Here is a 288358-nt window from a genome sequence, read left to right on the forward strand (position 1 = left end):
CAAAGTGGATTAAATTGTGGGTTTGAAGAATGAACCTTTCCTCATTTAAATATACATATCTTCTTCAAATACAGGATCTTACTGTAATATTCATGAGATGTTCTACTCAGAGCGTTTTCATGGAGTTCCACTGATAACTGACACCAGTATTCTCTTGAAACAAAGCTAAAATGATAAAAAGCTCGGGTGCCCCCACAGAGTCACGCACACGTCACAGCTATTCCTCCTGGAAAGAAGAGTTGCTGTAAACTTGTCACGCACTCAGCAGGGGACATTTGCTTGGTGGTGGAGGTCATTGTACAGGAAACCAGCCTGGGCTCCAGTACAGGAAAGAGGACGCCATTATCAAAGTCACAACATCATTATATGGGCAAGTCAATTCAATTTGTATTTATATAGCAGCAAATCCAAACACACCAAGCTCATGGGTATCATCTGACACTTTAACCGAGCTGGTGTAGAACGTAGTCTGTAATCTTCACTTTACAGAGATCTAACAATCCCTCAGCAGCGTGCAGTAGAGCACTCCCAATCCTCTCAACCCCCACTGACTTCCTTCTTTCTTTGTGTGTGTATGTGTGCGCGTCAACAAGCGTGTGCATTCTCCCCCCACGGCGCATAGCTGCTATTGGTTGGCCAGATTTGTTGGGAGGAAAAGGGGAGCGAGTAGCAGGGAGAGTGAAGCAGGCCGATAGTGCTGACTCAGCCACTCGGCCCATTGTTCTCGTCTCGTAACTCTACACCTCTACTCGCAGCCAGACGGCCACAAGTGCTGGAGCCAGTGGGACTGCGGTGTTAAACAGCACTGAAAAGTCTTATCGCTACCTCCATTAGGCCCACAATGAGAGGATTCAGCTGAGACACAGCGCCATTCAGTGGCATCGCTGCTGCGTCTGGACGAGTCCGAGGGGGATTGTGCTCATAATGAGGTCATCTTATGTGCGGTGTTGTACCTGTCTGTTGTGCTGCTTAACAGGACACACACACGTTTTAACCAGTTAACTCGGGCTGTAGGTCTGCCAGCAAGATTCTCAGTTGGCTGTTTGTTTTTTATTCTATTGGTTTTTTTATGTTTCCCAATGTTTTTGTCTGTGGAACCGAAAGCAGATTGATTTTTGATTGTGATCCTTTCTGTGCAGGTTAGCGCTCGAAACAAATTAAAAAGGCAAACACTAACATTGTATTATATTTTTCAGTTTTGCTGTCATGTTAAATTAAAGATATACTATCACAACTCAGACAGAGACCCAAACGCAGATATGAGGAATAAGCTTTAATGAAGAGGAATTCGGGCAGGCAGGGGTCAGTACACGGGGATCTCTAGAATCGACTGGAAACTACGGGGATACAACGCTGGTAAGACCTGGTGAAACACACAAGACGAACTGGCAACAAGAACAGCGAGAAGACACAGCTTATATAAGGGATAATTGACAAACAGGGAACACCTGGTGTGGGAGGAGACAGGGGAAAAACAGGTGAACACAATTAGGGCGGGACAGATACATTCAGATTTCAAATCTTCCTTTTAAGGGGTTCCTGGCAACAAAATGACAAAAGAATAAATAAAGTGATAAGTAACAAACAGCAATGTGTCTGTCTCATTGTATTGTCAGTTAAAACAGTTCATAATTATGATTTATTGGGATTTGTGCTTGCATGCTTTATCTAATTGACTTAAAAGTCATTATTGCTATTTTGACAATAACAATTGCATATTAAAATGAAGGAGGTAAATATATTGAACCAGCTGAATTATTTAGCATCCTTTGCTCTTCTGTTAAAATAAACACCAATCAAAAGGTACAGAAAAGCTTCCCTGAAGCCTTCGACCATTTCCAACCATCCCCTTTGGTACAGCGCATGAAACTGTGAACATATACCAGGAGAAACCATACGAGGGAATGTTGACAGACAGCGGAGCATTGACAGGGGGGTAAGTGAGAGTTGCAGCAGCGGCAGTAATGGGATCCCCGGTTAACTCGGCCATTTAGATCCTCCGGCTGATAAATAGCTTGTGCCTGCTGCACACGGCGGAGTTAAGTGTGCTGAAAAATGTAAGGAAGAAGCTGAATAACATGTTTGGTGTCACTCTCACTTTGCATTGTTTTCCCCGGTTGCACCAGGGCTTATTTGTATAAGATGATTTCCACAGTAAAAATTGAATTGTTAAAACTATTTTGTACTTCTGTTTCAGTTGAGCCTGTGTTGCACCCCGAAATGTTCAAATACAGATTCCAAAACACAAACAGACTTAAAGTCCCAGTGGGGGCTGGATTACGGGTTCAGAAGTGCAGTTAAAAGGGATGAGCATGAAGATCACTGCAAGGTCTGGATCATTTCCCCCCCCCAAATTTGTGTAAAGTTGTGCATTGTGAATGCATTAACATGCAAATAGTGTTCATGAAGTCGCCTGTAATGTACGGACTACATTTTTTTACATTTGACCTTTCAAATTATTTCTTTATAACAACAGTATTCAATCGATTTTAAAGTTAACATACAAAAACTTAGAGCTCCTGACCCTACACGAAGAAATCAGTCAAACTTATGGTAAAGAATCACACTCACAAAGGTAATTTAACTGTGGACAAGACAACCAGAGAGAAAGGAAGAAATGCAAAAGTTTTCATGAACCGTGAGAGCAGGGATACCTGAAGGTGTAGAAATGTTCGCCTTCGGGCCCTGCTCCGCCTACATGCGTGTTCACACGGGTACATCCACCCTCAACGACGTTCATCATCTGTGAACACATCACATACATAAAACGTCCAATTCCCAGGCTCTCATAGCTGGGACAGTGTCTGCTTGTGACACCGGACAATTAGCTGCTTTTCCCATGTGAGACAATCGTTTCCCCTGAACCCACATTTATTAGATTCCGCCCTGGTTGCATGAATATGGAGGACGGCCAGGCGCTGTGGGGGGTGGGGGGAGGGGGCGTTTGGGGGCACAATGCCCGGCTCCTGTCCGAGGAACTGCACATCGGGCTTGGTCATAATTGCAAAGTTCTACCCACTGATGCTACAGCAGACAACGGGGCCCTTTCAGGCCAGACTCGGCCCCGGCAGAGTAGTGTTGTGTATGTGTGCGTTCACCTCTCCTTAGTTTTTTTTTCCTTATTTTTTTAAGAATGCGTTCAGATGATGGTAATAGTAAAGTGACTAACCATAACAATAATAATGACGATAACAGCAGGAGTGTTAGTACCCTCATTTATAGACAGAAGATCCTTCTGGTCATCATCAGCTGTGTTCAAAGTAGCCTTTAAGTTTTAATATTGTTTATTTATTACATTATAATCAAGATAACAATTCATCTGCAACTTATTGCATTTATGGAGAAACATTTATAGCTCTATTACAGTATTATACTTTAGATCTACTTCAAGCATGCAGTAACTTATAATGTTTTGGCCCTCTTGTTGTCTGTATCTGATGGTGGTTCTATCTGAAGGTGGTTCTATCTGATGGTGGTTCTATGTGATGGTGGTTGTATGTGATGGTGGTTGTATCTGATGGTGGTTCTATGTGATGGTGGTTGTATGTGATGGTGGTTCTATCTGATGGTGGTTCTATCTGAAGGTGGTTCTATCTGATGGTGGTTCTATCTGATGGTGGTTCTATCTGATGGTGGTTCTATGTGACGGTGGTTCTATGTGATGGTGGTTCTATGTGATGGTGGTTCCTGTCCATCAGGAGACGGATCCTCCTCTGATGCCTCCCTAAGGTTTCTTCCCTTGTTTCCCTCTTGAAGGGTTTTTTCGTTTTTTGGGGAGTGTTTCCTGTGCCGATGGAGGGTTTCTGGACAGAGGATGTTGTATGTGTACAGACTGTAAAGCCCTCTGAGGCTAATTTGTAATTTGCGATTTTGGGCTCTACAAAATAAAATGAATTGAATTGTTTACAAGTCAAGTCTACAGACCACAACTTGCTTAATTCAGCCCTTCGCCCATCTGTATTTCGCCGCCGTTGCTTTAAAAACATGTATTTTTGATATGAAATGGGAAAAGGAATAATATTATGTTGGTACAGCAACAACCTAACGCAACACCAAACACACAATAAATATTCTGGGATGTTTACTTTTGGTCCAGGTCATCATGCTGAACGCTAGCATGCTCCAAGCTAGCATGCTAACTAGCAAACTGCCTGCACTAACGCTAACTAGCTTACCAAAAACGACAGTGTTTCCCATATCTTGTAAAACATCTGGTTATAGTTCCAGGTGTGCTTCATTCAAACACTCGTACTTTCTGTCAGGTGGCGGGGAAGGAAGGACTCAAACGCAGAGTTTTGAAACAAAAAAGACTTTAATAGTCAAAAGCCAAAAAATCAAAAGCCAAAGGGGCCAAAACTAAGGGACATGGACAATCAACAATGACGAGACCAGTGACAAGAGACACACATGGCTTAAATACACTGGGGAGGTGCAGGTGATTGGACACAGGTGGAAACAATCTGGGACACGGGAGACAATCACAGGGGACGACCGGACAAGGCAGGAAGTGAAGTTACCCAGGGAGTCAACAGGAAACTACAAAATAAAACAGGAAACAAACCCAAACCGGGACACTTTCCGAGTATTGGAGCCGGTAGTCGTGGTTCTATCAGCCCGTTCATGTCGCTCTGCTGCGTACAAACTTCGCTTCGTGCTGCATCCGGTCGAAGCGCTGCAATGCGCGTTACAGATGTGAGCGGTAAGTAATGTTTGAAACTGCCTGCATTATTATGTCTTAAACGCATCTTATTAACAGCGCGCAGTCTGTAGTTCCATATTTGTTTATGACTTAATGATGTTTTAAGTGAAATATTAAATACGTTTAAATCACGTCTTTGCGTAGACCAAATTTCGCCGACCAGTTTATTAATTATTATGAACATTTTAATGATAATATCGTCTCTCTTTACATTACAAATGATACAATATCAAGATTTTTTAGCATGTTGATGGTTCATCCACTTTTTAGCCGGTTGAAAAGACGTTGAAATGAGGGCTTAGACTTTGAGACCTCATTTCAACCCGATTTCAACCTTACAACGCTTAAATTACGTCTAGTGCTCACTGGGTTGGTTCAAGGGGTACAATCGGCTGACTGGCCCCCTCTTCTTTTATCCCCATGTTCCTTCAAAGAGTCAAAGCGGGCCTCTCTAAGGTATTAAATATCTTTATTAAACTGCTACTTTGGGAGCTCACCCTCAGCCCCCCCTGCCTCTTGCTTTTCTGCTGTGTACACCCCAACCATCCCCACAAACTTGTCCCTGTCGCCTCCTCTTCAAAGGCTGCAGCCATGCGGCTTCTGCTGGCTACCTGCTGCGCTGCAAGATCATGCACAATGGCCTACGTTGGTCCCCACTGCGTTAAACCAGGAAAGCTCCACCACACTCGGCTGGTCCACATCTGACGGGGGAGGGCTTTCACCAGGCGGAGTCCCCTGGATCAGGGAGTTGAGGGAGTCGGAGGAGGAGGAGAGGAGAGTGAGAATAGAGGAGATGGGTAGGAGTGAGTTTCGCAGGCCAGCTGTGTCGTGGTTTAGTGAGTGCTATCAAAAGACAAACTTTGGAGTAACCAAATTCTTCCCCACACGCACACAAACAAACGCCTGTTCTTGTGTGTCCACTCGGGCACACTCTTTGAACAGATGGTCGAATTTGTACCCTCACAGGCCTGACCCCCCCTCTCTCCTGGGTGGTGGCTACACTCTGGGGTGTTCCCGACTTCTTCTGTGATGGGGAGCAAGTCATCTGTCATCGCAGTGACATCACAGGAAAGGAAATGGTGAGCTGCCACGAAATATCACAATCCAGTGGCTTAGCGCCGACCCAACTTTTAATGTAACAAATGTTCTTACCTGTAAAAAGCACAACCTGCACCCGCCCGACACGGGCTCACACAAGGTTTATATATTAAGATTTTATCACTTTTTTATAATCATGTTTTAACTGTAACAAAACCATTCATTGTCTCGTCTTAGACATCCTGGACTAACCATGCACAGGTAACTGCTACAGACAGACAGAGCTAACAGGCGAGTGAGAGATATCAATCAAATCAGGTCAGGCCCTGAGGTGAAAACACCTGTGTGGGTGAGTCAGTGAGCAGCAGAGGGTTTGTGGAGCTACACTTTGAGAGACAAGTCTCTTCAAGTCACTGATAAATTGGCACACTCACAGACAGTAATGCCTGGAATGGCACACAATTCATAGTAGTCCAGGAGAAGCTCCCTCTCTCCCTCCTCTCTGGCCTCCTCTGTTCTATTGGCTTCAACTGACTCCTTCTCACTCTAATGGCGCGTTCACACCAAAAGCTTTAATCCACCAGTTCTAAGCATCACGTACCGTGCTGTGAATGGATGGGGTCCAGCTTCCATCCAGGACCTGGTCCAACCCGACATCCCGACCTCTGACCTCTCTGCTCTGCATGTGATAAACTGCTTGTTCCTCCTCACTGAGAGCAAAACACTCCACTAGATCTCCACTCTTTGCTGTCCTGCTCCTAAATGTGGAAGGAGGTCTCTGAAGACATCAGGACCACAGAGAGCCTTCACATCTTCAGACTAAAGACACACCTCTTCACACTCTACCTCCACTAAAAAGACAAATTGTAGCACTTAAGTGGCGTTATAAGTACAATGCAATTTGCTACAGATCGAAAAGAGAAAATGGCACATTCTTGTTTCTTGCTCCTCTGAGTTTGTATCCTGAGTTCACCTCCCTTTGAGTATTTGCGCTCATTAAATTGCTTGAACTGATTGATTTGATAAAACATTTCTTTTTGGCATTGAAGCTTTTTTGACCAAAACTAGTAACACGATGGTTTGAAATGACCCTCTTGTGAGGAAACAGTTTGGAAGATGTTCTTATCAGGGAGTAAAAAAAATGTGAAAAACACTACCACAATTTCACACATAGATTTGACGTTGTGGTAAGCTGCTACGTGTCAGTCAAGTGCCGTCTGGCCCTCGTATCCACGCCACTCGAAGCCCTTACAGACTCTCGAAGGTAACGTCAGTGAGTCCCTGAGGGTTCTGAGTCATGCAGAAATCCTTACACAGACGTTTAGTTTCCGTCACAATGTGAAAGCTGAAGTGGCTTTTCATCATACATATAGAATATTCTTGGTGAATTCATGTTCATAGTTTGATGTATTACAAAAGGTCAACAGAGCCGATAAATAACGAAAATATCAGCATCAATGAAATTGACTAGATGGGTCACAGATTTTTATCTGCTTCTTTACAGAACATACAGGAATACCTGGCTTACATTACCTCAAACATAAACATTTTCAAATAGTCAAATCTAATAGAAATACATTTTTTGCAGCTCAGTTTGTAACGTTTGAACAAACGCTTCCAAGATAGACAAGAACATGGACAAATTTGAGATATTTGATTCTTTTTTTGCTGTTTTGTATAAACTCAGTCAAAGCCACCACAGCCTTCTAACAACTCCGCCATCTTCACCACATCTCACCGTTTAATCGTTTCACGTTTTTCTCTTGTGTACTGAATTCTTCCAATGTGAAGTGGCTGCTTGTAAAACTACACTTTCAAAGTCGTCTCCCCCCACACGGCCAGTCGCAGCACACTCTTTGTCCAGCACAATGTGAGCTGAGGACACAAAGGCACCACTGCAAACCCTGAGGTTTTTTGGGAGCCGTCTGTCACTCAAACCCATTGTTGACTTGTGCAGGGCTCAGAGGACAAAGGCACTTTGTGTGAGGAGAAGGCTGGGACACGCCCTGCTTCTCCCATATCTCCACCTCTTATCTGTCGCACCGTCACATTTCTCTACAGTTTTTTTCTCTTTTACATTTGTTTTTGTGGAATCTAGTCTTTTAGACTATATTTTAGTGCTTTTTAGTGACAACAGATTTTTAAAATATTCAAAATATTTGTTATTAGCTCAGTGTGTCTTTTATTGTGTATCTCTAGTCAGTTACAAATAAGTTATTTGAGCATCTTTCTATTCATGTTCTAAAGACTGGAATTCCACATTTCATTCAATGTATGAAAAAGGTATCTTGGCCAACAAGCCAATTCTAACTTGTTAGCTCGGTCGCTAATGGGACATTATTAAATGGGAGATTTGGTGGGGGTTGCAATGATCTGATCAGCAAGACAGTCATTTTATACAGAGAACAGACTAAAACTGTCTCTTACACTACCAGCTAACCCTGTTCTGTTTTTTGGACTTTACAGGTGCGCTGTCGAATAGTCAAAAAACAGTATCTTTTTAGTACTTGACCCCTATGGAAATGAGGCTTAAAAAAATCTGTGCAAATTAACAAGGACTTAAGAAACGAAACTGGCACAACTCTTAACTTTGTTTATCAAAAGTAGCAAACTCAATGGCGTACCATTTATTCATGAAATCCTGTCCAAAAAAAAAAAAACTTAGGAATGACATTTTCAATTCATGATATACAATTAAACAGCGTCAGCCAAATGGCAAGTGTCTACAAATGTTGCTGCTGCAAGGACTTGTGGGTCAGCCATATCAGCTGGCCGACTGTGGGTGAGTGGGGAGCAGGTCGTCCTCCAGAGGGTTGTCGGTTCGATCCCAGGCTCTGCTAACCTGCATGTCCATGTGTCCTTGGGCAAGACACTTAACCCAACATTGCTCCTGTAGCTGTGACTACAGTGTGTGGATGTTAGTTACTGATGGGCAGGTGTCACTGTGTGTGGTTCTCCTGTCATCAGTGGGTGAATGGGTGATTGTGTCATCAGGGTGTGAATGGGTGAATGATGTCATCAGTGTGTGAATGGGTGAATGATGTCATGTAGTGTTAAAGCGCTTTGAGTGGTCAGAAGACTAGAAAAACGCTGTACGAGTACAGTCCATTTACCATATTGTTTCACCTAATGACGGTCCTCTATTGTTTATGCTAAAAGACATATCGAAGGACTCTTCCTTAGCATTTAGAGAACAGCAAACCGCTCTTATTGTGGCAACCACTAAATACTTGAGGGTCTGGACCCCAGTTTGAAATTCTAACTCTAGGCTTTAAGGGGAGGGTGGAGTTGTGGTTAGCACAGTCTCCGCACAGCAACGAGGACCTGGGTTCGATTCCCGCAAAGGCTGTTGTGTGTTGAGTTATCCCTATGCTGGCTGGTTGTGAGAAGTATGTATCTGTACGACACAGAACATTTTAAAAGGTTCAGTGTGTGAAAACAAACCAAAACAAATCACAAAATAATTTACAAAAAGAAGTCATGAAATTCATATTATAGTCATTTGAGGGGACACGGTGGTGTGGGTTAGGGTTCGGGTTCTGAATACTTCTCCATACATTTGAGAAGTATTCAGAATATTTTCAAAAAGTCATAATACATTTTAACTACGGCCTTTTGAGGGGACACGGTTGTGTAGTGTCGAGTTGTTTTGCTTCACTCTATCATCGCTCTAACAAAGAAAAACTTTCCAGAAACATGTCACGGTGTGGTTCATTTCCTGTCTTATTTTGTAGTTTCTGCTCCTTGTCTCTCTGGGTAACTTCACTTCCTGCCTTTACCTGTCATCGTCTGTGATTGTCTGATTGTTTCCACCTGTGTCCAATCACCTGCACCTCCCTATTTAAGCCGTGTGTGTCTCCTGTCTCTTGTTGCGTCACTGTCTATTGTCGTGGACGGCTCGTGGACAAAACACTGTCCAGATGTGTGTTTTTCTGACTTTTTGTGATTTTTTTTTTTTTAAATGCAATTCTGGAAATTTGTTTTAGTTTGCTGCTTCTGATTTCCAGGAACAAACATTTGCAACTAAAAGCTGAGGCTTCCACCCAAAACAATACAGTCCAAACGGTTCTTTTTCAATCCATTCAAATTCATTTTAATGGCAAAAGATGTTACGAAAGGAAATATCAAAATCTGTTTTTACATGTGAAAAATGGCAATTGACGTTGATGTGTGTGTCGGTTAAACTCCGTATCCAAACTTTTCTTGATAGTTTCTGAGTTTGTGGCTTCAGCTTCTTTGTTTCTCTACAAGCCTATAACGAGACCAGCAGGTCAAAACCAATAATGTTTGGGATTGTTCAAAATCACAGGCAGTCTGGCTGTGTAGGCATCGCAATCCTGCCCTCTGACCCCGATGACATCATATGACTGGCTCTTGTGCGTCTTTTGTGAACCGAGGAGGTCAAGATTATTCAGTGGACTTTCAAATAGGCAAAGAGTAAGTGTCTGGCAGCCCGAGGCTCTGGATGATTATGTGCTTTTGCTGTGGGAGGTTCTTTCTGCATGTATGTGTGGTCAATGCTATTGACATGGTGTGAGTCAGTGAGCGTGCGAGTGAAGGACACACATGCATGTTGCTGTGTGTGTGTGTGTGTGTGTGTGTGTGTGTGTGTGTGTGTGTGTGTGTGTGTGTGTGTGTGTGTGTGTGTGTGTGTGTGTGTGTGTGTGTGTGTGTGTGTATTATCCGTCTGGTATCGCTTTTCAATTGCAAGTTTGCATCTGATACACAATCCTAAAACCCCTTTTTGTCTCTTTTCTTTGTATCCATGACAATGACATCATTTAGTTGTATTATGGTCATTTACATCAGTTGATGGTCCTAGGTAACTTATAGTGCTGCAACTTGTAAAAAGTTACACTTGACACAAGTTGATATGGTGGTTTACTTAGTTTACGACTTTAAAATAGAAATGAATGAATGAAACCAGAATAAATCAACAACAAGACCGTTCTATTGTGCAATATATCTAATACAAAGGGCTACATAATCATACAATTTACAATAAAACAGGGTTAAATACAATGAAACAGCAAGTTTAAGAAGCTATAAGACATGGACCAGAATTGTCTGTCCTTTGACACATGTCTTTACACAAAAAAAACAAGAGTTGATATGACCTCAAAATGACTTAATATTTGTGGCAATCAACCTCTCCCACTAAACCGTCTCCTCTGCTGGTTTATGTTCCTGAGATGAGAAGTAAGTGTTGGAGACGTGATGCTGCTGTTAAACTTGAGACTTTATGGAGTCAATCAAGTGCAGATTAAAATGACACAAAATAGGACGGTGAGTCCATGATGCAATAATATAGTGCCCCTTCCTTGTCTTCTCCTTTTACTTCATCTCATTGCTCACATGTTTTTTTTTCGGGGGGAATCTTACCACACCTGCAGCTCACGTATATTTGAGCAAGTCCATTCATCTGCAGAAGAATAACTGATACACTTGATTGATTCTTTACACAGACTCACACATGCACACGGAGCCTTGAAACTGCATTCATGGCCACAGGCATGAGGAGCTTCTCCTGGTCTTTTGAGTCAACAGGGGCAGGAGGTCAAAGGTCAAACCTGCTTGAATGATGTCCAAAGAGAGAAGGGGAGGGTGGCAGGCCGACGGGGCTGAGTGTAGGAGGGGGAGTTCAGGACAAACAGAGGAGGAGATATTTTGGCGGGAAAATGGAGACTGACTTGGTCAGACACCTCCTGCAGACAGACAGTGAGTCAGTGTCTCCCCCCCCCCCCCCCCCCGGCCTGCAGGCTCTGAATCACACTCACATGCTCATACGCAACCACGGATCTATAAAGGTGTGCATATAGACATACGCACAAGCACACAGACACACACACAAACCACACCTTGAAAGCTCATGCACTCAAACAATGGCTGCACCCCTTGCAGTTGCCCCCCTCATGCAGACACACTTCGAAATGATGTCATCAGTTTTGGCCCCTATGGCATTTGGTGCAGGCATGACTCAACATCTTGTGTGTGTGTGTGTGTGTGTGTGTGTGTGTGTTAAGTTGACCTATAAGCTCAAGGTCCACATGAGCCATGATGTCACTTATCACTGACTAATCCTCTCGGAACCTTTTGAACAAAATAGGACATAGAGCGGGAAGGAGGGGAAACTGGAGGGAAATCTTGACTTTAGCTTTGTTTTGTGTCCCTGTGTGTTTGTGTTTGGGCAGCAAAAAAAACATTGTCCTCTGCCAACCATATACTTACACGTGCACAGTATAGTGTCTTTAGTTACACACACACCGGGTACTTACAGTGAGAACTTGTAAGAAACGCAAGTATGCCTCTTCTGCACACAAAAAAAACAGAACTAGTAATGGCTTCCACCACAGGTACAGACATGAAAGTGGGCATTAGCTAACAGGGCAAATACGCACGCATTTATAGTTTAAATACTTCCACTAAATGAGCAGTGTATAAACACATCACCATCACTCCACTTCAGTGAAGTGATCAGAGTCCGGGGCCGGATTCAACATCCCCTGGACCCCAGTCTGGGAAATGAACTCATAGCTTAATCCATGACATGACCCACCAAGCATGAAAGCCCAGCGAAAAGGGGGCCAATGAGTGGCACCGGGCCCATGCGGATGTGGCAGGGGGGCGGGATGTCAGCGTGGCACGTACGTGCCAGGCAGCGTGGCAGCGTGGCAGCAGAGCAGATCAGCCACTTGGTCCCGTGCCAACGCAGGTGCGCTGAAGACAGTGACAGCGTGGCAGGAATCCGCGGGGACATGGAGAGACCAGCTGCTTATATTTCACACTCGCACAAGCGGTGTGGGCATCTGCGTGGTAGGATTCAAAATAGTCTGTTTTTAAATGATTTGCTTGTGTGTTTTTGTAACAATTGTGAGATTTTCAAGATACTAAGAGGTCAGGGTAAAAAGAGAAGATCCACTAATTGTGTCTTCACATTGTGTCACTAAATGAACATACGCTGCCTGGCCCCAAAAAAAGTCACCACCTAAAACAAAAATATATGTCACAAGATCATTTCATAGCAAAACGCCTCCTCCAGCACATCCCAAAGATTCCCAATGGGGTTGAGGTTCCAGACCTGAAATGATGTCTCATGCCCCCTGAACCACGCTTTCACTATTGGAGCCCAATGAGTCCTGGCATTGTCATCTTGGAATATGCCCGTGCCATCAAGGAAGAAAAAATCCATTGATGGAATAACCGTCATTCAGTATATTCAGGTAGTCAGCTGACCTCCTTCTTATCCAATAGGAGGCTGGTACCTATTTGCTTAGTGAAATCCAGGCCAGGCAGTGTATGGACGCCCATATGAGCCCTTGGATCACATCGGTTAATAAGAACACAAACACTTACATTTAATGTCACTTTATCTTGAGTATGAAGGAGCGCGCAATCATTCACTTTAGCACTGCTGAATTCAGTAAATGTGGGTTTTCTACAACAGTTGGTCTGTAAGTAAAGCCAAGTTATGACTGAGAAATGTGACACGCTTCATGCAGAATACAATCACTCACTGTAGCCGCGTGAAGACGTCTTTCTCCCACCGTCACATGAGCTGCAGTTAAAACGAGACGGTTTGTAAATCCCACAGAGACTGGAAACAAGGACATGTTGTATGGACTTAAATGGCTACTATGCTAAAAGGTTAAGAAGTTGTGTGGATGAAGGTACGATTCTGCTTGATGCTTAAAAATATAACAACAGTATATTTCAGGCTGTTCTACTCTGATGTTGCCCAGTTGTTGTTTTTCCAAGTCCCAAAACTTGATGTTTTTCATAGAGGCGTCACTCAAATATTAAATCCGACACCCACTTTGATACAAAGGTCATGACTTATTATTTTTAGCGAGTTTTGCACAAGGAAGTAAAAGTAATGAGCATTGAGGAAAATCACATTGCCCCGGACATAAAATGTTGTTTGACAGATGCACACAATGACAACAAAAAATAATCTGCGTATCTCGTCTCTTTAGTACGAGCAGTTCTTCCAAAAGAATTTCAACAGACTGTGTGTGTGTGTGTGTGTGTGTGTGTGTGTGTGTGTGTGTGTGTCTTTTTCGTTGGGGGGCTCAGGTCTCATCCATCAGCAGCAGGCCACGCCCCCTGCAATGTATTTATCATCCTCTCAAGTAATGGCTGCCTCGGGTTGCTTTAACTCAGCTTTCTGGTGAATCCCTCCATCGTCTGGTCCACTGGCTGTGGTTCACACTCACTTTCATTGAAGGGCGGTGAGGAAAATCTGGAGCTGTTTCCTTTTTCTTCTTCCGTGTCGGGGCAGAACTATCTTCCCACTTCACAAATATTTGAGGGTATTGGTAAATTCTTTAGGTCGGTTCAAGGTGACCTCCGAGTTGTTGATACGGTAGTTTGCAGTATTTCTTCCATCTGGCTCAGTAACACCTTGTTCTAACTTCTGACCTCACAATAGTGCTTGGTGCTCTTTGCAATCACGTACAAGACTACACCTTGAATGTGAAGGGATCTCTCACACACACACACACACACACACACACGCGCACGCACACGCACACGCTTCAGGAAATGAACCCCATTACCTCTACATCAAGTATGAAAAGTGCTACCAAAACAGCACAGTCACTATTTTACACAGAGTAAGCCTTTCACTGATACCATCCACACACAATCAATGCATGCACATACACACACACACACACACACACACACACACACACCGCCACCCAAACAAAGAGGCAGTTCTCTCCAACAAGGGTGTGACTGACCAGAGGTGGGCCGCTAGAGTGAGGTTGGGCTGTAGACTGTGTGTGTGTGTGTGTGTGTGTGTGTGTTCTGCTCACACATGCAGAGACACACTAAGTGGTGCAGTAATTGAAGCAGTAGACCAGATCTCTCTCTCTCAAACAGCAGCAGCATCACCCTTTGGTTCCTGTCACCTTCTTCTCCATCTGCAGCAGCATATTTGGGCCTTCAAGCATCAGCTTATATTTTAGTTTTAGGGTGAAATGTGATCCAGACATCTTTGAGTGAAGCAATAACTCTAATAAAGGGAGGGAGGGAGGGAGGGAGGGAAAGGGGGACATTCAGCAGGCAAACATCGCCCCCAGTTGGTGAGAGGCGTCGGTACATGAGCATCCACTGGATTCATGATCATCTGGGATTTGATGTGAAAGGGGGGCAGTGATCGAAATACCCTCAATCAAAAGTGAAGCTGGATTTTAAAACAATTTTACTTGTATGACCGAGACGTAATTCGGAACTTTATTGATCCTGGTGAAAAAGATCAAACTTTTATGGGAATACAAAAATGTTAAACAAACTTTACAATGCTAATACACATGAAAATGTCAGTTCCCACTATAATAAAAGCACTTATGTATATTTTCATCATCCGTGTGATACGGGTGAAAACGAAAAGATGTTACACAACGGTAGAGAAGAATGAGTGTCTTATACATCCATTTACTGTCCACATTGTAGAGATTTAGAAGCTCCGTAATTCAATGTCATGTGATGAATTCTGCTACCTTTAGTTTTAATAATCTGTGATCAATAACTGATAATAGATGAGAGAAAACCTTTTTCTGTTAGTCAACCAGCAAAGCAAAGAGCCGTTCTTCATATCAATTATTATCAGTCAACAAAATGAACTGAGAAGAGAATTCCAGAACATTACAACGTGTTTGAATTAAAAATCCAAAATAACACCCACAAAATAATTCAAAGATGTTGACTTTCTTTAGCTGTTGTTTGCAGTTTAGAGGAATTTAGATTATTTATCCAAACATCGGAAACAGTGACAAACTATTACACACAGACTTCATCCTGCTGTTGTCAGGAGAAAACACACAATCTTTCTCTCTCATGCAAACACACACCTTCTGGCTCAGAGGGCAAATAGGGAACAAACACAAAATGATCTATAGTGTTACACCTGATAACTAATGTTACAACTTTGCATTGATTCTCTCTATTGTTCATTGTACACACAGTGGAATGCAAACACACTCAAGTTGTTCTGTTATGAACGAAGTCTCATAAATGATGTGATCTCTGTTGATCTTTTCTTTTATGTTTTTAAGAAATCAGAAAATAAACAATTCTTTAAATGTGTATTTCATGTGTGTGTTTTGAAGACAATGACCTCACAAGAGCACAAGTATGTTGTTATTATCAAAGACAGGCGATTATTCCCACGTTGACACAGTTTCATACTCAGATGTTGAAATGTCCTGTTTTGCCTTTGGGGTGTCCGACAAATAGGGCCACATCCCTGTGATATGAAGAGTTATTAACTTTACAGCTTTTCAGTCTTTGTTCTGTGACGAGGTTGACCTCACAAAAATAACAAGAAATGATTCAATATGTTTCCGTTGCTGTCTGGAATAAATGATGACAATATGGTGAGTTCATTGAGGCTTTTAACACAATAAGCTCATTATGTTATTATGATGCAAACATCAGCACAGCTTTCCAAAGCCACTCAGTTCTGTCAGTCATCTGTCATCCATTGTTGGGCTCTTAATCCCACCATTGACCGTGAGGTCCATTTCCACCATCGGGGACCCAGAATTAATCAGCAGACTTAAATTAGCCCTGGGCAATTAAAACACCCAGCAAATGGTTAATTAATTGACCTCGGTGGTCATTAAACAATTCATGAAATCAATAAGGGATCAATGATCAACAGCGACCTTTCCTGCTCGGGCCAGATGGGCTGTGGGGATGAAATGAGCTTTATTTCCCAGACAGATGGATACGTATAACCCTCATCCTGCGCCTCCTCCCCCCTCCGCATCCTCAACTCTCCCCCCTGAAGCAAAGCTTTTATTTTCTAACCCTGAGGACACAGTGACGTCGGCCTAAGCTCTGTGTTTTCTCCTCCGTCTCAAGCCAAGAAGAAAAATAAAGGACTCATGAAGGATTTTGACTAAACCGATATTCTGATGTAATTCAATTTGTCTTTGAGAGCAAAGAAAAGCACAATAAAAAATAACTTTTCACTAAAAGTGTTATGTAACATGTTTGGCATTGTAGCTTTAAAGGTTACTCAAAGATTATGAAAGTTAGTGAGTGACTCCATTTTTTGTCCATCCATTAATCAGTTCCTGCACATAATTCCAGCTCTATTTAATCAACAACATCTCTATCTAGATATCATCTGTTTTCCGCTGGAAGCAGATTGTCTGTGACCTGAAAAATAAAAAGAGGATTAATGTTTGATTACAATAAAACACAATTGAGCTGTTTCCCTGCACCTGCTCATAGCGGCCACGTTACAGTCTCAAGAGATTCGTCTCTTATCCGCCAAATATGTGTAAAAAGGACATTTCTAAACGTGTCCTCCTGCAGGGACAAATGCTCTCAGAGACATCGGGCTCTTCTTTTCCTCGGCCATCTCTGGAAACGAGGTTTATTCCTGACCAGTGTGGCCAGTAAGGACAAAGGAGCAGCGCTTTCTACCACCTCCATCTCCCCCTCCTCCCCCTCCCTCGGACCCCCACAGACTCCCCCATCCCCCAAAACACTCACAGCCACAGAGCCCCCCCCTGTCAGCTGGCGATGAGTCGTGTTACGTAGTGTGTAAATAGATGAGGATGACGGACTTCGATCTGCACACTGAGGAGGTTTGTGAATGTTTTAACACGATCTACATCAAGAAAGTAACATCCATTTTAAACGACTTAATAATAGTAACAGATTAGACAAAAAAGGAGGTGACATTTTGTTGTGTAAAAGCTGAAATCTTCCTTGAAATAAAGAACAAGGCTGGTGTTTTACTTCCTGTTGCAGTCGTTAATAAATCCCACGGAAGATGCGACGCATCTGTGGTGAAGAAGAGGAAAGTATTTGCTACTTTTAGTGGTGCGTTCACTCACCAGGAGACACTGTGTCGGCCTTCGTGTAGCGGCCTCCCAGCACTACTTTGTGTGGATGACACAAGAACCCAGCCGGTTCTTTGCGACCCACAAGTCGGCCTTCAGCATTCGGATCCATTCATTGTCACTTTGGTGGTGATGTCATCGCTGTTTGGTCCAACCCACACACACACACACACACACACACACACACACACACATCGCCAGCCTCCCCCCTCCCCTCGCAGCACCGGCCAGCTGTCTCTCCTGCTGCTCTCAGCTGACGGAGTAGGGTGGGGGGGGTTGGAGTGGGTGGGTTGACAGCTGAGCAGATGCAGAAGCCCTTTCTGGTTTCGCCGGGGACGGGGTCTTTCCCAGCCACCCCCCAGCCGAGCAGCTGCCCAGGCACCAGCTGTCCCGATGGTCGCGCCCCGAGCAGAGCAGGGACGGGACAGGGACGGGGCTGGGACGGGGCAGGGAGGCAGGGACGGGGCAGGGACGGGGCTGGGACGGGGCAGGGACGGAGCAGGGACGGGGCAGGGAGGCAGGGACGGAGCAGGGACGGGGCAGGGACGGAGCAGGGACGGAGCAGGGACGGAGCAGGGAGGCAGGGACGGAGCAGGGACGGGGCAGGGAGGCAGGGACGGGGCAGGGACGGAGCAGGGACGGGGCAGGGAGGCAGGGACGGAGCACGGACGGGGCAGGGACGGAGCACGGACGGGGCAGGGGCGGGGCAGGGAGGCAGGGACGGGGCAGGGACGGAGCAGGGACGGGGCAGGGAGGCAGGGACGGAGCACGGACGGGGCAGGGACGTAGCACGGACGGGGCAGGGGCGGGGCAGGGAGGCAGGGACGGGGCAGGGACGGGGCAGGGAGGGGGCAGGGAGGCAGGGACGGGGCAGGGACGGGGCAGGGAGGCAGGGACGGGGCAGGGAGGGGGCAGGGAGGCAGGGACGGGGCAGGGACGTCCTCACTCTGGCGGTTGGCTGAGGAAGGGGTGGAGGTGGTGCAGTGAAGTCCCACCGTGTGGACCAGCTGACACTCTAAACGCCCCCCTGCCTCCTTTCCAACCCCCAGTCACGACCACTGGAAACACACAATGTCTCCTCTTTGACCTCTGAGCAAAATTGACATTTATATGCAAACTAAAAATAGTGTAAACTGATGATGGGATCACGTCTTAAATGCGTTTGCTGTCCTGAATGGAAACACAACGTGCAAAGTGCAGTTTCTCCTGAAGATAATGAACTTATTCTAACCAACATTCACCAGACCTTTTCTTTGGTAACACTTGTCCCCCCCCACGGCTTCAAGCGTCAGGTTGACATCTGTACATCATGTTTTCAGTCCTCACTCACAGACCCTCCTCAGCGTCAAGGGTCTTGTTCAGGACACATCAGCTTCATATGAATGTACTTGTGCTCACGTGTCTCTCTACCCAAAACACATTTAGGGCAAACATTTGGGTGGACAGAGACGTGGTGTCTGGCAGGTTCATTCACCGTTTGTATTATTTTATCATATCTAGTGTAACAAGCATCACAAACATTTCTCTGGCTGTCTTGTTAGTGAATAACCATCTAATTTACGTTATACTTATATGTTGTATTATATGTTATCCTCATTTATTTGAATAGAGGGATGTTGATCCCTTTTTCTAAAGTTTATTGTTTAATAATCACCTTCATTTTTCAAATGATTTCCATCCAGCATTAATCAATAAAGTCTGTCCATTGCTTTGCTGATGTCTTAATGTGCCAATGATGATGTGACGTGTTGTTCCTGTGGCATTCATCATACAATATAAACGTGTATATATATTTATGTAAAACGCTTTCTGTTACATAAATATGACAAACAAATAAAGAATAGGTGTCAAAGTGGGACAGAATTAGCAGCTTAGGTGATGACAGCGATAAAGACTCTCTGTAGTGGGGACGGGGGGGACGGGGGGGCGGGTTCACGGCTGACCAAGCAGAGAGGAGTGTGTGTATGTGTGTGTGTGTGTGTGTGTGTGGGGGGGTGGGGTGGAGGGAGTCGGGGGCCCCAGATGGATGATGGATGGGAAGTGTGTTTGTGGGCCTGGAGCCGGCGGAGACGCAGCAACGTGCCACCGGTGGGAGACCGAGGGGTCAAACACGTCCGTCCAGCCAGCTGACACTGAATTAAATCCTCATGTGAAATGAAATGAAAGTTACATCGGAGCCACCGTGCAGTTAATCTCCCCTCTAACGTCCATCGGGACGGGAAATGCTTTGCATCATTGTCGCTTTGCAAATTCACATCTCAAGAAGAGAAAATAAAAGCCCGAGTGGACAGCGCAGACACAGGTGGGCTGCTGCCCCCCTCCCTCACACACCTGTAGCTGCTGGTGTCTGAGCCCCCTCTACTGTAGATGAAGGTTCTTCAGGAACAAAGACTCAAAGGTTCGAGTGGCACTTTGTCATCGAAGGGCGAAACAAGTTTGTAGACCTGAAAGCCGAACGGAAAACGGCAGAAACTTGACTCTTTGTTTGCTGCAGCGCTTCATGCTCACAACTTAGAACTATTAACTCAACTCATCTTTGATCTCCGCAGCATGCTTAACGTTTTCTTGTTTCTTTGTGAAATATTTTATGGATCGAGCAAACTAGTTGCACAATAACCATTTAACATGGTGTCTAGTTGTATATTTGATTTCTGTATCACGTTGATAGTTTATTAAAAGAGAAAAGGGGGGAAATGACACCGAATGAAATAAGTGAATAAGGAGAAGCCAAAACATTTTATTAAACTAAGAAGAAGAAGTCGATCATAATCGATGTTTGAATGTGTACGGATTCCAAAGAAGATGTGGTATCGATCAAAGCGATCAGCAGCTGGTTGGCAGATGCTGGACCCCCGTCCCTTTTCTTCTTTGAACCATAATACAGATTATTTGTCTCTGTTTCTCGCCGTCGTTCCTGTCGCCTCACAACAGGCCGGCGTCACCCTGACGCTGGTGTTTCAGGCCTCACACGTCACGACAAAGTGACAAATTCATCACGCATCGCAGGAGCTGAATCCTCCCTGGAAGTCATCTGAAAAAAGCCTCGTTGGTGTGAGTTTCAGAATGACAAAGTTTAGTTCTTTTTATGCTTTTCTGATATTTTCCTTTTTGCTCTTGATGTACTCGTAAACCACTTTGCATCCATGAGCTTCAAATACATTCTATCCAACTAAAGCATTGAAGGTTATCAATCTGTTGGCAGAGAAAGTCTTTGGACTATTGAATGTGCTACATGTACACAACAAAAGGGCCGACACCACGACAACAAACCCCAGAATTAAGTGGAAAAACGCATGCAGGCAACTGTGAGAGTGTTGTGAGGACCTCACACACACACAAGGCCCTCCAACACCTTGGCTGCCTGTCGACATGCAGGTGGAAGAGTCCAGGTGGTCACGATATGCAGAGGTGTGCAGACCACACACAGGAAATGGAATCCACTCGCTATGACAAAGTGACAAAGGGAGGAAGAGCGAGTGTCCTCCGTTTTATTTGCACTTCTCTCGTCTGCAGAGAACAACGACATGTGCCACCTGGTTTACAAAAGAAGGGAGGAAAAAGGCCCCAGCAGTGAAAGTACTTGTTCCCACTGTTCGCTGAGCGGGCAGAAGCCAGATGTGGCTGCTTTGGGAAGGAGAATCTTCTCTGAACCATCGAATTTCGAGTCTTTTGTCCTTTGACTTGACGTGCAAATCTTCAATCTTGCCACGCAAGGTGTTAATGTTCTCTTTCTGCCCCTCGTGATGATCATCCTGAAGAACCTTTCATGCTTTTTGTAGACAATCGGCCATGACGTGCTCCCATCAACAGACAATGCTTTATTGTTTGACTTATAGGGGAGCTGATCATTTCTTTATTGCTTTTTAGAAAAGCTCTATCAGACCCTCTTTGTCTGGTCTTAGGTGTCATATTTTAATGGATACTGTTAACAAGGACAATACTTTACTCAAATCAGTGTTAAAGACCTTAAAGCATCACACACCAACTCCCGGGTTGATCTGAAACGCTTTCCTTCTAATTGATTTGCATTATTTTATTCTAAATCAGCATGTTTTGATCTGTCTTGTGTCTTTCTCAGGACACCAAAGATTAAAATGTACGTTTGTGTTGTTCTTTCTGATTTCTTTGTGAAGAAATTTGACGTAAGTAAGGTTTTTGTATTTGAGGTTTTGCAGGACTTGTAGGTGTGAACCAATAACTGGTCACTGAAAACACTTGTCCTAGTAGGCGATCAAGACTATTCAATTCAATTTTTTTATTTCATTCAATCCATTTTATCTTGTAGAGCCCAAAATCGCAGATTACAAATCTGCCTCAGAGGGCTTTACTGTCTGCACATATGCGACATCCTCTGTGCCGAAACGCTCACATCAAATGCATAAATAACATTTCAGGGGATCCTCTAACACAGTGGTCCCCAACCCCCGGGCCGCGGACCGGTACCGGTCCGTGGGCCGTTTGGTACCGGGCCGCACCACAGAAAGCTTATATTTTTTTTTTCAGAAAAATGTTTAATTTTGAAAATTGACCAGATTTTCTCCTAATTATATGCACTCGTCCCTCTGACAGATTCCCCACGCGTCACCAGGCGTTTGGCACCAGCGAACACAGAGCCCCCCCCCCCGTCGGACCTTCTCGACCGGTCCGCATGAAAACGGTCCGTGAGGTAAAACAGGTTGGGGGCCGCTGCTCTAACACACTTGTTGTCGTCACTTGTTGGTTTTGGGTTGGGTGTGAGGATGTTGGTTTCTTAGTGATCCGTTTCCTAATCTACAAACAAAGTACAACAAATAGGAATGAAAACAAAGTTGATGCATGTATCAGAAAATGATGCAATATTCCAGGAATCCAATATTCATGTCTTCGGTTCAGTACTAAAAAACATCACGGCATTGTGGTTTGGGGTTAGCACGATAAACAGCAATCCTGAACCCCAGCGAGGGACACGGCCCGTAGAGAGACGTCTGCATTCCGGTGCAGTTGGACAGAAGAGGACAGCAGATGCTTTGCTCTCATTTCTACGTGTTCACTCGATCATTTGGAGGTGTGGCAGCCCGAGCAGGACAAAGAGCCAAGGCCAAATATCTTGGCTTTGTGGGGACAACAGCTGGGAGGAACAAACCAGGAAGTCTCTCCACTTCATTAAAGACCCAGCAGGAGAGCAGCAGAGCTTTTCTCGCTCTCCGACCCACAAAACACACGCCTCCCTTCACCTGCGCTGCTGAGTGACTTCAAAAACCAGATCAACCAAACTCATCACGAGACCATCTGATGACATTCAGTCTTCTCCATGTTGAAGCGTGTGACAGCGCTAAAATGTGATGGATGATAACATTATATTGTGTCTGTTTTCCTTGTGTGTGTGAGCTAAAGAGGGTAACGTGGAGCTCCTCAAACCGTGTGTCCCTGTAGAACTTCTTTATAACCTTTCCCTGCCTGATATCACTAGTTTCCTGCACATTTGTCTCTGCTTTATACCCAAAGCAGCCTCTGGTTTCTACAAGTCAAGAACCAACACGGATCCTCACACACGCCGTGCCGTTCGCTGTCTTCCCTCCATCAGCCGCTCACTTCATCATTTGCTTGTTTAGTGAGTGATGGACCCCCCCCCCAGCACCACAAAGGAAACCACCGAATCAGAATCTGCTTAATCCTAGACAGCGGCCCTGCTCTTGGGGGCCACGTCTAATCCGCGCAAGGGCACCGAGCCAAGGCCATCTATCCATCCATGCACACACACACACACCGAGTCCACCCCATGAAGAGTGATTGAATCGGCCTCTTAATCCTTGGACTCGGGCGGAGCCCTCCAACCAGTACCCCCCCCCCCCCCCTTCAAGAGCAGACCTAATCTCCCTTCATAAGCGCTTGCAGACCTGGCCTGGACGAGCACTCATTTAGCCCCCCCCCCCGGCGGGGCTGAAAGCCCATTGATTTGTTGATTTCTCTGCTTTTGTTTGCGGCCGGCCGAGTGTTAACGAGACATCCAGGGTCCGGGGCCCGGTGCCAGGACTTTTGGCATGGGAGATTAGGGTTCTGATCTGGGCATCTGTCACTGGCCAGTGCCCCGGGTCCCTCGTGGCCCCGAGAGAGGCCGCTGCTTCAGCTTAACTGATTTTAACAAGGTAGATCAAACATGTATGCAGCGCACTCAGAAAAACATAATACTGAATATTTGTATTGCTTTTTACTTTGTATGTGACGTCATGTTAGATGAAATGTTTACGTGACTATGTGCCCAGATCGAGTATTACATTAATTAAACATTAGTTGTTCTCATCTTAAACGATGTGGGGAACATTAATGCTATAAAATATATTTGGTCATTATTCAATTTGAACAACATCACAAAATCAACAGAACATGTTTTATATAAAGAAGTTGCTGCTTAAATAAAGCAAGCCAACAACAATAGCAACATCACACAATATGAACAATGTGTAAATGAATTCATGAGTGAACAGCAGCAGTTTACTGTGAAACCCTGTGGTTCCACCTAGTGGTGAGAAGTCAGACCCTTCATGGGAGTGTTGAATTCAACATGAAAGCGCATGCAAATACAGTAGCACTCAACTACATCATTTACTCATCATTATCTGCACGCCAGCACTCGGATTGTGCCAAAGTTACTACCTGATGTTTGGGACACTACGACGTTAAAAGATTCTCTTTCTCAGACATCAAAAAATCTAAATGGGTGAGCACATTTATGTTCACTTTTCAATAAAACCCCTAAATAATATCAATAGTTTTGCAAGGCAAAGTAAACATGTAAATGCAAGCATTAAAAAACATCACCAATAAGATTAAAAGCATGTTGGTTTATTAGGCTTCCATTGAAATAAGGCACATTCAAATGGTGTTTTAAAGATAACCTTTGAGTCAAAAGGAGATTTGAACTTTAAAAACCAAACAGTCTCATGATGATTTAAAAAAAAAAAAAAAAATCTTTGTGTGCATTATAACTGTAATAATTAATAAGAACAAACTCAAACCACTTTAGCTTAGCACCTGTCTTTGTTAACCTGCTCCCAGCTGGTCATTACACATTTTGCTATTTGAAGTCATATCAATATAAACATTTGGTTCCAGTATCTTCAGACTGAAAAAAACACGTTGCGAGGAGTCCCTTAAGAAAAGAAAACGCTGTGGTATTTTCCTCCTCATGTTATAAATGTCGCTTTAATTAAAACCTTTATGAACTTGAACAACGAATAAAATGAGATTGTCAAGTTAAAGATGAGCAGAAGTTGGGGATCTGGGCTGGACGGACTAATTGGAGATGACCTTGTCACACGGCAGCAGAGGGCGGACGCCGACTCTCTTGGCACATTCGTTCTGGGGAAGTAGAACGCACAAACGGGAGTCAATGCAGCTGAATCGCAAAGGCTTTTTTCTGAAATGAGCAGTTGGATTTTGGGAAATGGGCCTTATTTAAAAAAGGTTTAGTTGCACTCATAATTAGTGTTATTAGGTGTATTTGTAAAAAGGTACAAACTCTCAGCTCTTTTAAATGAGCAATAAATAAAACGCCACGGTGAACATTCCAGGCAGTTCCTTTTGCACCTCCTACCATGTAGTTGATGACATTGATGTGGTAGGGGATCCCTCCCATCTCCTCACACTTCTTCATGTTAATCCTCTCTGGATCTCCGGCGGTCAGAACCGGGGAGGCGGAGTCCGCCTGAGACAAACAACCAGTTGCATATTCTTTTATATAAAACAATCACACTTGCGATAATCCTCTCAACATTTTTCTCCTTATCAGCCTTTATTGACACACAGCAGCAGTGGGATCTACTCACAGGTTCCATCCCTCTATGGATGGACAGAAGGTCCGACATCCTATCGCTGAACCCGGGGGCAAAGTTCTCCGGGTTGATCGCCACGAAACATTGACCCTGAAAGTACAAAAGCAACGGAGCAAACAGGCAAAGAGTAAATAAAGGGCCCCGTCAGACTCATTGATCGGACGTATTGTTCAGATAAAAGATAAAACCTTTTCCCAAAAGAATGTGTGTTGTGTCAGCTTGGTGTGACAGAAAATGTATTCTGTCCGTTATCTAGTCAATCGTTTGATTTAATCAACACTGTGGGGCCTCCACACGCTTTGACCAGAGGAACACGGCCCCTCACAACATTATTATTTCCCACCTTAGAGATACTAATGTGCGTTACAGGGGAAATCCTTTTCAACCCTTTTCTCATTTCACAAATAACAAGACATGAGGACCTATTCTTTTTTTAATATGCTCAGGAGTCCCAAATAAATAAATAACATACCAGGTTTGCAACACGATCTGTTACTTTCCACGTGCGGACGTGTTTGCTGTACTGGGCACCGGCCAAGATACCACAGAACACCTCCACCATCATCCCCAGCCCGAAGCCTTTGTACCCTCCTGAGGACAACAGCACACACAGACAAAGGCATTGTAGCATACGTGATGCTAAACAGCGCATCATCCTAAAAGAAGATGGAGATAATCCTTCTGAGAAATCGTCCCCCGTGAATCGCATCTTTCTACCCCACATGTTACAGGTGAGCAGACTGGGTTCAGCTGGGTTCCGACCTGTGGCTTCGCTTCCGCCGATGGGCACCAGGCCTCCTCCGCTCAGGACCTCCTTGGGGTTGGTGGTCAGCTTGCCCTGAGCGTCACAGCCCCAGCCCTCAGGGATGGTGTCTCCACGTCGTTCGTGGAGCTCCACCTGTGCACAAAACATTGAGACGCTGAATGAGGTCCAAGGATTTTGCTTCTGCAACTCAAACCAGTTTTCAGGAGAGTCGACGATGCATTTATGTCACAATCAGTGACAGTCAGTCTCCTAATATTATTTTCTGCATGAAAGGCCTTCCAGATGTGTCATCAGTATACAGCTTGTCTCACCTTTCCAAGTGCTACTGCAGATGTGGCCATATCCAGAACGAAGCTGTCTCCGTCCTTAGCAGGAGCCGCCACGCTGATGGGGTTGGTGCCCAGAGTGCACTACAAAGAGCAGAGAGTGAGGCCGAGAGGCTCTTTGTGCAATGAGGTACAGTTTATTCTGTGCAACAGATCATCTTTTCACCTCTTTGCCGCGTGTGGGAACCACCAGCGGGGACGTGTTGGTGAACGACATGCCCTGTAAAGGACACACTATTAGACACTGCCATTAAAACCATTTGGGGGAAGAAGGACAGCACATTGACCTTAATTACTTAGGAAATGACCTTTTGTATGAAATAAAAAAGCAGAGTAAACGTCACTCACGATCATGTTTTCCTTCAGAGCTTGCATTGCGTAGTATCCGGCGATACCGTAATGGTTGGACCCTGATATAGCAAACATTTACAGTTTACTTCATTTGATTTGTAGTCATCTTTCATCAGCATTTAATCGCTTGTTATATGAGCTTAATGCAAAACCCACGAACATATTTATCAGGCAGGTGAATCCAAATGCGTCGCATATTGCTGTGCAGCAGTTATTAACAGCCGCTGTTAGCAGCATGCTAACGTGCTCACCGTGTGCCACCACCCAGCCAATGCCGGCTTCTTTTGCCTTCTTAATGGCCAGATTCATGCAGAAGTTTCCCACCACAGGACCCAGGAGGTTCTTCCCATCTACCAACGCCGTGGCTGCACTCTCCTTCTCCACCACCGGCTCACCGTCCTTGGCACAGATTCCGGTCTGGACGTCCTTCACATACATGTCTGGCAAAGAGTACAAAGAACCAATGATCATCTTATTCAATCGATGTGTGTACCGAGTCAGACGGGGAACGTTCAGCGCCCCACTGACCCATCCGGTTGAGTCCATGGCTGTAGTGACCCCGGTGGTCCCCCTCCACCAGCACCTCTGCCAGGCTGCGGGCATGATGCGGCTGGGTGCCCACGCTGGTCATGCACCTCTCGACAAAGCCTTGCACCTCCGACTTGCTAATCAGGCATCTGCAGAGAGGAAGAATGTACGATCGATCGATCAAATATGCATTTCTTTCAAGCTGATCCTTCTTCAGATTCTGGTGGTGAAACTGAAAATGTTCAAATGAAAGGAGTACTTTTAATGCTGCAAATCCAAAATGATGCAAAATCATTCAGAGCCAGAAGAAACAACAACTACTAAATCAACAGTAAGCTGTCACAATGCTGTCCAATCAGGTCTAAAGTCTGTTTTTTGCTCCACATTTTGTAGGAGAACTCGACTATCATTCCAAAGTCCACGGTTGCAACAGTGATTTCACAATGTGAAAACAAATCGATGTTGTCAGTCATCACAGGATCACATTGTGTTGTTGCTGCACACAGGACGCCCCCCACAGAGGTACACAGGCCGTAAACAGCCGGCTACTCACTGTTGACTTTACGAGGACATTTTGAGCCGTGTGATAATAAGAAACGGCAGGACTTCATGGATCACATGTTTTGTCGTGCACGGTCACATGCACAGACCCCTCAGGCCACTGCAATAACCGCACAGTGTGTTTAACAGGGCGGACGCCGACTACGACATGGTGATAACGGATGTGCTCAGTGAAACAAAAAAGATTTGATTTCATGTCTTTAACTCTGAGATCAAACCTTTGGAAAACGTCACAGAGGCGTCAGAAATGAATGTCACAAGCTTCACTTCAAACCAACTAAATAAAAAGCACACGCTTCCTTATTCAGCACCGGATTCAAAGAGTTAACGAGTCCTGTGGCGCAGTGACGGCGACGCGCTGCAGTGTAGAAAGATTCGCCCTCATTTCAAAAGGTCATCAAACAGACGGCGCCATTGTGTTGTTCATCTGAAGATTGTCATGGTGTAAAGTTCAGATGTTCTTTTCTTCAAGGGGTTTGGAAGTATGTGTGAACACCAGGGCTTTCTTTTACTTGTATTCTCTGTAGATGTACAGCTAAAAAACTACCGTCCAAACAAGCGGGTTAACTGCTAAAAGCTCCTCAAAAACCCTTTTCCAGATGTTGAACAACAGATATTACGACACACTGTGTTGAAACATGTTTGGATGACTAATAAAGAAGAGATTCGTCTTCAAATCCCATTTAATGAAAACATCAATAAGGCTAACGTTTCCGAAGGGTTGTGTTCCCTTCCTTCCTTCTCTTCTCCTTCCCTGGCTTCCTTCATTGTGCTTTGGGGTATTCAGTTGTTTTAGACCGGAAGTTTTGGAATGCCTGGTAAGTGAATCCATATTTGGTCTTCAGGGAATCTGGATGGGCCTCATGTTTATTGGATTCTCAGTTCCTCCGCAGAAGAACGGTATGTCCTGCACAAAAGGCTCTGCTCAAAAACCAATAACTGTTCTTCTGCACCTCGGAGAGCTGCTGGGCGTATGGGTGGGAGTGAGTCTGGGTGTATTCACTTGTTGCAGAACGGAAAGTTTTGGAATGCTTGGTAAGTGAGTCCAGATTTGGTCTGTGGGGAACTTGGACGGGCCTCATTTCCTTTCCAGAAGAACAGAGTGTTCTGCACAAAAGACAACTGATACCTCAGAGCGTTGGGTCGGGCTCTTTATTAATGGATTAATCCCCTTTTTACTTAACGCCAAGTAGGATGGACTATCCAACCTTTTGTTATATTATCCGGTTGAGGTTACAGTCACGTCACCCTGAGAGGAGACAAACAACACACAACTTAACTAACTAACAACTTAAGAGGATCGATCACGCTCGGATTGTTGTAAACTTGTTTTCTGACCGTATTGTGAACTAAAAACATCTCACTTCTCTGCTGGTAACTCCAGCTGCATATTTAGCCCCTCATACAGATGTGAGAGTGGAATCAACTTCACATCTAACAAGCGAAAGGGTAATTACATGTCAGATGTAATTCCCTCAAACTATTCACCATAGTTAAGGTGTAAGGAGCTGCAAATGAACACAAACTAATATGTCATGAAGGGATACCAATGCTATTCACCTGCTTTTTTGTTTTTATGTCAACAAAGTTAGTGCAGAAACTAAAACTCGTTGTGCAGGATAAGCAGCGTGCACTTTTATTGTAACACCACTAGCCAATCGGAACTATTTCATGGACAAATCTCTCCACTGACCTTCTCCTGCAGGCCCTCCTCCTCGCGTGGACAAATACGAACCGTTACCGGGCCGTTTATATCCTCTGTACATGCCCGAGGGGGAGTGGAAATCAGAGCTGCCACGATTAGAGGATTGTGGGTTTGATCTAACCTGCACGTTGGTGTGTCCTTGGGAAGGACACTTGTCCCCTAGCTCCTGCCACCACTGCATGAATGGGTGAAGTACAAACCCTTCATACATTTCCAGACGAATGAGGGGTCAGGAACAAGAGAAAAACCTTCACCAGGGAAGTTTGACTTCCTCGGGCCGACTGGTAACAATCGGTCAGAATGTCTCAAGGTCACATCGGGGGGCCGCGGTGTTTGTTCACAGTCAGGGATGTTACCAGCCGGCTGTGGTCCACATTAGATCATAGAAGAATCATAATCTGGCTTGACTGCATTATCTTTGGACCGTATGAAGGTGAAAGAGGCCGGTGCTCCTGTCACTGGCTCATGTTACAAGTGTACTGGGACGTGCACGTGTCTGAGGGCTGAGCGCTCTCCATTACATCACAAATACAATGGAAGAAGAGTGTAACTCTTTCATCAACTGCACCAAGATCAAATGTGGAATGTGTGGAAGCTCCAACACGACGGAATTCAGCACAAGTTACAAGCGAAGCCACTTGTCTACAGGCTGTCAAATAGAAAGTGAAATCTCCGATTCAAAAGTGCACACGAATCAAACTAAAACGGTGAAATGTATTTCAGGGCTTTTTTGAAAGTCGAAATTCTGCATAGGAAGCGAAAAAAAACGAAACGTTCCCCTTTTCTTCAGATGAGGAAATGCACACAGGAGGCGTTAATGAACTGAAACACGGGCACAAACAATGCAAATGATTACCACAAGTAAGTGAACTATGCTCCCTCAACTTTTTCTTAACTTTGTAAAAGTCACGTTTCTCTTCTGCAAACCGCGTCTCTGCACTGCGCCCATCGCATGGAGCGTTTCCTGTCAGTCATGCGCTCGGTCTCCTTGGAGACCAGAGCCCTCACCTGGTCATGTTGGCGCTTCTTCTGCTGCTTCTGCTGCTTCTTCTTCTGCTGCTTCTGCTGCTTCTTCTGCTGCTTCTGCTTCTGCTTTCACACCAACGCACGCAGTAGAGAAAGTCGGCGGATGGAAGCGGCTGAGTCCATCGGGCGGCTGTGGGCGTGTTGCACGAGAGGCGTTGTGGAGGGAGTTGCTCGAGCGGGTGTTCGACATGACTGGTGGCGCACGTGCAGGCCTGCGGAGCGCACGTGTTCGCGCGCTGATAATAAGGCCGTAAACACGTCACGTACCAACTACACGACCACACGGGAAAGTGTACAGAAGCGCCACGTGGTGGATTCTAACCGTAGCCCTGAAACAAGGTGTGGCCCTCGCGTGGCCCACGTTACAGAAGGTGATTCAGGCATGAAACGGGACCAGTTGAATGAGTCCTTTTCACCAGCTTTTACCTTTCAGGTTTCTTGGGCTTCGCTTGTACTAAATCCTGCTGCTCGCATAGCGACTGAGCAGCAGTGGAAGAAGTGCTGAGATAGTTGAGTTAAGAACACGTAGCAATATTATGCATTAGAATTAGATCAGCTCACTGTAAGAATACTGCATGTTATTGACAGTTTTTGCTATATGTTCTTTAAAGTGAGCAGGTACGTGTTGGTTCAGCTGTGTGAACGGATGGGGTCCAGCTTACATCCAGGACCTGGTCCAACCCGACATCCCAACCCGCACTCTCCGCTCTGCATGTGATAAACTGCTTGTTCCTCCTCACTGAGAGCAAAACACTCGACTAGATCTCCACTCTTTGCTGTCCTGCTCCTAAATGGTGGAAGGAGGTCTCTGAAGACATCAGGACCACAGAGAGCCTTCACATCTTCAGACTAAAGACACACCTCTTCACACTCTACCTCCACTAACACACTAACTACCTGCAGCACTTACATTGGACTTGTAACGTCACTCATCTATAGCAAATTGTAAACTGGCTTATTTGAGGAAATCACACTTTCTTGTTTCTTGTTCTCCTGAGTTTGTGTCCTTATGGTTGAATGCACTTATTGTACGTCGCTTTGGATAAAAGCATCGTACAAATGACATGTAATGTAATGTAACACATGGACGTTCTCTCCACTTGGCAGGAACAACATGGTGCAAACACAATCACATTTTAGTCATTTGGCACCGTAGCAGTTCAGCATAGTTCAGTTTGGTTTTGGATGATGTTTTGCTCGAACTTGCCTCTGGAGGAGGGACAAAGGACTTGGAAACCCAACTCTGGAAACCGGTTTAACTACTACGCAGCAATTATCAAAATCTGAGAAGGCATCGAACTATAAAGAAAAACATGCTTTTCCTTTGTTGTTTAGTGGACTTGGGTTTGCTTTTTCAATGTGAGCAACACTGTATTTCCCGTTTTATGAATTGTTACTTACTTATCACACTAATAACATCTGCAGAGCTCCAAGGAGTTTTATGTTCCCAGGTTGCTGAGCTAGAAGCTGATTTGTCTCCACTTTTGTGTTTAAATCTGTTACAAATGATATAAACTACTTGCATCTCTCCTCCTGCACCATCGTGTGTGCCGTGTCCTGAACTAACAAGTCAGCAGTCAGTTCCGTTCAGGTTTGTTCTGTGTGGTGAAATCCAGTTTGAAGCCTCCGGAGGGGGGAGGAGGGATGGGGGGGGGGGTGTTATTATGTAGCATTTAGGAGGATCTTCTGGCAGATTGACTCAAACATTATTTGTTTTGTATCGTGAAGTCAACTGAAATGAAGAAGTATTGTGTTTTATTCAACGGAGTATTGTGTTTTATTCGTAAATAATGACTTTATTTGGTAGTTAGTGTTTTCTCGTTGACACCAAACAGCTGCAGTTTGTTTCTTTCTGCAACCCCACCACCAGAGGGCACCACATCCCACACACACCTCAAGGGATTCCCTTTGAATGTGCGTTCAGTGTTCAGTTATACATTAATACCCCGCTGCCCAGAGATGTGTCATTAAGCTCAATAAGCTTTGTTTCATTTGATCAAAATGGAACAAACAATCCCAACTCATCTGATAAAAGTCCTTTTCCTGTTTAACTTTACCTTTGGGTGCAACACGTGGCGTCACATTACAGGTCATTTGTCCAAAGCGGCTTTCATTACATGTTTAACCCGTGGCTTTTTACATTTTAGTCCAGGGAGCAATTAGGGGTTAGGTGTCTTGCTCAGGGACACTTTGACTTGGGACATGAGGGCTTTACAGTCTGTACACCTGCGACAACATCTGTCCTGAAACCTTCACAACAGGAAGAACACTTGATTTATGTGTGTTCTTCCTGCATGTCCTCCTCCCCGGGCCTCAGCAGCGAGAAGTGGGCGGCCCCTCCCTGTGCTGCGCCAGCTCCTAGTCTGTAATTCTCCACGGCTCAAACATCTGGGAGCCTTTAGCTCGGACCGCAGGAGGAAAATAGCAAGTGGGAAGCTAGAGGCTGTCATTTGGGTGCTTATATATATAACGTTGCGAGCAAAGGAGGGGCTGCTAATATGATGGGAGGTCTGAAGACGTGGGCCGCGGTGCATGACGCAGCAGATTCAGTCTCTGCATCGCTCAATGCACCTCAGCAGGCGTTCTAGACTTCAGTACAACATGTGTCTGTGTGGATGAACCTGTAGGTTTCCTGTGGCACTAATCCTCCGACAGAACGCCGATATAAAATGTGCAGTAAGTCGTCATACTGAAAGGCGATTGGGTGGAAATGATGTGGTGGGGCTGCAGGCCTCCTCTGTACTGGTCAGCCTGGGCGGCCCTGCCTTACGCACGAGGCCACACTTAAACTCCCTAAATCGGGATGTCCTGTACATAATTGGTGCGGCCGCAGGCTCACAGCTGGGATGAAAAAAACGATGCCTTGCCCAAGGCCTCAGACCTGCCCCAGAATCCAACCTACGCCCAAAAGGATTTATTATAAACTGCTGTAGGTGAAGCAGTGAAACTAAAACCGCCATTTCAAAGAACCTCCCTTCATCCTCGTGCTCATTAGTGGAGGATGGATCTGAGAAAGAAGCCGACCCGAAGCAATTGTATCATGTGAAAGAGAAACATATAAAGCCTGTTTGTTATATGTAAGGCAATACTGAGATAGTATCTGCTTTATTTAGCTCCATTACAAATGGTCAGCAAAAAGCTGAGGAAAAATGAATGCAACAAAATACTACTAAGAATACATGTATAATGACTAAAGCAGATGTATGTTATCACAAAAGGTAAAAAGCTGCTGAAAAAAGATAAATAAGCACCGGTGGGAGGTGAATGTTGATTATCATTCGATATGCAGACTGTGGCTCCTCCGTCCTCTGTTCTCTCTGACTAGAGATCATTTTAGCCATCATCAAATTTACCGTTCAACATAAATACAATAAATAAGAAGGAAAAGACCCAGAGCAGCTGCATGCTCTCTCTCTGTTTGTTCCCCTCGTTTCCATCTCAGGTCTTTGACCGACACATTTCTACCAACCTGAACACCATCATTTGTTCTCAGAGGTCCAGAAGTATTAAGTCTTATCCAGCTCATGTGCTAATGTGTAACCGGTTTCATGGGCCAGAATTTACAACACCAGCATCAGAACTGGTGCATCCCAAAGACGACCTTCTTGTAATAGAAGACGTTTCCTTCTCACTACTTTTATTCGTTGGGTGCTGAATAGATGTCAGCCCAGATTGTTTTGCTTTGTGGCTTGAATTGGCTGAAAATATTTAGGAGCTGTCTACAATCCCCTCTCCCTGTTTATGAGGACGGGTCGACTTTGAGACCCATGTGTGTTTATTACCTTCTTCTTTTTTTCTTGCCCTCCGTCTACCAGCTAAACAGCTTCATAAAGTTTTGGAAGCCATCCTCTCCGAAAAAGTCGAACGAGCCCTGGGAGGAGCCCAGGTGGACGAGCAGGAGGACGAGCAGCCCGACGGCCAGAAGTGGAATCAGCAGGTTCCAGCCGCCTGCCAGGATGTTGTACCACTTGGCCTTGTCGGAACACTCCTGGGCCAGCTGCAGGTTGCCCTGAGTCTTCTGGTCCCTGGCCTGCATGGAGGCGCACACACGCACACACACACACACAACAATTAAGAATCACGTAAAGAGTAAAAATGTATTTCAAGTGTCTGAACCCGTTTACACTGTCAGTCGTAAAAAGACGAGGGCACCTGCATCTTATGACATCTTCAGTGAAATCTTTACTGTTTACAGCTTGTGCCATGATTCCATTTGTTTCCACAGCCAGTGAGTCGAGGTTGAGCGTTGGAGGGTTCTGAAACCCTTGAGCTGCCTCTGAATCCGTATATTTTAGAACGCACCAGGCTGTCTTTCTGGAGCTCTCTCCAATTTCCCATGAGTGCCGGCCCATTAGGAAGATGCCAGTTACACCCTTTTTCACCGCAGAGACTGCGTGCCGCTGTCTGTGATTAGAGCGCGGAGCCCATCCGGGGCCTTTGGTTCAGCGCCCAATGCCGACAGATTGCAAACCCCCTTTTTGGTGCGTACTTAAGAAACCTTTTTAACTCAGGTCGTCGCGTCGTTTGTCCAGTCCTGCTTTGCTTTCAAGGACCTTGTGTGCTGTGTTGTCGACGAGCGAGAAACTGTTTTAGTTTCTCGTTCCTTTGGCTCCACGGCCCATTCCTGTGGCGAAGGGCGCGAACAGCTGCCCACTATGATGACACGTTCCTGCTGGCTTTCATGGCTTTACTGACAATCTGGCCCTCGCAATGTCGCGTTACAAAACATTTTGAAATACTTTCCTCACCATGGTATCAAGCTTTTTACTTGTGTTGTGTATCTTCTTCTTTCATGAAAACGGCTTAAACCGAAACATGCGACTTAAAACAAACAAAATTAAAAAAGAGCATCTCACCTTGATGGAGTAGACGAGCGCCATGAATCCCAGGCAGCAGAAGTTGACGTACAAGGTGTTGCACAGCGACCAGACCAGATAGTCGCGCGGAGGGTTGTTGCCGGCGTCCATGTTCACCACGGTGGATCCGGCCGGCTTACGGGCGGACTTACAGTTGGTGAGCGGCGTGCAGTCCGAGGGGAAGTTGTACGAGTGGTTGTCCATGGTCAGAGTTTGGATGGGAGATCCGCGGGGCGAATAAGTCGGGGGTTTTTCCGAATCCGCCGAGCCGTCCAGAAGCCTGTGCGCTGTCCCTCTTTTGAAAGTAGTGACCCCCCACCGCCCTCTCCTGTGTGAGAGGCTTATAAAGGCCAGAGAAGAGGGAGGCGACAGGAGGAGGACGCATGGGCAGGGTCCTTTAATATACAGCAGGTCTGTCATTATGTGGTCAGGCCTGAAATAGAGATACGGAGACACAGAAAGCAGTATGGGACAGAAGACAGAAAAAGAGACAGCTAACAGAGACATGGGAGCAGTTTTAAAGCCTCTTCCCCCAAATTACCCTCCACCTCAGCTCCCCTGAAGGTCCCGTTGGACGGCGCTATGGCAGAGGACAAGTGGAGGTTGGGTATAGTTCCAAGGCCTCAAAGGCGATGAAGAGAGGCTCATCTGACGTTGCTCAGAGGCCTGGGCAGGACTGGTCTCTTAGTGAGCCCAGAGGTGATATTTTACATATTTTGATGAGGTGATATTTTACATTGGTCAATTTGTGAAACAAATGACAATTCTATTCTGCTTTCTTGTCCACAGTTACAAGAAATCTTCCAGTCTGGATTTTATTTGAGCTTAAGCCTAAAAGGTCAGATACTTGTCCTTTTTCCAGAAGAATAATGAATAATCAAAAGAATGCTTTCATCGTATACATTACATTTATTGACATTGGAGACTATCATTAGTTTCAGCCCCGAACCGGCATCCCTGTGGTAAAAAGAAATACGCATCACAACTTTAATTGAGAGGTTTGTGGTGTTTTATTGTGTGTCTTTCTTTCTACAAGGCAGGAGATGCTCAGCGGGCTATTCTGTTTTTAAGCATTTCAAATTTCCTCTGTTAAGGCCGCCGCGTGTTTCTGCGTCTTTACGTCGTGTGACGCACTCGTGTCCTTGCGTCGCTCTGAAAACGCAGAAGGATAAATTACTCACATTGGAGTTTCCAAGTGCAAGTACAGTCCACCATTGATGACCACTGGGCATTGTTAATGTAAAAATAGTTTAGTCCATTATTCACAATCTCACAATTGTCGTCAGTCGGGAGGACGTGGACGCGTAAATCAAACATCCGCGAGCGAGAAAATATCTCGCGCGAGACGAACTTTTGCTCGCGAGGTTAATCTCTGCTCGCGCTCGAAGGTGTTTTGACGAACTGACCGAAGAGCCGGTTAAATAACCTGATTCGTGTACCTGAAGCGGGAGAATCGGGTGCCAAACGTCAATGAACCGACTCACTCCGGCTTTCAACCACTCATTCGTGCCCGCGCTTCAGTGGCTTGAGCGCGCGATCGGTGGTCTTCTTCTGTGAGTCGCGGGCTGATCCAGCTCACCAGCGCCTCCACTGGAGCGGTGGTACAATCAATCAGGAAGTGGGCCGCCTTGATCGCGCACGACTGAACCTTAAGAGACTCCTGTACAGTTGGTGGCGGTGTACTACAGAGATAGTATCTACCGAGAAACAAAAGAAGAAGAAAAGAACCGTGACAACCGAGTTGAACAGAGTTGTTGAATAGTGATGGGAAGTTCGGATCTTTTTACCGACTCGGTTCTTAATCTCGTTCAGTAAAATCAACAAATCTTTTTTCGAGTCATTCGTTCATGTCGGGGTGGTAAGGTGAGCGAACGGATCTTTCTTCGAGTCATTTGGTGACGGGGAGGGGGGAGATTTTACAGACTGTTCAGTAAAATGAACGAATCTTTTTTTTGAGAGGACTCGTTACTCTCGAGTCCTTGTAAGGATTCGTCGTTCACGAACGACACATCACTATTGTTGAAGTGTTGTGGAAGCACGGTTGCGGTGTGACCGTGAGAGCGACTCGGATTGCTCCCGGTGACTGTTGACTCAATTACTGAATGCTGTACTACTAACGTGGAGAGCCGATCCCATGAGCCATTGTATGTATAAGTGCATCGAATAAAACGCTGTGATATAATTTTGCTATTTAATGTTTGTGTTTACAAAACACCACTTTGCAGTAGGCTATTTTGTGCATGACAACTGTTTATAATGCAGTGCACCGTATTTAAGTCATGAGGTGACCGGTCCTGCACTTTAACTGAGAAGTTAACGAACTCTTGCCGAATGAAAATTAACGGCAAGTTAGGTAGGCTAGGTTAGGTCTACCAATTCACAACGCCCATTAGGTTAGGCAGGGAATATTTCTATCATGGGTTAGAAATCGTGTGTAGCCTACTCTTTAACAAATGCGCTGCACGCTATGTAAATGACCGGAAGAGACCGTGGCGACCGAGGAGCTGCTGAACGAGACCGAATGTAACCGTGCACCATCGAATCTGTAATCGAGCGGTGTCTCTGCAAGTTTGCGCTGTCAACCGCGACATGGTGCCATGAGAGCCACCATGCGAGCATCGGAAAGGAGATGGTGTAAATATAAACGACCTGACGACCTGCTTAAATTTCAATCTCTCCTCTCCTTGTTTTCTCGTTTTCTGCTTCTATCTCTGCTGCCAAAAGCTCTTTCTACCAATCCAAAATTGAATCTTCATTTTCTAACCCCAAAAAACTCTTCTCGATCTTCTCCAATCTCCTCGAACCCCCTACCCCTCCTCCCCCCTCCACCCTTCTTCCGGGAGACTTTGTCAACTACTTCACCAAGAAAATAGCCGACATACGCTCCTCCTTCTCAAACCCACCACCTACTTCTCGCGTCGCACCGACCTCACCTCTTTCACCGCCCTCTCTCCTAACCAAATTCTTACCCTAGTAACCTCTGCCCGTCCGACCACCTGCCCTCTTGACCCCATTCCATCACATCTTCTACAATCTATCGCACCTGACCTTCTTCCGTTCCTCACCTGTCTCATCAACAACGCTCTGTCATCTGGCTGTTTTCCCAATTCTCTGAAGGAGGCAAGAGTCAACCCTCTCCTGAAGAAACCCACCCTCAACCCTTCTGAAGAAAACAACTACAGACCGGTCTCTCTTCTTCCATTTTTGTCCAAAACCCTTGAACGTGTGATCTTTAACCAACTCTCCTCTTATCTCCACTGTAACAACCTCCTTGACCCCCATCAGTCAGGTTTCAAGGCAGGCCACTCTACAGAGACTGCTCTCCTTGCTGTCTCTGAGCAACTCCACACTGCTAGAGCCGCCTCTCTCTCCTCTGTCCTCGTCCTTCTGGACTTCTCTGCTGCATTTGACACAGTCAACCACCAGATCCTTATTTCCTCCCTTCAGGAACTTGGTGTCACAGGCTCTGCTCTCTCCCTTCTCTCGTCCTACCTCGACGGCCGCACCTACCGGGTAACCTGGCGAGGATCTGTGTCGGAACCTTGTCCTCTTACTACTGGAGTTCCTCAGGGTTCCGTGCTGGGTCCCCTCCTGTTCTCGCTTTACACCAACTCTCCTGGCGCTGTCATTCGCTCGCATGGCTTCTCTTACCACAGCTATGCCGACGACACCCAACTAATTCTCTCCTTCCCTCACTCGGACACCCAGGTGGCGGCTCGGATCTCTGCCTGTCTAACTGACATCTCCCACTGGATGTCCGCCCACCATCTGAAAATCAACCCCGACAAAACTGAACTACTTCTCTTTCCCGGAAAAGATTCGCTTACCCAGGACCTGACAGTCAACTTTGGGAACTCCGTACTAACGCCCACTTTGACCGCTAAGAACCTCGGCGTCACACTCGACAGCCAACTCTCCCTGACTCCCAACATCACCGCGACAACGCGATCCTGTAGATACACGCTCTACAACATCAGGAGAATACGTCCCCTTCTCACTCAGAAGGCAGCGCAGGTACTGATTCAGGCTCTTGTCATCTCCCGCCTGGACTACTGCAACTCCCTCCTGGCTGGTCTCCCTGCCACCGCCATTCGACCTCTGCAGCTCATTCAGAATGCAGCAGCTCCACTGGTCTTCAACCTTCCTAAGTTCTCCCTCACTCCTCCACTCCTCCGCTCTCTTCACTGGTACCGGTGGCCGCCCGCATCCAGTTCAAAACATTGGTGCTCACGTACCATGCTGTGAATGAATGGGGTCCAGCTTACATCCAGGACATGGTCAAACCCTACATCCCAACCCGCACTCTCCGCTCTGCATCTGCAAAACTACTCGTCCCTCCCTCACTGAGAGCAAAACACTCGACTAGATCTCGACTCTTCGCTGTCCTTGCGCCGAAATGGTGGAACGAGCTCTCTGAAGACATCAGGACCGCAGAGAGCCTTCACATCTTCCGCCGCAAACTAAAGACACACCTCTTCAGACTCTACCTCGACTAAAGACTAACAAACTGTAGCACTTAAATTGTACTTGTAACGTCACTCATCTATAGCAAATTGTAAATTGGCTTATTTGAGGAAATTGCACTTTCTTGTTTCTTGTTCTCCTGAGTTTGTACCCTATGGTTGAATGTACTTATTGTACGCACTGGCTGTTGTTTATTTTGACAGTAAGGGGGCGGAGCCAGTCACCAGGGGCCGGAGCCAGTCACTATTGTATCCACATCTGATTGGTTACAAACCCCGTCTTTGGATTGGCTGGAGTGATGCATTTACACACAGAAGCCCATTTCCGCACTGAAGACAGGGGATAGAAAGTCGAAATTATGAGATAAAACGTTGTCAAAACACAAACGACACCTTTATGTAACCGTAGACGACAACCAGCTACAACCATCATTTACCATCATTACCGGTACATTAAGAGCAATGCGCCCAGCTCGCAAACCGGCCCCGTATTGGTAAAATGAAGTCCGAGTCTGTGAATATCTTTGAAGGAGTTCGCTTGTTTACCGTGACTCTTCTTCAGACGTCTTTTCTTCTCATGTTTGAAACGTTGGGACAAAGCCGTGTCGGAGCCAAATTGCACTCTTTCCCGGTGGAATTAAATGTGTAACTCGCCGATGTGTGTGTAAAGAATGCAGATCACGAAATTTAAAAAAATGGTTGGTTCAGTTGTTTTGTACAAAGGATTTTGCGAAAAGAAAAGCAAGAAATACGGGCAGAATGAAAAGTTAGCAGAGGATGGTTTCGATCCATCGACCTCTGGGTTATGGGCCCAGCACGCTTCCGCTGCGCCACTCTGCTACTTGAGGGTTATATGGAAACAACACACAATTATAGTAACAAAACATTGAAGTCGATAATACATGTTTCTATTATATCAAATTGTTTGGTTTTATACACGAGGTTATGTGATCGGGCGTCATTTTTGCACCGAAGTAGTTTCTGTATGCTCTATTTATTTTTGTATTTAGAAAGACGAACAAGAAGTGACGTGGGATTGACGAGGAGCGGCAAATTCGATTAATATGAATCCTTACACTAGTTTTCACACGGACGCAGTTCAAAGCATCTATTCATCTGCATATGTCGGGCCACAGCCTTCCCTTTACGAGTGTCTTAAGTACATGTCTAGTTTTATTCGTTTATTCATTTGTGTATTTGGTCCTGTGTTGATTAGTGTTGTTCCTGACATCCGGGCTACCGTAGGGATGACGTAATAGGGTGGGCCTTAGGGCCTTGTTGGCGCATGCGTCTGCGTCCTTGCGTCGACGCACTCGTTTCAATTCATGGTTCTAAAAGTCTTGCGTGTGTTGCAGAGCGATTCACCTCCAGAACAACAGGCGGAGTGACGTGTTTTGTTGAAGACGACCTAGAGAGTCACGTCTATTTATTTATTTGTTTATTTATCATAGACTTTATTGCCCCGTGCATCACACTGCTGCTTTTCATCAAGGACACATTTGTCCCGTATTTTCCTCCACGACTTTGTTCCTCTCGACCGGCAAACCGGCGTTTGCGGCGATCTCCCTCCGTGAATCCAACCCGCTTCTAAACCCGCCAATGGCGGCTTGTATACGCGCTCATATTTACGCATTTCTTCAGACAAAAGCTCTTCAATCTGCTCCGTTCTCTCGTAAACTTTCTTCGTTTTAATAATGGCGGTATCGGGCTATGAAAGCGGAAATGTGAGACTCCGTGAAGGACGTAGTTAGCGGACCAATCACAGACTGGTGCTGCGGGAGAAAATGTCTCGACACGCAGGGACGCAAAGAGGTGTGAAAAGCGACGCACGGGACACGCAAGGGGGTTAGGGTTCTCAGTGATCTTGATTATAATGATGAAAATCATTATAAGAAGAAAAAGGACGAAGATGGATGACAATGTGGCCCAGATGTTGAGGCTGCGAGCGGTGGAGCCATAGTGTCGGGCACCATCCATATCTCCAACCACCTTCTGGTCTCTGGCCTGGTTGGGACCAAAGCACATGGATTCAAGAAGTGGATTCATAGTAATGCGCGAAATCAAGGGGCAGTAAACCGCCATCATAGACCCCAAGCCCAGTCGTATAATGTCTGCCTTCATGTTACTTTGGAAATAATGTTTCCTGGAGAAAAGCTTAACTGAACCCAAGATATATAATAACATTCCTTGTCACCTTCGAGTGCTGCGTAGGTATCGTTCTCTTTCTGGTGTCTTTTGTTCCCAAAGTTTCCATTCAGGATTCATTTGGATTTAAAGGAAAGTTGCGACACCACATCAAAAATAATTGGCAGAAGTGTGGCATCCTGCAGATCATATTTTATATATATATAAAATAATACTTTACTAACATAATTTTTTAGTATTTAATAATACTAATTTTTACAACTTTTTATTAGCGCACTACACAAGGATTTTTCATGATTTTGTTATGACATATACTGGTACTCTATATAGTGGTACTCTTATTACTAATATCAAATATTTACAATGTATTGTTAAATTAAATAATTGCATATCGGGACAGGTCCTGGCGACAGGAAAATGTTATCAGCAGTCTGGTTGTAGACTGTAGACAGAATTTCATGATGTCTTTTAATACATACAAAATGTATTACAAATTATTCTTTTTTATTTTTATATAAGTGAGCATACCAACTACGATAACGTAACGTTACCAAGTGTCGCTGCTTTTCACAATTTGCATGTGATATTGGATGGATTTGTTGGATTTGTTGGATCTGGATCAGAGCAGGAGCCTAAAACAGAGACAACCCAAATCAGGATTTGACACTTTTTTGCATTCCAGGTAAATTTAAAAGCCTACAACCACGTCGATGTCCAGTGGTTCATCGCACAACTGGTACGGCAGCAAATAGATGAAGATGAACCCGCTCATGTTGGATCAAACTGCTCATTCAAATAAAAAGTTGCCTATCAAAGTCAGCGTCAGTTTGTGCTCGGCCCAAAATAAAGGGAAACAAATGAAAGCTGCTTATAAACTTTGATTATTCAAAGTTCATTAATACAGGCACTCAACACGGTCCACAACCTTAATGAAACATTGGTAACATTGACAGTCATACCTCTGATATGTACATCCTGTTGTGGATCATTGTGTTCTCAAACAACACTAATTGTCATCTTTCAGTCTGAAATAAAAACACTACTACAAAGTTTGTCAGGATTTTTAACATGCAGTTAAAGCACATTTCATGATTATGTATACATTATACAATTTGAGACCAGAACTTAATCTATATTAACTGTAAAGTTACATGTTTGATCATTAGGTTATTAATCTTCCTACATATGAAGACATGTTGAAAACAAACAAACTGTAAGCTATTCAGAAGTCATTCTTCTAGTCTGAAAAAGGTCAAAATATCAGTATTTGGTTGTTTTAGTCCACAAAAGGCACTATTGTTGTAGCTGTACTGGAAACAAAGCCTCATCTTCAACCTTGCTTTTTATCAACTGAATATCTCACTAGATATGCAAAACATGAAGAGGAAATAATAACAGTTTTACCATTGAGTTCAAAAAACGGTTTGCAATTTTTTTCCTGAAAACTGATCATTGCTCGTGGTGGAAGGAAGCAGTAATATCAGCACAGCCGTGAGGTGATGATGATGATGCATTACATATGAAGGTATTTTACCAATTTAAACTAAGACTGAAGATTAATGTTGACAAGACATTTTAAATCACTGCGTTTGTTTTCTCACTTCTGGCAAAGAAAAGAGTCGGTTCATAATAACATAGAAATACACACAAAACCTGAGTAATTAATACAAACAATTATCACTTGTCATTGTAATCAACTGGTGTGATTAGTCTTCATGGGCTAGCAAAGGTAGAAATGTAAGTAATCACATCTTGGACGGTGCTGCTGGACGGCTGTAGACGTGCACACCAGTGTTCTGTGACAATGTAGAAAAGGAAGAAAACATGTCACATGAATCAAAGTGATGGATGGAGAAACACTGGGTTCCACCTTACAGGAGACCTGCTTACCTTCTTTTCCACCGCATTGTTCTGGTTCAGAAGGGTCTGAACCCGGTTTCCATAGTCCGCATGGACCGCCTTCAAGTTCTCAACCTGCATCAAGAATCAGACAATTCAAATTTTAGAAAAAGGCCCTGAATTGTTTTTTCCTCGTCGAGTGTGTAAATTATACCAAAGCTGCAGTTTATTTGATCTCTTATCATGACAAGTCTTTCAGTTCTTCTCATTAAAAATCTGGATTTAGAAAACGTCAGAGTCTGGTAACAGTTTGTGGGTTGTGATTGGCAGGGACCAGACAAAGCACACTAGAAAACCCCCCACAAAACCAAATGTTCCTGTGCACAGGCACGCAATGAAAGCAACATCCTGTTTGCGGTTGTTTCCCCAACTAAACCATTATTTTAAAAAGGTCAAATGACGATGTAAATGTACATGAGTAATGTGGGTCCTTTAAAAAGGTCATTTGGACTCACCATGCGTTTTTGGATGAAGAGCTGGGCTCCCTTCAGGGCCCCTGCCATGTTCTGGCAGAGTCTCTGGCGCTCCTCTTCGTTCAGGACGTCCGTGTAGAAGGTGCGAACCTGCAGCAAAGCACACAAAGTAAGTTGAGATTCCTACAGAAATGAAGAATGAAAAGAATATGAATACTCATAATAATGAGCTGTTTGAAAGAGCCAGAAAAAAACAGAGCAACAGTAACGTTCATTTGGATTTCTGTGTGAGATTCACGCTCCTTTTAGTCTTTGCTCTTAAGAGAAAGATCTTGTTTTATTACCCGCTAAATGCTGCACAACATTCACCATCAGGTGGAAGGAAACCTAAACTGTTTAAATGACTGCAGACTTTTAAGTCCTTTATTTCCAGCAAAGCAGAGCAGAGCTGCAAGATGGTGGATAATCCGGAGTAGGTGAAGCACTGGGAGTGACATACAATCCAACAAAATCTACTGCAGTCTTCACAAACAAACAACAAGGGTCACAATGTCAAATAATAACAGGTTTGCTTTTCGGTTTAAACCAAAAGAAAAAGGTAAAATTCTATTTTTGCAGACTATTTGTGAACACCATCTTTATATACTTGTGAATGAAGTGTTTGCTTTGGAAACATGAACTAATGGACGGCTGGGAGTGAATGGGTCATATGGACCACACGCTACCGTTACCTGTGTAAAATTGTCTTCATCTGCGCTGTTGTAGCGCCCCACATCTGGAGACACCTTGAACTTAGACTCCACAAACCGCGGCTGGTCCTCTGGGGCACTGAAGCTGTTGGGATAGTAGTTTGGAGCGCCACCTGGAGGCCAAGCAGACCACTGTTACTGGTTGAACTTCAAATACTGAAGTAACAGAAAAAATGGGCTACTTATTGGGAGTAAATCTGATCAGGTAAAACAACCATGACGTGATGCCCTTTACCATGTCGACCGTTTCGGGCTCTTCAATGTGGTGTAGATGACTGGATGAATTTGCATACATCAAATTAGAAGTTGGTAAAATAAAAAATAAAAACTTCAAGGTCAAGCAAAAACACTGGTACAAAGAAATGGGTGAAGGTAGTTTGTATGTATCTGGAGACTACAGCCAGCAAAACAAATAGGGAGACAGACATTTTACAAGAGTGAAATGGGGATTTCAGAATGGAGCCGATGATGTAAAAACAGCCACATCTCCAACCTAAACAGACCTTTCTCTCCGTCCTTGTTACAGAACACAAGCCGGACTAGGACTACCTTGGTTGTCAAACATGCACATTGGACCATCCCGCTGGTAGTTGGCCACCCGGGTCCTGAAGGGGCAGTTCACGGGGATCTGCAGGTAGTTGGCGCCGAGCCGGTGGCGGTGTGTATCTGGGTAGGAGAAGAGACGACCCTAGACAAAGAAGACGACACAAGACATGGTCACACCACAGGTCAAACAAGTTGTCAATTCTTAATAGAAAAATGTGCTGGTCCACACAGTTGCTGTTTCAATCTCATACGTCGTATTAAGGCAGATTTAAAGTGCGGCTTTAATAATCCATTTGATTACTGAGAAATGCGCCAGGAGAGAATGTGTGTGGTACCTGCAGCATCTTGTCGGGGCTCGCCTCAATGCCTGGTGGCATGTTGCTGGGGTCGAAGGCCAGCTGCTCCACCTCTGCAAAGTAGTTGACTGGGTTCCTGTTGAGTACCAGCTTTCCCACAGGAATCAAAGGGTATTCTTTGTGGGACCAAACCTGAACGAGAAAGCCCAATTAGCTGGAAAAAAGGACAGAAGTAGGACAGACTGCTGGTTGGGGAAGTGTTGGATATGGACGCAGGCCTTTCTTAACAATCTCTATATTCTATGTGACAGCATCTGAAGGCATTTTATAGACCGTAGGACTCGGTATTACGCCCCAGTTCGTTCTACCTTGGTTAGATCAAAGGGGTTGAACTCAAACTTCTCAGCTTGCTCGAAGGTCATGACCTGGATAAAGAACGTCCAGGATGGGAAGTTGCCATTGGCAATAGCGTTGAACAGGTCTCCGATGGCATAATCTGGGTTGGTGGATGCCAGGCGGTCTGCCTCCTCTACTGACAGATTCTTTATTCCTTGATCAGTCTGAAAAAAAGGAAACATGTGACTTGTTGGAACTAAGCAATGCAAAGAAACCTGGAGGTTAAATGTGGGTTCAAACACACCTTGAAGTGAAACTTGCAGTACAAAGGCTCGCCATCAGCGTTGACCAGTTTGAAGGTGTGGGAGCCGTAGCCGTTCATGTGGCGGAAGCCATCGGGCAGACCTCGATCGCTGAACAAGAAAGACACCTGCACAGGGCGTTCGGGACAGAAAAACCACCAACAGATTAGTTCAGGTTAATACGTAATCAAGGAAAGAATGCAGGAGCAAAAGTAAAGTGAAACACTACAGTACCTGAGAATCATTTAGCTATTTTAAACTACCTGATGCAGACTCTCGGGCCTCAGGCTCCAGAAGTCCCACACCATGTCAGGGTCTTTCATGTGGGTTTGAGGATTACGCTTCTGGGAGTGGACGAAGGACGGGAACTGTGAGGGGAACAATGGACAGGTAACATTAAACACTTTATTCATGGGAAGAAAGGAACTTGCATTTGAGCACCCTTGTGCCTCCATATGATATAAAGTTCATTGATTTATACGTATAATCAGCTTCTTTACGACTGATGATATTAAATCTATAATAGGTTGGGTGTGTGAGTCCTCACATCCAGTCTCAAGTTATAACACTTTAACACCACCATCATACGCTCACTCACCAGCATGCTGTCCCGGATGAAGAAAATGGGGGTGTTGTTTCCAGTCAGGTCCCAGTTGCCCTCCTCAGAGTAAAACTTGACTGCGAAGCCTCGGGGGTCTCGCACCGTGTCTGCGGATCCCGATTCGCCAGCTGAAATAAAAGAACATGTTACTGATAAATAAAGGAAAATTGTTAGAGAAAACATTTCTAAAATCAAGGACGACATTCTAAGTTGATCAAGTGTGTGTGTGTGCATGTGTGGGAACATGAAGCAAAAGGTTAAACTCATCCCATCCTATTTTTGATCATCGTAGGACGTGGTCCTCCTCACCCACGGTGGAGAAGCGGACAGCGATGGGCGTGGTCTTGCCCACATGTTCAAACACCTTGGCCTTGCAGAAGCGAGTGATGTCGTGAGTCACCTCAAAGTAGCCAAACGCGCCTGCATCATGAAGGAAATAGAACACTCAGAATTACCGCCGAACAAAATTGTAGTAGATGCGAGTGTCGCCATGCATTGGAAAGAAGCCCAACAAACAGAATATCTGCACAAAGGCTTTGACCTTGATCTGAAAAGCTTAGCATTGGCTAGTCCACAAACAAGAATGACCCTTAATGGTTATTTTCCTCCGTTAGTTTTATTGACTTTTACAGGTTAAAGTACAAGTTCAAATTGTGGACACATTTCTTCATTCAATGAGTAAAGGTGTCCAAACTTTTAACTTGTACTGTATCTAGATGAGTAAAAGCGTCAGTTTCTTAAATTGGTAAACACACTATTGTGATCTTTTTTAGAACAATGATTTCTTTGACTATTACACTACATGAGAAAATATATTTTAAAAAGTCAAAACATGAAACTGAGTTAACATTACTTTGACACAAATAGTAATTCCAAGGTAATGAACAAACTTCAAACAACAATGTATCAATAATACAAACAAACAACATTATTTGTGTAACAATTAGGTGAAAACCTTTCCTGCATTGCCACACACAGGGGACACACAGGGGACACACAGGGGACACACAGGGGACACACAAGGGACTTGTGCGGTACCCACCTCCCCCTTTGGCATGCACCACTCTCTCTGGGATTCGCTCCCGGTCGAAGTGGGCCATCTCATCAGTGAAGACCACATCTTGGACCAGCAGAGGCCCCCTCAGTCCTGCAGTCTGCAGGTTCAGCTTATCTCCGATGGGATGGCCGGCCCCTGTGGTCAGTGTGTCGGGCCTCTGTTGCAAACAGAATTCGCTTTAAAAAAAAAGACATTAGCTGATGGATGATGTGCATCTTAGGCCAACTGTAAACAAAGTTGTAGGAATTTGCATTTGTCACTATCTGAATTTGAAAACATGTTGCAAACAAATCACTATATATTTTTGATAAAGCAAGAGTGCCAAAAGGTGACAACTTTGAAAGGTCTTATTTAGTATGAAACAGAAAGCAAAAAAAAGGTATTTAATTCAAAATCATAAAAATCCTAAGAAGGACCTAGCAACGTTTATGTTAAAGAATGCAGAACTAGCCTTTATTTAGCGAACTGAAGCTAATTCAGAGTTGTTGTAAATGTATTTATTTGGACTGCAGGCGTGAAACTGATGCCCGCAGTGTTTCCCTAAGAAAATAAAAGCGGGTCAATAACACGACCCATCAATATTAAACCGGGCCGTCTTTATTTTCACAGCTGTAAATCATTTTCGAAGGTGCGCAGCATATTCAACCACAAACACCGAGGGGTACAAAATCCAAACTAATATGAAGTACAAGAAGGGTTATTAGAGGTGATTTAGCTCTGGTGTGTTCTCGTTATACAACTCACGGGGCTGAAGTTCAACCCTACAAGCCCCTGGACGATGACCCAGTTACTTAACAGAGTTTTACATTGTGAGTGAAGTGGTTTGTGTCCGACAGTCCGCGCTGCTTTACGTTGTTTAGACTTCTTTATTCGGGCTACTTTAGCATTTAACGCTAGCAAACACATAATGGCAGCTTTTGTATCGAGTCCGTAGGTAGAACGACGACTATAAAACACCCCCAACAGCTGAAACAAAAGGTAACGAAACCGCGAGGCTTCGTGCGGGGAACCGAGCGCTAGATTGAGCTTTCGCTGGTTACCGTTAACGTGAAGTTACCGTAAAGTTACCGAGAGCGACGTCTCGGCCGCTCGCCCCGAGACGGGCGGCGCTAAGCGGCGAGCGTCTCAACAGATGCAGCGAACCAACAGACCTGACGGGCCCGGTTCTCCTTCCACGTCTTCATTTGATCCGTAGCTTTGTCCCTGCTGTCAGCCATGTCGACCGGGCGTCTGGCGCTTGTTTGACCTCGTAGGAGACGTTAGTTGCTGCAGGAATACAACAGTGACGACTGACCAGTTCTACCTCGAGTTTGGACGCCGTGGCCCCGCCCCCTGCCTGGCACTCCAGCCCTCTGATTGGCTGAAAGCAGGAGACTTCAGCGTGTGTTTTGTCCTCACACGATGCTGTTCTGGATTTGAGTTTCCTTACAGGGAGTTCGAAGGTGAAACGTGTATTATTGGACTCATACCTTGCATGGTACAACAATGGCGGATTCTAATTTAATGCATGTAATCAAGCTGCTTAAGTACCATTTTAAGGTACTTCTACTTCAACTGAGAAGCAGTTATGCGGCTACATCTCGTGGGAAACTATTGTACTCTTTAATCCAAACATTTTATTTCGCAGCTTTAATAGCAAGCTACTGTGCAGTTTGGGATTAGGAAATATAAATCAGCCATTGCAATATTCTATATTATTATTGGCTTAGTTTCGGTGCTTTAATGCTGCACAGACCCAAGCTTCTTATTTGGTTTTAAAATAAACTAAACCAACTAGTCACGTTGACACATGGAAGGTCTTTGTTGTCCCTGGAGTTCCCATAACGCATTCCCAAATCTGCATCTATCGTGGGTCTTCTCTCAGATATACTAGCAATAAGAAAGAGGCGGGTAGGATGTGTGTGGTGGATCAAATAGAACTCTAGCAGGATTTATTTAGTTTCCTATTTGGTCTTAGTTATAATTTATTCCAGAAGTAGGATTAAAACCAAACAGTCGTCTTGTGATCATTTCTCGACTATTTCATTCAACAAGACACAAATCCAGGCGTTCACTGTTGAATTGCTTTTATTTCAAACAGCATCCACACAATACACTGTATTTTTGAGGCACATTCACATCAAGTGCTAAATAACTTCATGCATGGTCAAATGAACGCTACAGCTTGGTGAATCAAATGCAAATGATGATTGAGATGATAATATTGCTTAATTATTTGGCACAGTAGGAAATATTGTCTGTTTTATGTCCACAAGTGTGTTATTTTTGGACAGATTTTCAAAGTGAAGGGACGAATGCAGTCAGAACATGACCAGCAATGTAGGCTATGTTCTGCTTGGTTAAAACAAAAGTCACAACAGTGAACAAGGCTGATGATGCTTCTAAATTTAGCAGTGTTTCACATCATAATTCACATTTAAAAGTACAATAAAATAGCACTATTGCACAATGGTGTAAGAACATGTTTTGGACAGAGACAAAGACACCTTGACTTTCTGACTTTGGCGAGACCCGCGTCACATTATCTTCACTTGAATCATCAGCAGAATTACCATTAAGACGTCCAGCTGCATACTGGCTCTTATTGGATTCAACCATGAACCCCACCAGTGCTAACAAGACGTTTGCAGGTGTAATAATGAGAAAAGCTCAAATGACAAACTACAGATCAGAATATCAAGGTGTTTCCTCCGAGACAAAATGAACTGTAAACCCATTGGAGGGGTTGGTACACGTCACACATTAAATTCCCAGAGGTGTTTAGGTGATAATGAATTGAGCAGCAGTGATATTAGTGTTAATAAACAAACCTGCAGACGGAAAGTTCCAATACAAGGAACAACATGATTTGCACCCAGAATAAAGAGGAAAGAAATGAAGACAGTTCTAGTGCACTATTTACACTGTTAAATATGCTTATGCAATGTGTACGGCATTAATAATGTTTAAAATAGAACAACATAACATGATACTTATATGCTGAGTATATCTGAGTTGGCCACCCTGTAACAACTGCTACAAATTACAATTATTTCACCTGGATAAGAGTCCCTGGATTTTTTTTTTTTTCAAAAGCACAATAAATACTGAACATACCAAAACCCTTTATTATTTTTCAATCCCGATGTTAACGAATGAAACAAGCATACCCAATAGAGCTAACTCGGCTCTTAAACCGCTACCAAATCAATCAATTAGGCGCAATCAATGACTGTGGTTTCCCGTCCAGTTGCTCATCCTGCAGACAGCTATCGCAGGCTACCATGCAGAGAGGGGGGACTTCTGCCCAGACCGGCTCCTTTGTTAGTTAATTAGATTAATAAAAATCCAAACTGAAAGCTTTTAAGGGGGGGTTGGGGGGTATCCACATATCGGTGTCTCCTCTGCTGTTGTTCTTGTTGACAGTAATGCAACACGAGCAACGCTGAAGCCAAACACGACAAGCTCGGAGTGTTTAAGTGATCAACGGGTCAATAAAAACATTGCGTTCAGAGTCAAACACAGGCTTTACAGATTCCCCTCCCCCATGAAGACAAGGTATTTACTCCAATGTGTTATTCACCAGCAGATCCACACGTAGTGTGTGCCAACAACCCTTATCTCCCTAAAACAGGCTGGCGCGTGGCACCCAATAAGGGTGGAGGTGGAGGGAACGTGACTAAGCCAGTTTTTCCCAGGAAACAAGTCGGGTCGGTACGAGAGGGAGAGCGGGCGCTAGATCCTGCGTATCGGGTGCCACATGGACACGGGCTTCCTCAGAGTGGCCAGCATCTGGTTCCAGTGGGTGATCCCTATCCCGCTGGCCTCAGGGCCGATGATCACATGACCCAGGTTCTCACCCCGGCCGTCATCCGTGGCCTCCGCCACCGTCACCCTCAGCGAGAGTTCCTGCAAGCAACACAAGGTGGTTACACGAGCCAAAGCGGATTTCTTCTGTCATCTTTCTCCGTCAATCGGTCCAGCACTTTGATATTAAAGAATGAAACATTTCAACAACTCCTTGATTGACAAAGCGTGAAGACTTTGGTGGTCCCTTGACTTTTCTTGTAAGCTTTAAATTTGTGGTTTCGAGTGAAATAGCTCGACAACTTTTGAATGTATTGCATGACATTTAATACACATTCAGATGGGAATAACTAGTTGTGGTTTTCTGTTTTTGCCGTAATAATCTAAGAACTTTTGTTTAAGTTACTATTGACAGCCCTGGTTTAATATTCTAAACTCCCGATGTAGAAGCGTCATCTCTCATCTCATTTCTTCAGTCAGGACTTTGTTGCCTCATTCCAACGTGTCACCTGCAGGACGAGGGACGGCACGGAGAAGATCATGGCCTCATTGAAGATGGGATTTGTGTCGTCCCGTTTGGTGGAAGTCTTCTTCTTGCTGATCTTCCTGCCGTCTTGCAGGAGATATACTTTGACAAAAGGATCTGACAACGACAGCAAGCGAATAACATCACAACCGTGTTTAATCGTATTAAGCGCGAGCTACAGATGTGCAAACATCCCCACAGTTAGTGGTGCTTTTAATAAACTCCTCATTAAAGAGCAATCAGGCACAGTCCTACACACACAATTAGCTCTGCAGATGATGACATTGTTTCAGAGGGAGACCTTTATTATGAACAAGTCATTTCGTGTCCCCTCTGCCTGTCTCCTTATGAATAAATCGACCTCCTGGGGGTCCGGTAGAAAGATGTTGATTGATTGAAAAGCAGACGGATTTAAAGTTCAATGTCAACAGTCACTCAGGCAGCTCAGATTCTCAAACATTTAAGAATGAAACTCGGCCAGCAGACACACAAAAAGTTGCCGACCTGCAGTGTTCTTGCTGTTGGTCCACACCAGATTCTTGCACTTGGCCACAACGACTGTGAGGCGCTCTGCTGTCGGCAAATAGCTGAGCGACAACAGGATCTCCCCGACTGCGTCCACGGCCTGTGGATTCATACACAGTTTCCAGTCCGCTCCACAAGCACAGTGAAGCAAATGTCTCCTCCAGAGCAGCCTAGTGGGGTTGGAGGAGTTTGTGCAGCTACTGGGGATCAGACATAATGACATTTCACAGCTTATACGACCTTAAATTAATATGTGAATTAGGGCCATTAGAAAATGGAACCTGTAAACGTTGAAACAACTATTACAACAACTATTTTTAAAATGTTAGCAGTTTATTTCAGTAGTCATTTGGACGGTGGTGAATTAAAGACGGTATAATGCAAGTAATCAACACATTCTATTCTATTATTTGTGAATTATTTGTGAGTAACAAATTAAAATGAACGTTTAATGAATTCATTTGCGATAGCTTTTCAAAATTTCTAAATGTATTCATTAATTTGACTTAAACACAGTCAGCTTGTATTTATTCTGTATTTATTTAGGCTCCACAGCCATGGATGCTGTTGCTGGGTTAGATAACGTGAGACCCAGTTCGTCTCAGTAGAACTTTAAGGATCATTGTATCATCCCAGTAATTCCCACTTATATATAAAGTATACACATTATTGAATATGACATGTAGTTTTGACGACTTTTGTCCAGCAGAGGCTCTCAGACAGCATTTTAATACACAGCAAAGTGCCTACATCATTTATTAGCACATCATAGTCCCCAGTATGGAACGTTTTGTTAATTGGAAAAACAAATATGAACCTGAAAGTTTAGGTTTTCTTGTCTTGAACATTGAAAATTACAACAAAGTATTAAGTAAATAAAAATAAGTGGGCGAAAAGTATTTTCGGGTCGAATATAGTTTTGACTCAATTCTATATATTTTTTTCAATCTTCACTTATATATATTTTGTGATATTTGGTGTATTGTGTTTTTTTTTTTTCAAATGAACAAAACTTCTGAGCTGGATTTGTCTCCATACCCCAGCAGGTAGGTGGTACCTGATCACACCTTGGGGATGCGACACTGTAGGTCGCATTCATTCTATCACACACTTGAGCAGTGGTCTTTGTAGACACCTGGAGGAGATCTACACTCTACTGAGTGCACATTGTTTATTCATATATGAATCCTACATCACTGAATCCTAACCGACCTTATTGACATCCTGAAGGTAGAGCCAGGCGTTGAATGGGCGGACTGTCAGGTCCAGGTCTGACAGCTTGAGATCTGCGACTCCAGCGCTGATGTTTCTCTCGTCAGCATCGATGCCAAAAGCTGCACAGCGCAGGCTGTACTCCTCCAACAGGGACGCGTCCATGGGGATGGAGAAGCGCTCATCAAAAAGCACTGTGTAAGCGTTGGTCTGGATCTATGAGGCAGGAGACAGTTGAAGTGTGAGGATTCATTTGTTTGTTTATTTGGGATTAGAGCTGTAGTCCATTTGGATCCATTGACTTATGTTCTGTTTAAATCCCTCATGCATATATCAATATGCACTTTGCTAATGTTGAATACAATTTAATCAAATGTCAACTAATTAATTCCGATGCCGGCATACACTAAAGAACGCACATAGGCGAGGGTGTGCAAGGCGGTCGGAAGTTACCAGGCAACTGATTGTGAAAGGGAGAGCGGCTCTAATTATAGCTCCTTTCCACACAACTTCTTTTGCTTCAAGTGTTAAATACATCTGCAATATTACTAAAATGTACTTTAATACCAACAGGATCAACGTGGGCAGCAGCAGCAGTCACATCACAACAAAACAATTATCATTCTAACATCACGGGGGATGCAGATCAGCCCTGGATCAAATTATGCTGATGAAACTTAAGTCTTCCATCCAATAACAACATCAGCTGTGCAAATGTACATAAAGACACAACGCAGGCAGACCTGCTCTCCACCAACAATACCAGTCCCTCTGCACGGTCAGGCTTATTGCATAGAGATAACAATGGTGATGCATGTGGTGAAAATGAGGCACGTAAATGTGTGTGTGTGTGTGCGTGTGTGTGTGTGTGCGAGCTATACAGAATACAGAGAAAGGGAGAAGGAGAGAAGACTGGCACACACATTATTATAGGCACAACAAAGGCGAGAAATGGTGAAGAAGATATCAGGGAGCAGAATGTAATGAAAGAGGGAGTGATGGACGAAAAACAGAAACAGTGACAACAGAGAGGAGACAACGAGCGAGGGGGGAGGAAAGAGAGAGACCATCAGGGCGAGAGAAGCCAACGTCAGCATCTCTTCCCTCTTCACCACCCTTCCACATGAAGAGGAGGGAGCCGCTGCTTCCATTCCAGCCTGGTCGCATTAACGCAACGACACATACCAGAGGGGGGGGGGGGGGGGGGGGGACCCTGCTGAGTTCACGCCGGCTGTGAGCAGGAGGCGAGCGGCAGGTGGAGCAGACGGAGGAACTGGGCCTCCACCGCAGATGCAAGCCTGTCGTGGTCTTATTCTTATAACAGAACTACTCGTGGTTAATCTAAATGATCAAATAAATAAGTTAACATTTATTTCTTGGGATTAGGATTCAGAATTATTTTTACTAATGTGAGTAAGGAGTGATATGGTTAATAATAAGGCACAAGCACAGAATTGTTAAAAGAACAATTCATGTATTGAGATCAAATGAGACAACTGAATGGAAATACACTAACAAATTGCTGTAAATTTACAGTGTATTTCTAACGGTATATTACAGTATGTCATAACAATTGTAACATACAGTTAAATATCCATCCCGGGCTTTGAAATTAACGGCCAATGTCACAAATAAACAGTAAAATCATCTGCTGACCATCTGGTGTCGTGGTGCAGGCAGAAGAACCTGGAGCTCAACGCTCTAAAGACAGTGGAGATGGTTGTGGATTTCCGGAGGAACAGAGCCCCACCCTCCCCCATCACCCTGTGCGACTCCCCCGTCACTATTGTGGATTCCTTCCGTTTCCTGGGCTCCATCATCACCAGGGACCTCAAGTGGGAGCTGAACATCAGCTCCATCACCAAGAAGGCTCAGCAGAGGTTGTTCTTCCTGAGGCAGCTGAAGAAATTCAACCTGCCAAAGACGATGATGGTCCATTTCTACACGGCCATCATGGAGTCCATCCTCTGCTCCTCCATCACCGTCTGGTACGCTGCAGCCACAGCCAAGGACAAGGGCAGGCTGCAGCGTGTCCTCCGCTCTGCAGAGAGGCTGATCGGCTGCAATCTGCCGTCCCTGCAGGACTTGTTCGCTTCCAGGTCTCTGAAGCAGCTAAAAAGATGGTGGCCGACCCCTCTCACCCCGGACAAAACCTGTTTGTGCCCCTTCCATCTGGCAGGAGGCTGAGGTTGAATCTGAGCAGAGACATGGTATTTTAATGACATGTGGTTCAATTAAGAACTCACTCTCTTAAACTTTGAATCTTGAAAGCAATGATTTCTTTGTGTTTGAACTATAGAAGAACAGAATTACTACAGTGTTGAAAAGTAGCCTTGATTTAGAAAACTCGAAAACCAAAACCAGACCAAAACCAAGGCACAAAAAAAAAAATAATCAAACAAATCAGCAGGTTGTGGCCTCTTCTACTAAACCACAGGACAGTTGAGCATGATCGGTCTACTGCAGGTGAATTCAAATCATTGAATCCTAACTGCATTTAACGAGGCAGGTCTGAATGTAAACTCAAGAGAGCCCCTCGCTAACCTCGTGGTGTACTGCATGCTCAAAACATCAGCGTTTAATTATCTTTTCACTAACAGGCCAAAGAAAAGGACTCACTGAAGACTTTTCCAAACTGCACGGCCAGTACAACCTTGGACAATGACGAACCAGCTTCTGATCTGCATCTTGTACCTGCGTTGATCCATTGTATTGAAAAGGCTGCTGTTGAAGCGCTTTATGGAGCGGCCGGTGTAACACATTCACAAACATATTGCTGAAAATCTTCAAAACGCATCACAAATCCATTGCAGCGTTTACGATTGTATAAGTGAGCACCACATCACGGCCACGTATGAAAACATTTATATAAAAAAATATATTAAAGGAAAGATCGGCACAACCTGGATTCGAACCAGGGGGATCAAAACATCAAAATAGTAACCTGGTGGCTGCTCTTAGCAGTGCACCACGGAGACACACAGCAGTTTGTTGGCCCTCAGTATAATTTATTCATTTCGTTGACGTAGATCAGCATGGAGGAAACCTTTTGGTGTCGTGGATCTAAAACAACTTTTTCAGCAATATGTTTGTGAATGTGTGACGAATCAGGGAACTGAGGCGGACACATCTGCTGCTGTGGAGTAAACACAAACACGCACGCGTAGGGAAACCAGTAGGTGGAGAAACCAGTAGGTGGAGAAACCAGTAGGTGGAGAAACCAGTAGGGGTGTAACACCGGCCCGGGGGGAACGCAGGACGGCGGTCCGGGGACGTCGTTCCTCCCGCCCAAAGAGGCCAACGAGCAGTCCGGAGGAACCGGCAGTAGTTCAGGTTAAAGACGGGCGGACGTTGTTTGGGTGAGAGTTTAGCGTAGTTAGCGTAGTTAGCTTAGTTGTGTTCACTGCTTCTCTTCACCTGTGTGCGCGCGGCATAAGCCCCGCCCCCTTTCCACAAGGAGGACACGGGATCAACTTCAATGTTGGTGACGCTCATTTGGTGTGAAGCGAAGATCGCAGCACCAACAATGATTGCATGCGATTTAGAGAGTGTGCGATATGTCATTTTATGGCATATTGCGACAGGCCTCATCGTTACAAATCGTATTATCGTAAAAACAGCCTCATACGTATGATCATATTTAACATTCAGACATGTATGCTAGTAAAGCTTTGGACTGCACATGTGTGCTATTAAAACACTGCACGGTCCCTTTAGGTGATGTAAAACAAATCTAATGTATCTGTGTAATCTAATGTAATTAAGTTACATTCTTTTGGCAAACATCTTGCTCAGAGACCCCCAGTGGTGCTCAAGCACCTGCCCTTTTGCCCTGGGTGAGAAAAGTGCCCCTTCTGCTGGAGCACAATTGCTTCTTCATTCATCAATATTTCAGAATAAGACTCTTAGACTCTCTCTGTCATCAATTCCCCCCAAAGGGGTTTTGATATCTGACCGGCATTTATTTGATTTCTTGTGAGAATTCCCCCCCCCGACATGCTCTCAAGCCCCCCCATCCTCCACTTCGTGCAGTGCTGAGCTCCACGCGGCTGCAGCATCGGAGGTGATCGGTATCACTCAGCTCATCGCGGTATTCGTGTAATCCCCGACGTCAAAAAACTCACAAAATCTGTGATTCCAAAGCCTTGTCCAGCTGTTTACTGATGTTTGTCATGTTTAATGAAGACAGATACAGACAGATTTACTGTCCTACAAATTAGACTAGTTTTGTTTAATTTAATCAATTATTGAAATGGAAGGTAGGTCTTCAGTTGAGCTCCATGACGGTCTGGTGAGGTACGTTGTGGTAGATTATCAGTGTAATGCTGCTTATGCTTCAGCTCTGTCAGAAAACAGTAACTTGTCAGCTTTATAGATTTATGTAAGTCACTCTTTATTATTATGCACAACATTGTTTATCTCGTTTACAAAATTTGCAGCACAATGCCAAGAACCGAAGGACAGGGACCTGCAGCAGCGCGACCGTTGGTCATTTCAGCTTTTAGCTCAGTAACGATCGCTGAAAAGAGACCGGAAACGCCGCAAATGATCAGTTTGGGTTAATGGGAGCTTTTGCAACCGCTTAAGGACACCTTTTAGCCAAAGAGGACAAGTGGACATCATGAGCAATGCGAATGAATGAGATCTAGCAAGCAGACCTGTTTTCAGACAACGCACAAATTCATGTCACCAACCAACGTCTGGTTTGGTTGGTCATCACATGTGTTAGGCTAACACATGTGATGTTTACAATGCTGTTTATCTGTAGCATAGCAACAGCTACACGTACGGGGACTTTCTCTAGACTACTGATTCGACATACACAACGTATTGTGTATTTTCTGACGAAAGGCAGCTAATTAATTACTATTCATAGTCAGTTTGAGGGTTTCCGGCCCTCTGCTGCACCTCGGGCCGAACGTCGAGCTTGAACGGTAACATTATTGACGATAAAGTACAGCCTCTCGTACCTCGTTGCTTAATTAGAATACGGCAGATGAAATCCAGCGTTCTGATTGGTTGTGAGTGAGCCAGAGGGGGTGCGTTATTCAGCGATAAAGTAGTTGCTGTTCACATTGACCCGAGCGTTCAGTAACACTTGGATTGTTAGTTGATGTTTCAGCTTTTAGCTCGGTGACGATCGCCGAAAAAGATCAAACACCACAAATGATCAGTTTGGGGCAACGAGAGCTTTCACAAGCCGACAATTCAGGTGGCGTCATGAGCGATGTGGATGAATGAGATGCTGTTTACGTGCACGTACGGGGACTATTTGTCTACTACGACTACTGAAAGGAGATACACAACTAGTTTGTGCTGAAAGGCAACTATTTACTTACTACTTATAACTTGGCTGGTAACCGTATTATAAAAGCAATAAGGTACCTGAGGCACTACTTTATCTTCAGTGATGTAACAGTTTGAGGGTTGCCGGCCCTCAAACTGTTACATCACTTCCGCTTAGGACCGCTGTGCGTGTCGGGCCTAACAACACCCCTGAACTGTTCAATTATTGGACAATAAAGTATAGCCTCTCGTACCTTATTGCTCAAGTACAATATGGCCTTGTTTTGTCTGCTTTTGCCTGTTATTCATGTATTTATTCAATTTGATAATTTGAGTGAGTTTGTTAACAAAAATAAATATAGAAGTTGAATACATCATGTGTTTATTTATTATTATTAATTTCATGAATAATTATGGGGGCCCTTTTGTTTGGTTTGAGCACCTGCCCCCAAAATGCCTGATGTTGGTACAAGCACCAAAAGACAAAAGCTTCCTCACCCGTGTGACGCCCACGCTGATCTCGTCCGGCCCCAGGGAGACTCTGATGAAGCAGCCGGGGAAGTCTCCCTCCTCCCTCTCCAGCAGGTCTTTTCCCTGGTGCAGACCGATGTGGAGCAGTCCCGGCCCCTGGCCCGCATGCCTGGACGGCTCGAACTCCAGCGTCACCTCCAGCTGGCCGACCGTGAAGTCGTGGCCGAAGTTGTTGGCGATGGAGGAGATGGAGCTGAGCGAGTCGGTGGAGACGGAGCGGTTGAGCTGGGCCACGCCAGTTGGGTCCAGCTCCCTGCTCATCAGCTCTAGGTGGCCCAGATCCCGGAAGCAGTCCGGGGTGTCGCCCAGAGCCAGGCTGGGTTTGCGGCTGGAGGTGGTGGAGGTCCGCCGGTGGTTGTTGGCAGCCACTCGCTTCAGGGAGGAGTTAAACAAGGAGATTTTACCGACCACGCCCAGTGGTTACAGATTCATCAGCGTTCCATTGAAGGGATGTTATTCCTTCAATAACATAGCTAACCAACTATTGAGGGAAACAGCTCGTTGCTACCAGTGGATTTCACAGAACTTTGTGGATGAATGGAACGTAAGCCAAGGAACAAACCATAACCATTTGGGGCAGGTTGTCCCGCTCTCCCGGAGTCCTTATAGCTATCAATAAAACGCTACTCGCCTAAGTAGCAGGTGAGATCTGGAAACAACAAGAACTTGTCCAATGATCAGGTTAGATAAAGGGATTTTTATCAGGAGAGACAGTGAGATAAGGAAAGGTAGATGTTTATCATCAATACATGATGTGAGATGATGAAGTCAATCACATGGTCAAGACTCAGGAGGTGCAACTATAAGCCGGAAAGACCAAAAGCACAACTGACAGGAAATTATTTCTTCAAAATCAGCTGCTGCAGTTCCCAATTGGAGAGAAAACCTTCAGACCTTCTGTGCCACACAATTTTAGCACTAACTTCCAGCCCACTAGCCTCTCCCCTCACTGCTTTTTAGATATCCTATATTTATATATAGTGAGTAGAAGTCGAGGTACCTTTTGTCTGACTTCTGAGAACGAGGTTCCATATTTTTCTTGGAGATACCGATAGTCAAAGTTGGGGAAGGGCGACGGCGCAGGGAATGTTCCGGATTTCCACAACTTCCAGATGTTGATCCCGGCCACGCACAGCAGCACGAAGAAGCCCACCAGGTAGATTCCCACCTCCCAGCCGGGGGGGTTACGCACCACTAGGACAGGCAGACAAAACAAGTGCCTCGAGCGATGCATAGTTCCATTTCAACGCCAGTAGCAGGACGTTGGGAATAACAACCATCAATATTTCATATGTGATGGAGAAGTTGGTTCACTGGTGGAACCTGGAAGAGGGAGAAGATCTGCAGGAGTCTTAAGCTCACAATTACTGAGCACCAGCAGCCTCTTTCAAGCCTTTTCATTTAGCGCTGAGCATTAAGATGTAGAACGTTTTATGCAAGTCAAATAATAGTTTGGGAATAAATTGACATGCTGTTGTTAAAAATCAAAGCACCTCATTTTAGAGAAGGATTTTGAGCCTGTGCCGGGGGGGCTTACTGGTGATGAATTGCTTCGTGGGGGACTTTGACAGGTGTATCCCTTCTGTTTTTTTAAAGCAATAGATAAGCCAATTACAGGGAAACCAAAATGTGGAACATCGACGGCCATCAGCTGGAGCACGGAAGTGACCGCATGAGAATAAACACAAAGGGTCTCATTTCTCATCCTCTGATACATTTACCACAGTATGGATACATTCACACCCATTAAACCCATGAAAGGAAATCCATCCAGGAGCATGCGCTCACCACTCAGATGGTAGCCGGAGACGTCCTCACTTAGCGCGGAGGACATGGTGCTGCAGCCGGCCTGCAGAGGAGAAAACATCCAACAGAGTCGGACACCCCGATGCTACAGAATAGACCTCATTTAAAACCTCACTTTGGTTTGCTTCTATAATGTATTGAATGCAAGCAGAGGGGATTAACAATGTTCAGCAGAGTATAATTCATAGTTCAGGTAATAAGACTTTTGAGAGCCTGTCGTCCTTGTTAATCCTTCGGCTTGGACGTGAATCAGAGGAGGCCTGCTGAATCGACTGGCTTGGCGCCGCAGGGCGAGATGGACCGTTGGAGTCTTCAGACGCATGCAGAGTCCTTTCATACCAACAAACAGACGGAATCTGCAGAATGTGGGTTTATACGGCGAATGCTCGGCATATTCTTTCTTTTAGGCATTTAAAACGAGGTTACGGTGAAGAAAAGGTTGCGGAGCACTTTGTTTAGCACAGATTGTGAGTAGAACTTCTATAGTTTTGTCACATTGGACAGTTTAAATGACGCGTGTCTCCTTTCCCCCCCCCCCCCCCCCCCCCCCGCTTGTTGGAGCATTACACTAATGATACAGAAAAGGCTGGAGGGGGGTTTGGGGGTGGGGGGATGGGCGGGACACTATTCTGCTGGCCAACGCCAATTGAAGTGCCTGACGCAGTGCAGGGCCCGCTGACAGATGCTCATGTGCCATTAGCAAAGGAATGGGCAGCACCAAGCGACCCCCCCAAAGCCCGGCCTGGCACAGCTTGGATCGGCTCGGCTTTGCTTCAGGTTAGGAGAGCGAGTAAGAGGCAGCTCTGGCGCCTCTTCCTAATAAAGTAGAGCGACTTCATCCGCCCATATCTCCGTTTCCAGTTTATTGAAATGGATTGTGAAATTGTTAACTGACGGAAGTGCTGCACGCTGCCTTGGACAGAGGAGAACTTTATCTTGCTGCTTCTCATGACCCCGTCCAACACATGACGTGTCTCACACGCTATGAGGAGGAAGCTGGGACGAGGAGGCCCGAAGCTCAGAAGAGGGAAAACAGACGGGCAGATGGTCTACCTGGTCTTTGTCTTGAGTTCTGAGCAGATAAACCAGATGAACCCAGTGACAGAGTGACGTGCAGATGTAACGTCCCCCTCTGGATCAACACACCAAAGACCAGAATTTACCACCAAAATACCTCTGAAGTCAATACAGCAGCTATAAATATGAAACTAACAGACGCTTGACAGTGAAGTTTGCAGATTAGTTTGACTCTTACTAATCAACTAAAAAGGCGTCTTCAAAAATCTGATGTTTAGTTTCTCTCCTTCTTTGCAAGAGACAAAGAAAAGAAGCAATTTGTGATAAACTAGAAAGAGCCTGCGGACCCTGAACCGGACAAACCGAGGAGCAAGGCGCGTTTGGCTGAATGAACACAGTTTTTGCCTTCTCTTATCCGTATAAATGTCCTTTTCCAGGACGGGCTTGATTGTGTTTTCACACGTGTGAAGTGTTTCCTCTTATTTCCACACCTGTAGACAGACAGGGAGAGCATTAGGCACCACAAAGACACGATTTAGCTTCATTCACTCTCAGTAACGTGAAGGTGGCTGGATGCTTAAATTCTCCCAAAGTGGGGCCGAGCACTGATTTGAAGCCAAGTCATAGCTGTATTGATTAGCTATTAAGTAGCTGCAGTCAGATCCAAAGGTCTTTGGGCAGTAATGCAGGTTTTATGCTTCCACTCTTCGTCCTAGGTCAAATCTCGCTTTGCAATGCACTAATCACAGATGGGACTGAAGGGATTTCATATCTGCAAACACGGCTGCCTGCCCACACAGACATCTAACCAACGCAAAGTCTGGAACCGACAGGCGCTAAAAGCCAAAGTCCTCGGGATGCAACTGATGGACCAAGAAAATATGTAACTTTGCCAAAATTGGAACAAACGCATCAACGACCTCAACAAATAAGGAAACAGTTGTTTTTGCACATGTATTTTCAACCATACTGGAGCAACCCTTAAAAACCTTCAGGTCGATCGCCCCTCCAGAGCTCGACACATGACCCACCAACGAGTAAAAACAGGTTGATCAAACAAACGCTTCCTAATGCCTGATGGCTTCTCCTCCACGTCATAAATGGGATTCATCTGGTGATCCTTTGTTTTTACGACTGCCTCTCCGGCCTGCTGCGTCGCCCGGAGGAGGGAGCGGCCTCTGGCAGCGAGCCGCTCAGACCACACGCGTTTCCCACCAAGCCGGGCGATCCAGCTGCTCTCGCTCTCCTAATGACACTTTACCTTCGAGGGGTGAGGAAGGTGTGTGTGTGTGTGTGTGTGTGTGTGTGTGTGGAGGCAGGGAAAGCCCTCGACAGAGAGTCAGCGTTAAACGAATGGCTGAGATGATTGCGAGTGCTGTTGGAGGAATCGAACGCTGAGCAGCTCGTATTTCAGGCCGACCCGAGGAGGAGGAGAGAGTCCCAGCGACACACACACACACACACACACACACACACACACACACACACACACACACACACACACGGCTGTTATACCTCTACTGTCAAGCCACACACAGGCATCGGCATCATTAGAAAGCTGTAGGGAACAAGCTTGAAAGGTCACAGTTATTTGAGCAGTGGGGTCATGTTAAAATAAAAAACTTCCGGTCGAGAGATTTGGAATGTTAAAAGCCAAGCTGGATGTTGTTGTACGTTCTTCTTTTGGCTTCTGAATGTGAATCATCATTATAAAATCACAGCTTGCAGAGGCAATGGAACTCTGGGACTCTGAAAAAGGAAGCAAAAGAAAGACTAATGTTTATATATATATATATATATATATATATATATATATAACATCTGCAAGCCTTAAAGACCAGCATGCATTCTGTTACTCCAGCTCATCTTCTCTGCATCCTTTTATGGGAACAACCTCTACATAACCAACACGTGACATCTTTATTCTCCCAGAGACGCTGATTACAAACCCGTTGATCAGTGGGGCCACTTAAAAGAAAAGCATCCTGTGTCCCTTAGTTACAGGCGGCGAGCTGCAACGGTGACAAATAATGATCTGTTATCATTGTAAAGAGTCCATTCTTCTTCATAAATAGGTTGAAATGCTGAGAGTTAGTAATCCGAGGTTTATTTCATCTATTTTTGCTCAAAAGGAATGAATCATTAGTCCGTAAACTTGTATCTGCTAAGTAGCTCGATCAGCTACACTGGGATCGATTGCTTTGGTCTTCGCTGGTTTATTCTCGGAATTCGCGGGTTTTTATTCCAGTAAATTACTGAGAAAACACCACAGAATCACTTCTGTGATTGTTTCTCCCCGTTTTTTGTTCTACAGTTGTGGAACGATTTTCCTGATGAGTCCAACGTACGTGTGTTTTTTAATAAGTTAACGGTAATACGGAGTTTAGCCCCACCGTTAGCTTGTTAGCTATGTTCAATAGAATTCACCTGTCAACAACATGTATGTAAAGATGCTGATTCTGTCACGTCTGTGTTTTAAATGCATGTAAGCGACTCACTAAATACGTTTACTGAGGAAACATCACAAATCCCTCTGATGATTATTTCTCCACATTTGCAGACAAAATGCTAAATAATAGAAATGTGATTTTTTGGGGTGTGAATCGGACCTGGACGCGTATAAAGGTTTAAAATATAATCCAATGAAAGTATTTCAGCAGCCTGAAGCGACACATGTGAAGTTGAGCAGACTGATGCAGGAGGAAGCATCACTCATCGCTCCTTCAAGCCGCCTCATGCGCATCGATATTCGGGTCGACGTGGAGTCTGAAGCGCGCAGCTAAAACCAAGACCGCAAACACGCGAGTCCCGCCGTGCTCCGTGCACGTCGTGCACAGCGGACACGAGTGCCAGCACGCATTTCTTACCCAGAGTTTTCTTTTGGTGCAGTAGGGAGGAAGGAGCAGGAGGAGCAGGAGGAGGGAGGGGGTGGACCGACTCCACCGCTCTCCATCCAACGGCACCGGGGCCGCTCCGGTCTGCGTGTCCCGGACCGGTTTCGGGACGGGGAGGGAACCGACGTTTCAGCGCATACGGCCGGTCGGAGGAGGAAGATGAAGGGTTTATGCTGATGATGATGATGATGATGAAGACGAGGAAGATTTACCTTCAACTCGGAGGTGATCGGCTGTCTGCGCGGCCGCTCGCTGGAGTCTGGAAAGCTGCTGCCAGAGGCATATTTCTGCACGAGCCGCAGCCCCCCCCCCCCCCCCCCCCCCTCCGACCGACCGACCGACCGACTGCGGAGAGAGAGTCCCACCCCCTGCAGCGCAACTTCCACCGCCGGGCCGCTCAGCAACACGACCAGCGCCTCCTCCTCCGATGCTCCGGAACACCTGGGACGGCGTGTGCGCGCACCCATTCCGGTATTACGCAACGGGTGGTTGCGAAACTTCCCCCCCCCCCGCCCCCCACCCCCACTCATCTCCCCCCCCACACACACACACACACACACACACACACACACACACACAAATAAACTCGACCACTCCTTCACCAGCGGGGTTGCATAACCTGTTTACCGGTTTAACCTTTGGTTCCTCCACCTGCTGCACAAACGGCTTCGAATTGTTTGTGGAGTAAAAGAAAAGTGTTTCTCAAAACGTCTCTATGTGATCTTATTAACTATAGCAGGTAATATATTTATTTTTGTTTCCATGCCGAGTGACCTCATCCAACTTGATTATTGATTAAGTATCAGACTACAGGTGGATCCTGACTGATGGCCTAATGATTACTGGAACCAGAACATGCCCACCACAGCCTAAAGCGGGGGTCCCACACTGACCACCCAACGCTTGGGTTCATCCAGCAGGATCCACACCACCGGTTTCCCACTGGACCAGTGCGCTCATAACCGCAGGAGAGAGGTGCATTCTGGGGTTTCTTTAGCCTTTTGACCGACTCCATCTGGTGGTGGAGCTCCTGTAGTGATGCTGGATGTCATTTTAAGCCACTGAGCTTTGTATTAAACAGATAAAAGGTCAATAACATGTTCCAGGTGTACGTACAGACACAGAGTTTAGTTTTACTGGTCAACAGTCTGCAGGGAAGAAATGTTGGGCTTTGAGAACAGAAACATACAAAAATCCTCCTCAAAAACTCCTCAGAGAAGATTAATCTTTCCAGTTTTAGAAAAGTCACTAAGTAATTAAATGCTCATTATCTGGTGACATTTCGCTTTTAGCTGAAATCCGTAGCATCCATCCATCGCTCAGTCTCAAAAGACTGGAAGCAAATGTCTAAACTATTTATCATCTACGCAAGTCCTTGAATAGCAGTGAAAAGACCATAAAAGGACTAAAATGCTATAAATCAGTCCAGTCACTATAAACTAAGCCGGTCTCTACTGGGGGGTTAAATCAAGCGCACCATATTATGTACGAGGAAAGATTCCAATAAGAAGAATTTTCTGCTTTGCATGAAATCATCCATGAGGTATGTCCACACATGGAGACATCCGTCACACGTACCGGGGAAGCGTCTCCATCGAGAGCCAAACAGTCTGCATGACAGTAATTAGGGACATGGACTATAGCCACAGCACAGCAGCAATAACACAATGGCACAACAGTTTTATATAAAAACATATATTTATTGTTCTGTTACTGTTGGATAACTTGATCAACAATAAATGGCGTCAAGCCGCGAGACAAACTGTACACATATTAATAGAAAAGCCTCAGAGAGCTTCTGGTTTCTTCTGTTCAGTGGCAATCGATGCAGAGCGAGAGAGAGGGGGGGGGGGGGGGGGGGAGAGGGAGGGGGCAAGAGAGAGAGAGAGGGAGGGAGAGAGGGCGAGCGAGCGCGCTGGCTTTAATGGTGCGTTCACACGTCTTCCTTCTAAGTGGTTCATCTCCTCGACAGAGAACAAGGTGTAAAAATACTGCACGTGGTTCTGTACATGAAATCGGACCGCGAGCTGCTTGCAGAATAAGATCTTTTTCATGTGTCCTTTGTTTAGGACGGTGTTAACTACTCCACAGCCCCCCTGAACCCCCTTTTCCTTCCCCCCGACACAAGTGACGTCTAAGAACGCCCAGTAAAGCTCTTCACAATGGATTCATGATATTTAGACAGAAAGAGGTGCTCTGTACTCGACAAAATAGCGTGTGGGTTAAAATAGGAGGGTTATACGTGTTCGTACTACATAAACTATTTAAAAAGGCTTGAATCTGTAGGTGGAGGACACACACACTCCGCACACACGGCCTTCAATGCAGCAACCGCTCAGACTCGTACTGTACGTCTGCAGCAAAAGGGATCACAGTACCCCCCCCCCCCCCCCAGTGACAAGCTGAGCTGCAACCAGCCAATAGGACGTGCACTTGGGAATTCTGAGTTGGCAGGAAGGCGCCTGAAGTAAACAGAGCGCTGCCACGCCTTCAGGCGTGTGTTACGGCGTCCCAGGAAGCGGGCTGAGCGCTACGGGCCGATCGCATGGAGGACTCCTATTGGCCGAGGGCTTTCACCTGTGGGACTAAGTGGTTCAGTTGGAAGATGGGTTCCAGACAAGACCGGCTCCGACTGTCGCTTTTCAGTTCACGGCAAACTTTTACATTCCACACGCTGCGAAAAACAAACTCCAACAAACGTCCTCTGGGCTTCTGCTGCTCCCCCGGGCGCCCAATGTGCAAACGTCACCCTCGAAACCCAACGAGATGGACCAAGACCCTCTATGCGGTCCCTGCAAGTTCCACTGAGCCGATGAGAATCCGTTTATGTGCCACAAAACTAACGGTAAAGAAGTCCTTTAATAAAACAAGCGGCATTCATTGCACATACTCCCTCCAGAACGCAGCATGCAGGGCAGATGTGGCCCAGCTCCACTTCAAAGCGTCTAAAACATCTGGAAACGGAAAGCCGAAAGAAAAGAAAGGATGCTGTAAAACAGCAGCTTTCAAGGGTCAACTTGAGGGCTTTTGAACTTTCAAATCTCATTTCACAAAGTCTCAGCTGTCATCTAGTTCATGTGAGCATTTTGTAATAAACTCCACTGAAGTGTAAACGTTGTGGCAGATCTTTAGTAACAGTGGTCAAACATATTTGTATGTCTCACTCGGATTCGATTATATCACATGTGGATAGTTTCTCCCCAATGCTTCATTATAAATGACCTCCCTTCATCTTCATCTTTTGAATGAATTCAGTTGCTGTCAAACGTTTGGACGCTTTCTCATTGAGTGTCCAAACTTTTGATGCAGCTGTGGTTAAACTACTGTGAGGGTATCAAAGTTCGCACTAAAATTTTGACACAAAAAGAGAAAAAGAAAAGAAATTATTTTCCATTAAACTGTGGCTCGAATAACGTAACATGTTAAATTGTTAAATCTCTTCAACATTTAAAGAAGCGATGAAGTGAACAATGAGGCTGCAACAACAAAGCTCCCGATTAGCTTCCATCAGAGGGAGCGATCCGTTTCCATAGTAACAGAAACTCACAGCGGCTGTGACTCAGTCAGGTGGAGGCCGTGTGTTTGAGTTTTGCTCGGTCCTGCGTGGGCTGGCTGGTTCTGGTTCTGGCTCTGTGAGGCCGGCTGTGGCTGCGGCTGCTGCAGGATGTGCACCACCCGGCTCAGAGTGTCCGTGGTGGCAAACGCCAGGTACTGGCAGCACAGCCAGTCCTCCAGGCTCACGCCGCAGGCCGCGTCCAGCGAGCGCTCGGCGAACTTGATCATCATCAGCGTCCGCTTCAGGTCCAGCCAGTTCTGGAGGGTGGCCTCGCGCTGGCTGGTCGCGGCCCCCGACATGCAGCCCAGCGCCTGGAACAGGTCCTCCCGGGGGCCCCAGAGCAGGCACTGCAGGCAGGCGCGGCCCTCAGACATGCGGATGCGCTCGGAGGGGTTGACGGTGAGCAGCAGCCTGGCGAGCTGCTGCAGGCCCTGAGAGTAGAGCGAGCGGACGGGCAGCGCCGGCAGGTCCGCCCACGTGTACTCCCGCTCCTTCAGCTCCGGCGTCTCCTCGAAGGGGTTGGGCCGGTGCAGCATCTCGTAGATGAGGATGCCCGTCTGGAACTCGTCGCACTTGCGGTATTGCGTCGCCGTGACAATCTCGGGCGCCAGGCGCGACTGGTCGCGCGGCGTCCCGGGGTCGGCCGCCATCAGACTGCTCTTCTGTTTGGCTTGTGAGAAGTTACTGATGATGAGGCGGGCCGGGCAGGTGGCGGCGGTGACCGAGGTCGCACCGGAACCGCCGCCGACGTTGCTGCTGTTGTTGTTGGGCTCGAGGACGTCCAGGTTCCACGGGTTGCCAGGTTGGCAGTGGACCAGCAGCAGGTTCTCCAGCCGCAGGTCACAGTGGGTCACGTGGTACGGCTTCATGTGCTCCAGGCCCGAGCACAGCTGCAGCAGCAGCAGACAGACCTGCCGCTCGTACAGCTCCGGGTTGTGAGTGTGTCGCGCCACGCCGTCCCTGACAAAGTCCGCCACCGTCTGGAAGGGCACCTCGCGGGTGATGACCACCACTCGGCTCCTCAAGCGGCCAACAGCGTTCATGTGACCGGCCGACGGGGTTTCATCCGATTTGCTGCTCGGCGCTGGGGAGTCCGTCTCCTCGGTTACAGTCTTGATATCGTTCTCCTTTAGCCCATCTACATGGTCCTGCTCGCCGCCGTCCTCCTCCCAGGGCAGCAGGCGCGCGGGCACGTCGGCCAGGAAGTGTCCACAGTCCTGCTGAATGTTGAAGTGCACGGACAGGCTCTGCCTCACTGCCAGGCTGTGAAAGAACTGCTGCTGGGTCTCCTTCACTTTGCTGCGACAGATCTGGAGACGTGACAGAGAAGAGTTCTTTCAGTTTTCATTGTGAAAAGACAATGGACGCTATGGAGCTCAATGGGGTACACTAGCCATTAAAGAGGCACCAATGAGCCACGCGTCTCACCAGGTCCAACCCTAAGTTGGCTGGATAGGGGAGACATGTTGTGGGGCTGCTCTCAGTTATGTTTTATTGTAAAAAGAATTGAAATGTTTCGGGGTTTGAATAGACCAGAAGAACAATGACACCAACTTCTAAAAGATGAAAACTCATGGTTGAAGCTCCAAACTGTCCAGAGATCGCTGCAGATTTTGATGAAATCAACAGCAGTGTTCAGACGTGACCAAAGCGGATCTTTGAAAATAAAAACGATGACTAAATCTATTCCAACTTTCGTTAACGAGACGAAAATGTTGATACTCTTTTTCATTTCAATGTTAGTAGCACTTAAAAGGAAACGTACTTCTAGCAGGACTGGACCGCAGCACCCGGGTAGAATCCGGCTGTGGCGAGTAACGAGTCTCACTGGCCACGTGGCAGCTGTAATTCTTTATCTATTGTTTATTGTAGTTTAACGGCGGATATTAACGCGTCATGATGACGTCATCCACGAACCCAGCGGTGCTTCTTGTGCACCGACTACGGACCGCGACGACTATTTTACGCTTCGGTGACTTTGAACGCGGCTTCGTTAGTTTAGCTCAGTTTAGCTCAGCTGTCTCGGGTTAGCTGCCTGTTAGCGGGCTGAAGCCGCGCTGCTTCACAGAAACATGAAGACGCGTTTAAAGACCGTCGGACCTTTCTGCTCTGTTCTCTGGCGACGGCAGGCAGCGTTTCCTCGCTGGATGAGACGCTCCGTTACAAACGCGTCTAACGTAATAAACTCATTGCAGGTTCTGAAGCCTCACGCATTTCTAACTGTAGTTCACGCGCCACATCGTGAGAAGACGTTAAACCGTCTCGGCCACCGTACGCTCGTTACTAAGCAACATAGAGGCGCGCACCCGTGACAGGTGGATCCTTTTGATAGAACTGCTACAATATGGCTATTAAATGTGACGAAAACTAAGCACTAAAATGTGACTGAAATGAAAATGCATTTTCGTCGAAAGACTAAATCAAAAATAGCTGCCAAGATTAACACTGGAACAGTAACACCGAACCACCATTATCCGTTTGAGCAGCGAACACACCAAAGACCTCAGAGACGTTTTCTCTGAGAACATTTCTGTTAATGACCCGTATGAGGAGCAGAGAGGAGCAGAGGAGCAGATAGAAGCAGAGAGGAGCAGATAGAAGCAGATAGAAGCAGAGAGGAGCAGAGGAGCAGATAGAAGCAGAGGAGCAGAGAGGAGCAGATAGAAGCAGAGAGGAGCAGAGAGGAGCAGAGGAGCAGAGGAGCAGATAGAAGCAGATAGAAGCAGATAGAAGCAGAGAGAAGCAGAGAGGAGCAGAGAGGAGCAGAGAGGAGCAGAGAGGAGCAGATAGAAGCAGAGAGAAGCAGAGAGAAGCAGAGAGGAGCAGAGAGGAGCAGAGGAGCAGATAGAAGCAGAGAGGAGCAGATAGAAGCAGATAGAAGCAGAGAGGAGCAGAGGAGCAGATAGAAGCAGAGGAGCAGAGAGGAGCAGATAGAAGCAGAGAGGAGCAGATAGAAGCAGAGAGAAGCAGAGAGGAGCAGAGAGGAGCAGAGGAGCAGAGGAGCAGATAGAAGCAGATAGAAGCAGATAGAAGCAGAGAGGAGCAGAGAGGAGCAGAGAGGAGCAGAGAGGAGCAGAGAGGAGCAGAGAGGAGCAGATAGAAGCAGAGAGGAGCAGATAGGAGCAGATAGGAGCAGATAGAAGCAGAGAGAAGCAGAGAGGAGCAGAGGAGCAGATAGAAGCAGAGGAGCAGAGAGGAGCAGATAGAAGCAGAGAGGAGCAGATAGAAGCAGAGAGGAGCAGAGAGGAGCAGAGAGGAGCAGAGGAGCAGATAGAAGCAGATAGAAGCAGATAGAAGCAGAGAGGAGCAGAGAGGAGCAGATAGAAGCAGAGAGGAGCAGAGGAGCAGATAGAAGCAGAGAGGAGCAGAGAGGAGCAGAGGAGCAGATAGAAGCAGAGAGGAGCAGAGGAGCAGATAGAAGCAGAGAGGAGCAGAGAGGAGCAGATAGAAGCAGAGAGGAGCAGATAGAAGCAGAGAGGAGCAGAGAGGAGCAGATAGAAGCAGAGAGGAGCAGAGAGGAGCAGATAGAAGCAGAGAGGAGCAGAGAGGAGCAGATAGAAGCAGAGAGGAGCAGATAGAAGCAGAGAGGAGCAGAGAGGAGCAGAGAGGAGCAGAGGAGCAGAGGAGCAGATAGAAGCAGAGAGAAGCAGAGAGGAGCAGATAGAAGCAGAGAGGAGCAGAGGAGCAGATAGAAGCAGAGAGGAGCAGAGGAGCAGAGAGGAGCAGATAGAAGCAGAGAGGAGCAGAGAGGAGCAGAGAGGAGCAGAGGAGCAGAGGAGCAGATAGAAGCAGAGAGGAGCAGAGGAGCAGAGAGGAGCAGATAGAAGCAGAGAGGAGCAGAGAGGAGCAGAGAGGAGCAGAGGAGCAGAGGAGCAGATAGAAGCAGAGAGGAGCAGAGAGGAGCAGATAGAAGCAGAGAGGAGCAGAGAGGAGCAGATAGGAGCAGATAGAAGCAGAGAGAAGCAGAGAGGAGCAGAGAGGAGCAGAGAGGAGCAGATAGAAGCAGAGAGAAGCAGAGAGAAGCAGAGAGGAGCAGAGAGGAGCAGAGGAGCAGAGAGGAGCAGATAGAAGCAGAGGAGCAGATAGAAGCAGATAGAAGCAGAGAGAAGCAGAGAGAAGCAGAGAGGAGCAGATAGAAGCAGAGAGGAGCAGAGAGGAGCAGAGAGGAGCAGAGGAGCAGAGAGGAGCAGATAGAAGCAGAGAGAAGCAGAGAGGAGCAGAGAGGAGCAGAGAGGAGCAGATAGAAGCAGAGAGAAGCAGAGAGGAGCAGAGAGGAGCAGAGAGGAGCAGAGGAGCAGAGAGGAGCAGATAGAAGCAGAGGAGCAGAGGAGCAGATAGAAGCAGAGAGGAGCAGAGAGAAGCAGAGAGAAGCAGAGAGGAGCAGAGAGGAGCAGAGAGGAGCAGAGGAGCAGAGAGGAGCAGATAGAAGCAGAGGAGCAGAGGAGCAGATAGAAGCAGAGGAGCAGATAGAAGCAGAGAGGAGCAGAGAGGAGCAGAGAGGAGCAGAGGAGCAGATAGAAGCAGATAGAAGCAGATAGAAGCAGAGAGGAGCAGAGAGGAGCAGAGGAGCAGAGAGGAGCAGAGGAGCAGAGAGGAGCAGAGAGGAGCAGAGGAGCAGAGAGGAGCAGAGGAGCAGATAGAAGCAGATAGGAGCAGAGAGGAGCAGAGAGGAGCAGAGAGGAGCAGAGAGGAGCAGATAGAAGCAGAGGAGCAGAGGAGCAGATAGAAGCAGAGAGTAGCAGAGAGAAGCAGAGAGGAGCAGAGAGGAGCAGAGAGGAGCAGAGGAGCAGATAGAAGCAGATAGAAGCAGATAGAAGCAGAGAGGAGCAGAGAGGAGCAGAGAGGAGCAGAGAGGAGCAGAGGAGCAGAGGAGCAGAGAGGAGCAGAGAGGAGCAGAGGAGCAGAGAGGAGCAGAGGAGCAGATAGAAGCAGATAGGAGCAGAGAGGAGCAGAGAGGAGCAGAGAGGAGCAGAGAGGAGCAGATAGATTTTTCAACCATATCTATAAAGCAGTACTGCTATTTGTTACATAAAGCGCCAGGTTAACAGACATATCCATTGATTGTGACATTCCAGAGATACTAAGTAGCTTTAAAGCGCACCGCCTCCCTCTGGATTTGCACAAACGGTGGAGACGGTGCTTTCAGGGTCCGATGGATGCTTTAAGGTGCGTCCGCTCCCGCCGCCCCCCTCGCCATCCACGCCTTAAATCTCCGGCTGCTTTTAGAATAACTTATTTCCCCGTTAAGATGGTTCAGCTACTGTAGAGAAAAGGGCGCCGTCTCTCGCTCTTTAATCTCATGAAGTGCTCGGCGAGAACGACAGCTTTGTTTCTCCGACGCGCCCTGAAAGCAGCTCCATATCTCACGCGCTGCCGCTCAGCGCCGCTCAGCATCTCGCCGTCGTAGACGAGCTTTGTCATGTTTGGCAGAGCGCCTTGAGCGCCGTGTACAACCAGTATGGATCAACCCATTAACCAATCTGTTCGTTTAAATTGTTTGTGCTTCATCAATTAATGTTTCACATAACTAACGTGCCGCATCATACATATTTTTATATTCATTTCAAACTTTTCAAAATTGAAAATTAAAACCTTTTAATTTATTTATTGTAAATGACCTCTCGCGGCCCACCTGCAGTACCTTCGCGGCCCACGCTTTGGGAATCACTGCTTTAGAGCATTAGTATTGTTTTACACATACAGGGAATTGTTCTCTGCATTTAACCCGTCCTGCACAGTGGGAGCAGTGTGCTGCCGTAAAGGCTGGCTGTCTTGGTCAGGGACACTTGGACATGGGACATGGAGCGGCCAGGACAACCCTGCGGTGTCCTCTCCATGCACCACCGTCGCCCCAGGGACACAAATTCAAGGGATTCTTGAAGTCAGACACCTCACCTTGATGGCGTAGTTGACCAGCGGGTCCTTGGCGTAGGAGGCGGTGTAGTACACGGCGTCCCCCGCCTCACAGCAGGGTTTCCCGGTGGTCAGCCTGAAGTGGGACCAGCTGTCTGTGCCGAATCCCAAGTGGTCCTTCTGACCGGCCATGAAGCGGTCCTCGCACTTGGTGGCAAGTTTCCGCAGCGTGTCGGTGTGCAGCTCGCGGATCTTCCCCACCACCTCGTCCCAGCTGTCTAACCCCCTGTACAGAGCGGCCCTCTGGGGTTTGGGGCCTCCGGCGGCAGCAGCGCCTCGGCCCGCTGTCCGGCCCCTTCCAGCCAGGGACTCTGTGCTCGGGTAGGCCCTCCTCTCAGCGCCGGTTCCAGCAGACAGCTGCGCGACCAGCGAGGACGTGCTGTAGCTCGGGCGGCCCCTGTCGGTGGGCGTGGCGGCCGTGGGTCTCTCCAACGAGTCGCCGCTCTCGTGCCCGCGGGCCCACTGAGGCTCGGAGCTGAGAGAGGAATCCTGGCTCGCCGTCTCCCAGGTGGAGTCCAAGTCGTAGATGGGGTTGGCGACGCTCAGGTTGGTGCCCCCGGGTTTCGCCTCTGCGCGAAGTCTCAGGAGCGACTCTTTGCCCGCCAGGTTGGGTTCGGTACTGGAGCGGGGCACGGCCTTCTTGGGTAGTGGTGGGGGCGTGGCCTTCGGGGCAGGCTGCTCAGAGAAGCCATCCAGGTCCATGGAGGCCAAGGTGTCGTTGGAGGATTTGATGTTCCTTGGCTGTTTCAGTGGGATCATGTTGGCTCTGGATTGACCTGCAGGGAAAGAAAGACAAAAAGTGTGTACTGCGAAGAGAAGAATGTGGAATACGACATTGAAATACAATTTGGGGGCAAGAGGCAGTTTACTATTTCAAATCCAGGGCATTTCTGACTGTTATCTTGTATCTTTTTACTCCACTGCATTTATTCTAAAGCTGCACTTCATTGCAGATCGCGTTTTTACATGTTGTCGAATGTCCTGCCGCTCACCGTGCCAAACCCCCCCCGAGGGGCTGACACGAGGTTGTGCACTGCGGCACCTGAGGGCACCGATGGCCCCCCGAGGAGGATTCGAGCCGGAGAGCGGGACAGCTGGAGACGAGTCGTACCCAGCAACCATCCAGCTGCCCGACCCGCAGCGAGGCTTAAAGAGGCCTCGTGGAGAGCACGTCACTGACCTGGTTTTTCTGGGATTCTGGTGGAAGGGAATCGGGGGAGGGGGTTGATTGGAATCCTCTAAGACCATAGAGGCAGATGGGTCGAAGACAAGTATCTGATGCACGAGGGGAACGAGCCAGCCCGAGCTTTAGCTTTTGAAAGGGTGCACGAGGTCACCGACCACCTGCACAGAAGAGAGGCCGCCTGGTGTTTGAGGACGACTGAGCCACATCTTCTGCTAAATGCCCCCCCCCTCACGCTGAAAGCTGCTGCGTTAACAAAGTGCTACTGGTCAATTTCTGTCGAATGATACGAGTCCTCACGTGTGCATCACGCTGCCATCATCTTAAGAAAGCAAATGAGGCCCTAAAACAGCGCTGCCAGGATGAAGTTAAATGAGTCTTCGTAATCCTCCCTGCAACGGGGGGGGGGGGGGGCACATAGTTCCTCCACCAATCTGCAGTAATCCAACCCAGAAAGCAACAGTCTCCGTGGTCCAATTGTATAGATCTTCCATTGCAGCAACAAGGCCGTGATTTAACTTCAGTATACAGACTAACTTGTAAAATTAGTCCAATTAGGAATAGCTAATTCCTAATGACGTAGTTCTACGTCATGATGGACTGAACCTCATATGGATCACGTGACCTCACAACAAACAACTTGGTGAAAGTAAAAACCCAAATTGATTTAAAACCGCTGCTGTTTGACTAAAATCTGTCCTGTGACCATCTAAAGGAGATAAACGTTGGAGATCTCAATCCCTCCAAAATCTGTGCCAGATTAAAGCAATTAAACCTCAAGTTTCTAAAACAACCCTTTTTCCATTTCCTCCACGTGAGGTTCAGAGGCCGGATTCATGATTTGTGGTACAAAACAATCAACCATTTAGTCACATCCTCAAAGTGATATAAAAATGTACCGACGTCTAAAATGTAAATAAAATCGTATTAAAAATACATCAATCAATTTGAATTCCAGCGAGCAGCAGTCACCAGCGTTTGTTGAAGGAACTTGTTGCCGCGGCTGATGGAGGAAGTGGGTAGAATAAAGAGGAACACGGGGAGCAACAAAGACGTGATAAAAGAGAAAGAAGACAAAGGAAAAGAGGTGAATAGGAGGCACACGAGCAGAGACACCAAGGAGGGACTGGGGGGTCAAAAAGACAAATACCGAGCGAGGAGGAGGAAGAACAAGCCTACCTCAGATCCACTAATGACGCAAAGTTTTTGGGTGGACGCGGTGCAGCAGCTGCGCAGAGTGAAACGTTGCTCTCTGCTTTCAGCCCTGAGAGTGAGTGCGGAGCCCCCCGCTGCCCACCCAGTGCCACACACGGGTTAGAGAGACACCGAGTGACGCCAGTCCTCCACCAAGATGTGTGAGAGAGAGAGAGAGGGGGAGGGAGGACCCATCCATCGCCCACACAGCCAGCGATGAAACGCCCCCCGGCCCCCAAAGGAGGAACCTTGTCATCGTGGTACTTGAGTGTTTGAGTGGCATTTGGGCATCGTGGTTTATTGAATATAGATTTGTTTCTATGGCGATGTCTGTTGTTGTGAGCTGCAGAGACACTTCAGGAATAAAGAAAAAAAGAAAGGCTCGACATTTGGATTTTTTGCTTTCAAAAAGAAAATATCTGCACATTGCCTCCTCTTTCCCAGGTGGTTATTTTTAACCACTCATAACACTATTCTCTAAAAGCTCAAAGGCTGTTTGAAGCCATCAGTTTGGTGTCCGTGTAGAATACCACAAGCATTGAGACAGTATGCTGTGGAGAACACAAATCAATTCGGGACTTTATTGTTAAATTATTTGTTGTTTATTTATTGATTTTGACGTTTTATATGTAAACAAAACTCATATATTTGATAAATTCAACATCCGCCACAAGCAAGGACGTAGTAACACGTCCAATTACACAACTTGTCTGTCTTTGTTTTATTAAATATTAGATATGTGCACTACAGTACAGACGGAAAGAATTGATGCTGAAGAGGTGATGAAGCCTTTTTCAAAGTGGACGTGAACGTTTATATGTCAGAATAGGAATATTAAGAGAACAAAGACATGGTAATAGTCGGAGATATGAGGGTAAAAGCTAATGATGCTAATAGCCGCTCTGTGGGCAGTCGAGCCGCACGCAGAGTTAATAAGCCAAAAAGCTGTTTCTAGATGGAAACAGGATTGTTTGTACGCCCCCACATGCCCCTGGGGGCATTGATCCGGGCCGAGCCAGGACACAAGCAGCCCCACAAAGAGGAGAAATTCAGTAAGTTACAAATGGTAAATGGACTGTACTCGTACAGCGTTTTTCTAGTCTTCTGACCAATCAAAGCGCTTTAACACTACATGACATCATTCACCCATTCACACCCCGATGACATCATTCACCCATTCACACCCTGATGACATCATTCACCCATTCACACCCTGATGACATCATTCACCCATTCACACCCTGATGACATCATTCACCCATTCACACCCTGATGACAGGAAACCACACACAGTGACACCTGCCCATCAGTCACTAACATCCACACACTGTAGTCACAGCTACAGGAGCCATGTTGGGTTAAGTGTCTTGCCCAAGGACACATGGACATGCGGGTCAGCAGAGCCTGGGATGGAACCGACAACCCTCTGATTGGAGGACGACCTGCTCCCCACTCACCCACAGTCGCCCCACAACTGCATTAACATCATACGATGTGTCAAAAGTTAGAACGTAGAACAGATGTTTAACAAGGAATAAATTACGACTTGTTGAACGAGGTGTTGAACGAGGTGTTGAACGAGGTGTTGATGATTCTGAGGTAAGATTCATTTTCATTCAAACCTTATTTTGGTTAAGGGTAAGGATTGGTGAAACCTTCCTTCTTACCCAGGTTGGTGTACGTGGCGCTGCAGTGGCTGGAGGCGGGAGACGGGGAGCGATGGGAGTGACTCCCGTCCTCCTCCGACTCTCCGAGGCTGGCGCTGCCCTCGCTGGCTGAGGCGCAGACCACACTGGCGTGGGCTCCCTCCTCCTCTCCGAGCAGCAGGGCAAGATTCACTTTGGCGGGAGGGGAGGCGGCACTGGGCGGCACCTGATCCCTGGCGCTGGTTGCACCGACTGGTACCCGGCTGCAGATGACAGAGAGAGGAAAGTCTGATCAAATTTCCATCGTTTCATTTTGTCCATTGGTTCGTAAATCTAGTTGTTTTTCTGTTGGTGTTTAATTCTGCGTGAAAAAAAACAAGTCATGAAAGAACAGGGAGACCATAGCGAGCTCCAATATAGAATATTATATATATAACTATCCAATATTAGTGTGGGGAAATAAAGGGGGGTAAGAACAAGCGGGTATCTGGTATCTGATCCGAGGTGTTTCATGAGGGGAGATGAATTTCATCTCCTGTAGCAGATTGTCACCTAATCATCACACCTCGTGATCAAACTAAAACGAGACGCTTAGCAGTCTTTGAGTTGTCTTGTATTGACGCACTCTGAAGCTGGAACACAGAATACAAAAATAAATAAAACTGAACCTCCCAGTCTGACGACTAATGGGTTTAAATTGCAGTGGCGTTGATGTGAACCAAAAAATCCATGTGAGCAGTAAGGAGTTTGGTATTCTAAAACACAAGGCCTGCCTTTATGTTTCATTTCAGCATATATAACTTGAATGAAGACCGACTGCAGCTGCACCAAAAATACCAGCGTTTCATCGACAGCCATCTGGGATCATTCTGATCACAGTAAATAAGAAACCTGGTTGCTGCCCTCTGATCTGAGAACAGTTCAGCCACCTGGGCCGTGGCCCCCGCAGGCCGGCTGACATTCTGAACCACCCGATTGGACCACACACAGCACCCGCCGAGGGTCCGTCCCTGCCGGCTGCTCCAACCTTCAGATGTCTTGTTGTTTACTGATGTTGGGTGACGCTGGATCGATAGCTGCAGGCGTTGTGATGGGCGGGGCCTTTGCCTGTTGTTCATATGACTAATGTGTTATATGATGACAAAAGTAAAGATCAGCCTGAAGCACACTCTTTTAATAAGGGCGCTGTGCACAAATAGGAACAAAAGAAAAAGCTTCATCGCCCACAAGCTGGTTGTCGAGTGTATCGACGTGCTGAAACGGAAGCTGGCACGGTCAGACTTGAAATACAGAGTGTTAAATTCCACGGTTAAGCTCGGCTCTAATATCATCACGTCCTTCCAAAAACCACAGAAGCTAATCTGAAAAACAGTCTTTCTGTGAAAATGCTTTTGAATTGCCATTTTGGTGACAACTGTTTCACATGAAGCTGAAGCTGTATTTTACTTTAACGTGATCGAAAAAGTATCACTCAAAGAAGAACCCAGACGGCCATGTGCCTTCTCTGTGTGAGGAACAGATCTGACATGTTCACTGCGTCTCCTCTACAGAGGGGCCACCAATAGCCTCAGAGTTGCCACACCTTTGCACTTGCTAACAGAAGAGTTGATATAAAGACGCACATAATGTTGTGATCTGACTACAAAACGGAGAGTAAGTAAACTGTGATAAGACGGAGGCGTAGAGAATGATTCAAAGTGATAAATAAACCAGCATCTAGTGTAATAAAGTGTTCTATAATGGATGCAGAATAGTAAGGTGATTCTTGCTTGTATTGTCTACAAGAAGAGTCGTCAGAACACGGCTCTGGTTTTAAGTAACCGGACCAACCGTACACATGGGAACAAGTAATCCAAATCCTACAGATAACCAAACAATGGATGGATTACAGGCTACAAGACCTCCTGAAGAAGACCATTCCCAGAACCTAATGCTGTTTGAACAAAACATCCGGTGTGCACACACACCTCCAGAGGTCCTCGAAAGAATAAATACCTTTATGGCTGCTACACGTCTCAATGTCAGGACCTGACTTGTTCAGACGGCGCAAAGCTTCACAAACCTCTGCTGCTCTGTGATCCACAACACTCCCTACGTGGGCTCAAAACAACTTGGAAGCACTAGAAATGGCCGAGGTGGTCACAGACAAAGAGAAAAGACTCTTACCCACTGTACTGGCTCACACAGCTTCCCATCTGCAAGCTGAGGGCGATTCACATTCTAAAGAGGGCGAGTTGTGAAGAGTCCAAAAGTATTTTCCTGCGTGTGTTCTTTCCTCGTGTCCCTCTTTCAATGCGCTTTACCTGCCTAAGGTAGTGTGTGTTAGAGCTGCAGAGCACGCCCACAGTAAGATAATAAAATGGCTTCTAGTCACACACACACACACACACACACACACACACACACACACACACACACACACACACACACACACACACACACACACACACACACACACACACACACACACACACACACACACTGTTAACTCTTCAGCTGCTCGTCCACAGAAAAGGTCTGTACAATGACCCGGGTGACCTGCTGGTCTGTTCCCCCAGAGACAAGTCAAACTTGAAGACCTTTTCTTGCACCAAAAGGCAATTTCTTTTAACATGGAGAGATGCAATATTACAATTTGTCGGGAAAGGAGTGCAAATACAAGCATGCGGGGCTAAAAATAGCTACTATAAAGCTCAGTATAGAAACAGCTTTGGCTGCACAAATGATTTTTTCTCCAAATGACTTTAAAGCTCCAGTACTTGATGCACAAAGAGAACAACAACCTTCTTTGAAACTGGAGGGACTGCAGTTAAAACAATCAGACTAGCTGCCACAGAATGTTCCTCCTGCTGCCTTTGAGTTGGTCACGCCATCACACACCGAGGGCGAGCTTTACCTAGTTGCTATTCATGGAGCACCTCAAAACCTCACTCTACCTGACATGTGACATACAACACGTCAGGTGATCAAATGAGTCAATCATTAACAAGTTCATAGTGGAGGCTGTAAACAGGTGTTAAAGAAAATAGGGCACACTGGGCCAAAGTTGATTTAAAGTGTGACATATTAAATCCAGTCTGCTTAAAGTGACCCTACGAATACTGTCAGAGTGGCCAGACAGCATGTGAATGTGTGGTTTAGAATACAGCAGCAACTAAAACTAATTGTAAAAATTCTCTTCAATACATGCAGTACTCCATCATATACGCAGTTTTAGCATGTCATTACCTAGGCATCCCACATTAAAAATAAGTTCATTCTTGGTTCTTGTACCCCTTGTTAGAAAGTAGGAGTAGAGACAGACAGGAACTAGATGAGTGCTGAAGCTTTAGGCGCAGGGAAAAAGCTGTGAAGCTGCGACGGAGAAAGAATGGCGACAAGGTCTGGAGGAGAGAAATATTCAAGAGCTCACAGGACAGAAACGTGGCATGGAGCAGACATGACACCAAATGGAGACAGTGATGGCCAGTACAATGGAAAACCCATACGATGATACGGATAATAGACACATGGCAGCAACAACAAAGAGCCGACAGTGGATCAGGACGGATCAGGGGAGTAGAACGTCTGAACAAGTTGACCATGAGCTAAACTGTGTGAAGTTTGACGAATGTGCTACTTCTACCCAGTAGAGGCTGTGGGAAGCATTTGGTGAAACATATTGGGAGCTCAATGACACTCAGCAATTACATGGCCCACAATACACCAAAGTCCAAAAGCTGCACAGCGCCTGGCTTCAGTTCACAACCTGAATGGGAATGTGCCGTGACCCAGTGAGGAAGTACTGTGATGTTTGAGTTTAGAGTAGTCCACTCCAACAGCACAGGCTTTGCTGTGACTAAAGGTCATTTTCTTTTGTTGGCTTTTAGAACATTCAACAGTTTGCGTCATACATTTGTATTCCGATGGGTGGGGAACACTGAAAATACGGCCCAAAGGTGGTGCGGATGACCGAAATTTAAAATAAGACAGCAGTTGCTTATTTGAATCTAGTCTACTTCATTAATTAATCCAATCACGCACAAATCTGATGTCAGACGGTACGCTTGTAAATATTGTGCTAAAACAAGGACCCAACATCTGTGGCATCTTTATCTGGGACCATTACAGACTATGCAGGAGGGTGAGCCCAACAGCAGGTCAAAGACTAACAATGCAAGAATACAGCAAATACTACACTGCCAAGTCGACCGGTGGCTGCAAATTAATTTCTGTGTGCATGTGAGAGATCTTTATTTTACATAAAACAATGTCAATAAGACGACAATATGGCAGGTATGTAATCTAAAATATATATAGAATAATCAATTTAGTATATATAATCAAAGTCGATCTGGTCTCCTCCAGCATCTCCTTCTGTCAGTGGGCCCCCCGCTCAGGATCCTCCTTAGCTGGGCGGTGCTTCCTCCTTCCTTGGTGATCTTTAGGAGGAGCTTGCTCAGTCGGAAGACCTCCTGCTGGGTGTACTCTTCAGCCCCCTTCTTTGTGCTGCCATGCCGAGCGAGCGAACTTCTCCATGTCGGAGAAATAGTCCTCCACCCTCACTCCTCTCTCGTTCTTGGTGGCCAGCAGGAACTCCTTCATCTGCCCCATCCCGTACCTGCTGGTGACCGTCCCACCCGAGAAGATGCTGGTGGCAGAGCCCCACACCGAAGAGGACTGACTCTCCCCCCTCCCCCCTCTTTGCCTGAGAGCCTCCCCTGCTGGCCCTCGTCTTCCTCTTCAGTTGGGGGACCTTAAAACCCACCCCCCTCCTCGCTATCGGAGATTCCACCTCGAACACCAACCCCACCAACGAGCGCCCCCCGAGCTCCTTCACCTTCCTGTTGGACCCCCATCCCCTCTTTCACTCAGTCACACACGAGACCCGCCCGCTGGGCTACATTCAACCCCCCACTCACCCCCACACTCACTCCCTCACCCCCCGACCGACCAGCTTGGCTTCACCCGTCCCCTCACTAACCCCCACACTCACTCCCTCACCCCCCGACCAACCCGCTTGGCTTCACCCGTCCCCTCACTCACCCCCACACTCACTCCCTCACTCACTCACCCCCCCGACCGACCAGCTTGGCTTCACCCGTCCCCTCACTCACCCCCACACTCACTCCCTCACTCACTCACCCACCCGACCGACCAGCTTGGCTTCACCCGTCCCCTCACTCACCCCCACACTCACTCCCTCACTCACTCACCCCCTCACCCCCCGACCGACCAGCTTGGCTTCACCCGTCCCCTCACTAACCCCCACACTCACTCCTTCACCCCCCCCCGACCGACCGGCTGGACCTCACCCGTCCCCACACTCACCAGACCAACCGGTTGGGCCTCATCCATCGCCACACTCACCCCCTCACCCGTCCCCACACTCACCCCCTCACCCGTCCCCACACTCACCAGACAACCGGTTGAGCCTCACCCATCGCCACACTCACCCCCTCACCGACCGGTTGGGCCTCACCCATCGCCACACTCCATACACACCACCACGCATTCACACCACAACACATACCGAAAATAAACGAAATAACAGCTAGAAAACCCTTTCAAACAATTGATGGCTTTGATGTAATGTTAGGAGCTGAAGGGAATATCTAAATCAGTGACTATAAGGCAATCCGACTGCTGATGGATGACTAGTAACGCGCCGTGAGGTCCCATTGGGAGGAGGGAACCGCCGAGCACAGAGCCTGCTGTTCAGGTAATAGACGGCATTAAGGAGGAGACCACGTAAGCCGTTACGGTCCATGCAATTGGCACTGGAAGTGGGCGGGCAGACACATGTCAAATTAAGATCAAACACCTCTGGAATCTGTGATGAGCGATCTGTAAGATCGCGAGAGGCACTTTGGGGCACTTTGGAGGAGCGGCTGGCAAAGGTTGAGCATCATCATTATCAGCTGGGTGCCATGAATGCTTTGAAGGGAATGCATGAGGGTAAAGCCATGCAGGCATTGGATGTGAAATAGCTTATTAAATCAGAGAGGTGATGAGGGAAGAGCATGTGTGGAATTCTACTATAGGCCTTAGAGAAACATATTAAATGTGAAACTATCCCAATAAATCCTCACTAATTACAAAAGATAAGTATATACATATATCTTGTTATTTCTGGGTTTGGGATTATCTGGGCGTGTTGAGTATCTGAAACCCCATCCATGTGTAGCATATTACAGATTACCGACTAACTTGGAATTGCTGCTGTCACAAAGCTTCACTCTGGTCACAGAGTACCTGCCAATACAGAGGCATCAGAAGGGAGATAGAAAGCGTGGACAAGGCTGGATAAATACCTGAAATCCTTGCTGATGAGAGGGGATGTTCGTCCAGGGCTCAGGGTGCCGGATTCTTTGCTCTCATTTGGTGTCAGCAGAGCATCTCTGCACTCCTCCACTCTTAGTTCTCCTTCTCCGTCACCAGGGCTGCTTCCACTTTCTGGTTTGTACGTAAAGATGATGGTCGGCTTCTGTGTGGGGTCCTCTGCTTTGGCCTCCGCGAACCAATGATGCTGTTGGACAGGTGGTGGTGGAAGCATGTGAATGACTGTTCCGTCAAGACCAACAAGCTTGCCCTTGTCCTTCTCCCTCTCCACCCTCTCCCTCTGCTCATCCTCATCTCTCCGCCGACGGAAGAAGCTCTTAAAGGAGATCCAGCGTTTGGGTTTGGCGCTTTCTGTCAAAATACGTTTCCCCTCTCCAACTGGACTCGCCTCACCTTCAATTGGTCGTACAGGAGAACTGGAGGCAGAACTCTTGGTCCAGTTGCCAAAATGTCTCTGGAGGATGTTTGAAGCGTGGTACGGGGAAGATGTAGATCTAGGAGGGGGGAAGGGGGCATTCGGCTGTGACCGGGGGCTGGAGGGTGGGACAGCAGCAGAGGCACTCTGGGATTTGGACAACACTTTGGAGGGCGGGTCCTTCTTGGGTTTGGAAAGACAGCCATCAGCTGTGAAAAAGAGAGACTTGGGCCGGGCAAGGTTTTCCTTCATGGCATCGGGTGGGAGGGCGTAAAGCTCCTCGGAACTGTCGTTATTGGGTTGTATCAAGGGCGACTCCGGAGGAGACTGCGGAGGCTGAATGGAGGCAACAATTTGTAAAAGCACAGCACTGGCCTCCTCCCTATGGCTGGCCACTGTCCCAGAGGACATGGCAAATTCTTTATTGCCATCTTTACTGCAAAGAACGTCCTCACTTGTCTTGCAAGTGTGTGCAACGTCGTTGGCGGTGGGGCTGGTTTTAGGTGGGTTTGCAGTAATGGCAGGGTGATTCGCTGATGTAGTCGGAGACAGCGCTCCAACTATGGAGTTCATCACAGTGTTCAAGTCTGTAGTGGTTTTAAGATTTGGTGCCCTGAACACTGCCTCAGGGGGAGCCTTTGTGTCTTCAAAAGAGACTTTCTCCGATGTGCCTTTACCAGAGATTGTTTTCTCTGTCGATGAGGACTGGACACTCTCAGAGGACCCAATCTCTTCGTAAGTATGGCTTGTGACCCGACTACCTCCCCCTTTTGGCTGAGGCAGTTCCCCACTGAGTCCCAAGAAGCTCTTGTAAACAGCTAAATTATCATATGCATTTGGATTGATAACAATAGGTACCTTAACAGCATTCTTGGAACTGCGGGCATAGGCTGGTTCATCTCGAATTATAATGGGAAACGGAGGCATGCCTGCATTATTGAAACTGTTGAACTTGATCCCAGATAAGTTGGAAGATTTCACAGGTACAGTTCGAGATGAAGACAGCCCAGAGATTGGAGAAGTTGGAGCTGACTTGTGGCTGCAGCGTTGAGTTGGGACAGAGGGGCAAGGATTGCTGCCAACCTCCAAGTCCACTCTAGGTATCTTTTGGCGAGGACTTGTGCTTGATGTCCACACTTCTTGGTAGCGTATGTTCCCTGATTTCTTGCGGGAGCTACCTGGCATTGCTACAGATGTGGGTGATGTTGGCAGCACAAGAGAAGAAGGAGCGAGAGGGGAGCCTGGAGACAGGAGGTGACCTAAAGGTGTGCTACAAAACGATGAGGGGCTGGAAGGCTTCGACAAGTTTCGGGGTTTTGGAGTAGAGTCGAGAGTCTGTTCATCTTTGTTGGCCATAGATGCCGATACGTCCACGACAGTGTAAGGCTTGCAGATCTGGGATTTTTCTAAATTCACTATACGGTACGGTTTAGCCTGCTCCTCTGTGGGGCTAAAACTGATGGTGACGGGTTGACCAGGAAGGGCAAGGGGCATCGGCATGCCTTCTCTGCCGTCCTGATCTTCCAACCGAATGGCCAGGACAGCCTTGTGTGTTTCAGACGCCTTAAGTGGACTCGGTGCTCTGTGGACGGGCTCCTTCTTCGGTGGAGCAGCGCAGAACACAGGTCCCTTAGATGATGTGGGAGATTGCAAGCCATTTGGAAGGGTGAAGGGGGCACTGCTCCCACTGCTCAAAGTTGTTTGAGAATCCTCCGGTCGCGATGACGACGACTCCGGAGACATGGTAGACTCCGAATTTGATAGGAAACCACTGCCTTGCATGTCATGGGGCCCATACGGAAGAAGGGCTCCATTCGAGTCTACTGACGGGTATCCGTTCAAGATCTCATCATAGCTATCGTCGTAGTCCACTGCACAGATCCGCTGTAGTGAGCGGTTGCGAAGCGGCACAGTATTCCACTTTTTTCCCGCAGCAAAGCGCACCGGAGACATTGTGGCAGCACGGAAATTGGAAAATCGCGGTTGGCCTCGCATACGGATCTCCATGGCTAGTAACTCCTCATCACTTTCGTCCCAGCTTTCGTGTTCATCGTCCTCCCTTTCAGTCTCTTCGTCGTCCTCATCTTCCTCATCATCATCTTCACTTTCACTGGAAAAGTCGGGGTAGCAAAAGCGACCACCTTCTGTGCTGATGACCTCAGAGCTATCACTAAGCAACACCCGCTTTGGAGCAGGGCCGCCACCACCGCAGATGCTTCCCATGGCCAGGCAGCTTGACGCTGGAAGGCCTCTTTCCAACGACCGGCGGTATGAACTATTGATTCTTCCCCAAAACAAGTCCTTGGAACCGGAAAGCGGTGGGCTGCTGGGGCCAGGGCCTAACCCAGCGATTTCTTTTAGGACATCTGTAAGTCCACTGTTGTTATTTCCACTGGGGGTCCTTGGGCTAAGGAGTCCATAACCTTCAATCTCCTTGGTGCCATGTTCTCCTTCGTTGTTGTTACTGGGCCCACCAGGCCCCTTACAGTTCAGTCCATTGCGGTTCCAGACCGTGAAGGCTGACGTTTTGCCCAGCTCTAAAACATTTGTTGGTTGCTGCAGGTTGCCATCTGAATCCAGTCCTGCAGACGAGCAGGGCAGCATCATGGTGGGTTTAACGGCTATTGTTGGCTTCTTAGCCACTGGTGGACGGAAGTGTCCTGAGCGGGCAGACCCACTGCCAGCCCTCTGGGAGCTGATGGTAAGATTAGTGTTGGCTCTGGCTCCAGCGGGGGTTGGATTCTGCTGTGGAATTGTTGGTGACCTCTGCTCGGCTGGAGGCCTCCCTCCACTGCCCTGCGCCAGGCAGTGCAAACTCTTGGGTTTAAAGCAGTTCTTGCACTCGCCTGGTTTCCACACATGCTCGGTGAAGGTGCTGCAGGCAGACATGGCTGCTGGTCCAGTGAGGCAGCGTGCTGAGTCAGTGGACAGGAAACCCCTCCATGAAGCTACAGGCTACAGCAACTGACTGTAGTGCAACAAGGTTGAACACGATTCAAGCCTCAAATGTGGGGGGTACTGGACCTGAAGAGGAAAACAGATGAGAGAAACATGTATAAATTGTCAATTCAATACAGTATTTAATATCTAATTATATATATATATATATATATTTATATATATATATATATTCAATACAAATAGATCATCTAAACGAATTGTAAGGGTATTTCAAAAAGTAGTTAATTGTAAGTAATACACATGCACCAGAATATGGACCAAGAAAATTCCCATTTTACATTTAACAATAAATAAGAGGATACATATGAACTAAGTGAGAGAGAGTATGAAATAAAATTGTAGTGCTTGTAATGTAATGTTCACCATTAGGTGGCAAACTTCCTCTACACAGCAGCTAATCTATCCAATGAGGCAATCACCCGTCTCCTCCTAAAGCACCCTGGGCCGGTAAGAATTGAAAAGCAGAGAGCAGACAGGAGGAGGATTAAGAGAGATTATTTCTGAATCGCTGTCCTGTGTTGTTGTTGTTGTTGGCCGTTTCGGCCAGGCTCAGGTGAGATAAAAAGGTAACACTACTACTCATTGAATGAAACACTCAATGTGCTAAATCCTACAAAACTACTTCTTATACATGGAAAATGGAAATCTGAAGTGCTTCAGCTGCACTGAAGTCTGACAAATGACATGAAGGAAGAGTTCTGTCTGGATGTAGCTCGTTTGCCAACAAACCACCCTTGGAATACAACAAGTGGGTGAAGTGCTTGTGAGTACTGTAGGATTAGTGGAGGACAAGTAGTTCTTCACACATCGTCACCACAAGTGAAGTAATCCTCAGCAGGGCAATACTATTAAGCATTAAGAATGAAATAACTTAAATTAAGTTAACCCAAATGAAGTTTCAAATCTCAAGAGCACGCATTTACTGCTGACTAACAGTCAGTCCTTCTACTATACTGCACTATCGGCGAGAAGCTGTTGGCCATAACAATCAGGTATATTTTTAAAAAGGGTTTAAAATCTCCCACTATTCAGTCAATAAAAAACAACATTTTCAAATTTGAGCACAACCTCAGGTTATCTGCACCCCCACATTCGTATCAGACACATCCTGTTTTCTTCGCCTGCCAGGTCCCACTTTTTGGCGTCACATCCTTGAGTTAGTGCACAGTGCAAAAGTACTGAAAAAATAGTTTTTGGATGCAGCTATTTGCTGTTTAATATGCTTCTATTTACCGTAACATCAAATCTATTGATAATAAGTGCCGTGTTGCCAAAATAACAATTAACATGAAGTTGTTACAGGGTTAGGGTCAGCCTGTTTAATGCCACACCTACATTTGTATATTACACGAGCTGATGCTGTTATATTTCATCTATGATTGTGGTGAGCTGGCTCATTCAGCAGTATCCGAGTACACTGGGCCAGACACATATTGTAGTGTGAGGTACCTCAGAGAAATTAACCTTTATATGTTGTTTGACTTTTTAGAATGATAAAAAACATACCTAATGCCCTGACAACCATTGCCTAAAAAAAACATACATTACATAAAGATAAAAAACGTTTCTGCCCTCTCATTTATCAGAGAAAGTTCGGGCTTCACTGTAGCGCTGATAACGACATCCCACAAGGTCATAGGTGTCACATCCTGTACTGAAGGATGTTACCATGACAACGCCCTAGATCTGTCCAGGGCCAGACAGAATGAAGCAGGAACTCTCGATTCAAACTTTGATGACCAAGCTGCGATGGGAAGAATTATGCCGTTAGACCACAAAGGATGCCGTCTGACAGGAAACCAAGGCCGTAAATCAAACAATATCATCAATATAAAGGAGTGGAAGTACGCTTCTCCGGAGTGGTAACAAAAGCTACTGGGATCATGTACAACAGCATCCAGAATTTCTTCCTGAATCACAACAGGACAAAATGAAGACTTTTGTATTATTACGGAGAAAAATAGCATATGGATGTAGCATGGTATATTTTTGCACGTTGAGACAGAGCTGAATTGGCTTTGAGGAGATCTACACCAGACAGATTTAGTCTTAGTAACCTCATTTCTTCCCTGATGGAGCGGCACGGGGAACAAATAGACTTGGACCTGGACCTTGGTGGAAATATGAAAAGCATCTCCCTCACTAGTGTTCTAATAAGATAAGGCAGGGTTTCTGATCACACTTCTGAGGACCAAGGAACGTGTGTCACACAGTGTACTCTGGCCCACCAATAACCCCCCCCCCCAGTGGAAGGATGGGCAGCATATTGTACTTTTCCCTCAGCCACCATTCAAATTCATTTGTTTCCTTCCCTCCACAGTTGGTGCTGAATGACACTCCCTCTGCCAGCAGGATCTATTTTAGTTCATCATCAAGCCCAAAGGCAAATATTAGTGCCACGTTGTTACCGACGAGACCCCCCCCCCGTTGTTTTATCAGGAATGCCGGTTATGCCTCAAGGACACCGTCACATCTGCCCAGACGAGCCTTCCCTAAATCATGCCGTTCATTAAAATATGATACCTAAACATGGCACACAGACGGAGGGGGTGTGGGGGACGGGGGTGGGCTCTATCTTACGTAATGGTATCTGGTTGAACAGGGAAATGATTCTGACTGTAGTTAAACTCATTGCAAATGAAGAGTTCCTCCTGGTGCCCATCAGCCAAACAATGGACTGCTATTTTTGTGTTGCCTTCGTTATGTAACGCCTATTACACAAGGCAACAGACGGGATGAGTTACAATACACATTATGTGACTGCAGAACACTCGAGGAAGCAAAGAGCATGTCAGAGCTAGTGGCGATTGTTGCAGAGACATGAACACACACACAATACGTTAGTCCTCCTCAGGTGGGACTGTTCTTTAATACTGTCTCCATAGTAACAATGTGCTATTGATCCAGCCCTTGGGTTTGTACCCACAGTGTGACTCTGCAACATATTTGATGGGAGAGATATGAAGCGGCACTAAGAAGCAGGCAATTATTCATTGTACATATTTTGGATGTAATTGTACTCTGTCGAATGACATTTAAGAAGATGTACACAATCAACGTAAAGCAGAGCCATTTATTTCCTGAACGAATGTGCAAACACAAGATTCAGGTTGAGTGGAAACGCTTGGCGCAGTGAGTTGGTTTAGTTATGCTGTTGTGTTTGCATGCTATATAATGAAGTAATGAAGATTTAAATGTACTTGTAAAACAGAAGCAACTCCTTCATTGAGTGAAATGTAACGGGCAGCTAATGTCGGAGTGGGGAACACGTGTTCCCGTGAAAGATCAGGTTATTAAAACCGATGAAACTCTACCGAGCCCTGACCAGCAAGTACAACAAGTACACAAACTTTACACAAAGTCTTGAATAGTGAATCCTCCAATGGTACGACTGTCGCAGAGTAGGACACAATTTGTTGGTCTCTAAAAAACCACTGAATACTGCGTATCATTCTTTTCTCTGTAGCGCCAATCAGACTAACCTCGAGCAGGAGCTTTGGATGAAGGCAGTTCAGCCCAACGATGAACTGTAAGTTCCCATTCCATGCACAAGCATCTCGATTGTGATTTTCCAACATTGAGGAAGTTTGTGCGTCATCAAAGCCCGATGTGATACATTCACATTATTGTATGTGGCAAAGACAGTCTGCTGTCAGAGGCTCACATCATATGCCACATGTAAAGAAACCTCACGGCTGTGTGAAGGCAACTGAGACCGCTGGCACATGCTGAGCGTGCTAAACTCGTACTCACACAGAATGTCTACATGCACGAGTCACTGCCATATTCCCAGTGAAATGCTGAGTTCCAGCTCTTAACACACACACACAAGCTGCACCTCATTAAAACACAGACAGTCAAACAGGGTCTGGAGCTCCAGAGCGGCTCCCTGTGTTGGCCCTCGATCTGTGCCCATCTGCCCCTGATTGGGTCGCGGTAAACGGCGTCTGGTGTCGGGCCAAAAGAGATGCCGCTCGGTGCCACGACCACCGAGACACTGAGCGAGAATAAGAAGAACTTCTGAGGAGCGATAGAACTTTAGCTAAAGCTAACCCCGGGGGAGACTAATGCATTAAACATGTCCCCTCTGCGCAGGACTACAAATGCAGAAATAGTTCAAGAAATCAATTTTGCATGCAGTGAATCACATATATTTTAGCAAAAGGGAGATTGTTGTCGCTGTGCTATACGGGAGCAGATGAGAACGACACCCTCAGTGGGATTTACCAGTCTCCATTTAACCCAATCAACCCGATGTAGAAATGTCTTGAACCTGCATTCTCTCTACTGGCCCTCAGGGGCCAGCCGGGGTAAAATATGTGTAATCTTATTCAAACAAGGAAAAGAGAACACTGAGTGTTTAGCAGTATTGTCTGGTGATGACAAAACAAGGACAAACACACGGGGACTGAATGCTATGGGACTATCTTCCTAGTTGGACAGATTTTTTTGGGTACAATATTGTAATTATTGCACTGCAATCTCTGCTCGTCTCAGCGATTTCTGACATGCAGTACTGGCTGGAGCGAGTTCAGCTCCACCCGTCCCACCCCGACCTCCACCTCCACCTCCACCTCCCCTTGGCTGGAAGTGAAACAGTTGTTTGGATCATCATATGCACACAAAGCTATGAAACAATGATGCGTGTGAACTGTGGTTCTGCGGAGCGTTCCGTGTCTATTAATAGGTCAAACCGATTCATGAGTTGACCTCCGGTCCAGTAAAGCTAACCTTGTGTCACCTCTCCCCGGAGAGGCAATGTCCCCCCGAGAGACGTCAGTGTGCCGAGGACAGAGGAGCTGGAAGTGGAATAGGCTGAAAGCTGAAGCCATGAGGAGATGACATGTGGGGTTTTCTGCTGTTGGTGGCAGAGGGCTTGAATGATCAGGCAGCGAGATAAACAGGCGCTGGAATAAGAGGGAAGCCAGTGTTCCTCACTGGGAGTCCTTCAAAGGAGAATCCAGCATCATTTATTGTTACAGTGTTGTATCAAAGCTTTAAAGATGGGGGTTTTTAGGGTAATAGCAACATGGGCCAAAAACCACCCTCACAGATTAGACTATATTAGTTTATCCGTATGGCATTTATTAAAAGCTTATTTTTATATATATATATATGTAAATATGGCGGAGGAGGAGTTTGAGTGAGTTATGAGAGATCATTCCACATGATCATTTCCAAGTGGTTTTCTAAGTCCCATCTGTTTTTGATAGAATTATTTTTGAGACGTTTTCTTCAATTCCCTGGAGTACATCCTCTACTCTTTATTAAAAAGTCTGCAGACTGGCTCCAAAGTTGGTGGTTTTCAAATCACGTCATTTCTAAAGTTACCTGAAACATGGCTGTGTCATTACTGTACGACATTACCCCGGATTTAAAAAAGGGATGACCATCAGACGGTGAAAGTACGGCGAGCGGTGCCAGCGCCGCGTCCATCCCCGTAGCCACGGCAGCCGAGCGGTAACGCATCTCTGTAAGTGTGCAGACACGCGCGTTTCCACCGCTTCGAATTTCTACCAAATGTGAGCCGCCGCACAGAGATTGTGCCAAGTGATTCCCATGTACGTCACTCCAGTTTCAAGGAGCTTTTCTGCAAGTCTGACTCTCATTAGCCGCTCAATTGAACTTCCGTTTAAAGTTAAATCAACTATTCAGCTGGCGGGAAATGTGAGTGAAGTGGAGACTCAATGGACTGAAAAAACTAACTTCTTCTTCAGACCAAGGGAACCGTTGTCTCTGCTGAGTGACATTTCTCCATTAGGATCGAGTTGGGAGGGACAGAGACGTGCATGTGAGCTCTACGTCTACCAGTGTGTGAAGGAACGGTGTTCCTGTGCCCTGGTAGTAGAATGGGAACCAGGCAGTGAAGAGATATCAGTCACACAATACATGGTTGGATTAAAAGGTTTTTTTTAAAATTGCCAACTAGTTAGTTACAAAGAAATAAAAAGGAATAATACAACTGACTAAAACAGTTTAACTAATTACTACGACAGATTCCTCTATGTGTGACAATAAATGGCTTCTAATTTGCATTCTAAAAAACACTTTTGTAACTCCACATATGAAGAAACGCCATTTTCACGGTGTGTAGCAAATCCAAGGACATAAATCCCCACGGATGGGATGAATGGCTGATTACAAGCCGCTGGAGCCCGGGGAAGATTTACCCGCTGAAGTTAATCCAGCGTCTTCAGTTCACTAACTGGGCTGCATACACAGTAGATGTGTGAATCATACCATTAAAGGTCACGTGAGCCGCAGAGTAAGAAAGGAAACATGCAGTGAAACAAAGACCTCGCTGTGAGCGTTACGTAGCAGCGGATGATCGGCAGTGACGGTACTTCATCACGGAAGTCACGCTCACAAAGCTAAACGAGTCGGTGAAGTGACGACACACACGGTTACGTATGGTGACTATTGATGATGTGAACAAGGATACCCGGCAATCACACACAATGCACCTGAAAAATGTCAGAAATGCTTTTCATTTCCAATTGGCCTCGGCAGTGTTCAATGGTTCATCCATATTAATGACACACAAGATGGCGGTAATGGACCGAATCCACCGTGAGGCACTGAGTGGTCAGATGGGTGGCTTTGTGTGTGTGTGTGTGCGCGCGCATTAATGAAGGACGGACAATTGTGTGTTCTTTGTTTATGTTAGGTCATATATGCCTTTGTTACGTTCTGACTCCCCAGGAGGGGAGTGGGATTCACGCCACTGCCGAGGACGTCCTGTGACCAGTAAACGGGTATGGCGTCGTAGGTGCAAGAAAACAACAATACCTGAAGTTAGGGTAAGCAGGCTTTTATTTAAGCGCTGTTAACAGGGGAAATGAGGAGGGCTGGCGGTACCAAAGCAAAGAAAAGAACAAAATGCCTCCCACCCCCTTACCTGTCCTATCTCCCAACGAAAACCACTAACTGGCACACTAACAAGGCGCCCTAACCAAACTTACAGTAGGTGGCCCAGCCAGGTGTAGCTAGTGTTGTTAGACAGGAGAGTAACCCTACGTGCAGGTATGTAAACTCCGGAGCAGGGCTAAACTACTCCTCATCCCCCTGTAAGAAAAATAACAAAGAAAAAAACACAATTAATTGAATACACAGTACACCACATCACCAGAACTAAATAACTACCATACACCAGCACTCCATACACACAACCGGAGTGACACCCTCCTTGGGTGAAACAAACACAGGGGTACATATACTGACAGAAGGGCATGATGGGATTGGAGATGAGTGGAAACAGCTGAACCGGGTAACGAGAGTGGGTGGAGCCAAGATGAACGGAGATCATGGATGATCAGTACCACCTGTATGAACACACACACACACACACACACACACACACACACAAAACAGAACACATACCTATACACAGAACAGGGGACGTAACACGCCCACCACAAAATGACACAACATACAGTTAGTGTCACACCGACAGTACACCACGTGCCCTATCAACGGAGACCCCTGGCAACAAATCTCTCACCAGACTCGCGAGAGTGCATCAGCGACAACGTTGTCAGAACCCTTAATATGCTGGATCGTTAAATTGTACCCCTGTACAATCAACGCCCACCGCATCAACCGCCTGTTGCTGTTATACATCCTGCCGAGGAAAACTAGAGGATTATGATCGGTGTACACTGTCACAGGTAAGGCGCTAGACCCAACATACACTTCGAAGAATTGCAAAGCTAACAGTAGTGCTAACGTCTCCTGTTCGACTGTTGAATATCGTGTCTGACAGGGCGTGAATTTCTTCGAATAGTAACAAACGGGCCTATCGATTCCCTTGTCATCCTCCTGTATCAGAACTGCTCCTGCACCCATGCTACTGGCGTCGACTTCCAGCTTAAAGGGCTTGCTGGAATCAGGAGCTGCTAAAACTGGGGAGGCACAAAGAAGAGCTTTAGCCGATTCGAATGCTTGTTGGCACTCTGCCGACCATGCATATTGCACTTTCGGACTCAGTAGTGAGGTGAGTGGGGCCATTACCGTAGAGAAATTCTTACAGAATGTACGGTAATAACCAACCATACCAACAAATCGCCGCAGCTGGCGTCTGGTAATTGGGACAGGAAATGACTCGATAGCTTCTACTTTTCTAGCTATGGGGCGCACCTCGCCCTGGCCTACTTCCTTCCCTAAGTAGGTCACTGTTGCCTTCCCGAAATCACATTTTGCTAAGTTCAGTGTTAGGGAAGCTGCTGCTAACTTGCGGAACACTTCCGCTAATGTGGCTACATGCTCTTCCCACGATGAAGAGTGTACCACAATATCATCTAGATACGCCGTGCAATTGGGCACGTCTGCTAACACCACATTAACCAGACGCTGGAAAGTGGCGGGCGCATTGCGCATTCCAAACGCCATTACGGTGTACTGCAGAAAACTGTCTGGAGTTACAAAAGCAGAAATGTCGGAGGCACGGGGGGTCAATGGCACCTGCCAATAACCCTTTAGCATGTCTAGCTTGCTTACGTAAACTGCGGAACCTATAGTATCGACGCAGTCGTCTATTCTGGGCATAGGATACGAATCAGGTACAGTAATGGAGTTTACGCGCCTATAATCCGTACACAGCCTCGAGGTACCGTCCGGCTTGGGCACCAAAATACAGGGAGAACTCCACGGACTACGGCTAGGCACAGCCATGTTGTTTTTCCGCAAGTACTCTGTTTCTTTCCTCATTTCCTCTCTTTTTCGGGCGTTCACACGATAGGGATGCATTCTGATGGGCTTGGAGTCTTCTACATCAATGTCATGCTCCAACACTGTTGTCCGACTGGGAACGTCCTGAAAAAGGCTGGGAAAAGCATGGATCAGGTAAACAAGGTCTTCCCGTTTCTTTTTGTCTAAATGCTCCATTATAGACGGCAACATTTTGATCATTTCAGAATTGTTTAACCTTTCACCGGTCAAAACGTTACCAGACTGTTCCCTTAATTCATCCTCCATGTCATCCTCAGGACAAACCTCTGTGACCAGCACTCCAGCCACCGGACCTTGAGCAACATTATGGCTGGACCCACTTGGATGTACAGGTTTGTTTTTGTCCCCATTTCGGTACTCCTTTAACATATTTATATGACAAAGGCGTAAAGGGTGCCTCCGCTCAGGAGTCCTGACCATGTAATTTGTCTCACTAACACACTTTTCCACAGTGTATGGACCACAGTACTGCGCTGATAGCGATGAACCAGGTACTGGCAACAATACCAGCACCTGATCTCCAGGGAGGAACACACGCTTCACTGCCTTTTTGTCATACCTCAACTTCATCCGTTTCTGTGTGGCCGAAAGAGATTCCTTTGCTAATTCACAGGCTAGATGCAATCTTTCTCGCGTCTTTGCCACATAGTCCAACACATTAGTCACGGTATGTTGTTTGTCACCCAACAATTGTTCCTTCAGTATTTGTAAAGGACCCCGCACTGTGTGACCAAACACCAGGTCATTTGGACTGAACCCTGTTGATTCCTGAGTCGTTTCCCTGATAGCGAACAAAACAAAAGGTAGCCCTTCATCCCAGTCCGTCTGAGCCGACAAGCAATGTTTTTTTAGCATGCCTTTCAATGTTTGATGCCATCGCTCTAACGCCCCCTGACTTTCAGGGTGGTAGGCACTGGACGTTTGGTGGGTGATTGCTAATGACCTCATCACAGAGGCAAACAAGGATGATGTGAAATTTGACCCCTGGTCCGACTGCAATTCCTTAGGTAACCCAAAAGTGGTAAAGAACTTTATGAGTCCTTTGACTACTGCTTTGGTGGTGATTTTGCGGAGAGGAATAGCCTCTGGAAACCTGGTCGCACAACACATGATAGTTAGCAGGAATTGGTTGCCAGCCCTTGTTTTTGGGAGAGGGCCTACACAGTCTATCAAAACTCTGTCAAATGGTTCCCCCACCACCGGTATTGGAAACAATGGAGCACGAGGAACCCCCTGATTTGGTTTTCCTGCTAACTGACAGATTTTACAAGCATTGCAGTACCTGATCACATCCTTTTTCAGACCAGGCCAAAAGAAGTGTCTAAGGACACGGTCATAAGTCTTCCGGATGCCCAGGTGCCCTGCCCACGTGTAGTCATGAGTCAGCGACAACACCTGCTGACGAAACAGTGTGGGCAACACAACCTGGTAAACACACTCGCTGACACCCACTGAAGGTTGAGCAGTCCATTTCCTTACTAATAGACCGTTTTCTAAACCATATGCAACATTGGATTCCTTGGTAACTGGTTTATCTACCGCCTCAAAACATTTTTGCAGGCTTTCGTCATTTTGCTGACACTCAATCACCTTACTCTTTGTAATGGTGTCTACCAACTCTACTAACTCCAACTCACTCCCCTCAGGTATGCGCTCGACTGAAGGTGGAGGAGACTTATCCTTTTTGTTGGGAGGCAGTGGGTCTGGATCACACACAGCTTGATATAAGGATGAAACATCATATACGTTCTTCATTGTTCTTTCCTGCGCACGTGTCACAACACACGCAGGAAACACTGACCTGTCTGTCTCCATTCCAGTGTAGGCGGGATCTGGGTTGTCCACAACCTCTGGGACCGGGACCACTCTGCCCCCTGCTATGTCGTTCCCCAGTAGAAACGACACCCCATCTACGGGCAACCGTGGGACCACACCCACACGGACACGGCCAGAGACGATAGATGACGACAGGTAAACCCAGTGCAACGGCACAGATATTGTTCCCAACTCAATTCCTGTCAATAAAACATGTGATCCACAATATGACTTCTCAGACCAGGGTAGCGATGTAGATACAATGATAGACTGAGCAGCCCCTGTGTCACGCAGTATTGTTATTGGTTGCTGGCTCGCTTCATCGCACAGAGACACCCACCCCTTAGAGAGAAAAGGGCTGTACACTACTGAGGGCTTCTTTGGGCCCACAAAGCCAACACCCTTACTCAGTGATGGCGACAGAGGGCCTTTGGGTTTAGCCTTTAGCGTAGGACAGTCAGCGATTAGGTGGCCTGGCAACCGACAATAAAAACATTCCCTCTCTGCTTTGCTAGGTCCCCTAGTGAAGGGCTGGGCAGCAGGAGAAGTTCTCACCGCCTGGGAGTTACTCAGTCTGGGTCCATGGGTAGGCATGCTAGGGTAAAACACGGTTTTGTGGGTCAAAGCGTACTCATCTGCCATGACCGCTGCATGTGCCATTGTTGCTACCTTCTGTTCATTCAGGTGAACAACTATGTCGTCTGGGAGGTGACTCTTAAAGTCCTCCAGTAACGTCAACTCCCTAAGGGTAGCGTATGTAGAGGCTTTGCTAGCAGCACACCAGCGATCGAACAGAGACTCTTTATCCCTAGCAAACTCTACAAAAGTTTTATTACTGCTTTTCCTATGGTACCGGAAGCGCTGCCTGTAGGCCTCTGGAACCAATTCGTAAGCTCTGAGAACAGCAGCTTTCACCAGGTCATACTGTCCACTTTCTTCCAGGGACAGAGACGCCACAACCTCCTGCGCCTTCCCTGTCAGCTTGCACTGGAGTAGCAAAGGCCAGACCTCTTTAGGCCAGTGAAGTGCCCCTGCTACTCGCTCGAAGGCGGAAAAATAAGAGTCCACCTCTGACTCACGGAATGGAGGTACGATAGCTATGTTTCTCCCAACATCAAAAGGTCCCTCTCTACCAACTGGTGGGGAGGAGGATACACCAGCAGCTAGCTCCAGCTGCCGTATCTGTATCTTAACCTCAGTCTCTGCCTGTATCTCCATTTTCCTGATCTCTTTGCTGGTCTCCACTTCCAGCCTCTTGATGTCCAATTTACGCAGTTCTAGTTCATACTCCTGTTGTCTCCTTTCTGCCTTATCCCTAAGATCAGCTTCAAGACGGGCTACCCGAAGCCGGAGCCTAGCGGTCTCCACTGATCTACCAGACTCTTCAGGAGACGGCTGAAACTTGGGCAGGGTTAGAGGCACCCGGGACTCAACCCCCACACCACCCTCGGGCCGTATAGGCGAGAAGCCCGGCGGAACCTCCACCCTTTCCAACCCTTCCTCATCCTTGTCCTCTTCCTCCTGTGAGGCAACAACACCTTGAGCCAATAAATGCTGTGATATGGTTGCAACGATTACGGGTTTGAGTGATTGTTTGGTTGTGGTGATGCCATAATTTGCCGCGACAGCCAACAGGTCTACCTTAGTAAGCTTCAACAGCCCCTCAAGAGAAGGGTCCGCAATAAACAAATCAACTGCCCCTGATGCCATGCTGTATGCCACGAGTCAACTAACTACATAAACACAAAGACACACCAAATACAACCATCAAACTCAACAATCAGGAACACGTATACAACAACCACAACAAGCTAGTCCTCACCCACACGTGTACCACACCACAGATACCGACCACAGGGACACCCAAGCAGCAGAGCGAGAATCCCGGACGAGCCCCCACTTGTTACGTTCTGACTCCCCAGGAGGGGAGTGGGATTCACGCCACTGCCGAGGACGTCCTGTGACCAGTAAACGGGTATGGCGTCGTAGGTGCAAGAAAACAACAATACCTGAAGTTAGGGTAAGCAGGCTTTTATTTAAGCGCTGTTAACAGGGGAAATGAGGAGGGCTGGCGGTACCAAAGCAAAGAAAAGAACAAAATGCCTCCCACCCCCTTACCTGTCCTATCTCCCAACGAAAACCACTAACTGGCACACTAACAAGGCGCCCTAACCAAACTTACAGTAGGTGGCCCAGCCAGGTGTAGCTAGTGTTGTTAGACAGGAGAGTAACCCTACGTGCAGGTATGTAAACTCCGGAGCAGGGCTAAACTACTCCTCATCCCCCTGTAAGAAAAATAACAAAGAAAAAAACACAATTAATTGAATACACAGTACACCACATCACCAGAACTAAATAACTACCATACACCAGCACTCCATACACACAACCGGAGTGACACCCTCCTTGGGTGAAACAAACACAGGGGTACATATACTGACAGAAGGGCATGATGGGATTGGAGATGAGTGGAAACAGCTGAACCGGGTAACGAGAGTGGGTGGAGCCAAGATGAACGGAGATCATGGATGATCAGTACCACCTGTATGAACACACACACACACACACACACACACACACACACAAAACAGAACACATACCTATACACAGAACAGGGGACGTAACAGCCTTGCAGTTTTCTGTGTGTGAGTGTGAGTTCACTTTATACTCACAACTCCTTTAGAAAAGGTCGGATCAGCAGATGTCCAATGATCCTAGAATACATCATCAAGATGAACCAAAGCAGTTTACTCTGCTCTCGTCCTTGCTGATCTTGGGTGAAGTGCGACAGATTGGTTGCAATGATTCCTGTCCTGTAAGACCTGTCAATCACAGTAAGCCCCCGCCCAAGGCCTACTTCGGTTTAGGGTTCTGTTATTGGTATTGAAAAGACTTGAACTGAGACTTTAAACTCCTATTTGAAATGTTTCCCGAGGTAACACATCAAGCTCCTTTTCTCATAGACGTCTATACAATTATACTCCCGCTGGCTTCACTCCTCAGAACCGCAGGTTGGCGCTTGGCTGTGTTCCTTCAACAGGTGAAATAAATTGCTGTTACAGATGTACCATGTGCAGCAGAAAGAATACTTGCAGCGTGTAATAAGTCTCATTTGTATCGTCTTTTGTCTTTCCTCTGCCAAATGGATCCATGCGCATATGGACTGGGCCGAGGCAGTTGCAGGCAATTAGAGTGCGGATTTACGAGGCCTGCTCTTCGGTTCCTTCAGGCCTCTAGCTTTGCCAGAGCAAACAAACTAAGAACATGGACTGTGCGAGCCGAGAGGTTGTGCTGGCAGGCAGAGATGAGTAATGTGACAAGCAGGCAACCTCATTATGGGCTCACCCCCCTGACAGATTGGACTTGGAACAGCCAGTGTGAAACAATGTCCTCCCGGCAGTAAGGTTCAGTCATTAGCCCTCCGTAGTTAAGACTGGTTCAAGGATCCCACTGGATGGGGAGTTGGAGCTTTGCTTTAATATTGCTGCTCGTGAACTCAACTTTAAGCTCTTGATCGTCGTGGGCAATTGTCATTATTTAGCGGTAAAAAAAAAAAGTTTCCAGAGAGGAGAAAATTATAAATCAACACATTCCATCGCAGTGTTTGGTATTGTGGAAGCTGTGGGAGAGTTGCTGCAGTCGGTCCTGGGAAAGAGCCCCTAGTGGCCTCGGGGGCGACCAACCCTCTGGCCCCCAGACAAACACCAACAAAGTGGTGGAGGAGACACAGCCAGATGTGTGGGAGGACATTGAATACACACACAACAGCTCACAGATCTAAGGACGTGAATACGAACACACACAAATAAAAGCGAACGTCTCAAAGTGAAATTAGTTGGCTGCACTAACACCTCTGCTAAGAACATTTAACAGCATCTTTTTATAGAAGTTAGAAAGCTGGAGAACTAGCAGGCACTGGTACAGTACACGTATAACACGTGGTGCCCTGATGTACTTAAACAGTGTTTCAAAGGTAATACAATGTGTACTGCAGAGTTGGAGCTTGTTTTAAAGCAGGTCATTTCACACCGGATGCATATTTTAAGGGATAGGTCATTTCTTGTTATCGATTTGATATATATTTTAATGAATGTCAGTAACCAAAGTCATCAAACATGCTCCTTTGAAAAGTAGCACAAGGCTGCTTTTGTGGAGCTACCCGCTCCCTTACACAAACGGAGGGGTGCATAACTTCCCCCTGATCACAAAGAAACAGGAACAAAACGTTCCTTGTGCTCCACAGAAAGTCCTCGTCAGTGCAGCAGCTAGAAATGTGACACATGATATCGTCACAGGTTGGGGACTTGGCTCTGATCTCTCTAGCTCTCAAAAACGAATCGGTTAGTCTTCAGGAAAAGCGTCTCGACAGCCCAAAGTCATGTGCTTAATGTGGTAGAACCCCCCCAGCCTCCCTTAATAACGTTGAAATGCACCACAAAGAAAAGAGTCAGGAGGAAGGTGGCACAACCCACTTGGAGTCTGCAGGGAGAAACCCAGAGGCCTCTTTTGGCTGCCCTGGTCAAGCATGAGCCTTCTTACAGAGGGTTTTAAAAGCAGGCATGCAAAGCGGGGCTGGAGAGGAAGAACACGAGGGACTCGAGTCAGTGTGCTGGTCATGGGAAAAGGAGGACGCACACATATATCATCCACAGTCAACACACTCCAAAACTGCACCCAGCTGTAGCAGCGGGGGCTATACTTAACAAGCCCGTCATCATGAGGTTCGTGAGCGGCATCACTCACTCTCACGCGTTCGGGTGTGAGAAGTGACGCAGTGATTAGCCGGAGGAAAGGTGACGGCTGGCGTCTTTTTCCCACTGCCAGTCGCACCGGAGAGTCATCAAACATCCATGATACCAGCAATCAGCTGGCAACACTGGCTTCAGGCCTGTGAAGGTTTGAATACGGTCACACACAGGGACTGTAGGACAGCATGCATGATAAACAGAATATGTAGGAAGCTACAAAAGACAGAAACAGCCTCAGGACCAGACCAGAGCTGCTGGACAAACTCGTCCTACTTTCTTAGAACAATCGCCTGTTAATGTAAAGCGCAGTGCGTGAAGGCGGCCACGTTTGATAACCGGAACAAATTGCTTTTCCCGTGGTGCCGTTGGACTGTGTAGGGGGGGCAGGCTTATTTCACTAATGGTTTACCCCTGGCTTTGTCTGTCTCTCTGGCTGCTAGCAGTGCTCTCCGGAGAACTGCTAATGCTAATCCCAAAAATCTGGCTGCACTTTGGAAAAACATTCACAGCTGTCTTTTTGTGTTATATGACATCAGGTTATATTCAAGAACGTGACTTTGATGCAGAAAAAGGCCATGAGTTGGCATCAATTGAGTCTTAAAAGTTGACGTCTCCAGGAAGAGATTAACAGCTGTGATGTGAAAAAAAGCAGAGCGGGTTTTATCTCTCTGCAAAACGTGTGGCAGACCTTTTGGTCGCACAAGAGGAGAGGAGAACGTCAAGGTAGCCAGCGAAAATGTCACAAAAGCAATCCGGACAAAAAGATGAACAAAGCGCTGACCAGTCCAGCACTGCACCGTACCTTCTACCTACTGGTTTTGCACCGACAGACTGCCTTTAAAAGAAAAACACTGAGGAAGACGAGGAGAGGTGCATCCAATTCCCCTCATCACAACAACTCCCTGCTTATAGCGGCCAAGTGCAAAACATACACGAGACCGACCGACCCCCTAACCCTAACCCAGTAAAAGCATCATATCATTGCTGGTCTGGAAGTAAGAACCGCTTACGTCAGCGGCTGGGGGCGGGGTTACCGTGACCAACAAGACGAGAGAAACTTTGCGATCCGCCATTTTTCGATAGAAGCTAATCGAGCTAACAACAACACAATGGACGCTACTAGGCAAAAAGGCGAGCCGCGCGAACACGTTTGATCCGCCGTGTTTGGATGTCGAGGTCGGTCCGCAAAGCCATGAACATCAATAGCAAAGCAACGTCCGCCATTGTTGATGATGTGTTTGTGTTTGGCGCCGCCGCGCTAACGTTGCTGGGAAAGATGAGACGTAGGACTCTGCGCTCAGTGCGCTGCCTCTTTAGCCTGTGGAAAAGCAAACCGGTTCTTTGGAGGCTCGTCAGTTCAACCAACTCTTAAACTTAAAACAAGGCTACATCATTTAAAGCTGCAATAATCAGGAACAGTTTTTACCAAAATATGTCAGACATACAAGGACTTGGCGGTTGGTGTATAACATCAGACAGCCAAGACATCATCATTATTATTATTAAAAATAAAGCAGAAAGTGTTTGTGCATGTGGAGTGTGAGTAACCGGTGGGATGTCAGTCAGTCAGTGGGTTGATGAGCCCGACTGCCGACGGGAAGAAAGTGGTCTTAGTCCTGATGGACCTCAGCCTCCCGCCAGATGGAAGCAGACTACCAGACGGCGATGGAGGACTCAATGATGGCCGTGTAGAAGTGCACCATCATAGTCTTTGGCAGGTTGGGTGCCAAAGGATGGGTGCCATTCAGGACATTAAGAATCTGACAAAACAATCTGATTGGATTGTGTAGGGGGTTTCCAAAATCAATAATAGGGAAACTGCAATGTTTGCAAATCAACATTCTGTCAGCCACTAAGTCAGATTACGCTCGAGCAGAGAGGCCGTTAGAATAATGAGAAAGACACGAGAGATGAATCTAATACGAGGTCGAGTCACAAAACACACACAGAAGATGAGTAAGTTCACGGTGCAGAGACTCAAGCAGCAGCACCTGATTGGTTAATCATTCTTTTTCGTTTTCATCAAGGGAGGCCAACTCGGCTTGGCTTCCTAACGGACACAACTGCAACTTGTCTGAGACCACAGAGTAGGACCATGTTTCCACGCTCATTTAGAGGGGCGCTGTTTTACACGTCATAAAAGGCTCAATAACGAATGAAGAGGGACGAGGAGGAGACGACAGACGCAACAAATAAACTGTTAAAACGTTTTTTTATTAAATCACTAATCATTAATGATGATTAAATAAGTTATATTCTGAAAAAAGGGAGGAAGCCTGGCTTCCCTTGGCCTCTGCAAGAAAACGCCACTGGTTAACACGTCAATGTTCAGTTGTAGGACAACAGGTACTACACAGATTCAGCTTCAATACGGCGCACAGCAAAACTTCTAATCCAGCTGAGCTCACTTCCACACCAGATCCCCCCCCCTGGCTGCTTTAAGAACCCTAAGATTTGGCTTTTGAAGACGAAACAGGTATCTCTACGAGTGTTGCTATGCAACCGAGGAAACCACCCCCACACCCTCCATTTCAGAGACTCTCTAAAAAAAAATTTAAAAAAGAAGTTCCATATTAATTCATCCAAGGACGGAGCATCTCGTCGGGTCACTTGAGTTGATGAGAGAAACGTGTTGAAGGAGGGACGGCATTATCCAATATGCAAAGAGCTAAAATAGTCACAGATAAGCAACAAATCGAGTTGAAATAACTCCACTGGATGACAGTTACTGCGGGGCCTGTAGTATTTTCCTTCACATTTCAGCAAATGAGAAAAAAAGGGTTTTCTGAATCAATCATACCCCCATCTCAATCTCAGTGTGTATTTGTCTCTTTCACTCTGCTGTTCCATTATCATCATCAATGGCAGGAATTCTCTATGCACACTGTAAAAGGATTGGAGATCCTGGGTGCCAACAGCAGCTCCCCAGAGCAGATAAACCTTCTCGTTTCTACCTCCTTTTTTCTGCTTCCTGACGAATGCAATATCCACAACAGTGCAACAAAACACAAACGCGGCACGGACTAAGAAGATGTAGTGTGTGAATGACACTGAACTGTGATCACTGCGGTGCATAAAGGGGGCCCGCCTGTCCAGAGTCAAATCACTCAACACGATGGTAACCATGCCCCGGCTGGCTTGTGGCTGAGTCTGTCCCCGTGGACCTCCTAGGTCCCGTGCAATCATCCCGTCCATATGAAGCTGGCGCATGAATGAGAGACAAAAGAAGAGCTTGAGCACTGGGAGGGAACTGGTATGAGAGGGGTTCCTGCTGAGGGAGACGTTACATTACAGAGCAAAGAAGGCTTCTTACTCTAAAAGAAGAGAGGGCAAAGGGAACCTCAAGTAACTAAAGATGACAGCAGGATAGTTTAGGGGCACTAACTAACTATGATAGGAGCGCTCACACCAAGCGGAACGAGAGAGAGGTTGAGCAGAGGACTGAATTCCCAGAAAGACCTATCGGTGTCATGACGCCTCTTAAAGTGTAGCGGTCGGCCCCCCGTGGACGGCGCAGAGGACACCGAGCGGAGGCCAGGTCCAGAGGCCAGATGTGCTCGGAATGAAGCGTGTCACCCCCCTCGGACGTGGCTGTAGATCTATGTACAGATCTATCTATGCTTAGACTCCACACCACTATTAAAGAATGTTAGTGAGACAGAGTCACATTTTTAACTACAAATATTGCGTTTTTTCCAGTAAAACTCTGATAGTGGATCTGAAGAGAGATTTTTGATGGGGCGGTTATTTGGACTGGCCACACCAGGGAAAGGACGGGTGGGACTCAACAAGACCATGGAAAGGGAGGGGGGACATTCTCACAAAGGACAATTAGTCCTCAATGAAATCAGAAAACATGGGAAAAGTCAACAAAAAATAAAAAATGATCCATAATAGAGGTGGAAACAAAGGCCGGTGATTTCGGAGATGATGTTGGAGGAAGGACAGGGAGGAGGAAGTCAGGGATGGGAAGGCCATAGAACCTGCGTGGTGGCTGATGCTGCTTCTTCTCAGGGACTCCACAAAAATATTACTGATCTGAGTGAGCACGGGATGAAGTGGAGACAAACCTCTTGCTGAAGTGAAGTTTATACGAATTCCGATGTAATATTCATTCCTTGGCGACCTAAAAATACAATCTTTTTAAAGGTTACGGCATATCAGCTATGTCTTTTTTATAGATTCCATAGTGCAAAACGATGCTGGAGGTGATTAACACCAGGGCAGGCTGAGCGGCCGTGAGTCAGATGTACAAACGGTGTGTGTGTGACCACACTGATGATACACTCCTGTGGCTAGACTCAATTACATTACAGGTCATTTAGCACCCGTGGATTTTTCACATTTTTTTTGCCCTAATTAGGGGTTAGGTGTCTTGCTCAGGGACACTTCGACATGGAACAGCCTGGATTCAAACCACCGACCTTGTGCTTCCCAGCACACCTTCTCTAACCCCCTGCGCCACGACGACCCACTATGACCAACCTGCTATTAACACACACACACACACACACACACACACACACGTCCTCATCCATCTCTGCGTTTATAGAGACAATCCCTCTCCCTGTTATTAATGTTATTGCTTTTACACGCCGTGTCTGATATGTTACGTTCAGATGGAGTGAACGAGAGATGATGGTCTCGGCCCATTCTTCTTTAGACCGTCAATAAATCAATGTTCTTATCGAGTGGGGTCATAAAAGTCCATCTTAACAACGTTATCAAACAGACATGTGGAAGCCATCGATTATTTATAATAGATGCCCTTACAATCCCATCACTCAAAACTGCGTTGGGGGTCAGCACCCTCCGTTGAGCTATTGTGAAGCTCGTGGTTTGTTCCTCAACGTTCGTCCGAGCGATGGCGGCCAACAACCAACTCTTTGGGTTCTAAGTGGAAGCGTGGGGAGCTTTTAGCTTTCTGATCACGTAGCCAGTGGGCGACTTCCAGTATCTTCGGAGGGCTGTAAGAACGTCATGGTAACCCATCTCCGACCCCGGTGGAGAGAAGAGGATGCAGACACAGCCAAGCTCCCAGGCTCGCCCTTGTCCCCTTCCCCCCACTCCCCTCCGACCCCCAGCTTTCCTTTTTTGACAAAGCAGTATCCACACTGTATACATTACTCTAATATTTATATTCAGCGGAAATGTCTGGGACGGACGACACAGGGTTGTTGAAACTCCCACACCACATATCAAATGTTCCACGTCCTCCTCTCAGCCTCTTTCCCGTGGCGCCTCTTCGATCTGCCCTCCTTCTACAGCGTGGCGGCAAATAATTATTCAAAGGATCAAAGCACATGAAAGGGCTTCTGCGTCAGTGAGGTTGAGCTCGGGTAACGGAAAGTGATAATGGCAAAGCACGGAATTGTTTTCGCCCTCTATGTGCGGCACTGGAGTTCTTCAGCTCTGCCATTAACGCTCGTGGAATTGAGAAACTGTCGAAATCCATTTCTGCAGGTGCCTTTGTGAAATTATCGTTTGGTTGTTTTCTTCGGATTTAGGCAGTTGACATCTCTGACTGAGAAGAATCCCATAGCAAGTTCACAAGAGGATCAAAGTAAACCCTGAAATATCCTTTTAGAGAAGCGGTTTTAAGACGATAGTGGTCAAGAACAGATGGAAACCGGGTTGAAAGCATCCCAGCTTACACACATTTTTGTTCTTGGCGGTGGTGCTTTTAGACAGCTGGGACATGTGATGCACGCCGGCCGGTATTTAACTGGTGAGCTCTAGAGCTTAGGGTCTCGCAATCAAACTAAAAGGCTGTCGACATGAGAAACCTCGGTGTGGTGCCAACAAGCGCTGCTTGAGCATGACAATGTGACGAGGTGGAGCTAAGAATGATGAAATGCTTTGCCGGGATATGATTCTAGCACACGTCATTGCGAGTGACACTCGACAGGCTGTGATGTGATGGACCGTTTGTGGGAGGGGAGCTTGGACACTCTTAAGGAGGTGGCAGAAGCACCCCGAGGGCACTCCGCTTTCACGCTGATGAAAAGGAAATTCAAAAGCAACGACCTTCGGTTGGAACCTGCAGCCCAGTTTTCTGGGCACCTAAAACACACACTGCCTGAAATCTTTCAGGAAACTCTCACAACAACAAACATCATTATCTATGTACAACTTGACACGTTGTTATTAATGTCCATGAAAAGATTCAAATACAGCTGCTGTCTTCAAAAATGTCTTTTAAGCTGGACAACAATTGTGCACGATTTACAGAAGGAACAAAAGATGACCATGATAGAACCGGTAAATGTGGAATTGTAACAGAAAAATATGAAGGTGTATATAAATAAGATAATAATTCTCTGGCCACATTAGTTAACGCTAAAGCTATTGTTGTTTGTTGTTATTCTCGTTTTCATCTAATAACATAGCGAATGTAACTGTAATCCAGCTGTTTTGCATCATTATCTGTAACCGAATTGGCAATGTGGCTAAGTAGATAGCCGCCTGCTAGCCTAGCGGAGTCTGAGGAGCGGTGCAGCAGATGTGACAGATGAGAAGGTCAGCAGAAGGGAAATAAAACTATGAGCCACATTTTCTCCCATTCTCTGATAAGCATTGCAAATACTGGCGCCCGCTGGACCTTAGAATCCCAGATTACAAGTGTGCCATTTCGATTCTGGCACCTATCAGCACAGCTGGAGGACATTTTTGAGGCGTAGCTTCAGTCCGCCACCTCGAGGTGTTTCGTGTTGCTTTTGGTTTCAACATTGGCTGTAAAAGGTTCTATGGAGAAGCAATATAAAAGCAACGTAATCATTTCTATTATATTACATAGTTTACAGGGTCCACAAATTCTACCTGACGCTGTAAAACGTCTAACTGCAGAGACACATACTTGCTTTGAGAGATCGCCTCATTCCAAACTAATCTCTGCATAACATCCTCCCTAAATTCAAAAGAGAACTGCAGTAATCTCAAACGTTCCACAGACTGTCTCCTTTCTGCACATTCCTTTTAACATTTCAAAGAAGTCTCTGGCACTGCACTCCCTGGATCCACTTTCATGAGCAGGGCCCATTTATAGAGAGAAATGAATACCCTGAGTAAAAAACAATGAGTTCCTCTCCACAACAATTGGGGGAGGTGAAGGGAGGGAAGAGGGCCGTGATTGTCGGAGCGGCACAGAATAATGTCCTCTTCATAGTCTGCTCGTGTTGGCTCCGGCTGATTGCAGCGAGTCCCTGAGGGCCCGTCTCAGACTAAATACGTGATAAGAACCTGTGACGGGCCTCGGAGAAACGGAGACACACGAGAGCGAGGCAGAAAGCAGGCAGAGACAAAGAGTACTGATGTGAAGAGGGAGGAGGAATACAAATAATGAAATAATACAAGGGGGGGGGGGGGGGCAAGGCTGAGCTAACGGAGAGCGCTGAGGTTCATTTACAGGCCTCGCAAGCAGTCATGATTGTTTTTAATGAAGTGGCCAGTAAAGCTAGAAAAGCGCTATACAAGCACAGTCCATTTACCATTTACTTTTTAATGCTGTCATATAGGGTAGTCCAGTGCGCATGCCGCTTATCCTGTGGGTTACATGCTAGTTGATGTTACCCCTGTAAAGGGAGCCTCTAAACCGTGATCCATTAAACCAGCGATGCTAACTAAGAAGAAGCCTTTAAAAGGGTTAAACATACACGTTTTTAATTATTACAAACATGTTGAAAAAAATGGAAAAAACCAACGCACGACTCCTTCCTCTTCATCCGTGTCCAATGCCCGTTCTTGCCACTCCACCATGCATCTCTTCCCCGCCACTTGTCTCAGTGGAGGACGGCCGGCAGGGAATCACTTCACAGCAAAGCCCCGGCAGCGGCACATACCGTAGCGATGCTACAAGAAGAGAAACAAAGACCCCCAGCACGTTCCCGCCGTATTCCTTCTGCCTCATCGTCTCTCATTCAGTTTACATCTTGATGACATTACTGGCTCAGGTCTCTATCTGGTTTCTGCTTTGGTTGAAGACCAACTCCTTTTTCACTGCAGTCCATCTGCATTATAAAAAGAGCCAGTCGGGTCACGAATAAAATAAAATGAGAAAAAAAATCAAGTTGACGAGGATAATGTTAAATGACGCAGGTATAGAGTCGAATTTACATTCGTCAACACAAAACAAGGCCTGGAAAGGTCTGTAGATACAAGCAAGCACAACATTACGGGAGGCTTCTCTTTGTGTATTTCCATATGAGATCTTGGCTTATGATGAGATTGTGGGGGAAATAAATGGAGAGATCAGCTCCAATATGTCTTGGAGTAATATGTCCCAAACCTTTTGGGAGGCAGAATGAACTCATGTGAATATTTTTGCATTGAGTAATACATTAATGTCCAGCTGACTTTACAAAATAACGAGGTATATCCATCTCAACTAACATGCAGTGTCTAGTTGATGGTATCTACTGTACATCAGCTGGATTCAAAATATTAACCTGGCCCTTCAAGAATTACTGGCTGCATAAAATGAAAACACAAGGATTACTGGGTAACCATTCTCATTGAAATGACATAGAAGTTGAACCTTTTGGTGAGAAGAACCTCATTCACTGTTCATGTAAATATCTATAGTTTCTCAAAGATGATTCTTCATTTTGAAGTTAAAACTATGAAGGAAATAAGATGAGCAATCAGGAAGTCAACATAGACATAAGCATCAAACAAAACGAATGAACACAAATGTCATACCACGAACGCGTCTCCTTATTTAGCAGGAGTGGTGTTAAGTCCCGACAGATGTCAACCGTCTGGCATACAGGACGGCACTGACCATGGCCTTCGAGTTCCAGAGAGCTGACATGTAAACACAGCTGGAAAAACATGCACGAGGGCGGGACCAACGGGCCGCTCTGAGGTGGAGAGGAGTCACAACAAGGCCACATACAACATGGAGCAGAATCTCTCGGGAACAGCGGTCAGAGCTGCTTCTCTTACATGACTTGAGATTGAGTCATGGTCACAACTTCATAACAGCAAAGTCACTCTTTAACAGGGTAAAACACCACAACACAACAGCTTATGACACAAACAATTTGTAACACTAATAATTGCACATTTATAAAAATGACGCCGCCGAACTGCATGCTGGGTAAAGCTCACAACAAGAAGTAACTCTGTTGCTACATGGAAAAACGGAAAAGAGCGACACAGGAGGAACAACGAGAGACCAGAGATGCTCACAAAACTTCCACCAGAAAACGGCAAGTCTGTCGAGCTAACACGCTAACAAGCGAACTCGCCGGTCAGATGGAGAGAGTTGGCCAGTGAGCGGCGAACAGCTGTTCGGGCAGCTGGCGGTCCTTTTCGGGGTCAATGAATTAGCGTGTTCACTTGAAAAAGCGATACTGTCACATGCCAGGATACCGTCAGAATCTTTCTAAATACCGTGATATGGATTTCTGGCCGTACCGCCCGTTCTAGTTACACGTTTTCATATGCTGCAGGCATATGAAAAACTGACAATGTCTTCTGGAAAGAACCGTAGTTTACATCCGATCATCATACGCGAGCCACAAGAAAGCTCCTTTCGGTAAAACAATATTATATACGTTTAGCAGGATGTCATTAAACCTGGCGGGACGTAACGTGACCCCAGATTCTACCTCTGGCTAGAATAACAGCTAAATCCCCTCAAAAAAAGTCACATGAAGATGAATCCCTCGCAGGCAACGTTCTTTATGCTGCCTTGCACATCCCCTCCAATGCTGATCGACATCCATCACGCGTTAGTTTCTGTGCCGAGGTAACAATAAGATCTGTCTGCTCATCCACTTAGGAGAATAGCTGGGAGAAATACGGTGAATAAGTCAAAACTTTTCACCCTTTGTTTTTCCATCACATGTTCCAAGAGTTTCTATCCACTTTCATTGGCTTTTCCAAATTGAAAAATATGACTTTCAAAAGGGCCCCCAGGTATGAGAATGAGATTGAGATGAGATTTGAATTCAACACGATTTTCTTTTCTTGGAGGCATATTGCAACACGACTCTCAGAATGATTCTAAAGTTGTTCAACTCCCTGCAATAAAGTGAAATATTTGGCAGCCTTAATATGCTTTTAAACAACAAAAAATAGAGACTATTACACTGTACTCTTCCAGCCTTGATCTGCATATATACACAAGGTCACGCTTTAGTGGCCATGACCGAAGGGACTGAGCAGAGACTGCTCTTCTGACATGAAGCAAACCCTCACTGCTGCTCCGTAGGAAAGACAGAGGCTTCACTCAATTGGGAAAACAGTGACGGATCTTTTAGTATGTTCCATACAAATGGTAATCGACTGAAACTGAAGAGACGAGGCCGACTGAACAGTGAAACAATGGGGTCTGACTAAAGGGCTCGGCTCAAGTAGAAAGTCGCCTGCAGACTGGTGACCGATGCATCTGAAACACACACATTACGTGTCACAGTGTAAAGTAACCACATCAGTTAAGTAAAGGTGAATATGGTTTTTTTTATTTCTTTTAAACCGCTTATCTGCATCTTGAGCAACGACTGCAATAATTCAGAAACTGATAAATAATCCGCACATCTAATCTGACAGCATGATGTAGCGGGGGGGAGAGTCCATGTTCAGCCAACCGCGCCAGAACCTTTTCCATTTAGCGGGGATTAATATTCATTGACTTCAGTTCCCTCCAGATGATTAACATTACTGAGCTAGAAAGATAAGGAAACCAAGATAACAGGATTTTGTTGACAGAATATTAAATCGCAGATGGGTAAAGATGACTAACCCGCTCCATGCCAAGGCTGTTCCTGGATACATTATGAGGAATATCCCTGCATCAGGATAATGCAGATGTGCTCAGAGATCAAATTGACCGCAACGCTTTGCCGAAGGAGCTGCTTTTTTTTCCCCTCACAGAAAAAAGAAAAATAGAAAAATTAACAAACCATTTATGGGTTAGTAAGCACGTGGGAAAGCAGCTTAATCAACGGCGTTGAGGTGCAACAGACTGGCCGACGATGGGACGGCTTTTTGAGTGGGGGCCGGTATCGATGTCAGAAAACAACTTCAAAGTCAAGCTAATGGTGTCAACAGCAGGAAAAGTCCGTAAGATTTATCCTTATTAGAAATATGACAACTAATTGTGACAACAAAAAAAGCTTTTTTTCATTTTAAACCCAAGTCATTCATCCATGGTGGTTTATTTAGAAACCAGAGTAAGTAAAGCAAAGTAAAGCTTTGACGAACAAGATAACCTCCTCTAAAAAGTCTGGATCACAAATCACAAATATCAACATTCCACACTGATAGATGGGGGCATGGTTGCATGCGTGGGAAAGCGTCTCCATAACGTAGCAGCCTTGACTCGAGACTGGCGATGAGGAAGGAAGACCTCTTCTCATGCGAAGGCACATTCCTACCATAACGAAGGTGAAACAGGCCGGGGATATCTATAGCAAACAGCGTGGAGGGAGCGTGGGGGTCGCGGCCTGGTGGAATTTAGGGTCGACTGCCACTCATCCCACCCAAACCAGTTTGAATGGGGTACTTAAATCCACCAATGCTGCCAGTGGACCTCGAAGGGTTACGGATGTCAATCTGACGTCATTTTACTACTCGACCTTTGCTCCATCAGCAAGAGAAAGCAAGAAATTGATTTAAACATTTAAAGCCATTTAAAGGTCACTCTTATTAATGTGCAGGTGCCAATAAATACATCAGCAATCACATTGTGTAAACGATTGTCACTTAAAGAGTTGAATGGGACATCCTCTGCTAAATTAAAATAGGAAAAGCTTCCCCCAAAAGACGCTTGAGAAACAGGAAGGAAACGTTAGATTGAGCATTAGACCCCTCCCCCAAGATGGCCAGAAGTGCAATTGATTAAGAATACGTTCAATGCGGTCACACAACAAAAAATGATGCAAATATTGATGGGAGGCTGAATAATAATTACCACTAGTAATAACAGCAGCAGCAGAGGCTTTACAGTGGACCGTGATGGGAACTCCTGCAGCTGCTGGTTTACACAGTCCACTTAGTGGGCCTGTGGGGACAGACTCTGGGATTGAGAAAGAGAGGCAGAGCAGGAGTATGATGGGAACACATGTTTCCGACAAACACTCGTTTATTGATCTCCACTGACAAGGGGCTTCAAGGGCAGTGCATTAACAAAATGCCCATCTTTTTTTCTACTTTTACACTACATTTCCTGGAAGTTAGATACTTTCTATGGTCTAATTGATTCAGAACTTATCAATGAGGTCCTAATGGGAAAAACACCACATTGTTTACGGTCGGAGCAAGATAGCAAAGGGCACTTTATGTGAGTGCTGGTGAAGCAGCAGGCACATCCGGATCCATTTATCAAGGACAATCACAGCGGGGAAATGAAGCAATCAATAAGCAGAGTAACTTAAAGATCCCCCATGAGTCAACAATATGTAATCTTGATGGATCTATACATGAATACTGCCAGTCAATGCACACAGAGACTCAGAGTGGTCGGAAACTCCACAAGGACCTTGACGCCACATTTTGACTGTAGAAAAGCCTCGGCCATTTAAACAGAGCATATACCGTCCGGTAAATCCATGTTTACATGGATTACAGTCTTCATTCTATGCAGTGATAACACTAGAATTTGGCATTTGTGGACGCATCTTCTAGTATCCCAGGGTTTCACATACCATTATAACAGAAAGCTGGAAAACTACCCCCCCCTCCCCGTCGGCCGAACTGTTAATAGCAAGGGCCAGAAGCCGGGAGACATTTATTTCTTTTGAAAAAAGTCTTCCTTGCGTATTAATCCTTAGCTGGAGGATTCTCCCTTAGAAGACATCGCTCTACTAAAACGTCAAAAAATACGCCACACATGTGCTTTTAACTGTAATACCGCTCAGACTTCACCACTGCTGCTATCGTATTCACAGATAATTATTACCCAGGAGACCCCCCCCCCCATCTCCAAACGCTCTAATTAAGCTCCACAGAGGAAATCGAGAAGAGTGGATGCAACATTCCTGCGTCCTCTTGAACACATAGAAGCTAATGACCTCGCTATCCGTGAATCAGCAGTTGGAGGATAATTACACCAAAAACAACCCACTCAGATCATCTCGCCCTGAAGATCCTCTTAGAGACGTGATGGCGAACTCACAAGTCCCGTTACACTCGAGCCGTTATAGACTCCGTTGAACTACAACTGTGGGATTTTCGCTGTGGCTCTAGTTAGGCCTCAGTGCACGTGATGCGACCAGATTAACTGGGTCACAGAAACCAGGGCACCCTGCTTTACTATTTAGTTTGAAGTATTTGCATTGATACAATTGCGTGCTGTATGCTCCTTTGTACCAAAAACAAACCAGTCGAGATGTCGTGCAGCAACACGAGCACGGTATGTTTGCAAGACACAACAGCAAATTAATCGTGCCAGGGGGGAGGAGGAGAGAAAAAAGGAATGAGAAGTATGTTTTGTCAGTGTGAAATAGACCAGCGATGACATTAAATACAAAGGGACTTACTGGCAAAACACAACGGAGCCGGCACAGCCATCAAAGTAGATGTGGTAACTTCCAAATCGGAACAAAAACCAAAACGTGGCCTGAAATAGCTGCCGAGCTTTGTTTTAAAATACCTCGGTGAACCGGTGAAGTCAAAAGGAGTGAAATCATTTCCCTGCATGAGAGGGATGAGCGTATCCTAAAAAGAGTAAGCTATGTAATAACATGCCCCCTCACGTCGTTTCCACAAGTCCCGACTATTCATCCAGTCTCCCCCTGGCTGCAAATGCAACACACAGCTGACAGTTTGCAGAGCTTCCCCACAACTTGTGTCGTGCGCTACCATTGGCTGAGGCTTCCGGGAGACTCCCCGAAAGGTCCAGATATTTATCATGCCAGCTCTGTGGAATGCATCAGCCTGCCTCTCGGAGATCGCCTCTGAACAGAAAACGGTTCACAGGGAGTCCTCGGTTGCATGTCGCTTCGACATGTCGGTTGCAACCGACATGGCAGTGTAAATTTTGGCAGCTATTTTTTATTTAGTCTTGGTCTTAAGACGAAAATGCATATTAGTTTTAGTCACATTTAGTCATTTTAATCCTTTTTAGTTTGAGTCACATTTAGTCATTTTAATCCTTTTTAGTTTTAGTCACAATAGCCATATTAATTACTCGTCACTTTGTTACTTGTCTGTTACTTGTTTGTTAGTGCACTTTATGCTTAATATTTTTCTTTTTAACTTTTTTAATATTTAAAATTTGTAACTTTATTCCCTTGTTTTATACTAACCCATAGCCTTATTCTACTAACCCATTGCATTAGCATTTCATTTTACTTTATTTTATTACTTTGCACTGTTGTCTTGTCTGTCTACTGTCGCACACCAACCGCCAAGACAAATTCCTTGTATGTTTGACATATTTTGGCAAATAAATGTTTCCTGATTCCTGAAACTCCTTTTCTTCCCTTCTCAGGCCCAGGGACCTAGCTTGCAGTACTTGGTTGTCCATTGATGTCCCTCCTATAGGACAGGCCTATAGATGTCCCTCCTATAGGACAGGCCTATAGATGTCCCTCCTATAGGACAGGCCTATAGATGTCCCTCCTAGGACAGGCCTATAGATGTCCCTCCTATAGGACAGGTCTATAGGGTCGGCAAACGTTTTGACTCGCGGGTCTCAGTGGGTTGTAAAATGTGACGGAGGCCAAGAACAAGCGGTTGAAGTGTTTGTGTGAGCTGATATAAATGACGTGTGAAACATCATCACATGAGCTGTTGTCTGTCAGCTGAGTTCGAATTTAGGGGGAAAAAAGTGTCGTGACTTTGTCAACCTCCAACATGTTCGTCTCGTCTCGTTAACGAAAGTTAGAATAGATTTAGTCAGTTTTTATTTTAAGATCGTTTTCGTCTCGGGAAAAAAAGTCGTTAGGGAACATTTTTCGTCATAGTTTTCGTCGACGAAATTAACACTGCGACACGGGGCTTTTGTTTAAGAGCCCAAAAAACTAGGATGGTGTAGTGTGAAGGCGCCTGAGTACTGTTACAGATGTTAACAGGATGAGGTCGCTGCTTTGTAGTCGTTCCATGTGGCAGACATGAGTAGCGATACTTACAGAACTAAGCAGCATGGGCAGAAGTCTGACACACGAGTACTTCAAATATCATGTGAACCACGTTACAGTTATTAACACAACCAATCCAGCCCGTCTGTAATGATGAAGAATGTGCAGCGTTTGCCTTGTTGTGGGGATGTTGTAGGTGGTTGTGTACTCACGCTCTACTTTATTTGTTCAAACCAACATTACTCATGTCCCGTTGGCCTTTACAAGCCAACAACACCAACGGTCCCCGACCCAGCCCAAGCTCTTAAAGAAGCGCATCCATTCATAGAAAACACCGGTGTCATTCTTTGATGTGCAGTCAGATCTTTCTGCAATATACAAAACGCTTTTTGATGTGATTAACTGCGGAGCCTTACAGGCGATGACGACAGGAAACAGGATGGTTTTGCTCCGCTTACCTGCCGGGCTACGCAGCGCCGTTGTGTCGAGTGCCGCTGGCCTGAAAGCACCAGAACCTGCTGAGGGTTCAAAGCCACGGGGCAACTGGAGGCCACGGCCAACTCTCCTGCAGACAAGAGAGGCAAGAGGCGAGAGGGCAGACATCAGCTTAATGTCACCACCAAGTGCTCCTGGCGGGCTCACACTCTAATGTGAGGCTAATTCAAAATGAGTGATACTTATAACTGTATTCTACGGCTGGAGAAAGCAACAGAGACGCTGGTGGGTGTTAGCGGCACAGAGATGGAGGAGCGGTAGACCCAAAAAGAAAGCTGCTCAATCATCTCAATTAAAACCAAACTAGGCTGTAAAGCGCCGCTGCCTGCTGGCACCGGTTTGCTCCATGCAAAGGGTGTGCCAGGCACACAGGAATACATATAAATATAAAAGTTTAGGTTGTTTTTCTCTGAGGACGGGCCTGGAAACACTGCTCCGAGGTGATCATCGCCCAGTCAAAGAAGCCAATGACAACAACCTAACAAACCTAAGTCACGATTCTCGTTAAAAACCATGACTCAGCAGGAATAACACATGAACCACTCCCTCGCCATAAATCCACCCCGACAGGCATGGCATTCTGGTTTCGCTGCAGTTTTTGGGGGCAGCAAAGCAAGCTATATAAGGAATTGTTTGCGTGAAGCCCAGCTAGTGTTTCTAAAATATTAGAGCCAAGGGTTTTAGAGGTATTAAGTCAGTTTACACTGAAATCCTTTTAAGAGGGTCCACTTGCTTAACGTGACTCTGGCTTTAAAGTCAAATCCAACACTAATATTGGCTGCCAGTTGGCGGAGGGTGTGGGGAGGAGGGCGCAGTGTACTCGTGTGAACACATCAGGTGTCAAGCAGAGGTTTTTGTGAATGTGCATGTATAATGTTCAAATCTTTGGAAACATGGGGCCCAAACAAGCCATAACCAGGTCAGAACCAGTACCAGAATATTGATATATTTTTTCAACAGCAACATATACACTGATTGTTACACATTATAGCAGCAGTCCCCCTTTAACCCCACAAACATAAATTGTACAAAGTAGTTCTACAGTACAAAGTAACAAGTTGGCACAGGTATCAGACATACAAAAAGAAAGTGTAATAATTAGCTGGAGAATCAGGGCATTTGTCTGGGCTTACCTTTGCTCCAGGTTTTAGCCACAGCCACTTCCTTCCTCGGGCTCCAATTAGCAGTGCAATACAGTATTTCCACGTTGGCAGATAGCCAAGGAGCTCCATATGTCTGCCTTTATGACTGTTAAGCAACCCTAATCAGAGCTGATACAGAGCACACCAGCTTACTGCTACTGTGATGCCATCCATTTTATTGCAGCCCAACACTGCTCCTGCAGTTTGCACCCACTCGCTGAGCTGCGCCTGAGCTGTAATGCCTCCGCGGGCACTCTTGTTTTACAGGTTGCTGCTATGATGCCACAGTGAACAAGTTTTATGATCAGTTTAGGAAACGATCCCTCTGAGACCAGAACCAAGAGTTTTTAGGCAACCTGCTAGGATACTGTAGTTGACAGTACACGAGAGGTTAGGCCGTGAGCCATGACATGGAGCTTTGATCCTCGCCTCAGGCTAAGACTAAGAATGCCAAGGACAACCAAACCTGAATCAAAGGCTTTGCATGGTTCTAGCCCTCAAACCATATATGTCATAATTTTGCAGGCTCTTGGCGGGTTTATAAAGCAGCAGAAAAATGTGGCTCAAAGAAAATTTGTTTTAAACTAAAGGAAATAACTGTCAGAAAGATACAGGAAGAGGCATTTACCTCCAATTCTAATCAACTTGTTTTATTTTGTACCATTTTATGCAAATAAGTATCTTTTCAGACAACAAATGACACTGATGGATGGGAGCAGCACTCCGAACCAACAACATTTGGGTATCTGCGTGAAATGCACAGATGTTTCCTGTGCCTGGATTGGCTGTGTGTGCAGACTAAGTGGGCTGGGAGGCCGACTGTTTGCAGCAGACCATGGAGCATGTCTTCAGACCAAGACACTACTCCCAAAGCAGCAACAACCCAAAGTTGACCATGACCTTTGGAAAATAACCATTCAAGCCAAAAGACAATACAGACGAGTGGAGGAGTGATGCAGTCAGCAACAAACTCACACTACAGGCAAGTAGGGACAATAATGGAGAGAATCTCCCTCTTCAACTTTACAATCACCGTGTATTATGTTCTTTTAGCCACTCATTGCATTGATCTCTATATCATTATATTATTGTAGCAAACCCTGAAACGAAGGGGGGTGGGGGGCAATATAAGCTAAAGCTTTCTTAAATTGTAAGAAATACTGACATGGGTAAGAAAATGCAAAAATACTATGCTTTATATTTTTAATGCATCTAATCCAGACGTGAGTATAAAAGAAGCAGGTACCATCTATTTTATTTAGACTATTCTTTTATTGAATTAGAAAACATGCTATATTACATTACTAGTCATTAGCTGACGCTTTTATCCAAAGCAACTTACCTGCCACTTTGGTTTTTGCTGTAGAGGCATTAAAATAGAAAAGAAATAACATTCATTCCTGCTTATTCAGTTCATTAAATAATTATTTAACAGATGTTAACAGTTTTGAACAAAATCATTTACTGTCCCCCCCCCCCTCAAAAAAGAGCTGCCATTGTGACCATCCTAATAAAAAGCACATCAAAATGACTTTGAGCAAACCCTTGGAACGTTTTGGATCCCTTTTTTTTACACTTCATAACAACTTAACCTGTTCCACATTCACAATGGCACATGAAACCAAAATGGCGACCCAAAGCAAGGACATTTCACAAAGCAGCAAATAGAATCTCTTGAGTGCTCCTTCCACCCCAGAAGACCACCCTGCCAATCCAGAAACAAACAAAGAAAAGGATTTCTTCTGATCGGACTCCCCATCATGTGTCGGTGGAGGGGCTTTGCTCCAGCACTCGCCCAGAGGGCTGATGTACTGGCATAAGGGATGAACATGCGAGCCAGAATAAATACACACTTGTATGTATGTGTGTGTGTGTGTGTGTGTGCATTCACATTTTGACTGAAACTCCTCCTTGATGCGACAGTGCCGAAGAAGAACCCGATCCCTACGTTTCCCTTTGAACTTGCACCACACCGTCCCAGCCTCGAGTCCACACATACGAAATTAACGGCGCACTGTGTTGTGCTGGGGTCTTTGCTGGCCTCCTGCTCATTGGTCAGTTTGTGCACAGCCTCTGTTCCTGTCAGTCAACGATCCCCTGGATCGCAGCACCTCCACCTCCTCCTCGAATGGCCCATACCTATCGGCTCACTGACAATATCTGGGCAAAAAAGCCAACAGCTATTGCAATCACACACTCGCACGCACAAGTTTCACAAGCAAGCAGTTAGCCTGAACGCCAAATTTACAAACTAATGTCTGAAAGAGGACGGGGGCTCCTTCCCTCTTTCACACCATTCTCAGACGGACGCGTCACGTTCTCATTCCAGACCTAAGACCGCCTAGAGGAACCCGATATAGCTATGGCCCCTGCGTGCAGGCAGGGGGTTTCAAGCAATGGGAGTGTTTGATTTTCTTGCCATGTTGCTCTTTGCGTGATCCAGATTACATCACACAACAGACTACAAACGCTTACACAACCGGGGAGTGATGCAGTTACTGATATTTGGCATGCACGAATATAATGAGATCTCAGTAGAGCTGGACGGTATATCCATAGATATGTATACCGATTCAAACGGTTCGGTATGAATTTCTCACGTAGTGTTCATACCGGTGTTACGCGTAAATCGAGGAGCGGTCGGAGCTACTTGTCTTACGTGTGTTGAGATTAAGTCATGGTTATAACAACAATGAATAACCCGTAACAAACACTCTTTAACAGGGTCAAACACAACAGCTTGTGACACAAACTATTTGTAACACTAATAACTGCAGAGCTCTTAACTTGGAAAAAACATGGAGTGAGATTTTGTCGGGGGTGACCATACGGCCGAAGGGATGGTGGGTGGATGATACGGTCAACGGGGAGGTTGAAGAGGAACCTTTTTTGCGAGAGAAATTGGATGTGTGGCAGGAGTGCGTGACTAAAGACCGAAATGTGCTCAATGTACAATATAATTACATTTTTATAAAGAACATTTATAAAAATGACTCCGCCAAACTGCATGCTGGGTAAAGCTCACAACAAGAAGTTGCTCTGATGCTACATGGAAACACGGAAAAGAGCGACACAGGAGGAACAACGAGAGACCAGAGATGCAACTCAACTTGTGTCCAAGAAAGGAGCGGTGTCTTTTGCATGGTTTTGGAAAATCCGACGCAAGTTAACTTGGATCAGAAAACGATTTATCGCAAAGTCTGTTGAGCCTCTGGTGATAACACTAGCAGCCACAACAAGCTAACGCGCTAACGAGCTAACACACCTGCCAGTTACAAGCAAGTGGCCAGCAAACGGCGATCAGCTGATTGGGTAGCTGGCAGTACTTTTTGGGCTCAATGAATTAATGTGTTCACTTGAAAAAGCAATACGATCAGAATCTTTCTAAATACCGTGATATGGACGTGTTTCCCACACAGGCTAATTTTAAGCACACATTGCGTTGGTGTATTTAAAAAAAAATTAACGCTATTTAAATCACGCAACGTATTCATTCAGCTGCATTTCCTTTCCCTGCTCTCCCTCAGTTTGTCACTCACTGATTTTACACACATTTTTGTCTGACAAAGGGTTAACTACTACTAACTATTCATATATATTTTAATATCTGCCTCAAGTTATCTCTGGACACGTGAATAAAGAATCAATGCGAACAGACGTTTTGCTTCAGCATTCCTCAGTTGACTGAAAATGTTGCCCTTGCTAAATGAGAATTAAAATTATATATATATATATATATATATATATATATTTATTATATAGTACGATTGGAAATATTCATGAAGGTCGTTTCATAACCAAAAAAACGCCTTCTCTCCTTCTCAGTCTTTAGAAGGTCAGTGGAGCCGATGAAGTGCAGTTTGGGCTGGAAGCCGTACCCAGAGACGTCCTGTCTGCAGTGGGGCCGAGCTGGAGCCCAGTTGCTGGAGTGCTTTGTTTTGGATGTCTAGTCTTGATGTAACTCGTGTTGGCAGCTGCAGGTTTTGGCTCACAGTACTTTACGCCGCTATCGGGCAATAAACATAGCGCCGTACCAAAAGCCATCCAGGTGGCAAGATGTCGGAAAAAATCAACGTAACCCACCGGAATTCAGAAGCCTCCCAAGGAACATTCAGTTCCACATCGAGACGGCAACGTTACAGACAGCAGATTTGTTTTGACAACTCAAATGCTAATTTTAAAATGAACTTAGAGCTATGTTAGATGAAGCGACCAATACGCTTGTTGTTAAGCTGGTTTCATTCCATCAGTGATGCCTGGTCAGCCCAGTCTTCAGACTGAGGAGTCCTTGATCAGTCTTCGATAGGCTGCTTGTCGCGAGATGGCACATGAGGAAGGAGCCGATCCCAGTGACGCAGTCATTTCACATCCCGTCAGGGTATTTGATCCGGGAGACGGGGACAATTCTGTTAATGATTCACAAACAACCTCAAGTGCACTGTGCATATGTTTGTGTGACTATTTGTGTGCTAGCTTGGCAGATGATTTCCGGTTGTCTGCCATCAGAATGTGACTCATAGAAATTATTTGAATGTGACATTGTTTCTTTTTTTTTTGGAGGGATCTCGGTTGCATAAAGTAGAACTATTGATTCAAGTGAATATTTTTCTTTCAAGAAACAATATGCACATATCAATGCGTACAACATTTTCTCTTTGACCACCTCTTCTATAAAACATTTCGGTTACACATTAAAGAAATATTTTCAATATGTGAAACTCAAGATTGGGGCTATGGTGTTCACCTTGAAATGGAGCCATTCCCTGCGTTGAAGTAATCCTTTTGTGATGCTTCATGTCAAACTATGGAATTAATAAAAAAAAAAAAGGCACAACAGCGTGTAGTTAAGGGTTGCTCATATGTAGCAATTTTATTTAAACAAATATATTTTTTGCAGTTTGTCATTCAGAAGTTTGGCTATGCATGGAGGACAATGAGGACGATTAGCCCTGAGGATGACCTTAATGACTTGAAGCTGGCTAAATGCTACATGCTGCTGCTCAATCCTTGTCCATCGTTGTCCTTTCAACAAAGCGTGTGATTTACAAGGGTCTCTTCTCCTGGCAGGCCACACAGAGTTCAGCTATTCAGCATATCCTCAACTGACTTAATGGGTTGGAGTCAGTGATTTAACGGTGTCCAATTTCCTCCTATTGAACCCAGTAGTGTGGAAGAGACTGCGCCTCCAGTCGTCCTCGTCCTGTGGGGTCTGTAAAACAGAAGGCTGAACCAGAGCCGGGTGGTGATGGAAGGGCTTTTGATTGTTTGACGTCTTCCAGACCTCTCACCTGTCTCCCTGCTTGTAAAAGGCACTAATGTCTCGTTAACGTCTGGTTAATAGCTGACAGACATGGGTCACGTCAGATGTTGCACTAGCTGTTTCTTTTGGCCGTCATCCTAATGGATAAAACCGTTTGATGACCTGACGGTGCACTTTTGTCTGGAAGACTCTGCAGGGTTTTGCCCTTCAGACAGGGTTCTAACACCACTTGGGTTCAGATTGGATAAGACTCCCAGGAAAATTGGGAGTCTTAGCAATAGGCAAAGTGGCATTAGTGGTATTAATGAGAACAGCCTTGACAAATCAGTGCACAGCTACTTGCGCTCTCTAAAGGCTGCTCTCTGATCTGTAGCAGACTCTGACCCAAAAACCAAACGCTGCGTTAGGAGATCCCTCAAAGGGTCGGCTCCTCTCCAAGCATGATGTGTTCACTGAATTCCCAGCCCCTCTCTCACTAACAGAGCAGGAGAATGAGGATGATGAAGGACCCCCGAACCAATAATAAGGAATGTGTTTGTGGTATAATTACCGTGTGGCCTAATTTTTCAGCCATTTAATTTAGGCCTTTGAAGAAACTTTGAGATAATAGTGTTACCATTTAACACTCAGATTAATCTGTGCTTTCTTTATTACCATGAAATGTGGAAACTACAGGAATAACTAGTTTTGCATCCTTAAGTCTGAGAACCAACTCAACGTACAGCCTCAGGCCAATGAAGACCAAAAAATGCAGTGGGAAATCTTGGATGAATTCCAGTTTCAAATTTCATTGAGAGGCAAAAGAAGCCTTGAGGCTCCGTTCCACAGTTCTGCATTTCTAGTAATTTAAATAAGGGCGGGGATGGATGTGGGGTAAATAAAGATGAATCGGAAACCAAAAGCGCCGTAGACGTAGTGAGGAAAGTGGCATCCACTATCAAATCTCAAAATATGAAATATTTCTCAAAATATCAAAAAGATTGACAGTATCCTGGTATGTGACAGTATCGCTTTTTCAAGGGAACACATTAATTCATTGACCCCCAAAGGGACCGCCAGCTGCCCAAACAGCTGTTTGCCGCGGCCAACTTGCTGGCCAGCGTGTTAGCTAGTTAGCTTGTTGTGGCTGCTAGTGTTGCTGACAGACTTGGGTCGGATTTTCCAAAACCAAAAACCCTCCAAACAGACTCGGCTCCTCTGTTGGGCACAAGTTGTGTTGGTGCCGCTCTGGTCTCTTTTCCGTGTTTCCATGTAGCAACAGAGTTACTTCTTGTTGTGAGCTTTACCCAGCATGCAGCTCGGCGGGGTCATTTTTAGAAATGTGCAATTATTAGTGTTACAAATTGTTTGTGTCACAAGCTGTTGTGGTGTTTTACCCTGTTAAAGAGTGTTTGTTGTGGGTTATTCATTGTTGTTACAAAGTTAACACACGTAAGACTAGTAGCTCCTCCATGACGTGTAAAAATAAATTCTACTGCCTGTCAAAGAGCAACGTCAGTGGTTATGCCGTAACACCGCTATGAACGACCGTGCGGAAATCTTATACCGGTACACCGTTTGAACCGGTATACCCCTCAGCCCTAATTAATTAATAATATTATATATGTATATGTATATGTATATGTGTGTCCCTTTAAGAGGGTACGTTGAAATCATTTTGAAGACAGGAAAGTCTTGTATGCAAGTAAGTGTAGAAAGACTGCATAATTCTGCATCTTTGAAGTGGACCAAAGTACGCACTCATACACAATTCAACAGTTCACTCCTGAAATACTATCATGCCTCAGGAAAAACAAACACAAAACAATGCTACTTCCAAATAATCACATCATACTTATCTTTATGCCTCTTAAAATACCGTATTCTATTCAAATACCTCATTTCAAATTAAAAAGATAACTGAATGTGTCTTTCAAAAGGCAGATCTGCAATTTAAAATGAATGTTAAAAGATGAAGAGTGTGTTTCTCCTTTATCGTTCAAAATTGTCATTTGTTTTATCGCCAATTGCCGTCCGCTTCCTGTGCATGCGGATGTCTATTTGATAAACAAACAGCAATAAACTTTGCTTCAGGTGAAGCAGTTGATCACTCTGGCAAACAGATGACTTTTATTCTCATTCACAATGTGAAGGGACTGATTTTGCACGTCTCATTGCACAGCTATTTCATGACAAGCCTCGGGCCTCAAGCCGGTGAGTCTCCTACGACATTCCTGCTCCACACAAAAAGCCTATTGTCATGGAAAAAGGTAATTTGTGTCACATTCAGGTCATCTCTTCTAACACGGTCCTATTAGCAGTGATCAATACGAGCTGTGAATGTCCACGATGCAAGAAGGTGAAAGGTTAATACTTACAGTTAAGCGGCTGTCATAAAGATGCCAAATGTCAAGAAATGGTCTGATCAGACAAGGCAGGACAAGAGAGAAATCTAGATCACCACAAAGCCCCATCTTCCTGCTGCGGCCCACAAAGAATCTCAAGTATGTTTACAATTCAGAAACGTAGGAAACAGTCCAGTAAATATTTGTCCCACGTACTCCGTGGACAGGGCCATCCGCAGGACACGCGTATCAGAAGGGGAATCTGAAATCTCTAAATGCGCTTTCAAACAAGCATAGAAGTAACAATGCAGGATGCCTGTCTTTGTTGACACTGTTGACTCAAGGAGATCAAAAACAAGAGCGAGTAAAAACAAGACCGGGGGGCTGCAGTCTCACCCCGACGCACAAAGAGGATCCTCAGTGTCCATCGGAGTGCTTTTAGAGCTGAAACATATTTCAACTTTCACTGACTTGAACTTGTGATACCGAAACTGGAGCATGTTTGTTGTCCTTGTTAATGCAGAAGAATAAAAGACACTGTGGATTTCAGCAGCAATGCAACCAAGATTTGACTTGTTTAATGCTTTAGGTCAGGGATTCCCAAAGTGGGGTGCAGGAAACATGTAATGGTGGTCTAAACGGCAAACTTTTTCAGCAACATTTATAAAACATGCTGAAATCAGGAAAATGAGGGACAGTGAGAGACGCAGGAATCTGAGTGATAGAGTTAATACTCACGTCCAAGGGCGTAACCACGCATCCGTTGGGGGGGGGGGGGGGGGGGTCGTGTCCCCCCCACTATTGAGAAAATACCAATCTGTCCCCCACCAATAATGAACAGTTTGTTAAGCGAAACGCACCGGGACTACTCCGTAGCGTCCGCAGTACCCCGCCAATGTCTAAACCATGGTTACACCCTTGCTCACGTCTCTCGATGGAATCCTCCCTTTTCATTCATATCTGCCTCTGACCCTGTGCGTGTGTCCTCGTCCTTCTTTTTGCTCCTTTAAAGTGACGTAAGTGGAGTTTATTGAAACTTTGTCGCAGTGTTTCAGGGTATTTATGTAGTTTTGGTCCTGATTCAGAATGAATATGATACAGTGTTGCAGTGATGAGTTGCTCCTTTGTTCGGTCTGTGTTCACACTGCAACATTTAACAGCGGAATAAATAAACATCACGTGTGAGCAAACTGTGGTGTCATTGGCCCAATTTGAATGCAGCTATAAATAGACTTTTTCTTTTTGAGTGTGGGGGACTGGGGGGGCACGAACCCAGTTGGGATGCAGAACAGCTGCTTTAGGCGGTAATTACACGCTGTCTTCTGGTTTCCACGGCCAGAGAGGAACTATGGAACATGATGGAAATGAGCTCTGAATGCTTTTATAAAGGTCTCTTCTTCACTGTAACAGGGGTTACGTTAGTTCTTTTTTCTTTAAAAAGGGTCAGCATGGCATTAGGAAGGACAGGTTAGTCTTTTGATAAGGATACCCTACACCTGTTGCCAGCTACTCGCCCCCCCCCCCCCCCCCCCTTTTACATGTGCTATCATGACATCACAGACCTTTATTAAATAAGCGTGTTGCTGCTCTACAGATAACGAGTTGTGTCTCCGTCTCTTTGCACTCATCCCGTAGTGGATCGTTTGTGGCCGCTAACACGCTGCATTCTCCTTTTCGTAAACAGAAAAGTTGCCTCGCTTTTTTCCCCAACCAGCTGCAGACTAAACTAACTTTAGACACCAAACCCGTCAACTGCCCCCCTCCCAAAAAATGTATCTGAGCCGCGGCTAGTTTACGTCGCATCGCCCCGAGCTCATTAATGCTAATTCATTAACATGAATTAGCATTAACATGAATTAGCATTAATTAACATTAACGAGCGTGAGGAACTTCCCTCCTTTCCAGGTTACGTTCCAGCGCTAACCCCGCCGCCCCCCCCCGGACTAACGTTAACTTGGCAGTCGAAAGGAGACTGACGAGACTTGTGGCTGAGATACTTAACATTTTGTTGGAGAAAAAGAAGAGCCCTTAGCTTAACTTTTCTTTACCTTTTCCGTCGCCGATAACCTCCACGCGGATTCTAGCGCTTCTCGGCGGTCCGTAAAATCCCGGTTTTTGACAACGTCGTCCTCGGCAGGAATAAGGGAAGAAAATCCGCGTGTGTGTGTGTGTGTGTGTGTCCGCAGCTGAACTCCTCGCCAGGGGCTCCTCGCGCTCGCGCTCTCTGCGTGGCTCTCCGGTAACAGCCGCGGCAGTTTTTTCCACCACCCCGGCGCGGGAGCGAGCGCACTAGGGAGGCCGGGAGGACCACGTGAACGCGCAGTTCTACGCGGCACACCGAACCTCCTCCGCGGTGGGAATCCAATGATAATGATAATGACACGACGGACGTCACACTTTAGATAGGAAAGGAATTAAAGAACTGTACTATGTTGAGTTGCCTTTGAGCAAATAAAACTGCATTAATGAATGTGCGGGTACATTTCTTTAAATGTGATTGGCTCATATACAGTAAAGTACCATATTTGTACACAAAATACAAAAAGTGCCAGTTTGACGAGCTTGTGCTTCACTCAAGTATTTCAGAGGGAAACTTTATTTATTTCACTGCATTTTTTTGGCATGTTTTTCAGATGTACATTTCCACATGCAAAACATGTATTCATGAAGTATGAAGCAGAGTACTTCGACCTGTTGTGATTGGTCTGTGACGTGTCAGTAACAACAACAACAACAACAACGTGGAATAGCATGGAAATAACAAGCAGAAATAGCAATACTTTACATTGTGGTTATACTTTTTCTAATTCGTTTGAATACACGTGTTATTGCCCTTATGAGTTGAACTGCATTGTAACCCACCTCCTATATTTGGGATTTACACAAAACTTTATGCAGCGGTGACGTGTGTTCATCACAGTCATTCTTTTTTTTCCATACCTTCAAAGAAAAAACAGATTCGCTGATGTTAAATTCCACACTTTACAGCAAAAGTGAGTTCAACTGATCACCGTGAGGAAAAGACAGATGACATCCTGACAAAGAAAACAGATGTGTGCACCACACAGCTGCAGTGAGCGTGTGTTATTAAAAAGCAATGAGAGCGGTCAGCGCCTCTTATACTGAAATGTCACTTCCCATAAAGGACAATGACCCCTGGGGGGGGGGGTCCTGAATTCCTGCTTCAGGTGCTATTGGAAATAGTCTAATCTTAAAAGTTTACATTTAAAATTAAAAAAGGGTTGCAGGGATGTGTGAGTGATCCCTTTACTTTCATAAGAGCTCATTCCCTCCAGACACGTTGAGTTTGGAGGACATTCCACCAGAAGACACGAGTGAACGTCTGTGTCCGTTCCGCTCAAGTATCTTCAAGCAAACCACAGAGAAGAAAAAGAGACAGCAGCTGCGTGATATCTGAGCTGAATGTCCTGCAAGGGAAAACAGACACGAGGTCTTCTCTGGGTCCTGTTAGAAAAACTCAACTGAGAACCCCCAAATACTGAACCAGGTTTGTTTAAAGAGGATCTTTCAGATGACACAATGTTGATTATTTGAAATCATGTGACCAGGGGTAAAATAATAGAATAATACCAAGTAGTATACAAAAAAGCGACTGTGAATATAGACACATTCACGCTCGGATGCTCAACAGCAGGGAGATTGTAAACTTCATCGATTAAATAAGTAGGCTTTTTTTCCCCTCATTTGTAAAAAATCAATTCCATTATTAGTCCACAAATCAGGGCAAAGCGCTCGTTGCCAACTGCTTTGACCCTCCTGCCTCAGACTTTTGACCATATAAGTGCATGTGACTGTCTACAGAAACCATTGTAGATACTGGGGACCGCCGAGTGCCAGCTGGCCACATGAGCCTGACTCATCCGCTCTGCTCTGAGTCACTCCCTGCTAGCCTCCCTCTCTCCCTCCCTCCCTCCCTCCCTGGTCCTGCTGAGGTGAGTCTTTCTTTGCAGAGACAAAAAGTGGGCGCATCACAATCAAGACACAAACTCAAGGTAAAACACGACAACAAGGTACGAACTATTACGTATTTAATGAATCCCCCCGACACCCCCTTCCCTATGTTGTTTTTTCGCAGCTTTGGGGCAACATCAAAGCCACCCCCCCCCCCCCCCCCTCAAAAAAAGAGGGCTGTAGCTAAGCTCATTACACAGACGAGCTCTGGGGTCGAGTGTGACAGATGACTCCGGGAGGAGAGAGCAAACAAGGCTAACAAGGCGCTGCGTGTCTCACTGGTCACAGAAGAATGTCCCACAGCACAAAAACACCGGAGAGTCAAAGTCTGTTTAAACTTTGCAGTCGTAGCCACAGCAGCGTTGCCGTGGAGATGGCGAGGTCAGCTGTCCTGACAGAATTATGTCAACAACTGGATGAATTGCCATGAAATGCTTCCCTGAGGATGAATCATCGATTCTCTAGTGATTCTCTGACATTTCCTCAGACCCACCCATAAGGAAGGAATTATTTTTTACAGAAATGTCTCAAGTATGTCATGCTGTTGCCATAAGGATTAACTCTAATGACTTTGGTAGACCTCTCTCCTTCTAGTGTGGGCCAAAGTTTCCCTGATCCACATTAGAAACCACCCGGCTGGCAGTACACTTTGTACAGATGATCAGTCGATGACACTTCTGTTGATTCCCTGACAGATATTTCTGGATTTGAGTGAAATGTGTGGATTACCCCTAAAATGTGTTAGGTACAAATAGTGGGGGAGCTCTTATCTTTTCATTTAGAGCAATTATTGTTGGTTTCACATCAACTTCCCTCAAAAAATGTCTTAATTAGCAAACCGTAGCATGCTCTGACATGGGGAACATGATGAGCTGAAGGCGGTTAACGTGTTAATAGTTTTATAGGAAGATGTTGGTGTGCTGCCGTTAGCATTTTGCTCACAGGTCTGCAAGCGTGGCTGCACACGGACCCTTTGACCCGAGCGGTCATTTTCCTTTGATCATAAAATATCACAACCAAAACAAGCTTTCATTTGATGAGCTATGTGGCCGTTAAAGTTCACGCTGTCGTGATAACCTGCAAGTAGCCAAAGTCCTCTCCAGACTGCATCACTCGGCTCTGCAGAGCTTGACCTTTGTGTCGCGCAGGTGAAACTGAAACATGGATCCCTCATACGTCCCGCACAGCTATTCAGCGTCATCCTAGTCAGCGATTGTGTAGAACTAACTCAGTGTAGAAACCAGCATACTCTCCTGCGGGAACAGAAGAGCTGCAAGGGGCATTGTCTGATTGACACGTGCAGCCCTTGTGGACAGGAAGTCTCAGCTGGCAAAGAGGAAGTGGGTATCCGTACGAGGAAACAGGAAAGACTCGTAATAACAAGTCAGAAAGCAAATGCAGTACTGTGTTGGCAACTTGATACTTAAGCCAAGCGGACAGCTTCTGATCATTTTCAATTTCCAACAAATCAGAATAAATCCACTAAAGAGGATTTGTGGCAGTCGTCAACAGCCATTTTGTTCCACATTCAAGGCTGCGAGTGGGAAACTCCTCAGACGTGATGCAGTCGGTGATTGTGTGCAGCGAGCCGCCGAGCGTAAAGTCATTTGTTTCCTTCTCTCTTGATTCTGGTCAATTACGGCAGAGCTGCTCAATTGACTTAACCAATCTAAATCCTCTTGACTAAATGAGCTTCAGCGCTGACAAAGCACAAATTCACACAGTGATTATTGCAGCAGATTATCCTTTCCGTTCTAAAAAAGGAAAAAAGGATCATCATATTGCAAGTTTTAGACACACCATCAAAGAGATATTTTTAATCGTCGACGTTGTATAATGAAGAGAAACTTCCGAAAGAAGAAAAAAGAAATCTAGCCGCAATGGTGCCGTTAATACCGAACTTTAGATTTTCATCTCAGTGCAAACATTTTCCCAGCAGCTCATGAAGCAAACGAACCCACAGCTCAAATGTACATACGTTTATTGAAAACAAACACTTTCTCACACAGGAAAAAGAAATAAATGGCACGTTTTTTTCCTCAACAGAGTATGAAAAAAGCAAAGTCTGCTCAGCAGTTTTCTCGGATGTGCTGAATAAAAACCTACTGACACATCGGAACATCTTTGATACCGCAAACATATTGCTATAAACAGGAGCGACGAGTGACATGAAACTACCATTTGAGTATTTTACAAAACAATCTACAGCTATACTTAAGTGTGAATAGTTTAAAATGTAAAACAGTACTTAAATAAATATGAAAACATCACCATAGCAGAGTAATAAAAGATGCATTCAAATCAATGGGATGACGGACCAACAGGAGGAACCGCTGTCGGGGAGCAGTCTCTACCCTGCGGATCTCAATCCAATGGGGGGGACTCGGTCCAATTATCTGGGGCAAAAGCATGACAGCACAAGACACACTCATTATTCACTCTGAAGCAATTAGAAAAAGCTCTGCAACAGCAAACAAATGGACTCCGAGCTGAAGCGGTCTGTCGTGTAGTCGTTCATTTGAGATGGTCAGACTGACAAAGCGATTTCTAAGGCCTCCTTTTCGCCGTGACATTTCATTGGCACGTCAACTAATCAAAATTAGACAAACCCATTGAGAGAATGTTTGAATGTATAAAAGAAAAAGCCCTTGAAGCCCACGGCCAAAGGGGGGCTGCTCTCACCTGTCCAGGCGGTTGACCACATCTCTCACAGTGTTGATGAGGTGCTCGTTTTCCTGGGGGCTGCCGACGATGATGCTGTGGAGCTTCTTCATGTACGAGTCGATGCTGTCGAGAGTGGGCGTCTCTCCGCTGGCTGTGGGATGACCAGGACGTGATGTCAGTACTTCACAACGCCTCCAGTACTCGAGCTTGTATTTAAAATCATTCGAACTGCGGCCGGCCACAACACATATCTGAGAGTTTATTATTTGTAATTGCAGATGACAGTCGGTCATCGAACATGCGGCTGTATGAGTGGCTGATGGCAATGTGAAGTCACTGCTGCGAGCGACATCCTCCCACGACTGGGTCAAAGACTTTAAACGTGTGTCACGTCACGGTAACAAACCCACCAAAGCAGAAAAACAGAATCTGGACATGTGAATGTATTGAATAATGAGCTAGAGCAGTGAAGCATCTCCAGCTGTAAATCCACATAAACGATGATTACAGAACGAACCAATCAGATCAGTGTTAACATGCCTTTATGTTAACAGCTTATTAAACCATTTACTTTCTGCTACCCTGAACCAGAGCCTCCCGGGGCCCGAGTGGATTCATCTCTCACCGTCCGCTTCTTGTGAAATGAAACCCGGCTGTCAGCGTTCCGTTTGCAGAGCACGTGTCTCTGTGCTGCTCGCCGAAGAAATCCAAATAGGCGTGAAGGACAAAAACCTCTGAGCGTGTGTGTGCGTCAACAAAATAAGTCACATTCCTTGAATGGAGGAACGGAACGGGAGCGGTGGGTGTGTGCTGGGGGCGGCCTTCTGTTACAACACTGAATTTGATTTGATTTTTGTGTATTATTAAAAAAATGAAAAAGGGAACTATATTTCAATTTTCATCCTAAATGAATTTTTCCAATTGTACACCGATGAGACTGGAAGGCAGAAAATCCAGAAAACATCTGACGAATGTGGGATGCCCGACCTCATGTAACCAACAGGGAGCGGCTCTCACCTGGCAGAGGCACAGCGGCGAAGCTGGAGGCGAGCGCCTGCCGCAGCGTCTCCAGGTGCTGCTGGAGGAGCCCGTTGCGTCCCCTCTCCTGCATCACGTCGCCCTCCAGCCTCTCCACCGCCCCGCGCATGCTCTCCACGTGTTTCTGCAGCGCCGCGTTGCGCTCCTCGTACTCCATGTTGGTCTTACGCAGCTGGCGCATCTCCGCTTCACGCGCTGTTGGAGGAGTACAGGCAAAGAGAGAGAGCACATTACATAAGAGCAGATTATCGGTGCCGTCATTCATTTTTTATTGGCCCGGGGAGGCGCCTTGTTTTGCAGTTAGGCTATTCTTAGTGCACCAACGGAGAGGGAATGTGTTGAAACACTGATCAATGGAGGCCCTTTAGCTCTTTACCTTTGCTGTGGTTGAGGAACTCCTCCGTGAAGATCGGTATGTCGAACACGGTTCTGTCCTTCCCTTCCGCATCCTTCTGGAGGGGGGGGGGGGATACAAATTAGGTTGGTAATTGATTTCATACCCGGCCACCATTGAAATACAGAGATGCAGAGGGGTAGGCTTGGGGGGGGTAATTTCATCCTCTCTGCTGCTGAAACATCAGTTCCCGTTAAGGCCTGTGGGCGCAATCGTCTCCATCACATGCAGAAGTAATAGAGATAAATGACGCTCTCAGCAGGAACCAAGTGTTTGGATTAGGAACAGCCTTTGGCGACACAACGATAAGCACTTAATAGGTAGAGCAAGGGCGGGATGGGGGGGGCAGACGCAACAGATTCGTGTTCCTGGGTGAGAAAATAGCATAAACACATTCCAGCCTTGATCAATGGGACCAATGCAACGTTCCTGCACTCTCATTTCTATTAATGTTAATCAACCACCCGTTTTGCAAAGTGAACTTGATTTTTCTCCATTGTTCTCTCAATGCCTCCTGGAACTGGATTGGATGCATTGAGGAATTAGGTGTTGATTTGCAGAGAATAAATAGTGCTAAAGTTGATTGAGGACAATATAGTACTTGTTTGTTAGTCTTTGGACAGGATGCGATTTTAATTTTAAGTCGAGTTGTGATAGGCCTCCTTTAGCCAAATGTATTCCTGTTCCACTGAGTAGAAACAGCCCAACCCCTTTTCCTTCACCTCATTAAATATGATATATACTCGTCAAAGGAGAGCGATTAATGGAAGGAAGGAGTTACTGACCTCGTGAAGAGCCTCGTTGGCTACCTGCTGCCCAACATCTGGATGGGAAGGAAATAATAAAAAAGAGCACATGAGTTGATTCACGTTTCCTCCCTTTAATACATCGTCGACTGATATTTCGCATTTCCAAGCTGAGATGTGACCACAGTGACAATAGAGGATGAGGTAATGCAGACCACGTGTTGTGTGACCCCGGTAGCGACAAGCTGAACTACAACTCATACAGCGGAGGTCGTGGTGGAACACAGGAGGCACCGGGCCCCGTTAGTCCAGCTGTCCTAATGGCACCAGGCGCTCGAGGTTCTGGACTTCAGCGACCCTCAGAGGCCGCTGCCGGCGTCCAACCACAGCTCACCTCCCCTGTGCCGCTTGCCTTTCTGCTTCTCCTGGACCTTCCTGGTAAAATGCTTGTAGGCCTCCGTCTTCTGGTACTTCTCCAGCTCGCGCATGTAGCGCTCCTTATCTCGCTCCGCCTCGTCCAAGTATCGCTGCGAAGAAAAGAGAAGAGAAAAGGGAGGTGAGGAGGGCCGCCGAGCAGAGAGGAAAACCAGGCCTGGGAGAGAGGAGGATTGTGGGTGAGATGCCCGATGAGTGGGTGTAATTATTTAGAATAAGGATTAGTTCCTGTGTAAAGACCAAATTTGCCAATTTCCAGTTCAAACAAGCCACATTAGCTGGAGGCTTGTAATGGGATCTTGATATATCATTAGCTTGGGGATTAGAGGAAACACTAGAAAAACCGTCCTCATGTCCCAGGAAACAGGCGTATCGGACTCAGCTTTGAACTGCTGGTGTACCAGCATGATAAAGATCAGCAGCAAAGCTCTCCGGGCTCCAGCCCGCCGTCTCTGGGAAGGAAGACAAAAAGCCATGATCTAACTTTGAATAATAGCAGCTAAGTACGACGTGTAAGGACTAAGGGACAGGATGGGGCATTTTGTGAAATGACACATGAAGCATTGATGCAGGCATGAATAGAGGGATGGATGGTTGGATGATAGACAGATGGATACAAGATAGTTATTGCCGCAATGGGGAATTTGGATTGATTTGGCCACAGGGGATTTATTGTAAAGTCTTGTTACATTGTTGTAGACTAAACGTTTATTACCAGTTTCTAATTATCAAATGAAAATGACAAACTTCAGATGAATTAAGTGATGTAGAAGCACAGCGGAATAACACATGGTGACCATGGTCCCATTACTACAAAAGAGCTACTCCGTCCTCTGTACCTGTTTCTGGTATTCCTGCTGTATCTCGTATAAATATGAATATTTCAGTCCAGTCTTTTGGGGCACCAGTGGAATTACTGACAGACCAAAGTGATGACAATTAAAAACCCACCAGCTTGTTCATTAAAAACACAACTGGTTGTGCAGCTGGTCGGTTTATTTTCTTCCTGTGTTTTCTCTCAGCCCACTTATTGCACATTATTGCACCACTTGGGGATGTCCAGATCGAGTTATCTTTTTGGGCCCTTTTCCAAGTCATTTATTACAGATGCACATTAAACTTCTTAGAATCAATCCAAAGTGCATGCGTGACAAATCGAATAACTGTTCACTGCATGAAGCCAAGCTGTTCCTTCATGTTGTTATTTTTAGGTTTAACAAGATAAAGACTAAATAACTGACGAATGAACTGATGATGAATGAACTTTGCTATATTTTCTCTCTATTTTCTCCTGACGTTTTTTGTGTCGCCTGCGTGGTGAGTGTTGTTGTTGTTGTTGGAATCGGATTGGGACGCCCCCGCTCCTAATCTAAAACCATTTGGGCTTTCTACAGGTAATCGGAAACAGAGCAGCATACAAACGGGGAATGAAAACACAAACACGGGGGCACGGTCGTTAGCTCAATCTGTAATCCCGTCTGGAGCTTCCTCGCCCACCTGCTTGTCCTCGGGGGGCAGCTTGCTCCACTCGTTGCCCAGCATCCTGGTAATCTCTGGGAAGGGCACGTCGGGGCGCTCCGCACGTAGCTGCTCCCGCCTGTCGTTCATGAAGCGGACGTAGCCCGTGAGGGGGGCCTTTGGCGCGTTGCTGTCCTTCATTGGCTTCTTCCTCTTCCTCCCCTTGGTCCAGTTGCCCCGCCGGGGCTTCTGCACAGAGAACAAAAAAGTGCTAAACCTAATCCCTACACTGGTGGGACAGTCATTTGATATCTGTGGGTTCAGCTCTAACCTCATCTCCATTTCTCTGGCTGTTGTTGTCGGCGTTGGTTCCTGGAGAGTTTGTCTGCTCATCCATGACTTGTATGACTTGGAGGGAGATCTGGGGGGAAACAGGAGGGGTTGGAATAGGAATAAAAATGTTTTCCAAATGCTACCATAAGAGCGACAAACGCGGCTGGTATTAATAAACGTTCGGGAAAAGCCGGTGACTAGTTTAGTTAACTGTGCTATCTAGAGGGGGAAATAAAAATGGGGGCACGTATTGCCGCTCGAAGTCGAAGGCTCAATCTTTTTGAGCCAGAGTTGGACCGTGGCGGGACGCTGCCCGGCCAGGAAATAGAGCGCGGACTGTCCTGGCTTCAAACCGTTTTTTGGCCGGCCCTGTTTCCTCTGTTAGAAATGTCTTCACGCCGTCAATCGTTATTGAGCAAGTGGAAAAAAACTCCTATTTTTAACAGGAGTGGGACATTGGTGTTGTGGAGCTGCCTCTTAATTGGAGACACAGGAACGGAAATGCTAAAGAAATCTGTTGTCGAGCTGAACTTTTGTTCTAATTAAAATCTAAAGAGATTTTTTTCCGAACATCGGGAAAATAGTTAAGTTACTTGTGTTAAATCCTAGCTTGAAATTATAATATTTATGACTCTAATCGAAGAATGAAAAAGCATGCTGACTCAGAGAACGGAGTTCTAAAAATAGGAACCACATCCTTGTGTCTCAACCTTTGATCTCTTCTAAATGACAACATGGGAAGTGAGTCTCTGCATCCTGGATGCGGTTTCTGCCTCAGGCCAAGTACTGTGGGAACAACGCACACAGGAATAAGCTGGTCTGCCCCCCGAAAGCCTTTAGGTTTTATATAGGTTTTCTCTACAGCGAACAGTTAACGTAAGAGGGGGTTTTCTTCTAGTGGCTCCTCTAAACGACTGAAGCCTGAATGCTGTCAAACAAGAGGACCACAAGAAGCTTATTTGACCCAGCCTAAGAAAAAGGTTCAGCTCTGAACAAACAACTCAAAAGTCAAAAGGATCGCATTACCTAAAGAACTACGCCGCAGTGCCATCTGCAGGGGGAAAGTACACAATGCATCACCCAATGACACATTGCAATGATTTCTACCTTCACAATACTAATACACGTTTTTCTTGAGCATTGTTTCAGTTTCACCTTTCCAGGGAGCAGTTATGTCTTGAAACGAAAACAACTCATTTACAAACCACTTCATTCAATTGGTCCACTATGTGGGTGACATGACTGATTATATCATTTAAATCAGCTTTTTTTCAAAATATGAATCCCAGAATAGTCCGATCTCAATTTAGACTTCAAAAGCGGGGTTATTTCTTGTTTAGCAACCCCAGAAAGTAAACATAAATAACACAAGGTATTGTTCTTTGTTGGCTGTATTGACATTAATGTGACACACAACGTGTGATCGGCCGGTTAGCATTAAAGTTAACGTTTAGCTACATGAATGCAGGACACGTCTGTTGACAATGTGATACAATATCGTAAAACTGCCTCCCATATACTCTAGATTAAGTCGGCCCAAGGAAGAGGACGTTGTTGAAATCCATACCCAGTGTGTGACCAGCTGGCAAACAGCAACATTATTGGCTAGCGTCAACTTACACTCGCGTTAGCTAATGTTCGATTACAGCCGCGGTGGATGAAACGCGGTATCCGACGCCACGGCATAAACTAACGGCAGTTTAATGTTCGTTAACGTTAATAATAACGTTAAGATTAACGCTCGAGTTCATATGGAAGTGGTGGTTATCAAAGACAATGGTCGAGCACTAGCATGTTGGACTGATGTGCCAGCTAAATTAGCTACCTGAGTGCTAACTACGGCTATCACACGGCTAGCCGCAGTTAACTAGCCGACAGGCAGCTAACGTTCTGCTTTTGGTGGACGCCACCATGTGAATGCGGGATTTGAAACGCCACACGTTCGATACTTAACGTCCGTTCAGTAAAACAACCGAGAGAAAACAAACCTTAGATAACGTAATCCGTAGCAGGCCGTTTGAAAAAGGAGTTTCCTAATCAAAACAATAGCTACTGCAGAAAGTCCATAGAATCAAACCACATAGACGGGCAGTTGCTGAAATATGAGCTTTTGGTCCAGAATGAAAAGAAATTCGTCAATTATTCTATTTTTTAAAATGATGTGTCGAATATGAGTTTGTCTTTTGTTTGAGATAACGACAACGGATTATTCACAAAATAAAATGTTGAATCTAATATGTTGACTATTACTACCTTGCCTGTAAAATAAAAAGGTACACACCAGCACCGGCAATGGTATTAACACTATTTCAACATGATGAACTTGCAAACATGGATCGGAGCCAACGTAAAGACAGTAAAAACAAATGCAATTACTATTTTTAACGTTAGCAAATTGATCATTACAGCAAACTGCTCTAGATGTTCTAGTTCTGTGGCCTCCCGTCGGTCACCATTTTCTTCATGTAAATATAATAATATCTTTTGGGGTGTTATCGCCCCCTACTGCTCTTCATGCGCATTGCATCTCTTAAATTCGTTTCCTGGGATGTTTCTCTTTCAAGCTTTATTTGTCAGCCATGCAATCCAAGTTGGCTACATATCAGTGATTATATGAAGCCATCAATGTGTGAGATGAGGAAATCTTTCATCTGATTTGGATGCACTCTTGCAACATGATCCAAGGGGCAGAGCTGGCGCCGCCTTCCACCTTGTAGTGGTTTCCTAGGGTATTCCTTCAGGCCTCTGTTGCATAGACAATGTTTACGGCAACCCTGGGGTGCAATTAAACTCTGCAGGCAATCATATCTTCCTATTGCACTGAGCATCCACTGATGAAGGGTTTTATTTGTTTGAGAAAAATACACTGCTCGTGGAGGCCGTCCCTTTCAGCGAAGCCTCATCACTGCGGGATAATATGGAATTCAGTAACACATTACTGTTGGTTTGTGGACACACAATTGATAGTGAAACAACCAACCGATTTGGGACGAGAAAGATATAAAAATGAGTGAGTGAGAGAGTGAGAAGGCTAATACTCTAGTTTCAAATGGACAGATCAGAAATGAACCAACACCCAGGCGGGAGTCACTTTAGCTGCAGTCTAATTGAAACTTCAATTGCAATCTCATGGCAATTACCCAGAGTTAATCCAACCCCATTCTCAGGCTCATTAGGCAAATCCAGATTTTAGGAAATAAATTCTCAAACCAAACCATGACATGCTGCTTGGAACGATCCTTACATTGTATCTTTGCGATAATCAAACGAGTTCCTGAGGAAGTAAGAAATGTTTTCCCAGGAATTCTTCAGAAGAAATAGCAAATCTCTCATCAACATTCTCCACCGCCATTTATATTATAAAGCTCGGTGATAATATGAGACGTCTCACATTCTCGCTCTCCAACAGTAAAGTAATAATAAAAGTAGCATTGCCTGTGGAATCTCTAAATAACTGCCTTGAAATGCAGCATTAATGAAGACCAACTGCTCTACTCCCAGAACCACCATGTATGGCTTGGATTTCAACGTTTTTCAGCGGCCACTGCCGTGTGCAGCGTGTCACAGAAAAACAAAGCTTGTGAAACGGCGAGCCAGGTTCAGTCAGCTCCACACTGGAGACTCCTCAGATCCCAGCGGGCCCGGGGGGCTCAGCACCCAGCTGCCCCCCCCCCCCCCGTACCGTAATCCACCTGCCGTGTCATCTCCGATCACCGGGTCCCAGCCTGAGAGGTTTAGTGCAGAGGAAAAGGCTTTTCAGCCACTGGCCCTTTGTGGGTTGGCCATATGTCCATTGTGACACCCACACTACGTGCATGGAGCCCTCCGTCTGCCTCCGGGTGTCAAAGCGTGGCAGTGTCACATGGTGGGAGCCTGTAGGGTGGGAGAGTAGATGGTCAAGTTGCGGATGTTGTTGGATGATGAGTTGCCACTGTGTGAAGTGAACGCGTTGCACAGCGGTATAACGTTGTCTTGAGGCCTGATTCCAGAGGAGCAACATGTGTATTCGGTGACCTATGGTCCACAAAACAAAACCCCGATTAACACACTGAATGACCATAATACTACTCATGTTCAGCCATTATCTGCAGGCATTATTGCGAGTCAGGGTACTCATTTGGTGGAAGAAGTACTTTTTTCCAAATGTTACAGTAAAAGTACTGTCAAAAAAGTAATGATTAAGCAGTACAGCTTCTGTCGCATATTAAGGGTCCTCGCTACGACTAGTCTTAGAGGATCCTATTGTATTTCATGGAATTATTATTCCTTTCTCGAAGGAATTTTGCTATGTTGGGGGCTTTATCATATTCAAAACGTTGTTACATTTTGCATGCATCAGGATTTGTGAAGAATTTGATATTTTGGGGGTTTCGCATTTGGGTATATAGAAATGTCTCTATAGTAGGGGAGAGCGAGGCATGTTGTCACACTTTTCACACTGTCTAACATTTACTGAGAACCATTCAACACAATGGTATAAAAGGCATACCAAATGAAAGAAGGAAGTCTTGGGCACATATGTTGTATTCATAACATTTTCAGATCTTATCTGATTAAAGAGTTTTATACTGTAGAATAGAGAGAGTGCACTTGAGACAACTTGCCCCATCAGCGGGTATGTTGTCACAATAGATTATCTTAAAATATGAGCACAACTACTTAATTGTGAATATAGATTTATTTTATTTTATTTATAAATTTTATTTAATTTCAAACCAGAACTAGAAATATAAACTATTGTCCCTGGAGAATCTGGAAACACAATCATTTAAATCCAAACAATGCACATCGTTCAATCAAAACACATGAACTTTGCTGCAGATAACTTGATTAACTTGTGTGCCACAGCAAACTGGTTGGCAAGCTTTCTGACCTCACTTGGCGACAGACCAAAATAATTTTTTGAGAATGTTCAATGTGTTTATTTGTACATTTGTACAAACTGACATGTGTGTTAATGTTGGCTACATCTCAAGGTTAGCTTAACATACCACTTTAGCTAAGGTATCAAAAGACTCGTTACTGTCTCCTCTATTTTGTGCAAAATAATTATTTTTAACATTCATATCTAACAATGTTGTATTGCATAAAATGTAAAGTGCACATTTTTAAGCAGAAAAATAAGAAAATTGTGCTAACCTCAGATTAGAGTGACCGTGACCTCATGTGAACAGGAAGATACCATAGAAGAAGAAGTCACACAAAGTGGCTGTTTTGATTTTTCAGATAGCGCCTCTAGTGTTGGAGTTATGAAGAGTGAGACAACATGCCCCGCTCCCCCCTACCACACAAGGCCAGTTCATTCCCACGATTCCCAATTGACTTGAAATTTGGCACACATGTGCTCTTGGACACGCCCTACAAAAGTCAATCATGGTATGCAAACGTGCCTGACTAGATTTTCCGCCATTTTGAATTTTCTCCTAACCGCTGTCAGATTGAGATGGAATTTTCTTTGGCTAATTATTGATTCAATGTCCTCCTGAATCATGTTGATATCTCATTGTTTTGAAAAGATATGTGCTAATGAACTTAACAAGGGGTGTGGCCTGATCTGTCAAGACTCATAGGTATATGTAACCAAGTAACATATGTACACATTGAACACACCCTCATTTTTCCATAATATTTGAAGAACCAGGAGCGCCGCAGTTAATTGTTGAAAATCTGCATTGACTTCATTTTACAAATCAAACTTATGTTTTACTAAGAGTTTCTAGTATGAATTCTGTGATTTTTGCAGGGGTCGCTGCTTCCTCTTGCCAGGGCTCCTTCTCCTGGGGTTGAGAAGGTCCCGGAGCTCGAGGCAGGCTCTTTGATAGCTCCTGGGTCTGAAAACAAAGTTGGTCTTTCGCTGCCAAAACGGGCTCCTCGCGTCCAAGTAGTCAGGTCCGTATTCTGCGTCATTCTTTCACGATCGGGTAGGCGGAGGCAGGACTCAAACACAGAGTTGCAACAAAAAAAGGACTTTAATAGTAAAAGTTCAAAAGGTGCAAAACACAGACAGGGAAACAGGAACATTCACCAAGACATTGAGGGTGGAACATTCAATGACACAACGAGGAGCAAAAGACACACAGGGTTTAAATACACTGGGGAGGTGCAGGTGATTGGACACAGGTGGAAACAATCTGGGACACGGGAGACAATCACAGGGGACGACCGGACAAGGCAGGAAGTGAAGTTGCCCAGGGACACAAGAGGCAGGAAACTACAAAGTAAAACAGGAAATCACCCTAAACCATGACAGTAGCAGCCTCTACAAATATTAATTCAAGCAGCCCCAGCGCTACGGTAGACCTACAGGTTTGAAACTCCAAAGTAGGAATATGTAAAACAAGTCAACTGAAAAAAACGTCTCTTGGGAACGTGCTCGAAACCGTCCGGATTTTTGTGTGATGTTTGTGTGATATACATATCAGGACTAGTGAGTACTTGAGACCTTTGCCCATATTTCTCATGTGTCATGAAATCCTTACCCTGTAGACATCCATATAATCATTTTCAATTCTAGTCAGAGCGCCAACTAGTGGCAACAGGAAGTTACATGTTTTTTATTCTATATCCTGCTCCTCAGAAATGAATCAGAACCCTCTTAAATATGTTGAATGTTAAAGACGAAGTTTGCATTACTGGTGTCACTCCTTGGTTAACAACGACTGACGGGCGCAGGAGTTCTTCGCTACTACTTTGTCCATCGCTGCTCGCAGCTTTAATTCAATATTCTGCTTTGTTTCACATATTGAGGACAAAACGTCCCCACACCTATCCATGTCGGTCCCTATTTTGTTAACATCATCCTCCTTTTAACACTAATCAGACAGTTGCATTTCAACAAGATAAGGCAACGGTCCTTACGCACCTGTTCTCTGTGCTTTATGTTTGCGTGGAGCAAGCGAGGGGCCCTCGAGCTGCCCGATGGGTGCGGCGCCACATTCGCAAACAAACACTGAACCAAAAGCAGTTGTGCCGATGAGGTTGTTAACTAAGCTAACGAAATGCATTACTTTGCATGTGTTGACGTCTTTGTTGTCAACGCGAGGCGCTATTAATATTACATACCTATCTTCAAGCGGGTGGCCATGAAGGGAGCTGCAGCGGATTTATTCTCATTAACATCCCAATTTATGCAGCAATGATTTGCTCTATGGAGGACGGCTCTGGTTTAAGTGTGACCTTTATTTCATGTGACGTCTGTGCCACCTGTGCGTTTACATGTGGACACACCATTGCGCCTGCATATGCAGATGTATCTGATCAGAGCCTCACACTAACTCGCTGGAGTATTTCGCAAAGCTAAATCCTCATTCATCATCATTATAAATGGTGTGTCTGCTTTTGTTTGTTTGAACGCAGTCGCAGACCAGAGTGTGGGAGGCACCTTTCAGTGGCTTTAAGTGATTAGTACCTGCTGTGTGGTTGAGGCTGATCAGTAAAACTACCTGGAAAAGAGCTCAGATACTTTAAAAAAGGATCAGGCTGTATGCAACCACGACCGCGCCAGGGGAACTTTTTTCAGCCCTCAGCTTGTGTTGTCATGAAGAAAACGGCAGATAAAGTTTACTTTGTGTTGGCTTTTCAAACGATGCCAATTGTTTAGTGGACGCCAAGTTATAGATGACCAGGTGATGAGAGCTGCATTTTACAGACACTAAGAGGCAGTTTAATATTTCTAAAAGTTACTCCTGTGGGAAAAGTTCAACATTTCGGGACAGATGCTTATCGACTCCTCCCGAGAGATGTGCGATCGATAGAGCTTTCCTGTCTCAGTTGGCCATTTGGGACAATTTTACAAACAATTAACACTTCAAGACTCCCTGCTAATCACCACTGGAATAAAAGGAGCCTTTTAAAACAGTTGCATGAGGCTGACAGCGATTCTCCACAAGAAGCGGGATTCTTTTACATACTAATTCAACAACAAACTGCCATGAGAAACGAAATGACTCTCTGCCTTGTCAGAATTCAATTCAATGCCAGAACCAAAGAACAAGTAACTGGCTGTTGGCCAGAAACGGAGACCTGTGCCCTCAAAAATAAAGAAGGGATAAGTTGGGAGGAGAAACTTGAATCTGAAAAGTATTTCCTTACATCCCCGATGATGAACGCTGACATTATTTCTGAAAATCTTCCGAAACTATTCCAGTGTGTTCATTCGTAGACTTTAAAGTCATGTTTATTGTTGGCAGCCCATATTCTCACAGAAATACCTGATCAAAGCAGCAGCCGGACCGCCCTTTGTGACGGGCTAAAGACGGTGGAGCACATGACAATGGACACGTCTGATGCTTCTGCATCCATCCATCCATCCATCCATCCATTTTCAACCGCTTATCCGGGGTCGGGTCGCGGGGGCAACAGCTCCAGCAGGGGACCCCAAACTTCCCTTTCCCACATCTACCAGCTCTGACTGGGGGATCCCGAGGCGTTCCCAGGCCAGGTGTTGGTGGGTTTGTAGTCTGTTTTGGGCTGGAGGCATCCAGGCCATGAGGTGGTCAGACTGTCCTAGGTGGCGGAGGGGGGCTGCCTTGTAGGCATCAGCCATGTTGGTATAGACCTTGTCCAAAGTCTTGTCTCCTCTCGTGGGGCAGGAGACATGTTGGTGGAATTTGGGGAGTACAGTCTTCGGGTTGAAGTGGTTAAAGTCACCCGCAACAATGAAGGCTGCCTCCGGATGTAAAGTCTGTTGCTTGCTAATGGCAGTATGCAGTTCATTCATTGCCAGTTTAGCATTAGCATCCGGGGGGATATAAGCTGCAGTCACAACAGTAGATGTAAACTGCTGTTATTGTTCCAAAACGTAAACCGGAAAAAGGATCCCAACTTGAACATTGCTACTGGATTTATAATGATTGGTGATGGTTTTGTGGAAAAACAAAATGTCCTTTAAGATTGGAATTTAGAAAAAGGAAAAAAGCTGAATTGTATTTTTTTTTAATTGATTCTGTTTGTACATTGAAAAGGAGACAAAAGGCAGGTCACTGGGCTTTTGCTCCTTCAGTAAAAGAATAGGACTGGACAAAAAAAGACAAGTTACCTTTGATAATTGTTTTTCAGTTTAATTATACAAGCAGCATCTCTTGGAAATGGACTAGCGTGAAACAGTTTTTGTTTAATAAATTCATAACCTTCTAGGGGAAAACACATTTTTATGCAGCAACAAGCTGCTCATTGTGGCCGTGACGAATTCCAGTCACGGGTGTCGTGTTGGATCAAAGGCACGATTATTTCTATTGCATTTGGCATCGCAGCAACAGAACCTGAACCTCTGCGCTCGAGTATTTTTCTGCATAACGGCATGCGATCACTTCGGGGAAAGAATACGCGGCCGTGTGTTACAACCTGTGGATTTCCCCCCCACACCGCCCCCCTTGGGGGACAGTGATGGACAGGTCGGGTATGGGTTGGGGAAAAGCTCAGCAAACGTGTATCTGCACTTTGGTGTTGGATGTATTTGAATTGCAGCAAAGGCAAACATGCTTTGGCCCCCAGGGATGAGCTGTACGTGTCCTATAATGTCCATGATGGACAAGGCACAGCATAACATGCGACATGTGTGATGTGCAGCCAACGTGCCAACCCGGATTCCGTCCCACACACTTAATTGTACAATACGTGCATTCGCAGTTCAGTTTCGGCGTGAGCCTTCATATCAAACACTCGGCTTGTGATGTAGTTGTTTTTCTACCATGGCGTAACCGTAGCTAGCTGGCTGCAACACAAGCGAGATGGTCTTCTGCACGCTTTACATAAGATTAAATTCCTGGCTGATACCTAAATGTCTTTCTTGAGACAAAAGAAAAACTGCTCCTGAGGTTTCTCTTGAAAACTTTCTGATTTTCTTTGTTGGTCGTAAGTCTTCTGTGACCTCGTTCTACATTCCCGTCTACATTTGATGTTCACAGCATTGGTAGCGAAGCTGACAACAGTTTTCTCTGTAAACCCTCTCCGCCTGCGATAAACCAAGAATCAATAGAAACAGGCATTCAAATCAAAAACCTCCGCCCGGCTAAACTAATTGTAGCTTGCATGTGAACATGTGAATCAATGACGTCATGCAGCAGGGCTTCTCCCCTTAATCTCATATCCTTTCTTTACCCCCCGTGTCTGTTTTCCATGCCTTTGCTCAAATGCTGGCCTTGTGCAGTCAGGCTGGTTGAAGGCACAATTTAATTAGCAAGTCAAGCGGTAAATTACCCCCAACAATTAAAAGTGCGCTCCTCTTTTTGTTGATGCCTACAGCTCTCTCCGGGCCAACGCGACACTTCACTGGTTGTGCGGCCGAGCCCCCCTCCAGAATGATGTAAATACAGTCGTGAGTGGCCTTCGCCAAGGAGCCAAGCTCCATTTCCTCCTGTCTTGGTGACTGACTGAGCTTTATCTTCCATTACAGAGCTGTGGCTTTGGCTGAGGACCAGCAAGCACCAGAGAGAGAACACAGAGTCCACTTCAAAAGCCCCAAACAAACGGCAAGCAGAAAATGCAAAAACACACTAAGCCGCTCTGTCCTTGGTGTTTTTCTTTTTCCAGAGGTGAGCAGGCTTGATGTCACCTTTTCATCGACCAAACAGGCTCTCTGAGGCTACCGGAGAGCTTGATTGGTTCTCTTTGAATTCCATAGGAAACGATGATAATGATCTATAGTTTCCTTTTGGTTCAGTCTCACCACTAGCGTGAGGATGTTTGGGAGCTGACATCTGTTTTAAGCAAAACCAAATATTCACTACCTGTACATGTGTATAGGGAAACATGTGTTCCTAACTGCTTGGTGTGTAAATCCTTCTTTCCATAAAGAACAACTTCCTGGTTCATGTTGGATTAGTTGTTATGTATTCTAAATATTGTTTTGTTCCTTTATTACTTAAATCAGTTTTTAGTGTTATTATTACCGTTTTATATCATTTTGTTTGCATTGGGTGGAAGTTGTGTCAGCATATTTGTTTAAATACGGATCTTTTCTGAGAAGCAACTACTGTATTGGGACACGTATTCTGAAGTATGTATTCTCAATGTATATTGAACCCTCAAAGGCAGACAATGTACAATGAAGCTGGTCTGTGGTAAACAAGTCCGTCGAGTGATCACAGATTGCAGCTAAAAGGGTGACATTAGCAGAGAGAGTGTCAGATGCCGCGGAAGAAACTAAGATGGCGTGAGCACGCAGTGATTCATCATTGTTTAACATCTCAGCTCGCATTCATCTTTCATCTTAGAAGATGAATTCTAAACCCCGGGTTCATGTTTCCGCTTTCTGGAAAGACGGATGGAAGCGATGCTCAACAAAAGATTACAGAAAGTCACAGAAGCGGGTGGAACAGCAGCTAGCATGGGGGGTGACATCAGGATCGTGGCTCTCTAGAGTGAGTAATGAACGTGTTAAATGACCGCCCCGAGGACCAAGATGTCTCCTCACCGGGTGGGCGACACCTTTTTGAGAGCATTTGCTTTACATGACATTTGCTGGCGACGTATAAGGTAGTCGTACGGATTTTGACTCAGGGAGGCCGTTGTGTCAAGTACGATCACCAGTCGCACGTTTTCTTCCGTGGCGTCGGAGGACATCGTGCCAGGCTTCTCGCTGAACGATTAATGAGCGGGAGGTACAAAGTCCAGATGTGAGGCACTGAAAGGACAGGCCTTTGTTGAACTGACTGGGTGAGCCGAGGGGCAGCGGAGGGCGACTGGAAAAATGAGGCAGCCTTTGCTAAATAAGTCTGGGTAATCCATCAGATGCCAGGCCTCATTATGGCTCCGCGGGTGCAGCATGAAAGAGAGCCGTTTATCTGGGTTTCCTGTTCTTCTTAGCAGCACTCAAGCAAAGGATAATAGCAGTCCCCCCCCCTCCATCCCGCTGCAGACACGCAGTGGCAAAGTCATCCTCTGGCCTGCCTTCCCTGGCCAGGTCTGTGGGCCGGCCTGCCAAGTTGTGAGGGCGACAGTGTGTTGTCCTTGCGTACAATGTTCACACGCGTATCCAGAGAGGCTCAATTCTTGCCGTGAAACCTTTTTTTAATGCCAGGTGCAGCCCCTTCACTGGCTGGGAGCCAAATCCAAAATAGTTGGAACTATTTTGAGCCACTCACTCTCGACACGATGACACACACGCGTCACCGAAATCATCGCAGTGGACTCGGCGTCTCTGACACGGGGGGGGGGGGGGGGGGGGCATCTGCGCAATGCAGTATTCAAATGATTTTCCCTTTTCTTTTTTCTTATTGCGCACTGGTCTGAGGCTTAGAGAGCTCGAGTTTGAGTATTATGTTGTTGGAGAAGCGACTTGAATTCGGCCTGCTCATCCGTCACAGCTGACAAAACTGCTGAGCATGAAAATATAAAGCGGAATGTGCCAATTCAGGGTGATATAAGCAACACCACACTGTGGTATTGCTTATATTGGTATGGTGAATAAGGAAGCACACTAATAAACTTATGAGCGGCGCCAATAAAGATTACAACCATTACTGTTAAATCAACCATTGCTCCTAATTTCCTTTTGGAGGCGAGCCCGTCGGAGCGCTGGCGTGGTTACCAAAGGATGCCCTACCCTGTGAGCCCAGCGGAGGGCAGTGGGCGACAGTGGTGGCGACGAGCACGTCAGCGTGAAGGGCGGCGACGGCTGTGCAACATCAAGGAATCCCGACGTACGGCAGGCGGAGCGAATAAAACCGAACAAACAACAACAACAATGAGAACAAAACGGTACCAAAGCAAATTAGCCCAAAAGATGAATGGCTTCAGGGACCACCGGACAGAACCGGGGCGCCCGAGTGAACTTTTCAAATGAGGACATAGGAGGCGGGCTGCCACGGATAAGAGGTGGAGAACAGGACTGCACCCGAGCACTCTGGATTCCATCTTGGGGTACCTGACTGAGACGGACAGACGCCTGGGTGTGTATGTGAAGCATGCCGGTCAGTGTTGTGACATCCCTCTGCCTCTCATCCTCTCCCTTTCCCCCCACAGTCCTCATCAAGCGCTCATCAGGTCAGCACCCCGGCCATGGGGTCCTCGGACCAATCCCAAGACGAGGGTAAGGGCGATGTCATTAGGCAGATGTGCGTGGGGCTCTGCGATTGTGAGCGTTGTGTTTACATTCAAGCGCTCTACACACCTGTCTCGGCATAGCGGCCGATGATCTATTTAATTCATTTTATTTTGTAGAGCCCAAAATCGCAAATTACTAATTTGCCTCAGAGGGCTTTAAGGTCTGTACACAGACGACATCCTCTGTCCCGAAACCCTCACAGGGGCACAGGAAAAACTCCCCAAACAATGAAAATGCATTGAAAGGTTTCCAAAACCAGTTCACGGCTGAGGGAGAGTTCAAACTGAGAAGTGATCACCCCCCCACCCCCCTCAGACGGGATGACTACTGACACTGGCATCCTCAACACAAACACGAGCAGCACACACACCAACACACCCGCTCACAGACATTTCCTCCTATCTCGTCCTTCACCATGCATGCAGATAATTGGGGCCTGTTGAGGAAGTCCACTTCATCCAGAGAAACAATGAAGCGGGCGGCAGAGGACGTCGCCAGCCAACACAATTGGAGTCACAGAATGGCCCTACAGATAAAATCTCCGTCTGCGCCTCTGAACCCCCCGGGAGCTTCATCTTCGTGCCTATTCTTCAGGTGCTGGCATGGATGAACACGAAGGGGCCTAATTAAGGGTGGTTTCCCAGGGGGGGGGTGGACTCGGCTGTATCATTCGCCCGGTCCGATATGCAGCTGGGCTGCTGTTTCCCATTTCTTTCTGCGGCTCCTACTTCAGGGCACAAGGCGCTCTCAGTCGAGTAAAAGTGGATGGGCGAGTCTGGAGGACACGTGGGACAGACCTCTCGCTTCTTGTCAGACATTGGAAAAATGTTCGAAACTGAGCCGTTTGGTCTTTGGGAATAGATTTAATCAAGGCAGGATTGATTACATTAACATTACAGTGGCTCATTATCAAGTCTTGATACTCTGACCACAAATGTCCTATTCATTGATGACTTAGTTGTCAGATTCCTTCAAGCTAAGGTACCCCAATGAATCAGATCAAATGAACTAATTAAATATCACAGGAGAAGAAAAGCTTTGTTATCTTCGGGGTGCGTAGCCTCCGTAGCTCTAGCAGCGATATCCAAACAGCCCGGAATTCATCCTCGCTATTCTATCCCTCACTTGCCATTCTTCCAAGCACAAAGCTAATATGCGGCGAGCCTGACAGTCGCTACGGTGCGAGGAGACATTTACATAAGCTTGTGTATGCTGCCATTGTGATGATAATAGGCGTGTGATCTCCTGTGTCAGCCAATGAGAAGAACATCTCATCCATTCAAATAGACGTGTCAGCCAAAGCATTAGTCTCCCCCATAATTGGCCACAGAGGTCACCCTGGCAAAGCAGGCGGGCGACATTTAATGCACCACGAGAACAAGAATCCGCCCCCCCCCCCAACCGACCGGCGGCCGTTTGAATCGGCCGCCGGTCGCAGCTGCCCGTCCAGCGGCTGTGTTTGTGTGTACAATTTTATTTAATGGTAACCATTAATATTACTCACGTCCGTCGTCCCTTTGGAGACACGCGGCCCGCCTCATCCCCTAAATATGTTATTCGTGGACTCTGTGGCTAAAGGCTGCAGCAGGCAGTTCAGGAGATTACAAACTAACATCGAAACCCAACCTTGAAACGGATGACACTGTCGTTAATCTCAGCATTCTGGCTTCATAATACTTTTTTCTTCTTCAGAAAACCACGAGGCCTTTGCCTCTCACACATATTTCCTGTCTCTGAAATGAGACAACAGGGGGACGGGAGAGGAACCGACAAAGAGCTGATGTTGACGGGATGAACCAAGACTCGAAAAGAACCAAATGTACCCGAAACGGTCAGTAACAAATCCTGGTTGTGCATGACAGCTTTTCTTGCTAACTGTCCTTTTGTCACCATTTCTGAACTAACTGTCAGAATGGACTTTTTCCAGGGTGGGGGGCGTGCCGCTGTTATAATGATGGGAAACGCTGAACTGGCAGCGGTCGGTTATCAAAACATTGGCCAAATGACCCCTTTTTCACAAATACAGAATCCCTTTGTGTTGATTTCTAAAGCCGCATAAAGACAGAAAGAAAGATAAAGTCACTTTATTTAGCGCTACTTGCATTCTGAATAAAGGCTTGAGGAGACGCCTGTTCGGCTCAACATCTGTGAGCAGACATTCTCTCTGCTGAACAAAAGCAGAATGACCGACAGCATCTCAACCACCAAAGTTCCTCCTGACCTGCCAGCTGTCCTTTGGACCAAAGCTGCATCACGCAAAATGCTTCCCATTACAGGGGAGTTCGAAATACACACACGGTTTTCGTTTGTTGATGATTGTGGTTTTGGCTCGGCTGCAAAGGGGAAAGAAAGGGGGAGTGGCCTCAGCTGCAAGAAATGAATCATTGTGTTTGTGTCCATGTTTTAAAAACACACGGCGGGCGGAGAGTGAGCAGACGGGAGAGCGGCACGCCGAGAGCACGTAAATACAAATGTGTCGACGGAACGTAAAATAAAATAAACGAGTGCTGAACAAACCTGCAGTGGTCATTCCAGAACCCTGAGATCCACACCCATGACACGAATGTGCTGGGTGTGCTGGCAGCCCGGTGCCGTGGGCCCGGCTACAGCTGGCTGCTTAAACGTAGGTATGGTGGTCGTAAGTAACGAGCATATCGTGTGTCACCTGACCTCGTCGTGTTTTAGAATCCGTACTCGAGGAACAAGAAGAGTGGGTTTATTGAAATACCAGAAATTCAATTGTCTTCTCGTGTCTCCCTTCATACAGGACAATGAAGGGGGATATTTTGTGGGGCGACTGTGGGTGAGTGGGGAGCAGGTCGTCCTCCAATCAGAGGGTTGTCGGTTCCATCCCAGGCTCTGCTGACCCGCATGTCCATGTGTCCTTGGGCAAGACACTTAACCCAACATGCTCCTGTAGCTGTGACTACAGTGTGTGGATGTTAGTGACTGATGGCAGGTGTCACTGTGTGTGGTTTCCTGTCATCAGTGTGTGAATGGGTGAATGATGTCATCAGTGTGTGAATGGGTGAATGATGTCATCAGTGTGTGAATGGGTGAATGATGTCATCAGTGTGTGAATGGGTGAATGATGTCATCAGTGTATGAATGGGTGAATGATGTCACGTAGTGTTAAAGCGCTTTGAGTGGTCAGAAGACTAGAAAAGCGCTGTACAAGTACCGTCCATTTACTGAGGTCTACGGATCATAAATACATCAAACACGATTCCATACATTTCTTTACGGCCCGACACTATCCGCGGTAAACTTTAGGAAGCCTTTTTATTTCTATTTTTTTGGTGAATATTCTTCAAACCCATTGGAAGGATTTGTGTGTTGGCCTGAATACTGCCTGCAGGTTCCACTCTAAGAATATGAGATGCAGCGGCTTGAGACAATATGAGAAAACACTAGATATCCAATAATATGTAGACAGTAACATAATCAAACTGTGGTAATGAAATTCCTGCTGCAACAGTGTGCGTCTGAATGTCAGGCTGGAGAATGCGTGAAGTCACTAAAGGTTACTGAATGCTAGACAAAATTTGCAATGCTCTGGATGGCTTATCAACAACTACATGACGCGGTGAATCCCAACAGTCCGTTCGTGGTTGTCAGGGAGACCGGTCCGTTTCCCATCGGGTGCGGGATTAATGTGCATCTCATATCTGGATTGTGTCAGAATGTGATTTATCCGGATTATCTTTGAAGATTACATTAAAATCTGACTCCAGCATTCACAATAAAATTCGAACATACCTTTGCAGCACACACACCTGCCTTCTTCACGTCGTTTTTTAAAACCGTTTGTAAAAGGCAGCCGATCTTGTCTCGTATTCACACAAAAGGTTCTCTGAGAACAAAGATACACATTGATTCTGTGTATCATTCTCACCTTTTGTGTGGATGAACTCATTTCTTAGTTTTCCCTTTGTTAGTTGTAACTTGCCTTTTCAAAATAAACCTCCATCTGACCTGGAAGTTTAGGTTGAGGAAACAAAACGAGGAAGGATTTGACAGATTCATGAAACAAGTCATGAAAGTGACCTGCGAAAAGCTTAATATACTCAATATAATGCCATGGGATCCAGATGTTTCCATTGCAACCAATCCCAACATCCATCAGTTACTAATTGTGGACAGCAGGTGAAAAGGAGATGTTAGGAACATCCATGTCACGCTTTTCCTTACAGTGCAACTATTCAGGATCAGGAAGCATTTATCACCATAATGTGTCACATACAAGGAATTTGACTTGGCGGTTGGTGCGTAACAGCAGCCGACAGACAACAGTAATATAATAACATATAATGCTATTCCAGAGAGCGTGGACAACATTTAAACCTTGAAATGTTTGTCAGTTTGGTGATTTAACATTGGACGTCATATTATAAACATTTGTACAGCTTTGGCGGATCAAACAAGAAGGAGCAGCCTTTCTTTAGCCTTCCTTTATTGTCAAATCGATCCATCTGGTGTGACAAATTGCAGAGACAACAAACGGGACTGAATTCTCTCTGGCATGAAGAGAGGTGATAGGATCGCATCATGTGACTCATTCTGTTAAGTGTCCATATCTCTCAAAATGAACAAGGGAACGGACGTTCTCTGTGTGATTCAATGAGGAATTTCCATTTAAACAGCATCGTTTAAAACGGTTGCGGTAGAGATGGAGAGCGAGAGAAAGGCCGAGCACATTGAGAAAAACTGCCACGTACACTTCCTCTAATGCTGGGCTCCACCCTCCGGTGCAGAGTGTATGCATGACTGAAACACAGACTGAAATGCAACTTGATCATTTCATTATATTCTAGCAGTTGAGTTACCTCCATGAGGATCACTGCTTCTTTTGATATCTTAAAGCCATTCAGAGGGAAAGGAGCTGAGCTAAGTGAACAACAACATGCTGCACCATGTTTTCATTTTTATTATTCAATGTGAGGGAATATCCACACCATCAATAATAGGACAGCATTTTAAGCAAACGCGGCCCACGTCCTCGCACAGAGCAAGGATCGCTGCTGACGGTTCGGATGTAAGCAAACAGAAGTGTAAGTGATCTAACATGCAGTTACACCACACAAGGTGTCTGGAGCTTCAAGTTCCTCCTCAGGCGTAATCGGCCTCTCAGCAGCATGGAATTATTTTCATGAATAGTCGACAGCGGGGAAGCACCCTGCCAATAGACCTGTTTTCATTAGCATACGGTATATAGGAAGTCTGCAGACGTATTTTCACTTTGCAAACATCTTTGTATCTCCAGTCATATTAGAAATGATTGCCACTTGGGCTCTTTTGTTTAAAAGAGTGGCAAACTGAGTGTTTGTGTGAATAGGCCTGTGTCGAGGCTACACGCATTATACAACGAGGCTGCTAAAAAAAACCCTCAATGTTCTGAAATAATTTCAATAGACGATAGAATGCATTTGTTTTTCCAGCCACAGGAGGTTCACGACCGCTGTGTGGGGGTCCTCCTGTCATCTGTGTTCTTTTGATGTCCCACTCTCGGCTGTGACCCTGTATACCTCTGTAGATGTTGTGCACACAAGGTCCCATTTGCAAAGCTTCCATAAAAAAAATAATGTTGTGTAGTTTTTACAAAAAAAGTTTGTCTTCACTCATTCGCATTCATTGTATTTTATTCTGAATCCACTGTTTGAGAGACCAACGTGTTTTCACTCATCATAACACAGCCGCAGAAAAGAGCAGACACTCAAGTCCTATTCAGCCACAAAAGATTACAGCGACTAATAAAAAAAGGGACTCATCAAACCGCCAAACTTTGTGGATCTGGCCGTGGCCGCCCGCCACCCCCCGAGGCTTTTCCATCACGGCTGCATTGTTCGCTTGAAAAATAGGCTGTTCTGAAAGAGCTGTGTTTGAAACTGCTCAGGGGAGGTTATGGGGTCAGCAACCTCCTGATGCCCCCGCCCCCCCCTTTTTTGTCCTCCGCCATTTTGTCCTCTCATCCATTTGGGCTCGCACCTGCTGAGCGCCGTTAGAGGAGCGACTCGGCCTCGCCTCAACAACAGCAACAGACAAACTGTTGGGGTGAAGGTCACCCCTCTGAGTATGAACGCGTATGTATAAATGGCCATGGATGGATGCGTGCATCATAATATGTGTTTATGACAATGGTGTAATGCTCAACAGCAAAATGCTAGAACAGAATAAAGAAATGCAAGAATAATTGACACCAGAGCCCCCTCCCTTAGGCTTAAAATGAGTGTGGTTCTTTTAGAGAGTGGCCAAGAAGATGACCACCAGATCTCGTTATCGCAATCATCAAACCGAGGATTCTGCTCCTCCGAGGCGAGACATTGAAAACCAGGAAAAAAAGTATGTTTGAAAGATTTGAAACCAACATGTTTGAGTTAGTGTGCTGATCTCGGCTGCCCTGCCGGCTGATTTCTACAATAAATCACAATTAAAGTGAATTATTTTTATGTGTCGTAGGCATTCGACTACTTACCTTTTTTATTTTTTCATCAAATAGTAATTAAAAATCAAATTTTACATTACACGGCTTGAATGACATTTGCTCTCGCCTCACTCTTCCCTCCAGGAATCTGCAATGTATGAGTACCTTCCACTGCATTATTTAACTGCGTGATCTGTCGAGGTCACTGCGGCTTTCCGTCCAAGAGCTTTGGAATTAAAAATGTATCACAAGTGAAAAGGAGTGAGGACAATGTTTACCCCAGTGAACCACCTCCAGACCTTCTGCCAGACACGGGCAGCACACGCTATTAACAAAATGTCACATCCGTCTTCAGCCTGTAAACTTCATTTCCCTGAAAAAATTGCAATATTTATGTTTGGGATTCAAACAACAATAGAAATAGAAAGGAGAAAATGGCAGCTCGGCATGATTCATACTTTTTAATCCCTTTTTAGATACATCCTTCCTGCACAAGCAGAGGTCTCTCAAGGCTAAAGTGAAAAGTAAAGTATCTTCCAAAATGGATTAATAAGTAGGATAATAGTTTTTAAGAAATGTTTCACTCTGACCTTGTAAGAATACTGTGCCTCTTTTTTGTATCAGAAAGCACAATATGATCCATGTAAGAACACATTGTGAAAGCAGAAAACAGCTTCCGATCCTCAAGTCACAGGAAATATGAGAGTATTGTAAACATCTTAGAAACCATCAAAAGCTCCGGCTCCATTGTCCAAATCTACGTGTCATATTAAAGTTCCTGGCATGGGGCACGTGGCCCTCATTTCACCAACTTCAAATTACAAGAAAATCTCAACTCGCTGCTGAAGCTCGGGGGAGTCCAGTGGCTGTTTGAGACGCTCCATATTTGTCGACCCCCCCCACCCCTCCCATCGTCTCAGCTGCATGTCACTCCAAGTCAATTAAAAGTCCGAAGAGACCGCAGACGGGAGTGACAGCTGTGAATGTGGGGAGGGCGAGGGGGGGGGGGGGGGCAGGAACAGAGAGTGAAAGGAGACAGAGGGTGTGAATTTAGAGTTTAGAGACTCTCTTCGTAGTTTGAACTCACTGATGTCTCAGTCCGCACCATCAGAGGGGTCTTTCTCCGTTGGGGTGAAAACCAGCCAGCTGCTGGGGGCGGAGGAGGAAAGGGGGGGGGGGGTGGAGGGAGAGGATCTGAGATGAACACTGGAGACGGAGCTGGCAATCATCCTTTCCTGGCCTTCTCCCCGTTCTCTACGTTTACCCCCCCCCATCTCTCTCTCTGCCTCGGTAATAAGCGATGCCCTGATCCAAAACACAGCACTTTGTGTTTGTGCCTCTCAGCCGGACAGACGACTGTGGGAAGGAGGAAGACGTTCCAGAGTTGCCAAATCCCTGTCGCCAGCTGTCATTTCCTCTCTCTGCACACACAGAACTCAAAATGAGATGGTTATTGGTGGAATATTTCTATTTAACATTTCTTTCAGCCAATGAGTAGTTCAGGCTTTAGGACTAAGTTTGTTAAAAAGGCAAACTTTGTCTCAGGCGTGATAACTGTCGCTAATATTTAAACACACTTCATGAAAGCGTGTCTGCAGGTGTACAATAGCATTTACAGGGGAGATATTATGAAAATTCCACCTTTTTAGTGCTTATACACATTAATTTGGTATCTGTCTGTCTACCGACCCAAAACAACTACCGCGATTTGTTCTGGTTCTTGTAAACGTCATGCTTGAGTGACTGAGAATGAGCTTCATTATCATTCTCTTGACAAAATGAACATGGCCTTGACCCCCCCCCCCCCTACACTCACTATATTTACTGTAGTGTCTCACTCACAACATGGAGGCGAAAGGATGTACAGGCAGGAATCCTTTTATTCTTGTTCAGGGACACAGTGAGAAGACCCCCCCCCATGCCATCTATATATGGTACGCTGCAGCCACAGCCAAGGACAAGGGCAGGCTGCAGCGTGTCCTCCGCTCTGCAGAGAGGCTGATCGGCTGCAATCTGCCGTCCCTGCAGGACTTGTTCGCTTCCAGGTCTCTGAAGCAGCTAAAAAGATTTTAGCCGACCCCTCTCATCTGTTTGTGCCCCTTCCATCTGGCAGGAGGCTGAGGTCCATCAGGACTAAGACCTCCCGCAACACCAACAGTTTCTTCCCGTCGGCAGTCGGGCTCATCAACACTGACTGACTCTGATCCCTTTTTCCATTGGTCAAAAGTTCGAAAAAACTCTGCATTTGAGTCCTGCCTTCAACGAACCATTTTTGACACATATTTAGGGTCCTCGCAAAGACTAGTCGTAGAGGAACCTATTGTATTTCATGGAATTCTTCTTCTTCTTTTCTCTAAGGAATTTTCTCTTTTTGAGGCCCTTATCATATTCAAAAAGTTATTAAATTTGGCACGCATATCAGAACTGGTGAAAAATTCAATAATTTTGGGGTCTCGCATTTGGGTACAAAGAAATGTGTCCATAGCGCCCCCTGTAGGGCCACACTAGGCCAGATTTCTCCCCCGATGTCCGATTGACTTGAAATTTGGCACACATGTGCTCTTGGACATGCTCTACAAAAAAGTCAAGCATGGTATGCAAATGCGCCTAACTAACTAGATTTTATGAAAAACACGTTTTTGGCCATTTCTCCTAAACGCTATGTCCGATTGACACTACATTTTCTGAGGATCATCATTGGGTGAATGTCCCCCTTCCATATCAATATCTTGTTAATATCTTCTTCCTTTGAGAAGATATGGGCTAATGAACTTCGTAAGGGGTGTGGCTTATTCTTGCAAGAGTCATAACTTCCAAATAATTTGGCCTGCCCTCACCAAAAATGTAACACATGTGAACATTGAACCCCTCAACACACCCTGATTTTTGAGAATATTTGAAGAATAGGGGGCGCTGCAATTAATCGTTGAAAATCTGCCTTTTTGGCTTATTTTTGTGATTTGCTAGAGTTGGTAAAGAACGAACTCCTCCCAGGGTTTAAACCTGATTCTTTTCAAATTCGCGCAGTGTGATCTCGAGGACCTAGACTCTAGGAATTGCATTTTGCCGGAAGAAACGTTGTAGAGTCCAGTAGAGTTACAACGTTGTGCCGTTGTAACTCTACTGGACAACAACGGATTCTTTCCAATTTATACATGTTTGATGACACTGTGGGCCTGAAGAGATGCAAAGTTGAATGATGTCATAGCGCCACCTACTGGTATCAGGAAGTCAAATTTTCTAGTATCCAGTAAAAAACGAAGGTGGCATTTCGAGAGGCTTTAATTTCGAGAATGGTACATCAGAATATCCTGGTTATCACCGAGTGAGACCTTGGGGCTGTGTACTCTATGCCTGAAGGGGTAATACTGTGTAACTATTGATTTTTTCCTTTTTAATCTGAAAATGACCAGATGTAGTCTTGTGATTGATATTTTGGCTCATGTATGGTATTTTGGGCGGCTTTAATTTTGAAATAGTACATTAGAATGTCTTGCTTATCCCTGGGTGACACCGTGGGGATGTGTACTATTAGTCTGAAGTGAAATGATTATGTAATAATTAAGTTTCCTTTTAAATCTGACCTGAAATTGACCAAAAGTAGTCTCGTGATGGAGAATTTGAAGGAAATTGGCCCATGTATGGTATTTTGAGAGGCTTTAATTTTGGAATAGTACATCAGAATGTCCTGCTTATCCCTGGGTGAGGCCTTGGGGATGTGTACAATGAACCTGAAGTGGAATTGCCATGTAGCTATTGTTCGTTTCCATTTGAAATACCATCTGAAATTGATTATAAGGCTGGTGAATGAGATTTAAGGGAAGGTTTAAGGTTTAGGGAAGGTCCACGCGGTTAACGACAACTGACTCTTGTATACTTTGTCCGGCGGCCGCAGGAGTTCTGTGCCCGACGTGCGGAGTTGCGAGGAGCCGTCCAACGCTGCTCGCAACTTTAATTTAGAAATGTTTTCTGATTTGTGATTCTTAACTTGATTCGCACACAACACAGGAAGACCCGCCTCCCCTGATTTCCCCCAATCTCTGGCCGCCCCCTGCCTAGCATATACAGTGCTTCCCCATGATTGTCCGGAGTGAGGGGGATGACGTGACACACAGAACTAACACACACATACAGGGTCGCTACAATACCATGTTTGCCACCTGAGGGCGATTGATGCACAGATGCCGGGCAGCAGGGGCAGCTACAGCATTTCAGCTTTGACAAAATGCAGATCTCCCGGCCTGACCTCGTTTTCACCGTGCTGGGTAAGCCCCGGTGTAACGGCTGGACCCAACAAGCCATTGTTTGTGTGACTTTTCCCACTGACAAACAAACCAGTGTACAGGAACTAGTGTGTGTGTCCAAATACCTAGAAGGCAGGATGCTGTCTCTGTGCTTTGCGTGCGTGTCAACGCGTGAGCGAGTGTGTGTTTCCATTGTGAGTGTGAGAAATGACAGAACCGCAGTCCCGGGAGGGATGGGGGCGACACCGGCAGCCATCACTGCAGAGGAATCCCCGGGGGAATGGTGAAGCTTTCGCCAGCATCTCTCTCCCCGACAATCTAGCTGGAGACTCAATAAACCGGTTTCACTTTCCGCCACCTTCCCTCTTGTCTGTCTCTCTCTCGCCCGAGCAAAATCTCTGCAACAGACTTTCCGCATCACACTCACTCATTTCCAATTACCGGGCAGGTAGCTGCCGTTCCAAGACAATAGCTCACCAAACTTGATTAGCCGTTCCCATGGAGCCGCTGGCACGACGGATGAAGTCTGAGGTATTGAGCGTGGCGAGAGCGTCGGCTCACGTTGCTCAGAGACGGCCTCGTTTGCTAAGACGGGCGCACGCAGGCCTGTGTGGACATTTTCAATAACATGCAACTGCAATCATTTCTGTTCAAGTTATGTCGTGAGCAGATCTGGTTAGCTTCAAAGAAACATACAAAAGCATGAATTCATAGATAATGTGAGGGCCAAACTGGTTATAAAATTCTCTACACCACCTACATAATGAATGAGAAGTGGGAAGATTGGCTGTTCCTATGCTGTTATTCTTCAGGAATCAGGAACATCAGGAACAGCTGATGTTCAGCTCCCACTTGAGGTCCTGGGTGATGATTGAGCCCAGGAAACGGAAGGAGTCCACAGTGGTGACGGAGGAGGGTGGGGCTCTGTTCCTCCAGAAATCCACAACCATCTCCACTGTCTTTAGAGCGTTGGACTCCAGGTTGTTCTGGTCGAGTGGAGATATAGAAGCAGCCCGAGTTTAAGGAGGAGGGTTGAAGCTGCAGAGTCTTGAGTGCAGGCATAGTGTTCAAATATCATGTGTGGTCATTTTCATCTTCATTCTATTTTCCTGTTGTGAAGTCTGAGCAGACAAATAACTAAATTGCGAGACGTGTTTGAATCATTGGAGGAATATTGCCCCCCCGATCCTGCAGTGCGACCAGGTCATCCAATTCACAGGGTCTCAACGTTAAATCTCGTAAAACATTCTACCTAAAGTTTAAAGGCCCTTTCAAATTTGCAAACACATTCATGTAAAGATTAAATATAACCCAGTGTCAGTAGTGATGAGGCTGAGTGGAAGTGTTGCTATGGCAACCTTCTGCGCTATGATCGATGGCAAAAAGCCCGATGTGCCGACGCACACAAACACTTGCAGCTTTACACACAAACATCTCTGCAGGAAGACCAGACTGTATTTGATGACCTGGAGCACTCTTGTTCATCTATCTACGAAGCAAAGAAACAGCTTTTAGCTAGAGACAAAAACAACAGCAGCAGAGTCTCTCAGTGCAGGAGGATGTGGGGTTCATGCAGCCAGTGAGCGGAGGGAGAGAAAGACAGAAGGCGTGTGTTCTCTCTTTCTCATGATTTAACAACAGTATGATATGAGCCAGCAGCTGAGATTAGGAGAGAAGCAAAAAAACACCATCTGCATCCGAGAAACACGTCTTTCCGCTGTGCTCCTTGATATTAATCCTGTCACTGATAAGGACACCAGGAGCTTAAATCATGACCAATAAACACGGATTGTAGATTATTACGCTAAAAATATTATGTGGTCAGATGCTGGCACACAGGCAACCGATATGCTTCATTAATATTGATGCCAGCGGTTCCGTTAAGGTTCTCCGAGAGCAACGGCTCAAGGATATCCAGCTTTTACCTTCCGTGTCAAGTCAATCGCAGTTTGCATGCACGTCGAAGCATGTGTATACACAAGCAAAGAAAAAGAAAAATAACAACAACACGCAAAAACAAGCCGCCTCATCTCTGTTGCACAAATCCCATACTTATAATGCTCATCACATTCCCTGTGTTCCTCCCTGTTGATCGTATGAATTAGAATTGCTTCATTAATATTTTGAGGGGAAAAAGAGCCTATTTTTACGTGCGATGATGTCCGCCTCTATTTTAAGGCCAATTGACCTGAACAACCCCCCCAACTACTTCCTGTTCCCTCTTATCTCACCTGCACTTTGAGCTGAACGCAATCCGTGCCCATATGACCAATAACCTACCAGGTACTAATATGGGTTGGATATTTGTGTTGTTTCTTTGCACACGGTCTCACTGAAGCAACAGATGAGGCCTCTCGTCGTGTAAGCATTGACGTTTCCAAGCCTCGGATGGATCAGTCTCGTGAGCAACGTTTCTCGACGAAGCCAATGAACGTGCATTAATGGGGCACTACAGGTCCCTTCCTCCCGTGTGTGAGAGAGGGTGGAGGTGCTGTGAACATTCCACACACCTGCTCACTCAGTCAGCCACACAGCTTTAGAACAATGTGACACGTGAGTCCTCCTCATCCCCGCCACTGTTCCTCTCCATCCCGCTGCCTCGTGAAGTCACTTTCACATACACAACACAGTTGTGTATGTGAATGGTTATCTGTTCGCTGGTGCACTTTATTTTTAACTTTTATTTTTAATATACCTTATATATGCATTATATTCTATTTTATACCAAAGAGTCAAACTGTAAATTTAACATGCTATTTTCTTGCATTACATTGTCTTATCTGTCTTGTCGTCCATTGTCTTACACTCTAAAAAATTTCACAGTAAATTAACGGTATTTTACTGGCAGCAAGGACGCCAGATATTTACCATTATTTTACGGTATAATACCGTAAATGGTTTTTACACTATGTTACCGTAAAATGGATTACTGTATGTTACCGTAAACGTGAACGAATTTTACTGTGAATTAACTGAAATTTACTGGCAGTCGACGCTAGTAAATTACTGTTTTATTTACAGTGCCCTACCGTAATTTACGGTATGTTGTCGTATATTGGATTACAGTTTCTTACCATACGATTACTGTTTTTGTGTTATAAATACCAGAATGTTACCGTTTACTCATAACCGTATACTTTTGCATTTAATTCCCCACAAATTAAAGAAAGACAACCAAACTCATTTCGGTCATAGTGGTTGAAGTTTATTAAATGCCTTTAAGACAAAAATGTTCGCCATTTGTAACCAAGAACAAAACATAAAATATGCCGCATGTATACAATAATAAAAAAATTAATCATAAAATCATCGGGAACAAGGTAAACTAACTGCAACAATACACTATGGAACATTTTCAATTGACCGCAGCAAACGGCTGGCGTCCTTAATCCAGAGCCTCTGTAAAACAAACCAAAATTAAATATTTAGAAACACTGTCATTGGTAAAATATTAAAATTACAAAGTTGAGGAAGACAACAAGATGTAAGGAAAGAGAATGTTAATCATGCTAGGAAAATAACACTTACCAACGTTACTTGGAGGGCGAGGCAATGAGAAACTCCTCCGATGTTGAACTGACAGGTGTTCTGGATGAACTGAGATACGCGTCTGACGTGGAGCAGTCGGTCACGATTAACACTCAAATGACTTTTAGGCAATGAACACTTTGAATAATACAAATATTTATAATCTTTACATTTCGGCCACTGAAACGACAGCGAAGGCAGCGCATGGGATAGGGAGGGTGTGCTGTGCAGCACAAGGTTGGCGGTTTGAATCCTGGCTGCTCCCTGTGCCAAGTTGAAGTGTCCCTGAGCAAGACACCTAACCCCCAATTACTCCACATGAAATGATGTCAAACCATGGGCGTTTTGGATAAAAGCTGGATGTATAGTAATGTCCTTTAAGTCAAAGTCATCTCATTATGATGACTTACAGGACCTGTTTTTCAGTGGCTGACATGGGCTTCCATACATTAACCTACAAAAGATGGATGGATTGTGATTCACTGCACTTCTATGTGTACACTTCATAAAATATATGTAACATGCAGTTGAATTACGGTAGTCTGCTATTATTGTAAATTGACAGCTTTAACTGTTTATTCATGACATTGGCCGTTAATTTACAAGCACGGGATGGAAATTTAACTGTATGTTACAGTTATTATGACATACTGTAAGATACCGTTAGAAATGCACCGTAACTTTACAGCAATTTGTTACAGTGTACTGTCTGATGTGATGCAGCAACCGCCAAGTCAAATTCCTTGTATGTCTGACATATTTTGCTAATAAATGTTCCTGATTTCTGAAAACCTTTCATGCTCCTACAGACGACTGCTGGAAACTGCACGTCTCTAAAAAGACCCCTCATCGCGAACTGCGTCCAACTATTTTGTTTCGTTTCGTGTATGCAATGACAAAGCACCGCCAAATGCCAGAAGGCACCCGACCTGACGGCTTCTCTCACCGGCTTTGCGCCTCGGCTCGTGCAAAGCAGCAGCGGGCTCAGCTCAGAGGGCCGAAGCAGGCGTTTTTGTAACCAATTGGCGAGCGGAAGGAAAGTGTCTGCAACAACTTGTACATGTTGATGCAAATTGCCTATATTCTGTTATAAGATAAATACATGTTAAATATAGGGTAGTTGCCACTCTTTTTTACACAGAAGGCTCAGCAGAGGTTGTTCTTCCTGAGGCAGCTGAAGAAATTCAACCTGCCAAAGACGATGATGGTCCACTTCTACACGCCATCATGGAGTCCGTCCTCTGCTCCTCCATCACCGTCTGGTACGCTGCAGCCACAGCCAAGGACAAGGGCAGGCTGCAGCGTGTCCTCCGCTCTGCAGAGAGGCTGATCGGCTGCAATCTGCCGTCCCTGCAGGACTTGTTCGCTTCCAGGACCCTAAAGCAGCTAAAAAGATGGTAGCCGACCCCTCTCACCCCGGACAAAACCTGTTTGTGCCCCTTCCATCTGGCAGGAGGCTGAGGTCCATCAGGACTAAGACCTCCCGCCACACCAACAGTTTCTTCCCGTCGGCAGTCGGGCTCATCAACAGAGCCGGTCCCCCACTGACTGACTATAACACTCCACCGGTCACTCCCCTTCATACTGCACACGCCACTTTAACTGTAATTCATCACTTTGTCGTCACTCGTCACTGTTACTTGTTCGTTAGTGCACTTTATGCTTAATATTTCTTTTTAAACTTTTTTAATATTTATTTAAACTTTATTCCCTTGTTTTATACTAACCCATAGCCTTATTCTACTAACCCATTGCATTAGCATTTCATTTTACTTTATTTTATTACTTGTGCACTGCTGTCTTGTCTGTCTACTGTCGCGCACCAACCAAAAGTTTTAGAGATTGATTACTTTTTCTAGGACTTTATCGGGTTCTGAAAAAAACCCAGACGGTTGTTTACTTGCAGTGTGACAAGCACCCTCTAATAATCACACGGAACACGCAGTAACGCGGCTGCGCCACGGACTAAAATCACAGAATTATGCCGTTGAAAATGACATTATTCGAAAATGGAGTAAAACTAATCTCAGAGGACAAAGACACAAAGCCGTGATGCTAATACAGGCAGGAGTCAAACTCCTATATTTGCAGGTCATGGTGTCAGACGCTCCGAGTTTTCACACATGTACTGTTGGACGATGCCCTCCTTCCCATTCACCCAACGAAACACCTGAAGATGTCCAGAGGAATAATAACGGCCGAGTGAGTCAGGGTAGTTATTACACGGTTACTGCTTTTATCCATAACGACACACTGCAGAGTTTGTAAAGCTTTCCTTCATCAGTAATTAGACAGAAAGTTCAGATGTTAGCCAGAGTGCAGGATGGCCTTTGAAATGCCTTATTGGATGAGCACAAACAGGGCTTTGCAGGTTGTGGCCTGTTTACCACAAATCATAAATAATTCATGATCTATTTTGCAAAAAATGCTGCAGTGTTTTCATGTTTATATTCCAAGACACTACTTTACATTATTATCCAATTCAACCTTTTGACAGCCCTCTAAAATGGGCGTGTTAAGCTGTTGTGTGTGCATTTTTTTTTTTCTCTTAAAGTAACTTGAACCCTGTTTGCAACTAACAGCAAACAATGACAGTTCGTTACGTTAGTCTCTCCCTCTGATTGAGCTTCACGTGTTTGTATTTAATGAAAATATGTCTTCAGTGAGTGCAGTTAGTGGCCGTGTGGGCTCCACGGTAGCTTTGGCATAACTAAGAAGAAACTATTCTGCACAAACTTCGGGGTGTTGATGGGAATGTCACCTGATGTTTCTTCCAATAACGGTTGTTCACGAGTTTATCTCCTCTGACTTTTCTTCCCAGTAAATGTAGCGGTCTAAACTTGTGTCATTTGCTCTTCCGCGGCTCGGTTCTTGGTCTCATCACTTTTTGGCCAAGTCTCTCAGTGTCTTTCACATGTGTGTATATATATATATATATATATATATATATATATATATATATATATATATATATATTACATTACATGTCATTTAGCTGATGCCGAAAAGTGCAACTTTGCATCAAATAATAATTGCTTGCATCTGAACCATTTGGTGTTTGCTGATTTGCAGCATTACGTGCTGGTTTCAAGAGATGGGATAGAAAAAACAGTCTAACAATAGTGGCAAATTGGTCCTCGATTCAAGCCCTGCTCCCCTCCAAATCACCATCACGGTTTTAAATCATGATAAATGAGCTTGTAAGGGGGAACTGGTTGAACCTGGATGCATGGACGGACACTCAGACACGCACACACACACACACACACACACACACACACACACACACACACACACACACACACACACACACACACACACACACACACACACACACACACACATAAAGACTCCTCCTCTGCTTCTGGCCCAGAAAGGTGTTCAAAGTGGAGAAGCTAGAGGGAGCTGTGGGTGTTTACTATCCACAGTTAGACCCCCTCTCTCACTCTCCTGTCACGGTGTCGTTTTATTTCCTGTCTTATTTTGTAGTTTTCGGCTTTTTGTCTCCCTGGGTAACTTCACTTCCTGCCTTGTCCTGTCATCGTCTGTGATTGTCTGATTGTTTCCACCTGTTTTGCCCGTTGGCCTTTTGCTTTATTGGAGCCTTTTCGACTATTAAAGTCTCCAGTCCCCGCTCCTGAGACCCATGACCCCGACGCCTCCAGTCCCCGCTCCTGAGACCCATGACCCCGACGCCTCCAGTCCCCGCTCCTGAGACCCATGACCCCGACGCCTCCAGTCCCCGCTCCTGAGACCCATGACCCCGACGCCTCCAGTCCCCGCTCCAGAGACCCATGACCCCGACGCCTCCAGTCCCCGCTCCAGAGACCCGTGACCCCGACGCCTCCAGTCCCCGCTCCAGAGACCCATGACCCCGACGCCTCCAGTCCCCGCTCCAGAGACCCATGACCCCGACGCCTCCAGTCCCCGCTCCAGAGACCCATGACCCCGACGCCTCCAGTCCCCGCTCCAGAGACCCATGACCCCGACGCCTCCAGTCCCCGCTCCAGAGACCCATGACCCCGACGCCTCCAGTCCCCGCTCCAGAGACCCATGACCCCGACGCCTCCAGTCCCTCCAGACTCGGACTCAGGCTCCCTCCCTCCCATCCCGTGGTCCTCTCCCACCCTCCCTTTGGTGATTTGAGGGCCGTCTGGGATCCGGCCCTTGAGGGGGGAGTTATGGGGGGGAATGAGCCGGGGACTGCGGAGGTGTTCGGTGTCGCCGCCGCCGACTGCGGAGGTGTTCGGTGTCGCCGTCGACTACTCCGGAGGTGTTCGGCCAAATGGCCGGCCGCCCGCCAGAGTTTCCTGGGCGGTCCGACCAACGTCTCTGGTTTCCCTCCCTCCCACCCCTTGTCCGCTCTCTGCTAGTGTGAGCCGTCTGGAATTCGGCCCTTGAGCGGGGGGGGGGGGGGGGGTACTGTCACGGTGTCGTTTTATTTCCTGTCTTATTTTGTAGTTTTCTGCTTCTTGTCACTCTGGGTAACTTCACTTCCTGCCTTCGTCTGTGATTGTCTGGACACAGGTGGAAACAATCAATCACCTGCACCTCCCTAGTGTATTTAAGCGGTGTGTGTCTCCTGTCACTTGGCGCGCCAATGTCTATTGTTCCGGATGTTCCTCGTTCCAGCCAGCCTCCCCCCCCCCCCCCCCACACACACACACACACACACACACACACACACACATGGGTCCCAACATGGACAGGTGACTTATAAATATCTCATGAGCGGCTCAAAGAACCGAATGAAGTTCCTCTGACACGTGAGGTGTAGGGTGTGTAGTCAGCTGTTGGGACAAAGAACACAACAAAAATGACGCTTTTAAGTGCACCCTTCTGTTGCATCGAACCGAATGGAACGAGATATCACACCCAGAGCAAAGTGTGGGTTTGCTCACTCAGGAGTGATGCATTAAGGTTGTGCGCATGCAGCAGCGTGACCTGAGGTGAAAAATCCTTGTTTCAGAAAGGCGACTGACAGTTGGGCTTAGTTTAGAAGCTCTTTACCAGTATTGGGGTTTCGTGCTCATTGAATTTCAGTCTACAGACCAATCAAGGCATAGTGACTTGACATTGTATTATCCATTGTTAGTGGAGGGATACGTATCTCTTATACGAGTCTTCAAGCAGCAAGAGACGCAGGAGAAGACAATTTGCTCAGGTTTCGTTGGTTTCTTTGTTGCGGCATTATACATAAACATCTGAAATGCAAATCCAATCAGTAGGATTCCAGTAGGTACAGCAGGTATTCAGTGTGTTGAAATTTGCCCCTCTGGAGGATAAAATGCCGTGAACCTCCTCGGGGGGGTAATCGATCTCCGAGAAAGTGCAACAGAGGTTCTTCATGTAAATATAAAAATATGGCCACAGGCTTTGGCCATTGTGTTGATGGCACGGGCCCACTTGCCAACTGTCATCGGGGGTGGACACCAAAGGATCTTCCTGGTAATCTCCTCTCCATATATCTGACAAGAAACTGATTGTAAATCAACCCTGCTTTTGTAAGATTAGCCTTCTTCTTTTACCAAACAAGGAATGAGCTTATCTACAGCATTACCTCGTCCTGAACCATATTATTTTGGTGTCAACTGTCACACATGCTCTACAGTTTCTGCGGGGTTATTGTGTTGTGTCTCTTGTAAACATAGCTTATGTATCCACCAAAGTCGGATTGAATGAGAACCTAATTGCATCCTTTTATCAGAGGACAGCGGAGCATTGTGCTTGTTGCATCAGCGCATTCAAAACATGAAAGCTCTTTGAGAGAAAGGCGCGGATTCCCATTATGATATGCAAATTACAGGGTAACCAATGGCATCCAAAGTACACAAACAATTTTGTCAAAAGTAAAAACAGAAAATAATAAAGAATAACTGAGTGTTGTTATTGATCGCAGTTATGATAGCTAAATGCAACAGCGTATGTTCTTTCTCGATTTTAATCACTGCCATTATTTTGTCAGTCGATGGGGAGGGCCCGTCAAATATTTTGAATTTATTTTTAAATCTGGGACAGAAATTCAGCGAAATTGAGCAGAAGTAAAATGTTCTCCCATCTTAGGCTAGGAGCACAAACAGGTCCAACACGGGTGGAAAAATGTATATTATAGCTCGTCTGAAGCTGTGTTCCTCTAACATACAGAGCAAAACAATTCCGCTTCAGATTACATATGGTTGACGCTGAGTTGTTTTCTTGTAAGCGCTACTACCTTGGACAAGCAACCTTGCAAGTGGCCCCCCAGGTATTTTTATTTTTAGAGCTTTGTTTTACGGAATGCCACCTTAAACTTGTATTCTTTCTACTGACCAGCAGGCGATGACTCCTCTGGTTGCTGGAGGTTTGATGCAATAGAAGTCAATGATAAAAACCACCCTCCTTCTCACTTGATTCATTACCTAAGTTAACATTGCAATCATCAGTAAATGTTCTCAGGATTCTTGAATGCAGCATGATGTTCATTATGGGCCCATTTAGTGTAAAATAGATGATGAAGCTTCAGGGTGTCGTCTGGTCTGCGAGTTGTTTGTGTTTTTCTTTTACATCTTCTACTCTAATATTGAGAGTTAACTGTAACCATTTTGGTCTTATTCAGTGTTCGGTTGGGCTTATTTCTCCGAAAAATGACCATTGCCAAAATGCTGAGGCTTCAAAACGTCTGTCCAGCACCCCCAAAAATAAAATATGTAACGTAAATCAATACAGTGACATTTAGCCCATCCTGCTGTAGGGAGCAGCTACTCTTCAGTGCCATGGGAGAGGTTTTTAGGGTTCTCCTCTTGCTGGACCGTAGCATTGCCCAGGAGACACCCCGAAAGATCACTAGTTAACACTCCAAACTCCATACTTTTCTATAAAAGACATATATACAATATGTAGCCAATGGCTGCCGCTTAGACTAACGTGTACTGTGACTTGAAAAGTGCATATCAGCGTGATTCAGCGCGATGACTACAGCACTTCTATTCAAACGGTTTCCGTATTTGTTGCTGGTCGCTGAATGAGGGCGTAAAATGTGACACACCTTGCACTTTAAATGACTGCCTGTAAATCCACTAAATGAAGTTTCCACAGGTGAAGCACATATCCAGGCCATTGAAATCACTAACAGATTTACGCCTTTACCCTGCTCAGCCATGACCGCTGCCAATGCTTGGAGCGGTTTGAACCTGTTATGTGAGAAAGCCCTGAGCCTCCAACCTTCTCTCTGCGGGGGAAATGGCGCCGGGGCCAGACATCGATCATCACGCTGCGATCTTAAAATCGAGAAGTTTGTGTGCTGCGCCGTGTACCCAAAGAGCGGAATCCTCATTGTTGTTCATGCTGCAACGGGCTAAAGACCATCGGACAGCAGACGGCAGTCATTTATTCCATCCGTGCACGCGACTAACAGCCATTGATCACTTAGAGAGGACAGAGCAACTTGCCCCAACGACCACACAGACGGTGCATTTCCACGTGAGCTAAAGGCGGACGACGGCGTACAGCGGCAGTAACACACACATGCAGGCATGGACACACCTTTCCTCTCACCTTGACGCCGACCTCTGCCTCTCCTTTTTCCAGCTCTATTTCCCTTAGACCGGAGGGTTCGTGGGGTCAGAACAATTGGACAAGCTGAAGGGAACATTTGAGAGTGATGTCACGTCATGGTCTGAGGTAATAGAAAGACTTGAAGGCTCCTAACGGCCAAAAATATACCATTAGTGCCCTGCTGAGGACTGCAAAGGCAAACTCAGGACCTCATTTATTTCAGCTCTAGCTGCACGCTGCAATGCCGACGTGTCTTGTTTGCCATGACAAAAAATGTTTTCTCTCCAGCGAACCTGCGCCCGTCCCCTCCTTCCCAGGCTCATTTCAGAGCCTTTGAGGCAACACGAGAGAGGAAATTGTTGTGGAGTAAATAAGTCACGTCGCATCAGCGGTGCGGTAATGTGTTTCTAATGATCGTCTAAAATGAGAAATCCTCTCGTATTAAGCTGAGGTAATTAATAATATAAAAAACGAAGTGACAGGGAGCACCCAAACAATATGGGGTGTGCTCGACTAACGAGCCTGCAATATGGATTTATGCTGATATATTCCTTATGACAGACACCGAAGTACATTCAGAGGGTTCCAAGTGGCATATCTTGTGTTCCATGACACCAAAACATGTCATTCAAATGTCACTCGAAACGTTCATTTACGTTTAGCTTTTTCTGATAACTGAAACTAATCCCAGTGTGTTGAAATGTTGGCGAATGAGTGAATGAAAGCAAAAGTGGGTAAGTCATGAAATGTACGAGGACATAAAGCTTTCATCTTGATCCAAGGGTCAAATCAACCCTAATGAGGTTCAACTGACACAAACAAATTCTATTTAGTTTTTTTTTGCATGACTTGGCTTTAGTCCGGCTTGCTTTCAGTCTCTGTCTGGATTCTCCTGCACGACCTCTGGATCAATGCCAACAACAATCTTTTCAAACTCGGTTGGCCACAACTTCCACGCACATCTTGTTCCCGTCGTCCCCCGACACTGAAATGATGCATATTGTAGAAAAGCTGAGGTACATTTTCTTAGTTTTAAATTGTGCTGAATGTAAACACACAGCGGCTGACAGCATAACTCCCTCGTGTCCATCCTATCACATGATATCCGCGCGCTACGATAGAGCCGATAACTCAAACAGCATCACAAGCGTAGTTGTGACGGTGTACATCTGCCCGAGGCCTCCCGTGTCGGCTGGTGCAGCTGACATCGGCGGGTTCAGGATCAGGATCGGGAAACATTTATTTACAAAAATATGCTAAACATACAAGGAATTTGTCTTGGCGGTTGGTGCGCGACAGTAGACAGACAAGACAGCAGTGCACAAGTAATAAAATAAAGTAAAATGAAATGCTAATGCTATGGGTTAGTAGAATAAGGCTATGGGTTAGTATAAAACAAGGGAATAAAGTTACAAATTTTAAATATTAAAAAAGTTAAAAAGAAAAATATTAAGCATAAAGTGCACTAACAAACAAGTAACAAACAAGTAACAAACAAGTAACAAACAAGTAACAAAGTGACGAGTGACGACAAAGGGATGAATTACAGTTAAAGTGACATGTGCAGTATGAGGGGGAGTGACCGGTGGAATGTTATAGTCAGTCAGTGGGGGACCGGCTCTGTTGATGAGCCCGACTGCCGACGGGAAGAAACTGTTGGTGTGGCGGGAGGTCTTAGTCCTGATGGACCTCAGCCTCCTGCCAGATGGAAGGGGCACAAACAGGTTTTGTCCGGGGTGGGAGGGGTCGGCTACCATCTTTTTAGCTGCTTCAGAGACCTGGAAGCGAACAAGTCCTGCAGGGACGGCAGATTGCAGCCGATCAGCCTCTCTGCAGAGCGGAGGACACGCTGCAGCCTGCCCTTGTCCTTGGCTGTGGCTGCAGCGTACCAGACGGTGATGGAGGAGCAGAGGATGGACTCCATGATGGCCGTGTAGAAGTGGACCATCATCGTCTTTGGCAGGTTGAATTTCTTCAGCTGCCTCAGGAAGAACAACCTCTGCTGAGCCTTCTTGGTGATGGAGCTGATGTTCAGCTCCCACTTGAGGTCCTGGGTGATGATGGAGCCCAGGAAACGGAAGGAATCCACAATAGTGACGGGGGAGTCGCACAGGGTGATGGAGGAGGGTGGGGCTCTGTTCCGCCGGAAATCCACTGTCTTTAGAGCGTTGAGCTCCAGGTTGTTCTGACTGCACCACGACACCAGATGGTCAGACTCCACCTGTAGACGGACTCGTCCCCACCAGAGATCAGTCCAATGAGGGTGGTGTCATCCGCAAACTTCAGGAGCTTGACGGACTGGTGGCTGGAGGTGCAGCTGTTGGTGTACAGGGAGAGTTGAGTTAGTCACGGCGTATGATGTCACCACACAGAACACAAACTGGAAAACAATCTAGATGCTGCTCCTCTTACAACCGTGCGACTGTGAGCAGACACACACACACACTGTGGCTTCCAATTAAAGCCGTGGCCTTCGATTGATTGCACCAGGAGAGACTGATTGCGTTTGGAGCCACAGTGGCTTGAGTGCCCTGATGAAGGGCACTTTGATAAAAGACATTCTGTCGATCCGCATTGCTCGAGAAAACGGGGACTTCACGTGGTCTTCTGTTAAAATGTAGAGTCATCAGAAAACATATTGAAGTTTTTGCATCCATGTAGTCCGGCATGGGTCATGAATCTGCCACGCTGAACACATTTTCATCTTGCTAACTACCTTTCTGTTGTATACAGTATCAATATTTTACAAATGGTGCACTTGTATCTGATTCTCGATGTACAATCCAACAGTAATGCTCCTCATTCAGGACGAGCATTAAAATACTTGACCATCCATTTCTTTACAAGCTACACTGATTTTAATAGGAATTGTACAAAACAACAGATCATGAGCCGGCTTAGACGTCGCTTACGTCTATTCTGTTCTATGAAACTGTAGCAGACATGAACATCTCTTCAGAATAACAGATATTTTGCAATTTGTCTCTAACTGCTCATTGATCTGTGAGATGTTTTAGACATCCCGAGAGCAGCCGGGGAAGATGGAGACGTCTTCTGCCTCAGAATGGCGAATACAGCGATAGCACAAACAAAATCATCTGCTCCCAACTTGTACTGCATTACATCACTCGGGACAGCATCACAAAGAGCGATCCAACTTTCCTCGGCCATGGGAACAACACACTGGAATTTAGTTGGTGTCCTCCTTTAAAGCATGGCCAAGCTCCGCCCACTATCTACCTGCTGAGACTGTGCTGCTGCTCATGGAGCATTTTGTGCTGTCCCTTGGTTTAAAACACTGCTGCAGGTGTATCCGCTGGGCGTGCTCGGTGGTTCTCTGCACAAAGGTAAGTGCTCATTTCCCACTGCTCGCTGTCAAATGTTTGTTTGCGCGTGCAGGCTTGTAGTCCGGCCTTGTTTGTGTTTGACTGAAAGATTGTCAGCTATGCTTTGATGTTTATGCCAACTTTTGCTGCTTTCATGTGTATTTTTAAAGGTACCAATAGCTTTCAGTTTGGTCAAAGTATTTTTTGCCTCGCTTCCAATGCTGGTTTAGAATAATCACGTTTGAGTGTTACATATTTCCCTTGTGGTTATTTTACACTCGAAAGAGTCGTCTGCCGGCCCGCTGGTTGCCAGTTGATTTCCAGTAGTCAGTAATATTCATTCATGGCTTGAAGGATGTAAGCGCGACTGTAATCTTGCGCCCAGCTCATTGACATAATCATTTCCCGATAATATTGGCTTCATTCTCAATGGGCTTTTGGTTCCACACAAGATGTGTCGCTATGGTTGTGAATTTTGCCCACACCTTTCATAATAAACCAATCATAAAACTCTGAGCAAAGTGATCAGCTGTGCAGTTGTCCCCTTGTTGGTCCCCTTGGTTACTGCTGGTGTCTTCAATGTGCATCGGTATTTATTCAGTGTTTGGCTTGTTGTTTCACTCCTTTCATGCTGCTGATGAATGTTGCGAAAGATGAATACTCATGTTTTAGTATTGTGGTCATCGGTCAGGGCCTGCAAGGACTTCTCTTCTGGCCTAAATCGCATCAGAATATAAATAGAATTCTGATACATGCCACTTTTTTGATTGGATACACACCAGTTAGAGGCCGAGCTAAGAAACAAAATCTGCATCTTTGCCTGCTTGTTGCCATGACTGCATTCCTTTCGACATCCCATTCAAATGATCTCCACGGGGCATTTGCTTCACTGGGAACTCAACATGGCCTTTTGTCTCACACACACACACACACACACACACACACGGTAGGTGCATTTTGCCACTAGCTGAACAATCGTTGGGTATTTTCTCCGCTACAACCCGGAAGACTTTTCATCCCTGCGACTCAGCACCTCCAGCGTTTCTCCTCAAAGGTCTTTGCTGAGCGTGCTCCCCTTCCACCCAAGGTAGATGCCTATTCACTGCTTTTGCAAACATGTGTCACTATCTGATCCGGTCTCAGCATTGGCTAATTTGTGCGATTTAAAAAAAAAAGAGTGACTCTCTCCAAGTCACCTTGGCTTCAGTCAGTGTCAGTGGCTGCCGGGCCTGCTGTGTGTACACTATTTAATTATCTGCCTCATTTCCGCTCACTTGGTTTTTGATGCTTTCGTGCTGGTGATGAACTATTGACAGTCACTACTGCAATCTCGCAGTCAACATAATATGTGGCTTTTTATCACACACGAGAGCAATTCAGTCATCATTTATGAACACAAATAACTAAAAGGTGACAACTTTACTACTTTCTTTGGATCTCACTCTTTACTGTGTACAGCAGCTCTGCACTGATGAGATATTTAGTCATGATGTCTTACATTTAAACACTTTGTACCGGGTGACACTACTAATGCGCAGTCATTTATTCCTGGTCTTTGAAGGTTTGGACAAACCTGGGGCTGGAAGCCGCACAATAACGAGCATGGGACCCATTGGGTCTTGGGGCGCTGCAGGGCTGACAAAGAGCAGATTCTGTGGAGCTCCAAGGCGATACGGACTTACAACCTCAGTGAAGTGCCCGAGCAAGGGGGAAGCAGAAGAAATCCTCTTTCTCCTTCCTGCGAACACGGGACTGAGCTGGCAGCAGTACAAGGCCGGGATAAATGGAAGTACATCACAGTAGAGGGGTGAGATTATCCGGGTTCGGATTTGGATTGGGACTTTGAGGAAATGCTGAAGGTGGGAGTAGAGACAAAGTTCTCACCTAAGCTACTGCTGGCTGGTGGAGAGCGCTCCACTGAAAGATGAGAGAAAAAGCTGGAGAGCTGTAGAACATTTTCCTTCATATCGTTTCTTTTGGTCTTATTTTCAGAAAAAAGTGTGTGTGTCGACATTAAAACGAGTGTTCGTAAGTGTAAGGTATCCGGCCGTCCACAGTTCATTCCAAAGCGATGCGAAGAACGTCTGGCCCGCATGTGGCAATAAAAGCAATTATCTGCGCATGATTAGACATTTTTTTGGAATTAGAATTCCCGTGCTGATGCATACATTAATAAGCCAAAACAAACCGCTTCGTGGGTGTACATCTTGAAATATTTCAAGGACCAATTAAGCCGTCTTCTTAGCTTTCTGGAGTGCGTGTAAGCGGAGTTCTCCAGGGCTCATTGGTACAGCTGAGCGTGTAAAGCTCATGTCTCTGACCCCGTTACACTGCTGCCAGTGCAGTGGAGATTAGCATTACATTGCTAAAAGAAATCGTAGCTTCTGCCGCACTGTGCTGATTGCTAACGTCCTCTGCTACATTAGCAGCCTCTCAAAAAACGCATCATTACATTTTCACAACTCTTCCCGGCTTTTGTCTTATGCCGCGACATTTCAAGTCATTTCGAGGTAACAAAATACACGGTGGTGCACAATTTTCTTTAGTTTTTGCTTTCTTTTTTTCTGTTAAGCCAGTTTTTTATCACACAGAAATATCTGCTACATGTGACGGGGGTACTTTAAAGTTGATGGGATGACTTGATTTATGCATTATCCTCTTGACCCTCCTGCTACGCAGCAAATCATAGTTCAGCCATATTCTTCACTTTGACGGTTCCGTGATAAACGTGTAACATTCAACAAACATAAGATTCAACACCTGTAATCATATGCAGCAAGACCAGCAATACAAACGGTACATGCAGGTTTAATACGACCAGCATTAGAAGATGTCGTTTACGATGTACAAAGTCGCAGGATGTGAGGATGTTATTTTTTTATACACACATGTGGAAGGGAAAATCTGTGCTCAGAATATGAAAACCTGTGAATCCAGCAAAGTGTTTTAATTTAACTCATTCATTTCTTTTATATATGACGCACACGTCACAACAATGGTACAATAAAACTGTTCATTAAGAACACACCCACCTGAAGATTAAGCAAAAACTAGAAATGATCTTTTGGAAATCCTTGGTTTTTGATATTCGAGTTGCATGAATCTGAAGCAGATTCCTCAGCCACTACGGACGCGTATTCCAGGCTGTAGCTTCTTTGGATAAACTGAGGTCAGCTAGTCGTGTAATTTGCAGAACTCCGATAGCATTTCATTAATTTACTCACACATTTTCTCATTCACAATTCTAATTGGTAGGATGTATTTTTTTATACTTGCCAATTGTTAATATCTGTATGTAGCCAATTAGTGGTGCTTTGATCTTCATCGTGAACCAATCACAGCCTTTTCTCTCTGGCCACCGATCAGATGCTGGTTGGAGATTTCCAGAAAGACAGTGGAAGTTGAGTAAGCCTCCTAATTAGCAGGGGGGAATGGTTATTTCATGGTTATCTTTAAACATTTATGTTCTTAGAGTCCTGCTGTCAGTGTGGGAACAAGGAAGCTACATTATGTAACGGCCTCAAAATGGCCCGTGGTTTCTTTTTCAGTCGCCATGGAAGTGATCAAATAAACATATCCGCTCCAATTGAAACCTCCAGGAAGCTCCCGGAAATGCATCAGGTGCTCCTTTAGTGATTAAATAGCTTCTTCCCTTGGCATGAAAAATTCCCTGTGAACCTAAAAATGCTCAAAAATAAGTAAATTACTGTATTTGAATTGTAGAAACGGTTGCTTGAATTATTTATTCATGACAACATCATTAAATGCATTGACGCAAAATAGCCCTAATTATTCAATTCCTGTGTTTTTGTGAAGGAATGTCATGTAGTTTGTTGAAAACGGGGAGGTTGCATGCATAACAAAGCAGCAATATTTCCATAATGGGACCTAAACTGCATTAAAAGGGTTATAAAAAACATTACCAGAGGAAGACAGTGACTTATGGGGAGACTCAACACATAACATCTGCAGCATAACTTATTTTTACCACCTAAAATCTCAAACTGAAATAATATCAGGCCAAGGGGGGATTGCATTGTTCATCATAGCCTTCAGTGCCCGAATCGAATTTACTTATTCATGTAGACACGCTTAGCGTTTGTCTTTTTTACTTTTACTCAGCCAGGGAATTCTTGACTGTATGACATTGTCTAACCCACATTACAGAGTTACTGCACACTTAAACATTTCAACAACTGGATTTCTGTGGTGTAAAACGACTCAAACAAATGTAACATTGAAATCATCCATAACCCTGTGTGACCGGGGCAGCTGGCCGCCTGGCCGCAATGAGACAACGCCACTCTGGGACTTTCACCCAGAGAATACCAAATATGAATATTGGTTCTTATTTTTTTAAGAAAGGGAGCAGAGAGGTGAATTTCTAGTTTTAAACAGTATCCAGTTTTATTCATAGGTAAGCTTCACGTTGGTTAAATAACAGTCTCAGTTTAAAAATAAGGCTTTTATTAAAAAATATCTTCTCTATGCTAAAAATGTTGCCACACTGATGTGTTTTACCAGCACAAGGTGACTGTATCAGAGAGGCCTAAAGGGGAGTGAAGGGAAAGGGGCCACCACCAGGTACCAGGAAGGATAAGTCACACACTGCAAAGCAAAAGACACAAATTAGAACACACAAATATGAAACATGCCACATAAACTAAGAATGAGGAAGCCCTATAAACCTGTGAATAGCCCACCTGTACCGGTGTTGAGGACCCCAAAGTAGGACTCACTCCAGTTGGTTTACGAAAGAAAAAAACACTAACTTGACTGGGGAGAAAACAAACTAACCAACAATTCATAATCAAAATACTAAATCAAACCAGGGAACCATAAATAAAAAATATATTTGCAAAGGGGCAAAAACAGCAGTGGCTGGAGCTCGTCTGCTTCTGGTGCTGTAGCTATCACTTCCCCGTTCCTGTGAATTGCACATTATACAGCCACGCATGGCGAGTGCTGCACGGATGGGATGGGAGTAACTCAGTAACTAGTCCCCTTTAGCGTGCAGTCCTGCACCTTGACGTAGTCGTTCCTGAGACCAGTGTGGAGCTGGGAAAACCTACATTTAAGGGGAACCAGGTGATCAGGCCTCACCTGTTGGGAATCACTAAAACAGGTAGAGGGAGGGGGAGCTCTACCCATCACACCTGCAAGGCAAAAATACCACTGTTCATAATTAATAGCTTTAATTCCTTCTAGTCGGACCTCCTCCTCCCCTGCAAGTCAAAGAAAACGATGGTTTACAGCTTGGTTTTGTCCGTATGTGCGAGCGGCTTGTTTGCACCACTCGTTGTTTCTCATGCCCTGCAAGTAGATCTTGGTTTGAATTGATGGTCAATAATCTTGATCAGAACAGGATCTTCAATCAGTGGCTTGGTGGCAGGTCATCTGAGGCCCTAGATGGAACTGATTCTATGGATCATGCAGCCACCAATTAATCTGGGGGCCATTGCATCTGGACAGGTTCTGGCAAACCTCTTAAAGCCGGACAGCCGGCCGACCCAGAAAGGATTTTCCAAAGAACCTGTTTTATGGTAAATGTTCTGCACCCAGCTGTAGTTTTTGGGGAAGTCAAAGAATCCTGAATTTAGATTAAATATAGACTTTGTATTTGAATTACTACAAACGTGGAATATGGCTTTCTCACCAATCTCAATGGGAATGACAAATTGGATGCATACTGGAGAACTTTCTATTCCAGCCATGGATAACTCTTAACTTCTCTGAAACGCCCTGTCAGTGTAACCGCTGTGGTTGTGCACCGCTTTGTCCTATCAATATTAAAACAAAGCCAGACAGCGAGCCATCGGCACCACTGCGGAACGCTAACAAAGTTAGAAAGTTCTGACTCTGTCTCCAGGTAAGATCACAGATTGCATTGATCTCTCATTCACACAGAGGAACTCATGATAACGCCGCCATGCCTGTTTTGTTTCCATCTATAATGCCGCAGTGTCAGCGAGTGTGTCTGCCTGACTCTTGCATGCTTTCAACTTAGATTGCAGAAGCTTTCACAAGATCTGTACCCCCCAGCATCTGCCTCATTGTTCGTGCGCCTCTATTTTATGTGTTCTCTGGCACCTAGCAGTCAGCAGAGATGGAAGGGGGGGTAAAAATATCCTGTCGTTAAATTAATGGAGGAGTGTTGTCCACAGAGACAGAATTTACACGGGTCTCAACGACAAAGACAAAATTGTCACTATTTATACCTGCAGGCTAATGAATGGTGTGGATGCCAGAAGTAAAGGAGTGAGAAAAAAATGACTTCTTCTGAGAATGTTTATAATCTTAATATGCAACAATTATCAAAGCACTGCGCATAGGAACAAATCTGATGTCTATACTTTAATATATTACTCTGATGCCATACTTCTATCCAATTACATTTTTATTTTACTGTACTGTGTGTATATTATATATATATATATATATATATATATATATATATATATATATATATATATATATGACACAGAATTGAATTAACAAGACAACAAATTATAGATTCATGAATTCTAATTTTATTCATTGTTCATAGTCTCAGGTAGGAAATTCATAAACTACTCCAAAAAATCAAACATATAGATCATCCACCGGTGTCCCATTTTTAAATTCAGCAATAACTGCCCAAAAATAATCATCTGTCCTGCTGATGCAGTGTCTTCATCTTCAGCTGTAACAATAGACAAGACAGCAGTGCACAAGTAATAAAATGAAATGAAATGCTAATGCAATGGGTTAGCAGAATAAGGCTATGGGTTAGTATAAAATAAGAACAAAGTTAAAGTTAAAAATATTCCATCCATCCATCCATCTTCAACCGCTTATCCGGGGTCGGGTCGCGGGGGCAACAGCTCCAGCAGGGGACCCCAAACTTCCCTTTCCCGGGCCACATCTACCAGCTCTGACTGGGGGATCCCAAGGCGTTCCCAGGCCAGTGCAGAGATATAATCTCTCCACCTAGTCCTGGGTCTTCCCCGGGGCCTCTTCCCAGCTGGCCGTGCCTGAAACACCTCCCTAGGGAGGCGCCCAGGGGGCATCCTCACCAGATGCCCAAACCACCTCAACTGGCTCCTTTCGACGCAAAGGAGCAGCGGCTCTACTCCGAGCTCCTCGCGAATGGCTGAGCTTCTCACCCTATCCCTAAGGGAGACGCCAGCCACTCTCCTGAGGAAACCCATTTCGGCCGCTTGTACCCGTGACCTAGTTCTTTCGGTCATGACCCATCCTTCATGACCATAGGTGAGGGTAGGAACGAAGATTGACCGGTAGATCGAGAGCTTTGCCTTCCGGCTCAGCTCTCTTTTCGTCACAACGGTGCGGTAAAGCGAGTGCAATACCGCCCCCGCTGCTCCGATTCTCCGGCCAAACTCACACTCCATCTTCCCCTCACTCGTGAACAAGACCCCAAGGTACTTGAACTCCTTCACTTGGGGTAAGGACACATTCCCTACCTGGAGTAGGCAATCCATCGGTTTCCTGCTGAGAACCATGGCCTCAGATTTAGAGGTGCTAATCCTCATCCCGACCGCTTCACACTCGACTGCGAAACGCTCCAGTGAGAGTTGGAGGTCACAGACGGAAGATGCCATCAGGACCACATCATCTGCAAAAAGCAGCGATGAGATCCGCAGCCCCCCGAACTGTAGACCCTCCTCCCCCCGACTACGCCTCGATATCCTGTCCATGAAGACCACAAACAAGATTGGTGACAAGGCGCAGCCCTGGCGAAGGCCAACCCCAACCGGAAACGCCTTCGACTTACTGCCGAGCACCCGAACACAGCTCTCGCTTTGGGCGTACAAGGATTGGATGGCCCCAAGCAAGGACCCCCTCACCCCGTACTCCCGCAGCACCTCCCACAGTATCTCTCGGGGGACCCGGTCATACGCCTTCTCCAAGTCCACAAAACACATGTAGACTGGTTGAGCATACTCCCAAGCCCCCTCTATGATCCTGGAAAGAGTGAAGAGCTGGTCCGTTGTTCCACGACCAGGACGAAAACCGCATTGTTCCTCTTCAATCCTTGGTTCGACTATCGGCCGAACCCTCCTTTCCAGCACCTTAGAGTAGACTTTACCCGGGAGGCTGAGTAGTGTGATACCCCTGTAATTGGCACACACTCTCTGGTCCCCCTTTTTAAAGAGGGGTACCACCACCCCGATCTGCCACTCTTTTGGCACTGTCCCAGACTTCCACGCAATGTTGAAGAGGCGTGTCATCCAAGACAACCCCCCAACACCCATTGCCTTTAGCATCTCTGGACGGATCTCATCAATCCCCGGGGCTTTGCCACTGCGGAGTTGTTTGACTACCTCAGTGACTTCCACCAGGCTAATTGACGATGATCCCTCCTCCGCCTCCAGCTCCGCCTCCACCACAGAGGGCGTAGTAGTTGGATTCAGGAGTTCCTCAAAGTGTTCCTTCCACCGCCCGATAACCTCCTCAGTCGCGGTCAACAGGGTGCCATCCTTACTGTACACAGCTTGGATGGTTCCCCGTTTCCCCCTCCTGAGGTGCCGGATGGTCTTCCAAAAACACTTTGGTGCCGACCGAAAGTCCTTCTCCATAGTTACCCCGAACTCCTCCCATACTCGCTGCTTTGCCTCCATCACGGCAGAGGCTGCTGCCCTTCGAGCCTGTCGGTACACTGCAACTGCCTCTGGAGTCCCACCGGATATCATAACCCGGAAGGCCTCCTTCTTCAGTCGGACGGCTTCCCTGACCACCGGTGTCCACCACGGAGTTCGAGGGTTACCGCCCCTTGATGCACCTAAGATCTTGAGGCCACAACTCACCGCCGCGGCTTCAGCAATGGAGGTTTTGAACATAGACCACTCTGGTTCAATGTCCCCTACCTCCACAGGAATGTGGGAGAAGCTCCGCCGGAGGTGTGAGTTGAAAATCTTTTGGACCGGGGCCTCCTCCAGACGTTCCCAGTTCACCCTCACTACACGCTTGGGTTTACCGGGTCTGTCCCGAGTCTTCCCCCATCCTCTGACCCAGCTCACAACCAGATGGTGATCAGTTGACAGCTCTGCCCCTCTCTTTACCCGAGTGTCCAGAACATGCGGCCTCAGATCAGACGATACGATTACAAAATCGATCATTGATCTTTGGCCTAGGGTGCTCTGGTACCACGTACACTTATGACCATCCTTATGTTCGAACATGGTGTTTGTTATGGACAATCCGTGGCTAGCACAGAAGTCCAGTAACAAACACCCGCTCGGGTTCAGATCAGGGAGGCCATTCCTCCCAATCACGCCTCTCCAGTTATCTCCATCGTCGCCCACGTGCGCATTGAAGTCTCCCAGTAGGACTATGGAGTCCCCTACAGGAGCCCCATGCAGGACTCCATTCAGGGTCTCCAAAAAGGCCGAATACTCTGAGCTGCTGTTTGGTGCATATGCACAGACAACAGTCAGAGTTTTCCCCCCCACCACCCGAAGGCGTAGGGAGGCGACCCTTTTGTCCACTGGGGTAAACTCCAATGTAGCAGCACTCAGCCGGGGACTTATGAGTATCCCCACACCCGCCTGGCGCCTCACACCATGGGCCACTCCGGAGTAGAATAGAGTCCACCCCCTATCCAGGAGTTTGGTTCCAGAGCCGAGGCTGTGCGTAGAGGTAAGCCCCACCAGATCCAACTGATAACGCTCCACCTCCCGCACAAGCTCCGGCTCCTTCCCCCCCAGAGAGGTTACGTTCCACGTCCCCAGAGCCAGCATCTGCCGCCCAGGTCTGTTCCGTCTAGACCCCCCACTGTCACTGCCACCCTTGTAGCAGCGCACCCGACCCCATCGGTTTCCCCCACAGGTGGTGAGCCCATGGGGAGTAGAGTGTTGGGCTGCCGCGTCACTCCTTCGGGCTGTGCCCGGCCGGGCTCCGCGGTAAACCCGGCCACCAGACGCTCGCTGTCGGGCCCTCCATCTGGGCCTGGCTCCAAATGGGGGCCCCGGGCTTCCTCCGGGCCGGGTAACTCCTTCCCTCTTCCGTTTTTTCATGGGGATCTTGAACCATTCTTAGTCTGGCCCCTCGCCTGAGACCACTTTGCCAAGGGTAACCCTACCAGGAGCACAAGGCTCCCGACAACACAGCCCTCAGGTTCATAGGGACACACAAACCTCTCCACCACGATAAGGTGACGGTTAAAAATATTATAAAAGTTAAATATTGAAAATAAAGTGCACTATCGAACAATTGACCAAGTGACGAGTGACGACAAGGTGACAGTTAAAGTGACGTGTGCAGTATGAGGGGGAGTGACCGGTGGAATGTTAAAGTCAGTCAGTGGGGGACCGGCTCTGTTGATGAGCCCGACTGCCGACGGGAAGAAACTGTTGGTGTGGCGGGAGGTCTTAGTCCTGATGGACCTCAGCCTCCTGCCAGATGGAAGGGGCACAAACAGGTTTTGTCCGGGGTGAGAGGGGTCGGCTACCATCTTTTTAGCTGCTTCAGAGACCTGGAAGCGAACAAGTCCTGCAGGGACGGCAGATTGCAGCCGATCACCCTCTCTGCAGAGCGGAGGACACGCTGCAGCCTGCCCTTGTCCTTGGCTGTGGCTGCAGCGTACCAGACGCTGATGGAGGAGCAGAGGATGGACTCCATGATGACCGTTTAAAGGTGAACCATCATCGTCTTTGGCAGGTTGATAATTTGTCCCTTTACAACCACATCAATGTGGTGCTACCTTGGATAGCTAGAACTGGATAGCTTTTTCACCCTTGGTGAAATTGTTCACAACAATAGATGTGACCTACAGCTAAATATCTCTAACAGGGAATAACATCATGGTAGCCAGCTGGTCTAATACTTCCTTGCTTATTGCATATTCCAGAACATACGGAAGCGGAGTTGCACCTGAAAAACGTAAACCCAAGAGAGGAGCTATTTTCTGTGGTGTTTTTGATGTTGTGTTTGTATTGTTACCAGTGTTGCTCCAAGAACAAAAACCATGTTTCACAGCAAGAATATTGGCGGCAAACTGCTAAACAACATTCCCACAACCCAGAAGCTGCAAATTGAGCTAACTGCAGTCACCCACTTTCCTTCAACAATAGACCTGTGCTCGCGGTCTAGTTCATTTTGAAAAATAAATAAATAAAGACACAGGTGTTGAGGGAGCACAGGCTCGGTGTAATGCTTTTATTTAACTACACGGCGACCTTAACGTGTTGCAAGCATCGGCGGAACAGACTTTGCACCACATGCCACAAAGCATTACAAGTGCATGCGTGTTGCCACTGGCACAGTTGTAACTTACACTTGTACGTGATGCAGTTATGATAGTGGGTGCAATCCCAGAAGTAGTAGTACCAGTAGTAGTGCAGTTTGACACCACAGATGTGGTCTTTGTATCCGGTCTCCTGAGATGTCCTGAGATAGCCTGAGAGGACCTTGAGCTGAGTAGTACGGATAAAGGGAGATATAAAACTGATCACAGGCAACTGAGGATGGATGGATGGATGGTCAAACTAAATGCTGTGATGAGAATAAACTCACGATATTTCATGGAAAAATCCACCTGTAGTCTTGTGTTCTTCTGTCCTGTGAAATGTTCCCATTCAGACTATGTGACTAATCCCGTTTCCTTCATCTCAGCAGTGACCTATTATGCCGTTCTCATAATAGCATAAAATGACTAAATTCTCTAAATGTGTAATCATCTTGTTGTTGCAGTGACCCTACTAACCTCCCTCTTACGTGATTTATCTTTATCCTCTTTTTACAAGACTGCGACTTCTTGGGACTAATCAGGAAAAGGATATCCTGCCAATGATGTTCACAAATCCCTTTTTAAGCAGCTCGTGAGATCGTTTGAGCTCTCGCCAAAACAACTATGGAACTCCCTCTGAGAACCACGCTGCCAAGGTGCGCCTCCCCCGGACCGTTTGTGACGCAACGCTCCTCTCTGAGGCGCAATGATCTAACTGAACCGGGCAACTGAAGTGACGGCCGCTGACAAATGAGGGCCAACATCACAACGGGTCCACAGAAATAGTCTCCGGCTGGGGAATCGGGGCAGGGTTGTCTACATCTGAGTGGACAGTCTGTGTTTGCGGCCCTGCTTCCTATCTGTGACGTGGAGGTTGTCTCTGTCTGCAGAGCGGCCATGACGGGGCCCTGAGTGCCAGATGGCGCAGTCTCATAGATTGCGTGGATGAGTGAGTGCGTAAGGAAGGCAACTGGAGGTGTGACGTGATTGAATGAAGCAGACTTTGGTTGAGCAACTACATTGCATTACTGTGTCATAAGTGGAGCTGAGTCAGCAGCTGCTGCTTCTCCTTTCATAGATTATACTACCATGTTCTATGTACTGCACCACCTCAGAGTTTTGACTTGGATATAAAAACTTTTTGAAGGGATGATACTTCACTGGAGATTGCAATTAAAAATAAGTGAATCACATTATGACTTTTGTGCCTGGGTGGTTTTAGAAAAGTAGCACACAGCAGGCCCTTTGCCAAACAGGCCGGGGGGGGGCATGGAGAGGTGTGGTTGGGGGGGTAGTTTGAAGCATCAATGGAATGCGCAGCAGAGATAAATCAATATTTGCAGGGTGGATGAAAATTCCCTCGGCTTCTGCTGCTTTCCTCACTGGCTCCCCCTCATCCAATGAACTAACTCCACTGCTCTTTATCATCGGCAGGGAATCGGCAGTGACTGTAGAACATGCTGGTGGGAATTCACATGATTGTGCACCTACTTCACACCATATGAAATGTTCTATTGTACCCGTTTGTCTGTGTGTGCCTGTAGCTCAGTGATGCGTTGTCGTTGCTGTTACTTATAGAGCTGATGAATGAAGGCCAACCTCCCTTCCCCCGTCCAGGAGCCTTCGGCCACCTCTGGCAAGTTCTTCTGCTGTGTATTGATGTAAAGACCTGGAGACCAGAGTCGCCTGTGCCCTCTAACCCTGCCTTCAGTGTACGGGAGGCAGTATTGGTGATTTGCTGACTCGTACCACCGTATGAAGTATAACCTTCCTGAGTCCTTAGAAATAAGCGTATTAATCCCAGTGTGAATGGAATAAATACATGACTTTGGATAAAGTCATCGTAGTGTTTACAACAATTCAAAGGCCTTGCTAGATAATCAGCTCTCGTTCTTCATTGGTAATGTTGTCAGTGGGTGTGTGTCAACTTGTGGTTGGGATAGAGGGTACAGGCTAGTGGGGGGGCTTCGGTATGTTTGGCCAGGAACACCTTCAATGGCAGCTCTCGGTCCTGTCCAATGTCTGTAAAAACATCTCAAATCACGCTTGTTTAGTTCATCATATTTTGTTGTTTCTTTTAGTTTTTAAACACAGATGTTTTAATATATGAAATGTACAAGTTGTTTCTTCAACTTTAGTTAGTGGTGGCAGAAACAGGACAATGTCACAGTTGGTATGTTAGTCGTAAAAACTGCAATGTCGTCCACATTTTACATAACATTTGGTCTGCTTATTATTAAGGAGGGAGGTCTGTATTGCATTGAGCGAGGGTGCGGCCAGAAATCCATATCACGGTATTTAGAAAGATTCTGACGGTATCCTGGTATGTGACAGTATCGCTTTTTCAAGGGAACACATTAATTCATTGACCCCCAAAGGGACCGCCAGCTGCCCAAACAGCTGTTTGCCGCGGCCAACTTGCTGGCCGGCGAGTTAGCTAGTTAGCGTGCTAGCTTGTTGTGGCTGCTAGTGTTGCTGACAGACTTAGGTCGGATTTTCCAAAACCAAAAACCCTCCAAACAGACTCGGCTCCTCTGTTGGGCACAAGTTGTGTTGGTGCCTCTCTGGTCTCTTTTCCGTGTTTCCATGTAGCAACAGAGTTACTTCTTGTTGTGAGCTTTACCCAGCATGCAGCTCGGCGGGGTCATTTTTAGAAATGTGCAATTATTAGTGTTACAAATTGTTTGTGTCACAAGCTGTTGTGGTGTTTTACCCTGTTAAAGAGTGTTTGTTGTGGGTTATTCACAGGGGTGGAAGACACACACACACACACACACACACACACAGCCCCTCCGTGCACACCACGTCTGTCTGGCATTCTTTTTTTTTTAGCAAGCCCCACAAAATGCGTTGCTCTGACAGAAGTTGCAGACTTTGAGCATGTAGGCTGTAACTACAAGGGTGTGGAACGTGTACTACAGCTAGTATGTAAGCTGTAGTACACATAGAGTAGTACCCCCATCAGCCCCCACACATTGACGTTGGATCTGCGGGAAACACTAACCACAATTTAAAATAATATTCAAACAGTCAGATTATTTTTCAATGTAAATTGTTATTGGCTGTCAGATCGCGACGCGCCAATTATTCTAAGACGTAATATAAGCAAAGGCCAACTCGCTGCTGCAGCAGGAAAATGTTTCTGGAGGTAAAATGCACAGCGTGTAAAGAGTGGACTGAGAATTTGGGAAAGAAGCCAAAATAGAGACCGAAGTGACCATGGAAAATAAGGAACAAAAGACGGAGGAGGACTGCCCGTGGCCGTAGCTGGAGTTACGATGGCCGATCTCCCACAGGTCCAGACCCCCTGGTGGGCTGGCAAACTTCCGTTGTGTTTTGAGTGAACGTGCAGCGTTTCTCTCTTGCATGTGTTTGGAAGTTTGCGTCGCGTGTGCGCCGGTCGTTTTTGTGATTGCAGCGTTTTACTGTTGGATTTGTTTTGCCGTTTGCGATGCGTTTGCACGTGTCAGACACCGTAAAATTGCCTGTAATTTTTCTAATATTGTCGTCTGAGAAATGTGCTTTGAATTAGAATTTTCTACAGGTGAATTGAATGTCTGCTATTGACGATGCAATAAAACATCCATCGGTTAAAAAGTAATTTGTACTCTTGTACTTTTTGAGAAGAGTACTTTTAGTACTTGTAATTGAGTAAAATGTAAGTAATGTAACAGTACTCTGACGTGTAATAAATTCTGCCGCCTGCCGAAGAGCAACGTCAGTTATGTCACGCTATGAACAGTACGTGAGAAGTTCATACCGTACGGAAATCTTACACCGTTTGAACTGGTACACCGCTCAGCCCTAAGCGAGGATACTTTATTAGCTGCTTGTGCAATTTGAATTTTCACATTATATGACACATTAAAACATGATAACCTAGCCGTCCCTTTTCATCATAGAATAACAAATGACTAACTTTAGAGTCGCCCTGCACCCAAATCAAACTGCCGCCATCGAGTCGGTGCACCACAGCGGTGAATCACCCGGACCTTCTCGTGTGAAACGTCACCTGATTCCGAGTGCTGGCCCGTCGTTTTTCTCGCTCCAGCTGGTGTCTCCACCACACACCATATGGATCCGCTCGACTGAAGACCGTTTATCCTTTCAGCTGTGACGGATTCCTTGCTGAGCGTTCACACCCTTTAGCACCAGTATGGAGGCGGCACAGTGGCTCAGTGGTTGAGCGCTGTCCTTTCACAGTAACAAGGTTCAGGCCTGGTTTCTCTGTGGACAGTTTAATGTCCACCAGGTCTGCTTCCACCGTTAAAAGAGCAGTAATTGATTTCCCCACGTAGCTGAATGTCTCTGGCTCGCCGTGTTTGCTCCTTGAAGAGCTGCTGCTCCCCCGTCCATGACTTTGACCCAAAGTATTCTTGGATGGAGTAGAAATAACTGGTGAAAACCACAAGGGGGAAAAAAGGGAAAGTTTGAGGAAGGTAGACTCATCTGTAGAACACCTCTCCCTCCTGTGACCCATAGTTTGTATTCAGAGCCAATGAGAAACAGACCTTCAAAATACTATTAATAAATATAAAACTGTTAAAGTGTGATAGAATAATTGTTGCTATTGTGAGATGCATGTACTGGTAAAATATATTTTAACATTGTTTTGTGCTAAAGCCGTGTCTCAAGTGTCCTGTATTTGACCCTGATGTGCAAAGAGCAGCATGATACCAAATGTTGCTTTGCAGCTGTGTCCTGAGAAGGGAGGACGGTCGACTCGAGCTCATAGACGCTTCAAAACAAAGGACTCCTGTTCATGGCCGAAGTTCATATCTTATTCGTTACCGAAGTTCCGGATCCACATTTTTACTTTATGTCGATTAATTATGATTTGCACCGGCCACTGAGGAGGATCTTGTGTGTGTGTGTGTGTGTGTGTGTGTGTGTGTGTGTGTGTGTGTGTGTGTGTGTGTGTGTGCGCTACCCTCAGCTTCACCTGGGTTCTTATCTCAACCTGCTTTGCAGCTTCTCGTAACTGGCACGGAGAATGTCCTCCACATGTGTATAAAAACTCTGCGTTTTCACTGCTCGGAGACGTCATTACGCCGAGCGCTGAGAGACGTGCTGCTGTGTTGGACCTCCTGCTTGCAAGCAATAGATAGAGCCAGATGTCTGCGGAGAATTGCTCATGTAATCTTTTTCTCTTCTAAATAAATGTTAACTTTTGACTTTAATTGATCAACGTGCTGCGATTCTTCTCATCAACCAACTCGGGGGGATCGGAGATCCCGACACTATTAATTAACTAATGCATTAATGTGATATTAACGCATTAACATGCAAGATGTTGAAATCTCTCATTGAGTAAAATTACTCACGTAGGCCTTTGTTCCCATTCAATTTTCAAAATGACTTGGTATTGAGTACCCACAGTCATGTAATGATAACATATGTAATAACTAAATCAATAATAAGCTTGAGAAGGTGAACTTGTATTGGTGGACTGTAAAATGAACTAGATAAATCAATGAGAGCAGATTAGACAGACGTGCTTGAAAGATGAATTGGACGCTCAAAAGTAGATTCACCAAACCGCCAGTTACACGTTTTCACAGACAAGTCAGTCAGTAATTACAATATTAAAACAGCTGTATAAATGTGGACGTTTTCAGCAACTTTCTTGTATAATTTGTCACTTGTAGCAGTTGGACATATTTCCTACCTATTGAACCATTGACACGCAGCAGCGGGCATGACGGGACGTGGGATCTGTCCCGACCGGGCGACGTCCAGAGGGAGGGAGACGCAGACGGTAACCAAAAAGAACGTATTTATTCAGATCATTGGCAGAACAATCCACACACGGCGGCGACGAGGCGCCGAGCGATCGGCCAGGAAAAGGCCACCGGGGCCACCGGAGTCTCTCGTTGGCACCCAGGATCCTGCCATTATGGAGAGACGCACACAAGTAATGCAGCAGGGAACCGTCACAGGATCAAACAGGTGTAAAGACCTTTATATTTTTACAGCTTTTTCTCCCTGTTGGAGCTGTGGTTGAAACACAAATGTTATTAGCAACGTGATGTCAAGGATTTAAGCTGCGTCAGTGTGACCAGTAAAGTTCAAATGTCATGCTTTTTAAATACAAACGCAAGCGACGTAACCATAATTAGTGTTACGGCTCGGCCAGCCAGAGAGGGCGAGCCGGGCGATGTTCCACCCGACCACACCTGAAGCCGCTCTGCAGCTCGTTGGCTGCTTCTGTTGGAGTTAAGTTGGAGGACTCAACGGCTCGTCGCGAGTTCGTGCCCCGTGTCCGGAGATGTCGGCCGTTGTTTGGAGACTTCCCCATGAATACCTACGAGAGACTTTTCCCTTTGGATTATTGAGAGTGAGTTTTCCTTTTTTTCGTAGAACTGAGGGAGTTTGAGTTGTTTCTTTTGTTGGAGGCAGTTTTTGGTTTGTTCCTCGGAACCTTGCGCTCTTTAATTCTTGTGAAAGAATAAACTACGCCGTGTTTATGGCTGAACGTAAACTCTGTCTGGTGTCGAAGACCAACCACAACAATTACATTCTGTTCTCGGCCTTGCTTTTCACTTCCCTGACTCGGAGGCAGTTTGGATTCAAGTAGAGTTGATTCATTCTAAATGCCATACAGCTCAGGTATTTAATAAAAATACATGTATTTATACACGGCTATTTGACTAGATCAAGTTTTGGTTGTAATGAAGTCCTTATTAACTGCATTTCGTTGCCTCAGTACTTGTACCCTGTGCAATGACAATAAAGTTGAATCTAATCTAAAAATCTAATCTTATTAAGAAGTTGCTATTCCTTAAGCATGGCGACAATATGATCAGTCTGTCCTTGTCCCCCAATAATTGCCGGTAGACAGATACCCACAGTAAAAAAACCTCTGCATTTTCCACATACACGTAAAGGCTTTTCATGGGTGTGACCGATGAATTATCTTTCGTTACGTTGGGCTTTTTACAGCAGAGCAGCCGAGGGCCACAACGCGTCAAAACAAGCCATGTTAAAGTAACAGGCCTGTCGTCAGGGAAACGTTGGCTTTGCCTGAGCAACGCTCTAATTATTATTATTTTTTTTATCTTGTTTAAAATGTATTTTATGCGATCTATTGCCACTAATCCAATAAAACAAGATGCAATGTAAATGTTTTCATGTGACCATGATTTAAACTTAATTTCAAAACTAATCATGGGGTGGATGAGCCAGTTGACAAAACACCTTTTCCCCAATAAGAGAGATTGAATAAGAGTGCATTTACGCTTTTTTTAAAACACTGAATTAACCATCAGTATAAACCTCCCAGGGATGTGGTCAATAGATGAGTAACACGCAATAAAAACGATGCAATGACTAATTAAGAAAGTATCATCACATTTAGAATAATTCAATACCAGCGTACTATCAAATGGGCAGAATCATTAGAATTCAAGATGAGGCTTTCATCACGGCATGGTGCCATGACAATGTAAGAAATGATCAACTTTTGGATTTTGCTGCCAACATCTTCTCCATTCGGGGTCATGCCCCCAGACTCCCCCCAACTTGGCTGACATCAAAATATCCCTGTGGAGCCCCTCGCTTGGGCTTCTTGTAGCCCAAGCGAGGGGCTGATCACCTGGATCCCAGTGATACGGTAGAGTGTGTTTGAGATTCTGTTTGTCCAAAAAGAAATGACCAGGTCTCCTGAGAGAGCCATCATAGAATGTCAAGACCGATTTCCCATCAGCCAGCAGTAGATGGGATGAAGTGCCAACTCTTGGACCTGATAAAGCACAAAGGCTATGCAGTCCAGTCAAAGCAGTAGAAACGTACCCGGATTAACAGAAAAAAAGCAATAATACTTTGCCTCATGCTGCTGTCTACCTTGCTCTCCAATCCCTATGAGGGACTGAGAGGAAGCATACAAAATGACATCTGTGGTCTCTCTCCGGAGTTCGGCAGATGTGGTCCAGAATTTCTCTGTAGAACTCAAGCATGTGTGGATTTGTGTTGCTTGTCTTTTTTGTGGTGTGTGCTAAAAGTCTTGCTAGTGTGCACCAGAATGTGCACCTTGACACTGTCATCATAAAAGATATCACTGATTAGATGTTTATGGGACCTCCCTGTGGGCCTTTTATATGGAATGCTTCCATGAATATCTAACCGACCTCCAGCTGGTGTGGGACACAACAAGAAGAGAAGTGTAAGGCCTAAGTGATAATTGAGATGTTCCACAGCAGCTCCGAGCTGCCTCGATGTCAGCTGGTAAGGCATCTTTACACTTCAGTTTTTACAATGAAAAATACATTGTAAAGGACATAGGTTGATTAAATCACTATCAAATATCAAATGAACCTAACACCATCTCTGCACTAATATGCGGGTACGATAATCACCGGTTTCATCAAGGAAATATTTGAAACGGTCACAAAGAAATTTAAAACAAACGATACAAAACGGCTGAAAAGCATGAGGTGATCCATGGTGTCACGTTCTGTTACTGCAACAGCAGCGGCGCTGAAGTCACTGAACATTGGACCTGATTTGAGGAAACATTTAGGAAACTGCCGGGTGTTGCGTGTCGATTCCATTGTATTTGAAACATGTTCACCGACTCAAGAGTTTAACTCGCGAATCAATTTGATTCTCATTAACAATCCAATAGAAATGCCCATCGTCGTTGTCACAGCGCTCTAAAGCTCTTATTCAACCCACATCCGTCTTTAATCATTTTCTTACCATAACACACTCATTCATAAGGTACACACAGCTAGTGGTGCCGTAGATCCGACCTTCATGAACACCCTTGAACACAAAGCAGGAACGTCCAAACCATTGCGTTGCGGTTTGGTGCGACCGCACGTTTCAGCTGCAGGGCGGAATCATAACAACTGTGGATTTCGGCCTTTTGTGGAAAATGTGGTACTTTTCTGCATTTTCCGTGCCTTACGTTGCCCGTGGTGGCCAGCGAGCTGGGGGGAAGACAGGTGGCCGGCAACCTGGTGAGAGCGGGCCACTCCGGCTTATGACGGTGAAAACATGGACAGGCGTCGTATTAATCCAATTCCACGGCCGTAATGTGGAAAATCCAGTGTGAGCTTTATATGGAGTAGCCTCGGGCAGCAGAAGCCAGCAGTGATTTCAAATGGCACAAAGGCACCGGGCCTGAAATGCAGCACATAGATCTCTGTGGCTGCCTGTCTGCCATCCTCTGCCCCTCTCAGCATCACTCGGCTTAATTTCACCTTCCTTCCAATTTGCCGTCTCGTAATACTCTGATGGCCTTTCTGCTCATTTCTCTGCCTGCAGTTCCCTTCTTTGATCTTCCCCTCACAACCCGACAGCCCGGGCCGTTACGACCCAAATCCATCCTCTTTTCCCCCCGCCGATGATTCTGGTGCTCATCTCGTTCTTCTCCACTGTCTTTGCTCTCAACAGAAACCCTTCAGGAGTCTTCGGAGATGTTGCTTGACTCTTAACGGGGGGTGAAGGAGCAGCTAAAATAATATTGATATGTACTTATTTTTTAATGAAGATGCTGCGATATTACTGGAGGATTTTATAAGGTTTGCGATCAATATCAGAAACCTAATTATTTTTTCTGCGCTATGCTGAAATGTTAATATTGAAATCCCCCAACACTCACCAATCAACATTTATTGCCAAAATATGTTAGACATACGAGGAATTTGAAAATGGCGGTAGGTGCATATCTTCAGACAGACCGATATCAAATGGCATGTTCAATTTGCAAATATACAATTTAACTTCACGGCATAAAATATAAGGTTACGGGCATATAGAATAGACAATTTAAAAATAAAGGGTAAGAAGGGATTTAAATTAAGTGCACAAGCGATAACCATACCGTACACAACTGTTGTGGGTGTGTGTGCATGTGGAGTGTGAAGGGAGTGACCGGTGGGATGTCAGTCGGTCAGGGGGGGCCGGGCTCTGTTGATGAGTCTCTCCTCTTTACCACATTTTGATGTTTGCTAACACACATTCAATGTCAGTAAAGTATCACTGCTTGACACCGCCGGTTCAGCAGGATGTGGCGTTGGCGTATCGTGGGCGTGTCTGTGTCACTGCAGTGTGTGTGTGGTACATGCAAAATGGCGCCTGCAGAACTACGCCCCCCTCCTTTCACCTGGCGCCGGCCATGGACTGCAGGTGCGTTGGCCTGCTGCTGCTCTTTCCTGTGCACATTCGTTTTTTTCGTCTGGAGAACATGACTACTTTTCTCGTTGCTGTTTTTGACGTGCACAATAATATTTACATACGAAGGATTCGATCGCAAACACGCACCAATATCGGCGGTTGCTTTTCAGTGTAAAAGTTAATGGTTAATGTTTACTTTTGGGCAGTGTTTCAAAGGAAAAGGACAGTATCGCCTAGTATTTTCAATAAGCATGACTTTTGACCGCCATCATTACATTTATTTCCTCGTCTATTGCTGACCACTTGACGCTTTGCAAAGTTGGAGTGTCCTCACTCCTCATTCTCTCACTTCCTTCTCCTCTGCTAATAGTTGCGCCCTTTCGTATCTCCCGTACCAATAATTGCGGCGCCTGAGGTGCTGAGCTTTAATGTGTGAAGATGGAGAGCAAGAGAATGAGAAGAAAGATAGAATGAGCGAGGGAGACGAAATATAGCTGTTACCCAAACCCAGCACAGACCCCCCCCCCCCCCGTGTCTCCTCCCCTCATCTTTTCTCATTTCGATTGAAAGCGAATGTCCCGGTGTCACGTGCCGCTGCCTCATGAGCCCCATGCCAGCAGCGCGGTGCTTCTCATTTCATGGTGGCGCCAAACAGGGAACACACAGACACAAATGAGGGCGGTTAATGCATTCCAAGCGCCTTATCTCCATTGAAAGATGACATGCCATTTCGTTGACACCGCTCCTCCATACAAGCAGACAACATCCCGGCTCTCCCTCGCTTACTTAGATTACGCACTCGGGGAGAACTAATGCAATGTCTGTTGTCCCTCGCCAGTGGACCAGAGTGAGCCTATTAAAATCACATCGCTAGTTGCCTTTCTCCACTATGTGCGCCTCATTAAAAGCCTGTGGCGCCATTAAATGAACAGGCCCGAAGACAATGCTCACAACTCCATTATAATATCTAAAATGACCCCCTAAACACCACGACCAGTTGTGTCAACAGGCGCTGACGGGATTCATCAGCAGCATCATACTGGAGCTCGTTCCCAAGAGAAGCTCGGAGGAAAAGCTGCAGTAAAGGTCACGTGAAGTGAAGCGGATGGTTACTCAATGGGTACGGTGGCTTTTAACGGCGTTGACGGAGGAGCGCCGGGTCCTTTTAACGATGCACAATGAGGAAGCAACTCGATTGGTTCAGACGAACAGAAATGTCACCCCAACTGAATCTGTGATCTAGAGATGAATTTATTCCTTTCCATCAGTCTCTCAAACATTAAAGCGACAGCCTCGCACGAATCTGTTCAGGTTGCTTTAAACTTTACACAGGGATTTATTCAAGGATTGAAGAATAAATGCGTCGGTAACCTGACTTTATTTTTAACTTTGTAATCCCTGCCCATTGGAAATGAGAAGTGATTGAGAAGACGTATGAGCCTGCATATTACTGCCCGCACGGCGGCTGCGTAGGACAGAAATAAATAATGCATTGTGACGATCAGGGTTTGACCAACGTGTTTTCATGATATGTATTTTATGAAATATTCCTTTCCTACGGTGCAAAACACTCATTGTGTTCATATAGCAGCGAAGTTACTCAAATTATAATGTTGTTAAATGACATAAAGCACAAATGAGTCGATTCCAACTCCACTTGTATCATTTTATTTATAGTCAAGCTTTCATCCCCTTTAATTTTAGACCACTTCAAAATATTGATGACCTTTCATTAAACCTGGTTCACTATTCCCTTTTTTTAACCTCCAGATGCTGCCAGGACTGGTTTCTGATGGGGGGGTTGGACAAGTCAATGCATGCACAGCTCATCCGCTTATCGACAGCTCGCAGCGTTGCCCCAGAACTCCATCAACAGTGTCACGGACCCACAAGAAGGAAATTACCAGCTGGTTGTGGACAAGAAGCTTGTTGGACGATTGCAGGCAAAGACGCCGGAAACTTTGAAGTGGAAACTTTGCATGTTTCTTGAATGTTATGACAAAATAACTTTTTACCTTTATTTAATTTTCCTTTAACCCACCGCAGAAATTGTTGTGATTTGATTTAAAATAATGTACAATGGAGTGAACACCACAACAAATACAAAAAAATAGCAAACCAATGACTCTAATGTACTCTGACCTAACGGAGTGCCGCCTTAACCACAATGACACAAATCCAACTCTTTATTGCATAACACCAGAAGAACACAATGAACACAATAAAGGCCATGAAGCTCGCAGCGGTGACGGGGAAACAAAAATCACCCGCAGTTCGATTGAATGTGCCGCGTTGACCCGGAGGGCGTTAGAAAGGTCACCAGGTGTTCTTCCATATTCGAGGAGGCCACCTGTGTCAAGCAAAGTACATTGTCCTTTACTCAAGAGTCGAACTTGAATAAGTCACCAAAGAGCATCTTGTGTTGATGAGGGTTAGTATTGTGTATGAGGAACTGATACTGCATGTTTTCAATGGTTTCAAATAATGGCCATTTTAAATTGGGAGAGATCCAAACTGAAATGTTTCCCTTGAACCAGCATCGGTATTACTCATTATACGTGTCATTTTGTTATGTATGCTATACTATGAATTATACCGAGTAATTACAGATCGAATCATAAGCATGAAGTCAAATGATTTCTCTCCTTTCTCTGCCGTTATCATTACCATGTGTGCATTCGCTGATATTTCTTCCAGTGACTTAACGTTTGGCCGGATAAAATAAACATTCTAATAAGTGCATGAGAATGAACATATTAATATTTGCATTGAAATGCACTGAAACATGTTTGTTACAGTACAAAACTCTGCATAGGAATGATTCAAAGAAACTAAAGAGAAAAATAATGTCAAAAATGGCAGGAACCTGGAAAAAGACTCAATGGCAGACAATACACAAGCTCCCAATTGGGTTTTATTTCTGAACATTACAAAATATGTAGTGTCCTCTACATCGCTTGTTCCCTGCTGGCCATTCTCAGGATTCTCTCCAGCGGCCCTCCGGTCAGAGAAATGACTGCGATAAAATGTCATGATGAGAACGGAAAAATGTCACTCTTGTTAGTATTGAAACGTGACTTGAAGTTTAATTCTTGTTTGCGCTGCACACACCACAACGCACTGGCGCGCACGTGGATCCCTCTGACCTATCTCAATATTAAATAGAAATCCCTCTTTGACATGTGTGCATGTACAGAGACACTTTGTGGCATATATCAAAATAGAGGCAAGCGCACACACAAGGGAGATTAATCTAGGATAAAATTCCTAGTTTTTTGTCCGATAGGTCTGCAGCGGTGACAGCAAAAGGGCAAAGAGGCCCACAGAACGGCCCCCGCAACACTCTCTGCAGTTCAGTTGGTCATGTGACGGAGTGCTTGTCAAGTGACAGCAACTTATGAATTTTACCCTCAGCACAAGAAGGCCGAAGCAGCGTGGAGGGGGAGATGATGACGATCGAGGTTATATGTTGTATTAAGAGAAATGCACCGACAACTGTGGCAACAGGAGTGTAAAATACTCAAACTATAGTAGTACATTTTAATTGGCACAGCCGTGGTTTCAACATTCTATCAAGGCCGTATAGGTTACAGTTGACACTTATCTCATCTTCTTCCAGTGATTCAGCTGACTTGTTTGACATGTTCCCATAAATCTAGACATTTCACATTCACACCTCCCAATCGTATTAAATCTGCGTAGTGCACTAATGCAGACATCCACCGACACACACATAAATGAACAGACGGACTGAGAACCAAGTTAGATTGAATAAATGAAATAAATGCTGTTATTTGCCGGCCCATCCAGCACCTGCAGCCTGTACATCGTGTTCATGAACACACAAACGGAGGCAAGAAAACCCTAAACAATTAAGAGGCTGAAGTCAAACAGCTGCGTGTGCAAAAGCTGTTGACAATGGGGACCTACATGTCGGCACGGTACACAATGTGCATTTTCAGGCGGTGAAGATTGTAGCTATCAAAGTGCTTTTCAAGGATTTTCTCTCCGAAGTGCGAACTGTCACTGCTTTGCTTACGCTGATGCACTTTTCACTGGGCGTGTTTTTATTTCTTTCTGCTTGACTAAATCACTATTTGTACAGATGTAGCACAAGGAAAAAAACTATCATTTACATTCCCCTAAAACACACACAACATCCTTGTGACTTTTCTGAGCGGAAAAATGACAAACGGTAGAAGAAAAGACACACTTGGTGTGGCCAAAATAATTTGTTATATAATCTCAAGCATCATAACCTAGTCAACCATCAGGTTAAAGGCCACTGCTTTTAAAATTAGCATTTTAAAATGACACCAAGCATCCTCAAAATGGCATATTTTGTTGTTGAGATATTATCTATGTTTTCCTCTATTCATCAGTATATAACGTGTTAATATAGCAACTGATGCTTGAATCCATGGAGACTTTCCTCCCCATACAGCCTGCAATATATACGCAAACTGAAAGGAAATTGATATGCTTCTTTAATCTAAGAAAACGACTTATTTTCCATTGAAAAATGAAAGTACCCCACCTCCATCTTTATGATTTTGAAGGAACCGATGTTATTGGCTGGCATACGAGCAGCCAAATGAATCTGCTAGAGACCTACAGTACGTCCATAATCTCCCAAGCAAGGCGTCTCCGCCAACTCACAGCATGCAATTAGCAAAGAATAACAGTGGCATGTGGCGTGTAACAAGCAACAGGGATCAATCTCTTATTACGGCTCCCTGACCTTGACGAGTACCAAGAAAGTCAATTTCAGCCCCGGAAAAGGAGTCAGTTTGACCAGGAAAGCTTTATCATTTTAAAAGCTCTCTGACCTTACCAACAGAGCTACTAATAAAGTCAATTTATGGAAAAAGAAAGGAAGCTTGCCATTTCCCTGGCTAATACGTTTACGTCGAGAGGAATTTGCCTCACAAAACCGTTTTAATTGCACTTTCCCTTTATTGTTTGCTCTCCAGTTAAATCCACTTTTGCAAATTCTGAGGAACCGTGGCCCTATTTCCCCAGACAAAATGCAGCTGTTGCTACCAGCTCGTTTTCACATTAACCTCTCGTGGCCCAGTCCTTGTGTATCCTGTTGTGGTAAATAATGGCTGTGCCACTTTCACAGCAGGCGAACGCAAAACGGTGTTCTCAGCAAACCAACATCCGCCCGGATGTAATGCAACGCGCACTGACCATTAACCTGCGTGCGTGTTTGTGCAACCACATTAACAGTTCGTTAGAGAGTCCCTCTCAGTTACAAGCAGGGTAAAATAAGGATGCTAGTAGAATTAATGTATAAACTATAAACCTCTGCTCCACAGACTGATGCAATTCTTTCAGATTTGAATCATTTCACAGGCCTGGATTTCGGGATGTTTGTTTCCAAAATGCTTGGTTTTCTATGTGAAAACGTTAAAATTACCAGACTAAGTTGGCACACACATTAACTAAATGTAACATGCAGATGCTTGGGGGGTCCTGGAATGACGAGGATACAACAGATATCTTCGGTAACCAACTTTATTTTTTCAGCACAGTGTCAATCTGCCTCCAGCCTCCTCGTCTGGCGCCGGATCTCCACTACTGAAATACAGTGACAAACAAATGTTGATTTCCTCAACCTGAGGCCAATTATGCCGCCACCTCGCACCGTTCCCTGAGCCACTCCCTCTCCGCCCCCTCTGCAGCTCAGCCAAACGCCGGCCGCCACCGCACCAAGCACTTCTATTGAATTAGTTTTTCTCTTAACAGGCACGTAGTAGAACCTCCCGTCTGCATAAATATTTCACTTAGTGACAGCTGTGACAGCCTGATGGTGGAAGGGCGGCTGGGTTCAGGGAGGAGTCCGGTGATACTTAAATATCACAACAACACAAGCTTAAGCTGCGGCTGTTCAGAAAACCAACTTGTCTATGTGGCAAGGTTTGATAAATAGCACTTATTCAAGTTATTGTCGTCAATGTTTTTCCAAAAGTGTGCTTAACATTGGCAAAAAAGGCAAGACAATCAAACCAGTAGTTGTTGCCACTGTGTATGTATGTAAAGCTATTCATCTTAACTGAAAAGCTTTGTGTCCCATCCCATCGGCCCATACACACTGGCAGCAGCACAGGGTAAAATGTCAAATGCCATGCCGCTTTGGATAAAAGTGTTTGCTTAAATGACATGTAAAACTTCTCTTGCCTCAACCACCTAATGCAAAGTTCCTTTATTGAGTGTGGCCGGCAGAGACAAACTCCTGGTAATCTCTCAGGCTTCTTTGCCTTGTTCTCCTTCCGAACAGAAGTTTGGCACGCTTCTCCTCCCGCAGCGTTGCTCGGAATTGTCTCAAAATTTCAGCAAGTGTCGGCACCCATCGAGAATCGTTTGCTATGACCCAGCTAAGAGAAATGACCTACGGTTTTCCCAAAAATCCCCAAATGCCGAGCGAAAAGGCTCCATTGGAACAAAGGGAGTTCCAAAAAAAAACATACAAAAACATAACTTTGCAGCCCCAGTGTCTTGCTATACTAGAGAAATGATTTAAAGCTTCAAACGTTGGAAAAAGTCGGGGGGCTCAGACATTACGGCGGGTTTCATGCCGTTGGCTGTATCGTTTCCCCACCCCGCCGATACGGCCAACGGCATGGGGTGGGGGCAAGGGGCATAGCACTAGCATTTGAGGAATTTTCTAGTTTGTGTTATTGTTATTGTTTGCACTCAATATTTATTCTTTGACTTAATAAAATCATGGAAAGGCTTTCCATTTGATTGATTGGCTTTCTTTTAGCACTAAGAATTATGTTCGGCCGACTTAATTGTATTGAGTTAAGTTAATGCAAATGAATAGGTTACATGTGTTCACTTTGAACTCAATTAAGTTCAACTAACTTTACTAAATCGTGTTAAAACAGATTTTAACGTTCATATCAATTTAAACTATATTAACCCAGTAACGTGGTGTTAGAGTAACGTAATTTCCTGTAGAGAGAAACAAAGAAATTAAAAGCAAATCACTCATGTGGAAATCCTTTACATCAGGGGTGCTCAATACGTCGATCGCGATCCACCAGCCGATCTCCAAGGTACTATTGGTAGATCGCATGACAAGGTGAGGTGACATTGTCATGAACTGACGCTATACAAATAAAGTTGAGTTGTTTTGAATAAAAAAACTAGACGTCAGCCTATCAGCCATCCCGTCACTTGATTGATACACAGGACAACCAGTCAGATGACATCTGATTTTTTTCCCCGTACAATTAGGTCACTGTGCGTGTTCAAACAACGCCCCTGAGCGCTGCAAAGCTAACAAGCTAGTCGTTAGTTACATCCTCATTTTTCGCTCGTTTTTTTCCTCTTAAACGTAAGATAGGGTATAAAAATGAGTGGGGGAGCTGGACCAAGTGAAATCACTTTCATACGGAATGGGAGGAGGACTTTTTTTTCACGATGACATTTTCAAAGTGCGTTTGTCTCGTCTGCCAGTCTACCGTCGCAATACCAAAGAAGGGAAATGTGGAGCGGCATTTTCAACATAAGTTGTAAGAATCCTCAATATATTTCTCAATAAATATAATGGGTAGATCATTTTGACTTGGTCATTTCAAAAGTAGCTCCCATGCTGAAAAAGTGTGAGCACCCCTGCTTTACATGATTCTTTTTAAAGCCCCGAGTTACTTTTTGGAGTGCCGTTACTGATACTCTATGGACACACAAGCCCACACAGACATACACTCGCATAGATGTATTAGTCATAATAAAAATGCCACCATGACAAGGCCTCTGAGATTAAAAAGTCTGGAAATTTCACCCTCACCTTCAGTAAAAGGCAGTTTCCAGACATCGTAGACCGAGACAAAAGTCTTTTGTCGGCTCCTTTCCGGTTGCAGTCGGCGGGAGGATCAGGTGGCTACGGTTAATGGGGACCGGCGTAATATCCTGCCATACAAAATGCACGTGAGGACATTCTTTGATGTTTGCGTGACAGGGACAGGCTGTACCAGCGGGACTCACACTTGCACATAAGCGTTTGCACGGGAAAGAAAGCTGAGATGGTCACCGGTTGAATGGATGTTCCTGAGGCGCAGAGGTTACTGGATGATCACACCAAAGCTTTTCGCTGCACGAACGTGGCAAAAACATCCACCAAAACACGAGCACTGTGTGGGTATCACTCGTGATATTGTGGCTTCGCCGCTGCATACGTTTGCAACGTGAGCTGCTCACATATGTTGTACGCTTCGCCAAGAGGACACCTCCTGGAATCCTTTTAAATAGCCACATTTATAGTGTCTTAATATTCTCCTAAGTGTCCTAATTTTGATGTCAAAATGTATCAAAACAATCATATCACCCTTAACCTCAATATTTAGTTTGACTTTATTTTACTTTTTTTTAAATTGTCCTACAAATTTGTAATCCACAAGTTTAGTTTAGGTGTTGAAAGTGGTACAAAATGTTAGCATCCAGTTTTGAGCCCATTCAACCTATTTTAGGGCTTTTCCCATGGCCTGAAATAGATTCCAATGACGGCACCAGGTGGTGGGGAGTAAAATGGAAGCTAATTTGAAATAAAACATAACACCATTTGTTGCAGTACATCTTCTACCTCTGATTGGAACAAAACAATGTACAGCCTGTCCAACTACATCTCACTAAATCAATGCACAAAGGCAAAATCAATCAACCGTGGATTACTCATCAGCACACAAGACTCTTTTTAAACATTTAATCAAAAGCGCTACACAAATTACATTTACATTAGCGGTACTGAAATCTCCCATGTTTCTGATCCATTTCCACAGAGAAATGACGAGCTTGATTTAATCAGACCGTGTAGGGAAAAGGTCTTCAGCAGGGGGTCCCTGCTCCATCTCATCCATCAGTTTGGGAGACCTTGCCCCGAAAAACGTTGAACACCCCTGGACCCCTGTATCGGAAGATCACCTGTGTGTAGAACCATTTAATTGACGCATGGGTAGAGAGGGTGCGCGGGGAACTGCAAGGTTGGCGGAACTGCAAGGTGTCTTGCTCAGTCTCCCTGAGCAAGACACCTAACCCCTAACTCCTCCCCGGGCAAAATGTAAAACCATGGGTTAAAAATGCAATGTTAGACTGTTTTTTCTATTCCATCTCTTGAAACCAGCACGTAATGCTGCAAATCGGCAAACACCAAATGGTTCAGATGCAAGCAATTATTATTTCATGCAAAGTTGCCCTTTCTTGTTCTTTTGAGTTTGAAATGCACTTAGTCGCTTAGTCGCTTTGGATAAAAGCGTCAGCTAAATCACTTGTAATGTAATGAGCATTCCTGTCTTTCAAATACAGAGCGTGGCTCGGAGTAATTCATCTTGATTGGTGATTTCGATTAACTCCAGGAAGTCAGAGAGACATTGTTGCATTGTTTGCCCCACGCCGCCTTGTTGGTCCCCCATAGCCCTGCTGAGAGTCTGACGCTTCCTCACTTTAGACCGGTTTCATCATCAGGAAAAGTTCCACGCTAACGAGGACAACGGCGCCGTCGCAGAGCTCGTGTCTCTTGTCTCTGACTCTGCTGGAGGACCAATAAACCTCCAAAGACGACACACGGACCAAACTCTCACTTTCTGCCAAAACTTGGCTGCAGTAAAAGAACAAGACACTTTTTAGGTAATAAATATGGTGCTTTTACTTGATTAGGGCATTGGAGTTCACGCAGCAGGGAGAGGGAGGTCTCTGTGGAAGGTCAGCAGCGTAATTCATATGCGTGATGGCTCCTCTTTTAGAGCTTAATATCCATTCGAATAAAAGCCCGGTAGCTTCAGCAGTAAGCCACCAAAGACAGAGGGAGAAGAGATGGAGAGTGAGAAGTCAGGCAAAGTGAAACTAAATATCACTTGGAAACTTTGCCACTGATGTTTAGCAAAGTTTAGCAACTTGGGTTTCCTGCTGTCTAGCTGGGCTTGGGATGCTGCAGGCTTTGCAGTTTGAGAATTGTCCGTCAAACCGTTTAAATCATTCCGAAGTTGGACCTGAGTGGGTAATGCAATATCACTTTGAGTTGAAGGGAGAATTGCTTCCCTCGGGCTAAATAACAATGCAAATCTGGAGGAGTAGTTGGGGAAGAGCCATTCATTTCCACCCCCGAGTGATTGGTGACATCACTTTCAGACTGAGAAAATTAATTAGTTCATCTCCATCATGGGGCGTAGCATTAGTTTCTTCCACCCCCTGCCATGTAGTATCATCTGCTACTTCATTCTCAACGATGATAGGACTCGGATTAATGTTGTTACACATGTCAGATGTGAAGATGTAGAACCACCCAGAGGCTTATTTGGCCAGCGGTGGTGTGGTCATTTCCCTTTAACTTCAGTGGGATCGAACTTCTGTGATAAATCTTAAAATACTTGCTGACATTTTCTTTGTGATCAGAAAAAAATCCAAAGCAATTAATAAAAGTAATCTTATTCCAAAGCGATTCAAAAATATATTTGTTGAGCAATGATGAGCGATTAAAAAAGGTCTGCAAAGTTTGCAAATAACTTATATTAATGGAAATCTCCCCAATGGTGACAATGGATGAAAATATTCTTGGAGTGGGTGCTCTTTGAATCTCACTTCATTAACTTATTAACTGATTTAGTTTGTTTGATTTACTGTTAATCAAACACAACTCTAAAGTTAGGTGTACCTTTAAACCTACTGGTACATTGTCTTTATTTTGTTAAGAATCAGAACCAGTCTGTAAACAAGGTAACGCGTCGTGAATCTACTCTTACTCATCCCGAAAATAAAAACCTGAGGTCACTTAGTTCATGATCACCTGACGCAAATTGTTTCATTATTGTGTTGTTTCTTTTGGCTCCAGATTACACCAAAGGCTCTAAAGTGAAGTGTAATTCAAGTGGCACTGAGAGTAAGTGCAACTGAAGTAGTGTTGCGTGTCCTATCATCATTTATCAAAAAGTCTTGTGGTCATACATATTTATACTGTCAGACGACATCCTTGCCTTGTAAATACTCGTGACGCTCCAGATGTCGGAGTAAATTAGCGTACAAACCATTAACCGTTGCGCACAGAAATATTCTAGTAGCTCATGCATTTAGAACTTACAGTAAATCTTCAGCAGCTACTTGCTGTATTGTAGACTTCCCCAAAGGGTTCCTGTCTGATAGCTCATGAGTCCTCCTTTCCAAGCTTTTATGGTCGTGTTATACTTAAGTAAAAAGTTATTTTGACTGACGAATTCCTTTATATGCATGTGGAAGCAGATGGAGGGCTAAAAGTAGAGCAGTGTGCGTTTTGCCTCCATGTCGTACACATGACGGGACTGCTTGAAAATGGTTAATAAGATATGAGTTAGGGCATTTATTTTACAACACAAGTGTATTTAAGGCGCCTCGGTAGAGCTGGTTGGACGTGTGCACATTCACTGAGAAACTTGCAATCTAGCACATTTGACATCTCTCCTTTGTTTAAGATAATCCGGTTAAATATTCACATAAAGATTATATCCGTTTTTATTTTCAGTCCGATTGTATTTCCAGAGTGATTGTGTTTGAATTGCATCAGCTTTTAAACAGGCGATAACGTGTACAATCTGATATGTAGAGCTCATCCTCTCACCTTTTATGGGGCACCCTTAATGATACATTATTAATGAATTGCAGCATTCCCCCGGCTGAGTGCTGCTACATTGGAGTTTATCCCGGTGGACAAAAGGGTTGCCTCCCTACGCCTTCGGTTGGTGGGGGGGAAACTCGGACTGTTGTCTGTGCATATGCACCAAACAGCAGCTCAGAGTATTCAGCCTTTTTGGAGACCCTGAATGGAGTCCTGCATGGGGCTCCAGTAGGGGACTCCATGGTCCTACTTGGAGACTTCAATGCCCACGTGGGCGACGATGGAGATAACTGGAGAGGCGTGATTGGGAGGAATGGCCTCCCTGATCTGAACCCGAGGGCTTGTTTGTTACTGGACGTCTGTGCCAGTCACGGATTGTCCATAACAAACCCCATGTTCGAACATAAGGATGTTCGTAAGTGTACGTGGTACCAGAACACCCGAGGATCGGGTTCCGAAGATCGATGATCCATTTTTTTTTTTTTTTGATCGTATCGTCTGATCTGAGGCTGCATGTTCTGGACACTCGGGTAAAGAGAGGGGCAGAGCTGTCAACTGATCACCATCTGGAGGTGAGCTGGGTCAGAGGATGGGGGATGGGATCAGGATTGACCTGGTAAACCCAAACGCGTAGTGCGGGTGAACTAGTAACGTCTGGAGGAGGCCCCGGTCCAAACGATTTTCAACTCAGACCTCCGGCGGAGCTTCTCTCACATAAATGTGGAGGTAGGGGACATTGAACCGGAGTGGTGTATGTTCAAAACTTCCATTGCTGAAGCTGCGGCTGTGACCTCAGGGTCTTAGGTGGATCAAGGGGCGGTAACCCTCGAACCCTGTGGTGAACACTGGTGGTCAGGGAAGCCATCCGACTGAAGGAGGCAGTTGTATTTGATCCCAACACCCTAATTAATTTCATTCTCACCTGCTGCAGTTGTACATCCTAACATGAAACTCAATGGCGCATATCAATCAGAGTAACACATGTTAGGAGCCAATACTGGCGTCGATCTCCAATTGAACTTGAGCTTTTCCTCATTCCGTGCGGATCTAACTGACCTTGCCCCCCTGTTGCTGAGGCCCCAGCTGTGTGGAGTAACGCCCCCCGGGTAAGCCATATGTGGTATGACCTGGCCTAGAAGCCAGCCGACCATGTACAGGTCAGTCTCTGGTCCAGGGTCTGATTGCATGACTGTAAAACGGAAAGGACTTTAACAGATGACATGTTAATGGCTGGCCTAAGAATAAAGCATCTACATTTTCACACATGTTTCATAATGTGACACAGTATTCCTCCACTTTCTGCCTCATTTTCAGGAATCAGGAATCAGGAAACATTTATTGCCATAATATGTCAGACATACAAGGAATTTGACTTGGCGGTTGGTGCGTGACAATAGACAGTACGACAAGACGACAAGACAACAGTGCACAAGGAATAAAATAAAATGCTATGGGTTAGTAGTATAAACATTTTGGGAAAAATTAGGATACTCTGCCCATAAGTTTACGGATACATATGATAACAATAATAAGAAAAAAGAAGTTCACATTTGCTGTGTGACGTCCTAAACTTTCATTAACCTTCAGCGCCAACCTTCCTTTTGCCATATTTTTCAGAATGTCACTTGCAACATGACATCACACCACAATGCACTTGGAGCGGATGCAGGGGTTGGGCTCGGGGGGGTGGCGTTGTGCTCACATTGCACACGTGCTTCATTCCCCAGGCCTGCTCCAACCCTCAGGCCAAAGTGTGACACTGGCAGCGTCAGATGGGAATGCATGTCAAGTGTGCAGCGCAATACCCCAGGTGGGGACAAGGATGAAAGCGCCTTCAAGCATAACTAGCAGGTCTGTCATGCGCACGAGAGAAGGGCTGTTTTATGGAGAAAGCGACTTTGCCCGTGTTGTTATTAAAAGCAGCTTCCTCAATAAACTCAAGAACACTAACCCATTGAGAAAGGCAATCCTATATCATTAGAATCCTTTAACTCCAATTGACATAATTGCTTGTGAGTATGTCATTGTTATTTTATAATTGCTTCACCAAATACATTAAAGATTGAAAAAGGTCACATTTTTAAGTGAATAAATATATATACAGTATGCTCCGAGACACAAACAAAAGGAAAATAATGTTTCACACCGGGAATAAAGAAATGTCTCTCTCACACACACACATTCCGGGATGGCAGCTCCTCCTCCTCGGATGAAAGTTCCTCATATAGTGGAAACTATTGCAGCCGATTCTCCCTCACACTCATGCAGTTGAGCCGGTGCTTCTTGGAAATCCATCCACTTTCTGCTCCAATTGTTTCAAAATCCGAATTCCAAATCTATCCATGAATCAAACAAATGTAGCTCTGACCACCAAATGATCGCAGCATTACGCTGTGGTTTCTACTTGGGGTAATAATGACCCTGCTGCATTTTTTTATTGACTCACCCACCTTATGATTAGAAAGGTGATTAATAAATCCATTATTAAAAATGAATGCACTGAGGGACGTTGGGACTTGATTTTCATTTAGATTTTTGAGTTGGATGCATTTGCAAAATGGTTAATGAACTCCGTATTTACACACAGCTACCTCGACTGTGGCTCGCTGATAGAGCGAGGTTCTCCTTCAATCAGAGGATTGGCGGATCGATCTCCCAGCGCAGTGGCCTCTGCAATCAGTGTACGAATGCGTGAATGAGGACATGTAGTGTTAAAGCGCTTTGAGTGGTGCAAAGACTGGAAAAGCGCTTTGCTTTGAGTTAATCTCCCAAACCTTTTACGTTCCTGCATTGAACAGCTTCAGCGTCTGAACATGTAAAACTACACTGTAGAAATTCAACATATAGCTGTGCACCTTTTCCCATCCATCTAATACAAACCTGGCAAATGAGATCAGTGCGTTTATTTATGGATAACAACCATGTCACAGTTTTCCCTTAGCACAACATATGTTACCGTCAAACACATCCTTTGCCCACCACACGCTACCCTCCCACTCGGTGCCTCTGCGGTGGAGTGGTGATGGTAAAGGCTGATTTTAGTCTCCGCTAACATGTCCTCGGTTTTACACCATCAGCCTGTGAAGCACTGGAATAGCTTTGCTGCTGCTGTGAGATGTGTGATTCCCTCGGAGGGGATGAAGCTTAGCGCGTCCCCTCTGAGGCCGCGGTTGCCTAATGGGGAAAGTTGGCCCGTCCCATGCTGCTGCTTTGGGAGTCAATGAGTTGGAATTATTTCCCCAAGATGTCGCAGGGGACCACTGAAGCAGCGAGTGCATCGATTAGAACCCAGCTTGCTCCACACGGAGAAAAAGTGGTTTTAATGGAAAAATACATTATTCAGGTTTTTATTTGCCGTCATAAAATTGAAGGAGGACTCAAACGTTCCGAGAAATACACTTGTTCACTGTCAAACCCCTGGCCAGATGTGAAATTTGATATGGATTGCATCTCTGTGTGTACAGTACAAAAATGCAAATGTACAGCAGATGGTTCATGTCATGACACAAACAAAATATCCTAAATCAATTATTCAAGTTATCCATATCCAAACAGCACAAGGACAAAATTATTATGTTGCGTTGTAAATGCCATTTCCTCCAGACTCCATTTTCAAGAAACTCATGAAACATGACGTGCAAACCTACTATGACACCACCCAAAAACATGATTGATGGCGATGACAATTGTTAAAGCTCAACTTTATCTTGGCTCGATCTTTAAAAAAAAAGATTTTTATCCGCATTAGCTTCTTGCTCAGAAACTGTGCTTTGCTGAACCACTGTCAAATTATTAATAATCCATTCAGGCGCTGTCAAATAAATGCCCTGCCAACTGTCATGGGGAAATGGCTTGTGACCCGTCAGAATGGCGGAACACTTTGTTCTGACAGCAGGCAATTCTAATTCAACTTCCAATCTGGTCTCTTCCCGCCGGTCGTCGGCAGGAGTGTGTCGACGACAAAAGGTTTGAGGGGGATCCTCATTTAGTTTTGCCAGTTTCTGAGCGAGCACCATTCATTCATTTTAGCGCGTGCATATTAAGACGGTCGCCTACAATTAATATTTATGTAATATCATTATTGCGGGTGTACATTAAAGTTAACACATTTGTAGCCGTGACTGTTGGACATTACGCAGTACTTGTTTATTTTGTTTATGTCCAAATGTGACATTCGGCCATCTGCCCATGTTGTCCAAACGTGTCCTTCATCTCTTCTTTGAGACTTCCTGACTAAATAAGGAATGGATAATCAATAAATGGGTCTGCACAACCGGTAATTTTCTCAGACTAATCCTAACTAACAAAAGTAGAATAATATTCCATCTGTCAACAGGATTGTGTGTTTCCCTTTGTGTATAACAACAACAAGCAAATAATGAATTCTAGTAGCGCCATGAAGTGTTACTACCCTTTTGGTACTAATGAGGGAAATGGATCCTTTGGTACATTTAGATTTCCACTGGTTTATGAAAGACAGTGGCAGTTTAAAGCGTTTTGTAAACACTTCAGCAACACAAGTGTAAAGAATCCTTTTCTACTTGCCTGTTGTTACGTCCCTCGACTGATGTCTAGGGGAGTAACAAATGAAAATAAACTATAAAAGAAGGAATTTTTAACCAAAAGAGGGATTTATTTCATAATAAATCCAAAAACATCCATAACTCAAAACCATACTGTCCAACAGTAGAAACAAAAATGCCACCACAAACAATTACCAGCACAATTGGCAACACAGACACTTAAACACACTCTGCAAGTTGCACGCCTTCAACTCCCAGCTCATCCTGCTCTTCCTGGCTTTCACAGCCTTTTATTCCACTTTTTCGCCAATCAGCTGATTGCTTCCAGGGCCGCTTGGTAAGGGGTTTCACCTGGTAGTTCCAGTCAGGATGCCGAGCTACAGAGAGAGAGAGAGAAAGAGAACGAGAGAGAGAGAGAGAGAGAGAGAGCACCCGTAACACCTGTCAAAAGTTGTGTTTAGCGATTCTATACAGCTGCCGAAGCGACGCTGTCAGCGGAGTTGCAAATGATGTTGAGTTGCGCCAGAAAACCATTGCTATTTATTTCATCTTCTGTTTGAGGGTATTGCCGCGTTGCTTAAGGTGAAGCGCACTTCAACCAAAATCTGACCAAAAATAGTTGGCGTGATGTGTTTTTTGCAGCGCCGCTCCCTGAGCTGCCCCAGAAACCTGTAATCCGTCTTCAAAGGTCAAGTTATGGAAGTACAAAACACCGGCGAATGCAAAGTTTGCATTCATATTTACAAATCATATTCAGGCAAACTCGATGAATCATTAAACCACTGCGAACAGCGAACTGACCCGAAAAAAGGAATCGCTGTCTATGCTGTGTGTGTGATGAGCGCTCTGGGCTGGGCCCCCTTTCACCACTGACAATCTCCAGTGAGAGCGCTTGTATCATTTAGCAGGCTTTGGCTGCTATTGCTTTTTACTCCTGCCTTTCACATATAAATTGTTAAATGCAATATGGCAAGCCAGAGCTCCATCTGCAAAAGTCTCCCTAATATTATTCCACTTATTCCCTATGAGTGGAGTTCGTTCACTAATTTGAGTTGCTGGTGGGACAATGACAGTTTTTGAGAACATGTACCTCAAGTGATTACTCAGCAGATGGAAGTCTTGCATTTTTACTTACTTACGAGCTTGATTTTGTAACTAGTCCTATGCCACCACACGTAGTTGTTAAAGATGACCATAATTTCACCTTTTCAAACCTGCTAAGCCAAAGTATTTAACCATGCATATTAAATTAACCCAAGGAGCATGTGGGCTGATTTTCTTACAAAAGTTGATGTGTTTGCATTTTCTTGCAAGTTAAATAATATTTCCATCAAGTTCAGATATTATCTGAATATAGCTGGATTTGGATAAGCAAAAAAAAGATTTCATTTCCTATCTTTGAGTGTTGCAAAGGGAATCCGGTCAGATCAGGGTCAGTGTGATTGGCAGCGACAAGTATTATTTACAAAATGAATGTGACCTGGTCTTGGTTTCTGCATATTTTCTGCTTATATTAAATTGTGCACTCTTTTTTTTCTTTTTAATTCCCTTCAGACTGTTGTTTGCTGACTTCAAACATGTACGCGTCTCAGAGGCTTATCGCTGTTGGGTTTCCAACTTTCATTCTATGAATGGTGGAGACATTTCAATGTGACCTCGGCCTCTTGCCTTGAGGATGAGAAGTGTGGGTCACTTTGATCTGCCAGCCTCTGTCTTTCAAGTTTCCCACCCTCTGAAAAAAGCGGGCCTTATCGCAGGGAGAGAAACCATGTACAGTGCTGGGCCAGCACATTCTTGCTAATCCCCCTAAACCTGAAGGCCAACGCATCATTACTCTTTCATGTGGCGGGCGAGCGGCTGGGTTGTCATCACTGGCAGAAAAGGTGTCAAAGTGGATGTTTACATCAATAATTAAAGGTGAGGGCTGTGAGAGTCATAACAGCTGTGGTTTGGCTCGGTGTTACCCTTTAATATCTCCTACAGTTCGCCCCTGAGCCGCCCATTAGCTGCCATACTTTCCAAAGTGCTGGATTGTGGCAAGAGGTAGTCTATCCGCTTGTTTTTAGATATTTCTTTGGCCTGCGAAAAGTTCACGGATTAGGTGTAAAGGATGTGTGATATTACAAATGTCAATTGTGGTGTTGTGTTGTTCATCTCACACAATACTTTTGAGTTGCATTGGAACGGGAAGACTGTGTTGGTTCAGGCTGTCCAAACTACTTCAGAGGCAAATGAAAATGGAGTTTTACAAAAAAAGCAGGTTTGAAAATGTGTTGCTTAATGTTAGCTGCTTTCCAAGACCGTAGTGCTATACACCGTCACACCTAGACATGAAAAACAAATGCTAGCTAGCGTCGGCGGATGTAAATAGCCTACAGTTAGAATATTAGCTAATATCACACGACAAACTTTTTGGGGAGATTTAGAGACAAGCTTTCTTTTTTTTCAAATGGATCATTAGCGCCCAGAGATTAAAGAGAACCACAATCCGAGAGTCATAATCCGTGACTGGCTCATAAAAATCCAAATGAACATTGTGTTTCCTTTTTGTTTGAATGGTTGATAAAATCTCAGTGTTTCTTCCCTTTGTAGTGTAATGAGTTACTACAGTATTCTGCAGTGGTCCTGCTGTGTGCCTGGTTTACTACTCACGATTAAAAAAACTAACTTGAATCATTTCTGTCATATGAACTGCATGTGTTATACATTGTTCATTCTGTACACATGGCGTCCATTGTAGTCTGTCCATCCCGGGAGTGGGATCCCTCCTCTGACGTTCTCACTAAGGTTTCTTCCCTTGTTTCCCTCTTGAAAGGGTTTTGTCATTTTTGGGGGAGTTTTTCCTGTGTAGATGGAGGGTTTCTGGACAGAGGATGTCGTATGTGTACAGACTGTAAAGCCCTCTGAGGCAAATTTGAAATTTGCGATTTTGGGCTCTACAAAATAAAATGAATTGAATTGAATTAACTGGATATGTGGAATTGATTCAGTGTTTGGTAAAACGGTATGTTAGTATCTTTTATTGATTTCCAGCTATGAGCTGATTATGGCGAAGTCACAAAAATGAAACTAACGAACCCTAACCCTAAAAATGTTAACAAAGGAGAGTCTGGCACACGCTTCACTGTGAGGTTAAAAATCTAAAAATAAGTTTGAAAAAAATATATATATATGTTCTATTAAAACTGGAAAATGTTTTTGGAGGCAGCAATTTGATAATTTAAAGGGCCTATACAAAAAGAAGTAAAAGGGGTGTAATGTGTTAAGTTAGACACTTTTAAAAGGTATCTAACAACATTGACTCCCAAGTGTACAATGTAGTTATAAACACGATTTGAACTATAATTATGCAATACTATAATTATGCAATGCTTGATAATAAGAATTATCAGGTATTATTATTATTATATACAATATTAATAAATATTTTAAAATGTGTAGATTATTGCTATAATGCATAAGAAATGTTTTAGTAATCATAACTTTTTTTTTTACAGTGCAGTAAGCAGAAAATTAAGCATTGTTCATAATGCATTAAAGATTTTAGGGTAAAATAAAGTAACAGAGTTTCCTAGTTATTAATTTAATACAGAGCAACATTATTATTCATTTGGAGTTGCCTTTCTGGCCACTTAATGGACAGAAGATAAATATTAACGCTGCTTTAAGTTCACATTTGATCTCAAACTCCTGAGGGAACTATGTAGCTCATAAGCTTCAAAATGCTCCAATACATGTAGCACAACGAGACCAAATCAAGACACGACACCTGTGGGCCGGAAAACCAAAGATGTCACTAAAATAATTATTTAATCCCTCGTTAACATAAGAAAAGAGCAGTCACAGCGCCGCACATACTTGTGGCCATTAGCTGTTATCATTACTTATCATACATTGTGGTAGCGTTTATCGCAGGAACCAGTACCAAACCAACCCCCCCCCGCCCCCTCCGCACATCATATCCCACTATCTCTCCACTGCGTGGTGCGAAGCAACAAGCACTGAATCAGAAGCCGCCCGCTTGGTGAAGCATGACTAAAAGTTCTGGACAAGGTGGAGGGAAGCGTTTCGTTTCACACAAGCTGTCAAAGATGTTCAGAGAGGGTTCAGGCTTCGCCTTGAGGTGAGCTGATGGTGCAAACACAACCGAGAGTCTACTCGATGTCTCCCCCCCGTCTCCTCGGCTGCAATGTCCCGTCTAATGACAAGTGTTTTTGTTTTACTTCCAGATGGTTTTTTGACTTCTTTGATGAAATGTAACAGGCCACCATTGAGCAAGCCGACTCTGGATGAAATGCATTTGTTTTGGAGCACGTGTACAGCATAACAATGACATGGTTAAAAAAAAGAAAAAAAAATGTGACAAGTACTTGAAGGTTTTCATTTCACTGCTGATTTATCAGTCAAAGTTAATTTTAGGGTTAGTCTACTAAGTTTGCTCTGGATAAATATATACCATAAAGACTGTTCAGATTTAACGATATTGCTGACAGCAATCACTTTAGTTATGCTCATCCTCACAATTCTTTGCAGGGTTTTTGTACCTGCAGCCTGAATTATGTGGATGACAAACTGCTCACAAATGATCCATGGGAGTGTGGGTGCATTTATGTTGCGCTCGCTTTTTACCCGCCGGATGATGGATGTGGGATTAGGCACTATCATGAATCATATCAATGTTTTCCCAGTCACTGTCGAGACTCTTGCAACTAAGTCGGGTTCCTGAAATATTCTCGTGTAAAGGCGACTGATAACGCTGCTGCTTTTAAAGGATTAATGTGGAAAATGTAAAACCACCAGACGTGAGCATAACAAAACAGCACCGTAATTCACGGAATGAGTCAACAAAATGATACTGCTACTTACCTCTGATTCAATCAGCCCTAATTCAAAATTATTAAAATTGTTTTGGCGTAAATTCATCTCTATACTGCACACGTGATGCAGAGGAATGAAGTTTACCAGTAAAACATTTCCATTGTAAATGATAAGTGAAGAACAATGTGCAAACATGACAACGCATTTCATTTTGAACTTTGTCTATCAACATTTTGATGAACAAAAACGGCACACTGTGAGGGGAGGAGAGAATTATTTGGGTGTCATCGGCATAGCTGTGGTAGGAGAAGCCATGCGAGCGAATGACAGAGCCGAGAGAGTTGGTGTAGAGCGAGAAGAGAAGGGGACCCAGGACGGAACCCTGAGGAACTCCAGTAGTAAGAGGACAAGGTTCCGACACAGATTCTCTCCAGGTCACCCGGTAGGAGCGTCCCTCAAGGTAGGATGAGAGAAGGGAGAGAGCAGAGCCTGAGACACCAAGTTCCTGAAGGAAGGAGACAAGGATCTGGTGGTTTACTTACTCAGAGGCAGCAGGTAACACTATTTCATGTCACTGCGTACTGTTACTGACTCACAGTGAAAAGGTAATCTATGAATCAGATCCTTCACATTGAGGTTTTTGTTTTTTTCATGGATGATTTTGATTCAGTTTGGTCCAAAAATGTATCCAAAAAATGTGGACCAACTAACTCCAAATAACAGTATAAATCACAATCAAATGTTTATTTAATATAAAACTAACTCTTGTAGCCCATTTTGTTGGCTTTCATTTTTAAATCGAACGCGATAAACCTCAGCAAAATAACCTTTTCAAAAGGTCATCCAACACCTTGTTGCTATGAGCTGGCTCCATGTTCAACAAATTGTTCTGTTAAATACGAGAGACTGCACCACCTGTCTTGATTACTCACTTTGATTATCGGTGGAGATTGGAGGAGTTGTGCTTTGTGTGTAATGCCAGCTTACGTGTGTACCCAATAAAGTAGATGCCACTGCTGTAATTAACGAATGTGACACTCGATGGCCCCTCTCGTAGTCAGATTGCTGAGTCCCTGGCGTCAGAGTAGAACCCAGGTTGGCACACTGGCTGGCAGCTTCCCAGAGGATACAGTGGCTTGTCTGTTTGCAGCTTAGTCGTCCTAGCTTGGGCCACGGGAGGGGATGTTACATACATATATATATATATATATATATATATATATATATATATATATATATATATATATATATATATATACAGACATTCTGTGGCCCATTTGTTCCGCCACTTCTCTACGCTTGCCTGGCGCTAAAGGTGGCATGACATTGCAGCAGAAAGGCTGATATTTGTACAATTGGCACGAGCATGCAATCTGACCTCTGAGGGAGGTCAAACATCCCCCCGTCCTCCACACACACACACACACGCACGAGTAGGGCCTTAATAGAATGTAGGGTGTTTCCATCAATTGGACGATCCATGATTCACCAATTTGTTGGGGCAGGGAAGGAAGGGGTAACATGTTTCCCGTCCCCGGAGTCCTATTCTGATCATGTAGCCTCTCCACTGAGATGAGAGAACAAACACTGGCATACAGCTCATCTGATTGACACAGTGTCACTCAGGTCTCCTGTGTGGCGGGGCGGCTGTTAATCATTGTGAAAAAGAATGCAGGCCACCAGGTGTGAGACATCTAATCTATCAGCCTCCATCTGAGGAATGAAATCCAGATTAGCATTTAATTATTGTACTGCAATGTAGTGATCCCTAAGAAAATTAGTATTGGGCTTCGACATAAGCGGCTGTATTGTGCTGTCATAAATGCCACACGTGTGTCAAACAAGCAACATCCCTGACTTTGTTGATAAGTTGCATAGGAACAGAAAAGTCCACTGAGAGCACTCAAGCAGCTCGTTGACTTTGTTACTCCGTGCGTCGTCTTACGGGTTAAAAGACAATGGATAAGCTAAACAGTCATGACGGGTCGTCTCAATTCTTTGTCTCGCTGTGACTAATGTTCCTGTGTTTGTTCTATCAGCTGTGGGAAAACTAAATGCTGCTGCGAGTTTCAGTTTGATAATGATTAACTAGTAACTTTACTGGCTGCTCATTACTCGTTATTATAATTAAACTGGAGAGCCGTGGTCATTGATGGTCCCAAAACAATGTTGCAGACATGGTGTGTTCCTGTTGCTGTGAGTGACCTCAGAGAGATGGAGCCATTATTGTTATAACAATGCACATGTGTGCACATTGGTAAACCTGCAAAGACGCAGTGCAGATTGCTATTGTCCGAAATTAAGGGAGAAAATAAATGTTCTCCACTTGCACAAACAGAAGCACAATGATGCATGCATTTTGATGAAGTCAAATACAAACACCGTGGCAAAAGCAGAACCCTGTAGGATAATACTCCAATGACACAAAGGAACGAAATGAATTAAAAGAAGACAAATGGTAACTCCTCTGGAACCATGATTGACCTTTCAAATAGTTAAATGCCATGAATTACATCGAATAAAATATGTATCTGTTAAATCCTTCCTCTCCTCTTCAGGAGCCCACTGCTTATTTTACTCATAAGAAGTGGACAGTTGGAATATCGAAGATACAAAACAGTATGAGTCATCAACAGCCTTTAAAACAGGGGTCTCAAACTCCGGCCCGGTTCGCCGACGGGGGGGTACCGACTTTGGCGTACACCCCCCCCCCGACTGTAATGAAGTGGGCTGCATCTGGCCCGCACCTGAAATTAGTTTGAGACCCCTGCTTTAAAAGCTGTGCAGTTCGGCACTGCCCCCCCACCAGGAGTGAAAATAGGATCAGGAAAAGGGCAATGCGATGGGTAATGCAATGCAATGCTGCTCTGGTCTGAGCCAGACTACTAACAACATAATGCTAAAACTATTTTGCAAGATGAGTACAGAAATGAGCCGATCTCATTTTCGCTCTTTCTTCAACAAAAGCTATTCCACCAGACTGATACCGTGAAAATAAGTGGTATTTACTCTATTCAAGATACTTTTTTTTCCAAAGGAGATTGCCTTGAGTCCAGTAATCGGTGAAGTGTACAGTTTTTATAATTTATATCCATATCAATAAATACTGCCTTGCTTTGCTGGTGCCAAAACCTACGACAATCAACAGTCTACTTAATGGAGACCCGGTCCTATCTGTCTTACCCTAGCCTTAGCCCTGTCTCCGGTGAAGAATTACAGGTCCTGCTCTGGGTCATACTGCAAGGCCCCTCATAAATTGCACCAGCGTTACCCGTCTCGGGGCACTTTCTTGATAACACTCATTATTGCTCAATGGCCTGGAGGCAGAGCTTTGCTGTGGGCTGAAACTGAGGAGGCTCCTCTCTCTGCAGCTCACCTTTTAAGAGCCATAAAATCATGCCGACAAGTTAGCCAGGAGACAACAATCACAAGAGGTGATTATTTGATATTGTAAAGCTAATCGCACCCTGCACCGTTCTCCAGTGGAGGAGAAGGTTTTCCGAAGGACCAAAGGGAAGTAACGGAGATGTGTGCAGTTTATGAGGCTCCTCAATCACAGGTGGAAGAGTGCTTGAATCTCAACTTGGAGCAACAATGAAAGTTGAAACCTCTTGTCGGGGGTGAGATCAAATAATAAAAGATAAGACAAACGCCCTTACATCACACGTGATGTTATTTTTTCCAGTCTGCGATGATCCCATTCGAAAAGAAAAGTCGATATGGACTACATATACAACAGCGTTCATGATAAAGGGTTGAACTGGAAACTGTAGACTTTTAAATGGTATTCCACAGTATTTCTCAGCGTAAATACTCACCATAAAACGCTCTCACTGAACTATATTGATGCTCAACCCGAGAAGAGAAGCCACTGCAGTGGTCGAATAGAGCCAGAGGGCCATAGGAGGCTATTCACACTAGGGGCTGATAGTTTTCAAAACCCTATGTGCTTCACTTCAAATGGGTTTCGAACAGCTTGCGGATGTGAACAGGGCAGTGGAGCAACACCATAATACTCTGTGGGATGTTCACCTCGGGCTAACGCACTGCGATGCTAAGAACCTCTCAGAGCTGCCAAAGAAAGTCCATTGATTTCTTTTTGTTTGTGGAATTGTTTCCACTGTGGGATTTGAGAGAGGAACCGAACTACTAAACCCCTCCCGTGGTGAAGCATCCCAACGGCCGATGCTTCAACAAAAAAATCAATCAATTGACATGGTTCTGTTTCTCTGGCAACTAAAACAGGCCTCTCAAGACTATTTGGAAACTAGGTCAAACTAGGTTGAACTAAGTTGAATCGCAGAAACGCATTGACTGACATTTGTGAATTGTGGATATAGAACTTTCAACACTTTGTAAACTATGAGCCATTTAAGAATTATAGCAAGTGTAAGATTCCTCAAATGTCAGTTTAAACTACTTTTTAGTTCTTCTGCTTATTTATTGCCGCTGCCAAAGTGCATCTTCAGACACTTGTGTGTCCTTGTTGTGACAAGGCTTTTAGTGCTGCATAATCTCACTGTCACAGTTGCCACTTTAACTAAATTGAGATCACTTTTCTGCACTGGCATTTGTTGCCAGTTGTCCAAAACGGAGCTTCAACACTACCATGTGTGCTTGACATTTGTGACAGCCGTTTAGCTTGCGGAGATAGACAATCACAGAAAAGCTCCTTTTTAAATGCTTGGGATTGTTGCTCATGTTAGTTTATATTCAGCCTTAATAGAGACTGCGTTGGAAGAGCAGCCCTAAAGTGAGTAAACAGAGGAAGTCTGGATCCATTCAAATTTGGGCTGTATCCTTCCCATTGACAGAAAAACATCTGCCCAGTTGCAAATAAGAGATAAAAGGTTGTCTGCTGTTGTCTGCATTGCAAGAGTCCTACCTGGGAAATGTTTTTTCCCCTCAATCTACAATCTAAATGAACAATGCTGGCATAAAAGGCCGGCACCCTTTATTTAACAGTTTTGCTGGAAAAATCCAGCATGTTTGAGCAAATGATCTCAAAGTTAGCATGTCTAGTCCAGGCGGTTCTAGTTTTAACTTGCTTTTCCCTGCTGAAATCAACCAATGCCGACAAAGATGGTAGACACTGGTCGAGGCATACCAATCTCCCACAGGAAACCTCTTGTAATATCACAGATGGGATATGTTTTTTTTCTTCTTTTTTTTTTACAAAAAGCTAAAATGCATGTGGATTGTGAACCAATCGCCATTGGTCTGAGGTGGTTAGGTGTCCCCTTTGGGACCAGGTTGCATAAAAGTGTGTCACAGTCCAGTCAGGTCAGTGTGTCTCGTCAGGTTATCGCCTCCTCTGCCTAAAATCCAAAATGATTTACATTTTCATACTTCAACAGATCAAAACGGCCAAAATTACTTTTTACTTATTAAATAGATTGCAATGCTCATTTGAGCTTGATTCCCATTCCGTCTTTGTGACTTTTCGCGAGATATGGCCGATCTTTCAGCACCTCTCAAACTGTTAAGACTGAGTCATGAGGAGCTCTGTGCGAGACATCCAAGATTGTGGTAGAAATCTTCTTTTTTTCTTTTTGCTGGTTCTGCTTAGGGATCAGTAGACATGAAAATGCTATAAGTTCTATGTTGGGGGGGCTGATATTCAGTCAAAGCTCCTCAGTGGATATCCTATTTCTCAACTGACTGTCAAGCAGACAGTGTGGAATTGGCAGGGAGTCGGCTTAATGTGTTTGAGAAAAATTAACTCGAACCAACGCTGAATGTGGGAGTGCATGATGACAGGAAGTAAAGAGATCCTCACACACGTAAACACAGGCTCCATGATATAAATCACGACTTGGTTAGAGGTCAGATAAACCTGCTGAAAAATCACATAGATCCAGACGACTTCCAATGGAGGTCAGCCATTTATCAGACATGCCCCGCCACTCGTGCGCATCTCAGTGATTTTTTTTAAAGCACATCAGAAGAGCCGTCCCTGAACACAAGCCGATCAAAGGCAATGCAATCAGCCTGCATTGTCCATGTATTGTCACATTTGACCCTTATTCATGACGAGAACTCAAGCGTGAAGCTTTAAAGGACAACATCTCCAACCGTCCATTTTTCCATATGCCCAACCCCCGCTGCACACGCAGCACAGCAGAGTTTATGATTAGCCAGGCCCAGGGGAACAGTGCGCTCTGTACGTGGCCTCTGTAACCAGCCATATGTGACCCCCGCTCATAATTGAGTCACGTGTAAGGAGGCAAAGATGGTTACCTGTCCGAACCCAGGGGCTCGCAAATCTGCAAGCCAGGCTGTATTTCATGTTCATCCTGTGTGTGTGTGTGTATATATATATATATATATATATATATATATATATAATGTGCCAGTCTAATGCTTGATTAAGCTACATTTTATCCCTGCGTTTAGCGTGGGCTTGAGGGTCGTTCCTCCATCCTCTCCAACATCTGAGGAAGTGACCTTAATTTTGGCACAAATGTCAACTTGGACTCAAGGATTAATTGATTGGAATTTGACGGTCAAAGGTCTATTGCGACCCCACAAGACTGGCGTGATGGGATTATTCTTTGTTTGTGGTAACATTTAATGAAATTACTTGCAACTCCTTCATTTGGGTTTATTGTTACCTGTGCAGTTGTCGGAGTTAAGGTTCAACGCTCAGTTATGGAGTTTAATAAGAAAGAAGTGGTTAATGAATTAAGAAAGTACCATATCCAGAAACAGCAGTACCATAATGTGTCTGGGACGTCCATAAAGATAAACATCTGCACCAAAAGAGGTATCAACGATTTATTTATCCCCATTGAAGTTCACCCTCACTTCCTGGGAGTGCTCTGGGTATCATGGCAAATGAAATGTAAAGCACCATCCACCACAGCTGAAAGAGCTTCAAGATAGCTTGTTCAAGCAGGCAGAACCTTCGGAATTGGTTTTGTGCCAAATGGACACAAGTTTGAATCTGTGTCACCTCTGTCAAGTTGCCTGTGGGAGGAAGATTAATGTTGTTTAGAGACCTGACACCTTATACGAGTCAAGGTCAGATGTACCAAACCACAAAGTACCATATTAATACCATATCTTTATCCTAGTGTTTGTTCTATCCTACCTTTGTCTTATCTCTGTGAAATGAAAGCTGCCATTTCTCACCTGAAAAGGGAAATTAACCGTGAAAAGCCACTATGTTTAACCTAGTGCAAATGTTTAATAAGGTCTGATCTGGCACACACTTTCAAAACATGTTTTCAAAAATTAAATTGCAGTTATCACATCATCTCATTTTTGTGATTGTTCTTTAAACCATGTGATGAGCCTTTTATAACCTTGACTACATGAACTTGGTTTCACCCTGAACATTGACTAGGTAAAGATCCATCTTTAATACTGAGCCACACCCAAACCACGGAAATGGGAAAACACACAGCATCACCCTTATGTGCAATCTAATGAGCCGAACAGAATTATGTTGCACATTCTCTCAACCCAAATGGATCAACAATAAACGCGGAGCTTGCAGCTTCATTGTCCCATTTGTGTGCTGTTGAGCTAAATGCATCCTATCGTAGGCCATTCCACTTGCAGGTGGAATCGCAGTACTGAAACTAGAAAAGAAATATTGAGTGCAAAGAAAACGGGCTCTCAAGTCAGAAAAAAAACATCTAAGGAAGTAAGCATGATGAAATGATTTCAGAACAACGGGCAAGTCAGCAAAACTGCAGCCATGAGTGGGACATCCAAGCTTATTAAAGTTCCGCAGCTCGCCTCCTGTCCCTCATATTCTTTCTAAAACACAAAAGAATGCTTCTGCTGATGCTGTAGAATACTATAACTCAATACATTATTCAACAAAAACTCCAAATAATACAAATAATTCACCAGCCAACGCTAGTCTCTCTTCCACTCTTGTCAGTTATTTTACTTTCTGTGCCTTGAGAAGCATTCTCAATCAAAAGCCACTTTGTTCCCAATGAACTAGGGTAGAGGATTAACTGCAGATGTCCACAAAGAGGCGCTTGTTGATATGGTGACTGGCACTGCCTATGCACATCCAGCCGAGCCTCTCTAATTCACTGCATGCACACTGATAGAAATGGATTGGTCGGGGGATTACAGACTGGGGTGCCTGTTCCTCTCTGCCCAACTGGTACACACAGGCTACCAGTGTGCTGTTCGGGCAAAGCATCTCACTTGAACTATTTGAAGCTGTCTTCATTGGCATTCAATTGCCATCTACAGACGCCTGCACTTAAAGAATATGTTTTTTGTTTTTGTACTCACGACACTTGGGGACGTCACCAGTCCGTGCATCCTGGGTTGTTGTCTCTGAGGTGGGACTGACTGGTTCATTCATTGGTTGGCTCGACAGAACGGTAACTTGCCGGTGGGCCTAAAGGGTCGAGCGTGCAATGCAAGGATTGTCTTGTTTCGCTGGATGACGAATGAAGCACACGCTAAGATGACGGTGAAATCATGGTTGGAAGTCAAAGAAATGTTTCCGTTAAATGCACAGATGCATGCTGATACATTGCACTTTTGTCACAAAGACGCAGCTTGTTGAGGTGAATTCATTTGGTGAAATTGTGGTAAAGAAATTGCTCAATTCGTATAATTTTAATTTGTTTATGCTTACTCACACATTGATGTTGACATTTTTCATATTTTTGATACCCTCTAGTAAATAGCCATGAATTTTCACTAAAATTCCGTAAAAGAAGCAGGCGGTACAATTATGGGAAAGATGACCCACAAAAGATTAGCATTTAAAAAATAACCACCAGCTGTACATGTGTGCCTGTGTTGAATTATACTCTGAATATATTTCCGTCTATAATGTAAAGATTTCTCAGCTGCTCTCTGGTAAAAATGTACCTCAGCACAAAAAAAGATCAAATGCTCAGTAATAAAAGGCAGCTGCACACGGCCACATATGCCTCCCCTCATTGGGAACAATAAAAAAGACACTGGCGCTCATGAAGTGACCTTGCTTACTGAAAAGAGCTTTGACACGGATCAAATCAACACGTCATTTAAAGCTTTCACCTCATGCTGCCTCGCTGGCGTGTAGCCAGGGGCTGAGTTAAGAAATCCTTTGGGACAAAACCACAGTTCTTGGACTGACGTCAGTTATGGCGGCCAGACACAGTGCACAGAACTCCAACATATAAATAATATGTTTTAATGAAGCCTCCCGGGACACTTTTCCAAAACTGTTCAGTTGAGTCAGACATCTTTCCAATAGCCCGGCTGCAAGTTTCCGCTTGGATCATTGGCCATGGACTCCATCGGGCTCCGTCAGATGTAAGAAGTGGCTTCCCCCAAAAACATTTTAAAGAACAACGGTGAAAAAGAGTCAAAAGCCAAAAGTTTTGTTTGAAACTACGGCTCACATGTTTTTTCATGGAGCAAGAAATGGAGGACATTGTCGTTGTTTAGTTCTTAATTTATATTTTGACAGTTTTTAAAAAAGGACTGGATTTCATTCTATGAGGTCAATTTTATTGTCAGGGAACCACCAACCAAACAGTGGGATATTTTCATTATAGCCGAGTCAAATGTGAATTCAATGGAAATGGATGACTTCATATTCATATCCTCATTTTTAGTTTTGCATCAATTACATTCAGCACTGTGACCAACAAATTCCTCACCATCCACGAATGCCCCTTAAATATGTTAAATATGCTGTTTTTTACAACCGATTTGGAACACTGATTGTTATTAGAAATGTCTGAGAACCTAATGTAGGGGACCCTACACCCTGTTATTTCCCTGCTTGGGTCCCTTACATAATAACAGTATGAGCCAGGCACTGGCAAAAACAAGCTTTTCAACTTTTAGTGGACTTGGACGGACATTAACGTGATCGCCTAGAGGGTTTACCTTGTGGCCTGTTCTCCGGCAATACTACACCAATTTGGAAAACAGTTTTGTCCCCACTAGTCCCGTAAATACAATCACATGGGAGATGGGTTGAAAGGTTTACGTTAATAAAAATAAATCATGTATTTATTTACGGTCATATATGAATATAAATCCAATATAGAAAGTGGAGAAAATATAATGTTTTCTCTTTTTCGTCTTGAATCTATTATGGTACGTTTCTTACTTTGAGTCCCCCTCCACCATCGACGGAGACATGCATTTACCCCTCATCTACCCTCGCTGTCATTTGCTTCAATGCATTTCGACCCTTGACTTAACATGCCATTGCGGATGAAGAGGAGAGAGAAGATTTCTGAAGTGAATGGTGTCAAAACTGTTTGTTTTTTGCTCAATCAAGAAAAGCCTGGAAGCGCCTTTTGTGCTTACGTCTACCAGTTGGCACGTTCGCCGCATCGTGCTTCATGGATCGTTTCGAGGTTGTAGTGCAGATGTATTCGTCACTATCTGAGTAAAACTAGGCCCTTCCTTTTATCTCTCTAGTGCAGCTTTCGATAACTCTGGAAGAAGAAAATAAAAACTCTTCACAACCGCCAGACGTTTCAAGAGATTGCAATATCAGCAAAAGAGCGGAAGTATATATACTTTTGTATCGATCGGTCATGCGTTAGCATTTTTAGTAGATTAAGTGGGAAGCCGTTGGGGTGCTCAGTTTTTCCTTGCTGCCGTCAAAGCGTCAGTCATCAATCTCTTTGCGTTGTAAGGCGTCCTTTATAAACGAACAGAATGAAGTGTGAAAAACAGCCCCCGCTCTGCTTGTATCATCTTTGGGGTGGACTGATGGCATTGACATTGCTACTGGTTCGACCGGGTGGTCGATTTGAGTGGCTCAAGCCTGACCAAGAATCAGAAAGCAATGGAGACGGACAGTTAACAATGAGAAAACGAGTAAACATGCAAAAACTCCACAATATGGAAGCTGTAAGGGGTTTTGGTTAAAGAACATTATCAAAGGTAACTCTAAAGAACACATGAATGTATTAAATAGGACAGCACTGTGCACTGTGGAGGACAATGAATAAATGATTATTCTTTAGAGACACCACATTGTCTTTGGCCCCTTGTCATATGGAAAAAAAGCTATGCATTTAAATGTGATGGTGCACGAGCGTTGTCTTCCAGGGAGTCTTCGCTGTTGGACCCGTAAGCTGCCAACCAATCAGATAAAAAAAGATTCTTTTTATATATTTCCATGTTGTGAGATCAGTCAACTGATTTGTAGATTTGTCCAAAATCGCAGGAGCTGCTCTCCATGACGAGCTGGTAACGACACAAAAATAATTTGTTGAAATAAATGGACGTGCATATTAGACACGGAGGCACAGTGATCTCTGTCCGTTTTATGGAGGCATTGTAACACACCTTTTACCCGCAGATATCCTTGCACCCGCCAAGAACATTCGCACGTTGCAGTGAAAGCTCTGAGTTACGACAAACAGTAAATTTGGCATTCCTGGGCAAATGACACAATATTCTGCGGTCTGAGATTTAATGGAATTGCCTCAATCAGATCCCTCCGATGCATTTGCAAGGCCGGCAGCCACCGAGACAGGAGGAAGCCCGCTTTAAAAATGAATGAACTTGAAAACGAGAAGGTTAACATGATTTATGCTGGAACATAGCGGGGGGGAAAAGCTCATTGAAATGATGAGGAGCACCCTCTGTATTCATTTGTTCGGAGCAACGTTTGATAGGGCAGAATGCCAATCATCCTTCATTATCGACTATTGTCTTCCGATTCATAAATGAGAGGAGAGCCACTGACATGTGTACGCTTATCGGATGTCTGTCAAACAGAAACTCAGGATGTCTGTTGGCAGTATGATAATAGAGAGGTGGCCTTCATTCAGATAGAGACACACTGCTCAAGGGATGTTTGCTGCTGGCATGGGCTGTTTCTGCATCTTATCCACATGACATGTTGGTGCAACCATTACCTGTGAAAATGCAGACAATTTGAAAGGAAAGTGGGCTTTCTAACATACCAAGTCAGGTATATGATGTGAAGATCTACTACTTTTGTGTTCTCTGGGCTTCTGGGGCGCGGTTGCAAAAATGTGTTGTTTGTTAAGATCGACTACAGATAGCACCCAAAATCTACCAAAGCTGAGGTAGCTATGTTGCTTGGGTAAAATTTTAAACTGCTAAAATGGCACCCTAAAATATGGCAGGAGGAATTTTACTGTTTAACATTTACATTTTTACAGTGTCGATTTCAGTGTCTTTTGACTTACTCTGATATTCAGCCGTATTCCGCAGGAGAGAAGCCTCTCCAGGCCGCAACTGCAGTCGGATATGGCAGGCAGGGTCCCTCCAGAATCTTTGTTTCCCCGAGCGAACAGACTGGTGGTGCAATTGCGGAAATTGCCCTTGCGGAAATTGCCCTTTGACACCAACATAAACCGAGTCATTGAGCTGTAATGAATGTTAGCGTGTGAAGGTTTTTCTCCAACTGCAAACCCCAGGGGCCTCATTTATAAAGGTTGCGTACGCACAAAAGAAGGCGTACGCCGCTCTCTACGCAATAATTGGTATTTATAAAAAGCAAAACTTGACGGGAAAAGGTGCGGTCCTTCACGCAAGCTCGGACCCGTGCGTACACACAAAAACAGGTGAAATGAGAACCGTCTGCAAATGCAAAAAACACGCAAATGTGTGTGAAAGTGTAAAACTAGACTGTTGTGAAAGAAATGCCAATACTGCCTCTCATAAATAACACGAACACCCGTTTGATCGATCTGCAGCGTAAAACAAACATAAATACAAATCAACACATTTTCAAAAAGAAAAGTGAAATATGTTCTGCAATAATATCGGCATGTTATTAAATTCATCCTCAAAACACAGCTGTTGCTTGTCCGATGCAATCAAACGGACGGTAATAAAACGCCGTGATGCCGTCACAATGCGTAATGACACGAAATGGCTGATCTTGCGCTCTTAGAAGACGTGGCACATGGAAGGATTGGCGCTGTAGTGCGCTGGAGGAGGTTGTTGTTTACTCCTGAGAAGGTGTGTAACATCGTGCTGCATGTGCTGTGCTACATAATGTGGCACAGCTTCCAAACGCGCCTCGACCCCCTGACGCCGATGTTGGCCCAGACCCTGTCCCCGATCCCCAATCACTGCCGTCAGTCTCTCATCAAGAGGGGACAGCTCCGGTGTCCCTTTCCCCCACCCGGGGCAGACACACCTTGGCGATGACGCGCTAAACGCTTTTTTGCATCCACTTTGATGTCAGACCATTTTTTCTTTATTTCGGCCGGTCCGAGGTTGTGAGGCTGCAGCGTTGCTCTGCAACCTTTCGCCACTCAGGTGCCTTTTTGGCAGTAATGCCCACACTGTGTCCTCCAAAGAGCATTAGATGTCTCCTTTCCACCTCGCAATGATCATTTCCACTTCACACTGAGTGAAGTTACGTTTCTTCGTTTTCCTCTCAGTGTTTGTCATGATTTCGCAATCGATGAATATTAATTTGTGGGCGTTCCACAGACTATATATGGGCAACTATGGGCGTGACATGGAGCCGCAAAAGCTGCGCTGCATTTAGAAGTGATTGTGATTTATTAAGGGAAAACTGCGTAGGACATGCATGCCTGTTTTCACCCAGAAACGATATATATATATATATATATATATATATATATATATATATATATTATGGAGGCATATCAAACATGGTAAACGCCAATCTAACTGTTCACATGTCCCTGATGTACCAAACTGCTGTGCTTGAAAAGTTTCTTTTTCTTCACACATCAATCTTGTATTTCTAAAAAGACAACACCATTTTAACGCATGTCGTAATTTCTTTTAAATGAATGGATGGAGGATATAAATATGCCTTGAGTTGTGCAGCCATGATGGTATCATGCGTTCAGTGATTCAAACGTGAGGTTTAATTTGGCCATGGAAACGACTGCCTGTTCTTGTTGGTTCCCATTGCCGACAATCGGCTGGCTAATGACATGAATTGGGAGGCAAATATCAGCTGATCTAAATATCAAAGTAATCCAAAAACAGGTGTCCTTATTAGGGCAGCAGATGTGGTTAATATAGATTTGGTTAATATACATATATATATATATATATGCAATTATATTTACAGTACATCCCTGTGGGAGTTCAGTACCACTACAAGACTTGTGAGCCGTGACCGTGTCTACGGGTCCTCCTGTAACGATTTTAATCAGGAGCTCATTATGTCTCGCACACAGAGGCCACTCAATCACATCAATTGATTAATTAAGTGCCAAGGGCGTTTGGGGACCTCGGTGGCACGACGTTCCCTGAGGACAAGATGACTGTTCGAAAGCAATAGTCGTTAAAGAAATGGTTCTGCGGGTTAGTATACTGTCACTTGTAACTTCTTCTACATCTCATTAAAAAGCAAGTGGTCTTTTCAAATAAAATCTGAAGACTCACTACAAGGGCAGGTGTTCTTTTGGGGCCTTCTGCTGGTATGGTACACACTCCAGTGTTAAGTCAGCAGTGGAAGAGGACGAGAGGAAGGGAAGCGATTTGCCGGCGTCATAGTACAGCATGTAACACAAGCTAATCCTCTTTGACTCATGCTGCTGTGGGGCCAGGAAACTGAGGGAGCGCTGGCCTGATTTGACTCAACCTGAATTAATGGGTAAATGGGAACCCCCCCTGCATGGGGCATTTAGGCCACATTTACACATAGCCGGGTATTTACAGAAACAAATATTTCTGCCCCTCCGTTTTCAAAAAAGTTTCTGTTTATATGAACCCGCATGAATACGTCCCCGGACGCCATCATAACTATGCCAAACCTGTAGTCGCATCCTGTGACGTTTGACAACCTAAAACTCCGTTGGACCTAGTTCACACGCAAACACAAAAACTGAGTTTTCAGAAATCTCCACTTTGGCCGGAGTTTTTAGAAATGATCGTTTTCCGTGATAAAACCTCCGTTTTTGTGTAAATGAAAGGCCAAAACGCATGAAAATATACGCGTTTTCCCATCGTGTAAACGGGGTCTTAGACAGACTCACTGAATAGCGTCAACATGCATTATATGGGAGTATTGCAAATAACACGGCAGTCATGGATTTTAAGCTGCAAGCATAATTAAAGATTTAGAAGTTTGTATGGACACTTTGCATACAGAGGGGGGTATTGTATATTTTTGGGCCTTAAACCTGTCACATTTAATTGGACATCCGATTGAAGCAGCAAACTACCATGCTGGACCATAAAAAAAGTTTTCATTGGAGTCATTAATGCCAGAAAGCCTAGTGGGGTCATAAATAGACAGCTTGAATACATTACTAATGTGTGCATGCAGTTTTTTGGTAATCTTTGATATCGCTAACAATTTATTCAAACCAATCTTTGGTCATTTTAAGTGTACTATTTTCAAATGGTATGTCAAAACGTTAAGACCATTATATTAGCAAGTGCGTGCACTTTCTGGGTCACTTGACAATCAAGTGTGCAAGCACAGGATGTTCCTAACGTAAAAGCAAAACAACCCTTTTTCGGTCACTAATGATGCACAATGAGGCACATTTTCCATCTCCATCATTTTAATGAAGTGTTCCCGAAATTCAGCCGCAGTAGCACATAGAACAGTAACCTTTCACGGTGTGAAATTTCTGAAATATTTTCCAAATCTTTGCTTTGCGTTGCAGTAAAATATGACTGATTTTAGCAAGCAAAGTCAGTACTGGGTATCAGGGATAAAGATCTGTGTGTGTGCAGCCATGTTTGTCTCTGTGGGTGTCGCCCAGCAGCTTTCATCCTCCCCTAGGGGTTGACTTGAACAAAATAAGCCAACTGGACACCATGAACAAGAACCTAGCAGCATATTTTCTCCTCCAAATCAAAAAAAAAACCTTCCTGGCAGGCTGGTGTACAAAGGCCCTCCCTCACTGGATGAGGAGAGAAATCTTTGTTCTTCTGAGTCCATCGCATGGACATGCAACTAATACCACCGCCAAAGTTGTGCAGGAGGCGTCCGGATCAGATAGCTGAACCTCCTCAACTGGAACGTCTCTATTTCAGCTTCCCTTCAGATGTGTGAGCCACCTAACTCGTCTCTGACCTTTCACCTTTAGGAGGAAACGAACTTTGTCCGTTAGTATCCAGAAAGGCCACTCTTTCTGCCTGCGTATGAACGCGATTGCCACAACCATCAGCATCTTAACTTTATGAGAGGTTCATAATGTAATTTTCTTTCCTCCGTTAGTTCTAAAGTGGCCAAAAAAAGATTTTGTGATGAAAATAGGGTATGACTGAACATTGTGTTTTACTATTTGTGTTGTCACACTATTTAGGATAAATGAACGGTTCCTCTGTTTACATTTACATTTCCTTTGGAGGTCTAAAAAATTGAAGATATTCATTCGAGGGTCATATAAGACACCTGAACAAGTTGGTAGAGAACTCCTGAAAGACTTCTTAGATGTTTTGACACTTCCCTGTCGGGGTTGAACACAGTGAGTTTCATCATGGATAGAGTCCATTTAAGAAAATTGTTGTGCCTTTTCCTACCACAAAAGGGCTGTGTGCCCTCTCAGAGCTGATCCTCAGCAGACAGGTCAAATGCACCTCCATTTCCCGGTCGGTAAAACCTTTTTATGTGACCTTCTCCATCCAACTTGCCTTTTAAGGGAACACTTAATCAATAGCCCCTACCGTTTTGTGTGTATGACTCGCCTGCCCTGCTCTTAGTTTGAACTCAGTTAGTCTCCCTTCACTTTTCCATTTCATAGAGACGAGAGAATGCTAAGGACGCTCATTCGCAGCCACGCAAACATGAAGTTTCAACCTTAACAAACCGCAGGAGTTGTTTTTTCCCCCCAGTTTTAGGGTCGGTTGACATGCAAGATTAACAAATGAACGTGTAGAAGCACAAAAAAAGTGGAATTTTCATAATATGCCCCCTTTTTAAGTTTAAGTCTGAAATGTAAATGTGTCATACAATTTGAAGGAAAAATCAAATTGCACTTTACGTTTAAGCTAGTGTCACTGTGTCATTAGGTATAAGCTCTAGGCTGTTTAATGGTAAATTAGGTAGATAGGTATAATAGTAAAAAAGTAATTTCTTTCTTTTGAAATAATACCAACATGAATCTCTTACAAGGGAACGTTTGAGTGAAAAACATCAAAACTGTGATATCCTTCCAGCTGAGATGACACCTGCCCGAGGTTGGACGCTGTGCACCTCTCCCTTGAACAGACTGTGCTCTCACTGCAGATTCAGACGTACCGTCTCCTGACACATTTGATCATATATTTGCCACTGTAAATCGCTCTGTGTCTCCGCTCCTAGGTTTCAACATCAAAATCCCAGAAGTTGGCTTTTTGTTTTTTCAAACCGAAATGTATTTTGTTGCCTCAATTTCAAATAAATGTTTTAATTTGCTGCTAAAATGTAAAATGAGTTGTTTGCAGTACTCAAACATACTGAAAGGCGGACTTAACAGACACTTCATCAAGCTAGCAATATTTTATACTGATATGACAATGTACGACTTTTATTTATTTTTTTAAACAGGGAACCATCACCGTATCGTGGTGGAGAGGTTTGTGTGTCCCCATGACCCTGAGGGCTGTGTTGTCGGGAGCCTTGTGCTCCTGGTAGGGTTACCCTTGGCAAAGTGGTCTCAGGCGAGGGGCCAGACTGGTTTAATGGTTTAAAAGATCCTATGAAAATCGGAAGAGGGAAGGAGTTACCCGGCCCGGAAGAAGCCCGGGGCCCCCATTTGGAGCCAGGCCCATATGAAGAGCCCGACAGCGAGCGTCTGGTGGCCGGGCTTGCCGTGGAGCCTGGCCGGGCACAGCCCGAAGTAGTGACGCAGCAGCTCAAAACTCCCCATGGGCTCACCACCTGTAGGGAAAACCGATGGGGTCAGGTGCGCTGCTACAAGCGTGGCAGTGACAGTGGGGGGTCTAGACGGATCAGACCTGGGCGGCAGATGTTGGCTCTGGGGACGTGGAACGTAACCTCTCTGGCGGGGAAGGAGGCGTAGCTTGTGCGGGAGGTGGAGCTTTATCAGTTGGATCTGGTGGGGCTTACCTCTACGCACAGCCTCAGCTCTGGAACCACACTCCTGGATAGAGTATGGACTCTATTCTACTCCGGAGTGACCCATGGGGTAATGCGCCAGGCGGGTGTGGGGATACTCATAAGTCCCCGGCTGAGTGCTGCTACATTGGAGTTTACCCCGGTGGACAAAATGGTCGCCTCCCTATGCCTTCGGGTGGTGGGGGGGAAAACTCCATATTCACCAGAATATGCACAGCAGCTCAGAGTATTCTGGCTTTTTGGAGACCCTGAATGGAGTCCTGCATGGGGCTCCAGTAAGGGACTCAATAGTCCTACTGGGAGACTTCAATGAGCACGTGGGCGACGATGGAGAAAACTGGAGAGGCGTGATTGGGAGGAATCTGAACCAGAGCGGTTGTTTGTTATTGGACTTCTGTGCCAGTCACGGATTGTCCATAACAAACACCATGTACAAACATAAGGATGTTCATAAGTGTACGTGGTACCAGAACACCCGAGGCCAAAGATCAATGATCGATTTTGTAATCGTGTCGTCTGATCTGAGGCCGCATGATCTGGACACTCGGGTAAAGAGAGGGGCAGAGCTGTCAACAGATCACCATCTGGTGGTGAGCTGGGTCAGAGGATGGGGGAAGACTCGGGACAGACCCGGTAAATCCAAGTGTATAGTGATTTTCAACTCACACCTCCGGCAGAGCTTCTCTAACATTCCTCTGGAGGTAGGGGACATTGAACCAGAGTGGTGTATGTTCAAAACCATTGCTGAAGCCGCGGCAGTGAGTTGTGGCCTTAGGTCTTAGGTGCATCAAGAACCCCGTGGTGGACACCGGTGGTCAGGGAAGCCGTCCGACTGAAGAAGGAGGCCTTCCGGGTTATGATATCCAGTGGGACTCCAGAGGCAGTTGCAGTCTACCGACAGGCTCGAAGGGCAGCGGATTCTGCCGTGATGGAGGCAAAGCAGCAGATATGGGACGAGTTCAAGGTAACTACGGAGAAGGACTTTCGGTCGGCACCAAAGTGCTTCTGGAAGACCATCCGGCACCTCAGAAGGGGGAAACGGGGAACCATCCAAGCTGTGTACAGTAAGGAGGTTATCGGGAAGTGGAAGGAACACTTTGAGGAAGTCCTGAATCCAACTACTACCTCTTTGGTAGAGGCAGGACTGGAGGAGGGATTATCGTCAGTTTGCCTGGTGGAGGTCACTGAGGTAGTCAAACAACTCACTCAGTGGCAAAGCCCCGGGGATTGATGAGATACGTCCAGAGATGCTAAAAGCAATGGGTGTTGGGGGGCTGTCTCGGATGACACGCCTCTTCAACATTGCGTGGAAGCCAGGGACAGTGCCAAAAGAGTGACAGACCGGGGTGGTGGTACCCTTGTTCAAAAAGGGGGACCAGCGAGTGTGTGCCAATTACAGGGTCATCACACTACTCAGCTTCCTGGGTAAAGTCTACTCCAAGGTGCTGGAAAGGAGGGTTCGGCCTATAGTCGAACCAAGGATTTAAGAGGAACAATGCGGTTTTCGTCCTGGTCGTGGAACGATGGACCAGCACTTTACTCTTTCCAGGATCATAGAGGGGGCTTGGGAGTATGCTCATCCAGTCTACATATGTTTTGTGGACTTGGAGAAGGCGTATGACCGGGTCCCCTGAGAGAAACTGTGGGAGGTGCTGCGGGAGTACAGGGTGAGGGGGTCCTTACTTAGGGCCATCCAATCCCTGTATGCCCAAAGCATGAGCTGTGTTCGGGTGCTCGGCAGTAAGTCAAAGTCGTTTCCGGTGGGGGTTGGCCTTTGTTTGTGGTCTTCATGGACAGGATATTGAGGCGTAGTTGGGGGGAGGAGGGTCTACAGTTCGGGGGTTGCGGATCTCATCACTCCTTTTTGCAGATGATGTGGTCCTGATGGCATCATCTGTCTGTGATCTCTAACTCTCATTGGAGTGTTTCGCAGTCGAGTGTGAAGCGGTCGGGATGAGGATTAGCACCTCTAAATCTGAGGCCATGGTTCTCAGCAGGAAACCGATGGATTGTCTACTCCAGCTAGGGAATGTGTCCTTACCCCAAGTGAAGGAGTTCAAGTACCTTGGGGTCTTGGTCACGAGTGAGGGGAAGATGGAGTGTGAGTTTGGCCGGAGTATCGGAGAAGCAAGGGCGGTATTGCAATCGCTTTACCGCACCGTTGTGACGAAAAGAGAGCTAAGCCGGAAGGCAAAGCTCTACCGTTCCTACCCTACCCAATCTTCGTTCCTACCCTCACCTATTTTCATGAAGGTTGGGTCATGACCGAAAGAACTAGGTCACGGGTACAAGCGGCCGAAATGGGTTTCCTCAGGAGAGTGGCTGGCGTCTCCCTTAGAGATCGGGTGAGAAGCTCAGCCAGTTGTGAGGAGCTCGGAGTAGAGCCGCTCCTCCTTAGCGTCGAAAGGAGCCAGTTGAGGTGGTTTGGGCATCTGGTGAGGATGCCCCCTGGGCGCCTCCCGAGGGAGGTGTTCCAGGCACGGCCAGCTGGAAAGAGGCCCCGGGTAAGACCCGGGACTAGGTGGAGAGATTATATCTCTGCACTGGCCTGGGAACGCCTTGGGATCCCCCAGTCACAGCTGGTAGATGTGGCCCGGGAAAGGGAAGTTTGGGCTCCCCTGCTGGAGCTTTTGCCCCCGCGACCCGACCCAGGATAAACAGTTGAAGATGGATGGAAAAAAAATGTTCTGTCTGAAATATCTGAAGGTGGTAGATCACATTTTGATCAGGAAATCAAATCATTATGGAGTGGTCCTCCAATAATTCCATACATTCTTCTAAAGTCTTTTACACCATTGTTTTAACATGTTTTAAATATGGCCTTTCTAGCTACCGTAGCATTTGCATTCAACACAACTCAAAGGCTAAAAACCTCTTCCAGAGGAATTGATGTAATACAAAACAGTGTAAGCATATGAAAGGACTTTTATTCTGAAGTTACTCCTTCAGTCCCAAACATTGTAAAAAAGCTGGGTCATGTCAGGTCAAATGCCAGTAAGCAGCTTTTGTCAGTGCTGAAAGAAGTCTTACAATCAGCACTCTGATGTTAGTAAGCCTGAGCTGGATGATTAATAGACCTCCAAAACGTGCAAATCATCGGGGCTCGCTTTAAATAAGGGTTACAAAGGATCTGCATCTTTCCTTAAATAGCAACAAACTGCAACGGCAAAAGGGGACTCGGCTCACAAGAGGATGTGAGGAGATGCTGCTGAATGGCGGGCAGCCTAAAATGCACCTGCTTTGAGTCAATGTTCCGAATGTTAATTTTGTTATTTCAAAGTTGAAGCAGTTGCATTTTTATGATTCATCTTGCTGTGTGCAGAGGAGAATGTATCATCAAATCAATACGGAGTAATAATGTTACCCTGAGCTTGATGGGCGCTTCTGCAGTGTCGCGATGTCTTCTTCAACAGCTTATGTATCACACATAAAATTTAACTTGCAGTCTTCATTACTGCAGGACAATAGATTCACATCCACAGCCCTGGAATAATTTACGCACTCATTCCCTCTCGGATGCACCTGTGAATACCATTGACCCGCGAGGCCCGCGGCCATCTGTGGCCCTTCTACGACCACCCCTTCCTCCTGTAGAGTGAGAAAAACCCCAGCTGCTCTTTTGGCTGTGGCAGGGCTCACCAGGAGGAGTATTTAAAAATCCCTAATCTATCACTCTGCTCAGCCAGCCCTGTCTCCGCTGGCTGGATTAGAACCCACTGCGATTTGCACTGTCCATTCCACAAGAGAGACATTGTTACTGCTTAGTTAATCTATTGCGCGGGGGAGGGGGAGGGGAATAGAGGGATATAAAGTCAATGGGATCATGCATAGTGCTTTGGTGATTTACCAGGATCATATGTAAACAACCCCTGCTGCATCAAATACCAAAGAAATACCCCCCCACTGTTTTGCCCTTTTTATAATGATTTAATTTTATTAGATTATCCCAGTGTCATTGCACCGCTTGCACAATGTGCTTTTTGTATACCCGCTCAACACGGCACAATAGGCCTTGTGGGTAATCAGACATCCTGCAGTCATGATAAAATTAGTAATAAGTATTGAGCGTGTCCATGCCGGTGTTACTGAACAAGGCAGAGCAGCTCACACAAACGGGGGGTTAGGTTAATCGGTCTATTGAGTTGAATGAAGGAACACATGTTTACATGGCAGGGATCATGTGGAAATTAGCAGCATTTTGTTTCATTTACACCAGTGCTGCTTTTTGACATTAATGTCCAGAAGAAAACACATCTCACTAACTGGTTCATTCCTGCAGTGTTCTCCATGGTGCTTTAAAGCAACAGGCATCTGCATCTCCTTCCTCAGCTTGGTTCTAATCGATGCAGCCTTCGGCGTGCTGGTTTAGGCTCCCCGGTGAGCTAACCCCAGCAGTGTCAAGCAGACTTTGTTTTTCACCCATCTTACGTGTTTTGGGTTATTTCTGTGATTGCGATTCCCAACCACATTTCAGAAAATCAATGAGTTCTGCTTGTGGGAGACGGGGGTAAAAGGACGGGGCCTGAATACATCAATCATCCTCCTTCATGATGCAAAGCGGCAGAACAGGGAGAGGCAAGAACGAAGAAAGGATCGACGACATTTCCCACCCGCCACCCCGACAAGATCACAATCGTTTTAGGGCGACACTAAGCCCATGGATGGAAGCCATTGGCAGGCTTTCACCCACAGTCTTCATCCGGTGGGTCACACTGTGAAGTGTATAATGCGGATTTCAGGGTTGAAGAAAGACTGATTGATCTTTGCAGTCTGAGAAACATGCGTAGGTCTTAACGGCGATAGCGCTAACATTTTGGAAATGTTCCACTCCACAAAATGAACACCTAATATTAAAAATCCTCTTAACGTTATAACATGTTCTATTAAAAACCACTCTTCTGTGATGAGCCTCTTCAACCCTCAACCCTCTCTATTTGAATGTGTTGAGCATGCACGTGTTATAGAAGAACATTGCATGCTTGCTAACGTGACTGCTATACTCAACATCTTTCCTACTGCCTGTCTCTCTCAGTCCGCTTGGCTCTTACAATCTACTATCCTTGCTTCTCTGCACCTCTTTGCTTTTTGTCCGTGGTTATAAATGGTTGCGGTTGATTGGCAGTCCTGTAAGGAAACTATTTTTTGGACGAAGAATTTGTGTTTATAAATATGTCCAGCTGTATGTTCTGGATAAACTTACTGTCAGTCCCTTCTTTATGCTCTAGATGAGGCTACTTCCGCATCAGACCGGCAAGCGCCACCAATGGATTACCTCATTATGGAGACATTATCCAGACGAGGGGGCTTGGCCAGGTTGTTAGAGCTGGTGTCTCTGTAATTAGGCCAACTCAAAGCTCAGTGTGGCGCATATCTGTTTTTTTTAACTTCATAATTCACTCCTTTCAATGTAGAATAAGTTGGATACTGTTGTCACATCTTTTTTAATAATGACACCAACACAATATCACTATCAGAGAGAGAAGCATTGATTGATTCGGAAAGTATGAAACAATTGTCTGAAAGCAAAATTACTTACTCTTTTGGATGACGTAGATTCTCGGGGTGAATTGAGGTAGAAAGCAAATGCACAGCATTTTTTAATAAATTGCAAATAAAACCTCTAAATCGCGCTGAAAAGATGTTTCAGTGCCCTCGTGCTGATGGTGCATATTTAATCATTCAACGTACATACATTTGACACAGAATGACCTCATTTTTGTGCAAATGAGCCTCGTTTGTAATAACAATGGGTAAAACTTTCGAGGACAGCAATGTCCAAAAGGCATCATAAAATTATGGATTATCTTCTGCTCTCTGCTCCACCATACCTTAAAACTAAGGCTGACTTTCGAAACACAGTGTTCTGCTGCAGGACATAAACCCCCGAAAGAAACATGCCTTCACACCTAGGTGTGATTTCTCTCTCTTGGTGAAACCGCCCTGAGATCTGATTGGCCGAGCCAAAGACACCACACGGTCCTTCTGCTATGTTCTGCAAACGTTCTTTCCGGATTAATCGCTTAATAAGGTAGGGGGCCACATACTGTCCACGTTGAAGTCATGCAGCACACACCTGTCCCTCCACACATATATAGTTACCGACAGACAGATGTGTAACACACGTGGTGCACAAACACAGCCTGCTAGCAACACCTCAGCCATGTGGTCAGTAGCTTAGCATCCAGCTAGCTCCCCTCCTTATCTCACACACACACAAACACACTTCCCCTCCACATGCATGAGTGAATGTTTTTATTTGTTGTTTAGATATTAGGATATCGTGTAGTAGCTTTTGTTGATTGCAAATGGTATTGATCAGATTAATTATTGTTGGAGGTTAATAAACCCTTTTATACTTTAAGGAGCAGTTTTTTGTGACTCCTTTGTGTATATGTGTCATGCTGGCTGGAAACATAGCCAGTGTACGAACTCAAACCTTCAATTCCTTGCTCTTAATGAGTGAATATCAATTATGAGACTTGCTTATTAGTCCCTTTTTATGGTGATGCCCCATTTATTTTGTGAATTATCTTAGCGATTATTAATAAGTCTATTGATCAATGATTTAATTTCACACTAGCTATTAACCCTCGTTACCTCTACGTCGTGCCCAACAAAATGGTGGCCCGCGTAAGGCCATTCCCAACACTGCCCATAACGGTGTATAATTGTGTTATAAGGGCTTAAGGATTCATAATGCTTATAACCCAAATAACAACCTATTACATGATAATTTACATTAACTTAACATTAATGATCATAGTGCTTGATAATTACAGTTCACACATTGCCTTTTTTCTTGAAAGTGTAATATCGGTAAAATTAGTAAAAAATGTAAATTGACAGATCAATTCAAATTTAACAAAAAAAAACATTGCTGTATTTAGTAAGTTTAATTAAATCAAACAAGAAGCACATAGTCAAACATATAATCACATTATCACACAGTTCCTTATAATGTATTACAAATATGAAACTACGTTATCATCTCTGTGAACTTTCAAAAGTAAAATGTTCAAGAGTTCATGACTAAGATAAATTATAGTAAGAAGTAATTTTAATTATTAGTTCAAAATACCCATAGCTAATCAACCGGCATGGATGTAATTTCCTTGAATCCATGAGCTATAACACTAAACACAACACTAGTCGACTGATGCCAGCTCAAAATCACCCCTCCCATGTGACGCTTGCTGTGTTGTGTACAGTATGAAGTCATTACGAAAGCAATGAATGTGTGATAATTGCAAGTAATTCCCAAAGGTTCCGGCGCGCTTCGTTTTCAGCATCAGTGCATTATTAGCTAATTATCTTGCTGTGCACTTATTGGAGTATTTGGACAGGCATTTGTCTCCAGGCAGCGGCGTTGCAGTCTGTGTTTCCTCTTTGTGTGCGCTCTGTACCTGCAGGCAGGGCCTCGCTGGAGATCCGTCAGCCAGCCAGCGAGCGAGTGCATATGCGGTGAGTCATCCTCGCGCTGATGCACGTGCTCCAGCACATGGTTGGTTACGCTTGACTGCAGGGAATAAAGAGGACTCGGTGATCTTTAATCATGTAGTCAGTGTCGTGCCCCCCGACTATGCAGGCTTCACTTCTTTTAAGGTTCAGAGACCTACAATGTGAAGTAGTGACGTGCGGAAGGTACTTCCTTCTCACTCAAGATATTTCCATTTAGTGCCATATGATTTCACACAAAATTTACCCTTCTGTTTCTTCACCACGTTCATCCGATAGATGTAGCGTGGCACTTTTCAGCATACGGTTTTAAGGGCGGCGCGGTGGTCCAGTGGTTAGCGCCGTCGCTTCGCATCTGGGGCCTTCCTCCGCGGAGTTTGTTTTCCTCATGTCTGCATGTCCTGCGGGGGATGAGTCTTCCTCCCGAAGTACTACGACGTGCAGGTTGGGGGTCCTGGAAACTCCCAATAGTCCGTAGATGCAAACACATGAAACATACTATAATTATGTGGCAGAAGTTTTTGTCTAAGGCAACTTCTATCTAAAGATATGGAGCACATTCTATTCATCAATGCAACGGCTTTATGTGCTACATTTAGAAACATTAAGGATAACATTATGGACGGGGAACACGTAAGGCATGATACATGCAGTTATTAACACAGCTGCAACAGAGCTGTTAAAGGTTAATGGTATGATTTGATTAAAAAAATATCCGATAAAAGGGTACTAATCATAATACTTACTGTGTAATCATGAAGCAGCTAAAAAAGCCTAGTCCATGACATTTTGTTTTTTTTCTGCTTTTCTTCAAGTTGTTGAGTATTACTTACTTAATACTGCATGGCCGTAATACGAACAGAAGGCAAAGCTTTACAATGTAAGCTACCTTTCTGCTATTTGAGATATTCAATTGGACGGCTCTAATCAAAAGGCCTCTGCTGTTTGATGTCTAGGTCTTTGGCAGACACCGCCTGTAGAGTCGACGTAAATAAAGTGATTTAAAAAAAATGCATTGGCAGAATCTTCGCCTCTTGAAAAATTAATTTCTTATATTGTTCCTACGGGCATTTGGAGGGCAACAAAATAATGTGTAGTCATAGAACAAGTCATGAATTCCACAGAAAGTATAGAAGTACAGCATTGTGATCTAAATTAAGACCGCAACACAGACACAACATATCTCGTACCTCTCTTGTTGCGCTGAACTTTGGCGGAAATCATCACAGGCAACATGATCCAGGAAGCTTTTTATGACACTTTCAGAATAAATGAACACGTAAAAAGTTTGTTAGCGGTTCCTATTATGCCTTATAAACATTAGCATAATTATAAAGCATTATAATGTGCATACAGCCCTGTATGATCATTGCGATAATTACACATAAATATTACTAATGTTTTATAAAAAATAATCAACTGATATTAACCCTAAGCATTAAGTAAGGACTTAAGTGGGCAAATATCACAATATTGTTTTCCATGTACCACCTGACGTTTTGGCAACACTTCTATAGTGTATTGTATGTTTTTCTTTTGTGATTTTTTTTCACTTGCAGCAAATAAGGATCTGCAATGTTGAATAAATTATATTTCTCTATGGCATAATCAAAGCCAATCAACATGGACAACCATACTATATTTAATATTTATTTTATTATATTTGAATAAACAACAAAGTGCGGTTTTGTTTGTTAAGCCTATGAGCTAAAATAGCGACTTGCATCACACCGTCGGCGCTTATACCGAGCACCTATACTGCGTCAGTACGAGTGTGACTTCATCATACTTACAGTATGCGTTAATATGACACATGCAAAGCGCATAGTGGTGCCGGTTGGCTTCTGGGCAATTCACTGTGCATCTCATTATCTTTCTACATGTCATTTTCCTTTTTTTTTTACTCACGGCATTAGCATCTCATAACCATTAGTGTTTTACTGGCAACATTGACTGCTTTTTTAAAAATGGTTTATGTTGTTTTACATCGTGAGATGTTTGCCAATGTTTGCCAGCTATTTTACTGTATGTTCAAAAGTATTAATTTTTTTAATGTACAAGGAAATAAACTTTTTTTTTTAACAATCAGGGATAGAAAGTATATGTTATATATTTGAGCATCATCATAGATAAGTACAAATAAAATACATTGTGTTTGTAATGTTTTATCTGGTGAATGCGTTTGTATTCAAGTTTTCAGAAGATGGTTCAGTTCTGAAAGGCAAACACTTACTTTCAGTTGTGCCGAATAACTTGAATATGCCCAATATTACTAAAAATGGAACTTTAACATATTTTAAAAACATGTTGAAAGTGCTCCTCAAAGCTTTGTTGTTATGACTGACTCGTCCGTTACATCCTTCATTCACATGGCTTCTTCAACGATGGTCCGACCAGAACTTTTTAGACATTCAGCATATCCCATCAACAGCACCGTTGGCAGCGGTAACATATCTTGGTCAGAGCTGCTCAGGGTTCCACACAGAATAACATCGGCGTTACTATGCGACACCAATCCGTGTCCTCACAGGCAAACTAACTGAGTTACTGTATTGGGCAAGCGAGGTCCCATAGGACCTGCAAGACGGCAGGTGGACGGGTCAAACACAGGACTTCAGTTGCTCTACAAGTCTTTTTTGTCGACTACTGAGAGTTCTACGCAAGAGCATTTAGACCCAAATAGTAAAGGAAGGATGGGTAAATGTGATTTATTGGCTTTCAACTGTTAAATGGTAAAGGTTCATATGCTAAAGCTGCATTCAGGTGAAAGCAGGCGTTGCTGCAATTCAAGCAGCGCCGTGTTGCAGTATGATTGTGTCACTTCTTAATGGATGACTTGATCGAACCGGTAGCCTAACTGGAATTAATGGGTCACTGGCATTTTCACAGCAACCCCTGATGTGGTCTGAATGCTGCTTAACCCACTAAACTAAGATCGTGAACATGCAAAAAAGGATATTTGGTAAACAGGCACATTTTTAACATGTTGGCATGCTAAAGTTGGCATTAAGTTCAATGCCCTTCTGTTAGTACGTCTCACAGAACCTCAAGTATGGCTCTAGTCTTTCAGGCTTTTTAATTCTGTAGAGCGTATTGTATCCAAGTAACTAATGGTAACAACACATTTCTTTTAAATTGGTCCATTATTTGGTAGATCACTGCAGACGTTAACAAGGCTGCAATTAAATTGTTCGTGGCAACCACCCAAGACTAATGCTTGTTTTCAACACATGTGTCAAAACATTACGTAGAGAAATCAGGAAACATTTATTGCCAAAATATGTCATACATACGAGGAGTTTGACTTGGCGCTTGGTGCGTGACAAGACAGCAGTGCACAAGTAATAAGATAAAATGAAATGCTAATGCTATGGGTTAGTAGAATAAGGCTACGGGTTAGTATAAAATAAGAGAACAAAGTTAAAGTTAAAAATTAAAAATATTTAAGAAGTTAAAAAAATATTAAAAAATAAAGTGCACTAGCGAACAAGTGACAAAGTGACAAGTGAAAAATGAAAGTTAAAGGGACATGTGCAGTATGAAAGAAAGTGACCGGTGGAAAGTCAGAGTCAGTCAGTGGGGGACCGGCTCTGTTGATGAGCCCGACTGCCGACGGGAAGAAACTGTTGGTGTGGCGGGAGGTCTTAGTCCTGATGGACCTCAGCCTCCTGCCAGATGGAAGGGGCACAAACAGGTTTTGTCCGGGGTGAGAGGGGTCGGCTACCATCTTTTTAGCTACTTCAGAGACCTGGAAGCGAACAAGTCCTGCAGGGACGGCAGATTGCAGCCGATCAGCCTCTCTGCAGAGCGGAGGACACGCTGCAGCCTGCCCTTGTCCTTGGCTGTGGCTGCAGCGTACCAGACGGTGATGGAGGAGCAGAGGATGGACTCCATGATGGCCGTGTAGAAGTGGACCATCATCGTCTTTGGCAGGTTGAATTTCTTCAGCTGCCTCAGGAAGAACAACCTCTGCTGAGCCTTCTTGGTGATGGAGCTGATGTTCAGCTCCCACTTGAGGTCCTGGGTGATGATGGAAACGGAAGGGATCCACAATAGTGACGGGGGAGTCACACAGGGTGATGGGGGAGGGTGGGACTCTGTTCCGCCGGAAATCCACATCCATCTCCACTGTCTTTAGAGCGTTGAGCTCCAGGTTGTTCTGACTGCACCACGACACCAGATGGTCGGACTCCACCTGTAGGCGGACTCGTCCCCACCAGAGATCAGTCCAATGAGGACTTCATTAATAAAATAAAAGTTCTCCCCTTTTGGCCCTCTTTTGTTATTTTCTATTTTCTTTTGTTATAGTGCTGGTGCTATCAGAGTTTGTGGTGTTTGGTTACAGAAATGTAGCTTGGTGTTATCATTGTAAACATATTTACAATGTGAATAATAATATTAATTTAGTATCCAGAGCCATTTTTTTTCAACGATGGCAATACAAGGTTTTAGAACAAGACTTATATAATATAGAAGGTTTTATTTTTACGTAAGATCCTTTTCACAATAAGGTTTCAGACATTTAAAATAATCTGAGCCTGTCAGTCGCATAAACCAGCAGGGACATTACGTTACTTTGTCACGTCCAGCTACTCCTTTAATATTGGACCAATTTCAAAAGTTGTCGCCATCAGTCTTTCAGACACGAAGACAAAGGGAAACAGAGTCTTGGTAAAACAAAACCTACCCCCTTGTACCAGTCATGCTTATTGAAACAGCTTATGCGTGGACTTGTGCACATGCACATCAATAAAGACCCCTGAGACAAAGGTGTCAGAAAGTGCTCTTCAATGAGAGTGCACCCTGGTCATCTCAAATTGAGGACATTAGACCTGGCCTGTTGCTATGGCTACAGTTGGGATGAATCCTCGTTGTGGATCACACCTCAGTGGACTCCTCCAACGACAGACAGGCAGGCTGAACTCTAATTTCCTCCTCCATGTTCGACAGGACTGAATGCAAAAAAAACAGCGAAACAAGTGGCCCATATGGCTGGTTCTGAGAGGACCAGATGCTCGTGCTTTTCAAGGCCATAATCTTTATTTCACTCTCGCAGTGAGCCGTTTTAATTTCTGATGAGAGGCCGCTGGTATGGGGGCAAAATGGAAAACAATGAGTGGGAAGAGCGAACCGCCTGTGTGCATCTGCATTGTGATTTAACAGCATTTTAATCCTACTGATTGCAAGAATACAGAAATCTAGCGAAACACATGGCCGGATAGATTTCTAATAGTTTACTCCTGTTTCCAAGCATCTAGTTCAAATATTTATACACAAAGAATTCTTTACTGAACCAACACAACAACAACAGCCCTTCATCCATGTAGTTACCCATGCAATAGGAAACACATGTGTAGAACAAAGCTTTCTCTGGGCTGCTATAGTATTACCATGAGAGGCTGGTAATTTGATTTTGCCCATGCAAATTGGATATTTCAGTCACTCATGCAGGCAGTGAAATAATTTCGAAAGAAACTTGCAATTTATCCAAAGGGATGTGTTTTTCGAAGCACATAGCATCCTCTATTGAGTAAAACTAGTGAACAAAAAAAATGAAATGACTCCATATAAGAATAATGTTTCCATAACTATCTCTGCTGATGTGGCCCTTATAATTTTTGTACTAAATCAAAGCAAAGTCAGTAACCGTGTGAATCAATTGTCATTCCAGAATGGTATGCAAATTGGCCACATTAACTCAAAATAATTCTAGCCGAGTTGATAATTCAGTAGAAATTATGACCTGGGTTGCAAAAAAAATTAACTTTAATAATATATATATTAGATTAAACTGAAGACAAAATTAATTTTCTTCACACTTTAGGATTAGTCGTCTCCAGCAGACAAACCAACCCACTCTGGGCCAGTTCAACTCTAAGCCAGTCTCTTTAGAAAGATATCCTGCGGGGAGGTTCATTCTCGACATTACGTCTCTCCCAGTGGCCGATCCTGCACAGCCAGGAAACATGAATTACGCTGAGTCTAATCTTCTTAGTGTAACGCCTCAGTGGAATTCAGCATTATGCTGAGTCTGCGTTGCTGATTCACACAAAAGATGTAGCTAGTTGTAATGACACCAGTTAGTCGTCTCACTAAATTATCAGCTGGGATTGCAGCGTGACTGTAGGATTCGTCGATCAAATGGTCTGTTAGCCACTCGTCAAGACCAATATATCTTAATAAATATACAATGGAGTGCCATGATGATTTGTATTGACATTTATACGCCCCTTGGGGTGAATCCTATTAACATATGATCCCCAGATCTTTCCTCTGGCACCACCACGAGGTGGTAGCCAACTCTCTTCCCATCTCCACTGTAACAACGTCCCAGACCCCCACCAGTCAGTCAGGCTTCAAGGCAGGCCATTCCACAGAGACTGCTCTCCTTGCTGTCTCAGAGCAACTCCACACTGCTAAAGCCGTCTCTCTCCTCGGTCCTCGTCCTTCTGGACCTTTCTGCTGCATTTGACACAGTAAACCACCAGATCCTTATTTCCTCCCTTCAGGAACTTGGTGTCTCAGGCTCTGCTCCTCCCTTCTCTGGTGTCACCTTGATTGCTGCAGTTACCGGGTAACCTGGCGAGGATCTGTGTCGGAACCTTGTCCTCTTCCGTCCTGGGTCCCCTTCTCTTCTCGCTTTACACCAACTCTCTCGGCGCTGTCATTCGCTCGCATGGCTTCTCTTACCACAGCTATGCCAATGACGCCCAACTAATTCTCTCCTTCCCTCACTCGGACACCCAGGTGGTGGCACGGATCTCTGCCTGTCTGACTGACATCTCTCAGTGGATGTCCGCCCACCATCTGAAAATCAACCCCAACAAGACTGAACTACTTCTCTTAAAATGACCTTAAAATCATTCATCCTTATCAAGATTCTCCTACACAGGACCTGACTGTTAACTTTGGCAACACCGTGCTTCTGTGCTAACGCCCACTTTGACCGCTAGGAACCTTGGCGTGACACTCGACAGCCTACTCTCCCTGACTCCGAACATTACTGCGACAACGCGATCCTGTAGATACACGCTCTACAACATCAGGAGAACACGTCCTCTTCTCACTCAGAAGGCTGCCCAGGTACTGATTCAGGCTCTTGTCATCTCCCTCCTGGACTACTGCAACTCTCTCCTGCAGGTCTCCTGCTACCTCCATTCCACCTCTGCAGCTCATCCAGAATGCAGCAGCTCCACTGGTCTTCAACCTTCCTAAGTTCTCCCTCACTCCTCCACTCCTCCGCTCTCTTCACTGGTACCGGTGGCTCATCCAGTTCTAAACATTGGTGCTCACATACCATGCTGTGAATGGATGGGGTCCAGCTTACATCCAGGCCATGGTCAAACCCCACATCCCGACCCGCACTCTCCGCTCTGCATCTGATAAACTGCTTGTTCCTCCTCACTGAGAGCAAAACACTTGACAAGATCAACCGAGGTGGGCCTTTTGTTTTTTTATTGAATGAAGCTATTGGATGGATCGAAATGCAAATTGGAGAGACACGATCCCTGAGCTTTTCAATTATGCTATGAGTAGATTAAATGATAAACCTCAATGCATGCCTGCAAAACTAAGGAAATCCAACATAGTTTTCATGAAAGCTTAGAGCATAACTGTAGAGCCTCGCTGAGCCACTAGAGTGGATTTAAACTCTTAGTTTAGATGATTCTACGTGTGACAGGAAATGATCTCATCGACGGTTCGGTGGTGTTTAGGAAATAGAAGAAGGTGATGGAGTAACGATCAACACACATTGATCATTACATTAATCATTACACATTAATCTTCGTTGACAAATATAAGAACGTTTCTTTTAAAAAACTGATGGTTTTAAGTAGTAAACACTAAAATGCCCCAAACAGAACATGTTAACACATTACTGAGGAAGGGAATAAGCAATAATGATTTGGTACAGTGTGGCTGTTGAGCGGCAGATTGTATTTAAAGTGCTCCCATTATGTCCTTATCATTATTGTAATATCAACCTTCCACAATAATGGAATAAAGTGCTGTTCTATTAGACGAGACAAACACCATAGATATCACAACTCACAATTAACAGGGTCAATGGAACACTCCTGTGGCTATCTCAGTGTTTCATCATTATTCAAACAGCAGAAGCACCACACGCACATTTTAAATTAAAATGTAGGAAAAATAAATGGCTTGATTTAATAGTACGATTAATCAAACTGGTGCTGTTCTTATGCGCAGGGGGAGGCTTCTGAAGGACAATGCTCTGTGGGTGATGTGAGTCGTTGATCCGTCGCCATGGTGCTTCAAATCCATTTGGCTTCATAAACCTCTGATGTTGAAATATAAATGACCCCGCAGGACGGCAAACTGCACTTTTCAGCCTGCAGATTCAATGAGCGGAGGCATCCATGCTTGAGTATTTTTTGAAAATATCCTGTTGCATTAGAGAGTGAGTAAACGCATGCAATATGCATGCATTGTGTTTTCCTTATTGTAGTGCTTGTAGTCCGGCTGGCATTTCTTCTCCTCGTCGATGTAGTAGAAGCTGATAACACCATTAAAGTGTCAAGATCTGCATATCCATCCTGACTCAACATACTAATGGACTGTCGCACACAAACACAAAAAGATCTTTTATTACTGGCAGCTTGTTGCTCTCCGGTGGGAAATGTTGTTTCGCAGTCAACCCATCCCTCTTCCCCAGGCTTATATTTGTGTAGACAGCTCCCAATTAAACGCGGCAGCAAATGACAGATGTCAAAATAATGCATGCAAAGAACTGGCTGAGATTGAGAAAATTGCAGCTAAATCTTTCAGCTCAGCTTGTGATGTGGACGGATTGAGGAAGGTGGGAGCTACGCCACAGAGAAAGACAAAGCTGAGTATTCACACATGCACGGATTAAGCGCTCGGATTGATGTGCAGTATACGTCCTACTCCATGGATACGTAGCAGCTATTTGTTTTCCATTCAAAAAATAAAAATCTTCTATATATATATATATATATATATATATACAGTATATACTGTATATGAATTTCTTTCATCATCAGTAAAACATAAACTCCAGCACAACTACTTCAGGAATAAATATTGTATAAATCAGGACACCACATAGGAGCTTTCGAAAAACAGTGTAGCTGTTGGAACGAATCCTACCCAAAGGGTAGGAAATTGTATAAACTGTAAAATAATTTGCAAGGACCACATTGAAAATGTCCTAATATGATATTTAATCAATTTTGTTGAATAGGAAACTAATTCTTCACTCAGCAGGTATAATTGAGGCTGCACACTGTAGGAGCTGAGGCAGAAAAAACATGATTATACATCACAAACAGAGCCAGGGCCACATCCAAACACCAAAGTGAAACATTGCAGTTATTTGCAGAGAAAGCAGAAATATACGAGGACACATTCTGGTAGTTGGGAAAAGGGAACCTTAAGCGAACACGGATTTCTGATTTTTATTTGACCTCTGCATTAGCGCATGTGAAGCACATAGGAGCAGTGGGCAGCTGTAAAGAGCCTTGGGAACAATTTGTGCTTTACTGTCTCGCTGAAGGACACTCGGACAGGAGTCTTGCTATATACGTATATATCATATATATGTCCTACAAAGATGTATGCAATGACTACAGCTGTTGATCAATTTCTATAAACAGATTTCTACGCTGAATCCGAAGACCCCGGCATTGTAGTTTCTGTTTGTAATCTGTCAAACTTGACCAATCACAGTGGCCAAGGCTTTAGTTAAATGCTGGTTAACTGTGTGTCGAGATCTAAAGAGTCGTAAACCGATTGGATGAAATGTGATCTCTATTATCTGACAGTAAATGAACTGTAAATATAAACTGTGTATAAGAAGATTGTATGCAAAATACAAAAGATGGCGCTGTGGATGGCAGCCTTGGTACGTTTGTGCGGTATGTTTTCTGTTGGGATTCCCGAAGCTCTTTCTCCAGAGATGAGCTTATGAACATCTTGCACTATGTTGTCTTACGTCTTGTTGTCCATTGTCTTACTGTCTGCTGTTATGCACCAACCACCAAGATTCCTTGTATGTAACATATTTTGATAATAAATGTTCCTGATTCCTGATGTCACACATTGGTTTGTGGATTTGCGGTTTTGAGGCCTCGAGGTGGGTCGTTTATATTGTTGCCATCTTGTTTTCTTTAGAGACTAAAGAACTAAAGAATGTGGAGCTTAACACGACCGAATGCTGACTGAGACAATTTAAGGTCTAATTTACTTTCATTAACCAAAAACCTTATGTGAAAGGCTTTAGGTTATAACACAGGAGAGTCCCAGGACAACGTTGTGCGGCATCCTTTTAGCCTCTGGTTGCACTTAATCATAAAACGGCACTTTCCTTTGCCTGCAGCGAAGTGGCGTTCAAACTCTTTTCTCTTTGCATCTCAGATGCACCGCAAATCCTCCATCCAGGAGCAATGTTCAGGTTTATGCAAACTCATCATGCTGCTCAATCGCCTGAATAAAGTTAAGGTGCTTAATTTGCCCCAGGTAGTGCCAAAGTCAATAAATATCTTTGTAGCACTGATGACCCGCAGTGCACAGAGCGGCCATGCTTTTTCCAATTTTTCCACTGATTTCCACTGTTTTTTTTCTGTGTCAATATTAACATCAGATGTACTGTAGAGACTTTGTTTCAACCGCAGAACATATGTGTGTGTGTATGGAGATCGTCTGCTTGATTAGCTAATCATAATCATTGTTTTGTGTCTTGCAACTGACTTGACAGGAAACCTGATAAGAGATCAGAACAACATTCACGATCGTCCTCGGTCTCAGAATATTAGTATAAACTGCTGTAAGAGGAGCATGGTAGTGCTCTTTAAGATATTTCATAGTAGCGTCACGTTCAAAATCTTAAATCTACACCACGTTGGGGGCATTAAAGGAGGAAAGAAAAAGGGTATGGTTATAATCGGCCTGTGTTCAGCTGCTGGAGAGTCATCTTTTACAAAACCCATATTTATATTGGCTTTGAATGTGCATGTTGGCAATACAGTAGCTCTGTCAAAAGCAACTACTTCCGCTTGCTTTTTTCATAAAATCATTTCATGCATTAACCTGAAGCTGAGTGTACTAACGAGCATGACAAGTTATATGACTTATAAAGTAAAAATATAACACAGCAAACATATGGACGCACAGTACATCACGTATTGGATTCCCTGTAATGGACATGGGCAGCATTGTCTGTTTTAAGACAGCCTTAGAAGCGCACTGAATTTCAGTCAGTTGAAAATGGCAGCTATTTACTGCACATAAAGCTAGAGGGATAAGTGTTTTAGCTAATGACCTTCAGGTTCTAAGCCTGTGTGTCATTCATTCCTTTTGACGTCTGTGTTGCAATAAACTTTCAAATGTATAAATATCCATGAGGCGTTTCAGGATTTGCCCAGTGTCAATCTTGTGTGTTGTGAAAACACACCTCAACATCCAGAGGGATGTGTCAACAATATACGCCTCAAACACATGGTTAATGTCACTTACTATTCAACTCCGTTAAGTTAGTGCTTCTCAATTCTGCCAGGTTGACTGAGCTATGAACATAATACATATCCATCAAGATGACAGGCCTCCTGCTTTCTTTTTTTTGGACTGTTTTCATTGAGACTTTATTGAGATGTCAAATGTAATGTGCTGTAATCTGTTCTTTACTGTGGAGGCCCATGAACATGAAACACCTGCATGGAGGAGCAAATGAGACGGACAAAAGTTAGCGGTGATTTGCAGCGATATCTCTTCAAAGTGACACATGTGGTAAGAGGGACACGGATAAACAATCATATCCATCATTTAAACATTTACATTAGATTTTTCCAAAGCGTTCGTGATGTTCATGACGTGTTTTCTATGCTAATGTTACATTTTGCCACATTTGTGTATTTAGGCCCAAACAAAATGTTAATGTCAAACACGTATTTGACGTTACCACGGGCTTGGCTACCCAGTGTGTTTATAAAGTAAGCGTGATGGAAGAGGGAAGCACTTACAGTCTTTGCAATGTTTCCATTCAAACGTTCTTTAAAATATTCCACATATTTAACAGCTGAAAGCTCAAGTACATTTCACATTATAAGCTTCATATTACAACTCGTTCACATGAACGGGTCATCGGAATGAGTTATGTCATTTGTCACAACCTGGCTGGGAGGTTGCGACAAATACAGCAAAGACACCATGCCAGAGAGAAAAACGGCCCCAGGACCACGCTGCACCGGGGCTTTTATGGCCCTCCCTCTTCTCGGACCAGGTGCTCTCCATTTGGCAATCTGCTCTGTGGAGACAACAAGCAGACCGGCCGTAATCACTGACCGGGCCGTCATTCACCTTTGTTATTGTGGGTCAAGGGCCTTTTCCTTGAATAAGAACATTGCACAACTTCTCCTGATTTTTAGGGGTTAGGTTTGGATTAAAAGATAGGGACATTAGCAGTGATTGGTGATGGTTCCTCACAGCGACTGAAGGGTCTGATAGAGAGCTGGAGAAAAGCTCTGCTGAGATTCTTCATGTTCATCTTTTATCTGGAGAGCAACAAAACAAACAGTCTTGCAGGAGCCGTATAAAATAGCTGTCGAATGAGCATTTTAACATTATTGCAATAGCAGCTGATAATGTTAAGACTTATAATAGTTCTAGGTGGGGCTTTTATCATTCAAAATGAGTACTGCAGCTTCACAATGTGTCTCATTCCCCGCATTGTCGCATTTGAGGCCTTTCGCTGATGTATCTTCAGACCTACTTACAAATTTAAAAGCACATTACGATCCCTGAATTTTCTGTATTACAATAAACTGCGATGTTTAGAGTAATGAAAACTTGGCAGTGTTGCTGTGAGCCTGAAGTGATCATGAACAAGAGAAAATATATGATAGGAAAGTAAAACAAAGAATATCAATCAAGCTAGGTGGCATAGGGGTATGTTTGACTTAATTGACGAAAACAAAGGCAAGAATACATTTGGTGAGATCTTCCTTTTCGGTGTGCCAGAGTGATAGTTCTTTTATTTTTTAAACCACGAACGTGTGCGTGGGTGTTTTATTCCCGGCGGCAAACATGCCACAAGAGAGACATTCTGCCGTCGAGAGATAACGTGTTTTCACATCAGAAAACCGGTTGCTAAAAGGCATGCAGCAAACATAAAGGCCAGCACAATAGCCCTCCGTTGCCCTCTGGGACATGAAGAGCAAAGCGCTTCTTCTTCTTCTTGAGATTTTCAACATGTGGTAGAAGGTTCTGGTATTACAAATGATACAAATATATATGCGGTCTACAATGACTGCTATCCCTTAAAAATGGGCACAATAACCCTCTTTTTGTTCTAAAAACAGTGGGAATCGTCACCCTTTCATCTCTGATGTTAATAAATACAAATAACTGTAGTGTTCATGTTTTACAGAAACACGCTCTATATTTGATTTGGTCTTTTTGACTTCATAGGTAACATTAGTCCCTTCAATACTCCTGCTGTTAGTGTGCCTGACATGTAATGGATTATGAAAAATATAATCCCCGCCCACTCGCCAGCAGCGTGTGTGATATTTTAAATCTCGGTAAAAAAAAAAAAGATTGCTATTCCCTTAGCTGAGTGGGAGCTTGTTCTAAATGAATGCAAAGCAACTTTAGAAGCTACTGTAAATTGGGAATTGCCTTACCACTAATAACAATAGAACCCTGAAGCCGTTCACTCCGTATGTGTCTTCTTCAGGATCAGGAATCAGGAAACATTTATCGCCAAAATATGTCAAACATACAAGGAATTTGTCTTGGCGGTTGGTGCGTGACAGCAGACAGTGTAACAATAGACAACAAGACAGCAGTGCACAAGTAATACAATAAAATGCTAATGCAATGGGTTCCTCCCCAAAGCAAGCGCTGCGTCTCCTTTTCTCTCCGTTCACTCCCAAGCCGTGTATCCCTCCGTCTAGAGGTCCTTACAAACCTTTTAACCAATCTGTTGATACATGCCATTTTCTGCCGCCCTTGTGTGACCAGTTACCACCTCGGCCTGTCGGTTGGAGTCCAGCACTGAGAATAAAGAGACGCCTGGAAACACGAGAGGGAAGTGTTCATGATAAATGTCGCTCACCATACATGGACAAAATAATAGGGACAAAGGAATGTGATCACCTCTAAGACAATTTTGGAACAGCTTTTGACATTTTTAGGGTATAATGCACTGTATTATATTAAATTACTGAGTTAGTTCATTTTGACCAGGCTCTGTATTTATATTGAAGCGAACTGCCCCGAAAGACCAGCCTGTTCAACATACATTTTTGCTGCTGCTGTTGTGCGATGAAATGAGCCATACCCTAAGCTACTGTAGATCTTCCCATAACGCATGTGGAAATAAACACGCTCGCAACCCGCTTTAAATAAATCTATTCCTCACATATGCAAGCAAGCAAATCACCATGCCTTTTTTATCGTCACACAAATCCAAGAAATCAAATTAAATATTTGGCACACACGCAATTGTGCCCCATGTGTCCCTTTTCCTGCAGTCGATGCTTGGTGTTCAGCCACAGGCTAGTCAGCTGTTGGCCTCCTTTCATTATTTAAATATATTTCTTAATGGCCTACTTTCCAACTAGGATAGAGGTCCTTGGAACCTGGGGATAAAACTCCCACATCTGTTCTCCGTCTCTTACAACTCATGTGTTTCATTTTGGAGCAGCAGCTGTACATTGAGATGTGGCTTCTGCAGGTTTCTCCCGTCTGATGATGGAGCTGGTTGCACCCATATAGTCTGTGACAGTTATGCTGCTGATACCATGAGTTATGTGAGGCTCCCATTAGGTGTCTCAGACTTTAAATGGGATTTTCAACACATTCATGATATCAATATATCCTTGTTCTAACCATGGAACACTGATTGTGAACATTATCTCCATCCTTTGTGGGTTTTTTTTACCACCGTCGTCGCTGCCAGGTTGTGCGTGTGTATCCTTGTGTCTGCACACAGCTAATTGGCTTATGTGTCCATCTGTATGCTCAGGGACTACAGCATGCACACATACCATATACACGCATCTTGGCATGAATACATTGTCCAGTAACGCTGGATGGTTGGAAACTCCTAACATAACAGACAGCAGAGTCCTGCGGTATGCTATTACATCTAAGAGGCTGACATAGCTTGCAGAAGAAACACGAAATGAACATGCCCTCTTAACATTGCATTGCGTGGCGGTGGCAGGACAACATGCAACGCTAAACAATACTGAAACTGGAAATTGTTTCCTTGGCAGTATTTAAGTTAATTCCATACGTTTTATCTCCTTACGTAATACCACCATGCAATGCTCTGATGCTTGGTCTGATCTTGCTGGTTGCTTGAGATGTGCGGGTGAAAAATGCATTAAAAAGGCACACGGTTGAAATTGGGGGAATTATGGTTTGTATTCATTTATTCAAGCATTACAGCAGTGGTTGCAGCGCAGTGAAGCTGCTCTCGGCGTGATTATTATCAACATGTACGTACAAATCCCTTTATAGCTTCTGATAAACGATAAGCTGATAGACACATATGATCATAGTAACTGCTTAAAAGCACAGAATAAGGCTTCTGTCAGCATTTGAGCCATAGAGGATTAGCGATAGGATGATAGACCGCCCCTTGGATTCACTTGAGTCACGCAGCCCAGTGCCTCATCTTCAGTGCTACCAAATCAATCAATCAATCAATCAGAACCACCCTACCCCCCCAATGTTTCTCCTGGTTGTATATTTTGACTTGCCATGCTACCCTAAAAGATTAAATGAAAATGGCATTTCCTACATTTGTGGATATCAGTGGGCTCCAGTGTGTTTGCGGATGGACATGTGCTGTCGGTTTCAGCGTGAAACTGAATGCGACCCTCCTCCACCCCAGGCACCTCCAGCAGCTATCAGGCGTTCTTCACCACCACCAGTGTCTGGACTCCAGGGGGATTCTGCAGCGCAGAACTCGGCATCACAGGCCCTCGATTATCCCGGTTTAGGATGGAGTCAAATCGCCAAACAATGTGCACTATTTCAATGTTATTCACGTGTAATAAATGTTTGTCAATTTGGATCGAGTCTCTCTTGATTGAAATGCCAAATGTCACCAGAAGAGAAAAGTACCAGTTAGAGATGCTCATATAGGAGAGGTCGGGGGACATTTTGTGTGTCTCACGATCATCCATGGTTTAGTCAAGTACCTTAATGCAACATGCTTTGACAGTACAGTGCTCTCACTTAATCAGATATCCTCCCGTCTCCTCATGAACACAACACAGAGGTGCTTCCTGTTAGCAATCCTCAGGTGTTGTGCTAATGCTAGCAAGCTTTCACTTTCCTAGAAAAAAGAGGGTCCCAATTGTTAAATGCCTTGATTGGTGGACAAATAGCCGCACCAGGGTATGATCGCCCCCCTCTCAGCTGTCACTCGGCTGATGTCCACACTGAGGCGTAGGTGTGCACATTGCAATTTATAATTCCCAAAAGAGTTCCATTCAGTATGACATTGTTTTAAGATAGGAAAAAAACAGCAAATGGAAACCTGAAAAGAACAGATCTAAAAATAGATAAACAGGCTGCTCTCTGATTTGTGTTTTATGTTCATCAGTCACTCAATCTGACTTTCCATTTCTGCCCCAAATAATTCCAATTACTCATGCAACACATATTAATCTATGCTGGTGTTACCTTGTGTGAAATGACCCTGATATATTTGAGAAGATGTTTTGCCTTATTTAGCTTAGTGCTGCCATTCCCATTAAGATATCTTATAAGCAAGCTGAGCGTCATACAGGCAAATCACCCGAGAGACTCTGTGACCCAATATGCAATAGAGGAATTCTGCTTGAGAAGTTTTCAATTTCGTCCTTTTCATTGCGTTACTAGGAAACAATCTACACAAAAGTTTAACGGGTGGTTATCTGAGGCTCAACCGCTGTGGAAATACAAACATCTACATTGAGCACATTTCTCCTTTTCATTCAGTTTCAGTTAAAAGCTTTTGGTAATCTGACAGGGCTTCTGTGTAAAGGATTCTTAAGGTGCAACCACATCCAGCGTGCAATTAGTAAATGTCAAGTAAATGATGATCCTATTGAAAGCAAAATCATATCTGCAATCCTTCACTTCATTCTGGTTAATTGTTGATCAAAGCTGGAAAGAAATACCCCCCCACACACACACGTCCTTTTCCCTCTTTTTTTCATTTACATCAGTTTCACTCCATTGCTCAGCATTTACGACATAGATGTATTGTTTTGCCCCAGCATCAAATCAATCTGCCATTCTAACCGACAAACGGCATTTGTTTTCTGCTCGAGGTGTTTGAAAAGAAACAAATGAGGAATTGGCCGTCGCCCTGGTGTGAAGTCTTAAGGAATCCGCTCATTGTCTGTCACTCAGATCCACTCTTGCTGCTCCTAATACGCCCATATCAAATGAAGCAGTGCAGTATTATATTACCGAGTTGGATGACTGCCATCACAGAAGCAGTGAAATGAATATATTCCTGGTGCTTTTGGAGGATGGAAATTCAATCAATTGGAAACAGGTCGAGGGTATATTACTGAATGCTTGCCAGTGCTGCCCCATTTATAATGTCCCGATTCAGAACTCCGACCCGGTCCAATTTGTAGACAGAAACTTACAACAACGTCAACTAAGAAGATGAAGACTCCTTTTCATGCAGATAAATAACATTGAATTCTCAGGCAGGCAGTATTCAATTTCACTTTGCTTCGTGACAGCTGAATTTGCATTAATGCAGTGACAGATGTATGAGCCAAGGTCAAAATGTTAATCGCTTCACAGTGATATCCACATTGCATAATTATTGTCATATGGATACTAGAGCTGGTTTGTGAAATAGACTTTTTGGATTCTTCAAATAGGAGCACAATAGCTTTATGTAATGTACCCGGCCTCCATCTCTTCTGATTTCGACAAACACACTTAGATTGGTGCGCATGTGTGCGAGGGAGGAGTATTAACATATTCATTTAAATAGGTTTGCCGCATCAAATTATGTCACAGTGGAATCATTTTTGTCAAAGAAATGTGAATGTTCTGGGCATAGAAATACAAAGATTTCATTGACAGATTCGCACTTGTCCGATATCAATCACGTTGGAATGCAGACATTCAACAGCAGATGTTCTTCATTATGCTGTTGTTTATTCAGCACATCTAGCTTCAGGCTGTGGCACATTGAGCGAAGGGCTGATTCCACTTACTGGATACACTAGAACAACAAACCTATTAAAGATGGTGGTGTGAACAATAGTATTACAGGCCCACAGGAGGCGATTTCATTAATATTATTAAGCGTCTGGAAGACAACCAAGGAAAAAAGCCAAATAAAATGGCCTTTTTTCTTTTCTTCGAGGGCCTGATCATTACTCTGCTGTTCAGCTAAACTTGGAAGTTTACTGCAGGCAATATCTTGTGTTCTTGCATAGTGCGGTGATCGACTCACAGGGGGAGGAGAGCGGCTGTAAATTCAACCGCCTGCAGCTGGAGACGAATACTGTACGAGTTCCCTCCATTTAAAATAAACGGTTTAAAGGTCATGGAAAAGATTTCCCCCACATGCAAAAGCCCCTTTACTCTCGGAGATAATCATCCCATTTTAGTAATACATCATCCGTTTCATGTTGTTACGACCAGATCAACCAAATGGAAATGATTCCACCCAGAGTTCCCAGTGTCTTACAGGAAATCGAGTAGCAGAGTTTGAAAGTTTAGTCTGATTGTGACTGACTGTCTCACCGAGCAAAGACTCACTAATTACATTAGGATATGTTGCTGCTCTGATAACACAATGCCATAAGCCAATCGGGCTCCTGATGAGTCTCATCATCAATAGTTACTCACGGAGGTAAATTGTACGTGTCGACTCTTTTGCCCTGAAAATATACTGTAGTTTATAAATGTGTGATCATTTCTTTTGATGTGAGCAGAGCAGCTTTTTTCCCGATGCCTGCACAGTTAAAAAAAATCATAGAAATGCCAATATTTCTGTGTTCTATATTTCTATGTGATATTGCGTAATATTGCTGCACTTTGTATAGCGTTGATGTTTAATATCTGATTTTCTGTGCATTTTGTGAACATTTGTAGGGATCCGAACCCCAGGACAGTCAATGAAAGAATAACTTCTATTCATTTTATGGCACATGAAAGCAATCTGTGTTGAGCTTCACAACTGTGAATCAAAGCTTTTAAGAAGCAGCCTCAAGTGCTTCGTTTGTTCTAACGCTTTCCACCGATACTGCTGAATTCTTATGATCCTCTGTCGCTTTGTAAACGACATACATACATTTCCAAAAATAATATCCATTACCAATATTTCATTCCAGGCACACTGTCCACATTTTCCAGTACACTCGCCTCTATTTGAATGTTGGGACTGTCACTGCCCCACGAGGAGAGTTCCAGATGCGTCTCAGCAGGCGTGATGGCTTCTTGAAATAAACAATTAGGGATTCAAAGAAAAAAAAAAGTCTCAGCTTTCGTCTCCTGTTTTTCTTCCAATATGCATCGTAAATATTGTGAGGTCACTGGCGGTCCTTATGGCCAGCCATTACAAATAAACTGACAACCCAGTTAATTTAATAAAATGCATTTAGTGCACTCCAGCAATGAATCTGGAACTGTGTATTCAAAGTAATGAGAATATTCTAATTTGGAAACTAATCAATAGAATAATACCAATGTACAGCTATGATTGTATTTAATGTAATCAACCGAAATGCATCCATGTAATACTTACAACTGATATTGACTAAACACTTACACCTGTGTAAGTTTTGAGGCCTTCTGGGAGCTGTAGTTCTGTCTGCGCCCGCCATTTTGTAGGGGGCCAGCTGCCCCCTAAAGGGAAGTAGCGCCTGTCAACCAATTGGCCCTGTGTGCTGCCACAATATGGAGACACAAACCAAAGAAAAATAAGAAATTACTGGCAGGAAGGCTTTTGAGTTGGGAAGCAAAATGTCATATATTCATGTGTTCTTCCCATCAGTCATTTAAAAATAAATTCCACACATTTGCCACAAGGGCGGCACGGTGGCGTGGTGGTTAGCACTGTTGCCTCACAGCAAGAAGGTCCTGGGTTCGATTCCACCCAGTGGCCTTTCTGTGTGGAGTCTGCATGTTCTCCCCGTGTCTGCGTGGGTTCTCTCCGGGTTCTCCGGCTTCCTCCCACAGTCCAAAGACATGCTCTGGGGATCAGGTTAATTGGTGACTCTAAATTGCCCGTAGCTGTGTGAATGTGAGTGTGAATGGTTGTGTGTCTCTGTGTTGCCCTGCGATTGGCTGGCGACCAATCCAGGGTGTACCCTGTCTATCGCCCGAAGTTGGCTGGGATGGACTCCAGCCCCCCCGCGACCCTGTGTGCAGGATAAGCGGTTTGACGATGGATGGATGGATGGATGGACATTTGCCACAAGCTGTGCATACATGATATGCTTTTAAAATGTATTATATGCTAAAGCTTTTGACATTCAACAATGTATGAAAAGTGTGTACGTCATTTTGCGGTGTTGTTTCTTATGTTCAGCGAATCCCTCTTGGATTTGAGACAAACGCGGTGTTGTTTCTCACTATGAATATGAAATGCATCTGCATTTTAATCAACTCCCCTGCTTTAATCAGAGGGAGAACAGAGTCAACCTGCAAGATGTTACAGTGAAGAGCAAACATCCTGCTGCTTGTCAATCAAACGTTGCCTTCAATATCCTAAAACCTAGTTTATGCTTCTGTGTTTTCAGAGCGACGCAAAGACACGCAGACGCAAGAGCCCCTTGCGTGTCCCTTGCGTGTCTTTTCACACCTCCTTGCGTGCTTCAACCCATTTTTCTAGACTTGCGATTGGTCTGCTGACTACGTCCTTTACAGAGTCTCACATCTCCGTTTTCACAGCACGATACGGCCGTTATTAAAAGGAAGAATGTTTACGGGAGAACGGAGCAGATTGAAGAACTTTTGTGGGAAGAAATGTGTAAATATGAGCGCTTGTACAAGCCGTCGTTGGCGGACTATAAGGACGCCGGATGGCCTCTGATTCGTGGAGGGAGATCTTCACAAACGAGGGGAACAAAGTCGTGGAGGAAAATACGGGACAAATGTGTCCTTGATGAAAAGCAGCAGTGTGGATGCACGGGGCAATAAAGTCTATGATCAATAAATAAAGCAACCAGCGACTTCCACACACAAAGACGTGACTCTCCAGGTCGTCTTCAACAAAACACGTTACTCCACCTGTTGTTCTGGAGGTGAATCGCTCTGCAACACACGCAGGACTTTACAACCAGGAAGTGAAACCAGTGCGTCGACACGACGCAGACGCAGAAACATGCGCCGGCCTTAATGAAAGAGGAGGCAATGTAAGATGTGCACACCAGACGACAGACCGACACAACGCAGACGACACAACAGTCATCGGCCTCAAAGGGGACGGTGATGAGTCTGCGTACAGACGGGAGGTTGAACAGCTGATCCTCTGGTGTGTCAGAACAACCTGGAGCTGAACAAGCTCAAAACTGTGGAGATGACAGTGGATTTAGGGAAGAGCCCCCCATCACTTTCCCCCCTCACCATACTCAACAACACTGTGTCTGCTGTCGAGACCTTCAGGGTTCTGGGATCCACAATCTCCCAGGACCTGATGTGAGGCTCCAGCATCGACTCCATTCGGAAGAAGGCCCAGCAGAGGTTGTGCTTTCTGACCTCAGGAGCTGCTGATTCTGTTTTACTCCGCCATCATCCAGTGTGTTCTCTGTTCTTCCATCACTGTGGGGATTGGAACGGCCACCAAACAGGACCGAGCCAGTTTACAATGGATTGTCAGGTCTGCAGAGAGAACTATTGGTTCCAGCCTGCCCTCCATCCTGGACTTGTACACCTCCAGATTCAGGAAACGGGCTGGCAAGATCACTGCAGACCCTTCACACCCTGACACAATCTGTTCAAACTCCTCCCCTCTGGTAGGCGCTACAGAGCACCTTACGCCAAAACCACCAGACACAGTTATATAGTTATGTTGAATATGCTGAGGTAATCTTCTGCTCAGAATATCAGGTAACACCTCCAACAGAGGTGGAGTGCAATCCCACTGATTTGAAGAAGTGCTCCATTGTGTCCATTGCTTTTAGAACCGCAGTAACGGCGAACAATAGATATTCTCTTAACATGCTTCTGATGTTGTTGCTGATAGAGGTTTGAACTATTGCCATCAAGAACATTCAAGGTTAATAATTCTTTCTGTAAGAGGGCTATTTGTATAGTGTGTGCAGAGGTACTTACTGAGGGAGGCTGTGGAGTTCGTCTAGTTGCATGGGAGACCATGCACGCCGCTTCACCCAGTGGGAAGCTAATGACCGATGCAACGCTGGCTACGCCACGAGGATTTTCTCCAGCAAAGCTTTCCAGCTCTCTCTGGCAGAGGGGGATTTTCTCCAGTAATTGGAGCTGAGAGTGTGGGTGCACATACCATTCTAGAGGGAGTGAGATGCTATTGTTGATCTATGCTATGATAGCTTATCAGCCAATCATTCTCAAAAAACTATAAACATTGGCTATTTTTAGCAAAGTGCAAAAGATGAGGTTGGGAGCATTTCTACTGCCTCTAAATGACTCTCGACATGGCAGTGACGGAGCAAACTACGGCAGCAGAGGGTTGACCTTGGCGTAATGCATTCACAACAACACGGTTTGTTCCGTGCAGCGATATCAGCAGTATCTCCTCAGGCATGTCGTCCCTGAGCCGAGGGGCCCTGATGGCGAAAGCACCTTTAGTTTTAAGCATCGACTTCTGGAAGAGCCAGTTATGCTTGCTACTATATTCATGCTCTGAATTTGAAATGAATCACTTTAATAAAGGAGACTTAAAATTAAGGCGAGTCAAAATTCTCAATGTTGTTTTGGGAGATGTACTCATTTGAATGGTCCTGGGAGGATCACGTCCCCCCGGTGTTATATGAAAAAAAGAATTGAAGTGATTTGAGGCTGTGAATTAATGGAAGGGTTTAATTTGCTTTAGGCATAGTCGACTGCCCAATTGTGTGTTTGCCCAAGTGAAAGATCGCCCAGGTGTTCTTTGTGTGCAGAGCCAGGTACAAAAATAAGTCTGCGGCTTACAGCAGCATGAATCACTATTCAGACATGGATGTACTGTGCGAACACGTGTGACGATTGTTTTTGTATTTTCCCCATATTTTTTAATTCAAAGTGTAATTTTTTAATAATCTCACTAAACATGCTATGAAAGGGGTTAAACCAGTGGCGGTTTATATTAAAAAATACATTTTACAAATAGTCAATATTTGTGTGTTTGTGTTTTTGAAACATGGATTATATACCCAGTAATATTTGTAAATTAAGATATCTTTGCAAAATATATGCTTTTCCTGCACGTCTTCCTCTCCGCTTGTCTGCATGTCTGAGCTGTTTCAGCTCGGGTCAGTCCCAAAGGCGGAGGGTCTAAGAAGCAGTTAGCCAATCACTGATAAAGTTAATGAGTGACATTATAATTTCAGCGCCCTAAAATACATTGAGAGTTGGGGTCAGAAAACCAAGTTTTGAGCACTTTGATGGCGTCCCTCAGTACATGATGATAAAGATGAATTTTCATAATGTGGGTTGGAATTTAGCAATGTGAAACATGTACATGTTCACAGAGCTTCAGATGGTGGCTTTCATTGTGCTTTAGCTTCATTTATTACTAGGAACCCGTGCTGCTTTGAGCCAGTACTGCCTTAATTTAGGTGATTATGTTGTTTTTCCTCACAACAGCGCTGTAATGGCATCAACAAGCATGTCTATCTACCCATATATCTTAATATGAATAACAAGTGTGATTTGAACTATGTGAGAAAGTATTATATATGCATGGGTATTATATTTCTTAAACAATATACCTTGGCTTATGTGAAACCTCCATATCTGGTTGCTTTTCAAGGCATGTCTGTATTCTGCAACAAGCCTGATATACCACCTGAAGTTGGTCCTCTTAAAGCAGCATCTGAGAACCAGCAACATGAGGTAGGAGTTTAATTAAGTACATGTTTCTCACGGCTCTTATTTCAACTTTGGGCCTGTTCTGTGACGTGCGTAGGAACCATTCCAGTGAACAAGTTTCTACAATTCTAGCGCCCTGGCCCACCTAAGTAGAACAGGCCTGTAATTAATGTTTTCAATTCCAGTCGTGTTTCCTCTGCAGTGGCAGTTCAAATTACCGCTGCGAAAAGGCTCTATATCAAACATTTGGCATTTAACCACCAAAATGTAATAGAGCAGTAATTAAAATGATTAGAAACACCTGTGTTTGATGAGTCAAATGAATCCACTGTGGACAGAAAGGTCTGCTGCAGACCAGACCCGTGTTAACTGTTTTCTTCCTACAGCCGATGAGTGATTACACACAGGTGTTTTACCTGCAGAACTGCACTGTACCCTGTCGCTCTGCATGGTGCAGAGTCGACAAAGTGCTGCGTCTTACGGAGGAAACGCAGCCTATTTGCTTTTTGTCAAACATCGGATTTTCCACGTCGCATAAACTTTACTATTCATCAACAAAGTCAACACGTGATACGCGATAAACACGTCCGAACTGTAAATCTAATCCAGTCGTCATCACACAGGCGGGAAACGTGCTCACAGAATTTATCCGTTTTCCAGACCTCGGTGGCTTTTGAATGTGTTCGCATGAATCAGTGGTGGCCACAGATCCTTAAGTGCCCCGAGCAGAAATCCAATGAATATGAACGCACCAAGTATTTCAGAAAAGTATAAGTGAGTCATGTTGATGGATGTGGAAATAAGTTGAATTACACGCGCCATGTAGCAGTAAAACAGAACATATTGTTGTTTTTGATCCCTCACGTTATGTGTATGTCTGTATTTTTACTACAAATCACTCACATTCTCACATGTACACTGGCTCAACAGCATGTGCAAAAATGAAATCTAGCATTGGTTTAAATTACAGCTTTGTCCTTTAATTAGCTACCTGTTAAGGTAACGCATACTGTTGAAACTGTAATACACACAATAATCACAATAAACAGATAGGTAGTTAACCGTTAATTAAGAAACTCTTATTGTGGAGGAATATATTTAATAAGACTTTTATTTTAGTCAGCCATGTCCATTTCGGACGCTTCATCACATCAAGTTATAAATTTGCTTTTAGTTTCGCAAAAATTACTTAACCCAAAATGTACTTATCAAATAAAAGCTAGCCGGAAATAATTAACTTAAGTAACATGCAAAAAAAACTCTGCCGTCTTATGTCTCAACCTTAAACTTGGGTTTCAAACCGTAATAGAGTAAGTACACTTAGTTTTGAACGAGTATTTCTTCAAAGGGAGGTTCAGGTTTTGTTTTTTCTGCATGCAGCCCTGATAACAATGTGCCAACTGACAAGTTCCACACTCACTGTATAATCATGAGGTATGAATGTGGCTAAATGTTGAAAAGTTCCCTCAAATAAAAAATAAACAAAGTATAATTTAGAGCAACATTGGCATGTCAAACAGATGTGGTGCATAATGTGGGGTGCTTCAAGCACTGAGCAGAGGTAACAGATGTGGAGCCCTTCATCCTGAAAAACATAATGCCTGCAAATTAGAGTGTGTTGTGTTTTGTGTGTGTTTGTGTGAGTTGATGCAGAGTTGCAATGCTGATTAAGTCAAGCTTTACACTGGCATTTCTTTTAGTTTTTCTCATGTTCTGTTGTATTTACAAGAAAACGAATGGACAAAGACGTATAAACAGTTGCGAGTGTAATTGAAAGTCTACCTGTGCTTGTGCCTGAGATGTATCAATATTCATTTCCATGTCCATGCCTCTAGCGGATGGCAGCTCCGTGCTTAGAGCTCATTTGTGACTCTGAGGATTAATGACACGCATGCCGCTGAGAATGAGCAAATGCCTGCCGGCCACAAACACAATAGACTGATATCGAGTTCACCGTAGAAGCTTACTTTCCAACATACACTTTGACATTTTTCCAATCTTTTTGTTTTTTTTTTTCTATAGGAGACGTCCTGAGGCGACCATGTTGACAAAGCACCTACATCTCATGCACTGCTTACATGTAACAACATACAGTAGAGATAAAAAACGTATGTGTTGATGATGATGGTGCAGCGTTATCGTATATTACAGACTAAAAAAATGTTGTCAAATTACTATAACATAAACAGTTAGTGTCTAATATCAGCAGAAGAATAAAATTAAAGAAGCGTGACTGCAGTATCTTCAAATTCTAATGATGTTTCTCACCAAACTGGCAGGCCACACTTTATTTCCACCTGATTCAATGTGTCTTCAGTTCATTGTGGAATTCAGTTTTCTGATTGTGACGGCTTTTCGCGCCCCCTTCACTGGTTTCATTCTGAACTTTTGATTCCTTTTGAGCTTGCATGCGCTAAAGATCCTCAGGCATCAAACCACAGACTCTTCTCATGTTTGTGGTTAAAGGCAAAAGATAATTGCGGTTGAAGTAGCAGTAAACTTATCTTTTTCAGGACTGAAATTTTTCATAAAATTGGATTGGCTTTAGGAAATCAGCCCGTAGATGCATTGAAGTCACATGATCTTGTCTGGTGACCTTGAAAGGCACACGTTAGGTGAGCTCTTGGAAATAGCTTTCGGAGAGTGACATTAAACTTACCTCCGTCTGCTTCCTGCAAAAGCGGTGGTCTGATCCCCTCTTGTTGGCAGATAGCGACTCGCTAACACCATTGGGACTCAATTGCCTGTGCTTATTATCCTTTGGCCTAGAAACATCTCACGTCCTGCTCGTTGCACAGGCTGACCTCTATTCCATCACTTAACCGCTGATGGTAAAATGGGTGGGCGGGGGCCGGGGGGAGGTTGGGACTGGGGCTGACTAATTCATGTTGATCAAACCAAAGGTGAACACACAGCATGTCAGAGTTCCCAAGTCAATCGTGTTGACACATGTCAGCTGTTCAATGAATCCAAACTGTAACAGTAGAGGTTAGCTCTACATATTTAAGACGTAACGTCCTTCCTCCCTCATGTTTTGGGTTCAAGAATGGCATTTTGGCTATAAGAAAGTGTTTTGTTTGGACAGGTTGCGTCATTGGACGACCTGCACCGAGGAATGTGGCTCTCTACATGCCTCTGAATAATGACGACGCATTCCATTACATTTTCAATATCAATTGCGGCTGCAGGGTTTGTTCTGGAATAAAGGTCAACGGTGTAAGGTTCGGTGGGGATATTGGATAGCTAAACCAATCAATGCTCAACCTTCGGGTAGAGCTTCATAGCTGCGCTAATCTTGAATATTAATGTTAAGATTGTTGCTTATGAAAGGATGAAGGTTTCAAGCATTCTTGGATGCTTGACATATAATACTTGCAGTAGGTAGCCAAACAATTTGGGAGCATCCATTTCTGCTTGATTCCCTGTATAGTCGGAATACATACAATACAAATGATTTGGTCATCTTAACAAATGTAACTAATATGACTAAACTGTTCACTTGTATTGTTGTTGGGTTTTTTTCATAGAAAGAATGTGGAGTGATAATCTGTTGTTTACCCAGTTAATGGAGGATTTAATAGAATGTTCAATGGCTTTAGAAAAGAGAAAAATGCTGACTATTAACAGCTGATTTATTTTATTTTCTCCAGCTGTTTTCTCTATCATGTTCACGGCAGTCAATTTATTTTGCGATTTAGTGTCCTCCTCATTGATAATTTATTCTGATATGTTTTTAATTAACCATTGGCCGAATGAGAAGCCAATTAAAAAAAGTTGGGTTGCGCTTAATGTGCTGTGTGAAATAAAAATGACATTATTTAAATGAATAGTTGCAGTGAATTAATCATCGTTTCACTGATAACGAAACACTCGTAGTGTGAAACAAAAATCTTGTTTGATTTACCATAAGTATTTAAAAATGGTTATCTTCAAGTTCAAATACTTTTAAATGATTCTCAAACAACATGTATCATGTTGGTGTTACATACAAAATCACTCAGGTTTGGACATCTGATGACACTGTATGCATGAGGACACTTGTGTAATTCCGTGGTATGCTGTCAGCGGGTGTCAGGAATCAGGAATCAGGAAACATTTATTGCCAAAATATGTCACATACATGGAATTTGACTTGGCAGTTGGTGCGTAACAGCAGACAGTACGACAATGGACGAGAAGACAACAGTGCACGAGGAATAAAATAAAATATTATGCTATGGGTTAGTAGTATAAGGCTATGAATTATTTTAAAATAAAGGAATAAAAGTTAAAGTTAAAAATATTTAAAAATTAAAAAATAAAGTGCACCAGCGAACAGGAAGTGACAAAAGTGATGAGTGAAAAGTGAAAGTGACGTGTGTAGTATCAAAGAAAGTGGCCGGTGGAATGTTATAGTCAGTCAGTGGGGGACCGGCTCTGTTGATGAGCCCGACTGCCGACGGGAAGAAACTGTTGGTGTGGCGGGAGGTCTTAGTCCTGATGGACCTCAGCCTCCTGCCAGATGGAAGGGGCACAAACAGGTTTTGTCCGGGGTGGGAGGGGTCGGCTACCATCTTTTTAGCTGCTTCAGAGACCTGGAAGCGAACAAGTCCTGCAGGGACGGCAGATTGCAGCCGATCAGCCTCTCTGCAGAGCGGAGGACACGCTGCAGCCTGCCCTTGTCCTTGGCTGTGGCTGCAGCGTACCAGACGGTGATGGAGGAGCAGAGGATGGACTCCATGATGGCCGTGTAGAAGTGGACCATCATCGTCTTTGGCAGGTTGAATTTCTTCAGCTGCCTCAGGAAGAACAACCTCTGCTGAGCCTTCTTGGTGATGGAGCTGATGTACAGCTCCCACTTGAGGTCCTGGGTGATGATGGAGCCCAGGAAACGGAAGGGATCCACAATAGTGACGGGGGAGTCACACAGGGTGATGGGGGAGGGTGGGGCTCTGTTCTTCCTGAAATCCACAACCATCTCCACTGTCTTTAGAGCGTTGAGCTCCAGGTTGTTCTGGCTCCACCACGACACCAGATGGTCAGACTCCACCTGTAGACGGACTCGTCCCCACCAGAGATCAGTCCAATGAGGGTGGTGTCATCCGCAAACTTCATGAGCTTGACGGACTGGTGACTGGAGGAGCAGCTGTTGGTGTACAGGGAGAAGAGCAGAGGGGAGAGAACGCAGCCTTGGGGGGAACCGGTGCTGATGGTCCGAGAGGCTGAGACATGTTTCCCCAGCTTCACGTGCTGCTTCCTATCGGACTGTCAAAACATCAAACACGTGCCATTTGTACAATGAGAAGGTTCATTTAAAGGTTAATTTAAACCCAACAATACACACACGAAATGAACCACTCTGCATTTGAAGGGCTTTGCAGACCCTTGTAACCGACACACAAGTGGTTCCTGCACAGCCGTTGATGAGAGGAAGCCCATTCGAGTACATGTTGATATCTTTAGGTACTTTTTGTTGCCTGATTTGTCTGTGAGTAGTTTAAATGGTGGTGTAAATCAAATTGAAGCAATTAACCGGATAATTTCAACAAACCTCCGTTGGAAACCACATAAAAGTAGTAGTTCTTGCTTCGTGTTGCACTTTTACTTGTAAAAGAGAAAAGATGTAAATGGCCAAAACATGTTTTATATTTATACGCTGTTGCCGTATTTGTGCATAAGTCTGCATGTAAGCATACAGTAGTCATCATCTGCTAAGAGAACTTGCAGTAAATCCAGTGAGTGAGTGAAACGCAGATGGAATGAGGTGGCGGAAAATAACAACTGGACTCCAGCTTGAAATATGTCTGTTTGAGCTGACACACAAACAGCGCTCACAGACGGCATGTGTGTTACCACATCGTCTGTGCTGTCAGGGAACAAGGCTATTGGCTATCCGTGGTCAAAAGATGGACTCTGAAAACAGGCCGGCTGTCAAATACGGCCAAATGAAAGGAGACAAGTTGCATCTGAACAGGACTTTGCTCGTAGGATTTCTCTCTGAGTGACAGAAACTCTGACTTTTAACAGCTCTGCAGTACGGCATAATCACGTTGCTCCATTCCTGCAACGCATCGCAGCTGCTGGGAAACGGATTCGGCCCAGTTCCTCCGGAGTTCCCGTTTTAAATGTGCAACGAGCAGAAACCAATCCAACTGGTTGTTTTGTGTCTGACTCAGGGAATGTGAATCTGTCCTGACAAACGCTTGCTGTGGCCCAGGAGACCGGAGCCTTTCATCTCTTTCCACCGGTTAATGTTGAGGGATTCTCTCTTCCCTTACATATATGTTAGGCTTCAGCATCCGATATCAGATCCACAATCGTAAATGTTCTCACTGTGTGAGCGTGGTGTTTTTCTCCAACAGTCCAAAGACATGAAGATGTTAATGGAGCGTGAGTTTCCGTCTTTTTGTGCCCTTCGTTAGTCCAACTACCTGTCCATGTTGTACCTTAGCTACAACCCAATTTTTGATGTGAAGTACTGTTAGCAATCTGATGTTTACTTTTGGTTTGTAGGTATCATTTTTTCTTTTCTTTTTTTAATGGAAATGTCTTAAACAGACTTTAGATCATTTTCTTTTTCCAAAGTTCATTTGTATCTATAAATAAATGGTAGGATTAGACTCAGTGGCTGAACATAGTGTAAAAGGTAAAGCAGAACAACATCAGAAAGGTCATTATTCAACCCTAACTCACACGCAGTTGCTTCTCTGCTTCCTTTTCTGGCGATGATGTCAGAGCACTATGCATGAATACTTAGCGTTGGGTGAAACGTGACCCATTTGCTAAAAACACTTTAAACTAATATTTGTAGCCCAGCAGATAAAATGACACGCCGCTGCACACGGTAGTCCACTTTGTCATACCAGAGCTGACAGGAACACGTTAACTGGACACCCGGCATCACAAACATCACATCAGTCTAATTACGCATTAAACGGATAATTAATAGTAATAAAGATTTCCTTTTACAGTATTACAAACCCAAATGGCTCAAGATCATAGGTACACGAGTGGTGTGTGTGTGTGTTTACAGGGGGGATTAATGTTGGAAAATTACACATTTCCCAGATAGTGAAATTGATCCCACTCTGTGATGTCACAATAATGAAATCATCTTTAAAAGCAGCGATACCTCTGCCTCTGAAAGGCTGTTGCTGTGCTGAAAAACATTGTGCCTGTCGCCAACTCAGCACCGAGCAAACGGAGAAACTCCTTCTAGGAATTAAACTTCCAGCTCTTTTGTTGTTGTTGTCAGCTGTTACTCCGTTTGCACCATGAAGCGTCCTTGTCAGAGTTCAGAGACCAAATCTCGGGCTGGCGAGGGGAGATCTGCCAAATGACAGAGTCTAAAATCCAATCAGACGAGGAAAAAAACAAAGAGGGATGATGCCACGCTCCCTGTTGCTCCATGTAAAGAATTGACATTGCGCCGCGCTGCAGGGTAATCCAGTCGGGGAGAAAGGGAAATGTAATTGTGGTCCAAGAATAATCCATTTCATTGAAATTAAACCGAGATGATCACCTATTTGTCTGCAGTTGCGCTTGATCTAATTGTGGATTGTCATGTACATTTAATGTCCCGCTGTTGTTTTCTTCTATCTTGGTTCACTGTAGCAGCTTTATGGTTGACTGTAGTGCAGTATTATTTCCCTTAGTACTTGGATACTTCATCTGTACTTGCATTGCAGTACTTTTTTCCTTGAAATACTAGGTATTGAATTCCAAAACAAGTGAGGAACTGTGGATTAAACTGCTAGATGATCCCATCTAACAACACACATTGCAGGAAAGCTTTCCAAATAATCCTCGACTCCAAAGTGCTTTGTAGGTCTTTAGCTTCAGTCTCGGCTTTAAGGGCTGCACATTGTCATGTAAAAAACCCAATGGATATTCATATTAAACACGACGGCAACACAAATCTACAAGATTTATTCCAGCATGTCACCAACGACTTTCTGCTTCACTATCTGGTTTCGCTTCATGTTGACAAATGGTGCTGTCTTGTCAAGGTGGTTTATTTATGGTCGGTACCTTTTTGTGGGTCCTGCTCAGGTACTTGCCGGTCTGACCCACCTCCAACACCTCGCATCTCTGGTTCTATCGCGCTCTTCCACTGGGAAAAATGAATGTTAAGTTACTCGTCTTTCTTCTGACAAAAACCTCCGTTCCCCGCTGCTTAGACGAAGATGAATTAGCGATGGGGGAAGATGAGTGCATCTGAATGGTGTTGATATATGAAATAATATAATCATTAATGTATAAAGCAAAAGCAGGTACAGCGAATTCCAAGTCATTTCTCATTCACAGCCATCACCTCGACCGAATTGCCAGGGACGACAACTCAGCCGTTCCCCTCCCGCGTGCCCTGCAAAGCTCTGTGAGCTGTTTATTAAATCACAGGGACCATGAACGCTTTATTAAATGAGAAAATATTGAAATTCAGACATTCCTCTCCAGTTTGTCCCCACACTCCTCTGCTCTTGAATTGATTTCACGCTGCGTGGCTATCTGCACGGGAAAATAATGTGTGGCATTATTAACTGGGAGAACGGGAGGAGAAAATCACAGGAGGGGGCGCTGGTCCGTCGTCCAAATCTAAAGTGGGTGTTCAGCGCTGTTCTGTCGATGCACAGAGTCATTGGAGCTTTGGGAAGTCCGATGTGCCACAGGGGCCAACGTCTTCTGGCCTCATCAGTGCTGAATTGATTTCCATCTTCTCTCTGAAGACCCGGCTGCGAGGGGAAGTCGTTACAAGGATGGTGAATATTAACTTTAAAGTTAAGAGGAAAACAAAGTCATTTGTTCAGCAATTATCAAAATTATTCATTCAGCACCTGCTCTGATTGAATTATATCCTCCCTCTGCAATACAGTTCACATTATACTCTGAAATATTGTAACTTTGAAATATTTGCTCTGTAACTGGGTCGAATCAATGGTTTGGTGGTCTCCTGTGGCGGAGGAGCCTCTTACTGGATGAATTACATCAGATGGATGTTCATTTGTTAATGTTGGGGCTTGGAGGAAATCAATTACATTCAGCAGTTCACTGCTGTTTGTTGCTTCCTCTCCATCAGGGACAATGAACACATTCCTATAAAAAGACTAAAAAGGCCACAAACATGACGTCTCGAAAAACACATTGAGTCAGATAGCTGGCCGATAAAACCGCTGTGCAGTATCACCCTTGATGGCGGCATGAAAGCAAATTACGCAGTTTCAATCCAACTGCACTGGTTCATAGCTCGGATGCCAATAAAGACTGATCTGTCAATCAGACAATCATGCGTTTTTTATTCCCCTGACATTGTTTGCGATGATGGGTGTGAATACCGACAACAAGGTGATTAAAGCCTCAAATTGTGCTTGCATAACAACTTGCTGTTTACCAGCGGGTGCAAGTGTGTTTTATGTAATCCAAATGTTTACAGATGTGATAAAGGCGGCCTCTCTATTAAATTTAAAGCTACACAAGTTTAAAAGAGATTGTGTAATGAGAGCAAGTACTTAGTTTATGACAACGGCTGTTGTGTAGCTGCTCCTAAACAGAAGAATAAAATGATATTACAACAAGAACAAACTTTGACTGCAGTCTAGTCATTTGACTAACTTTAGTCTCTTACATAACCAGATAAGAAAGTGCAAATGTTTCCCCAACATCCTGACAGCAAACCCTGAGCTACAGCAGCTCTGTAACTCTGGTGAAACGTGGGTCACTTGATACCCGGGGCCAGATGTAGAAGATGTGCATGGACGTGTTTAAAAAACAAAACAACCATTCCAGTTGGCTGTGAATAAGGTTCTTGTCTTCATTCAAATATAAGGAAAATGACTAAAGGTATCCAGTACATTGGATCCGAATTAGTCAACTCAAACCTTCTTTAAATGATTAACAAATGGCAAATAATGTTTGGACTCAACATTAACTTAGAACTCCTTTTCATATTTGTCCGCTCGTGCAAAAAACGTTTATGTTTATGTTCTGAAAACGTCACTGAAAATGTTGTAACACGTGTTTAACGATGTGAAACGAAAACTTTCAAACTGACTTTTAGGATCCAGACCGAAGCTTTCACAGCTGTTTGCTGTTTGCTGTATTTGGCATCAAGCTAGTCAAAACATGACCAACTCCGAATATACATTTTGATATCAATACATTGATTTCACTTGTTAAATAAATTAACGTTTCAAATAATTCACCCATTTCCATCTGAGAAATCAACACTGCACGAAAACTTTGATACCATAAAAAGATAAAAAAGATTAGAAAACACACCACAAGCCTTGCAATCTGGCACAAGTGGACACAGAAAGTGTTTTTTAATCTAATAGAGAGCTTTTGAGCTTTGAATTAGCGTGCGTGTGCGCGTGTGGAGTGGAGGTAGTAATCCTCAGCCTGGCATCAGTGAGTCCTCCTACGCTGCTGCCGGGCGACACAGACAGTCTCTTTACTTTCTCCTCCAGTCTCTGGCTTAGTAACGGCGCATGAGGATTCTTCGTAAAAATAGAAACTTGCACTGAACCACAGCATTTATCTTTAACAGTAGATTGCAATAGAAACATATGTAGCCAGTGAAATGTCCCCCCTGAGCTGCTGTAGGTTCAGGCCCCTCCTACTTCCTGGTTCACCATTAGTCTGGGTATAAAGGCTGCACATTATGACCTCAGGGAGGCCCAAACCAGGTGTGGGCCGGGCCAGGTGGAGAGAAACATCCAGGCTGGGATTAGAAGCACTGCTGTTTTTTATTTGTTACATTTGTGTTCCTGTTTTGTCTTTCTTTATTTGGTTTAGTTTTGTTCAGTTAGATTACTTTTTGTTGGTGGTAGTTTTCCTACCCATCTTAACTAAAAGGTTAGGAGTGCTTGGGACTGCAATATTATAATATGGGCCAACATCTAACAAACTAATGACGAAAACAAACATTTGACTTTTAGAAAATACCAGTTTTTCGCAAGGTGGGCCTTTAATTAGGCCCTTTATACACCTGGCATTGGAATGACCTCCACCAACCACCTGTCCATCCATCCATCCATCGTCAAACCGCTTATCCTGCACACAGGGTCGCGGGGGGGGGGGGGGGCTGGAGTCCATCCCAGCCAACTTTTGGGCAATAGACAGGGTACATCCTGGATTGGTCGCCAGCCAATCGCAGGGCCAACACAGAGACACACAACCATTCACACTCACATTCACACATCTAAGGGCAATTTAAAGTCCCCAATCAACCTGATCCCCAGAGCACGTCTTTGGACTGTGGGAAGAAGCCGGAGAACCCAGAGAGAACCACACAGACACAGGGAGAACATGCAGACTCCACACAGAAAGGCCACTGGGCGGAATCGAACCCAGGACCTTCTTGCTGTGAGGCGACAGTGCTAACCACCAACCACCTGTATGCCACATAAATCGCTTCTGTTTAGCAAATACCAAATGTTGCAGTGGTTTCTATGTGAAGCAACACCGCACATCCTGGGCCTAGTGTGCGCTTTATTTTAGCACTGATAGTTCATGTACAAAAGTCATTGTAATGTCTTGATTAGAACCCAGATTCAATTTGATCCAAATAATAATGAAAATGCAGAGTACAAGCAAGCGGGGCGGGTTTATGAGTGTCGGCTGGATGTGTTTGTCACTCGGAGAAGAGCTAGTCTTTTCAAAAACATTAAGCGTTGAACTACAGTGGCAGCATTGAAAGGAATACCAAAGATTTGAACACTGTTATTTTGGCATCTGACTTATGAAAAGAGCAAGTTTGAGCTCAGGTTTGCCAGAGTGGCACAAAGGTCCCTATATGATCTTCTCCCCCTGCAGTCAAGCAAGGTGCTGATGCATATACCTGTCAAGATAGCAAACATGTCTATTTAATGCAGAACACAAGGACGTGGGATAGACACCTTTGCACAAGTGAGAAGCCAAGGTGCCGACTCGGAACAATGTACAGTAGACTGTTATCTTCTAATATATGATACTGTCGCGTCGTATAGACTAACATGCAGATTCTTTGGCTCATTTTAAGAGAGAATTAATGCAGATGCTGAAATGACTGATGATGTGTCCTTAAGCACGCTGAACCAAACACTGCAGAATCTGAGACCTTGTCCTCAGAACCAGGAGGACACTGATGGTAGGGATGTAGTTGCAGAGCAGTGGTCAGGCTTGTTGGACACCTTCAATGAACTAAAAGGCACGCGTGCTTGGACTTATGACTAAGCTATAATCAGCTCCGTGCTGCATGAGTGTGTTTCTCACACTGCTTTGGATTGGTATCAGAATAAGTTTGCCCACATGCCGATGAAGCACAACCATCTGAACAGCAGAGACTTTCCATTGCGAGTGATAATTGTTGTCTCAAGAGGAATTTTGGTGGGGGAGAAATACCAGATGTTGCTGGCGGAATGAATCTTTACACCCAGGGATTTTGAACAGATGAATGCATGTTGGGAACTCTTAAACGCTGCGGGGCAAACACTTCTAATGAAAGTGGATGTAAATGGTCTTCCAAAAGAGCCGTTTTACAAACCATGGGAAGAGCCCTGAGCAAGAGGCAGAATAACCCAGTCTCCCCCGGGCCTTTCACTTATCCTGGTAGGTGATGTCAAGGAGGTGAGACCAGATGGCTGCACTGCTTCTTTCTACTTGAAGCTTTCTAGACTATTACATGCATCTATACCATTTGAATTTATCTTCAAATGGAAATAGCAGGATATCTAGAGATGTAGAACCTTAAACTTTTTTGTTAAGTTGCGTGCAGTGAAACAAGAAGCAAGTGACAGTCATTGCCTCAAAGAATAAGTGCAGAAACTAAATATGTCACATAGAACAAAAAATGGAACAAGAGTATTAGTTGATAAGAGTGAAACAGTTATGCCCATATATTTAAATAACTTATTTAAACATTTAGACACCAAATTCAAGTATCCACTTTGGTTCCTGCACACATGAACACGTATCATTTAAATAATTCTCAGAATGTGTACTCAAATCGGTAGGGGTGTAACGATTCATCCACTGAATCGATTAATCGATTTATATTCCTGCGATCCAACTGAATCGATCTGTGCTCCGCAAATCGGGATTCCCGACGACATATATCGATTACGAATCGATTGAAATGGTGCATAATCGATTGTATCGATACTTGGAAACTGCACATTGGATTTAAGTACAAAAACGGTATGGATGTGTTTGTTTGTTTGTTTTTAAACCTTACTGGATTCAGTCTGCCTGTCTGTGACGTCATCAGTACGCAGCGGCAGCCGCGCGAAACTCTGAACAACAACAACAACAACAACACACAGCGTGGAGGAGACGACTGCGAGCGAGACATTTACAAACCAACGTATCGATCCAGCGTGTGGAAACATTTTGACTTTTGCAAACACGGAGGTGTTCTAAATAAGTCAGTCACTGTTTGTAGAATATGTAGAAGCCAAATAAAAAACACGGAAACACGAGGAATCTTTCCGGCCATCTACTAAGGCGCCGCGGGATTAAACAACGCCGACAGTCAGGACCTCTAGCAGCGTCACCGCTGCAGCAGCAGCAGGTAACTGCAGCTCTGCAGACGCCTCAGGCCTCGCCAGCACCAAACTCACCATCACAGTAACAAGTTTATCTGTGAAGACGTGCGACCCTACGATGTGGTTGAAAATCCGGGGTTCTGTGAATTGATCCAAACATTGTGTAATTATTGTGTAATGTTTACATTGAAAATGGCACTTGATTCAAATAAAAGGTTAATACATTTGCCATTAATTGTTGTTTGCTTGTTTATAATATCCATAATTAATTTAAACCTGATTTCCTTACAAGAAACAACAGGGATCTCAAAAACTTCAGTTACTGAATCGGTTTCAAGTCACTGAATCGAATCGAATCGTTCTAAATTAACCCAGATCGTCCATGAATCGAATCGGCAACCATGAATCGCGATTCGAATCGAATCGTTGTTAAAATTAATCGTTACACCCCTACAAATCGGATATGCATTCTGTGGCAACCTGGGGGAACCGCCTCCTCTCCCCAATCGGAGTTTGGTTCCTCCCCCTGGTTTGCCACAATACCTTAATCAAACTATTATAATATGTAACATAGCATCCCTTTTTAACAATATCATTGATTAATACAAAAAGGACACATTGTTGCTAAAATTGGGAACAATTTTTTTTTAAAAGCAGGAGGCTTTTAAAAGAAGGAGTAATTGGCTGTTTGATGTTCTCCCATTCTGGGTTTGTTCCAAGACTTGTCCATGTGGGTCTTTCTTCTCATTGATTAATAGATGGATAGTACCTCAACTGTCTGAATGTGATGGAGATCTTGTGGCAAAAAAATCCATTCTGTTCATTTCCTACATTGAGCTTACTCATCGAGCACCCATCCACAATCTACCGTATGCAGGAAAGCTCATCCATTCTTCCTCTTATGTAACAACACCTACACACACCTTCTATGCCAACTAATCTATCAATTCTCCACATGCAGTCTGTGGATTTCCTTCATCTCAGTGTTACATTTGAGCCCTGATGGAACACCAATCCAACAGATGCCTTGGGTATTTGAAATGTTTGCGATGCAGTGATGTGCAGGTCTAGGACAGATCAAGGTTAGTCTTGTGTGGTCTCTTTACATGAATTATAAATAGCTGATGCAAGTGTGTGTGTCTCCTGTGTGGGCAGTTTTTCATACACACAACTGCAAGAAAAGTATAAAGGCTTAATCGCCCCGCAGCGATGAATAACCTGTGTTTGGTTTGTGCAATGTTGTTTTTAGTTTAAAAAACTGAAAGACTGTATTGGAGATTCTCCTTGACAAACTGAACTCTGTAGATGAGGCCGTTTGCGTTTTTTCATCACAGTTCTCCTACACGCTTGGGATATGGGAGGTTTTAGCTGAGGGGCCGTGCTCAACACTGCACCTTTAAGAATAAGCAAGAAGCTTCTTTGATTTGCTAAGCAAATAGACAGATGAGGTTTGCAATTTGTTCAAAAAACGGGTGCATTGTATCTCATTTATTTAATCCACACACAGGAAGCAGTCGAATTATTGCAGAAAGAGCTCATTTGTGATTGGTTAAAGTATTAATTTGTATTATATTAATCTGTAAAATATCTTAGCGTAACATGTTTTAAGAGATACAGATCATCTGACTCTGGGAAAGAAAAAAATGTTTCCAGAAATTCTTGAGCTATTCCTTTACGCCCTACTTAGAGATTTGCTGCATCGCCTGTAAATTGATGCCCCAAGGATCAGAAGTATCGTGTTGCAAGGGTGCATTTCAATATTAACTACGTCTAGCTCTTACACACAGGATTATAAATACGCCCATGAATTCCAATGCAATCTCAAGGATGATGTTTTTTGTACCTTTTTGTTTTTCGTATTGTGGGTACTTTAAACGCTGCGCTGCATTCCCCCTGCTCCACTAATTGTACATTTACCACAGTCTTATCGTAGAAGTCTGGTTTTTGGACAAGCATAACTGATGGTAGAATGCAAAATGTTTTATTTGGCCTCAAGCTCAGTGCATTTACCTCGCACAGATTACTTTTGAATTAAACTTAAATAGTCTGAGCAATCACACCTTTCCCGGTAGCTTCCCCACCACTCATTCCTTTAAGTTTAATTAAGCAAGTTTAATTAAAATAAATAAATCTTTAATGGCAATGTCCGGCTCTGCATGTCTGCTGAGAAAAAGGGTCCATTCCTCATAAATCCACTCTACTGCCGGGCCTGGGTGGAAGGTGGTGCTTAAGGCAAGTGAATGTCTTGTGTGACGTATAGAAATGCAGTGTATGCAATGTATAGCTACAGTTATATCAGACATGTTGATCTTACATGGTTATTGTGTAAACATATGTTATCTTCTATTTTTGGTATGAAATAAGTTTAAAATATACATTGCAGTACTAATATTCCGTATTTGGTGAGGCAATATTCTCATCCCCATATAACAGCCCTCCTCACACCGCTGCCCAGGCTGCTCAGAAAAAACTAAACAAATCAAGTAATGATTGACATAATATGTTTTTTACTTCTTTCTTTCAGAGGTTACTGTGTTAATGTGCAAGCATCGTTACCAATGCCTTCTGTTGATTCGGTAGAGAGATTTCCTTGGATATCAGCGGCTGCCCCCAGTGGTTGGGTATCACTAGCCTGTGTCACAGGATACACGTAATGTGCTGTGCGTGCGTCGGTACGCTGGCAGGATTGATTTATTAAATTGCATGGTTTGAATAATGCAAACATGACTAGGTTGTCACAGTGGTGATATCATCGGTCGAAGCTAGGCAGGTGGAGTCGGACACCCACCACCTGACCATGTGTCTCCTGTAACATTCCTCTCGAGGTCGAGGGAAAGCCAAGAGGTAGGAGAGGGGCAAAAGGATACGTCGGAACTGACAGAATGTAATCAAGCTAACTATTGTAGTAATGTAGTTCGGCCTGTTTGCCCTACCGGTGAAGATGGCGGTGGCTGTACAATAATGGTGAACCATGCCATCAGCAACATAATTAGTTGGTAACTGAAAGTTGTCAATCAAGCGTGCCGCTAACTAGGTTTAATTTTTACAAAGAATATGTATCGAGCCTATATTGTCAAGTGTTGCTGCCTTTCATAGGAATATGGTTAAAATAATAAATAGGTAACCGCAGACTTACAGATTGATTGTTATTATAATGTTGCTGGTTAAAATTTGGACATACACATACAAATAAATGAATGCTCTGTAAGTTCCTTTTTAATACTGTGTAAATAGGCCCTCTCCCTTACAGAGCTCATTAACAAAAATAAGAAAGACCTGTCTGGATCTCTCCGGTGCAGCCGAACCATGCTTGGCAATGGCTCAATACGGTATCCATGGAAACTAGAAAATTACCTGGCAGGGCTGAAAAGGGACCCTGGCACAAAAGAGGGGTTGTCAAGTTTATTGGCTGGAAACAAAGCAAACAGAGTTGACACTTCCTTCTCAAAAACAGTAACATGACGCAATTAAAGTTCATTTAGAGAAGACCTCACAAGTGACACACAAAATGCCAAAGCAGCATATGACCAAAAGTCACCAATATTAGTGGTCCTGCTAATGTGAAGAAATAAACGCACTTGAGGCACTCGTCATCAAAATAAAATTAAAATCTGGCTTCTTAAAGAAGTATCTTTAATTCACACTAAAGGTACACTGTCTGTTAAGTGGAGGAAATCCTGCCAAATAGCTTTACCGTGTACTTGGAAAAAAAGGCTATTGCAGTAAGTCAAATGTGCTTGTTTATTGTGGCATTGGCTTCCAAGGGTGTTTTTTAATGTCTTATTAGGCGTCCGCCTTGTATTAAACAAAAATTTGTGACCGTATTCATTTAAAATGTGGCCCAACCATGACAGCACTCAACATTTGGAATCTCTAAAGCGGCCCACCTGCAAGAAATATAGCACTTGGCTGCATGCGGTTGTTTTTTTGTCTTTCTAATCGGAATCCGCACTAGAGCATATTAACTTTTATTTTGTTTGCAGTGCAACAGCCAGGAATGATCTTAGCCTGTGATACTGCTGCCCCATTTGACTTATTTTCTTTCTTACGATGTCTCAATCTGCTCCTCTTTCATGAGCCATAGTGTAACAACTCTCGTTTACGAGATGATGGAGCAGTTTCTCTTTAATGTTTCAAAATAGTCAAATCCCCCCAGGAGCACTTGGTGTCTGCAGGCGGATGTGTCACATATCCTCCCAGGACAACAGATTTAAGATAATAGTCTTCCTTACCAGCTTGTACCATTGTTCTACTCAGCCGCGCCTCATTCTGATGTTTAGTTAAGTTGTTTGGTTCAGATTCCAAGCTCACATGCTTAACGGGGCCAAAGGTTCCATCTCATCGTGCTGATCGTCACAAGGCTTCGCTTTGTGTTTGACCGATGTAATGTAGTTCAGTGACATACAATGAAGTGCGAAAGAAAACAACAACTTTTTTCCGCAAGTTGCACATCTCTAAATGTAATATGAAGTTATGACTTCCCATAGCTCACTCCAAAGTCCCGCCGTCGTACGCCAGCAGCTGTAAAAATGGTCAGCCTTCATTTTTTGCCAACAACACCTGGCGGTTCCTCCAACCTTATGTCAGAAGGGAAGTGCATTGTGCAACAGTGGCCTCAACGTTAGAGAGAGTTTCTTGAGCCAGTTCTTGGATCAGGGGCCTCCAGCAGAGGAGCGTCGGCCGCTCCAACGTCGTGAATAAAAGGGTGTAGCTCACTCAAAAGAAAAAGAGCTCAAGCAACTCGTTTCTAAAAAAATGTAGACTAAATATATTGAATTTGTTTAGTGAACATGTTTTCCACACCATGTGACGTAACATGCAGCTGGATGAAATAACACAAAGGAAACTATGTGTTAAGATTGTTACTAATCTTTTTTCAAATCCATGATGTGCAATTGAAAAAGGAGGACATTCTGTGACGACTCGAAGAGACAGTGAAGATTAACTTGTTTTTATTTTTGTAACCACTGCACTTCCTGTATCTAGTTTCTCACCCTTTCTTTCTCCCCACAGCTGAGTTAAGTTTGCAATTACCTCCACCTGTATTTAAGCCTCAGTTCCCCCCACTTGTCTGTGTCAGGTTATCTTTTGTCTTTCCCAGAGGTGCATGTTAGTAGTCAGAAATTCCCAGTGCTGGTTTTGGTCATCTTGTTTTTTCTTTGTTGCCAGGCCTCTTCCTTTTTTTGTTTCTACAAGATCGTGTGAATTCCGCCTTTGCCTGTGCACCCTTTTTGTCTTGCATTAGTTTATTCTCCAAGTAAAAGATTCCAAACCTGGAAAAAATAAGTTTTTGTTGCGTTATTGCTCTGCACCTGAGTCGAAGTCCTGACCCCTCACACATGTCATGGAAAAGCAGACGT

At 44.8% G+C, this 288358-nt stretch overlaps 7 protein-coding genes and 2 long non-coding RNA genes across 41 annotated transcripts; 3 read left to right on the forward strand and 6 right to left on the reverse strand.

Annotated features, from left to right (window-relative positions):
• Positions 1 to 24399: 24399 nt before the first annotated feature.
• On the reverse strand, positions 24400 to 30858 carry LOC120809439 (putative oxidoreductase YjmC). 2 transcript variants are annotated; one of them, XM_040163249.2, is made up of 11 exons: positions 30655 to 30858; positions 27381 to 27529; positions 27104 to 27292; positions 26850 to 26911; positions 26668 to 26721; positions 26487 to 26585; positions 26172 to 26307; positions 25882 to 26000; positions 25404 to 25499; positions 25172 to 25282; positions 24400 to 24936 (listed from the first exon to the last, which is right to left on the reverse strand). In XM_040163249.2, the coding sequence occupies exons 1-11, from the start codon at positions 30660 to 30662 to the stop codon at positions 24871 to 24873; spliced, it is 1089 nt and encodes a 362-aa protein (XP_040019183.1). In that variant the 5' UTR covers positions 30663 to 30858; the 3' UTR covers positions 24400 to 24870. The 2 variants fall into 2 exon arrangements, with proteins under 2 accessions (XP_040019183.1, XP_077939076.1); XM_078082950.1 differs by lacking the exon at positions 30655 to 30858 and adding an exon at positions 29635 to 29661.
• A 2881-nt stretch (positions 30859 to 33739) lies between these two features.
• ifitm5 (interferon induced transmembrane protein 5) lies at positions 33740 to 40799 on the reverse strand. Of its 4 annotated transcripts, none has more exons than XM_078082954.1 (3): positions 40538 to 40799; positions 35529 to 35961; positions 33740 to 34702 (listed from the first exon to the last, which is right to left on the reverse strand). In XM_078082954.1, exons 2-3 carry the CDS (start codon positions 35946 to 35948, stop codon positions 34481 to 34483), a joined length of 642 nt encoding a protein of 213 aa, XP_077939080.1. In that variant the 5' UTR covers positions 35949 to 35961; positions 40538 to 40799; the 3' UTR covers positions 33740 to 34480. The 4 variants fall into 4 exon arrangements, with proteins under 4 accessions (XP_077939080.1, XP_040019528.1, XP_040019527.1 ...); XM_040163594.2 differs by lacking the exon at positions 40538 to 40799 and adding an exon at positions 36968 to 37189; XM_040163593.2 differs by lacking the exon at positions 40538 to 40799 and adding an exon at positions 36710 to 37050.
• Positions 40800 to 43183: 2384 nt separating this feature from the next.
• cat (catalase) lies at positions 43184 to 49752 on the reverse strand. Its single transcript, XM_040163797.2, has 13 exons — positions 49487 to 49752; positions 48321 to 48492; positions 47588 to 47698; positions 47276 to 47406; positions 46941 to 47045; positions 46680 to 46805; positions 46408 to 46599; positions 46079 to 46231; positions 45747 to 45885; positions 45180 to 45310; positions 44491 to 44598; positions 44027 to 44110; positions 43184 to 43932 (listed from the first exon to the last, which is right to left on the reverse strand). Exons 1-13 carry the CDS (start codon positions 49550 to 49552, stop codon positions 43882 to 43884), a joined length of 1569 nt encoding a protein of 522 aa, XP_040019731.2. The 5' UTR covers positions 49553 to 49752; the 3' UTR covers positions 43184 to 43881.
• Positions 49753 to 50384: 632 nt separating this feature from the next.
• Positions 50385 to 66446, reverse strand: syt12 (synaptotagmin XII). Of its 3 annotated transcripts, none has more exons than XM_040163795.2 (8): positions 66131 to 66446; positions 61990 to 62050; positions 61202 to 61395; positions 60169 to 60573; positions 54385 to 54600; positions 53152 to 53272; positions 52631 to 52764; positions 50385 to 52223 (listed from the first exon to the last, which is right to left on the reverse strand). In XM_040163795.2, exons 1-8 carry the CDS (start codon positions 66383 to 66385, stop codon positions 52050 to 52052), a joined length of 1560 nt encoding a protein of 519 aa, XP_040019729.2. In that variant the 5' UTR covers positions 66386 to 66446; the 3' UTR covers positions 50385 to 52049. The 3 variants fall into 3 exon arrangements, with proteins under 3 accessions (XP_040019729.2, XP_040019730.2, XP_077939079.1); XM_040163796.2 differs by having other exon boundaries at positions 65892 to 66361; XM_078082953.1 differs by lacking the exons at positions 61202 to 61395; positions 61990 to 62050; positions 66131 to 66446 and adding an exon at positions 65892 to 66026.
• Positions 52101 to 53568, forward strand: LOC120809763 (uncharacterized). The gene is made up of 2 exons (XR_013451189.1): positions 52101 to 52239; positions 52598 to 53568. It is a non-coding gene; the product is annotated as an uncharacterized LOC120809763 (long non-coding RNA).
• Positions 66447 to 67597: 1151 nt separating the features above from the next.
• On the reverse strand, positions 67598 to 130933 carry peak1 (pseudopodium-enriched atypical kinase 1). 3 transcript variants are annotated; one of them, XM_040163798.2, is made up of 6 exons: positions 130693 to 130933; positions 119882 to 119988; positions 85704 to 89170; positions 79432 to 79673; positions 75370 to 76163; positions 67598 to 70784 (listed from the first exon to the last, which is right to left on the reverse strand). In XM_040163798.2, exons 3-6 carry the CDS (start codon positions 89033 to 89035, stop codon positions 69462 to 69464), a joined length of 5691 nt encoding a protein of 1896 aa, XP_040019732.2. In that variant the 5' UTR covers positions 89036 to 89170; positions 119882 to 119988; positions 130693 to 130933; the 3' UTR covers positions 67598 to 69461. The 3 variants fall into 3 exon arrangements, with proteins under 3 accessions (XP_040019732.2, XP_077939077.1, XP_077939078.1); XM_078082951.1 differs by lacking the exon at positions 119882 to 119988 and having other exon boundaries at positions 130693 to 130930; XM_078082952.1 differs by lacking the exons at positions 119882 to 119988; positions 130693 to 130933 and adding an exon at positions 117882 to 118161.
• Positions 96385 to 101224, forward strand: LOC144383753 (uncharacterized). Of its 13 annotated transcripts, XR_013451182.1 has the most exons (10): positions 96385 to 96774; positions 96935 to 97100; positions 97845 to 97948; positions 98092 to 98166; positions 98287 to 98325; positions 99137 to 99262; positions 99481 to 99805; positions 100165 to 100235; positions 100592 to 100737; positions 100970 to 101224. XR_013451182.1 is itself a non-coding variant. In XM_078082955.1 (5 exons), exons 1-5 carry the CDS (start codon positions 96752 to 96754, stop codon positions 100663 to 100665), a joined length of 480 nt encoding a protein of 159 aa, XP_077939081.1. In that variant the 5' UTR covers positions 96390 to 96751; the 3' UTR covers positions 100666 to 100843. The 13 variants fall into 13 exon arrangements, 1 of the variants encoding a protein (XP_077939081.1); XR_013451180.1 differs by lacking the exon at positions 100165 to 100235; XR_013451181.1 differs by lacking the exon at positions 100165 to 100235 and having other exon boundaries at positions 100975 to 101224.
• Positions 130934 to 134580: 3647 nt separating the features above from the next.
• On the reverse strand, positions 134581 to 144960 carry hmg20a (high mobility group 20A). Of its 13 annotated transcripts, none has more exons than XM_040163418.2 (10): positions 144824 to 144960; positions 143367 to 143557; positions 139683 to 139772; positions 139391 to 139600; positions 137853 to 137985; positions 137498 to 137535; positions 136695 to 136770; positions 136298 to 136513; positions 135299 to 135431; positions 134581 to 135012 (listed from the first exon to the last, which is right to left on the reverse strand). In XM_040163418.2, exons 3-10 carry the CDS (start codon positions 139746 to 139748, stop codon positions 135009 to 135011), a joined length of 876 nt encoding a protein of 291 aa, XP_040019352.1. In that variant the 5' UTR covers positions 139749 to 139772; positions 143367 to 143557; positions 144824 to 144960; the 3' UTR covers positions 134581 to 135008. The 13 variants fall into 13 exon arrangements, with proteins under 13 accessions (XP_040019352.1, XP_077939085.1, XP_077939086.1 ...); XM_078082959.1 differs by having other exon boundaries at positions 137871 to 137985; positions 144824 to 144867; XM_078082960.1 differs by lacking the exons at positions 143367 to 143557; positions 144824 to 144960 and adding exons at positions 140711 to 140735; positions 141305 to 141363 and having other exon boundaries at positions 137871 to 137985.
• A 33709-nt stretch (positions 144961 to 178669) lies between these two features.
• LOC120809781 (uncharacterized) lies at positions 178670 to 201679 on the forward strand. The gene is made up of 3 exons (XR_013451190.1): positions 178670 to 178868; positions 179343 to 179588; positions 200898 to 201679. It is a non-coding gene; the product is annotated as an uncharacterized LOC120809781 (long non-coding RNA).
• The last annotated feature ends 86679 nt before the right edge of the window (positions 201680 to 288358 follow it).

This window comes from Gasterosteus aculeatus, chromosome X (assembly GCF_964276395.1).
Source record: "Gasterosteus aculeatus chromosome X, fGasAcu3.hap1.1, whole genome shotgun sequence".
Lineage (NCBI taxonomy): Eukaryota > Metazoa > Chordata > Actinopteri > Perciformes > Gasterosteidae > Gasterosteus > Gasterosteus aculeatus.

Excerpts from the sequence above, each read along its gene's own strand:
- LOC120809439 (XM_040163249.2), bottom strand. Across the intron at positions 25,500-25,881 it reads CAGATCGTGTTGCAAACCTG|GGTCAATGTTTCGTGGCGAT; the intron begins GTATGTTATTTA and ends TTGTACTTTCAG. Across the intron at positions 25,283-25,403 it reads TCCATAGAGGGATGGAACCT|GCGGACTCCGCCTCCCCGGT; the intron begins GTGAGTAGATCC and ends TGTTTGTCTCAG.
- LOC144383753 (XM_078082955.1), top strand. The coding sequence starts at position 96,752 with ATGATCGGTGTACACTGTCACAG. Across the intron at positions 96,775-96,934 it reads ATCGGTGTACACTGTCACAG|AACTGCTCCTGCACCCATGC; the intron begins GTAAGGCGCTAG and ends CTCCTGTATCAG. Across the intron at positions 97,101-99,659 it reads CTTTCGGACTCAGTAGTGAG|GCGGGATCTGGGTTGTCCAC; the intron begins GTGAGTGGGGCC and ends ATTCCAGTGTAG.
- syt12 (XM_040163795.2), bottom strand. The coding sequence starts at position 66,385 with ATGGGTGCGCGCACACGCCGTCCCAGGTGTTCCGGAGCATCGGAGGAG. Across the intron at positions 61,396-61,989 it reads CTCCGGCTACCATCTGAGTG|TGGTGCGTAACCCCCCCGGC; the intron begins GTGAGCGCATGC and ends TGCCTGTCCTAG. Across the intron at positions 54,601-60,168 it reads TCAGCGTGGGCGTCACACGG|ATCCAGACCAACGCTTACAC; the intron begins GTGAGGAAGCTT and ends CCTGCCTCATAG.
- hmg20a (XM_040163412.2), bottom strand. The coding sequence starts at position 141,370 with ATGCCGTGGCGTCGGATACCGCGTTTCATCCACCGCGGCTGTAATCGA. Across the intron at positions 139,601-139,682 it reads GCCAGAGAAATGGAGATGAG|AAGCCCCGGCGGGGCAACTG; the intron begins GTTAGAGCTGAA and ends TTCTCTGTGCAG. Across the intron at positions 136,771-137,497 it reads CCAACGAGGCTCTTCACGAG|AAGGATGCGGAAGGGAAGGA; the intron begins GTCAGTAACTCC and ends CCCCCCCTCCAG.
- cat (XM_040163797.2), bottom strand. The coding sequence starts at position 49,552 with ATGGCTGACAGCAGGGACAAAGCTACGGATCAAATGAAGACGTGGAAG. Across the intron at positions 46,600-46,679 it reads ACTGCAAGTTTCACTTCAAG|ACTGATCAAGGAATAAAGAA; the intron begins GTGTGTTTGAAC and ends CCTTTTTTTCAG. Across the intron at positions 43,933-44,026 it reads ACAATGCGGTGGAAAAGAAG|AACACTGGTGTGCACGTCTA; the intron begins GTAAGCAGGTCT and ends ACATTGTCACAG.
- peak1 (XM_040163798.2), bottom strand. The coding sequence starts at position 89,035 with ATGTCTGCCTGCAGCACCTTCACCGAGCATGTGTGGAAACCAGGCGAG. Across the intron at positions 79,674-85,703 it reads CTCATCAGCAAGGATTTCAG|CCGGGTACCAGTCGGTGCAA; the intron begins GTATTTATCCAG and ends TGTCATCTGCAG. Across the intron at positions 76,164-79,431 it reads CGCCACGTACACCAACCTGG|GTCAATCCAGAGCCAACATG; the intron begins GTAAGAAGGAAG and ends CTTTCCCTGCAG.
- ifitm5 (XM_040163593.2), bottom strand. Across the intron at positions 34,703-35,528 it reads CGCTCGTCTACTCCATCAAG|GCCAGGGACCAGAAGACTCA; the intron begins GTGAGATGCTCT and ends GCCTCCATGCAG.